Below are 245,811 nucleotides of genomic sequence, written 5' to 3'. Positions count from 1 at the left end.
AATTCTAGAGGCAAAAATTAAGATTAGGATTATACAACAATAAAAAGTTGATTTGGAATCAAGGAAAAATGTGGAAACAAATTTTTTAGTGATGGTCAGTTACCCCTTTAAGAGAGGGGAAGACTGATAAGCACAGTATAGGTTTTTCTAATACAAATCACAAATCTGTTAGATATGTATGCATCCCCCACTGAATAACTGAGTGACCTCATAATCTTGATTGCATTTGTCTTTCCAAAACTTTTGTGAAGTACATAAGTATTGTTAGCTTTTATTTTAGTTGAGAACATGTCAAAATGAGAAATTAATAGATTGGGTGATATAGTGTGGATATTCTTGTAGTATGAGGGAATTCAGAATGGCATCCCATCCATTCAGTTGGCATCCCATCCATTCAACCATCCTTCCTTCCTCTCTTATTCTATTGATTCTATATGTTAAACTATATGAAAATTGCTTTGCAAAGACAGGCTAGCAGAGAATCCATGTGTATGTGTGCTCTGGGATATATTGCAAAAATATTTTTCTTGTGTATTGTTTGTTACAAAGAGGCTATCAAAACACCATATTTGAGTGAGATTCTTTTTTTAGTCTAGATGGTAAATGCACAATGTGTTTCTCAAGCATTATAAGCTACATGCTGCTTGTTAATAACTAAGGCTTTATCTTGGAACACGATCTGAATGATTGCAACTGTTTTCTCTGGAGAATGAATGTTTGTTCATGATTGGAAAGGCGGCTTTATTTTTTTTCTTTCTTTTTGGAATCTAGGTCAGACAGTATGTGAATTCTAAGCGAAACAAACTATATGATGAGTGCTGCTATTTAGACCTGGAAACTTTCCAACATTGCATTTTTAAGGAGAGATGCACTTTTTCATGATTATAAGTTTCTCCTCCTTCAAGAAACACACCATATCTAATGAGTTAGGTACTTCTTAATGTAAAAATGCATGTAATTGATGTAACTGTCTAAATATCTATTCTAGATGTCACTCTCCCCCGCCTTAAGGCCTTTATAGCTCAGCTGTTGTCACGGTTACACATTGAAGCTCTTCTCCATGGCAATATAACAAAACAGGTTAGTGTGATACTTTCTTTAATAAAACAATTTTTATTTAAAAGCAGCATAAAAATGGAAGACTACTTTAATCTTCTCAGATCTTAAAGCAGTTTTGCCAAATGTGATTTCATAATTTGACTTTGTACTTTTTTATCTTTGTAGGAGTATCATAGTGTCATTTTTTCACTTTAGATTTATGAGGCTAAGTGCTGCCCTTGTCTTGCTCTCAGAAACTTAATAAAGAACAACTTACAATCTAAATATTTTAAAGTCTGTGTTGTGTATCATTACTGTGATGTGATCGAGCTGCATAAGGAACTATGTGCTGCAAATTCTGCTTTTCCATTTAAAAGTTTCAGACTAACTACCAAAGATTTAGGAATCAAAGATCCTTCCAAATGAAGTACTTTGGACAAAGCGAAACAGGAATGGTGGGCCATAAAAAATAAGTGTCAGCTCTCAGTTGCATCTTTTAGGGAGTAAAAATCAGAAAACATTTGTTCTATCTTCCATTAAAATAGTAATGGTTTGTATTTGCATAGGAAATCTAACCAAATATTTGAATATATGTACCAATACAAAATGTAGTACCTTTCTTGTACATTCTTGCATTCATTTTTTGTATGGCTGGTATAGCAGTATTTCTATGTTATACCAACTCTGTGATACTTTACTCGCAGGAGATGTTACAAACGCTGCATAACTGCTGAATGTACGGAGAAGAAAGTTAACTAATAAGGAGGGGAAAAATAAAAAGATGAAGGAGCCAATAGCACTGGATGCACAAATTTTTCCCTTTAGAGAATATCTCTAAAATTTTTTTATAGAGTATTTTTCATATGGAGAAATGTGAAAAATAGTCTCACTTTTTTCCATCCTTATTTCTTACCCATTTGTATATGAAAGTCAGTTCCTTCTGACATATAACTGAATGACCAGATTTTTTAGATTTACATGATGATGCAGTCATAGCAGAGAAATGTGTTCTTTAGTTGGCATAATGGGTGGTGGCTGAAGAGTCCTACAGTGAAAGAAGTGGGAAGGATGTACCGTTACGCCCATAGCTGTGTCATGTTTAGAAACGATCTGCAGACCTCCCTGAAGAGAGGCGGGTAGGGAAACTTCTCTGTCTCTCAGTGCCCGTGATGTGGTCATTGCTGACAAAGCTCAGAAATTTTAACCTGGATCTCAGTTTTTTTTTTTTTTTCCCAACTAAAATTAAGTCAAAATTTACATACTCTCGTGACGCCTTTCAATACTGAAAAAATTTTTAGGGAATCTGTACTTTCTGAAAAATTAGATCTATCTATCCGCTTAAAATTCACATTTCTTCTTGAACTAATTTCATTCTGATACTTGTTTTTTGACTATTGCTTTTATTTGTTTGCTGCAAGTGGATGAATAGTAAACTAATCCTGTTCAGAACATCTGTCTGAACACTCCAGTTGTAAATATTTTGTTTTAGTACTGGATTGGAAGAATATATAGTATTTTTCTCTAACCTTTCAAACTGTGTTTTGTAAGACCTCAGTCTTTTTGTCGTTGATAGTGGGGCAGCTGGTGGCATGTGTTTATGATGTTTTCAGACCTTTTGCGTGGTTTTGATAAGATCATCTGTGTTGTGAGTTTGTGGCAGTGCAGACTAAGAGATTTTGACTTTCAGCCTAAACTACTTTTTAGCAAGTGACTGTAATTTCCAGTATGCAGGCTACAACACCACATAACCCTTAACAGCTAAAGCTTTTGAAGTTAGATCCTTGACTGAAACTAATGATTTTTAAACCTTTTTCACTACTTATGATTTTTTTTTTAAAATTATTACTTTAATCCATCAAATAAAAGAAAGTATCTCGGCAGTGAGTCCTAATACTAGCAGCATGTCAATGGAATGCATGTTTGATCATAACCATTAATTTGTTTTCTTAAAATTCCATCTGCTGAGATGTTATTTGCTTTGCAAATGTACATTATAGGTATCTGGTTTTCAAACTTTGAAAGATGTGCACATCAAAGTGGTGAAGGGAAAGGAAAAAAAAAACCCATTGAACTTTAATTTCAGAAGCATTGGAGAGGAGTAGAAGTAGTTAAACATGTAGACAAGATAAATGTAAAAGAAAAAAACCTCACTAAATCCTCGCCTCCCAAGCCCCTGCTCCCTCTCATCTATTTAACTTCTACTGTATTTTTATTTAATTACAATATCCCTATTTTCTATTCTTGATTTTTTTTTCCTTTTTTCTTTTCTCTCATGTCATCATCAATAATTGGAAAGTCTCTTACCCTGCTGTTAGGTACAGACTGACTAATGATCGTTAAAAATCTTCCTATGTTTTCTCTTCCAGGCTGCATTAGGAATTATGCAGATGGTTGAGGACACTCTCATTGAGCATGCTCATACAAAGCCACTCCTTCCTAGTCAGCTAGTGAGATACAGAGAAGTGCAACTTCCTGACAGTAAGTTAAATGATTTATTTACAATTTTTTAATGCACATTAAATTGGATTCCTTTTGCTAATGGCTTTTTAAAATGAATATTACTCTGTTGCTAGGAGTTTGTTTCGAAATCAGACTTACTTCATCTTAAACTTTAAATTTAAAAATATCATTAGGGTGTGGTTTTGTTAATTAAATTATACACTAATATACTCATCTTTCTGGTATACTTGAAAATTATTTCATTTTTAATCTGTGTATGGAAATTGGACTTCTTGGGGGCTGGAACTAGATGATCTTTAAGGTCCCTTTCAACCCAAACCATTCCATGATTCAATGCTAATTCATTTGGTATAATTTATGGAAATTAGAGCCCTGTCCCAGGCTCTGCTGCACACAGTATACACATTTGAATAAGCACCATTCTTTGAGCACTTTTGAGTAAGTATTAAGTGATGATTCGGTGAGGGATTGTCCTAAACGGGTCTTGCTTTTTTTGAGAAAACTAAAAGCTCTTACACAAGTAACTTTGTTTTTTGCTGATATAAATTCTTTTGTTGTGGGGAAAAAAAAAATCTTCTATATAGGAAAGGATGTTCAAGGGGGATTGCTGGGAGTTATGCAGGAGTGATGGCATATGTAGCTATACAGCCAAAGCCAATTACCCATAGCTGATCATCAGCCTGTGGAAATGACCATGTACCAAAGAAGCTATCGGTATTAAATGCTGAATTATTTTTAATGTTCATAAATATTTCTGACAATTTGTCTTCAGAAACTATTTACACAGTAGAGGCAATGCAGAATTCCATTCCAGTTCCAAAAACATTTGCTTCAGGAAAAGCAGCCAGTTTCAATTTACTTGCTGCTATGCTCAAGCTCTGACATTTAGAGGTGTTAAAATAATCTTTTCTTTATTTGTTTCATGAAAAGTATGCTGTTAGTGGAAACTCTGCTTTAACAGTCCTAAACTATTATAATTCCATTCCACAAGTGATAGACCATTATCTTTTTAATTGTAGACAATGAGAATGCACATTTTTATGAACTTAAATGTTTTAACTTTGTCTTTTAGGAGGTTGGTTTGTATATCAACAGAGAAATGAAGTTCATAACAATTGTGGTATTGAAATCTACTACCAGACGGACATGCAGAGCACTTCTGAGAATATGTTTTTGGAGCTCTTTTGTCAAATTATTTCAGAACCATGCTTCAATACTCTGCGCACCAAGGAACAATTAGGTAAGTTTTCCCATAGTGATTTTGTGTCTGTATACAACACATGCACATACACTCATGCACTTATATGAGACATGATGAGGTGTTCTTTCCCTGCTTAGTGAATGCCATTTAAAGGGCACTTGGTAAATGTAAATCATTTTAACTGCTGGTGACTCAAAGGAATGTTACTGTGCACAGACTCTAAATTGAGAAGCAGCAAGCATGATTTTTGAGATAAGTCAGAAATATCTGAAACCAACTCTGGCTTAAAAACAGTTTACTCAACTGCACAGAAAATTTCATATCTGGAATTTTTACCAAAAGGAGATTAGATCAGTTTCCTAAATTTTAGATCTTCTTAAATAATCAATAGTAGTTTGATCTTCCTTGCTTGTGATCCTACTTCCAGCTGCCCTTGATGATTCATAAGCCCTATCTTAGGAATACTGCTGTATGGGTAATGGCAAGCTGCCATGTTGGTGAAGACCTAAATACATTTCAGGCTTTTTAAGAATACAGCTGTTCACCAATAAGTACAAATAATTGTTACGTGAACCAGTAAGACTGAGAACTAATAAGGTTATTCCAAACAGGATAACAGGAAAGAGAGAGACTTTGCATGACAGTTTGCATGACTGAAATACTGATAAGGGGGGGTTACAATTTTTCTAAGGGTGAGAGGCAGGCAAATGTCTCAGTGTGATGATTATGAACTACCAGGGATATCAGGCAAGACTAGACTTTTTGTGAGCAAATAGCAGAATCAGACATACCGTGTTCATCATAGGGATTTTAACTATGTAAATATATACTGAAAATAGGGCAGGACCCAGGTTATTTAGCAGGTTTTTGGAATGTGCTGGTGGCATGTTTTGCATAGAAGTTGGAGGTAACAGCTACAGAGGAGGGGGGGAATCAGTGAGGAAGAACTGTGTGAGTGTGGCCAGCACTGCATAACTGCCAAATGTTAGAGTTCACAAGACTTGGAAGGGAAGACAGTTGAAATACCAACAAAATTGAATAAGCTTTGTAAGATCTCTGAGAAAGCTAAAGGACAAAAAAGTTCAGGAGTTAGCAGTTTGCTAAACAGTAGGAGTAGTAACAAGAACTCATTCAATAAATGCTATAGCAGTACGAGAAAGAGGAAAAGTTGTCAATGGTGGAAAAAAAAATTCAAAATGTTTTAGGATGGCTTTGTTAGTTTTCACTTTAAATGTCAACTGTGACCAGATGATTTCCAAAATAAATACCAGTGATCAAAGTCCAAGGCTTACCTTTGAACAGGAAAAAAACAGACTGAAGGTTGTTCAGGTAAATTAGAAGCTTTTTAAAGAGTTCAGGCATGATGAACTCTATGTTACATTTAAAAAAAAAAAAAAAAAAAAAAAAAAAAAAAAAACCGAAATCCTGGAATTAGAAGTCCATAACTAAGAATTTGTGGATGATAGATGAGGTATTGGAAAAATAAACAAGGGTAAATGCTATATGTTTCCTTAAAAAAAGGAAAGAGAAGAGCATGGAAATTACAGATCAGTCAGATTAATTCTAATTCCTAGAAAATATGGAATAAGTTATCAAAGCAGTTCTAAATTCATAGAAGGTAACTGAGAGACTGTTACTGGACAAACCCAGGTCAAACTAACCTAACTTTTTTTTCTTATACAAACAGAGTTTGGCTGTATGGATGGAAGTGGTGATGTCATATGTCTCTTCTTGATAGTATGAAAGGCGCGTAATGTTCTCAAACAAGCTAGAGAGAGTACATAGGTGGAAGTGCTACACATTTGCATGCAAGACTTCGGAAAGTCATGACTGGAGAATAGATAAGAATAGTTCATTTGAAAAATGGTGTTCTACAGAGCTCTATTTTGATCCAACGCTATTTAATATTTTCATCAAAACTCTGGATGATAGAAGAGTGAATATACTTACTAAATCTTCAGATAAGACTAAGCTGGGAGAGGTTGCAAGTGTGTGGGAAGGTAGAATTAGAATTCAAAATTAGTTTGACATTTTGGAAACATGACTTGAATGAGGATAAGATGCAATTTGTTAGGAACAGTTTGGCAGGAATAGTCAATGGCACAGATAGAAACTAAGAAGCAATTGTCTAGGTAGCAGTTATGTAGGAAACAATCTACAGGTTACAGTGGATCAAAAGTAGAACGTTAATTAGTAGTGTCATGCAGCTGTGTAAAACGCTGGATATATAAATGAGAGCTTCCAAGGTGCACACACAATAATACTCCTGTATTGTTCAGGCAAGGACTTTGAAATACTGTATCCAGTTTTGACATCAGCATCAAGAAACAATTAGAGAGCTATAAAACAACATTTAAAAGACTGAAATGTGAGACAATTGTTATTAGAAGAGGGGAAGAAGACTGAAAAAAGGGTTAGGTGTTCAGATAAGCAAAAGCTGCAACAAAAAGGAAGGGAATAATGTTTTCTTTGTATCTAATGGATAAGATGAGAAATAGTCGTCTTACATTGCAGCAAAGAGAATTCAGATTAGACGTTATGGAAAAATAGTAAGTTCCTAATGTTGAGTCTAATGAAGCACCAGAGTACAGTTTAATTTCTGTTTACCTAACGCTGATGACAGAATTCCTTTTGTTCTGTCTTGGTCTGCCTCATTTCCTCCTCACCCTCCTCTGAACTGATACTTACCTCAGTGAAACAAAGTTGGTTTTGGTTGTTTTTTTTTTTTTAAAAATAGTGTCATATTTTGAAAACCTGCATTATTTCATTTATAATACAGAATTAAACCGCATTACTGTCAAACATGCCATGTTTGGCAGCCTTAATGCTGGAACAAGGGATTTCTTTTAATTTGTGACTATTCTTGTTTTGCCCAGGTTACATTGTGTTCAGCGGTCCACGTCGGGCAAATGGCATACAAGGACTGCGATTTATTATCCAATCTGAAAAACCACCGCACTATTTAGAAAGCAGAGTTGAAGCGTTCTTAAAAACTATGGAGAAATGCATAGAAGACATGACAGAAGAGGCCTTCCAGAAACACATCCAAGCTTTAGCAATTCGTCGTCTAGACAAACCAAAGAAGCTGTCCGCAGAATGTGCTAAATACTGGGGAGAAATCATTTCCCAGCAGTATAACTTTGACAGAGGTAAGACAAATTGTAATTACTTTAAAACTGAATGCTGTAGGTTGGCTGCGCTTGTGACTGTTGAGTGTCGTGTTCATTTGGGAACAACTTAAACTTTTACATAGCCTGTGCAAAATTTCATACGTTTTTTGTGACTTGTGTCAGGTAAGTTGTATTTCTTCCTGCTGCCCTGAGAAAATACCTCCTCATTTGTGGAGCTTGTGCTGTCACTGCTGTGGGAGCTGTTAGTATTAGAATGTGTTCCCTGATGTTCACCATATGATGAGGGGTGGCAAATGCTTCATTGACCATATGTTCTTTCCCTTAAGACTCAGTGAGACACAGAGTAGGTCAAGCATTAGAAGTGGTTTGAATGCAAATTTTGGTGTCGCATAAGCTCAGATTTCTTTCTGTGATGTTCAGATGTCTGTATCACACATATGCCTAATACTTGACTGAGATGCACTGAAATACACTTTGACATTCCTGCGGGTGCACACGTTCATATGAACCTATTCCTCTTACCTCTGTGCAGCTCTTTTGAGGGAGCGATGGCAGAGGCAACAGCAGGTATCTTAACTAACGTCACCTGTCTCAGTTTAGAGTAGGCTTGAAGAAACATTAGTTTTTTTTGATTTTTCATCTATGATACTTTGAAGATTCTAAGCTTGCAGAAGACCAGCTGAGATCCAACTTCTGTTGTTATTACTGACAGTTACTTACATTGTGATCCTGCATAGTATTTAAGTTGTATTTTTCCCTTTTTCTTTGTTGTTTGAAGATTTTTAATCCAAAATACTGAGGTATATTAATAATATAGTTTCTAACATTAAAAAAAAATAAATCCATTTTAGGTACAGATCAACTTTTCCTCGTATTTTCATGTCTCAACTCTTACTCATGACTATAATTTTCCATCTTCCATGCATAATATGCTTCCTACGTAAAACTCACTCTGTATCCTGTGACTTCTCTTCTGTGCTTTACATGCACTGTATTGGCCTTCCACAATAGCAAATACAGTCTTTTCGGTTGACAATGACTCACTGAACTGTTGTAATAATGAAGAATTTTTGAATTGCCATCTAGCTTGGTCTCGAGAGAATGAGAGCTACTGACAAGGTTTCATGCCCGAGTATAAGGAGTGATGTGGAAACTTAGCCCTACAAATACTTTTTCGTGTGTCTGATGAAAAGGTTTATTTTTTTCTCAGCCTTAAGTGTTTCTGTTTTTAACCATACTTGGATCTATATTATCTCTCTGGAATCTCTTACTGCTAGCTGTAGCCATATCTTTCATATCTAAATCCCACTGAACTTACTATTACCTTTGACTTTCATATCTTTAATTCCCCTCTACCCACCAGTAATTTTATTTAATTAATGATTCTAATATGACTAGAATTGTCAAAATCAGAAATTCAGCCTTAGGAAGTGAAAGAGTTTTTACTTCGGGTTTTTACATTTTTATAAGTATTACTTTTACTGTTTTACTTCATTTAAAATTTTTCTCCAAAATGTCATCTAATTTTCCAAACTCTGTTTTGTTGATTTTTTTTTTTTTTAAAATCTTCATATTAATTACTTAGAGCCTCCCTCACAGGCTTGTTAGCTGCATATTGTTGCATGCATTTCTTTCTTGAAAGATCTTCCTGCTAACCCGAAGAAAAGCAAGCATGCCTACAACAAAAAGCTTATGCAGCAATGATATTACATGATTAAATCATTACAATTTGGTTTATATGAAGCGATGTAGCTACTGAGACATACTGTCCCTAGATACCTTAAAGGTGGTTATTCCTTAACAGGTATGATGTAGGCGTTGTTCCTTAAATTTTTAAAAAAAAATTCTACCAAAGTACATCCTACCATCCTGTTCCCTAACTGTGAATAAAAGCCATCTATAATCAGGCTGGGTTAGAAATACATAACATTGATTTTGAGATAATACACAGAAGTAGGCACATCTTTTTTAGCTACTGAATAACATACAGTGCAATCAGTATTCTTCAAACATGCATTTTTTAGTAAGTCCAATCAAATGGACTTACTGAAGTATAATTTTCTGCCAAGCTTCCAGTGACACTTTCAGTGATGTAAGTATTAGCTTGAAAGTTAACAATGAAAAGCGTATCATTTGCAGTCAATTACAGTATCTGAATTTGAAAGAAAAATACTTTGAATAAGTAGTGTGCTAATAACCAGCTATGATTTGCAGACTTGTTCTAATTTTTACTATTGTTGTGCAGATAACATTGAAGTAGCTTATCTAAAGACCCTGACCAAGGATGATATTATACAGTTCTACAAGGTAAGTTAGTCATGTAGTTAAAAACTTACTTGGAAAGAGACGTAGATATAACTGGATGTTATTTTGTGTAAACTATGAAAGCATATACTTATGCCTGGTTTAGGCAGATAATATGATAGATGCAGATACCTTAATAATAATTTTGTTTCGTGAGTCTTACTTAATTTAATGGCAACTAGCATACTGTAAAAATTGTGGAGAAGGACTGGGTTTTGTTGTGTGGTATTTCTTTTTTTCTTACCGTCTCTTATTCTCCTCCCGTCTCATTTCCTTTTTCTGAATAAAAAATGTGCTGCTTTATGACTCTATGACCAAGCTTGACCAAAATCACAAATTTGTCCCCCCCCCCCTTTTTTTTTTATTCTTCAACCAGTAAATGATTCAGCTTACTTTGTGTGCATGAATTGTGAATGAAACGGATATTTTTAAAGCTTTGTTCACTGTAAATCAACAGTTTGGTTTTTTTCTTCCTCTCATAGTTAGGCAGAACAAAGGAATGGCATAACAATGCAATAATTGTACATTGCAACTCAGCATGAAGTTGCTAGATAGATACCTAATATAAGCAATTCAAATACTAGGGGCCGTCATCCCCCCTGCCGTGATGGTGATGTGCTTCCAGAAGGCTGCCAGGGATTGAAAATTCTGCAGAGATTCTAGGTTGCCTTTCTGATGCTATGATAGTTCATGGCTGAATTCCTACTACTTCTAGTTTTTCTGAGTCCCAAACAGTACCTGAATTTCTTAACTGGGTTGTGAAATAATTCAAAGTATTGTATGGATGACTTTTAATAATATTTCAAGGGACATCCCAAAATTCATCCCTTATTTTAAACCATAAATTAAAATTTAAATGCTTTCATTCTTTTACTGTTTCGTAAATACAATGTCTGAGTGATACTTCCCACACCTGAAGGACCTGATGTTTTTTACTGTAGGTGCTGTTGGCAATAGATGCTCCCAGAAGACACAAGGTATCAGTACACGTCCTTGCAAGGGAAATGGATTCCTGTAAGTATTGTACTGAATATTGTATTTCATCAATTCCTGTTTAAGCAAGGCATAGTTAGGCATGTTATATTATACAAATACGCTGTAAGAAAAACGCAGCTCTTTAGACCATATACCTTTCAGAGGAAAAAGTATAGGTTTTCTTCACATGGGTGCTTCAAATTTTCTGAGTGATGTTTGTGGCCAAGTTCTTCAGCCATTCTGAAGTATATTGATTAAAACAATATATCTTAAAATAGCACTACTTTTTTTCAACAGGGTATTCTGAAACAAACATAAAACTCTGTAGTAGTCCTACTACAAAAAACAAAATTAGAATTTGCAGTTATCAATACAATGTGAGTTTGGGTTTTTTTCTGACACACAATGAACATCCACAGTTTTATTCAAACACTCTCAAAGGAAAGGAAAAAACCAACCCCAAAACAAACCCCACAACCCTCTGGGAAAGTCAAACATTACATTTAAACTTGAGAAAGTCAGTTTATTTAGGTTTTATTTTCAAATAATCTGTATCAGCTGTACATTGTAAACTGTTGTTCCATTTTTGAATTCAAGAAGGAAAAGGTTAAATGTGTTTCTGGTTAATATAAATAAACTGAGAGGAAAAACTTCTATGTTGTTCTGTGCAGATTTTTCACCAGTTTATACTGGACTTAAATTCCAACGTGTAACTGGTTGCAAAATCAAGAATACTAAAGGCTTGTCTGTAGAACAGAAAGAAGCAGATAGCTCTGTGCCTGTCATGAAACTCCTTCCAGTCTCAGAATGATTGATTTTTATGGTACTGTGGGAATTGTAACTCTGCAGCTGAGTAAGGAAGACTTGCTTCAAAGCATCTTTCCAGTTTTCATGACTAATCATTGCTAAATAGAAATAGCTCTAAGACTTTTCCTATCTGTAGAAAACTAAAAATATAGTAATTGCATTGCTAGAATGGTTCATCATTTGCTTGGAATGGTATCTTCCCAAGACAAGGGTGAACACGGGAGATGACCTAACAAGTGGTTACTCTTACAGCCATTATAGCAAGGTATTCTCTCCATATACTCCCCAGTTCTAAACCGCTAATTCTGGCATTTAATCATTCTCTCTTATGGCATGAAAGAGAAATTGTGACTTTAATGCATTTCCTGTGAGTCCAAATGAGCATCCTTCCAAGTGCAGGTGCCCATCCTCTAGAGAGTAACACAGAGGAGCAAGGCTGAAAAGCTTCCCAGTGAGAAGTCTTCCTCCCAGAGGCAGGCTCATTATTTTCTCTGAGAGTGGAAAAGAATCAGAAGCAGCAGAGTAGAGATCTGGGATTTTAGGAGGGGGAAGCACTTGAACTCCCAGGGTGAAGGTTAGGGTTGAAATTTGAGTATGGAGCTAGAAGGGAGGTTTAAGGAATTTAAGACTAGAAATTCTTATTGACAAGTGGATTGGATACAAGAAGTTGTTTTGGGGGCACTGGAGTTAGGGTTTGCATGGGGACAGGCAGGGAAGGGAAGACGTGGGGTTGCTATTCAGAATTTTGGTATGTGGAGTAACCCCCCACACTTCCATAGGCATGTCCTTACTAAAAGGTGTGCTGTTGCATTGCTCTTGTTGCATATACCACTGGCATTTACTACTGTTCTCATAATTTGTACTGGAAAACAGTTTTAAGTATTCATTGATCAGTAGATTAGCAATTTTTATTTCTACATTTTATTTCTACATTCTCTTTATGTGTAAGAAAAATGAATAAAACCCATTGCCTCAGCACATGTTCTCAAGTCAAATCAGGGATTAGGTATTTCTAAAGACAGCCATGGAGTATAAAAGCAAAATGTTCAGAAAATCTTGTTTAGAGATACTTTAAAATTAATAACCTGTGCTTTAGATAGATACCTGTCTTATAAGAGAAAACAGTTTATTATGTAAAAGGTATTGATTAAATTATCGTCCTGAATTAATTTTGATGATGTTAAATAGGCCCTGTTGTTGGAGAATTTCCATGCCAAAATGATGTGAACCTGGCACCAGCACCTCCACTACCACAGGTAAAAAGAAACACCACACAAAAAATCCCAGGTTGTTTTCTCACTATGGAAGTTTAGTATCATTAAATACAAGTTTATAGGTAAAAACAAACTTGAAATTCATGCTGTTGTGGGCCTGTTATTTCAGCTCTTTTCCACATGTATTGTTATCCTTGATAACAACAGGGATTTTTCCTGATTTTTTTTTTTCTTTTTAACAGTCTGTCCTGTTACCTTTGTTCCTTCTGTTCCATTGAAATGAAATCTAATAATAGTAGTTAACTCTACTGAGTATCTACACTATGGAGTAAAATACAGATTGTTATTGTCTGAAAACACTGATTGTATATGATCAGATGTATGAAGTGTCAAGAGAAAGATGCATATGCATCGACAAATTTATCACCTTTGTTTTAAAAAAAAAAAAAAGCAACACCAAACCGCCACCAACAAAACCTACTGTCTGGTCATTGTCTTAGAGCCTAAAATATTATTATATTCTTCTTATTATTATATTCTTACTCAGTCCTTATAGGTGACAAAGTCACTGTGGGTGGAAACTTCTGTATGAATTATATGTAGATATATTAGGCATTGTGACTAAATCTGAAAGAGTTACTTTGTTACTGCAATTAAAAATAATATCTCATTGAATTGCTATTGTTTTTATGATCTTACCTCTGATATTCAAAGGATGGGTGGGATGTTCTGAACTAGAATTTGTAAATGAAAAGACAAGCTCTGCATTTAGTGAGGTTCCTGCCATTATTAGTAATGCAATTACTGCATTATAGCTGCTGTTTTCAATTATCTAGAAAAAATATGAAACCATTTATTTCATAAGAAATTACACTATATTTTGGGTGATCCTGTAATCATGAAATGCGAATCACTAATATTATAGAAAAGAGGGAGGAAGATGTGTTTATATGTAGCTGTAGCAAAAGTGAAAAAGTGGGTAAATTGTCACTTCAAAGGTATTGAGCGGACTTTTTCTTGCGTACGCTTCTTTGCAGCCAAGTGTGATTGAAAATATGACAGAATTCAAGCGCAGTCTGCCACTTTTTCCACTGGTGAAACCACATATCAATTTCATGGCTGCAAAACTGTGAAGAACCCCAATGGATGAAGAAATGCAAATGTTCAGTACTGACATGGTTTCAGGGGACTTCATGATGAACAAAATTATTAAAGATCGTTAGGATAAATGGTTCTGTCCGTTATGAAAGTCCCGAATTCCTTCTTGGTTCATTTGACATTAGCTGTGTGTTAGGGATAGAGAGTATATAAAAATCAGTTGTGATCATGTGTCATTTATATTACAGACAACCTGTTGAAAACCAAAATCAACTGAAACAATAATAATAAAAAAACTTGTAGATGCAGTATATTTTTAAATTAGTACATCCCTTCAAATTTTCATTTTGATAAAATAACCCTCCAGAGCAAATAAAATTGCTTGAAATACCGTTGTTACTCCTGAAAAGCACCATTTAATATCCCAATAATTATGTTATTGGGGGCTGGAGGGGATGAGAACAGTAGGTCCTTTTTGGGATGGGGTCAACAATTTTTCTTAAAAATAGAGACTTTCACATTTTTTTGAAGTGACATGTTGAATGATACTTTTTTAATTGATCCTTAATGCAACCAACATATTTTCTATTTAAGTTTTATGAAGACCAGTGGCGGGGGGGGGGGGGAGGAAATTTGACAACACAGTAGTAAGTGAGAGAATTGTCTTAATGAGAATAATTGAAGATGTGGGCATGATTTTAATCTTTCTATACAAATTCGGGGACATTTTGTATTAAAACTAGTAAAATGCTGGAAACACTTTAATAGTGCATCTTATTTTTGTTATGAAAAGTGTTGTCCCAGTCTCTTGATACTGTCAACATCCTCATCCTGTTCCGTTTTTCAGTGTTACTGTGAATTGTTTCCATTTGGTATATAAAATGCTTTATTTGGTGTCATTTTTTGTTTTCAGTTGTGCATGTACTGATGAAGAACTCAGTCTGTTTTGCTTCGTTTGTTGTTAGGTCTCAGTCCAGCAAACTACTAGTGCAAATAACTTTAAGCACATGGCAGTTCTTGACTCAAGATCAGGTGAATGTCAAATATGGGCCCTATAACGAATCAGATCCGTCACTGTTCTGGTACATCAGTGTGGGTCCTTCTTGTCCTTCAGGAAGGCGTTTGGGACAACTCAGTACTGGGTGTGCAGAACTGCGTTAGCGCAGGGTGTGGTTCAGGTTACATCACAAAATGTTTGTTCCTACTTCTTTTAAGAAGGCTGTGCAAAACCAGAAGGATCCAAGATTTATGCTGAAATACTAGTATGTATGTATATTCCATAATTAAGTAACATGGTAAAAGAATAGAGGGTGTCTAATCTTCAGGTTTTACTGACTTCTGCAGAGTGATCTCATGCTTGGGATAGCCCTCAAACAGAAAAAGGTAAGGGAACATCTTACTGAGTTCTCCTACCTGTTTAATGCATAAAATTGATTGTAATTACTCAGACAGGATGGAGTATGCAAAGCACTGAAGATATGAATTCTGCTCATCAGGGATGTTACTGAGAGTTTGCTTCTTATTAAAAGAACGTGAAACCAAGACCCTGATGTGACACATGTTGTCATACGTCAGAATCCTGATATATGCAATAGGGCTGCTCTTGTCATTGAATCAATGTTCTTTCTTACACTGGCTCTGAAGCCAAATTGAATGAATGCTTGACAGGGTAAGGGCCTTAAGTTATGTTTATCTGAGAGTCTCTTCTAATTGAATAAACGCAGTGTATTTAAAAGTTGTTTAAAGGTTAACAGTACATGTTTCAACATCTTTTTAATAAATTTGATGATAGCTTGTGATGTAACCTGTTGCCAAGGAAGGCCACTAGCATTTTTTCGTAGCCTGAGGAAGAAAAAATTAAACATAATATAAGCAAAAACAGTAAAGGTGTCTCTGTTCACCACATTTTTCATGGATCCTTGACATAAAATGGGCTTTTTACGCTCTTGCATTTTGCTTTTGTTTATAGTTTTCCTTCAGTAAAAGTACTTGTATTATATATATTAATAGTTTTGACAACATACTATAAAAATATATATTTTGGGATTTAGTATTTAAACATACCACTCCTACGGTGAATAAAATGAAATGGCTTCTATTGTGTGTAAAAATAAATATATATATATATTCATGGAAGTACTATCAACTCTAATTTTAACAAATTATATAAATAAATTGGAATAGCAGTGTATTTAACACAAGGTCACAAATCATGTTTTCCAGAGGGGAAGAAAAAGTAGAATTTCAAAGTTCTGTGGCTGGATGCAGAAACCCATGTAGTTTTCCAGCAACTCTTAATTGCTTTTAAGTGTTCTCCAGCATTTTACAGTTTCTGAGTTTGATATAGCAGTAAATTTTGATAAACTCAGGCATACTAATTGGGTTCATTTTAATGGATCCAAAGCTGCAGTGTCTACAAGCAATAAAAAACTACCTAGAATACACTGTAATTCAATTTTAGTGCTTGTTAATTAGTTTATGTAAGAAATCATAAATTATTATTACATAACTGTAATTTTTGCAAGTGCTATTTTAAGCAGTTGATGTGGAATTGGGTGCATGTGACACAGCCAGTATGACAGAGTGCTAGAGTTATTCTGTTTACAATAAACAATCTGAATTTAATGTTTGGAGTTCTTAATTTGTTTTATTTTAATTTTTTGCATACTGGTAATGTTACATCTATCAGTCTGTGCATGTTTTTTATTATACATGAGTTGCGATTTTCTGCTCTCCAGTTGCTTGGAGTAGGTAGGCTGAATAGCATTGTTGGAGAAGTGTTCCCAGTCACTTCTAGGCAAGTTTCAGAGAACTTCCCCATGTGGCATCCCACATCTTGTAGGTAGATCCACCTCTGTTGCTCTCTGAGTGTATGAAAACTTGCTAATATAAAGGTAGAAATACTTGCACAAGACAGGATTTTAATTATCCAGTCTGAAATTATAAATTCAGAGCATCGCTGCAGCTGGACTGAATTATGCCAAGTTCAGCTTTACAGTCTTGCTTTTGGGAAATTGCTTTCCCTGGTCGTTTTCTTTGTTTCATGCACGCCAAAAGATTAACATTTTGAACGGTTAGGAGTAAGTGTGATTGTTGGAACAGTAAATAGTGTCAATTCTGATAGCACGAAGATACAAGTCAGCAGGCACTTCTGCTGTTCTAATGGGACTCCTTGAAGTAATACGTGACAGTTAGCAATGTTAAAAGAGACAGGTTTTGCCTTTGGTGTGGGGAAGAGTGGTTGGTACTCTCAGTGGAGACATAAAATGCCTGCAACCCACCTGGGAAGTTATCTGTCCCCAAGGTCAGGGCATTCTTTCTCCACTCCCAATCGTTAGGGATTGGTGTAAATCTCGACTCATTGGCATTACTGTCTTTTGTGAAAAATCAAGCTGTCCAAATTTACTTTGACTATTACTGTTGTCAGAATATTGTTTAAGCTTGGGTGTGAACACATTGATCATGTGTTCCACAGTGTAATCATAAAGTGCGGAGAAGGCATTACGCAGCTTTTTAACTTCGTTTATTATTTTCTAGCTCGTTTTAACACCAGGTCAGCAGAATTTTACTCTGCCTTCTCTCTACCATTTAACTGGTTAGTATGCTTTTGCTATGGGTCCGCTGGAAAGTGAAAGATTGATACTTTCTACACTGTTCTTCATATGTTTTTTCCATATTTCTTCAATAGCTGACCACTGAACTGATAAGGTCGTCTACAATGATGCCTGGGTCCTTCCTTTGAGCTGGTATCTGATTTGATATTCAAATACAAATCTGAAATACTTTGTTTTCAAGTCAGTTTTTAATGTTGTTGCTGCATGCCGCACAATACAAGGCACCTCTGTGCTAAAGGAAGAAGAGATCAGAAACTCGGGCACCTTTCTTACCTTGCATGTAATTTCAGAAGCAAGCCTGCCCTATGTAGATTCTGCTGAAAGGCTTTTATTTGAAACATTTTAAAGTCTACTTAGCATTCAAAGAACGTATGTGTAAGTTATAGTATGTGCTGTTGGCGGAATATAATGCCAATAGTATGTGAAATCTGAATTGCAATTCAAAGGAAGAAAGTGTGTGTAAGGCCAAAGGCCCAGCAGAATGGGAAACGTCACAATTAAACCAACTTATTTGAACTCAAGCATCTAAACAGAATCTAAGGTTGAAAATATTTATGGATTCTTAAATTAATATTTCTAAGCCATCCCAAGGTTGTTGACTAAAAGTGCAGCATTAAAGGATGTAGACACGATGCTGCTGAGCTTTTGCTGCTGTTAACTTCTAGGACTCCCTCTTGCAGTCCTGCAACACAAAATTCTGAATTAAATTTCTTGACTGTGCAATGGACGAAGGGAGATACACAGCTCCCAGTGGACTTCAGGTTACTGTTGCACTGAGTGAGGAAGTGACTAGGCTTAGCCAGTGGGAGACTCAAGTGAGAGGCATCCAAGTTTAAATCCTGCACCTTTCTGAGGATGTGCCACCACCTTACTGTGTGTTAGCTGTGCTTCCTTCTGCTTCAGATTTCCATTTCAGCTTTTCACTGCCTGCTCAGCTTCCCTTTCAAGAAGGGGAGCAAGGAATCATGGTACTTTTCCTAGTGACTGCCAAAGATATGTAAACTGTTCACTGGAGCAGCAGCTGGAACTCGGGTCCCCCTTCTAGCCCTCCCTTCCACCTGTACACAGAAATGGGTGTCCCGTGGTACACGTGGGCTCATACATACATGTACATATTCTGGTGCTGAACGCTTGCTCTCCAAAGTTAGAGCAGCTTCAACAGAAGGGAAGGAGGCGGTCCTCAACCTATGTTACTAATCTCCTGGGAAGTGGAAAAAATAGGCTAGAGAAAATTCTAATAGAAGATGGAAATGAAGGTGATTTTTTTGGTAACTTGCACTACCCACTGAGTTGTGGCATAGAAGAACGTGGTTTATATAAAGTCTGTTGTAAAGGATGAACTCCTGTGATGGGAGAGATAACGATGACCTGCTGTGAAGTCCAGGGAGATGTAGGAGATCAATACTGATGGCATTTTACATGGTTAAGGCTGAGTCATTTCAGAGCAGGTGCAAAAATGGTATTCTGGGATATTGGATGTAGAAAATGTGGCTGTATACAAATCTTAGTGAAAGCTGAGCCTGGGCTTTGAAGATCTAAATTTTGAATGTTGTTTAGTGGATAGCAGTCTTAAACATTTGCTGAATAGTATTCAAGTGATAAGGCAATGTTGGAACTGGTTTAAAACACCAGAAATATGTAAACATTTCACAGCAGTGGTGCTCAAAAATGGTTCACTTGGTATTTTTCAAACTTTCCAGCTTGATTAGGAATGAAGAAAGTTTAGCAGGACAGGTTTCAACCCAAATGATTATTTGCGCATGTGTGTAAAAGCCAGGGAAGGTCACAACAGGTTAGTGCCCATCACTGCTGTGGAGTCAGTAAGCTGTCAAAGAGTTGAACATTTCCCTACTTCATTCTTTTGTCATTACAGTAAGTTTTAGCCTGCTAAGACTTGTGGATTCCAAGCCTTCTGTAGTCCCAGGGGGGGAAAAAAAGTGTTTCTTATGACTACTTACTGTAAGTAACGTTCTGTGTTTCAAATGTGAGATACCAGTATCACTCACTGACATGTATCTGTTGAGGGTGAAGCTTCAGGAATGTGAAAAAAAATCTGTGCAGATAATTCTCCTGTTCATAGATGTGATTAATACTCATTTCCAGATAAAATTGTAGTAAGAGAAAGTAATTGTGACAATTCCGCAGCATTAAGCGTGTTTTAGGAACACAGGAATCTGTATGTATAACTGGATCTGGCATCTCCACAAGCTGATTGTTTAGTTCAAATACTCTTTGTGTCATCTTCAAAGGCAGAGATCTCCGCTGTTCATCTCGCATTGTGTCACGTCTCTGGCCAAGGTGAGATGAGCAGATACTCCCATTGTCACATCAGCCAAGTGTCATTGATGTCCGTTCAGCACTGGCATGCTCCGGGTGTGGGCTGCATGCGGGTTCTAGGATATTTCTTCTGTGATTAGAACTTACGTTCTAATCGTGGCAAGCTTTATCCATAAAATGATGTAAAGATGGCATCTACAGTGTGTCTTAACCTGGCGAGCCACAGTGGGTTGCTGCTGAAGTCAGCAAAGTGGGATATATAAGCAAGTGGAACTACTTCAGAAATAATCTGAAAACAGGTGCTACTCAAGCGCAGCAGGAGACTGATCTGCTGTTGTATGCACAATATGATTTTATTGCTGTGAATAATCTAATAAAAATGTACCTGATGCAGGCTTTTCCTGGCAGTAGGCATATTTAAGAGTGGAATAGCTTGTAGGCTTTGTGTAACTTGAAGAGTACATATACAAAGAATGCTTGTGGTTTCGATTTTTCCCCTTGAATTTAAATGTCAGTAATTGTTAGTTTAAAGTTGTTACGAATGTGAAAATATAAAAGATTGTATTAAGCTTAACGTGTACAAAATGTAAGTGTGCGTTGGGGTGCTCACTCACTCTGAGCCACTTAATAAAAGTAATGTTGAAATGGAAGATAATGCATATAAGTTGAAAGCAACTAGTTGCATGCCATTTTGCACTTCTTGTCTGATAATTATGTCTATCTGTCATGTCATTGTGTGTAAATTATAAATTCCTGTGAAAAGGGGTCGTGTTATGTCTGTAAACTACCAATGCACAACTGTGGCACTGTATAGCTAATAATATGTATGAGGCTTTTTTACATGTTGAATTGAGTAATTGAGAGTGAATACAAGACCTTATTTTCAGGACAACTTGCAGTGTCTGAAGAGCGCAAGTTTCTCTTTGAGCTTTGAAAGCAACAGAATAAAAGGTAGTAGAATCTCTTACTAATTTTATTAACTCCATATTCTCTACTAAACACACCAAAAAAGGCAGTTGAGATAATTTGGAGATTAAGCTCTAACTAAATACTTAAGCTGGTTTCACAACTGGAGTAAATGTGTTGCCATGTAGTAGGCTGGTAGCCCTAGATTATAAGATATGTATATCTGACAATGGTTTTGGCATAAATTTTGACTAGTCATTTAAAATAATATTAAATAATGTTGGAATAGCTTAATACTCCTGGAAGTCTTGTAACATTCATGTTTCCTCCTTTCATTTGAGATCCAGATTTAGGGTCTCAGTCTTGTATAGAATAAAGAGAGTCCTATAGTTTCGTATCTTGTTGGAGTGAGCTTTAATTTAGCGATGGTGTGACAGAGATCTGTGACAAAGATGCCGGAGGAGCTGCCTTGCTAATTCCCCAGGAGTCGCCATATACCATCCAAGCAAAAAGATAACTTAAAGCCCAAGATAATGTATACCTACATTTGTAACATATGCATTTGCAATGGAATTAATCTATCACTTTTTCTCAAGCTTAAGTAAATAATACACCCTCCACAACTGTGGAAAGATCTAATGTATCTGGTTGTCCAGCAGCTCAGGAAGAGGTAATTGTTCAGAAAATGGACTGCAACACAAAATCAAAACTGTGTGCAGATTTGTATGTGTGATTAGAGAAGGCTATACGGGATAGCACAATCGGTAAGCATAAACTATTCTACTGATTCTGTTCATAATTTCTGGTTCATTGAAAATGCTGAGGTGCCCTCATATGTGATACCAGAAATGTACTAGCAACAACGTGCATGGTCCTTGGGTAATGTGAATGGAAAGCACTTACAGTATCCACAGACCAACGGCAGCTCTTCGATATAAAAAGCTGAATTTGTTATGGTTTTTTTCCTGGTTCTGAAAGTATGAATGGCTAAAGGTATCCAGAGAGGAGAGCGATCCTGTCTGTCTCAGCCCCTTGCAGGTTCGGATGCCTTGGGCAAACGGTAAGGCTCTGTTCTCGAGCAGCAGCTACATCACACCAAATCTCCTGACTCAGCTGGTCTTTAGTTCAATTTGATATTAAATGTTACTACCTTTACCTTGTTAGAAAGGAAGTTTAATTACATTTCCTTTTTTGCAGTATTTATAGTGTGCTAATTAGTGCTGTTTCCAACCAGTTACCTGTGCCTCTAGGTAATGGTTATGCATATGTAATTTGAAGTTACATCTAGTCCCTCATTTTTGTGCGTGTTTTATTTATGGTGATGCAAGGGACTGAAAGACCCAAAGTTTGATTATTGTTATTTTTTGTCCTTTGAGTCTTTAGAGCTGGCACTTACGGAGATTTTTTTTTTTTTTTTGGACCTGGAAAGTCAAGTGAAGTGACTTAATTGACAGTAAATATTGAACCCTTTAGTGCCATTTTTACAGTAATAAATTTAAGAGTAGGATTATATGCTTAATGTGCAGAGAGGACTATTCGGGTTCAGTGATGCAGTCATGCACATTCAATAACTCATTCCTACTGTTTGACCAGGTTGGGGTAAGGGAAGACCAGGAAAGGAAGAATTGGGGTTTTTTTTTTTGGGTTGGGTTTTTTTTTGTTGGTTGGTTGGGGTTTTTTTTGGTTTTTTTTGGTTGTTTTGGGTTGTTGTTTTTTTTTTTTTTTTTTTTTTTTTAGGTTTTCTCATGCGTTTCAAAGTTTAAAGAAAATTTGCTATGCAAGAAAATTTGTAGAAAGTGTCAAGTTTTTTTTTAAACAGGTATATTTTTAATTTTTGTAATGAAAATTTTAATTTCCACTGCTTGGAAAACAGCATGTACTTCAGAATAAAAGTGTCAGCTTAAACGAGTCACCACGCAACGTGGTATCTTTCCTTCGCACTCTAATTACAGTTCTTGGTGCTATGCCATACGTGTGCTGTTATTCCCTACCACAATGTGAAGAGCCGTGCACCTCGCCTTTATGCATGAAAACCATTTCTGTCGTTCCCCTGAGGAAAATCCTGTTTGTACGAGTCTATGGATTAAAAAAAAACCCAAACAAAAAAAAAACAAACCACAAACCAAAAAAAACCCGAAAGAGAACTAAGAGAGTAAATCACTTTTAAAGCGCAGAAATGCTCTAGATATCTATTTTTTTCCCTTTCCGAGCCGGCAAGGGCCCGGTGCTTCCTCCTCGCCTCCGCCGCTCGCTGCCGCCCTCACCCGGAGGGGGCCCGGCAGCGGCAGCCCCGTTTCGCCCCCCCGCGCCGTCCCCGAGGGGGGCCCCAGGCCTCAGGCGGCCCCAGGCCTCAGGCCCCCCTCCGGTACGGCGCGGGCGGGAAACGGGGCTGCCGCGGGGAGGAGCTGCCGAGCTGAGACACCGTAAGGCGGTGAGAGGGGCCGGGTATGTGCCGGAGGTGGGCGGGCGAGCGACGGCTGGGGGTTGATGAGGGGGTTCGGTGAGGTGATAGAAAATGGCGGGCGGGGGTCGGGAGGTGTGAGTGGGATACGCTGGGCAAGATGGCGGCCTGTGGCCGGGCCTCTGCCGGGCGAAGGGGGGCCACAGGCTCCGTTTTATCTTACAGCCGGCCCTAGTTTTATAGGGGGTGAGGAGGTGACCGTGAATTAACGTGGGGTTAATTCGCAGCAGCAAGTGGAGCCGCGGCTTTGCCGTGCGCTGAACATGCGACTGATGTGGTGCCGGTTACTCTGAGGGGAAAAAAATTACATATATCAGGTTACGGGCTTCAGAAGTGAGATAATTAAATTTGTCGTCACTGCAGACCCCCGGCGCTGCCCGCTTCCCACACAGCCCTGGGGAAGGTTGTACTTATGGAGTGCTTGGCACTGTAACAGCAGGCACCGCAGGGAAACTCATGAAAACAGCAGCGATTTTGCCTTTGGAGCAAATTTCAAAGACCGTGGCACGCAGGGGGCTGTGGAAAAGAGTGAATGGTCATGTCACGGACAGATCCCTTCACAAAAGAGGGCAGAGATAAGGTTGCATAGGCCACTGTGATTCTGGTATTTCTTAGCATTTGACATAGTGGGGGGCTTGGCAGTGAAGTGCTTGTAGCACAGACTTGGGGTGTCATTGCCAAGTGTTCAAACAAAAAACAAAAGGGAAACTGAAGGGGGAGGGTGGGCAGAGCAGCTTTCATGATGTGTTACCTTCGTGACACAGACAGCTGTTATCTCATGGGGGAGAGCCACGGGATCCGTCACGTGCTGGATGTGCCAGCAGCGAGGATGTGTGTGTCAGTGTGATAAGCCCACGTCAGTGGCAGTTCCAGGTGCCGGAGAGCAGCAAAGGAGCTGAGGCAACGCACTCTGCGCCAGCATCTGATGGTGACAGACCTCCACGTCTTCTTCCCGACCAGCCCCTCCCCCATCTCTGGATCCACATCCTTGTCCCCTGGCCAGTCTCAGTCCTCATCTCACCCATTTGTCACCTGCCTCCTTCAGCCAGTCTGTGATCCACAGCTGCCCACAGCCCAAACCCTTCTGCAGCTCCTGGGCTGTGTGTTACAGATTAAGGCCCACAATCTCTTGCCCGTCTTTCTCAATGACTGCTCAGTCCCCACCCTCCTTGTCCATCATTCACTACACCTGTTGCTGAATCCACGTTTTATCTTTTGCCTTTGAGTAGGATAGGCTAAGCAGGGAAGTCATTGAGAGCTCTGGAGGACAGCCTTTCTGTTTTCAGGTCCAGCTATACAGCACTGCAGGTAGCGGTAAGGTGCTAAGACCCATTTCTTCTCCTAATGTGGCTCTTACACAAAGAACCCTTGGGAAATTCAAGTTCATTTTCAACAAATCCCAACTAAGCAGCTTCAGCCTTCAAATTTTCAAGGTGTTTGAGAGGATTCTTCATACAAGTCACAAACGCCACCACTTGAACCACCAATCATCGGAAGTCCTCCCTACCACCTCATTTTCAATTCCCTCCTTCAAACTTTGAGACTGTGAGAGACCTGCTGCAATTTCCCATTAATGACCAAACTATCACAGAAGGAATCTTCCAGTTACTCACTTTGGGACACACAGAATGGTGTTTAAAATTTATAAGGTTCTTATTGAAAGAACCTTATATTCAACTGAAAACACAGTCTGATTAAAGGAAGTAATCAGGCAACCTGGTGGTGGTAGCAGCCTTCTTGTGTCAGGTGGGAGTGGAGGAGGAGGAAACATTTCCTTGCAGAGCTCTGTAACTTAAGGCTTACTTATCCTTGAACAAAAAGGATTTCGCACATTAGCCTTCCAAAAGTTTGTACTAATAGTCTCCTTTTGTCTCTAGACTTTCTAGTCTGGGGGAACTCAGTGTAGGCATACATATGTGCAGGCACGTGAGTGCTGGGGAAAGAAGAGCAATATGAGCCTTCATTACAGAGCAAAAGAAGAGAGGTTGCTTTGGCAGCAGTAGGCAACTCTCATTAACCACATAGTTTGCACAGGGAATGAAGAATGGAATTACACAGCAATATGGAGATTGTCTGCCCCTTTCTCTGTTCTTTGCCATGCAGTGGGAACTTCCTTTTTCCCAGTCAGGCTTACTGCTGGGTGTGAGCATCCCTGGGTTGCACCTGGCTGTGGTGGCTTGCTAATACATCTACTTGGAAGAGATGCCTGGTTTGCACGTTGAAAGGATAAACTGCTTATCCTGTTTTCTGTAATTCTGTCACACAGAGAGCTTTTTAACTTAAGGGTAAGTACAAGGCAGTGATGTGGTTGAAGGAGATAGAAAGTGGAGGAGGGACTCTGAATCATCTGATTTGTATTTAAAGGCTTTATTCTGCTTGCTCTCTCTTTCTAAAAATATTTTTTTCTGGTTTGGAGAAATAAGATATAAATGATACCCTGGCAAGAAGTGCATAAAATCTGACAGATGAATAAATTGTTCTCTTCAGAGCTGTAAGCTTGGAAAGAACATTGCAGAGATAATGCGTGTTCTTGGCTTGACAGAAGTCCGGTCCATTAGAAATATACCCCTCTGAAGACTGATATGAACTTTTGAGCTTTCAATTGAATAATTGCTCTGTGAGATTTGAAATATTTTGAATTATTTAATTTCCCATTCACCAAAATTGAATAACATTGCAGTTGGTGATTTAAAATGTTGTTGAATTAATTATGACATTTTGTTAAATTCCCTTTTGTCTTTCCTTTGTCAGTTTTTTATTTCAAAGACCTCAGCTAATGCAGAAAGCGTATCACCCCAATAGGGAGAAGAGATGAGTCAGAGATTTGTCAGCTTGAATGGCCTTAGACCTACTTATGCCTACTAACCACTGTGATGCAAGTCTGAAGTGATGTTACTTGCATATTAAAGAGCAAGACGCAGAAAGCTGAAGCTTCCTTGCTAAGCTCTGTTCTACCGACCCTCTCTGCTACAGACTTGCACTCCTCCTGCCTGATGTAAACATGCCCCAGGCAGAATAGGTGCTGCCACCCCCTGCCCCTTCCAGCAGGACCCACCATGTGAGCTCAAGCGCAGCATTTTTGGTCAAAGCTGGTTTAAATACTGATGCCTCAGACCACAGGCAGTATAAACGCCTATGATCTGCCTCATCTCCAAACTGCAATCCAAACACGCTACCCACATTAAGAGAAGAAAGGCCTGCAGCCATGACTTAGAGAATATGATTGGAAAGGAAATTACACCCTTGCTGATGTTAGACCTGTCAAAGCCTTCTAGGATGCAGCACGTTGGTCTATAACATTTCAGATTTCAGCTGAAGGCAACTTTCTCCCTTGTTTATATGCTGTAGCTTATTTTTGTGTCATCCATCCAACTTTATTTTTCTCTGGCATAATTTATAGCAAGCTATTTATGGGACTAGAATAAGTGTCAGTTTGGAGAAGGGATACAGTTCCTTCTGTACACAGTGTGAGTTAGAAGGCTGTTAGAAGGTTTCAGTTCCAAAATGGACAGCACTATACTTGTACATGAAAGGAGAAAAGATTTGTTTCTTATGCCAGTTTCTTGCCATCCCCTATTCTTGTAATGAATAGTCTAAGTTTAATTTCAGGATTCTGTATTCTCTTTCTGTTTTAGGTATGTCATGTTGTATACTAACTAACATCATCAATACACCAAATGTCCTTTTTCGCTTGGACTTCCTATGCCTAATGTCCTAGTTGATGATTATTTTTAGATTATATTGTTTTAAGCTGTTGTATAAATCCCCCTGAGACACTGGTTTTCATTTAAAAGGGCAAATGCATTTGTTTTGTTACTACACTCTTGTCTGCGCTTTACTGCATTGGAGCAAAATTTATTTCAGACAAATGGTTCTTGCATGTTTTTATATATCCTTTTATACGCTGTTCGTTAAGTTGAAACATCTTTTGACGAGAGAGCAAATCAACAGGCTAAACAGCAATTATCATCTCCCACAAATCACCTATCCTTGATAGAATAAGATATATTTACAATTTATTCACCAGTGTTTGGTGGCAACCACTTCATGATAAAATGGAGTACTGGATCGTATGAGGTATGATCCAAAGATAGGATGTTATCTAGACAGGACTTCAAAAGCACGATATGAAAGTTTTAAACAAAAAGAAAAGTGAATTTATATTTTGGGCTTAGAAAAAAAGGCGAAGGCTGGAACTGAGAACAATTGCAAGCCTCTACTGCAAAAACCAGTGCATGCTCATCACCTTGATATTTGCAGGCAGAATCAAAAAAATCTCAGCTCAACAGCAGGTGCCCACAAGAGGGAAAAAAGCAATCTTCCCCTAGGATTCAGTCCTCAGACTAACCACTACCTGCTGGTTTTTGAGAGGATTTATCCCTGGAACACTGCATTTGCATTGTGTCTGATAACGTCAAGGCTTAGCACAGGACAAAAACATCATGAGTTTAGCAGAAGTACCAATTCAGATAAGTACAGGCTCAGCTGTTGCTAAATTGGCAATTATAACTAGATAGTCTCTGCTCCCCCGCCATCATCATTGTTGGCGCTGGAAGTTTTGTCTCAGTTCAGTGAATATTCTGTTTTGTAAGCTCTCATTTGTCTTCTGTTTGACAGCTTACAGTGATTTTGTTTAGCTGTACTGATGAACTGCTGTCAGTGGAAAAAGCTCCAACCACCAGAAGCATATCAGGAGGATTAGCCAAAACCTACAATTCCTACATGGTTGGAAAATGGGGAGATTAACTATAAAAGGCCTGAACCAGAATATGAGATCAGATCATCTTCTCAAATGCTGCATGTGTTCAGGATTGCAAATCCATATCCAACTATCTTTATCCCTGACCTTTAAAAGTAACTTTTCAGCACAACCGTACCTACTGTGGCAGAAGCAGCAGAAGCAGGAAAAAGAAAACAAAGTAGTGGCAAGTCCTAGCATTTTACCTGCTGGGAGTCTTGATCTGCTTTCAGATAATTCAGAATTTTAGAATTACAGCATCTGCTCTAGGCTTACATTGCAACCACAGCTGTGATAAGGAGGGATGATCTTGTTCTAGACATGATATGAAATCTGTATCTCTTTTCTGCCAAGCAGTTGGTATGGTTCCAGAATCCTGCCACAATGCTCTCATTTTATCTTTTGTTATTTTGCAGACTCATAGGCTAACCCAGCCTCTGTAAAGCTGTTGCACTGTGGTCTGTCTCCATTTTGGTCTCAAAGCCATATAATGCACCAGTAAAGACAGAATTTTTAAAAAAAATATTGTACCTGCTGAGGAAAAAATGCACGAAGCTTGTTCAATAGAGCAGATTAGTCTCAATTCCATCCTTACTTGAAGCAAGTAACAGCTAACTCAGCTATCTGCATTTAGGCTGTGCTTTCACCATACAGTGATGATAGAGGGCACCCTGTGCCCTTCATGCCTTTGACTCTACAGCATGACTCATGGGCCTTTCCTGTGTCCTAGGAGAACTGGACTTGGCTTCCCTCCCAGAGGAAGAGGGAGGTACTATTCTGGCAGCCTGGCTTCAGTACAAAGTAGACTTCCAGGTCAGCCCAAAGCTCTGTAGTTGCCCCATGCCCCAAGAACAGACACCTGCTGCAGGTATGCAATAAGCAGGCACCATCTCAGGTCTGCAGGTCCCTTTTTGTGTGTAACATTAAATACGAGTAAGGAAAAGAGGGTCTCAGCCCAGCTCTGAGCTTTCTCCCAGCAGTCCTTATACCTGTCCTGCTGCTTGAGCTGGGAGCAGGTTACCCCTGATGCCTCGATGAGCCATCAGCAACAAGTTGTGGTCAGGCCCCAGGACAGGGGCATCTGCTGTGGCCTGCAGGTGCCTCCTGTGGAGGCAACTAATCCTGAAGGCAGGAGCATCAGGGTCTTAGCCAAAGGAATCCCACTAGCAACCAGCAGTCATGTGGAAAGCAGGAATGGGCAAGGTGCAGTACAATTTGAAGTATCAGGTGGCATATGCATGGCTCGTTCCATCACAAAGCTGCTCTATGTGCATCTGCTCATTCAGCAAAGACCATACCTGAGCTGCGTAACTGCACCTTGAACCAGCTCAAATGTAATCTGCAAGAACATCCAGCAGTGACAAATTTGTCAAATACGCTCGAGAAACCCCCCTCCTCCATTGGGACAGGCAGTTTATGTTGTCAAGTGGTTGCTTTGTTTCAAGAGATGGAAAAGGGAATTTGTTTGTAGGACTTCTGGGACTGAAAAATCAGATTGTGCAGATAAAACTAGCCCTGCAGTCATTGCCTGTAGCATCCCTGACGCTTTAGTCACTAACTAATTTTGTTTCATCAGTGGTTCTTCCCATCCTTCAGCTTTCCAGCGTGCACTGCCATCTCCAACAAGGTGAGACCCCTGCTCAAAATGAAGTGTTTGAAGGGCAGGATCAATACAGTAGGCTGCCACTCTGGTATCTCCTCTTTTGTTTTGATATCAGTATTGAGCAAAAAGGCAGATTTTGTTTTGTGTGTGTGCATGCGGGACTGGTATAAACTGATTAGATGTTTTAATGCTTTTTTAAATGCTAATATATTTTTTAATGCTTTTTTTGGCTAATATATTTTAAAAGACAAAATGAACTGTATGCACTACTCAAGACAGAACACTAAGTTCACCTGTTAATAGTACTAGAATTTAACTTCATTAGGCACTCTCCACATCCTTCTGCTTCCTTACCTATTGGACAGGGAATATTAAGTCTTGTTACCGTATTTTTAGGGTGATACTGTTCGGTTTCTCCACAAGTCAATTAGTAAAAAGAGAGACTTGACTTTCAAAAAAGGGTTGTTACAGAAAAAAGATATTTTGAGGCCATCTAATTACATCTCAAAAATGCAATAATAAGGAAAAAATCTGCTTTGGGAATACAGGAAATGTTAGGATGCAAAAATACACCACTGCTTGCCACGTGCTATATAACTGTGGTGCATATTCGATTTATCCTAATTACATTTTAGTATATTTATTTGCTTTCTGACCGGAGCAGAGCTGCCATATTCTGAATTCAGCTTGCTTATGCCTTTTATGCCTTTCCTGTGGTGTGCAATATCACAAGCCTTGTTTTTTTAAAAACAGAATAGAACCAAACCAAGACTAAAAACCACCATCCAAGCTGCACACCACGGCTGATAAATAAATACTCGGTTTCTCTTGGTCCTGTTCATATGTATGCAAACGTGTTTTAATGTTGGCTCGGTGGCTGCCATTCATAAGAACGTATTTTAGGTGCAAGAAAAGGTTTACATGGCTTCCCAGAGGATGATTATGCAGCTGCCAAAAGGGATGAATTCAAATCTTATGTACTGTTTTTTAAAATGCTTTGTTAATTTGCTCCTGAGGAATATTCAGATGCAACTAATTACCCTGTAATGAGGCTCCTAAAGCTGACCATCTAATAGGCTTCTGAAGGTGTCCAGCTTATTATACAAAATGATTTTACTTTCTCTAAACTCTTCATATGTGGATGCCATAAATGGTTGTATTCCCCAATGATGAGACAGTCTAAGGGAGGTTTATGGGATTAATTAATGTGATAATTAATTAATTAAGGACAAATAGGAGAACTATGGAAGACACATTCTGCTTGTCAACTGCAGGTTTGCAAATAGTTACTTACATAGCATCTGAATGCCAGCTGCAATAAATAAGGACTTTGGACACCATTTTGACAGTAAGAAGCTAGTGAAGTTAGTTAATACATGCATCTCATGGAGTTTTGGAAGGCGTCTGCAGTATTGTTTCCCATTCTAACAGCCTCCTATAATTACACCATCTGCAATTGCAGTTTTCCATGCAGGGATTTTCCCCTATCTTGGTAGTTAAAAAGACAGAGAGCTCAGTGCTACAAGCCACATAGTATTGACCTTTACAGAAGATGTACTTGACATTCACACTTGGTCAAGAAAGGCCCCCTGACGCTCAGATTTTTGAGGAGACAAGATGATTCCTGGTATCTGAGACAGTCTTGATGGTGTGTTGCTGGAATCATCTCTAAAGTGTCTCCACAGATTCCATGAGTAAAGCTATTTTATGTTTGTTTTGGTCCTAATCTGTGGATTAGGACAAAATATTTATGTGGGCTGCTAATGACTCTAAACGTTATATGAAGGGATTCCAACACATAGTGTATGTGATTTAGCTCAGCAAGAACTGAAATGCTTTGAGCAGGAGTTGCTGAGAGGAATGTTATAGACTGTCTGGGATCACCCACTCTGTCCAAAATAGCTTAAGACCTGAAGGCTCAGGAAATACACATACATTTTCTGTCATTTGGCATATAAGTAGCTACATGTAAATGTTACAAACTTATTTAAAAAAATAAAATAAATCTATGTAATGAGTCTTGCCACCTATTAACCAGAAGAGCTTTCACTTTTGAGACCCTTTAGAAAGGGAAATAGAACAGCTCTGTTCATAAAGAATCTAGAGCTGAACAATGTAATGCAAGCACCCATACTTTTGAAATGAGGAGTAAATTTACTCCTTAGGTTAGTTTGCATTTTCATTCATCTTTGAAACAAGACGAGAAAAGAAGCCTAGTTACCAGTAAGGTGGTATGAACTTAAATACACAGCACAGTTCTGTGTCTGTGATAGGAGACAGGGCTTGGTAACGTGGGAAGGTCAGTTGCACTGCATGGTATTTAATTTATGCTAAGTGGAAAGCACTTTCATTTTTATAGTACCTTGAAATTTAACAACACTCTGGGGTAGAGAACCCTGCAGTTAAAAGATACCATTGCTTTTTCATAAGAAAGCACTGACAGAACAAAACCCCACTGCTTTGCATTTAAAAGCTACCAAAGAATTTAAGAAAAAACTGAAACCTTTGTTTAATTAAGTTCAGAGTGAATTGTCCTTATAGGTTAGCAACAATTTTCTAAGCCCTTCTCATCAGTCAAAAGAATTACTATTGTGTTGGTGATGAGAAATTGCGCTAGTCATTCCTAGCTTGGTACTGCGGGAATTTAGTCCAAGTCTCAGTTTCAGTATGTCAAAATGGCATTTTTTTTACCTCTGAAATGATCTTCAAGTAAGTTTTTATTCCTTCACACACACACACCCCCATCTCCAAAAGCTGTTCATCATGTAATGCATGCAATGCTTTTCATCCAGAGGGAGTTATTATAATGTTATGTATACTTAACCAACATCTGTCTTGGATTAAAAAAAAATAAAAATATAAAAATCCCTTAAGTTGAAGTGCAAATATACTGGAGGAGCAGGACTTTCTTCCTGCACTGTGGTTTTACTGCTTGAAACAGAGTAATGCAAGCAGCTCATGCAAGAGTAATGCTGCAAGCTATCACTAGTAACAAACTCAGAGTTACCCATGGGATCTTAACCTAGAACTATATAAAGGAGGTAAGGTGGTAGAAATTTTCTTCTATCTAGTTAGTCAGATGCTTCTGAACCAGTTACCATTTTGCTGCAGAAAAAACCACTCTTGATTTTCACCAAAATAAAAACATTTTTTATTCTGTGCTATCTTACGTTATTTTATCTTCTGTGCCTGAGAAGTGCCTAGAAAATTGGTAGGGGAAAGCTCTTCCAGAGGTAGTGAGTAGGGGTACTAGCATCTTGTAATGATTCATGGCAGAGAAGCGACAATTACTCACAAAATAGACCTAAGACATACAGTAAATATTCAGATCAGTGTGTTCCTTTATCATCTCCCTTTAGCTGAAGCTAAGTGTTACTGAGTTGTAGTAAGAGTGGAGGAGCAACTGAAATACAAAACCACCTGACACATCAAGCTGTGCATCCTGTAGCACAGTGGTCTGAAGCTAGAAATAAGTTGCATGGTTTTGTTTTTTTTTTTTTAAATAAGCATAGTACTTCCTATGGAGGCCCAGTGCTTAGGCAATTGCTTTTCCATGGCTTAGTCATCCAGCATTAAATGAGGTGCCTGCAAGATATGTTTTGACAGGTGCTGCTGAGCTGTTTTAGTTGAGGCAGTTTCAAGTCATGTCTGCTATTTGCTCTTAGTGGTTCTGGAATGGAATTTTTCTACTGAACTACTACCACTACAACCAGAAATAACTGCTTTATGCTCACAATATTCAGAGGTGCAAAAGCAATTAAATATCCAGAGCATGTGAATAACTAACTGGCAAGAATGGATAAAGAGGCCACAGATCTTCAAACCTTCTTCAAGTATAGGGGCCATGTCTAAAGGAGATAGTTCATCCCAGTTTACAGAACAGATTTCTTTTTTCACTCACAGTAACATTCCCTTTGTGCACATGTCTTGTCACTGTTGCCTTTCCAGAAGGTGAATTCTATTACTCAAGCTCTTGAATAAGGCCTTGAAATGAATTAATAAAGCCTACCTCGGACTTCCATAAATTTGTAAAGCAGAAAGAATTTGAATGGTTGAAATGCTGGGCAAACTTTCGCACACATACTTCTAGTTTTACAGCTCATTCCAATAGAGCAACCTGCTAAATAGCCATGAAGAAAGAAATCTTGGCCTCAGTGCCTACAAGAATTGAACCAACTTATTAAGGAACACTGGCTTCTGATTTCCTCCGATTATGTTGGAATTTACTGAAACAGGTGTGAGAATCTTTTCCCCAAATCACAGCAAGTGAGAGAGACTAGTGGGAGAAGATATGCCTTTTCAATCAACAGGGTTAGAAGCTGATAGTTCAGGTACTGAGAGGTTGTGAGGTTAAGGAGGATTATGTACTGCCGGATTCAGTGGTATATTCCGAGTACGTATGAGAAAAGTACCTATTTACCTCTTTAAGTTAAACATCAAAGAGTATGTATGGTTTCTTGAAGCATGCCTCAGTCCTAGCAAGAACCATTTTCCAATATATTGTTATTTACATGTACTTATCTATGACCAAGAAAACTTTTGGTACAATTTTTTTTTATTTGTACACACACACACACACATACATACTGGAATTAATTAAAACTTCTGAAAATTCAGGACAAAGACTAGTTTCCATTAATAGTTCTTCTCCCAGGCTAATGCAGTTGTTAACTGTTAGCCTCCTTGAAGTTTCTTTCAATCTAACAAGTGCCATCCCAATCAAGTAGCCATGTGTCCCCAGCTTTTGAGAAAAAACAGGAGGAAAATTAAGATGATCTAAGGAATAGGTTATTTTTTGGAATATTGTTTGGCAAATGTAATCAGTTCCATTTTAATCACCCTCAAAACCAAAATTTTTCTCAAACCGCACAAGAACTAATAATTACTCAGCTACTTTTTGGGTTTGGATAGTAAATTCTGTTTCACATTATGCAGAACAGCGTAGTGACTTTGCAAGGGTGCCAAGGAATGGGCTTGTTAGCGAGAGGACAACTGCTAAGGCTATTTTTCAGAATTTCCTAGCTTTTACCTATGATCCTGTTTTCATGCTTTCCTCTATCAATCCCCACCCCAGCATACCTAAGAAACCCCCCACAATCAAAACCCCTCCCAAAATAAACAACAAAAAAAAAACAAACACAAAACAAAACCAATAACCAAAAACCACATCAACACAAGTTTCAGCAACAGCCAACTACTAGAAAAGAATTCCAAAGCCAGACTTACTAGTGAAACTGGCATTTGTACTTTAAAATGGGAAGCAGGAATTGTTAGCACAGCCTTTCTTATGAGAACAGATAACATGACTGTACTCAATGATGCATTAAACAGATTTGATCCTAGCTCTTCCAAAAAGAAAATGTGAATAGGAAGTGGCATGGACATAGAACATTAAATATAGGGTTCCAAAAGCAACATTAAATGGATCCATGACCTTTGTAGTTCTACATCTCCCAGTTCTCTCCATCAGTAAAAAACACTATGCAGACAGACATACTTGTCTGTGGTTAAAAACTTTTTTGAAAAGCAGCTACTAAAAAGCTACTCCAAACAACCCTCAAACACCTACTCCATAAACTTGTCCAAGTTCCACAGTATGCATTTAAAAAGGGGGAATCCTCACAGTGGCCACAATAAACATTATGCCACTGAAATTCTAGTAAAATAGATAATTCTGACTGACGTCACAATACCTAAGCATATCTTTTCTTACAAGCACAGAACTACTCGAAATGCAGGAGAGACCTTAAACAGCTACATGGGTTGGATCCTTCTCTGATAACCGAGGGAGACAGTTAACCTGTAAGAAGCAACTCTAGATGAGGGAGGGAATTAATATACTTCAGACCAGGTGACTCAAGAAAATTGTTACACAGAAAAGCTTTTGCAGGGGAAAGAGGATGAAGGAAAGAATCACTATTCAAACAACAACAAAAAAAAATAGTAAAAAGTATAGCAGAGCGCCATCTAAATCTAAGAGTTTAAGATAGGAGGGGAGAAAGGGAGAAGCATCTCCTATGTATTTACATAATCACATCTTAGATAATTTGTGCCTTTATGTTGATGTAATGGAAAGCTAACAGAAACCAAGTTACAGATAAGAAAGTACACTGAGATATGCTAGATAACATTTCATATTCCTTGTTCTGAAAAGTAATGGGACATAAATTAGCCATTAGTGAAAAAAATACTTCCTACAACCAGTATTATCTTTCTCAATTAAGATGGATTGGTGTATTCCTCAAATAAATGCTGCACACGAGCACAACCCAGAGATGTAGTAACTCCCAGCCCCAGTTCTGTATTGCCAGAAGTTGTTTGTGTTGCAGCAATTCTTTTGCTTTAAGTGTTTGAGACATGCATTCCCTACATCATTTATCAATCACTGGGGGGGGAGGGGGGGAGGGGGCAGAAATGTATATGCAAGTTTAAAGTCTTATAGTAATTCTTCCTTCACCCCAAGGTATTTCTTTAGGCTATCAACTTAAAATTGATTATATAAATCCCTAGATATGCATTAAAACAACACACATTTTTCATTCAGAAGTTTTGCTACAGGCTTTTGTTCAACTGACAAAGTACACTAGGGAGTGTAAAAAATATTTATTCAACCTAATTCAATGTAACTATAATTTTCAATACTTAAAAACAAGATTTACAACAGAGTCATGACCTTCTGCCACTCAGGTGAAATAATTTTATAATCCATACAGTATTTCAGTATTTTTGTAATTGTATTTTTACAATAGCTTTAACTTCCAGAGGAGACAATGAGCTTTCCCATGGAACAAGTTTCAAACCCACTAATTCGCGTCATTCAATTCTTCATGAAACTTTAAAAAACAGTAATAAATTGGTTGGAAATATATACAGTGAAGACCACTGAAAAGCTGTTTCTCAAAATGAGGAATTCTGTAAGAAATACATATTATATTGTTTCAAGACTATCTTACAGAAAGCAGCAACTGTCAGAGGTTGCTACTCTATTTAGAGTTTTATATAAAAGTGAGCCCACTAAGACAAATATAATCAGCAGACTTACAGGATTATAGTAATTCTTCAGTTACAGCAAGAACCTCAAAAGTATTTGATATTGATTGAATGTATAATTTTCAATACCTGTATAGCTTTTGAATACTAGTTGGCCATTATATACACTTTTGTACAGTTCTAAAATATTACATCTCAGTAATTAAGATAAACATACTATAGAAAATGTACCATATTTTGAATTTCTCTAACATATGTTATTGCAGTCAAATATGAAGTCCCTTCTGCATTTACTTAATTTCTGGTGAAAAGAAATATTTACTTATGAATACTTTCATGAAAAGATTTTTTTAAGCCTTTCTCCATGCATTTGACATACTAATATGAACAAGGAAAAAAACCCCAACTTTGAGAGAAAACAAATAAATTGTTGTTAAGAAAAAAGTTCACATACTAAATCTAGGTTAGCTCTGGTATAAATAGTAAATGTCCATATTATGTTTGTCAAAGTTTAACTTCACAAAACAGTTAATTTCTGTTGAAATTAAGTTTACAAATGCATCAAATAACTGAAGTGCTAATGTCTCCCTCAGCTGGCTACTTTGAACATGTTGTAACAGTAAAGCTTACTGTATAAATATAAACTTAGTTTATTACACATTTAAGATTCCTTTACAGAATGGAGCCAAGTTGCCTTAAGAGTGTCTAGCCTGCTGGTATGTACCATGCTCAGATGAGGTACCCAAAGTGTAGTGTCTCCCCTGTCCACTAGAATCCTTCCTTCCACTAGAATCCTTCCTTCCACTAGAATCCTTCCTTCCACTAGAATCCTTCCTTCCACTAGAATCCTTCCTTCCACTAGAATCCTTCCTTCCACTAGAATCCTTCCTTCCACTAGAATCCTTCCTTCCACTAGAATCCTTCCTTCCACTAGAATCCTTCCTTCCACTAGAATCCTTCCTTCCACTAGAATCCTTCCTTCCACTAGAATCCTTCCTTCCACTAGAGCTTGTGTGGGCAGAAGAAAGCCTAGACCTGGTACAGAGCCAAGTTATGCACCCAGGTCTGGAAGATTAGAAGGATGCCCTAATCTGTCAGTTTAAATGTAGCTTTAGTGTCCATTGTTGTTTCCTACACTTCTACTGCTCTTTGTACTTGTAGGGATATTTACATAATGGAAAGGAACATGAAAACTAAACAAGTGCTCTAATACTTAACCATAAGCAACTGAAATTTACTTCCCCCCATGTAATTATTTTACACGGAAGGGAAAAAATACTATCCAGCACCAGTTACAAAACAGTAAGAGAGCCATGAGAAAATACCACTAGGCACTGCAGAAGATACAGCAGGACAGTAAAAATTATCAGTAATAAAAGTCACCTGGAAGCCATGCTAATTTCAACACCTAGTATTTAGGTGACTAAAGCTGACACAGGAGTCCTGGAGTCCTGTAGAGAGTGATCTATCTTCTGCTTTCTGTGACTAGTCATTTGTTTACACTTCTTGTTTGATGCCAGCAAAAACTAAGGAAATCTTTATTGCCTGATGTCCCAAAATTACTTCGCCTTGCTAATGACTTGCATTTCCTTTATAAAAAATTCCCTTCATTGTATGAAATGCTGAACTGGATGATAGCATGGGTATGAAAACACACATAGAAAAGGCATTTGGATATAGCCTACATTAAGTACACAATTTAAAGTGTTATGGTTTTGTAGTTGATGCTTTTTTTCCATTCAGCATATTGGCTCAAAGAAAATAATTCAGAAGCCCGTGGCCCAACAGAAATACCCACAAATAATGAAAGCCAAGTCACATTCTTAGGATCAGTGGTTGCTGAAAGGATTTACCCTGCTACAAGACAGTGCTTTATTATATTTAAAGAAAACAAATAGGAGCAGCAACTTATCACAATTCTCCACTACTGTGCAATAATGATGGAACCAATACAACATGGAAACCTGTTAGGTGAGACTGTACGACATTTGGAGATCACAGCCTTATGCTCCTTCTTGCTCAGGATAATTTAAAATTTTGCGGTGAGCTTGGCGCAAATATTGCTGCTGTTTGAAGTAAACCTTAAAAGCTCCTTTTATAGCAACAAAAGCAATTCCACCCTGAAATAAAAAGACAATTTGAAAATCTGTAGAGTTCAGTGTCATATCACTGCAAATGTTCTTTTTAAAAAATTCTGGTCAAAGAAGATTTATTTTCAAATCATACAGCATTTTCTTTTGAAGTTTAACTAATTAGGACAATTCCCAATGAGTAGCTCAAAAGTTTTCTGTCACAATGCACTATTAGAGAGGCTAATGTTACTTAAAGGGGTTACATACTGGATCTGTAAGACCTTTTGAAAGCTTTTATTTGCTTGGAAGTCTGACAAATATTCTTAAAAAATAAATCAAATATATCCTATTTAAAGAACAAAGTAAAATGCATATATCTATCTGCTTTTCTCCCTTCTCTGAATATTATACTATACATGGCACAAGGAATAACACTAATTACCATTCTATAACCAGATTGTGAAAAAGGCCACTTGCCAAAAGCAAGTGTGGAGTGACGTAAAAATCTGGCTTTTGCAAAACGAACTTTTTTTTCCCAGAAAGTTTTACAATATGTTTATATCAAGTCTTCAAAATAAGAGACAGTAAGAAGCCTTTAGTCTGCACAAACAGTTATATCACTGTTTCTTCCATAAAGAAGAAAAGAGTGCATAAACATGTTGGAATTGAAAACAGGGGTTGAAGTGACAGTCAGGTGACCAGGGATACCACCTTATCAAACTCAGCATGCTTCCCCTTGAAATACCCTCAGAGAGCGTATTGTCAAAGGAAGAGATTTTCTCCTCCCCTTGTCCTTCACCCTCACTTCAACTTCTATAAAGAGTTACTTTTCTCTCCTTATTAAAATGAGTAACAAAGGGATTCTCTCAAATAATTAGTAAACAGAGCTAATATGAAAACATTGATAATATAAACCCCAGTCTTCCCTTGCAGAGACTGTTCTTAGAATATGTTGGTTCCTCATCTTCATTATCACCCTTAATTACTGCAAAGATCTGCCTAATACAGTACCAGATATAAGTTTCAGCCTTGTCTAGAATTGAGATTAGTTTCAGTCACAAGGACTAACTCTCTCACACACGTGATGCTTGTCCACTGCCAAGACAGGCAACCTTAAAAAAACCCTTCCCTTAATCAAATGCCAATCTTAAGGTCTAGATCAATTTATGTTCCTTTTTACTTTTCCTCCCTCCTTCCACAACACTTCATATTCCCATATTATAATTGTTTATGAAACAAACAATACTGAATCTTACCAAGATTGTCCTTTGTAAATTTGAGTTAACACTGCTGAACATCAGCTTGCCAACTATTGTGGCAATAGTAGGGAAAACTAGAGCTCCGCACAGAATACGTGTGGCAGAGACATGATCTGCCAAAGGGTTGGCTTCTGCTGGAATACGAGGAACAGGACATCCAATGCCTAAAGGGATGAGAGTGGGGAAAGAAAAAATTACATAGCCACTACCTCAAACAGAACATAGAAAGCACGTTAGTACCCACCCCAACTCCATTACAAATCTATAGCCCAATTACTTTGGGAACTATCCCTCTTCTCAGTGAATATTCTGTTTCCATTAAATGACTGTATTAATTCTTACTTTCAAATAAGACCCACGATTTTTAGTAGCTTGTTTTGTTCCTAAGGCCTTAATTGAAACCATGCTCCTCCTCCTCTTACTCCACCCTTCTCACTAGGTATTATACAAACACAATCTAAATAAACTGAACATAAAACAGAGGGAAGGTGTTACCTTTACTTAAGAATGGCAAAACTACTCACCCATCCCTATGTCCTAAAGGCACAAATTCAACCTTGGCATTTCCTTTCAAATTTGATCACATTACCTGGAAATATGCTGTTCAAAATTTGTAGCTTATTAGAGTATTTGCGCCACAGTCTGAGCACATAGTCCTCCCAACGAATCATCTTGCCCAATATTAGCATGACTGGGATAGTGGGAAGTCCAATCAAAAGAAATAAAGGATCAGCTCTCTCCATGACGTCAAGACCTTCTTTGTGACCCACAACCTGGTAAATATATATATAGTTGACAAACATAACAAAGACCACAAACTGTACAAAGAATGTAACTTATAAAAATTCTAGTTTGCTTGGGGCTGCTCACACATTTTAAGTTTAAAAAAAAAGAGAATAATACTGTTTTACCTAACATACTCAGTTTTCCCTTTGCATCCTTGGTTGCTTATCAGGTGTAATGCAGATGAGCTACCAGCCCTAGTTTGCAAATCATTAGTCTTGCAGACAGCTGTAACACAATTCCTTACCATCTCAAGAAAAATTTTGTGTGCTTCCATCTAAGTAAAAGCCTAAACATCTGAAACATCAAAATAGCATGCTTTCCAACATACATAGAAGGATTTACAATTTTAGAATGATTAATTCTATGCTCAGAAATTGATTAGATGCTACTCTTTAAAGGGTAAATTCGTAGCAAATATCTCAGGATGCTTTAATAAAAAGTTTCTGTTATTTAGAAATACCTTATGGAATAGAGATCATAGTATTAAAAAGTATTGCTTCTCTAGACAATGCAGGAAGAGCTACATTATTTTCAACTGTAGTGGAAATAGCATAACTTCACTTGTAGCTTATTTATAAATGCGGTTAGTGCTACAGTTTTAAGGGACAGTCATTACTGATGTGTCTAAACCTTTCTATGGCACATTAAAAAAAAAAAATCAGACTTTGCCGTTTATAAAATGTACATATTAAAACTGTAACAGAACAGTGCCTTTTGTTTTCCTAAAAAGTATGTACTTTTTTAAGTAAGTCTCTAGTAGGGCTGAGGACAAAAAAAAGAAACTGAAGTGGTAGATATTGTCTACAGTTGTCTCAATTTAAGAATTACTAAATGCCAACAAACTCCTTGAAGTGCTTCTAGAAAGAACAGGCTCTTTCATGACTTCTTCCATAAGAATCCAGGAAGACTAAAAACACTGAAATAATTATCATTACACTTGTCAGGCACTGGATTTCCTGATGTGTTTTCATTAACTTTTTGTTTTCCCCACGTATGCAAAAAGCTATCAAGTCTTCACTGGCACAACACTTAGAATTAGGTGGTAAGAACATGCAACAATAGCAAAATTTAAAAACAAAAACACAAACAAAACCCAGTTCTTCTGGAATAGGTAGAACACATGGAAGAAGTTAGGGTAATGTACCACAGGACTGTCAAACTGTACTTTTTAGCCTTGCTTTAAAACCCATTCCATTTTATTCTTCTAGAACAGGAAGTTATGTTTTATACCACAGCCTCTAAAAATAGGCATAGCAATATTGTTGCTGCCAAAAGATTATTCCCTCAAAAAATACCCAGCATTTGTCTTCCAGCTTCGTCACTATCTTCCACCCAAACTGTGACGTCTGACGCTATCCTGTTTTTCCTTATAGTCCTTGCCCATCAAAAAAAAAGCTTCCAGTATCTTGTCTCTTCTGCTTTAGATTACTATTTCTCCCTGTTTTCGGTAACTCCATGTGATTTGTAACTGACTTAGCTACCACTGGAGTCATAATGTCAATTCTGTATTTATTTTTCTCCATCTGAAGCGTAACCTTTAAAAATAGCTTTTGTGCTTCTCTCTGGCCCTTCAACTGAAGGAAAGGAATCTGAAATGCATCAGGAAACAAGTTGCATTAAACCTAGCAAGTGTGGGGTCACAAAAGGGGTGGAACAGTTTCCCTGCGCTCCTAGTTTAATCTCCTCCATTATAAGCAAAAATAAATTATTCTTCTACCCAGCATGCCATCCATATGATCAAAAAACATTAAATCAGAGGAAGATGCTAATTCTTCTTACCTGGGATTTGACCAGCTGTCTAAACTAATGTTTAGACAGATCCTCATTTCAAAAGCAAAACAACTACAGAAAGAGCATTTAACTTTCCATTTGGTTATGTAGTCCTAGAGAAGCTAAAAAGGTCATATAAGTTCCTACAGAAAAAGCCTTGGTGTAGCAGTGAGCAAGGAGATAAGGACTGGTACATTTCACAGTCCGGTTACAGAATTACAGGTGGTTGCAATGGTCATGTAAGGGCCACAACAAGAACAAAATACCAGATGAGGAAATTTCTAAGTGTACCATTCTGTAATATAGAGACTCATCCCCTGGAATGGAAGAGGTACTGAAAGTCTTTCTACATCACTTACAACCCGGACACACTGGTACCAGGGAGACTGCATCAACTCATTTGAGCTCCACTTCAAGTGGTTGTAATACACATTTGCACTATGAGATTGTGTACGAAGAGAACCAAAATAGCAGCAAGTCTTGAGATGGAGTGACTTGTAGAACTAACTGCAGGGCAGCACCACACAATTCAAGAAGTAGTAGTGCCATATGACTTACGTGGACAAGGACTAGGTTGTGCATTTAAAATTAGAACTGTGTAGAGGAATACTTATTAGCATGCAGATTTGTTTATTCTATTTACAACTGAATTAGCATCAGAAATACGTCTATGCTTTCAGGCAAAACACAGGTTATGGGCTTGATATAGGAATAAACAACTGAAATGGTAACAAAGGTCCTTCTAGCTGTACAGTCTATGAAAACTCTTGTCTAGGAGAGACATGAACAGGTCTTTCCATAGTTAATAACCTACCACCCATCAACATTATATTTAAATAGCAAGTTCACAAGAATGGAAGGAGGAAAAATAAGTATTTTTTCCCTTTTCAACTAACCATACAGTCTGAAGTAATAAAAGAACATGCTACCAATTTGCAGTGGTTTGCATTTGTTGTTTATGAATGAACTGCACCATTCGGAGCATGCATTTTCCTTTATACAATAAAAAGGTGGTAGACTGAAAAATTCATTGCTCTCAACCCTTTGAATTTTACCAGCAAATTTTTTCTACAGGTAAAAGAGATTAGTTTCATGTCTTTTCTGAAGAATTAGACTATCCATTAGTAGTTAGGCGGTAACAGCACCTTTTCTGTAAGAACAGAAGTGGGTTCACCATCCTGGCATACAAAGGGCAGCCAGCTGCAGCAGTAGTGGATTGTTAGTTGCAGACTGAATCACGTTTGAACAGGCATACTTGGCTTTATACAGTATGATCAGTTAAAAGCAAAGAGTTTTCTATCCACCCATCTTGAATTCACTTGTTAACTACACTGGAAGTGCTGAAAGCAGCTAAAGCATGTTCTAAACCAATGAAAAAGTAGTCTTAATTAATGGACTTTTTCTTTAGAAGACCTGCTTTCAAAGCTGTTAAGAAGAGGGAATATACATGTACCTGCATCACTGTCACAGCTCCATACGTAACAGCTGTCCAGTATATAGAGCCCACCATTATTCCAGCTGCAGCAAATGGACATGCCTTTGAGATCAGTCGATCTGCAAGATCCAAAACGTAAACAACTGGACCTATGACAAAGGAAAAGTAAGGTTTCAAGACATATACATATATAAGCATACTGAAGAAAGCTCTCAGTGTCTACGACTGGTAAGAAAAAATGAGTTTGTCAAAATACAAGTCTGACATCCCACACATGCTGTTTAAGTGAGAACATACAATTAAAAAGCTACTAAGCTAAACTTGTAACTTATTTCTACCTACCATTTCATTCACCACAACATCTTTATGAGAGATGAATATACTGGTGGTTAGAGCACCGACTAATTTACCCACTGAAGTCCACTAGCTTCCTTTGTGTTGAATCAGAACTGTTCCATTGTAGAAGCCATTTTAGGCTTAGTGGCTTTTTTGTTAAGATATTTTAGTTTTCAAAAGGAAGAAATACTAGTTAGTTGTACTTCACATGCTTATCTTTGACAGCTTCACCTGAGAATTCTGTCACTGAACTATCCTGCTCTACGGTAAAAAGGAGCACAGTCAATATGAAAGATTCCTTCCACTGGAAGAGGCTGCATTCAATATTTTCAGATGATCACCTCTCAAATGTTGAAGGAAAAAACCCTCCTATTCAGGTTACTTAATGCCTTTGACGACAATGCATTAGTAGAGTTTCATTGCTCTGTCTATGGACACTGCACTATGCAGACTTACGCAGAGCAAGACAATACCCTGACCAGTAAACACGGGCATGCTCGCATCTTTTCTTTGAGAGACTGCAAGAGCACCAGCAAAGCAAAAGCCAGAAGCTAAGTCTGAAGCGTATGTATGGAAGTGAGAAAAGTCATCACCATGATCAGATTCCACATTACTTTTGTATTTGTCAACAAATTCTACATACAGACTGTCCTCCTGCAGCTCATATGCATGAAAAGTTCTTGTTAGCCCCTTTCTACTTTTTCTTACCAAATCGGTGAAAATATTAAAGTTATTCTCAAAACCAGCCTATAGGCATTCGTCAACTAACTAATCTAATGTCTCTCATCACAGTTTACCAACTCTGGCCTATAATTCTTTTACTACTTCCTAATTTATTTTTTTTTTTGGGGGGGGGGGGGGGGCAGATGGGAGGGGGCACATGGCATGGTAGGGTAAGGAAGGAGTGATCTCTTGCGCAATGGTGTTAATGAAGTTCTGATATACTAGATGTACAGGACTTCCACTAGATGAATTGCCAGGCTAGTTAGCATGCTCTGTTTTGTATACTGAACCTGAGTCATATGCCATTTTCCTTTTGACCTCCAATTAACTGAAACTTGTTCTGACCTCACATAGAATTGAGAAGATTAGGTGCCAGGATTTTTTTCTTTTTTGCCTTTCTAAAAGTAAAGGTATTGTATTTGGCATTCTCCAAATATACAGAAATCACTTACAGTTCAATTCTTAGCTTGAATACTCCTAGCACACAACAATTTTATATTCTTAGATTTTTAGGGTGGTGGTAACTTAGCGCCTGTTCCCAAACAGATGGTCTCTGAACTATCATATTTACAGCAAATAATTAAAAGCTGTGCATTTAAACATACAATCAAGATTTGAAATTCACATCAAAAAAAGTTTGCAGAAAATTTATTTCCATCAGCCACACTGACAAAATTTTAACTTCTGTTTCATGACTTGGTTCTTTTCTTTCAAGAAAACCGCTCTAGTGTGAATGCTTTCAAAACAACCAGTTCTACTAATCTCAAGTCAGCCAATGAGAACGAGCAACAGGAACATCTAATTGAACTCATTCATTCATTTTATCAGCACTGGTATTCTTGTAAACCAATCCCAAATAAATTTGGTTTTTTGGTTTGTGGTGGTTTCCCCCCCCGCCCTTTATTTTTTTTTCTTTTCTTTTTTTTTTTTTTTTTTTTAAAAAAGAACAGAGTAGGATTTTACATACTGTTTGTACAGTGGGAGCATACAGAGACCTTGTAGGAGGATTGCAACTTTTTTTTTTCCATACACAGGTATGTGTGCGAAAAACCATACTGAATAGCTGCAATTTAAACACATTTAGCTTATATGCAGTCTTGACAGAAGTCATTGTAAACACTGCCAATTTATTTATCAGACTAGTGGGCAGTCCTAAGTAAAATGGGCAGAATATTGCATAAGGTACTGTCTACTCTAGATCTGCTGGTGTCTCAAGTTCTTAAGCTGCTACTAATGTACTTAATTTGGGTACCTTTGTGTGCATCTTCTAGTACAGCATGCATTCTTTGTTTTAGTAACAGGCTTTAGTTTTAAGGCCAGGAAGCATCATCTTCCTATGTGGCTTGTAAGACAGTAAACACCTCACCAGCACCCTGCTTCAAATACACTAACCGATGCTCATTAGTCCATAAGTAGTTGACAAAGTATAATTATAGAGTTAGTTTATTCTCAAGTTAAGCATCCTGTTATTGATTAGGTACCAAAATTAAAGGGTTTCTGAAGAAGGAACACTCTACTCAAAATACAAAGAACTGGAACAAGCAGTTCAACTGTATTAACAGTTATGTTTAACTTTCCAGGACAGACCTAAAAGTGTTGAAATGTCTATCAATGTGCTGAAAGTAGCAACAAGGTCATAATTGCACGTACTAAAACGCACAGTAATTTACACATCTTGACTGTTTCCCACAGGCACTGAAAAAGTTGTTTAGCTGTACCATTTTGAAAACTTAGATTTGTTTGAGTAAGGTGAAGACAAGAGACTCAAAAACCCCATTTATTTACTGAGTCCTGAAGGGCAACACAAAGCACTGAAGCTTGCCTTATACATCTTGGCAAGGTGAATTGCACCGACTGATAATAATCATTAAAAGAAGCAAGAATTAGGTATAGACTCTTGAGAAAAGCCTAGAAAAACTTTGTTTCAATAATATTTTTTTTTTAATAAGCCCCTTTGGAAGGAAGTAGTGAGAAAGGAGGACAAATGTAACTGTTTCTTTTAAAATGGTATTAAGGAAGAAGCAGGAAAATAAGTGTCACTGACATACAAATTAAAGAAGGAAATACAAAATATAAAAATATTTTTAATTTTGTAAAAACCGTTATGCTTTAACAGAGCTTTTTCTGGCAAACTTTTCTATTTATTAAACTGAAATCTTTATCTAAAAGGAACTTTGGTTACTTTCAAAGTGGCAATAATATTCCAATTTAATATAAGAAGTTCTCAGAAGAGAGGAAAACAGCTACTATGAAAATAGTTACTACCAATCTCCAAAACTGATATGAACTATCAAATTTGAAATGTAATTATAATTTTAAAGAAGATACGTGACTGGGGGGGGGGTCATTTTTAATTGGTAAATACCTAAAGAGACATCCACTGTTACTTACAAAGGTATTCACTGATGTCTCCTCAAGTTGCTATTACTTCAAAATTATAATCAAAAATAAGAGAAGTTGCATTAGGGAGTGCCCTTTCACAGAAATTTGTTTTTAGAAAAAAGTTTCCAGCAGTACATTAGAGAAGTCTTAATGTAAATAAGTTTCTAAACTATGATATCTCAGGGAAACTTTAGTTGTTACTTCTTCCCTGCTCAAGTAATTTTAGTTTCTTGAATGGTGTGACTAGTAATGTCTTTAAAAGATACCTGTGCCAGCAGACATGGACCTACTGGCAAGACTGCATGAAAACGTCTTACTGTCCTAACTCTGCCTGGTGTGACCTTAACTGACTTGTACTTGAGTTATAACAGTTTTGGGTTACTAGAAAAAGCTACAAAGGGCAAGACTGTCTCACTTGTTTAAGGCACTTCAAGCTCATGATTGATGTTTGATGGACCCAAATTAACTTCCCTGCTCTACTGTAGATGTAGATCCAGACACAAGTCTATTTTTATGCCCTTCTCATCTTTAAAAATGGAAAAAGATGGTTTTGTGAGGGGAAAATTCATGAGAAGATTCTTGCATGCCTCCTTCAAGTTTTGTGGCACATTGTAAGTGTCTAGATATGAAACCATTTTTTCCTCTAAAGCCAATGCTAAATGTTACCATTTGATGCCTTCTTTATAATGGAGATGAAGATTCCTCTCTACCTTAGCCTTACAGCAAAGTTGATATATGAATAACTTGGTAATAAGTTTCATGCTGGTTTATATTTTCTTGAGTATCAACAAGACACTAGTCCATATTTTCTTTCGCATTACTCAGTGTTCTATCATGGAAATTTATGTCATCATCCATATAAAATTCCTTTCACACCTTAATTTTGTCAACCCATATACTAAGAGAAAAGAGGTCCTCTCCCAAAGCACTGACAGTGCAAGTTATTTTCAGCTGTTTCAAAAAAATTTTCTTTAAAATCCTCTAAATGCCTGTACTCATGCTATATTAGTATTTCTTTAACAAGCACTTTTAAACAAAATTTAAGTTCCCATGTTAGCATTTCATTTTCTTGCACAACTTAATATACCCCACAGAATAGGGAGAAATGAGGGCTGGAATAACAGCAACCACTGCTAATTTAAACATACGCAACATATTGTGCAGTGTTCTACTCGGCTCCTCAAGTAAGTAGACTCTGGAAGACCATCTCCAACTTTTTTCTTTCACCCAGCAAACAGAGCTAGAGCAAAAGCAGTGCCCAGCAGCCGCAGGTACTCTGTCTCTTGAATATAGGACAATATAGACTCAGGAATACCTCCCAAACAACGTAGAAATGTTTTTCAGGTAATACAACAAGTTGCTCAGTAAGGTTCTCTGAATTTCCTTTGATAACAGTTTCTCTGCAAGCTAAAAAAAAGGGGGGGGTGTGTGTTTATGTGCTAATACATGTCAATTGCTGAAAGAAGTCGCCTTCTGCTCAACAAGAAAAGAAAAAAAAAAAATCACATTAACCATGAATTAATTATAGGTCAATCACTTACACGACTTATCAATATACCTAAGTGGAACACATCCAAAATTTTCAGAAGGTATTTAAACCACCAAGTGGGACATGAACAGAACATAAAGTTACTTCTTTCTGACTGAAAAAGGAAATAGCCAAGTTTTCAACAGAACTGATTCTCCAAACACAAAAAAGGAAGGAAAAAAAAAAGTAGGAACAATATAAAAAACAACCCATTATATTATGTTTAAAATTTAAGTGATGCATATCTTACCTAGCTTTGGGAATACTATTAAATATTCTGCATTGCACTGAGGACAAGCAACTCTAGCAGTACTGTTTCCTCTCTGCTTTTCATCCACCCAGCGCTGTAGACAAGTCTGATGAACCCATTTCGTAGAGCCCCTGCACCTGCAAGGTCTCACCCACTCTGCTGTCCGATCATCCTCATCAGTAGCAAAACAAACCCAGCAGCTTCTGTAATTACAGGAAGGAAAAAAGATGATATTTTTTGCTACTGTTACATGCTTAAAATAAACTTTGACATGTGAAAGCATGCAGTTTTAGAAAATGTGTACCTAGAGGAGATGATACGTGTTGCTTCATCCTTAATCACCGAAAATGTAAGTATTTTGTACCACAGTCTTGTTCTGGTATTAACATAATATTACAGACAGCTAAACAACTGCTTCTAATACATTCTGAATTACTAATTAAACTTTCAGATAATTATGAATTAAAAAGCATCAAGACTGTAGTGCAACATACGGAAAATCCATATATTTTAAAATGTATTATCATCTCCTCCTACAGCAGACATTTTGGTAAGTTTTTAAAATTAAAAAGATAAGATTGATACAGCAGTCTGTTACTTGGGAAACTAACTCAAATCCACTTAAATGACAAATCAACAAAAATGATACAATGCATCACAAAACAAACAATAAGTAATTATATTAAATTCATTCCCTCTTTTCGATAAGAGGAAATACTTCATTCAGATAAATCTGTTTTGCATGATATAAATTAAGTTACAAAGTACTTCAAGAACACTATTATACCACAAGAGGAGGAAACTTCTGCACTGAAGAATTATCTGTATATGTAAGACTCAAACACATGTATTTTATAAGGAGAAAACACAAGACTGACAGGCTACATGACTTGAAGAAAGCACACATCCCAGCCATTCCAAGATATCTGATCTGATGAATAGGCCGGACCCTTGAACACCTTACAACTTGCAAGAGAAAGTAAAATATGGATCTAAACTAGCAATATATCAGATATGTTGACACAGTAATTTAGTTTTTACTGTGAAATAATTTGCTAATTCCCATGCTGAAGATACTGAAGTTTAGACAATTAACCAGAATCTAACAAGATGAGGATCCTACTAGAAATATAACCTGGTTCGAGGTATTTTAAATATTTTACACAAGCCATTGCAATCATAGTTAAAGCTTTATTAAAGTGTATGGTGGCAGCATCGCTATAATTTAACTATCCAGATACAATCTAATTAGACGTTACGTACTAATTGAAGTTTTGCAGCATTATTTTGATGCTGAATTTTGTTCTCTTAACAATTTGAGTAACATAATTAGGTGAAACAGTAAAAGGCTTCTTTATGTGTAACCATTAACAGACAGCAACAGAGATAGTAAGAAGCTGAGAAATGTTCTGACACTACTAAGCAAAATAATGTTAAGATTCAAGAATCATGACTGTAGTTTCTGTGGGGATGTTACAGTGGTTCATGATGCTTTTCCTCTCTCCTCTAGGATTTGTTATCAGTAATAAACCTTCTACCTACCCTTTTAAACTCTTCAAACAAGTGTTTTTTCCTTGCTTCAGCTTCTTAACTGCTCCTCAGCTTTATTCCCTCTCCCCCTCATGTTTCTTGTTTCAGCCTGCCCTTTCTGCATCCCATCTCTAACCTTTGTTAGCATCTGGCAGGAGAAATTACAGTTTAGAAGTCCCCCCCAACTCCAGTCATTTTGCCAGATTGTCATATTCTCTTGTATGGAAATCAATGCTAAATAGTTGTCAGAAAACTTACTTGACAAATTTATACTTTAACATATACATCCTGAAGGCCTTTCCTGTGCACCTCTTCCAAAAAAAACAACCCTTGTAACTAACTAAAACTCATTAGACAAAATTTAGGAGGAAAGTACATGCACAGCAAGGGCCAATCTTACTAGAGACACTTTCGAAACAACAAATATACAGTATTTCCTTTAAAAGGTCACCATTTCCTCCCTAGCATGTCACTTGTAAACAGGTGGGCGTTTTCTTTTTGCTTTTAACTCCTTTATGAGGAAAAAGGGGAGGGAGTCTACAATAGGAAACTTGAAGTAATGAAAAATACTGTTGTCTAATAGCTTCCTTTTGTGATTTATAGTGGTGGAATTACACTGAAATTAAGTTGCAAGTGTGTAAGACCAGAACGTAGCTTGTAGCAACTTATTACTGGCATACTTCTGAAAAGGAACACAATTTGAGGTGCAGGTTCCAGGGAAGACTGCAGGAAAAGCAATTTAATATTGAACAATACATAAAACAAAAATAACTCATGTCCACAAGTCCAGTTGTAAGTACAGAATATATTACAGTAGGTACAGACGTAAACTTTTAACATTGATGCTCTAAAACTAGAACTGCATCCGTTCCAATTCAAGGAGACTGTTCAGTTGGAAGACTGAGATCTTGAATCAGAACTGCAATTTCTTAGATCCGTCTTAATGGGAAGGTAAAAGTAAAGTCTGACTTTGCTTCTTTCTGTCCTTCCCCCACAACATCTGCTTAAATATGAATTGTCGTGTTATGCACTCCTGCAATACCATCCCTCTTTTCACCTTCATGCTCCCGATACGCACACATAGCAGTCCTAAGTGAAAGGACATATTAACCTTCCTAAGCAGGAGGAGGAAAGACAGCCAAACCATAAGTTAGGAAGGACCTAGATGAAAATGCTGAGATGACCACAAAGATTTGAAAGTATTATGAAGCATGGCAGACATTTTGATTCATTGCACTTGATATCAAGGAGTTCTTAAGGAATGCAAGTTCTTGCAATGTTTATTGATTTCCTATTTACACCAAGAACCCCCAAATTTACTGTAAGAACAGTAAAAACAATATGTACAACTCTACCGATAATTGTTGTTCTTTGACTCTTTTTTTATGCATTAAAGGTAAATGTTCGTCATTCATTGCACTTCCTATTTAGGTCTACAACTGCTCTAAATTTATAACTTAGATTTTAAACTAAAGGTTTCACAATAGAGCTAATCTGTGGGTGTCAGTAAGGTCAGATGCCACCACACCTCAGAATTCTATAAAGTTTATTCAAATAATGACTTTAAGCATGAACATAATCTTGCTACACTGCAATTTTAGCTAGGGAATTTGTCCATGAATACTCTGGAGATTAAATTCTCTTCAAGCTTTCTGTTAAGGTTAATAAGTCAAGAAAAATATGCATCTTTTCTTTAATTGCTTCATTCGATTTCTTGCCAGGCAATCGTATCTGAAAACCTGAAAGACCCACGAAAAGAATAACAAAATCCTTTACAGACTTAAACCTTTATCAAGTCATGAATAATGAACAGTAAATTCCTTGTATTCTGTCATCAACTTTATCTCTTTCCATTGACAGCAGCTGTAGCAGAAAGGGCTAAATAAAACCATTTCAAAACAAGTATCTTGGCTCTTGCCAGATTTTCCATTTTCTTGTAGTGAATAAAATATGACCTTGATTCTTACCACTGAATCAGGTTGCTACTCAGATAACCTGAAATAGAAAAGGCTGACAAGGTGGAACAAAGCATTGCTTCTGATAGAAACTCAAACCTTTTTCCTTGATGACTTTCTACAGAGCCAAATCAATAACACTAATGTATTTTTCCACACTTCCGTGGCTTAAAAAAATTATCAGAACAAAATATACACAAAAACATGCCAATATCATTATTTCAGCTTTGAATACAGGGTTACAAATGCCTTTTATTTTCAGCTCCCCAGCATCTAACACTCTCTGGTCTCAAAAATTCTATTCTGACTCTGAGAATAACTCCTTTATTGCATCTGTTTTTTTTCCTCTACCAAAGACAAACTCTTTTCAGGACATTGCATATGTTAAGAGCAAACCGGATGGAGAGGAAGTTATATTAAAGACTAGAGATCCTACACTCCAAATGCTATATGACTAATCTAGAAAGCCAAGGCCTGCCTAAGAACAGGTTTCTCCAAACAAGTTCCTAATTAGTAAGGAAGCCACTCTCTCCTGTACCTGGTTGGAGTTACAGCTCCAACAGACCAGTAAGATCCCCTGGCACCAACAGACATTCCTAGATGCAGACTGCTTTCCTTTTCACTGAGTTACACTCCTTCTAAAGGTTACTTTTTTCCCAAACCAGTCTTAGATAGGAGAGAGGACAAGATCTAATTCACGTTATTTAAATTCAATCTGCCTTGGTCTGTGGTAGCTGAATTAGTGGTGGTTTTGGCAGTGTTAGGTTAGTGGTTGGACTAGATGATCTTAAAAGTCCCTTCCAACCTAGATGATTCTATGATACAGCTTTGTTTTCAAGTAGGCATGAGTGTGTAAGCAATACAAAAAATTAATTTAAAAGCAATACGTTAATTATATATACACTATAAAAAGTTTGCAGAACTCTTTAATGCCCCAAGCCCAGCAGATATCCTTGTGTCCCCAACACATAATGGAAGATAACTTGTAAGACTGGGACAACACAACTACTTTATAGGCTGGTTTCAAATATTCAGTACTGCAAGAGAGAATGCAAAAAGTCTTGGAATTTTTCCCCCAATGTTTAGTGGCACACACGTATGAACGGCAAGCAAAGCCAGAAAACTTCCGAGAAAAGAAAAATTCTTGCAAGACTTTTAGCAGGACCTAATCCTTACCATGGGAAATGCAAATTTGAACATGCATGACATGCTCTAGAGCCATGAGCTAAAAAGCATTTTTTCCTCTCATTACAGATCCTTCATAAAATATAAGAAATCTCTTTAGGAAAACTTTTCTGCATTTCTCCCACATCATAAAGCACACAGCTTTCCCTTAAAGCAACAGGAATTTCCTGGTATCTTGCTATCAGAGTAAAGCATCCTTGTTCTGTTTACAGTAAGTGACTGAGTGGCTTTTCTTGCAATTGAATTTCACACACAAAAAGAAAAAAGTGAAAAGGCTGAAACATAACTGATAGCAATGATAGCATGGAGAGCCAATGCAATGAGGGGTGAAAACATATCTTGGAAGAAGTGACTGGAAGCACTCCGATAACTGGCCATAAAAAGGCACTGTTCCAAAGGATGACCCGCAAATCTGCTGTTTAGAAAAGACAATTTTTCATGAGCTTCTAAAACAAATTTTTTTGGATAGTCTATACTGACAGATAAAATATCTTTGATGAAGAATAGCGATAAGCTTCCACTAAATCTGCCAACTACACTTTAAATACTATACAATCATGTTTAAGTGAAAAGACTAGGATGTTGGAAAAATCAAGGGAGTTACCTAGCAGCATACACCACAGGCTGCTTTGGAGCTGCCTAGAATTTTAGTAGGGGAACACAGCAAACTACGCTCTCAAAAAGCAAGAGAAACAATGCATTGCAAGTGCTACTGCTAAACGTTTCCTCTTCCTGAGTTTGAAAGAACCAGCAGCAATAAGATTCTTGTGCTAGAGGGCCATGACCTGGTCACAACAGAATGCAAGTCTAGCCTACATATCCCTGATAAAGAGAGAGGAACAGCACTTAACCCAAGAAACCCTAGCTTATGTCATGCTTCATGGAGATTAAGTCCTGTAAGAGACCTCATCATGAAGACTTTGACAGCAGAATGCATACAGACCTATCTACCACAATGATGGAAGCTGGTTAGCTGAGGAAAACTGCAACAGGATTATAAATGAAGCACTGCAATATTTTCCTGGCCATCAGACACAGCAGAAAATACTTTTATCTTCAACCCAAGCTCTATCTATCAAACAAAAAAAATCCTTATGCTATCCTAAGGAAAAAACCCCACGCAAACAGACTGAGGAACTCTCACGGTGCAAAAATAGTAGTCTTAGATGCTCCATCATGACTTCTGCAGATCCTTTTTAAGGCAGCATGGCACAGCAACCACATGCCAGCCTGGATCATTCAACTAGGAAACATGCTGTCACCTCAACACAAAGTCTAAAATCTTGAAAGGAAGTTCTTGAAAGTCAGACATAATGCCCAATTCTGCTCTGCCTAGTCGTCAAGGATAGGGTGTAATGCTTAGTAAAGAAGCTGATGATAATCTAGAAACAATAGTAACTAGCCTTTACCACAGAAGTAGTGCTTTCATTGAAAACAGCAGGGAAATGTTAAATAGAAACTATCAAGCTAACGTTGGTGTAAAAATACGGCCACACAAGCGGTATCCCTATATAGGTAGTAACTTCCTCAAATCACAGCATGGCATTGTTAAACTAGATTTTTAAAAGTTTTTAATAAAAGCCCATGGATGTCTAAAATCCAATAAGCAAACACATAAAAACAAAACATAGAATAATTACAAAGCGTAGCAGAAAGATCTAGTGATTAACAGAAGTTCAACTTAAACTTATTTATATATTCTCAATTATAGCTCCAATTAAAGGAGAAATATTTTACACTTGAGTTAACCACACTATATAAAGATAGAGATACGAGTAAAGGACAGGTCACAGAATCCTGCTGGCAACTTTCTAGCTTACGGATAAAATTAAACCTTTGACTGCCAGCCACCACCTATTGTGCTTGAATCGTGCCTTACAAGGCTTTTATGGCATTTGCTTCTACCCAACTTTGAATAAGAAAACCCGAGAGATTTAGCAATCTCATTGGGTTTCAGTTTCTAGTTTGTCAAAGACCATCTAGACTATTGGTAAAAAAAACTACCTTTTATTCTGGATAAATTAAACTTTTGCAACCACTTATTCAGGCATATCCCTTCTGCAAAGGCCAAAATTCAGTCCTCTTAAAGGCTTTGTTTAATATTACCATACTCCCACTTTTTCAAAAGGAAAATTTCATAAGTCACCAAGGCTCAGTGGCCGTGCTGCAAGCCCCTAAAATGCAAAGAACTTTGCTGTTACAAACATCTGGTTTATTTCTTAAGGGAGGGAAAGAGGGAAAACAGGGCCCTCCTAAAAATCTACAAAGGACAAATCAGTTAAAACTATTACTCATACAATAAGCATACAACTCTAACAATTTAAGCTACTGAATGCCTGCTAGGAGGGACTAACACTGATTCTTAGTTTCATGTTTAGGAAGAAAAATAGAAGTGACCAAAACCAAGTGGGGAAAAAAAACCAAAACAAAACTGAAACGAAGAACCCCATACACACACACAAAACAATTTACTTCCAAAGCTGAAATATGCCTTGAACAACATGATTTGAAAAGAAAAGCTGAACCCTTTAGTCAAGCATATACATAGATAGCAAACACTGAAGAGCATTAACTTAAACATTTCGTGGATTTTTTTGTACTGCAGATAGTGTACTATATAGGGAAAACATTTTCTTAACCATTGTTTGACAAAGCTGCCAATAATCACAAACATAGAAAATATCACAGATATGAAGCAACTAGCAAATTATGTTTTAGAGGCTAGAGTAACTTCCTTGAATATTCCTTTAAACATCTTAATTATGTATTAATTGCCTGTAATAGTCACAAAATTGTATAGCAGTATGTCTTAAAGGTAAGGAAAATGAAAACCAGAAGAAATTCTTAAGTCTTAGCTTCTCTCAATGTCTAATTGCAGAGCAGCATAATGTGGAGGCATAACTGAAGTAGTAAGAGACTCGATGCTAGAATTTATATACTAATATTCAACCTGGCTGAAGAGAGAAAAGCTGCTAGCATGTTCAAGACACTAAGAGACCTCTAGATGGCAAGAAGACCACACACAGACTTCTCTACCAGATAACATGACCTACTAGAAAGGTAGGACACCCAACTACTGACAAGCTGAACTATGTGATTTATGTACAAATAACATTATTTAAAGGAGGACAGATTATTATTTGAGGCTAAAAAAAAAAATTGTCTTAGTTCTAGCAATACTTCCATATTTAGCAAAGGAAGACAGCTTCAGACCTCAAAGTAGTCTTAAAAGCCATTCTTGCTGTAATTCATCTGCAATCTACTGTATTAAATTCTTAGAGCAGTCCTCACTCCCTAGGGATATTACACATTTCACCATGTACTAAACTTTGGGTTTTCACTGTCTCTGTGGTTTCCAATACATTGGAATTACTTGCCAGGCAATGAAAGTACAAGAAGTTACTTCATGTGTGTCTAACTTCAATCATTTGAAGCCTCCTGGAAAAAAGTATCTTCAACTGTCCCCTTGATGAGAGTCATCACAACCTGAATTCTACTGTTTTCAAGAAGAAAAAAGAGCACTTCCATCATTATTTTCAGTAGCTCAGTCAATACCCTCTCCAGTTAGTGACACTTAAATTAAACCAATGCACACAAAATGTTGATGGAAAAAAAAAATCCCAAACCAAACATTTAATGGAGAACAGCGCACAAAAAGTGACTCACTTGGCTCTCCAGCTTATTAATACTAAATGACCACAGTTAAATACAGGATAGGGGAAGATCTGTGTGAAAGACATCAATGCAGGCAGCAGAAATTTGATCTGAAGCTCCATAACACAGGAGGTTGTTTCTTAGTAAAAAGAGACTCAGAGTATGCTACGAGGCTCTGAAGTACTGCCATAGCTTAACTACATATACAAAAGACTCCCAGAAAACAACTTCCTAACATCATGGAAGAATTTTAAAATATTAGCATTGAGGCTAACCTTAACATCAAACCAATTCTGCTTACAGTATGCTGCTTGCTTGAAAATCCTGCCTATGGACCAAGGTTAAGAATCACTGCACAACTGCTTCATTGCTTTGTCAGAATTCTGTAATTAGGTGTGCCATTCAATGAGCAAAACTATATCCATTTTTTCCTCTATTAGCCAAGATATAAGTTAAAGCAAGTGTTTGGTCAACTCAAAGGAATTTAACTTTAACCTTTATCCCTTCAAGTTCTGAGACAAGGGATAACAACCATTACTCCTTCATATCTCCTGAAGGATTTACTTTTCCATAACAGAAGGTTAACATTTACTTATTAGCTTCCTTAATCAAGCACTAACCATATCTGTGTTTTCAGAGATTGGTATCAAGATGGTTTTCATCTGCTGTTTTACACTGGAATGTTTAATACAATTCCCAGTCTCAAAAAAAAGATAAAAAAAATACGTAGTTCCTATTCAACTAGCATTACAATGTTACTTTGCGCTGGGGGAAAGGAGAAGAGAGTTGCATGAGAAAAATACCAATATTGGTATTTTGGTATGTGTACATAGTAGATGACAGATGTTACAGATCAGGAGTGACACACATACAGAATACATATAGACGACCTTTGACATGTCTAAAACTGGAACCATCTTGACATTAAGATGTTGCTGCGACAAGCAAAAGATAAAAGACAAGAAATGTAAAGTTGTGTTCCATTCACAGAACCTGCATTATGTGAGCTTAATCTCTTGCAGCAACTTTACAGTATCACACAGGTAATGTAAAAATACAAATTAATCTTTAGGCACAATATCTTTAGTTACAAAAGTAAACGCATCGGCATACACTTAATCTGTTAGTAACCAAATTTATGGCCACTCACTTTCCATTCCATTCTTAGGCAAAGTAACTGTGAAATAAAAGTTCCATTTTTGTACATGTGCCTACAGAGTTTCATGGTTAAACAGACCACACAGGGTAACCAATTTTTCCTGTTATGTCTTCCAGAGAAAAAAGAAAAATAGGAAGTGTAGTCCTAAAGCTGTGAAAATTGGTAAGAAGACTCCAAAGCAAGCAAATTGCTTTGAAGTCAAGAACTTATATCAGACACTATTACTAACGTTATTCTCAGATTTAACTTCTAATTTTTTTAGAGAATTTATAGTAGAGCAAACAAAAAAGCTCTACTGAAATCAGTCATCATATCGTCCTAATTTACGTAATAAAAACTGAACAATTTGAGACTTAAAAATTACAAAAGAGCTTTAAACACCAAGAAGAGATATTCTTGGGACATTAAAGAACAACAAAGACAGCCACTCAAATGTGGCAGACATTGACAATTTGGAAGTGTCTTTACTCTGAATAAATGCAAACAAAACTCCAAGGTGTCTGAAGTACTTCATACCATGAAGTAACTCTCCTTATCCCTCTGTAGAACTGACTGCATGACTCACCAGCAGAACAGTCACAAGCACTCAGCACATGGCCTTCTGTAATTATATCCTTCACAGAAGGCTAAATTATGTTGGCACATTTTAGTCCAATATAAAATATCCACTTCTAAACAAAAGTATTCAGATTTTAAGAGGAGGCATTTATAACAGGAGAACAAATGATCAGAAAGCTATGTAAAGACAACATTACAGCTTTAAAATAGAGGGTCTATTATTTTTTTCTAAAAAGATTCTGAAGAAATTATTACTATATTAAAATTACTTAAAAAAATAAATAACTGAATGCCAGCCCCTCTTGTACATAACGGCTCTATTATTCACTACCTTCACACCTTGTTAACACTTTCTTTTAATATGTACACCTTGAAGAAGGGAAGTACGACCACAGGGAGAAACAAGCACAGATACGTAATCTGAGAACACTAAGTAGCTCTTAATGCTCATCAGCAATCAATAACCTAATAGAAATGTCAACTACACTTTTCCAAAAATTTTGTTGTTTCCAAACATAAGCATATACCAAGATATGCCACGATTCCATGGTTGGCCCTTAAATCAATTGATATTTACTTATTATAGGGAAACTGTTACATAGCAGGCCAGTTTAATTTTCATTTTTATCTGAATCAGTTAAGATAATTAAGATTTTAAAGTTATAAACAAATGAACAGCTAGTCCTAGATTTAATACAACTTCAGTACAAACTTTTTTTTTAAACTAGCATTTTAAATTGGCAATTTTGATAGGAATTTTTCTTATCTTATATTAGTGTTAGGCAGGAGGTGTATAATCCTTTTCCCAGAATCACCAGCACAAAAAATCCTGAGTCTAAGCACTTTCATTGAATGATAGAAAGCTATCAACTAAAAGCACCCATATTAGCATTAAAATAACAAGAGAGGAAAAAAAATGTTAGAGGAAAGGAAAAAACAAATTTCCAGTCCAACTAGATGTCATTTTAGCTTCTAGGTACGGATTTCAGAGCAGATGCTAAAAAAGGCTAAGTGCAGATTTGCCAGAAGGTATCAGTGGACTGTACCTCTTGTGTTGGTACCTCCAGCACAGTATGCTCATGTCATGCAGTGCAAATAGAGCCCTAATACTGTGTGGTCTTCGTATTTAAATTGGGGTTGCATCTAGACCTGGTATCATAGAATATTTGGGTTGGAAGGGACAACAGCAGGTCACTAGTCAGACCTCCTGCCCAAGGCAGAAGCAACACTGTATTCAGACCAGATTGTCAGCACTTTCTCCAGCTGGGTCTTGAAAAGCCCCATGGGCAGAGATCCGCAGCTGCCCTAGACAACCTGTTCCAAAGCTCAACTGCATTGCTGCCCATCCCCACACACTGAAACCTTCTCTGTTAAAATTTACAGTCATTGTTTCTCATCATCCTGCCAAGAACCTCCAAAAAGGGGTAGACTGCTTCTTGAGAACCTCCTCAGTAGGTATTAGAAGGTCATTAGGTCTCCCCAGCCTTTTCTTCTTCAGGCTAAGCAGGCCCAGTCCCCTCTAGCTTTTTCTAGTAAGTCATGTGCTCCAGTCCCTTGACCATCTTGTGTAACCTTAATAACAGTTTCATTTAGAAACATTAACCAGAAGCAGTTTGCTTAAGAGAACTTAACCACTTCAGATCGTGTCTTTTCACTCTTCTGCACTGAAGATGGATTTGCTAGTGGCGGTAAACTACAACTGCCAGTAAAAAATGAGCAAGTCATGCACTCTTTTGATAAAGGCAGGTATTACATCCTATAACAAGCTAGTACCCAGCTCATTCTGTTGCTGAGAGGAGAAAAACAAGATGCATCAAAAAGCTCTTCTCACTTTCACTCAAGGAACTTCAGTATAGTAAGACCATAAGCAGGTTAAGATGACAGAAGCACCACACAAACAAGTAAGTCCTCAACAGCCAGCGTATTCATTACCACTGTAAGTATTACTTTAAAACATGTTCCAAAACTAATACCTGAACCCTTTAAGTGATCTTACTCTGTAAATTATTATACATATTATGATATTTATTAAGTCTTCAGCGAGCACTGTAAGACACAGCCAAAGGAAACAACCACAGTTACACACTATTATATAGGTCTGAGCACTTTTATGTGGAAGATATCAATAAACAGATTTTTGGATAGCTTTTTTAGATGAAGCAGTTACGATGTATGAAAATACTATTTGAATACCTTGATAATACATGGAATACTGAGACATTTAGTATCAAAAATGATAAATAGTCTCCCAGGAGTTTCCCCACGCTTAAATAGGTGGAGTAATTGCCTTCTGTCTGCAGCTAGAAGTTAACAGTTAAGCAGCAACTAAAACATATATGTTTGTTCCTAAGCATATCTAAGCAGACATCAAAGATGGAAATATAATGGACATAAGATGACAGTCAAAAGGTTAACATAGTTTATAAATAACATGCTGACACTGTTATACTACAGATGGGCAAAAGGCATTCTACAGGTCTGCAATAAGTTTTCACTAATCCTCTTCGTGATAAGACACATGAAGAACTCAATCTATGCAGAACCTTCAGTATAAATAGAACTGGAATAGCAAGGGATGTACCCAGGATGAAGCAACAATGAAAAAGCCAAGCTATTATGAAGTTATTACTGTTTCAAACTTTCATTCTTCAAACTGACTCTAAGATAAACATAATTTTGCCTTTTCCTTCCTGTATCAACATCAGCTTCCAATCAGTTGGGGTAAAGATAATGAAGAAGACCTTGTTTCCTTTCTGGTAAGGGATTACCACAGCACAGCCCATTTTTGTTCTTATACTCTCTTCTTTCCAAGCACACACAACCCACTCTAAAGGAACAACAGAAAGCTGGTACTTTAGTTGCTGACAGACTTCAACCAGAAGCCAGGGAAAGTCCTCTTCCAAAAAAATTAGGTTAACTGAATTGCACAGAAAGAAAACAATTCCTTCAGGTAGGGCAATGAAGAGAGGCGTGCTTAATCAGCACAAGTAGACCAAAAGACTGAATAACTGTAAAGATGGTAGTCTGTGAAAAGTAGAAATACTACATAAATCCTGTAAAGTGTTTTATGTTGTTTATTACTCTGCATATCTTATCTGGTTGAACTTCACTCCTATAAAGATTTACTCATGTGTCAACTTCAGTCAGTGAGATTATTCACAGTGCAAAACATCCAGGATAAATTTAAAGAGTTCAGAATAAAGGTCTTGAATCAAGGACCATATTGCACTAACTACATTGCTTAGGTTGTAGTGTTAAGGTCTTAATCCAAACCTATGCATTTGGTTACTAAAGTATCAACAGTTAATTGTTCAAATAAACCTAAATCAATGCCTGCACTTCCAAAGAGGGAAGGAAAAGATTCATACCAACACAAACACCACCACACATGCTAACTGGAATGAAAGAAGCAACCGGAAATTATATACAAAAACATTGCATATGGTTTTTTTCTTAAAAAAAATAAAAGATAATTACCATGGAATCAGATGACAGTTCAGAAAACTGAAATAGAAAATCCATGAATTTGCTATTTTGCAACTTTTGAACCTCAACTGCTAGCATTTTTCTGACAAGTCAGTGCTCTGGCAAAGAGAAAACTTAGTTGCAAGAATATTTCTCTCTTGATAGTATTAGGAATTTCTTAAGCCAACTACAATTCTGCATTTTATCTTTTAATTGCTCTTTGAAGTCTACCTGCAATTTCAACTCTATTGTCTCACTTAAATAGTGAATGGTAAAAGCAGAGGACAAAACAGTCTTATGATGTTGATCTTGTTTCTACCAGGAGGGCTGCATATCAATCACAATTGAACCATCTACTATCCATTCAGAAAATAAAGCATGCTAATTCAAAAGTTAAACCATGCTAAAATTGCCACTATACTGATTTTTCAGCATGTACCTTCACAAGCCTTCAACCCATTATTTGTCACATTTTTACTAATATATTTGAATACTGAAAAAACAGAAGGCAAAAGTGACCATGTTCTAGCCAGCTGGCAAACGTATCAGGAGGAGGGAGCAGGAACTGTCTTTAATTTAGACAGTATAAAGAGTATCACAAATTACTGCCAGAGAACATGCTTTAAAACAAAGCCTACAAAACAAAACCCCAGCATTCTGAACTCTTAGTATAACGAACTGAAATTGCAATTCGCAGATAATGCAATTGAAGTCAAGAGACTAAAGCTTAAAAATATGAGTACATTTTAGCATTACAGCTAACATTAAGATAGATATGGGGAATGACATAGCTAGGAAAAAGCTGGTGTGGCTAATTTTTTTTTTTAGACAGCAGATTGACCAGATAATCTTCAGCAACAAATAAATCAGAGACCATCTGATGATATATTTATCATAAAAGTAGTGATATTTTTTTAAAGTTTCACCACATTGAAGATTTTTTTTTTTTAAATCATGCAAAAATTTACAGTCTAGGTTTTCTATCAACATGGGCTTGCCACTGACTTCATTATGGCAAGTACATGTTTAGTAACTATTTTTCAAATCTTGTCACTTCAGAAAGTGACTGCTCAACCAACACAGTAAAAGGACTGCATAGTAAGATAAACAGTTATTAGTTTTGTTTTCTCATATTTATTCTAACAGCAACTCTGACAAGACCCAGTCAAGTGTTCTGTAGGAAAGTTAAGTAGGACAGGATCAAAGCTAACTGATGGCCTGGCAATAACATGCAAGCTATTACAGAAAGCTATAAAATAGCAAACCAACAAGATGTAGCTATAGACATAAGTTAAAAACAAACGGAATTTACACATTAGTTTTGCTTAAAAACTTAACTATGAAAAAAAAAGGAAAGGTAAAGTCAAACTGTATTTGATAAACAAATTACACAGGAAAAATGCTAAGTATTTAAGAGCACCAAAATCTGCCAGAAAGTTCAACATATCTTTGAAGTTACTCAGAAGAATTAAAGTGTTTGAAAAATGCATTAAGATGACAGAATACCTGTTCTAAGTACCTGTCTAAGATGACAAAATACCCGTAGCTACACAGGGCAGCTACAATAAACAATTAGAAGTGTTCAATTGGAAGAACTATTGTCAAACAGTGCTGAGAGACAGAAAATTTATAGGGCCTGATTGAAGAGAAAACATGATAAAAAGCCCATAAAAGATTGATTGGTTTTTGTGTATTTTCAAAAATATATTTGAAAACACAAGGAGGACTGACTCTGTTCATGATCTTGGCATACTAGGCACAATAATTTCACTGTAAAGGTTCAACATCCTAATACCATTCAGAATATAATATTTCTAAGTATTTCCTTAAAAAATGCTTTTACATTAAAAATATGTATAGCATATCAAATGGCCTCTGCCTGTTAAAATCTGATAAATGCATTAGCATTGACTTTCAAGTAAAGTTTGCCCTGTACACAGGAGAGTAATAGCTATAATTTCTAAGGCATTTTCATCTAATCTAGCAATTTTATTTAAATAAATCTTGAAAAGTGTTTTTACATTGACTAAAAGCATATAAAAAAAACATTGCCACATAATTTCAATTTTTTTAATGGTAATTCCTATCATTCTGTAATTTATGCATTAAACCGACATGAATAAAGGGACTGAAAACAATAAGACCTCACCATTTATACAGACCACTAACCACTGCCTTTGAGTGCACACATTAGTCAGGAATATGGCCCTTTACTATAGATTGCAAAGAATTCTGCATGCAGAGAATGATGGTATTTTAAGACTATTATCTAGGCCTGTTATTTAAACATGAGCTAGAAGGAAAAAAAAATGACAAGAGGGATGGAAATTCCAATTTTGAGGCCAGGAAGGGTCATGATAATCATCTGAATTAGTTTCCTAAATGCTGCAGATGACAGAACTCTAGAACGTAGTGTCACTTCATGGTCATGTCTACTTCTCATGCTTCTTTTATCTATGCTCTAGCCAGTCATTCAGGCAAGTATAAAATCCTTAGCTAGAAATTTCAAGTAATAAACTCCTCACACCTTAACAGCTATTTATCCTCTTTGTTACAAACATGTGGTTTGCTTCCAGACTGAAATTATGCGGGGAAAATAAAGAAGGATGGAGCACAAAATACATAAAAGAAAGATTAATCCCAGGCAACAATATTGAGATGTTCTCAAGATGCTCCTTACACTGGAGAAATCTAAATTGCTTTATTAAGGAAAAAACCCCACAAAACTGTAAGTAATACAGATGTACAGTCTAAGAGTCAAGAGAAGGAGCCGACCATTTGCTCTCACAAATGCATAATTAAAGAACTTGCTATAAGAGCTCTGACCCTTGTATACAAAGCAGCGCATACATTCAGATCTGCAGCAATACCTTACTCCTGATACAACAGCACATCACGACTCTCTGTGTGACCACCTAGGTACTGGACACAAAAGAAAACCCTATTTATTCCCTCCTAATGGCTTAACTATTAGAATCAATTTAACTGAAAAGCTATTTTCTGCAACCTTCACTAAGAGACCCGAATCTGATTTTAAAGTATGTGCTATGTGTTAAGTTGTAATGCATTGACAGTTACTTTTAAGCTTCTGCATATGTACTTTTTCCTTTTACCCAGGAAAACAACTGTCACTAGCAATAAAGATAACAGGATAGTAGAGGCATTTCAACCCCTCAGAATCCCTACAGATGATTCATCTACAGGTTACATCCCCTAATGTGTTATCTTGATCATCGCTACATATAACATGAAAACAGTTATGTATGACCTTCAGAAATAAGAGATGAATGAAAATTGGTTTCTTCCAGGGTAACTCTGCTCCATAAACCAAATATGTAACCAAAAAATTATTTGCACTGACGGCATTTTGATGTCTTGGTTACTCCAAAATCCTTCTATTGGTATTGTATTACACTGTAAATTAAGTTCAAACCCTAAATATTTTGGCTCCTTCTTACCCCTCCATTCACCACTTCTCACACTACCGTTTCTAAAGTTTCCTATACTGAGCCAAATAAATTCTTGTATGAAAGCCACAGCCTTTCTTCATACCTCCTTTATTGCTACCTAGGTATGTAAAATTTTTCTTCACTGTCCTTATTAAGGAAGCCAGGGACACTTCCAATTGTTTTAAATGATATCAACTCTGTTACTTCAAGTTTACTGAAAAAAGTCTTTGAAAGAGGCCAGAAACAGAAATTACAGTTTCACAGAGTTGAAAGGATAAAATATTAAATGTATAACATCACATATCCATTATATCTAACAATTGAAGAACAGTAAACTGAGTTGGCCAATAGTTAACTAAGTTCCCTTTTTTTAATTAACTGTTTAATTTAACAGTTGTTCACAACACAGACTAGAAACACCACCTTACAGCCACTTCCCAAAAGGGTGAACTAGGACTTCATGGTATGATATAACAGCCATAGACAGTAGGGAATCCAATAAGAATATCACGGTTTCCTAGGACTCAAAACCATAAAATATTATACATTATTCCACTACAAATTTCAGGATGAAGATGAGATTTTTTTAGTTTCAGAGGAGTTGATTCTGCAACACACTTCCTGATCTTTTCCTTTTTTTTCCCCCTCCTGCACAATAGTTCTATCATCATCCTCCCAATTCTTTTTGTCTTCCTTAACTGTTACCTTTTATTGCCTACGTTCACAGGAAGTGTATCAAACTGAATGCTTTCCTGATAGTATTTCTAGAAATCTACCTCCTTCCTGTTACTTCTTGGAAACGCACCTATGGTTCCTGACTGCCAGCCTCCTTGACAAGCATTGTTCTAAATCATAACCTAAATCGTCCCATTGTCATCTCTCACTTCTTCAGTTTTTTTAAAACAGAGACAACTTTCTCTCTATTCCTCCCCAACTCACTTTTATCCTCTTTTTACATCATACTCAAGCTTATCCTCGCTGTCCAAGCTGCACAAGTTCTGCCCCTGCCTCACATCATTTATATCTCCATCACTTGCCTGATGACAGCCCGTATTTCGCTAAATCCTCTTTCCTTAGAGGTGACCTGGAAAGGAGAAAAACACCAGGTGTGTTGGTTTTTTGGGGTTTTTTTTGGGGGGGGCGGGTGTTGGGGTTTTTTTTGCTGCCTTACAATGAAAGCTCGACAGGTTCATCAATAGAAGCCTGATTCCTTTTGGGTCCCCACCTTCTGAGACAGCAGGCTATCACAACTCCTGCAATAACAGGCTATCAATATGCTTTTGTTGTTTATAGGCGTGGGTCTTAAGGGCTTCCTGGATGACTCAAAATTACACATAAGGAATCTTAAGCCCTCAGTACAACGGGGTGAAAGTGCTACATATTCAAATAAAAGAATAAAGAGAAAATAAGTGTAATGAAAATAATTTAAGAGTTAGTAAGCGTCTTTCCTTCTGCACATTTAGGTAAAAGTACTTTAAAAGTTGTACTTTTTAACAACACTCCAAAAAGCAATTGTAGACTTTCTTCAAAGACCGTAAAACCAGCAACAAAACGCACAAGAGCGGTTAAGCTTTAGTCGTCTTTTGGTGCCTTATTTTACGTGCACGTCTATGCTTTTCCATTCCAGCTTCTCCCAGACCCCCAGAAGGCGGACAGCCTCCTGCAGACCTCCACCGCTCTCCCCAAACCCCGTGTCCGGCCGGACACACCTCCTCCTGCCCAATGCCGCCGGAGCCATCCTTCTACAACCCGCACACCGCCGCACCGACCGCGCTGCTGCCCGATGAGTTACCGCTGCGCTTCCACGACTTCTCCCGCACCAACAAAGTTTTCCAGAAGCCAAAAACTGAAACCGGACCCGCGACACCGGCCCAGGCCCTGTCCCACCGCGCCTCAGCCCCCCCACCCCCCGCCAGACACGGCTGCGGGGGCTCCGCACGGCAGCGGCACCCCACAGCCCGCTCCGCGGCCCGAAACAGGCCGGAGGCAGCCAGGAGCCACCCCCACGAGCGGCCCGGGAGACGCGGGGGGCTCACACGCCTACCCAGCACTGTGCCCCAGCACCGGGCCGTCCCCATACCTGTCCATGGTCTGCGGCAGGGCCAAGCCCGTCTGCTCGGACATGGCTCCCGGGAAGAGGGGCGGGCCTAGCCGAAGGCCCTCAGCCTGACAAAGGCAGCCCCGGCACCGACAAAGCCGCGCGTCACGCGTGCGGCGGTGGAAGCAGGGAAGCGAGGGGAAAGGCAGCGAAACCGCCCTCCCGCAGGGCGGCCCCTCCTTCGGCGGGCGGGGACGCGGCAGAGGGCCGGTCGCTGAGGCAGGACGGAGCCGTGGGCAGAAGCTGCGCAGCCTGGGCCGCCGGGCTATAGGGGCGAGAGTCGGCCGCGACGCCTTTGTGAGGTCACTGCTGAGCACGGCCGCAGCGTCCGTCACCGCCCCCCCACTCGCGGCAGCGCGCCTGCGCCGGGGCAGGGGCCGTGGCCCTGCGGCTCGCCGGGAAGTGTAGTCCCACCGCCGCCGCCGGGAGTTTAAAGGTCCGGCGGGGCACCCCCCCCCCGCCCTCTCCCCTCCGGGCTCCTTCTCACTGCCGTCGCGTAGCCGCTGCCCAGTACCGTGGGTGGGGCAGGTAGGGGAGCGCGGTGGCCTGCGGGGAGTTGCGGGGGGAAGGTCAGACGCCGGCCCAGCCCCGCGCCCTCCGCAGTGGCTGCCACCCCGCCCGCCGCCGCCCAGGTTCCCCCCTGAGGGCCTGGAGGGGTGGGGGAGCGGGAAGGGCCTTGGTAGCACCGCCCTCCTCCTCGCGCAGCGACCGTTGGCCTCCGCCAACGGTCCTCTGTTGGCTCCGCGGTGAGGGGAGCGGCGCTGCTGCTGCCGCCGCCGGCCGTCCCGCCTCACGGGCGGAGGGAGGGAAGGAGGAGCACCCTCCTGCGCACCCCCACCATTCCCTCGCCTGACGAACAGGTGCAGGCGGTTCCCGCCCCCTGCGCGGCCGACCTCCCCCGGACCTGCCCTTGGGGTGGAGGGGCCTGAGGGAGGAGGGGACCTTGCCAGGTGCCTGCCCCGGCCAGGCCGCCGGTGGCTGGTACGGCGGAAGGGAAATTAATCCGTCTCTGTGGGCCTGTTGGCAATGACAAGGACAAGCACCCGGCGCCCTTGTAAGTGGCCCTTCGCGCTCGACGGAGGCCTGGTGGCCGCTGGCTTCTGTGCGCAAGTGGGGTGAGGCGTTGGACGGCCGGTGGTAACGACAAGGCTCTCATTTCTGTTTGTAGGCGTGCTTCCTGACAGGAAAAAATCCTTCTAAAGTGCTTTTAAAACTTATTGTATGTCCTGAAGTCAATACAGACTATCGCTTTCTGTGAAACTGGTAATTTAGAAGCTGAAGAGCCTTTTTTGAACAAAGAGGTGGATAGCAGCCGGAGAGAAGTTGCCTTCCCATTTATCTATGGGTGTCTGTCTCCCACTCCTATGCCTTAGTCCAAGTCTATTTGCGTGAGTGTAAAGGTTCTGCATAATGTCATGTTCCCCAAGCAAAGGGCAAGATCCTAGTTTCCAGAGGCAGTTGTGACATTCCAGATTCTTGTGAAGGTTGGTTAGTAAAGATCAACTTTGAATTAGCCTTTTCAGGTTATATATGAGTATATATGTAGGTATTTTTTTAATAAATAGCTCTTGTAATAAGTTTTATTACATGTAACTAATCTGTGATACTTTGTGTAAATTACAACTTTGTTATACTGCAGTTGCTGTACAATGTAGTAATTTATGGGCTAACCCCACCACTGTACAGCTGCCTCAACCTACGTCTGGTTTTGGTTGAGCCAAGTAGCATTTGCATGGTGGATATACATGAGTATAGAGATCTGGTAGAATAGGAAGGACACTTTAATTGATATACTGGATTCTTTGACTGTGCTGCCTTAGCTAGGGAAAAATCAGTCTGGTTTTTAGAGTCTTTGTTGAGAGAAAAGTGTTGTATACGTTTGTGTTTAACATATCCAGGCTTGGACTTCTAAGTTGTATTATATGTATAGAGTAGGGAAGGTGTTGTTTATTTTCTAATTGCTACAAATATCATAAACACGAATGCTAAAGTAGTTACAGTGATGTAAATGTTCTTTACAGGAAGTATGTATAGAAGCAAGTAGGAAGAAGGCATCATGCTGACATCCTGTCCCAGAAAATTTATTTTGTGCTTATTCTTGGGACAGTAAAATTCGGTTTTGCTTGCACTGCTGAGAAGTCTTGGATGTGCAGTGGCCTGAGTAAACCATATGGGCATGACTTCCTGGAAGAGAACCTAATGCACACTGTCCCAATTACAGCTGTTCATGAAACATAAGAGCAATATTAGATATCAGAGTTTCTCGTTCCTAATCTTGGTCTGGAGTAAGTGCACTGCCTATTGGACAGAACACTGATTGCTAGATGAGCCAAATGCTTAGGTTTTATATATTTATTCTCAAATGGGAAGCTGGTTTTATTCCTACAATTGTGTAATTTGTGCAACTTCTGTATTTTTGCTTTGGAGTGGGAAGGATATAGTAGCTGCCTGTCATTTAGGATAAAGCTATGAGGTCATGATGAGTAATAATGGCTGTGAACAATACTTACCTGAAGAAATGTAACCAGAACCCAGGATCACTTGGCTACCATTTGAGGCTGAAGAACATTCTGTGACAAAGGTGGCTGCTTTACTCTACCACTGGCACAGGGAGGGATGACAAGACCGGACAAAACTTGAGTGTCAGGTCAAATAGTGAACACTTGGTAGGTTTGAACCTTCCGCTCCCCACCCCCGCCATGAAATATAAAAACATAGGATACATAAAAACATGGTAGGACAGGGGTAATGGTTTTAAGCTGAAAGAGGGTAGATTTAGAATGGACATAAGGAAGAAATATTTTACGATGAGGGTGGTGAAACAGTGGCACGGCTTGCCCAGAGAGGTGGTAGATGCCCCGTCTCTGGAAACATTCAAGATGAGGTTGGACGGGGCTCTGAGCAACCTGATCTAGTTGAAGATGTCCCTCCTCATTGCAGGGGTTTGGGCTAGATGACCTTTAAAGCTCCCTTCCAACCCAAACTGTTCTACGGTTGTATAATGGCAGACCTCTTAACATCCTACAAATAGCTTAAAGATCCTGAAATTTAAAAACTCATATGTGCCTTTTTATTGTTCAGGAATTTGTTGGACAGCTTGGGGTATGTGTTCTCCATTTGTCTGCTCTTTTCAGAATCAAAGTGTGATCCTAAAATACATATGTAACCAACTGTTTCTAAATTTGAGAAAAAAACCTCCTTATTCCCTGACAGAGCAAGAGTTGTCATTCCATCCTCATCTCTTCCCCTGAACAAGACTGGATATGCAGCTGCTCTATTCAAATGCTTGCTTTATTTTCCCCAACAATCTCCTCCTTCAATTCACTATCCCTCATCGCCTTTTTCTCTTAATTTTCTTTCCACTTTTTATTCTTTATGCTTCCTTCTCTGCATTGGCAATTTTCACTGTAAATCTCAGGTTGCCTCTTGCAGTTTTTTCATTTTTTAAACTATTCCTTACCGTATCATCCCCTAATAGATTTGTCTTTGTTCCTTTCTTCTGTCTCCATGATGTTCATTGCACTGTTTCACTCTGTCCCCTCTTATGTTCACCTGGTAGTAGCTGCATTTGAGCCCAGAGAGAACTCTCCTGAGAACAGACTTCCTTTCACCACTGTAAAGTGAGGGAAAATGATTGCTACTAATTGATATTCGACTGAGTTCAGCCTCACTGATACTAACTGGAGATGGCAGCCATTTTGAATTAAGTAAAACTGCACGTTTCCAGGCAAGTACAGAACTTAATGAAAATCACCAAAACCAATGTAAGCTGTTTAGGGCTTAAAATTGAGCCCTAAATTTGGCTCTCAGATTTATGTCAAAAAATCAACTTTTAAAATTCTAAATTGTTTGATAACAAATTTATACAGATTTAAGCTTAATAAAGAAGTTGACAAGCCATTACTGTAAGAATAATATGGAGGTATATTAAATATTTATCTGACTGTTTCAGCAAAGCCTCAAAAAGAGGCCAAATAATGAAGAAGCAGTACCTTAATACAGTTCTTTTGATCTGACAACATTAAGACTGTTGGAATTATTCACTGTTTTCAACAAAGCTCAGTAACCTGGCAAGATGAAAGTATTCTATTTTGGCAAAACTGCATTTTAACTGCTATGGTAGTAATATGTAAAATCAAATTACAAGATCAATTAGGCATTTTTTGTCTACTTGGTTCCATCTTTAAAAAGACAGGTAGTCCTGAATTAAGCTAAAATGAAACAAATCTACACTGAGAAAAATGTTTCTACAATACAACTCATTTTTTCAGTAACATAAATCTTCATTTTAACCTTTAAGCTAGTTGGAATATTCACTTTCTGGAAAAAAGACTAGCATGGTTTATTAGTCATAGTAGGCTTACATTGCTTCATAATGAATTTCATAAAATAAAAATACACTCAATACAATGTTAATTGAGTTAGCAAGGCTTATTTGGGCCCTTCTTACATTTGTTTCTTTGGAACTGGCCCAGGATAAGTAATTTGGATACCAGATTGAATTAAACTCTTGTGTTCTGATACAGCTGTTGTTACTATCCTTTAAGTTCCAGTTACAGAAGAGTTGGCTGGTAGAAACAAAAAATGTTTTTCTTCTAATGGCTAGTTGATCAAAAACTGTCTTTACATCCAGATTTTCTTTGGTTCTGGAGTGCTTCTCCATTTGTAAATATCATAATGACCACTCTCCTTATCTTGATAATTGATCTGCAAAGTGAAGCTGTCTCCTGGGAAGAACTGACAGCAAGGGTGTGGTCCCTACCACATGAATCCTCAAATCATCTGAAAAGCAATAACCCAGAAGTAAACAGGGACATAAAGGAGGGGTATAGAATGCCTAGAGCCAGGCTTGTGCTCACTGGGGTATTTCAACAAATGAGGCATTTTCATCTGCTGTAAGAAAGTAGTTTTCCTGCCCTTAATGATTCAGAGTAGCACAAACAGGTTAGAGCAAGTGTTGAGAAACTCTTAATTACAGCATTGATTTAAGGCAGGCAGATCATGCAGTCCAACAAAAACAGACTGTAGAAAGCAGAGACACAAGTATTTTAGCAACTCACTTTCAACTGCCCTAATTTATCTTTTTCAGCTTTAGTCATCTCTCTTTCACCCATAAAGTTATGCATATTTCATCCTTTGAAAAATCAGCCTGCAATTTTATTAAACACTGACATTTTCGCACTTATGATTTCAGCTATGTAATTTCTATACAAGCATTAGTATTTGGTCCTAAATAATTAGTATTATGAATAATTACCCAGAACAATTCATGGACCAGTATAAGACAGAACACAAGTGCCGCTAAACAAAATTCTGAAAACTTTACCCGACCTACATCAATTGTCAAAATAGTAGTATCTTATGAGAGGAACTCCTGTCAGGCTGTGTATTGATATGGAGATATGTGGACAGTGGGTAGTGGAAGGGAGGTAGTTGAAATATGGAACCACATCACACAGGGTAGATTGAATGTTAAATAGTAAAATTTGCACCTTCCCTTTTTTCTGAGTAGCTTATTTTTTTGGTAAAATTTTCAGTGTAGTAACAATAACTCAGTAATGAAAAGGTAGTAACTTGGAAATTGGAACCTATTCAAATAGTACAACTTTTTGCCTACATGCTGATTTTGATTTGTTTTAAATTTTCATGCTCAACCTATTTGTGTTTGAGTTTCAGAATGTTTTTAGAAATTATGACAGGTGATTATTTAATATTTTCTTCGTCTAAGTAACATGATACAGTCTTCTTTGTATCAGCTTTATATTTTATAGCCTGTATGAGATTATTTTTATACTAGAAGTTTGGAGTTTGGAAGGAAGTTTGGAAATACTAGAACTATTTATTTGTCTAGTGATTGTTCTGAATAGGCAGCTATTTGATCTGGGTTTATAAATTAAACTGTTAAAAGCTCTTACTTAATTATTCACTTTCAGCTCAATCGGACAGATATTTATTTTCTCAGAGCTGGTGATTCAGATTGCAGCAATTTTACCTGGAAAGAGGGACTGTACACGTATTTGGGTTTTTTTTTTTTTTTCCTTTAGAGCCCTGTTCCTTTCAGGGTAGGCAGCAGTGAAATGCCATCTATAGATAAGACTTCAAACCCCATGATTCCTTGGGAGAGCATGCGCGGAAAGCTTCCAGTTGTCAAAGTGCTCTTGCCAGAGTGGTCGACTATTGGTCATATACCAAACCTGAAAGAAGAAAATAAATATACTGTCATTTTGTTGATCTTTAAGTACAGAAAATCCAAAGGTAACTGTTCCTTAAAAATTTCTGTGTTGACTGCGTGGGTTACTGCATGCAAACGGAGCTGGTATTGCTATGGGGTTATAGATTTCCTGTACTGGATTGTAAATTTGTACAAATACTTACACCAGCAAATAATCAAGAGGTACTGCATATTAGTCCAACATTAGACATTGGCTGGCCTGTCTTTCCAAGTCATTTATTATCCAGTGTTTTTCCATTCAGACTGGCTTCATTCACTAAAGGTAGGTCTTGACCTTGACAAGAGGGCTGAATTGTGCAGTGATTTTTACCTTTAAGAAGCAATGTGAAAATGACTGTGATTACAGTCCTTAGGATAAAGTTCAAAAACAACTATCAAAGTCAAGGTACATATTTGAAGCAACTGCTGTGCTAGCCACTATAGATAACCTGGTGACTAAGTGATTTAAATATACTTTATTGACGACAGAATTTTAACATTTCAGCTGCTGTGTTTTTCTCTCTAGATATATTTTTGTACTGATAGCTCAGAACCAGGGGAGGGATAAATATAATTTTTTTTCTTTCTCTAATGTGGAGTCATCAGTAATTTTATGTAGCCTTAGGAGTAATAGTGATTTTGATAGAAATGAAGCTAATAGAAGGCTACACAAAGCTCGGTATATTATGGCTTACTGCAGTATTGCTTTAAACTGCCTTGCAAGGTTTTCTGCACCCCCAGCAGCAGAGCTGCTTTTACAGGTGCAATAGTTTACTCATCCTTCTTAGGAACTTGCCTTAATGTTGTCTCGCTGTACAGTCTGTTCATGAACCCTTGATGTTCAGTTAACTTATTGAACAGGTAACTAATAGGGAGTATGAGCAGTAACTTAATGGATAGCAGAAACCTGTCCTTTTAACTAAAAAGTGTGTGTATGGCTCAGAAGAGATTTAAAAGAAAGAAATAAAAAAAAAGTTAAAGATATGCATGGACCATCTGAAAACGGTTGATGTCAGAAAGGAAAGGGTTGTCAGTTTCACTCTTTGCCACCTTTCTTTAACAGTTAATTGATTTGGCTTAACTTTACTTTGTTACATTAAAATAATAGTCCTAAAAAATGCAATCTTATGAATGTACATGTCATCTGATTAACTCAATAGAAATGCAATCCGTGATGACCATTTTTGACATAGTTACTCAATTAAAGTAAGTGATTTTTGGCTCATTTAAAATACTTATGAGATTTAGAACAATCTTCTCAATTGACTAAAAGTCTGCAAAAAGTCTGTGGAGGTTCTAGTTTCATACAATTGCTGTTCATTGATGTCTGTGTATGCATTGGTACTGTTGTGTTTCAAAATAATAATCAAAGTATATGATCTGTCCTATTTCATATGAAGCACCATTTCTTGCAGATATCAGACTCAACCATTCTGCGCACATTTACTTTTTAAAGTGTAAACTTATGTATTGGTTTAGCAAATAATTTGCATCACTAGTCTTTGTCTTGTGCATGTAAAGATGGCTTTTAAAATGTGGCGTGTCTATATTTTTAGATATTTCAAATTGCCCCATTTTTATTTTTCATTGTGAAAGCATCAGAAACCTCATAGTCTAATAATACCTCCCAGATACGCTCATTTTGACCTTATTTTTTTCCAGTGAACAAATTACTGATGATGTCATATGTAGAGAAATGTAGCGAGTAGAAATACCTTGAAGCAAAGGGCTGCTTTGATGTAAAATAGCGTTTTACACGGAAAGATCATAAGGTCACTGAAGGCAAATCTTAACACCCGTGGGTGGCTTTGTACATGGAGTGTCTCCTCGTTCCCCCCGTTCCGTGTCCCCTTCTGCTCCCCACCGCCGCCGCTTCCCGGTCCCTGCGATCGCGTCTCCTGCCCGCAGCCAGCGGCCAAGCTGCGCGGCAGAAAAAGGCCAGAAAAGGGCTGGTGCAGCGAAGAACCGCTCCTGCTGCCGTGCGAGATGTCGTGTGTGCTTTCTCTCTGATACACTGCAATAATGGAAGGCTTGTTTGTTAATTAAGGAAAATCGGTACCCGGCTCCTTTAAAGGTCCTCTAGTAGAAAAGGGGGTGGAGAAGAGCGAAGACTGGTGTCTTTTTAACCTTGCTGAAGGACGCAGCAGTATTTATTGACGTATGCAAATAACCAGGGGGAGGAGGTGGAGGAGGAGGAGGGTGCTTGGAAAAACAGGAACCAGAATCAGTTTCTCATTGCAGGGTGAGAGCTCTGAGTTCCGGTGTAAGAGAAAAGAGACGTGGCGAAATTGCTGTATATCTCTGCCCTATAAGCACATCTCTCATTTAGACTGAAGGGAAACAAGGCATCAAAAAGGGTGAAGCATCTTAAAATATATTTTAAAGGCAATCTAGCTCGATCAAACGTTACATATTCCTAAATGGGGGAGGGGGAAGATTACGGGTTTGCCTTGCAACTTGCTGTAGCATAGCACTAGCAATAGGACGAGATTTTTGGCCGGCAAATGATTAAAACAGCCTGGTTTGTGGTATGAATGACAATGTTAATAATCTGTCTTTGTGGTTTTTTCCCCTACTGTTTCAGCTGCGCAAACCATGCAGGATGATTTACTGATGGACAAAAGCAAAGCCCAGCCCCAGCAGCAGCAGCGGCAGCAGCAGCAGGATCCAAACTCAGCAGAAGCCCCCTCTACACCCATCTCGTCGGAGACACCCAAACCAGAAGACAACAGTTCAGTGACTAGTATCGGCACATCGGCTCCTTCCCAAAATAGCAAGGAGAAGATGCAGATGGAGTCTCCCATTTTGCCTGGCTTGAGCTTTCACCAGCCTCAACAAGAACCTGCAGCCGGCACCTCCTTGTCTCCCTCCTTCGGCAGCACCTGGTCTACAGGGACCACAAACACGGTGGATGATAGCTTTTTCCAAGGGATTACTCCAGTCAATGGGACAATGCTTTTCCAGAATTTTCCACACCATGTCAACCCTGTATTTGGTGGCACTTTCTCGCCTCAAATTGGCCTAGCTCAGACTCAACACCACCAACATCAACAGCAGCAGCAGCAAGCTCAGCAGCAGCAGCAGCGGAGGTCACCTGTAAGCCCTAATCAGGCACCTTTCGCCCAGAGAAATGCTGCTTACAGCCATCAGCCCATCATGACCAGCAAACCGTCTTCCTCCTCTGCCTCTTCTTCCTCCTCCTCCAGCTGGAATAACCATCAAAATGCGGCTTGGAGTACACCTTCCAACCCTTGGGGTGGGCTGCAGGCTGGTAGGGACCCTCGAAGGGCAGTTGGAGTGGGGGTCGGTGTGGGAGTGGGGGTCGGTGTACCCTCCCCCCTCAATCCCATTTCACCCCTTAAAAAACCGTTCTCCAGCAATGTCATTGCCCCTCCGAAGTTCCCACGGGCTGCACCCTTAACCCCCAAATCCTGGATGGAAGACAACGCGTTCAGGACGGACAATGGCAACAATCTGTTGCCTTTTCAGGTAAATGACTACATGCACCTTCCCCATGGTGACAGCTGTCACAAAGTTGTATTTTTTGAAGGGGTGTGTTTCTTGTTACTGTTCTATCTGAGAGGCATCTCCATAACTCGTATTTGCATTGAATAGTCACCTTATATGAAAGAGTGGGGTTGATCCTAGGGAGTACATACACAAAGATTTCAAATTCTGGCTTAAGGTTTACAGTCTTATTTTTCTTGTAACTTATTCTTAAATGTGACAGGGGTTTTATTTTTTTGTTGTTGTGTTTTTGGGGTTTTTTTAGCATTCAAAAGGTAGTAGCCTTCCTTCATGAAAAACAGGTTTGGCAGACTACAGTCTGTTGGTGCTGTGCGTGTGATAATTTTTTTTCCTATTCTTCTCTACATGAGAAACAGGAGACGTTAAAATTGCTGGCTTCAGTTTTCTAATTGGCATGTTAATTTTAACCAAAGATGCTTCTTGACCTGAAATCCAGTTAATTATTTTATCACCATTGAAATAACTAATTGTCCTTATGTTGTGGTGGGATTTAACGGGGAGTCTGTTCGCATAAGGTACACATTTCAAAAGCTGTATACATCTGATATGTACACCCTGCTGTTATATTCACAGTGGACGTTTTGAATACATCTAGAAGCAGCGTGGGTGTGTATGGAAAGAGTGGCGTATCTGTCCTTTCCAGCAAGGAAATGCCTAATACAATTGACATGATTTAGAAATGGCAGGGAGGTATTGTATAAAATAAACCATTTTATGCTGTTCAAAATATTTGCAGAGAAAAGAGACAATAGGACACGACCTTCAGAGCCATATTGCAATGGAGTCTATTTACTAGCTACATAGCTCTGAAATATTTAAAGCTGCAGTGCCCTTCGCTGTTTTTTTTTAATCTATGACGACAAAGCAGATCAATTGCAGCTGAAACTGGGCCACATAGAAGATTTGCAATTTTAATGCAGAATGAAACCTGTCATGGTGTGAAATCCATTTTAAGTTGAAAAAAAGCAGAGCATACACTTGTGGCTATATCTATATAAGGTGAAGTGAATCTCAGATTTCTTCTAGGTTAGCTTTTTTAGTCTTGGATAGATCTAAATTTTCTGTTTTGAAACACAGTGAAATTATTCATGTATGCTTTCTCTTTAGGTAATTGCTTTCTCAACAAAGTATGAAGTCTCAAACATTTTTTAACTTATCAGTATGGTAAGAATAGAATCTAGATTGACACTTAGTGTTAGAAACAAAGTAAAAAAAAATATAAAAATCAAACAGTCGCCCCCCCATGACTTTAAGAGATTGTTGAAGTAAAATATATGCATTCCTGTGCACTTTCCAGTCCCATTCAAAGAGGGCACCTTATAGTCAGCTCTGAAATTTCATTTTGCTGCTTCATTCTGTTTAAAGGGAGAGTTGCTAATTTTTTATTGGCTACCCTCAATGAAGGCGGAGTGGCTTCTGGTGAACTGCTGGTCAATGTCTCTGTAGCACTGAAGTCTGGAGAAAGATTATACTTTAGACACAGTATGCCTGGTGAAACTACTATGTTGCACAAGCACAGCAACACAAAAGCTAGTGAATATAGCTCCCAGTCATTATTTAGGAGTGGGAAATGTGTTTAAATTTATAATTATTCTTTTATTTAAATTGTCTACATGTAAGAGATTACAAATTCAGGTTAATTTGAATTAATAAGGAAAACAACAGTAAATGGTCTTATTTTTGTGGTTTGGTTTGTGAGATACATTTTTAATGACTACACAACTTTATTACTGTGACTGTAAATTGTCACAATTAAAACTAGCAGGTATTTTAGTTATCACTAGGAAAAAACGTAGATAAATGTTTTAAAACACAGTTCCTTTGATTTTAGAATTAAGGTTTTGATAAGCTAAGGTATTAGCCAATATGTAAATTTGGAAAGTTTATTATTTTCCTGTGAATTTAACCTGGTATTTTCCTGTTCAGCTGAAAGCAAATACTTAGACTACTCTCAGCATCAGCTGGAATAACAGTCTGATTTCAGAGACTCAGAAAACTTGTATTTTTTTTTTCCTATTAGGGGCTTTTTAATAAAAGCTGCTGAATTTTGCATACAAGATTGTAATCTGGGTTAATATTGATTGCTCCTATACTTAAAAAATGGCCAAAGTAGTCTTGAAACCATACTTGAAACCATCAATAGGAGGCAACTGTTTAGTTACATTGATAAAAATGAAATTCAAATTCATATGAGAGTTTAATATTTGCTGCCTGGGTTCTGGTTGCCTTTTTTCTTGCACACACACACCCTCCCTCTTCCCCGAAATTGGGCAATATGTTGACACGGTTGACACAGTAAGTTCTGCTTGTCAGCATTGTCAGCACTATCAAGTAATTCTGGCAGGTTTATCCATGTACATCTGCCACCCTTCATAATTGAGCATTTTTGATCTGCTGCAGAAATGTCTTTCAGTAAACTTGCTAGCATCACATTAATGCACGTTAGTAAGTGCTTTGTGCTAACCCATTCTTTTCTCTTATGTTGAGATTATAAGATTTTTTTTTTTAATTTGTGGTTTATATTTGATCAATTCCTTAATAAGATATGAAGCTCAAGATGTTCTAAGTTAAAAAAAAAATGTTCACTGCTACCCATTTTTTAATTCAGGTCTTTGCAGTGATCAAAAATTTTAAGCAGAAAACTTCTGTAATCAAGGGTTGTGTTCTGAGTCTGTAATATTTGAAGACAGCTGATAGTGAGCTGCTGATATATCTACTTCTAGGAAAAAATGTTGAATTTGAAAATGTTTCTCTTAAGAACATGTATATAAAGCAATATGCTAGACATATTCATCTTTGAATTTGAGTAACACATTAGTGCACCTTGTGTGTCAAAACCAATCGACATCAGTCCCAAGAAGCTGTGCTGCAGAACGTATCAGAACATTTAAAGTATCAATTGGTAGGAATTCTGTTGGTGTCTGCCTTGTGATTGGTGTTGAAAGGCAGCTAAAAATGCTTTGGAGGAGACTTTGCATATACTTACTGAGGAAAATTGATTGCACTCTAAAAAAAAAAAAATGAAAGAAACAAAGGTGATAGTTGGAAAAGAAAAGAAGCAATCAGTCTGGAATGAAATGTATTGTAGCAAATAAGAGTTGGAGATAAGATCACAGGAATAAATGTGCAATAAGGCAAGATATGAAATACAGAAACGTGGCCGGTTTGTTCTTCTGAATATTCTTTGGTTCTGAGTGGTTCAGGCTGAGGTCGTCTGTTGTGATTGTCATGTGACAAGCAGTAGTGTTGTGCCATTGTGCTAGGTGATCCTCATTCCTGGCATTGGAGGCTGGCATTAACTGATTGTCCCTGGGACCTGGGCAATGATTCCGTTCCTTTTTATAGCAGAGTGATCGGGCTTGAAGAGAGCTATTGTCATCTCATGCTTCTAAGCTCCTCCCAGAATTCTCTTTTCCTCCACTTGTCTCAGGTAAATAGTGTATTTCTTTTGGCCATATGAAGATACTGAGACACAGCTTTTGGGGTCAGGAGGATTGATAGTGCCTGAGATAGAGAGGAAGCACAGATAAGAAATTCTCTTTAGAGTGGAGAAGATAGAGAAAGAATTAAATGTTTGGACACCAGTATGCTAATTAAGGAAGTCTGTCCTGTAGATTTTTAATAATAACAACGCTAAAACAATTTCCCAGAAATTGTTCAAGTTTTGCTGCTTTCTGAGTAATGTTCCTTAGAAACAATAAAAAAATGCACAATTGCAAGTTTTAGGTTTAAAAAATGCATAGCAGTTTGGTGCTCTGAAGGTTCTGGCATATATCAAGTCATTCTTGGCAGCTTTAATGATAAATACTTTCCTAGTAGAAATAAATAAGGTGGTATTTATTGTGGATAAAGATAGTTTTAACATGCTATCTTTTGCAGGGAGGCTGAGAAAGGTTTTTTTGGGGGAGGTGTTTTGGTGTTTGGTTTTTTCCTCATCGATTTCCATAGGAATTAGTCTGGACGCAGATAAAATTATAAACTAAATTTAGAAATTATATATAACTTCAATATTTCATACTTTAAAAAATGCAAATCCAAACAAGCAGTGAGCTTGTGTATAAGTATCTATGCATAAATATACGTTTGTATGAATGAACATATATTATACATTTAGATATAGATACACTAATTAGTAATACATTAGCAGGCACAAGTACCTTGTCATGTGTTGTACTAAACGCACTGTAGTTGTTTATTGAGCAAAATGAAGGACAAGGGAATGGCCACTGCATAATATTTATAATTCCAGTGTGACTTTTGGTTGATGATTAATAGACTGCTCCTTAAGAAGCTGCTTTCTTTAAACATTTGAAGTTCTTCAGGCCTGTGAAGATTTCTCCATGCCAATATAGATGGATACTCAATTATGTGCATACACAAACATAAATATACACACATATGCAGTAAACTAATGCAGAGTAATTTTTGTCTTTGAGTCCGAGGGAAAATAATATTAAATACACTATTGACTTCAATTTTATAATGTTTGTGCTAAGTTCTTCATGGGCAATGCACGGGCTGTAGCTTATTTGTCATAGTTTTGTTTCTTAACACAACAATAATCTGAAATGCATATTAGGATATTCATATATATATATGTGTATGTGTATATTAAAAATGATGACTAAATTAAGCCAAGTTCAAGTATTGCAACATACAGGAGCGTAACAAATACTGCTTTGTATTTATGAGTAAATGAGTTTTACTGGCTAATACATTCTGGTGACTGTTGTTTTAAAGTCTGTTAAAATCAAGATTGATTTTTTTTTTTCCCCCAACAAGAAATATTTGTATGCAATAAGTCTATTTGAAGATTAATTTTTAAAGCACTGTATTTCTGTATTCTAAATTTTATATTCTGGGCTCTAGCTTCTTGACAGTTTAGTAGGTAACTGTACTTAGTGTTACTGGTGTATTGAAAACTATTTCTTAACATTTAGGAAAAAGAAAAACGTCTAATCTTAATTTTTCTTACATGATGACATACAAATACTGGCATCCTGCAACTTTATGAACAAAAAAAAAAAGAAAAAGAAAAAAAGAAAAGAAAAGGACCTAGTTGCTGTGGAAGTAACTTAGTCCACTTTTCTTTTTCTCCCCCCCCACCCTCTTTTCCTTTCTTACATGCTTCTGTTGTTACTACTAATTAGCACAATACATAGCCTGATTCTGAATCTTAAAATGTGAGAACACATATCGTGGTATCTCAGGAGTCTTCCAGCGTAACAGATACAAGCAGTACATGTCATTCTAGCCTTAGTAGTTGTGAAGTATTTTACGATTTTTGTTAGATTTTAAATTTGATTGAGTTCTAAATGTCTGTTTTCAGTAACAGTACAGAAGAAAAAGTACAACTGTTTCATATTTGAAGTATAATGATTTGATCACTAATTACTTAGTGATTGATGTCTTGATTTTTAAGTAACCAACTGAATCATAGGTAAGCCCTCAAAGTAAGTGAGGGTAGAGCAAAGGAGTGAGTTCAGTATGCACCTGATATTCTGAGCAACTCCATATATAGGCAGGACTTCCTTAAAATCATTAAATGTATTCGTATAGAAAAATGAATCAATAATTTTGTCTTAAAGATTAGACAAACACATCATCTGACTTTCCTTTGGGAGGTGGTGTAGAAGGGAAGGTGAAGGGCACGGTAATTTATTTTGCTGTTTCCCTTTTTGGATCATCCCCAGTTTTCAATTTTTTTTGCCTAAAGGTAGCTCTTATGAATTGAATGTAAGAGGAAGACAGACCTGGAAAAGTAATGTTTTCCTGTTCCAGGTGCTTTTTTCAAGAAGAAAATAGGAGTTTGCCGAGTGGATGATGAACATTTCCATTTCTTAGCAGTTGGTGAAATAGCTCTCCTTTCATTAAGGTCGCTCATAAGTGATACCTGTCTGAAGCATATCAAAGGGAGGCTAAAAGATGGCACTGCCTAATTTGAGGTTATATGGTGATCTTAAACTGTATACATCTGAAATTTGTGTGGACTGGGTAGACTACTGTGCTTTCAAAAACTTTTAAATTAGGCTGAAGAGAAAAACATCGTACCAAGACTATCCAGTGATGACCTTTGAGAGAGGCTCTAAGGCTCTGTGGCCTTTGTTTTTCTTTTTCCTCCTGATCACTTCAGATAGTGTTACAAGTTTGAAAATACTATTCATAAATAAAAGATGCTTGTCCTAGAAATTTAATCAAAACATTATTCCAAATTGTGGCAAAAACTCCCACAGGAAATAAAAGCCTTTACAAACTTCACTTTTTTCCCAAAATAAGCATGCTGCTTTGATTTTGCTTTTGCTTTTATCATAGTAACATGTAATATGTTATTTAAGGAAAAGGTTAAAGACCTTTTGCATAATGGCAGTCAGCAGACTTTAGATAGAAAAAGTATTTATTTTTCTTTTCCCTATTTCCCCCCCACACTCTGTCCTCTCAACTCCCAGAAATCAATATTGAAAGCTTTTGATGTATAATTGTTTGTTGCAATTAACTGCTGAAAATGGAGCACCATATTCTTTAGGCACAAAAAAGGATTGTTTACTCATATTCCATGTCTTAAAAAAAAAAAAAAAAAAAGACAAACCACCATGGTTTTATTGTCAGAAGATGTCAAAAGCTAGGTAAAGAAATTCTTTATAATCTTCACATGGGAGAAACAATAGAAGTAGGTGGAAGTTACTGCCTTCTCTCACGGGTAATCAGACTTGTGCCCTTCTAGCCTATTGCAAGCCCAGTTAAGTGCTTAGTTTTGCAAGATGCTGCCTGAAGTAGTTCTTACCACTTCTCATTTCAACCTACTTGTTTGGTATGGTGGCGTAGAAATAAAATTTCAGAAAGGGCAGGAAACTAAATCCTAATTAGGAAACTAATTCTAATTCCTGTTTACGCACTATAAGAGCAGCTAAATTTCCCTTTGGACTCTTTCTGGTGCTATGTGGGCTAATAACTTCCCTCCTATAGGGAAACTTCATAAATGTCCACATGTATTTAGAGATACTTTTTTGTCCTTCTAGCCAGCAACAAGAGTAAGTGGAACATGTAGCACAAGAGAAATAAACTATGCATACTTCAAAACTTTAGACAAATTTTCCATTCCCAGTAATATTAGCATTTTGTATATGAATATATGCAAAGTACATCTATATATCTGTGTATGTATAAGTAGTTCATTTTCTCCTGAAAGCAATTGTAATTAATTTTCAGTAACACCTGCTTTAGCACTACATTGACAAAATAGGTTTTGGTGGTGTTGAGGTAATTTGCCTCTTTTTCATACTTAAGCTAAACCTACTGTTTCAGCAATGTTTAGACTTTTCAGTTTTTAGTCTGTTGTGACGTTTTATACATTCTGTAACTAAATTTAGTGTACTATTACCACGTTTTGTTTCATTATTTCTTCTTTATTTAATTTTTCCCTGTTTCATTTAGTAGAAATTTACGAGAAGTGCAGAAACATGGCTTTTAAGCAATTATTAGAATATTTTACATACTGATAATAAGCAGGTGTCTCAAAGTAGTTACATGATGTACTATTTTTGTATATAGAAATATATCTTCATTAGTGTAATCTTTTTATTAATACTCGTAAATTTTAGAATTTTAAAAAGGCAAGTTGTGAAATGCCACAGAAACTTTCCTTGTGCATCTTCAAACTTGGTCAACATTTTCATTTTCATAAGCTTCTATTATATGATTCTGTCTTTTCCTATAAGTTCCCAGTAGCATTTGTAAAACACAGCTATTTGATATCTTCCTTTTCCTCAGTGTTTAATGTGGCTTTGTATCTTCATTGCATGCTTTTCCAACTCATCCCAGAGATAAAATTGTCAATTTTTGTAAGATCTTATAGAAAAGCACTGCGCTGACTGGGACAGATACCGATCTGCTTTGTCATAACAGTGTTAGGAGAAGGAGTGGTGTAATTTCCATTCTACGCGTGTAAGAAAGAGGCACAGAGTCTGGAGAAATCATTTTCTTCTCAATGTTCAATCTGAGAAGACTAAAAAGTTGGGGGTATGTGTCTTAAATATTTAGCCCATATAGCTCTTTGAAAGCAGAACATCCATTCACTGTCTCTAAGTTTGCTGCTTGTGTGAATCTCAAATTAGGCACCAAAAAGTGAAGAAAACAAATTGTAACCTGTGAAAAGTTTTAGTTTAAGTTACATGCCAATTATTCAGGAATTAAGAGCTTTTCATCAATGAAGAGAAAAGCAAAATATTTAATTTCCGTAATTTTGTGACCCACTTTTCCTTCAAATGTCCATGTCATTCTCTATTCTGAAAAAAAACAACATAGAACTTCTATAAACAAACAGCCTCTTAATTATTCATAAACATCACTGATGGACACTGGATGAGATAGGGGTTTAATTGCAAAAATGGTTTTGAAACATAGACAGCTATAGCTTATTTATGTAAAATTTATATTGCACAGGCGGTCCTACTCCTGCACTTCCTAGTTTTTTTTTTCATGTATGGCTTTGGAAAATTTGCAAGAATTGCAGTTTTCTTTTAAATTTCCTAGAGCCTAAGTAAAATACTTAAGCAAAACCGCAGATTCTCTTATGTGTTAGGATGATGACCTTCACATGATTCAGCAGCCAAGATGGAGTCTTTTGATCAACTCTACAGATTGTTCTTGGTTTAACAAAGTTAATGAAAGTAATGTGTACAGAGCACATGCTGTCAACGGGTTTCAGTTTTGTGTGAAGCGTGATTTTGTGGACGTGGCCCCTTTTTTGTTTCATCCAGTCTTGAACTGTTCAACTCTACCCCTTTCAAACTTCCCTTCTTCTAATTCTTTCTGTTCCTGCTTTTTGATCCCCTTTTTTACTGAGGCTTCTCATTTGAGTTGGCCTTCCCTATTTGGCTTGAAGTTACAGGGGAAGGCACAGTAAGGCCCTGTAGTCATAAACTGAATTGTGTTCACTTACTTTGTGGGAATTACTCCAGTGCAAACTTAATAGCATGAGGGCTTTTAAGTAGATTTAAACAAACTCGGAGAACGGAGTTTTCAGAAATATCATAGAATTGCCTAGGTTGGAAGGGACCTTTGAGATCATCTAGTCCAACCATCAACCTAACTCTGACAAAAACTATCACTAAACTGTATCTCTAAGCACTATGTCTACCCATCTTAAATACCTCCAGGGATGGTGCCTCAACCACTTCCCTGGGCAGCCTGTTCCAATGCTTAATAACCCTTTCCATGTAAAAATTTTTATTAGCTAAAAGTTCTAAATTTTAGGAATTTAGACATTTTAACCAACTGATAACTTAGTCTGAATATGCTGAGCTGATTTTCTTTCCCCATCCCCACACCCAGCTTCCAGAATCTGTGAGTTGGGATGGATTTTCACACAGATTGACAGAAAAATGCTTCTGACATAAAATGAGAAAAGCATTATGTCTTTAACATGGATGTTTTTTATATAGCTAATTTTCTTTTGTGTTATAATTGTAAGTGGATGTTCCAGTGAAATTCATTTTTCCTACGTGGAAGAATTATTGTGGGAGGTGCGTATCTTAAAAACCTTTCACCCTAAAAAAGTTATTTTTGGCAACAGTGTAAGCAACTTAAAGCTGACCTTTTAATGAGAAATGTCAGGCAACTTTAGAAAGTGATGCTATCTATAATGTATTATGTTTCTGAATTAATCTCTTGTATATACAAGAATGGCTCTTCAAAACAAAGACAATCACCCACTGAAGTTTTGTTCACAGAGTGGTAAAGGCTTTTTTTGCAAGTAAGATTTATTTCCTAAAGGAAGTCTTTGGTATTATGGCTTCTTATGAAAGTTGCTAAGAATAAAACATAACAAACACTTTATTCTAAAACATTTGAATGGTAAAATATTCTTTTGGATAAATTAAAATTCATAATTCCTCCTTGGAAGTTGCTGCTTCATTCTGCTTGAAGCAATGGAAATGTTTTAGGCTTTTACTACTGTTCCTTGCTAGTTATCAGCAAGGGAAAAAAAATAGTAAAAGGAAGGAGTTGCCATATCGTCTTGAATGATTATGCAATTCCTACCTAATAAGAATTAAAAAGGCCAACCCGGTGATTTTTTACTTGATTTTGAAGGATAAAGTTGAAATAGTCGCTATAACATCAGTGCTACTACATTATCGCTACTGTCTAGTTTCTTTACACTGTATGTGTAAATAAACTAAATATAGGAACAGGAACTAGAACCACCAAAGTAATTATATTTTTCTTCATTTTTTTTGTTATTTTTCAAATTCAGGTTTTTTTTTTCACTTATTTCTGTAATTTTCAAAGTTTTTAGTGGTTATGCTTTGTCTTTTATATGGTCATAATGAAAAAACCCAATTTTTATCTATTTATGTGTATGTTCTAAATCCTTGCTACAATGGGGTCTGTGTGGTGAAGTATGAATTTCAGGGTTTTTACTTTTTACAAAATCTTTCATAACATCCTAAAAGATTTCCTGGATCTTTCTTTAGTCTTAAATTTACTGGGTTTCTCTTCTGCTAACCTCAGATTTCTTCTGCCTCTATCCTTATTTATAAACAAACAAACAAACAAAACACAATAAAACAAACAAAAAACCCACCAAAACCCCATCTGGACAGTTCTTTTTTTTTCCCAGATGTTACTTCCTGCTGTTAAAATCAGTAATCGGCATGATTTACTAAAACTTTCTCACTGGAATCTGACTGTGAAATGCCATTTCATTTTAGTTACATGTCATACAATGTATGTAATAAACAACTCTTACCCTGAAAACATTTAGACTGTTAAACAAAAAAAAGGCATGGAATGGGTGAATAGTTGTGCAGCTATGGCCAGGTACCACTGGACCATCTTCTCAGCTATGCTGCGTGTTATCCTTTCTGTGTACACTTTTACTTTCACCTGGGATGGTGCACTTTTATGGAATTTTAGATTTACTTTTTTATGCCCTGTTTGTACAATTGCTTTTTCTGATAGTATTTTAAATAGTATTTTTTTCTTAAAATTATGTTTAGTTTGGCTTACAAAGATGTTCTATTAAATTAAGAGTATCTAAGAACGATGCATTGCAAGACGCTCTATTAAATGTTAGATCATCTCAATTTTTCAAGTCTGCTTTCCACTGACATGAGCATGATCATCCAGTCATTCCTTTTACCTTTTGTATTTCTCTCTTTCAAATGTTTCTATTTCTTGCCTATTAACCTAAAAAAAGATTTAAAAAAATCTGTCTTTCCAGACCATCCAATTAAGTATTAAAAAGGCAGTGTTAAGTTGAAAAAATTTTACTGGAATATTTAACCCTTATTTATAAGAAAGTACTTGTGCTTTAGTACAAGTAATGCATTTTTCTCATGTTCAGTAATCTTTTTAAATTTTATTTTATTTAAAATCTCATATGCAGGTATGAGAAGCTCTTCTGTAATTGCTCTGAGCAGTTCTTGTTTGTCTATTACTGATAGTGCATTGATTGAGATCTGAGAGAGCTTGTATCTGCTGTCTATATCAGGCAGACACCTAGAATGTAAAAAACAAGTTTAAACTTCTTTATAAAGTTTATTATGTGTTAAGCAGCCAGAAATAAGGTAGAGAATTAGCAGCATGTGACAGACAATCATGAAATGTTATATGACCTTACAGCAGTCAACAGATAATACTTAAATCCTGAGAAACCTTAAATCTAATGTATTAAGCTCCCATGTTCCCTGTGGTCTCACAAGGAAGTGTTTTCCAGACTACGACTCAGAGCCTTTTTAGGCAGATCCTTTAATGCAGTATTTTACTTTGTGAAGGAGATTTGTTAAAAGCATTAGTGAATTAACATGCAGGTAGCTAGTGTTACTACCAATTACTACGTGACCTTTACAGTAACTGTACATTTCTAAAGGGTTAATAAATGATTCATGTATTAACTGATTGTTAGAATTCAGCATATTGATGGCTTGTAACCAAATCTAATACCATCTATTGATCTGCTTAGTAACCACTAAGATATATAATAAGCAAGTCTGTCAATTGTTTGTAACGTACTTCATGATTTTGAAATTTTCTTTCAACTTTTATAAAGTTTATAAAGGTATCTTTATAAAGATACCTGTTACTTTTAAATGATGATTACCGTAACAGTCTGATCTAATACTTCATTTCGTTAAATAATTCTCTTACTCATGTATTTTTTCCAGGATCATATTGTTTTTTCCTGTCTCATTTAAAAACACCAAACCAAACAAACAAATTGAAAACAGTGACAGAAAGGGCTTTTCTTAAAACTTACAAAGCCCTAAGTAGCAGCTAACTGTGCAGTAGGAAGACTAAGGCAGAACAAGAGGGTGGAGGAAACAAAAGTCTGGGATAAGAAAAATAGCATTTTTATAATACAAAATAAAAGTGAAGTTGTAGTTTGTCATCTTGGCTTTTATGAAAATATACCTGTTCACTTTCTGGGGATGAGAATTTCTGCAAATAAAATCTTGTAAACTTTAGGCTGGGTTTGACATTTCTGTGGTAAGGGTCCTCAGCTTGGTGGCTCCTGCTACATTTGGCTGCTAATAAATGAAGCTGTACCTGTGACTTCTGTGTAATAAAATCAACTACAGTTAGCAGAGTTTACAAGTAATGTTTTGGTGCAGTCTTGCCTCCCTTGTCTAAACAGGAACACGCTCTTCTGACATGGTTTTGCAAAGTAGAAATAGTAGATTACTTATACAATAATTTTTTCTTGTTAGGCAAGGGAGAAGTAACTGATGTTGTGTGCACTATTTAAAACTACATGGAAATGGACTGTAGTAAATTTTACAGCTTGTTTGGAAGGCTTCACTTTCCAGAGAAACTGGAAAGTTTTCTTGCTATGTCACTTACATAGTAGCCTTGTTTGAATATAAACTTGAACTGGTCAGTGTTTCAAAATATGGCTCAGTCCTTGGCTCCATTGGACGTATAGAGAAAGAGAATAATTTAAAAGAACAAATACAATGAAATTAGCTTTTGTAATGAATACAGATGTGGATAGATGCAATAGGCAACCCTACTAGAAGTATCATTTTTCATACAGCCTGCAATTTTTTTACCTTTTCACATTTAACATTTATACTCATGGTTTATAATTGTGCAGAAATTAACTAATAAAACTCTTTCGGTTTTCCTCTCTGTGTCCTTCTCTCTGGTCAGTGAGGTCCCAGTTTATAGGGAAAATTGAGTCCTTGAGGTTATGACCTTGTAGTTACTGCTATTAAATATCATCCTGCTTTGCTGCAGTTCTTCAGATTAATTCAGTTCTTCCTATATGATGAGCTGATCTCCTCTGTATTGATGATATCTTGTAAATACTATTAGTGTATTCCTATTTTAATAACCAAAATTATTGATAAAATTGGTCTCAAGATTTGTCTTTAAGAAACTCTATTAGTAACTTTTCTTTAGCACGTTTCTCTGTTTAGTGCCATCACTTCTTTCCCTTTTTGCCATTTTCCTTCTTACCTCATTTGCAGTAATTACCATTTTTCCCACTTCTGTAGTTACTTTGCTTGTAGCACCATATGAAACACTATCTTGAAGTCCTTGTTAGATCAGCCATATCCTATTCCTTCAAGAATCAGAAATCATACTTTTCAGGTTATTGCATCGTTATCGTATGATGCTCCATTATTTCTGATTTTTATTTCTTAAAAAGAAGACATCCTTGAATTTCAGTCATAAAAAACTACAAACAATGTTTGTCACTATAGTTTCATGTCCTGCTTCAGTTATTGCAGTTCTTTCATTTTTATTTTGCTGGTCAGATATACACAGTACTGACATTCTTACTTGCACTAGCTTTAGTCATTCCACTAACTGTGCCTTACTGACCGATCACAGTGGTCACATGCACCTGATGTCTATTATTGAATTGGATAGGTGATATTCCTCTGTCTCTTACTGTTTACCTGTCTTTACTGTTTACCCTTGTTTACCTGATTTTCCCCTCTGTATGTGACAACTGATTATGGAGGCTATGTTATTTTCTCCTGACTTCTTCTGATATGTTTTTGTTTAATTCTTTTATCAGTCTTGCTAGACTTTTTTGGACATCTGTTGTCCAAGGTATTAATGCTGAACTTGTTACGATTTCTATGAATGTACTTAAGTGGCTGAACACTCTAGTTCTTATAGCAACATTTCTTAAGATGCCTGTCAGTCTCTATTACCTCGTACAAAAAAGGAAAATTCTGTTGCAAATCAGGTAGGCTTTTATCTCAAGACATTTTCCCTGTGCTAAATCAGTTTAGCTCTTGTAATGTAAAAGAAAGTGTTTTTCTTTCTCCTATGAGTATACTTTCCAACTTCAGTGAAGAGACAACATAAAGAAGGTTTCCTTTTGGTTAATTGCCTGTTCATACACGTATATCTTGTTTGTGATTTCTGAATTATTTTAATTCATCAAATCCAAATGTGCAGCAGTAATTTCAATGCGTAACCCCTAACAATGCAAAAATGCTTATGGCTTCTTCCAAGAGGAAGAAACATCTATTCTGGTTAGTTTTCAGGGTTTTAATATAAGTATTCAGGCACCTTGTATGTAAGACAGTTGTTCTTTCCCTCATACCTTCTATGCCTTAGTAAGAAAAGATGCAAGTATGCATAGTGTAATTCAGTTACTATTTTAATATATTTGTTATATGAAATAATATAATTAATATGCAAATACTGAATTTGTTATTAAACTGAAATTTTTCATGCGTGGGATAATTCAGTACTTGCAACCGGAAAAATTTCTTCTTTGTTTACAAAATTTGATCTGCAATGGAATTGCTTGCATATAATCGATTTGAAGAGTTGCTTCTAAATAAAACATAATTTGGGGCTGGGATTTTTTCCCTCCCCTTCTGCCCTTCCTTCCTCTAAGTGGAGCTTGATGCTATGAGTGGTCTTTGGGTTGCTACTCCCTGCTGTTTCCCACCTATTCAGTTGTATACGTGTAAACTTCATTAACTTTGAAGCTGAACAAATAGTTAATAGCAAATGTTCTTAAATTAAAATTTCTAACATGATGACACAGGATTGCTTCATATCCCAGTGGCTATACAGGAGTCCTCAACTCATGTTTTAGAAGTAGGTGCACAGCTTGAGAGAGCCTGTAGTCCTCTTTCCCATATGAGAAGGTGGCTGTGACAGCTTGGGACTCTATGATAGATTGTCCTCAATAAAGTCCGAGGATGGAGAACATTTGCTGCCCAACTATTCTCAATCCCCATTAGGAAGAAGGTGGCAGAGTGGATTTTTGTGTGTATGTCTTTAAAGAAGGTTTCAAATTCTTGTTCCAGAATTTGTCATGTGTATTAATTGTGCTGTAATAATATAAAGTTAGGACTTGTACAACTTACACGAGTAATTTAGTAATTAAAAGTATATGGCAGCTAATAGGTTAAATATTTTCTTTAAATCCTGCTGGATGCAAAGGGACATCACACTGAAAAGGTCACCTCCTTGTCTTCTCTGGGAGCTGGCTTTCATTGAGAGTGTTCGTGGCCTTGTTTAGGCCTGTGGGTAAATATTGTTAAATGACCCCACTTACTCACTCCCCATTTGTTACTGAACAACTATTCCCACTATACTTAGCATTTTCTTAGTTTGCTTTTAGAAGTAAAAGACATCAAAATGGTAAAATTACTGTCCTCTGTAAGGGTAGTTCTCCAAACCGGTAGGTGAAGATCTTGTCCTATGTGAACAGATGAAATGTCTTACTGTTGTTTTTTTTTTTTTTTTTTTTTTTTGTTGAAATACCTATCTGGAGTTCCAGCACCTACAAGCTTTTTTACTCAGGAGGCACTATTTCCTTAACAGGAATGGAACAGAAGCCTGACTTGAAATAGGCCGGTTAGATATTAGTTTAGTCGCGTTATTCTTAAAAGCACTGAGTTTGGGTGAGAGACAATATTTTGTTTGTCATAAGGTTTAAACATTTCAGTGGCACTTTGTTTTTTAACCTTACCAATATATCCCACGTCACTGATGATCAGTAACCATACAAAAAAACACTGTTTCTACTTCAGAGAAATCCTCGAGATTCCTTTACTGTGGTGGCCATAGTAAATGCAGCTACTGGGCAATGATGCTGACATCTGTTTAATAGTTATTACTTGTATTCTTGTCTCTCTCCCATTTTGTCTCATTATCCTATAATATCATGAGACAGACGGCTCCTATTGTAAATCTTTCTGAGACAATAGCTTCCTTATACAATATGTCTCTACTGTCTTTTACATTATGTGGTCCAGACTGCGAAGCGTGATCATTTTCAGATCCTTTCATGCTGTAGCATCCCTAATACTGCCTTCTCCCTTTGCAGTCTTTGCATCTTTATAGTGCTTTCATCTTGTGATTTGAGGTTTGCACTTATCTTGTGCTGATTTAGCTGCCAAGGTGTTCTTAGGTCAATGCTAGTTTTTCCTTGCTATGGGACACAGGCATCATTCTACTGAACAGAGTGGTAGAAGCCCAAAGGTAACTTAGCAGTGTTGAACTCTTGCACAGCAGGCCAATGAACCAGTTAAATTATGTCATTTTAATAGCTCAAGGGTATAGTGAATGGCCTTGTAAATTCTACTGCTGACATCTTTTTTTTTCCACTTGCTTGTTTTTGTGAATTGATGATCATCTTGGGTGTAACTACTTTAATCCTATATTTTACAAGTGTTAGAACCATTTGTTACTGGAATCAGTAACTATAATAGAAAGTGGATACATCAGCTTTTTGAGATGCATTCAGCAGCAGAACTGATGAGCAGATTTTTATCTAAAGCATCACGTTGAACAAAATATGACTACACATAAATCCTGTCAGTGAGTGCTCAGTCAATTGTAATGTCTGCAGATCATTCCCTACAGTAGTGTAATGGGTGTAAGAATAATAGCTGTTTTGTAGATTCTTTTGATTTTTTGGTTATTGTGGGGTTTTTGTTTGGTTGGGTTTTTTAAAATACATTGTCTAAATGTTTTGATGGTAAAAGGAAGATGTTTGAAATATTAAGTGTATTATATTTCTGTTTGCTGTTAATAAACAGCGTTCCCCATTGGAGCATTAGGTTAGGTAGTTTAAGCATATTTGACTAGGTGCTTTGCTATCTTTGAATCTGAGGTGGAGAAATAACATAGTGATCAAGTGAGAAGTACGCTTGGCATATTATAAAAGTCTGTATTGGCAGAATAGCTAAGGATGCTTCAAAGAACACAGTAAGTATGCTATTGCTTAGTAAGGCTCTCATGAAAGAACTGAACAATATAATATAGAACAAGAAAAAAATATATAAATTTTTTTATTTTTTTTTATCCAGTAGGGCCATATTGTAGTTTGTCCCCTGCAACTCCAAAACATGAATTGCCTAAAACAGGGGAACAGTTAATGTATTCCTTTGCCCTGTAGCTATGACCTCTACTTAGAAAAAGGCAGGGTAAATTCTGTTACTTTCATCCCTGCAGTTTGCAAGCAAGTATTGAATATTCAGTAACTTGTCAGGATATTTTGTTTATGTGATTATGATGCCAAGTCTTATGGCTATAAAGCCTGAACATTTTTATATATATTTTTTGCATATAGTAAGCATGTACAAAAAGGGAATCTCATCTTAACTGCAAAGTAAAATGACCTTTAAATGGTAATTCTATATAGTGCCTGTTTTATCTCTTCCTATTTCTGCACTTTTTAATTCATTTAGAAATAAAAATTCCAAACATTTCATGGAAAGTGTTTAGTTTTCTTGTAATATTTTAACACTCAGAATTTATAAGGGGGTAAAGTTTGAATATAACATTTACCTTTCTTTGTGGAAAAATGGCTTGAGTAGATCAAGTTTTCAATGCTTTTGGAATCAGTCTGAGCTCTTGCGTGTTAGCTATAAAAGTTTATATAACACAGACAAGATGATTAAATATTGTTAACTAGAGTTCTGAAATGTTATTTTAAAAATTATATGCAAATGTTTCCATAATCTGTATACAGTTAGATATTGTTTTATCTTTGTATTAAACTTCCTTATTTTTCTTAGAAGCTTTTTGAACAAGCCTAAAAAAAATAAATCACCTTTTGCCCAGTGAACTTCTGAACATCTGTGAAAGTAAAATGTGTTACAGTTGGTAGTGAGAAAAGAGAAATGTATGAAAAGTTGATGTGTTTCTTCTGTGGGCATCCCAAGAGCAATAATAAAATTAGAAAACATTCCCCTTTTTGTTCCAGTAAGGGAACATAATAAAACTGGCTTAGTTTAATACTATCCAAAATTAACTGGAAAGATCAAAAAAGAAAGCGGAATTAAAACAAAATTCCATTAAGACTTAGTACTGGTAGCTCTGCTGTAATGTTCTTTATCATAGGCATAGACAAATTTACCCTGTTTTTTCCTTCCTACCTACATTTTATGCCGCCTTATTTGTTTTGTTCTATTTTATTTTTTCATGAAATCCAATATAAGGAAAAAATTACTGAAATTTCTGGTTATTCTAGTTCTGCTGGCATCTGTGTTGTCAGTCATGTTGTTATTGGCAGCATTCCAGCATCAAGCTGCAAAGGAAGTAACGCTTGCTATTTACAGTTTTGTGATTCTTTTGCAAAGTGATCATTTTACTTTACCATGTGACCATGTTCCTCAGATTTCCTATCTTTTGAAAGATTTATTATTTTTTTTTAAACTTTACTGAGACTGCAAGTAGGATTGCATCCCAGCTGAAGCGGCTAGGAGCTAAAGACTGCTCAGTGAGTATTTAGAGCTTGCTGTATGTGATCATTCATGTGCACCATCATGGCAGATTGAGCATGTCCCGAGCCAAACTTCTGTAATACTTTTTTTGCAGTTGCTGTTTTTGCAGCTTTGGATTGGGATACTGGAGCGAGACAAACTTGTTTTCCTTGTGCTCTTAGTAATAACCCCTGCTGCAGGTGCTAGAACAGAGTGAGCGAGCCTAGTTTAAAACAGTGCTGGCATTTTACCCTGTATTTATTCAAAGCTGTGCTTCCATTGACTTTCAGCTTTAGTTGGCAATGCTTAGCCATCCTGTGCAGCCAAAGCCAGGCTTATGCCAGGCACAGAAGAATGAAACTCAGCAGTGACCACAGTGAAGAACTTTGCATTGAGAGGAAAGTTGTTTAAGCCATAAGAATTTTAGCCATTCCCCAGGATCTCATCTCTTCCTTCTGATTGAAATGCTTCATGTAATGTCCCAGAATCTAGTAAGTACAACATGCTGAGACTTCTGTGACCCTATCTGGAGTTTTGGTGTTTTCCTGGAAACAGTTAATAGTTCCATGAGTGCAGGCCATCTTGTTCAGCAAGGTTGGGCTGCATTGTGCCACATACTGGTGCAGGAAGCTTGAGAATCTAGGGCAGCATGAAAATGTAGAACACTGAAATAAATTACTGCAACTAAGATATTGTTCAGAATATAGGAAGCTTGGAAGCTTAATTGGAAATCTGTTTGCAGATGGCCTGAAATATACAGACACGGGGAAATGTATCTTTGGAAGGGTCTAGTTACCTGAAGTTTTACTGGTTGCACACTGGAGAAAAAAAAAAAAAAGGCAGATCAGGTGTATCTCTCAGCTCAATGTGTATTTTGTGTTACAGATGGAGATGACCATGCCAACAAGGATTTAACACATGCATGAATACTTGGTTAAGGATTTTGAGTATGGAAGATAGCTAGGCTTGGGCAACATGTGTTAGATTCCTGACGTGCCTTCTCAGGGTAAAACTTTTCACTTTGTGACAGTAGTTTAATCAATTAATGGTCGAGTGTCTCAGCTGCCATAATCCTCTGCAGACACAGAAGAAAAAGATACAGCTTCAGTTTCTGGAGCGAGGTGCACGTTCTCCATGTCTCTGCCATGGAATGTGTTGGTCATTTCCTTTTTTAGTTCATTAGTTCCAATTACTTTGGGCTATGTATTCAAGCTGAAAGAGGTAGTAAGGAAGCCAGGCTGTATTAAGGTCCATTTAACGCATATTTCGACCCCAGCTATAGATCTGGTCTTGACTTTGTCATCCATAATGTAGTCATATATTCTTTTCTCATTTTTTACCTTTCCCTTTTACCAGTAAAGACGTGGTTTGTGTATCTGTCGGGAGGGAACTGAAGTAGTGGTAGGTATGCCTTGCCCTTTCATGCCCATGCTCTGAGTCTGAAGGGGGCAGGACAAAGCACACCACATTAAAGGGTATGACAAAGGGAAAAAGTTCTTTTGATTTCAAATGATACACACATGTCAATTACATACTTCAGGCACTGCTAAGTAATCTCTTTTTCATAATTAAGATAACCCTCGAATTTAAGAATGTCTTTTCCCCTCCTGGAATTTGTTGACACACTGATTACACCTCAGCCATCTCCTGGAATAAGCAACACAGGCATCTGTCCTAGATATAAACAGACCTCTTCAAAGCACTGTTTTGATTCATTCCTAGAGCTGGTTCATTATGCATATCGGATGGAGACTGGAGACCTCTGAAAAATTACTATGGTTGTGTAATTAAAGACTAGCATAATTCATATGCACAAAAGTGTAAAATGCAGGTAAAATGCAAATTATTGTATTTTTTCATTTTATTTTAGTTTCTTGACTCTGCAGTTATTTTTTGGTAAAGTTACTATTTGTTTGGATTTTTTAACTTAACAGACAAATTATAGACACCGTATTTTGTGACATTTTTAATCAGCCTTACAAGTAAGATACTTAAAGGTAGAAAGTTGACACCCAACTTCAACTGAAGGTCCATTTCACTTTGTGATCCTTCAAAAATCTGATCCTGTGTATGCATTTGTAATTTTTCACTATGCTTAACATAGGCACTTTGAGGAAGTGCCATGGATGTCGTGGATGAACATATAGATAACAGCCAAGGGTTGGCATTTAAAGTTCTGGGACCCATACTTCTCTAAGAGTTATTACTAACTCTTTTTCTTTCTTTCAAGACAAGAGTATTGTAAGAACTGATACATGCTGCCATGTACACTAGAAGCTAATGAGGAAGGACGTTTCTGTCTGTATGCAGCAAAAATACAATCCAAATGGGCAGGCTGGACTTAAGCTTTTGCTGACTTAATGATTGTTGCATAGCCAAAGGCAGTGCCTTGTAGCTGGAGATTTCTCTTTTTTCCATAATGTAGTTTATCTAAATAGGTCTTAGGATCTTTGTCTTCTCTAGAAGATCCCAACGGATTTTCCAGACTTGCTGGATTTTCAAACTGCTTTTCCAAGGATGTTACTCTGCTTTATCATTTTGTAGCTTATATTTCGATTTCCATTCATGGTCCTAGTCCCAGAACTTCCTTGCAAAGGTCTCATGTGCTACTAAGGACCTTTATGAATTGTTTCCATTCTTGGGATTGTTTGGCAATATATTGGTTGCCTGTGGAAACAATGCAAAAGGCAAATCTGGGAGATGGAACAGTATCAGTTTACAAAACCAGGAGAACCTGTTCATGCTGAGAAATAAAATAAGGAATCATCATCCAGTGGATGTGTGTGCAGAAGCACCAGCATTCTTGGAAGAAATTGCTGAATTTAGGAAACAATCTGCAAATCTGCTGAGTACAAATGAGTTGCTACTGAAATGAAAGCTACTAAGAAAAATGGTAGTAGCCCTTTTACTTAGGAGATAGAATGTTAGCCATGGCTTGTTTGTTTAATCACCCACACTACAAAATCTGTAGTCAGCATGCGTTATACCTACGCACATGCCACAACATACTCATGAAAGTCTGTTGTGTCTAAATTTTCTTTTTGATTTAGCTTGCTCAGGTAGTATAGTGGGAAGCGTTATAATCGCCTAGGTAAAGGGGTTTGATTAAATTGATCTTCCTGTGTGCAAGGTAGGTCTAATTACATCTTGAAAATATATTGCAGGTTTCTATGCCCCTTAAAAGGTTAGAAAGATCCTACATTCTGGCAAACCTGCCTTTGATGCTATGATTTTTTTTTTCTCCCTTTTTCACATGCGTCCATGGGCACACCTCTAACACAGGAAGTTTTAGAACAAAGTAGGACCTCCCTACTTAAAATAGAACATATTTATGTTAATAAAGGACAATTAAATTCAATTTGGAGGCTGTGTCCTCTTCTGAACCCACTCCTTCTGGTCTCCAAGACTGTAATCTCAGGAATGTTTAAAGCTGGAATAAACTATCATTGTGGCAAAAGCAGCAGTCCTGCCCTTTTGCTGTCCAGCCAGTTGTTGGTTTTGCCAGCTCAGCTCTGCTACGGCTGTATAATAAGCCAGATCAGGGGCCTGATCTGACAGAAAAATACTTCCCCACCCCTATTTAGGATATAAGCTGTGTGTTTGCTTTCGTATTGTCTCTTCAAAAGGTTGCCCTAGTTCAGTACTGTAACACTTGACCTCCTTATATATTCACAGTACAGATATATATAAAATGCATTTAAAAGAAACACAGAGAAAAAGACGACTAAAATCCTTGCTTTGAGGGAATAATATAGATCCTATTTAATCAAATTACTAGTCTATCACAAGGATGGAATTTTTTTTTACATCCAAGTTACGCTTTTTCTTTTCAATCTAGCCTTGCATTTCTTTAAAGAAAGTGAATATGAAATAAACCAAACTCTTCTCTCCTACTACATATTACCAAGCAGTAGGTTGTTTTAACCAAAAAAATTTTTTTCATTAGGAAAAGAAAAAATTACCTCAGGGTTTTGGGTTTTTAGTGCGTTTGATTGTTTTGGTGTTGGTTTTGTTTTTTTTTTTCTTTGTCAAGGTCTATTTTAGATTTCCCGGGCATAAATTTTATTTTATACTCCATATGTATTGATCCACTTGGATAGGTGAACAAGTACTTTTTTAAATACAGTGTACAAAAGTTGGCATTCTAATTAGCTGTAGCAGACATAAAAATCATCAACAATGATAATTGAAAATCAGTGAGCTCATTTGAACTTTAGTGTTTAGTATAGCTTCTAACAGAAATCAAGTATTGTTCTTTGGATATCACGTTTGCCAAAAAATAATCAATAGTTGAAATAAATGTGTGAAGAAAGTAATGCTAGTCCACTTACAGAAGATATAAAATTAGCATATTGGAGAGGGAAAGTTGGATCTTCAGTGTTGTGTAGGCAGAATGTGGGAACATGAGACTTTTGGCAGTAGGAATATCTGTATTTCAGGACTTTCTGTAACAGCAGACTTTTACTAGTATGTGTATTTATTTGAATTCCAGAACAGGAATATTAAAAGCAAGCTTAATTATACCAGTGAACACATTCTCTCCTTTAGTTTTATTTAAAGACATCCTAAGAAAAAGAACGTTCAAGAGAAATATTACATATTAAGACAAAACTTGTGTTAAATTTTCTATGGATACTGCTGCTTCTTGTCTGAAGATTTTAAATTTTATTCTTTCAAGCAAAAAGATTATCTTGTATTAACCAGCATGTGGAAAATGTTCCAGAAATCTTGGAGGCATATTACAACGACAGTTTCAGTTTGCACAGTAGACGTTAGACCACTCTTTATTAATTGTATCATAATACAGTGTACAAAGAAAAACTGCTATCTTTTACATACTTGTGCTTTACCTTTTTCTTAATGATAGTGATGAGATTAAGAAAACAAATGTTTTTTAGAAACTGTCTGACTACAACAAGGGAACCATTCTGTTATGCTCTCTAGTTACTGCGTTACAGTACTCTAGATACATGGGCATGGGTAGATTGTTCCTTCCATAAGATTGTTCCTCAACTTTGAAACTGGTTATTTTAATAGGCCTGCTATAGGTTGTTTGTAGGTGGTTTTTTCTTTTTTTTCCTCCTTTTTCCTTTTTACTTACTAAATAAACAGAAGCTGAACTACAGTCAATGAAAAATGAGAGATTCAAACAATACCACCCAACCCTTGCCTTGGGTTTTTGAGTGCCCTAGTCCGAAAATGTTGCATATCCTATCTTGCTTTTTGTTTTGTCTTGCATCTAGTGTACTTTCCTTAAACCTGTGAGATTAATGTTAGACATTTGAGGAATTACTTGGTACTTTCTGGAAAAAATGTTCTTGCTGGCATCTTCAGCATTGCTTTTTTCTGCTCTGATGTTAAGGTAGCAGTGTGACACAAGGCAGATGATGAAGCTGTAAAACAAAAATCTCTGGACTCTGAAGCAATTTCACTTCTCCAGTGTGAACACTAATATTGCTTTATTTCTAAGTTATTATTTAAATGATTAATTAACTATTGTTTGTGTATATATATATATTTTTTTTAGAGAATTAAAAAGCCTCTCTGCTTTTTCACAAGCTGTGCTGGTCAAAGCAACAGTAGCAAAATAAAGGGTATAATTTTAACAAATGTAGGCTTATATTTATCAATTATTTTGTAATATAAAAAATTATATCAAGAAGAAATGTAGAATTGGATGCTGGAGTTTTATAAAATAAGAAATGAGCCTGTGTTAGAAAATTATTTTTTCTATAACAGTCTTTCTTTCCTCTTTTTTTTTTTTTTTTTTTTTCTTCTCCTTCTAGGACCGGAATAGGCCCTATGACACTTTTAACTTGCACTCTTTGGAAAATTCCTTAATGGATATGATAAGGACTGATCATGAGCCTCTGAAAGGTAAACACTACCCTCCCAGTGGCCCACCAATGAGTTTCGCTGATATAATGTGGAGGAATCATTTTACAGGTTAGGAATATTCATATGTCCATGCTTGCTCGATGTTTAAACAAAAATCAGCTTTTCAGTATTGCTGTAATCTTTTGCTAATGAATGAGTTGTCAGTTATGTAAAACTTTTTTCCCATCTTAAGATAATCATCTCTACTGTAGGAAGATAAGATGAAGTGTGTATAGATTTATTAAAAGTGCACAATCATAATATTATCTAACTGGCATTTCTGAACCTTGGTTTTGAGTAACAGCAAATTGCACAGTTGGGTCTCCTGCTGCAATCACTCAAATGTGCACTCAAACAACCACTGTATCAAGCTTACTCTTTTCAGTTGCTTCAGGTTTTCTTAAAAAAAAACATTATCTTAATTTGGATTTCAGATTATTAGGAGGAACCAAAAGCTAGATGTTGGTAAGTGCTGGGAAAGTTTTATTTATGCTACTAAACTGCGTGTGTTCTACCAGGTGCCAGGTGTAGCATTGGAGATGAAACTATTTCTAATACTTAGCTGATAGTGAAATAGTGTCACTGAATAGTGAAAGGTTGCGGCAGCATTTCAATGAATAAACATTCCTGATAGACGTGCACACTTGTCCGTCTTAATCTTTCATTGGTTAAGATTAAAAATAGGTACACATTCTTGCTCACATGCGTTCTTGATGACTTTGAAGACTGAAGCTAATAGTAAGCCATATACAAAGGAAGTATTGAGCTAGAAATGATTCCCAAACTCTAAGAATTAGTGAGAACACTGGAACTGATAGAGAAGAAATTTAGTTGTGTATGGCACTTACAATGCTAATGCTTATATACGTACTTTTCCGATGTCATGACTGCCTTGTGTGCTTCCCCCTCATTTATGTATTACATACAGAAAAATATTTTTTCTTCATCTAAGGTCTTGTGCCTTTACCATCTTTCTGGGTAGAGAGGTTTTTACAACCATACCAAATCAGGTTCTGTGCTCTCAGCTCTTTTAACCTGTTCTTTGCACTACTATCTTGAAATTTGCTGTGCTATAGCTTTCATGTGTCTTTAAACATTATTCAGCTGTACAAAAGGGCAAGAAATACTGTCTCATATCTATTCTGATCATAGTCCTCCAAAATACGTGTTAACCTGAAGCTCATAAAAACCAAGCTGAACAAAATCGAGACTTCTGCTGGATATACATTTCATATGGCTGGTATTAAAAAAAAAAAAAAAAAAAAATCCAAATTGCTATTAAGTAGATTTAAGTATTTATTGTATCTTATTAAATGTATTATAATCTAGCTAAAATTCCATGTTTTTAAAATCAGTATATATTTAAATATACAAATTGAGACTTTTTAAAGACTGAATTTCCATATGGACCTGAGCATGGAAAAATGATAAAGTTGGATTAGAAATTGTATTACTCTAGAAAAAGACTTCAACATCATTTAAGTGCAATTTTGCTTATAGCTTCATTATTGTCTCTTTATAACCATTTAAAAATGTTTTTTGATCAGAATATTAGCACATAAAATAATAATGGGTACAAATCTATCTTTTGTGTTGTTGGACATTCTATCAAGGATAATTTCCAATACTCAGCTGAGCTAGTTTATGTAAGTGTTGCAAGTGGCATATTCTGCAGCTGCACCTGAGTGTCATAATGCCGTTTAATGTTGGTGTTTTACATGAGGTAGAAATGAAATTCTTGGTTTCGTTAAGCATCTTTCATGCTTTTCAACAAAAGTAACCCTTCCTAAACAAACTTAGTATTTCTGTCTCTACTAGCTCATCAGTTTATGTAGGAGACTGACTAGTTCAAATGGACATTTGAAAGCAGTAGGAACTGTTTCCTTCTACTCAAAAAGTAAAACCAAAGAGTTGGGTATTAATTGTAAAATTTGAGTTGATCTTTTCCATCCACCAGTGAGACTGTTAGCTTTACTTTTTCTGTAACAAACATTTGTCACTTACTGGATGTGCTCTTTTTCTTGCTCAGTGCTGCTCGCCTGTTTTGGCCTTCCTGCCTTGTTACTTAGCTCTCTTCCAGTCCAGTAACTATTGGAGAAGTCTTGTTTACTATTAGTTACTCTGTCTCTGCCCAGCTGTTTTTTTTTTTCCCCATTAATATAGTTAATTCCCTGTCTTGCTTTCTTTTCCTCCTCCCTCTAACTCCAGGGCTTACTTTGCTAACCTCCAGCCTTGACTTGACCTAGCATGCGCTTTACTCCTGTCTTCACACTATGCAGCATGACTGGCAATATTCGTAGGAGTGGCCATTTCAGGACATGTTCATTCTCCCTTCCAAGAAGTGTTGTCTTCATCTGTGCTAAACAGATCTATGTTACTATTTTAACAGAATCATTTTCATAAAAATCCAACTATTTTTCTGCAAATACTGATCCAGTCCTCAAATCACTTTCCTATTGCATTTCTATTGTTCCCTTTTCCATGAAAATTGGTGTTGACTCTTCCCCTGTACCTCCAACTTTCTGCGTTTCCTCTACCAAAGATGCAGAAGGTTTTCAACTGCTGTCCTCTGCACCTTCCTCAGATTTCACTTAATCTTATCTTCTAAACTCAATTGTTTTTTTTCTTATTTATGCTACTCTCCTCTGGCTGTCCCCCTAAAAGTAGTGTCACATTTTAGTCTGTAATCACCTTGAGAAAGTAAGTGATCAACTCTGCTTGGTTTTGCTTGTTTCTTAAGTCATTGTTACGTTTTCATCTATTTTCACCTTGAAGCTTTTCATATACTTGTTAGGTACTTCAGCTTGATTTTTTGATTACTCATAGACATTCCTGTGTGAATGCCTCTTGAGAAAAATTTCAGCTGCTCTTTCCTGGAATCTTGTTAACTTAACCAAATCTCAGAGCTACTTCCTCTTCATTTTACCTCCTCTGTCTTTCATAGTAAACTGGGTGTGTTTTTGTCCTTTAAATCTTTCCTTCCTCTGGCATCTCTGACTGTCCTCTCAGGTTTTATGCAGCTTTTTCTTGTGTAGACAGAAACTAAAACAACCATAAAAGTCCTGTTTAAAAAAAACCTAAGAATAAAAAAAAAACCCAGACAAAAATAATGAGATGGCTTTCAAATGCCTTTAAAAATTGTTCACCTTTTGATAAACAAACCTTGTTTTCTCAAACAATTTTAGCTAACAGGGCTTACATGTCAGTTGGCCTTACATTTACTATCCAAATTTTGAAATGGAAGGGATGAAAAGATGAGTACTAAAAGCCTCTGACTTTGAAAACACAAAAAGATTTAATTCTAGAAAAGCTATATGTATCTTGGAGCCTCCAGTGCATGTTACAAAGCCGGTGCAGCTATTTCAGTATCATTTCAGCCTGCTGCTGGCCACAAAGCCTTCAGCAAATGTGTATTTTTAGAAGCACTGTCTAGTGCTTCATTAGTAAAATATTGCAGGTGGTTTATTTGAAGTTTGAAACTTTGCTTGCAACATAGCCCCTCTTGACATATGTGCCCCCTCACATCCCAGCAGATATTTGAAACAAAAAAATAATTATCTTGGATATAGAGGAAGGACTCTAGATTAGAATGTGGATGGGAGAGTTAACCATGAAAGATTCTGATGGGAAGACCAAATTGAAATGATTCTGGGATATTTTCTTCTCATCTTGTGGTACAAGTTCCTTATGCTCTCCATTGTTCAGTGGAGGTAGTGGAGAAGCTCAGGGGTGAGACAGGGAAAGTCTATCCTCTTGTTTTCTAGTAGTTGAAGCTTCATATCGTCTCTGAGTCTGAGGTATGATCAGACTTTGTCCGGCAGGCCATAGAAATTGAGTTATTTTGAGGTCGCCAAAGCAGGTCACTCTTTTTAAAGCATGATCCACTTGACCTTGAGAGGGCATGTGATTAAGTGACTTTTGGGGGGGAGTGTTGCTTTCAAGTGTGGAACAAGAGAAAGGCTGAAGGATTGTTAGTGCAGCAGAAACTAACTGATCCTCAGTCTTGCAATATTGAATTACTTATATTGAGTGTGTGCTAACTCAGTCTGATTGGCAGGCTGGCTTGGTGCTCTCTAGCTAGGAGAGCTAGTGTCACTTAGTTCTTTTTGGGTGTTTCTTGCTATAAGAGAGATTTGATACCTAGCTCTGCGGTTTCTGGACTTAGATAAATTACCAGCTTATCCATCTATGTTGCATTTTATCTTGAGTTCAGTCTTGGGAGAAGGTTCAGTGTCAGCTCTTCTGTTTCTGTCTAACACTGGCTTCTTTTTCTCAGCGTTTCCTGTCAGATAGGCGTACCCTGCTGGAGGTTCCACTCTTTCTGTCCTCATAGGCTGGGAACTGTGTAACTTTACAAATTGTTTACCATCTACGTGCTTTGAGATCCAAAGAATGTAAACTAATAAAAAAGGAAGTCTCATTTTCTTTTCTCCCAAGACAGTTGGGCAGACTTCCTTACCTGCTTTCTCTGCCATCAAGACCAGCGTCAACGTTTTTCATCTCTTTCAGTCAATACTCATAAATACTTTCCTCCTTTCAAAAATGAGGAAAAAAAGTACAGTAAAGGAATAGTTAAGCTTCTTATAGTTAAAGACGAATTACTTGTATATGGCCAAGGGTGTCTGATTGTTCCCTCTGTCAGTCATAACCAGGCCTATATGACAGAAATGTACAATATTTTCTAGAATTTTTTTCCTGAACTGTCTTATTTATTCTCTGAGTTACAAATGAAATATATTGTACACTACAAAAATATGGGAGAGAGTTTTGCTTTAACAAGGAAAGGATATGTTTGCAGCATTTTGTAACCTGTTGGTATTTATGTACTGCTTCTACCTAATGTAGTAGGGCAAAACTGAATTACCAGAATAGCTATGGGTAGATGCTACTTATTACTGACTAAAACATTTCTTTCCTGCATCAAAGTGTCTCCTGTCTGTGGTGTAACATGTCACTGTTGCAATGTTTAATCATGTCAAACTATTGCATTACAACACAAACAGAGCCATTCTGATCTATAAAAAATATTTTGATCAGTAGTAACTAGCAGCTGCCTTTGTTCTATTTTTAAATAATTAAATAAAATATTTCAGCTGAGTTAGATCATATGCTATGCACATGTGCTACTGACAGGTCATGAAACTGAATCAAAATATAAATTGAGGAGAGAAATCATGTCCCTTCAAAATACTTACTTTAAATTTACTGTTACTGTAGATAACTGTAATATTTGGGTTTTATTCTAAATAAGAATGGAAACAAACTTTGTAATGTGCCAACCCCTAACTAATTTGATCTTGAGTTAACTTCAGTACATGCCACCAGATTTTGTTCAGCTCTGATTGTTCATAAGCTTTTTGTAAGCAAAGCAGAAAGTTTGCCACATGACCTGAGAAAAGTGAAGGTGAATGGATCATATTTGTGTTTGCAGTCTGCAGCTGAACACAAAGGTCGTGCAAATAGAACAAATGTTGTCATCTCAGTCCTAGAAATGGTGCCACCCAGTTAGAGCCTTTCGCAACACTTTAGTTAGAAAAAAGAGCATGGTAACAGCGTGTCTCAAAATCTGGACGCTCATCAGACACCTTTCTGTAAATGCACATGAAAACCAGCGTGAGCATACAGATGTGTTTGCACATCTATTTGTGTGTCAAATTAGGCCACTCAAGCTAATCCTTTGGCAGGAAACACTGTTTCTTTTCCATTTGAAACCCCGCTTATTTAAGAAAATACTCTAATAATTTTTTTCAGTACAGAATATGACCATTAAATGGTTCATATCTCTTAAATTGAAATAAGTGTGTCCTTCAATGATCATACTTCCCAATCCAGCATGTCCTTGTCTTTGACCTGCTGAATCTGTTTTGGGCAGGACTGTTGGGGTGGTTTTTGTTTGCTTTGTTTAGTTTAAGGAGTGGTGATACAGATATCAATTTTTCCTTCTCTTTACTTTGATTTTTTTCATTGTACTATTGAAGACTGGCCTCACAGACACCTAAAGCTTCTTTTTCTTTTTTTTTTTAACTCCTCTACTATTTTGGGGGGTTTTGTATATTTTAGCATAGATTGCTAATGGAAAAGTCTGCTTTCATATTGGTTTATTTTATTTCCCCCCAACTGATCAATAAGAATACCAGTATTGATCTTTTGAGTACAGTTCAAGAACAACATGTAGAATGGGTATATGTGTATATATACTTGTCTACTCCTTACAAGTAAAGCCAAATTTCTTTTTATGTTTCATCAGGTCTTGCTTTTAAAGTACTAATATTCAAGCTAAAAATATTTGCGCTACTTAAATATATGCAAGGCCTTTGTGTTTTATTGGAGCAATGTAATTTAATTCTTAAGAGTGCATTTTGTTGTAATATGTATATGCTGTTATATTTTATAGGTTGCTTTCTCTACTGATGGCATATATTTCTTTAGTCAGTGATAGGAAGAAGTTAGTATCAGCAAGCTTTATTACTGATACTAGTAGCTGATAATTATACACTTCTGTTCACATTGCCATAGTATGTATTTGCACAGTAAAAGTATATACTTCTAAATACAGTAATAGTTCTTCATATTTCCCTTCCGGTAAACAATAGTATTTTTGTTTTGCTGAGTATGTTAATGTGTAAAACATACGCAACTCACCAGTAAGTGTTTAAATTATGGGTGTTAACAAATGTCAGATAGACTTAAAAAAAAAAAAAGGACATGGTGGAGGGCAAAGAAAAAGGAAAAAAACCCAACAAACTTCTTCAGAGAGTTACATTTTATTTTTATAATTCTTTATGCAGACCCTTGCTTACATAGTTCTTGCTTTTGAAATTGTTTTGGGCATCTATGTTGAGTTAGTGTAGCATAGGTTTCAGGTGTCTCTATTTTTAGGGGAAGAGGAAAAAGAATGGTCTGAGGTCTCTTCAGGTAATGATGATTAAAATCCTTATATATGCTTCATGCTGCTTGGCTGTATGTGAATAAAGGAGCAAAGAGTCATTGTTGAGCTGGAGTATGGGGGGGTGTGTGAGTGTTAGGCTGTGCTGTAAACTAGACCCCTGCATACATATGGGTCAAAATAACATTCTTGTTTCAGACGTTTGAGGGAATACTAGTTTTGCTTTGATTTTTGCACTTTTCTGTGTCTAAACTTTGCTCTACCCAACTTGCTACCTGTCCATCCAAGTAACTATTGCTGTTTTGTAATGCCTTTCGTTGGCACCAACTTTGAAATAATTTGATAGAAGAGGTAAGAATTATAAAGGAGGTATTATTACTAAGGAAGTATAGCAGACCTCGTCCTGTTGCCAGTTTCATTTGACCTTGCCACTGGAGTCTCTAGTCATAACTTGTAATTGATATCAACAATGATCTTAAGAACTATGTGAGAGGAAGTTCTCATTCCCAGTGAGTTCAGGACAGGTCAAAAGCAGGCCAGCTTTGCTATTTTCTAGCAAATCTTATGCCAAATACCAGTTGCTGAATTGGTACAAGTGGTCAATATTGGTGAAAGCCATCAGGTATAACAGAGCAAGAAGTTTTACTTAATATATAACCAATGAACGTTGTTTCTTGGAACGCTGATTGTAAGATGAAAATGATGAGAATAGGTAACTGTAATCTTAAAACTCCTTCACTGAGTGAGTGTTCATGTCCAGGGGCTGATTAGGATGTCACAAGTTCAAAAAACCATAGAGCACTTAAGAAGAGAAAATGAATTCAGAAATCTCTTAAAGCAAAACCGGTAGTTATAGATCTGGAACTGGTTATTCCCTGGTGTTTGTTTCAGACAGGGGAAAATAATGATAATACCAGCACATATATACAAAGATGAAATCAAAGATCAGTTTTACACTTAGTTGGAAACAGATTGTGCTCATAAGCTTGAATATCTGCTAAAAATAGTGGATTTTAAAGTTGAGATTAAAGGGACCACAATAGGTAAGCCTGCTACTAGACACTGTGAAAGAACCGCAATAGTGGTAAAACTGTGCCTGATATCCAGGTTTCTTATTTCTGGAACAATATTCTTTCCCAAAACTGATCATTTAACTGGGAATTATCTAGACAATTAAAAACAAAAGAAAAAACAGATAATCTATTTGTGAAAGGTTTAATAAATAGATGAATGTGTGGGAAGGGTATACTTTCTTGAGTTATTGGAAAGATTTCAGAGCTGTTTCGAAATCATGACTCTTTTCCACAAAGAATGAGGTGAATTAAATTCCATTTAACATCTTATTATTTCCAATGTAATACGGAAGAGAAGATGCACATACTTGAGATGTGCTTTGAGAATGAATTGGGCTCTCTGCCATGACAACCATGATATTGGACATGCAGCAGAGCACTTAGTCAGTACAGCCAGAAAAGTCTCTCCAAATGCTGTTAGGAGAGAGAATTTAAGGAATTTAATGACATAAGATATGCAAAGGATCAGCCAGAGCTATACAAGAATCATTAAACCCTTGTTTATACTCTGAAGTGTTTACAGTAAGAAGTATACAACTGGACGTTTGGGTTTTTTTTAAATTAGGAATTGAAAAGATTTACATAAAAGAGTGATTATTGTTGCAGCCTAAGTGCAGTAATATAGGTGTGTGTCGTAAAAGCACATAATTGAAAATATACTCAGTAGATAGTTATGAAACCAAGACAGGCAAACTGAAAATGGCAGATGTACACTGAATACAAGTACTGGGGATGTTGTTACTGGAAGGATTCCTATTTATGACTTCAGTGAACTGCTGGAGTCTGTAACTTCTGTGCTCTAACTTCTCTGTGTTTCTGCTTATTGTGCTTAAGATTCTTGAAAAGTAGAAATTTCATCCAGAGATTGTGTTTTAAAACTATAATTAGAAATATGTGCTTATATAGACTTTGTAAAGGTCCAGGTAGCATACATGTGCTTTTCTTAAAATTGATTGTTTTCTGATAGTCATTTCTGTGTTTAACCCAAATATGTCCTTGAAAGTACATATTCTTAATTACATTTCACAGTTTCACACTGCACCTTTAAATGAATAAATTTTTAATTTCCTTTCTGTGCTCTCTTCTTGTTCCTTAGGTAATTATGCAGTTTTGTAATCTGCATATGTCTTCTTTTTTCAATTGAATAATTTGCTTCAAACAGCAAGATATTAAAATGTTGTAGCTAATATGAAAAGCTATATAATTATTGGTAACTAATTGTCTGATGATTGGTGCATTACCAGTCTGGTTTGAATGCTTTTAATATGGGTGTGTTTTGAAAGTATTCCATTCATTTGTTTCTATAGAATTGTATTAGGGGACCTCTGAGGATGCACAGAATTATCCCACACTGGTGCTTAGCTCAGTGTGAGAACATGTCCTTCTGCTTGTGTTGCTCTGTATTTTCTGCTCCTCTTAAAAGATAGCTGACAAGAACTGTTTAAAAATAGCAGGCCAAGGGCAGGTGACAAAATGTCACGCAAGCAGCACCTGGTCCAGTGACAGCCTGGAGGGAGGAAAAAAACAAACCCAGATGTCACAGATACGATTCTATTTCAGCTTCAGCAAGGGAAAAAGAGAAGGGCCCATCCAAGCCTTATGCACTCAAATTTTACTCTAGTTTTCACAGCTGTTCCTTTTTTTCTATTGTAAGTATTAGTTTACAAGTATAGATTATTATATACACCTTTTCTCCTTACAAATTATACCTGTAAGATCATGCTCATTAATATGCTGTTAAGGAAAAGGGAGTCCCATGTCAGACTAGCAAGATTCTGAAATATTTTAGCACAAGCTTATACTAACTGAAATAATAGCAGCCTTAATGTTTCTGCAGTGCCAAATTAATGTGAAAATATGCATAGGAGAATTTTGTCTGTAATTAGGAAATCTGAAGTAGTAAATTAAGATGTCTTTAAGAAGCTTTGCTCAAGGAGTTGTAAAGTAAAAATGGAGATTATACTTACCTTCCTTCTGCCCCCACTTCTCTTTGGAGGTGCTGTTTGCTTCGCAGTCCTATTGTGGCCGTCCTTTTTTCCTAAAAGAGTGAGAAAATTATAATGTGAAGAAAATATATATATTTGCTTTTCTTAAACTGCTTATGACTTAGTTTCAGAAGTGTACTGAAACTTCATGCTATGTGTGTTCAGAAAGAATATTAATTGCAGCACAGCAGTCTCTGTGACTGGAAATAGAAGGCTTTAACTTACTGATAGGAACTAAAAATGTTGGAGAAGCGTGGCTTTAGTTCTGCTTTGTCAAAGCTTATTTGTTAAAACTTGGTTTTGCAGACGTACAGGAACTTAATGGTTATATTGGTTCTTCAGTATAGTCAGCGGGTCTTGAGCTCCCATATTTGAGTGCCAATGTAGCGAAGAAATGTGAACTCCCTTCTTCCTTAGCTCCCAAACTTAACCACAAATCTAGAGATACAGAGAGCATCTGAAATGGATTACAAAACTTGTAAGTAACTTAAGTTACTTACATTACTTAATGGAAATAAATTTTTATGTGGCTATAAAGATCCTTTTATATCTTTTTCCAAACAAGGACTAATATCAATTACAGCTTTCAAATTGTTTCAGGGGGGTTTAATTAAGTCCTGTTACAAAGTTTTTTCAGGGTAAGTTTTTAATGCTTCATCTCAGTTAAACAGTACCTAAAACTAATCTGAAGAGTAGTAGAGTAGGTTAATTTCTTGCTTTGATGGTAAAAATAGAGTTCAGTAGACTAAGTCTCCTTTGAAACAAAGTAACCGTGTGTGAATTTTTCCCACTTCCAGTTCTTGAAGTCATCAGAGATGTTCTTAAACTGACCTTTCAATTGTTAAATCTCATCTGAGAAAATTGGTACTATTTTGCATCTCTCTAGCTTCCTGGAAAACTGGCACCAGCAGAGATCACTTGAATTTCATGGTGAAGCTTCTGTATATGATGGTCCCATAATAATATGTGACAAGAATAAATATTTTCCAAAGTACATATGAATGTACTTCATAAGAACAACACTCACTCCAACCCACTATCTATCTCAAATAGTAAGCAATAGCAGATTCTTAGGGAAGAATACAAAAACAGGGTGAGCAGCACTCTGTTTCCAATGATCTGTTAACTTGAGAGCTTCTGGTGTCACAGGTAGTATGGAAAATAGTGATTTATTTTTACCAATTGAGTGGAGTTTTTGTAATGTTGTATTTGTTATTTAAACTGCAGCAAGGCTGAAATTTGAGGCCTTATTTTGAAAGGGTAAACGCAATAATTTCCTAGTACAAAGCAAAGGGATGTATTCAAAAATAATTATTTCATTGTTTATTTTGTGATTTTCAGTATTTTAAGCACATAACACTAAAGGTACTACAGTGTTAAATGTGTATTCTTGGGAAGTTTTCTTCAGTAGATGGAAGATTCAGCTACCCTGACTGTTCATCCCCTTTACCTATTTTTCATATTTATGAATTCAGTTTTGAAATAAAAACATTAAAAATAGCTTTTATTTACATTGCAGGGCGTATGGGAATAAACTTCCATCATCCAGGAACAGACAATATCATGGCTCTTAATAGTAAGTAGTTAATACCTAGTGACTAATGTCATCATGTAGAATATTATTTCTTACATTTACTGTGTACGTAGCTGTACAGTCAGACATAAATATGTGTAATAATATTTGCATAGAAATTTATGTGCACTATCTTAAAATACTTTTCATAAATCAATTATCTCTGATTTATTGGTAGAATTGGTGATTCTTTATATTAGCTTTATAATAGCTTTATTTATTCCACTGGAACAAATAAAGCCTGCTTATAGCTAACATTGCAAAACAATCTCTGTTGTTTCCTCTTTTGTGGGGGTGTGTGTTAAATCCGTAACTTCAATTTCTGATACGTCTCAAGACATATTTCTTCTTGTTGGGATGAGTTGTTACAAGTTTTGCGTACAATTACATTGACTGATGGAGTTTACTTTGTTGGTTTCCATAAAACATTACTATGTAGACGGGACTGGAGAGAATATTTGGACATCTGAAAGATGAGGAAAAAGCATGGGGCTGAACTTCACTGAGAAATTATTGCATTTGGTTGTGTTGGCAAATAAAAATAAATCAATAAAAAAACCCAACCAATCATGAACATATGCATATGCATTAAAAAAACTGCAAAAATGCATCTGTAAGCTCTAGAGATGGCCTTGTATCATGTCGTGGGGGGGTGGGGTGTTAGGCACCACCAGCATAACCTAGAACTGAGTTATTCACATCAAAGCATAGTTTTTGTCTCTAATCCTAAGAAACAGTGACTATTTTGAAGCCTTCGGTTTTGCTTACAATGTTCTATTAGAGGTGTTAGGGTTAGTTTACTAACTTCTCTAAAATTTTTTGCCTTTGCACTGTCTATATAAATTATATTGTGTGTAGTTGAAAACTGCAGTTTTTTGTGTAGTACCAAAGAGAATTAAAAAATAATTTATAAACGTGAAGAGCTGAAAATTTGTAACAGACAAGGTGCAAGGGTTTCAGCATTTGACTTTAAATGCCAGCTTTTAGAACCCATTAAACTTTGCGTGCGCTTCTTTTCTTAGTTTTACACTGCTAATGGTGAGGTGATATTTAGCAAAGTTCCTGTTGTTATAGTTAGCATATATGCCTCATTTTCTTATGGGCACATGAAATTATGAGAAATGAAGTAATTAACTGGGAGAAATGCTCCCTTTAATTAAATATTTTACTAAAAGAGGAAGCTGTTCACGTGGATGTAGGTGTGTGTAAATAAGTTGTGCACAGTACAGTCTGCTGCTATTTGACATGAATTCTGGTCTCAGAATGTGTTTGTTGTTCCAACATGGGCATTTCAATAAGCTGATTGCCATAGTAATCAGATGGGAGATTATGTTTGAATTTTGAGTTACTTTTAAGAATTTGACAGTTTCTATGGAATATATAGCAGTATTTCTTACAGAGTCTTATAGAGATTTTTAAAAGATGGTAATGAAAAACTGATACGAAAAGCTATACTATATACTGTACTATATCAAATCAGGGTTGCTTCATTTTGTGACAACTCACTTCTATCCTAAGTGGGTGAATATTTTCTGTTCCAATTTCTGTCACTGCTAGATAAACTTTAAAAAGTTGCCTTTTTAATGGAAGTAATATTTAAGAAAATATTTTTTCTTCTGTGTCTAATTCTTCTGAAATTCTTACAGCAGCTATATAATGTAATTGTTTATAAAAAATAATTATTAAAATAGTCCTGGTGTATGGCTAAAATATTAGTATAGCTAACTGAGGGACCTAAATGAAATACATTTATGTATTTATAGTATTTTAAATATTATGGGTTTATTGAAATATTAACTGTTTACAGACTTACAAAAATGTGGAATCATAAATATGCAATTTATGTGAAATTGTAGTGATTGTTCTTTTGAGTTAAATTCAGCGCAAATCCAAAGTCTGGATAAGTTTCCATAGATTTTCCTTCTCCTGCATCTCTTCTCCCTCCCATTCTTTGCTAGGTAAGGCCACACCATTTTTGGCCATTACTAAGAGCCCAGAAGCTAGAATCATTGAACTGTGAAACCTGTTGGTTTTTGCTCTTAAATCTTTGAAGAGCTGAGAATAAAAGCAAGTATCCGAGTATATAAACTTAAAAATTCCTGTGATTTACGTCCTCTTTTGTATGCAGCTAAAACTGAGAAATTTAGAACTATATCATTCCCATGTGATCCATTACCTTTGCCATGGGGAAAGAAATGTTCTTTCCTCTGCTGGAATGGTTGTGGTTTGGGTTTAAAAAAAATAAAATACATAAAATAAAAAAAACTCAAATGATACATTTCACTGCAGTAATTTTTGGAACAATTTGGAGAATTTATATAGCTTCTTTAAATCACAATACTTGTAATATCTATGTATAATTTCTATGAAACCAAACACTGTCTGCTGAATCTGCAAATCCAACCTTCACATTCTATTTATAGTTATTGCTACATAAGCATTTTTCTCTTTTCTTGTGAAGACACAGTAATAATCTTTAAGATTTATTACTCAAATCTCAATTTCTCACTAATAGTGTATGCAATCTTTTGAAGCTGGAAGACAACATAGGCTCATGCCAAAAGCAATGCATAACTTTCCTTCATGCATTGTAGGGAGGAGGGAAGTTTTCTGAGGGGTGCTTGTCTCTTTAGCTCCTTCTCATCCTTTATGGCAACGCTTTCTACTGTACTTCAGCTGATATTCTTATTTATTGATTACAGCCTTTTGAAAGTAGGGATTTTCCTGGCTGACTGTCTTGAGCTAGTGTCTGTAAATGTTGAAGAGGGTGGTTTGGTTTGAGGGAAGGCGTTATTTGCTTAGTTTAGCAGAGCTTAGTGTAGAGCATACTACCACCATTTTGTTTATCATTGTGCAAAGCTGTAAATCATCATCATCTCAAAGCACTGAATTCTGAAATAATAAAATTAGTGAGTTAGAAGAGGTTACTTTTAAATGCATAATTATTATGAATCTCTTCTTGTCATTAATGGCATTATGCTTGTGTACATAGGCAAACCATTGCACATGTATATAAGCATGTTTATATTGTAGAGGCACTTGAACTTCTCTGTCAGAATTAGGGTCCTACTGTTCAAATTCAAAGAGATCCAAGCATAATCCTAAAGAGAATTTAAACAAAAGGACGATGCAAATATTTAGATTTGAAGCATTATGCAAAGGGAAAAAGCTATAGCTTTTGTTTTTACTAGGTCTAATTGAAATTTCTCTAATTGAAATAGTGTTTTTAATCAAGTAGTGACATCAGTTTACTTTTTAATAATGTCATTCATACTGAGCTAAACAGTAGAACAATTTTTATAAACTTTCATCTACAGCACCTTATTAAATACAATTGATACTGTAATTTCTAGAGGAAATGTGACGTAAATTTAATTATTGATTATTTATGTCAATTCATGTATGAACTTGAAGAGAAACCATATATTGATCATAATTTTAGTATATGTTTGCAATACTAATTAAAAGTTATGTTTACAGTAGTAAGAAAAACCTGAAAAAAAAATTAATTTGCTTTGCCAAAGTTAACTCAAAGGTGTCCGCTATCCCTTTCACTTGCTAGTATTCACTCCTATTTGCTTCTGTCCGGGAGATGTTGGATTTCCATTCAGTTAATACGTGCTCCTTTTTAGTTAGGTATATAAATAGGACTTAAATGATCAGCATGGATACATAGTCACTTACATGCTAGGTGGTGAGCTCTCTTTAATGCTTCTTGTGAACTCCAGAAAGCTAACTATGAGCTTTAGTGGGAAAGAAGTTTAGAAGGTGAAAAAGGGAGCCAGGGAATAAATGAGGGGGTGTGATCTTTCTAAGGGAGCACTGAACTGTATTGCTGGGATCCCAAACAAACTTCTGTAAAAAGAGTTTACACTAAAGGTAGTTAAACCAACAAATGAGAAATGTGAAATGATAGAATTTTGTATTTCCTAAAGCTCCTCTGTACAGTGACTTTTCACTGTTGTTGGGCTTCAAATGTTCCATCTGCTTCTAATGTTCATTCTTGTCTCATATGAAAATGTGTCATCTGTGAGGTCTGGTACTGTTTGCTCTCCATCTGACTGTCTTTTCTTCTTTTTCATTAGTGTCATTTAGTTCTATTTGTTCTGAATAAAATAATTTGAAAAATACATTAAGGCAAGGGTTTGAGGCACCTTTTTATATGTTTGTGTAGAGATTTTGGTCTTGTTTCATTAATATAGATAATAATTATGTGGGGATGTTGTCATGCCATGACAGAAAATGTAACAGCAGCAAAACAATTTAATTGTTTATTTTCATGCTTCTATTCATTTTTAAATTGCCTTGTCTCCATAAGAGCTATTGTACTTGGCTCTTCGTATATTCTAATGTATTGTTTTCAAACACATAACAGTGTTTAGATATAACCAAGTTGCTGAAATAGCATTTTATATTTAAATCTTTTGCCAATGTTGTTGGTATACCTTGAAATGAACCACTCTGAATAGAACATTTATTGAATTATTTTTTGTCTTGCAAAATCTTGGGCTGGCAGTTTAATAGCTAATAAAAGCTTGGGTTTTGTAGTGATAATATTCTGGGAAAATGTGAAGCTAAATTTTGAGAGGCATCAGTCTCTTCTAATAGTTTGGTACCTGGCTATAGGAATTTGCTGAGCTCTTTAGCCCAATTGCCAACTTGGGTTACTAATGTATTACTAGCTAATTAACATATAAGGAATAATATATAGGAATAAAAGACACTGAGAGAGCTAAAAAGGTTTGCAAAACTAGACCTGCTTTAAATGTGAAGAGATCAGAGTTTATTTAACTGGAGGGAAAAAATGAATGATGTAAAATGTGACATACCAAAGGCAGCAGGGTTCATAAGGGTCCCAGAACGTGCGAACTGTCACTTTATACATTAACCTTTTAAGTTTTGCAGAACAAGCTGTACAAACAGTTAGTATTGATGGTGCCTTGGGGGCTGTGAGGAGGGCTAGCTGATATCTCAAATATACCTATACCTGTTTAATTAGAAAAAAAAAAAGGGGGGGGTGGGGAGGAAGACAGGGGAGCAATAAAACATGCTTTTTCTTCTTTCTTCCCTTCAATTTTTTTTATATTAGCATCTGCACTTTCTGAGATCTGACTTGGCTGTTACTGAAGGCAGTATCTTTTATCAACGACTGCTGAAGTCTCTTTCTAGCAGAGGAAGATTTCTTAAATTTTCTTCCTTTTAATCCAACTTTGTAGCGCTCTACTACCTTCTTGGTGTTTTGTTTTTCCCCCACCACTTTTCCTGCCTCATAACATCACCAATGTGCTTTCCTTTCATCTATGTGATCCTCTTTATTGTGGGTGCGTGCCATCTGTTTTCTGTGGAATTTTAAGAACAAGATTTGCTAAGCTATTCCACAAGCATTATATATGATGGTAGAAGAGATGAGACTGCAGTCCAGAATTAGGCCTGGTAGATTGGAAGCAATAAGAAGGAAGTTCCTATCAGCCTGGGTGTTAGAAATACGAGTTTTATCATTAATCTATTATTTAAGCTAAAACAAGGAAATGAAAATAGATAAGCCTTCCCTCCTGGACAGATGCTTGGCTGCTCAATATGACTAAGGAAGGAAGACCTAAGCTGTTTAAACAATAGTTTTGAGCATCAAATGCAGTTCACATGTTTGATCACGTGTTTGAGGTCCACTGTGTGGGCCTTAACTGCATACAGCTTGCATGGAGATTCTATTTTTCTGATGATGGGATTCAATTATATATGTATGTCGGCATATGTTATCAGGGAGATTGTTGTAACGCTTGCATTACCAGCATTGGAAAAAAGTGAACCAGAAGGGACTGTTGAGGCTAGCACCACCAAATTATCGCAGGGCCCATCTGCACATACAGCCCATCTATCAGTGGAAATTGAGAACCACCTTTTGAACCGCTCTTAGATGAGCAGTAATTCATCTCAATCCCCAAACCCAACTTATTTGTAATATATGTTTTCTTTCAAAGACTTCTTTAAAAAGACTGCAGGATTGAAGTTGTTGGTTTTTTTTCTGAACAGCTTTACTAGCCATGGAAAAAAGGGGAAGAGCGAGCATTATTTTCTTAAACAAGCTGTTCTGTTGCATTGCTTATCATGAAGAATAACCCCTCAAATCTCAACTATTGAAACATGCTGAAGTAAAAATAATTGCAAATGCTATCGCTGAAAAAGTGGGGTGAGAGATCTGCAAATAACAGATTAATATATATATAGAGAAAACTTTCTTTGGAAGCAAATAGATTTCTGTGCACGTAAAGCTCGGTGCAAACATACCTATGGCAAGGAACCCAAAAGCTGATATAGTGAACCAAGTTTAATTCCTTATTCTCTTAAATGTAATTCTTATTTTTTCCCCACACTCTTACACACATGGTTTACTGAGTTTTATCATGTCATGTTTGTTTATCAGCTTGCTTTTTATCTAGATAAAATTGTTATTCAAGAAATAGTATGTGAACAGGAAATTCATGCTGGTTCAAATATTAGCCTTGTCTTTGTATGCAAAGTGTTCTTGTTAACCTTGACTCCTATTTTAATTAGTAAAAATGTTGCATGTATTATAAACTACATTTATGTGCATATAATTTTTTTACATTGATTGCTACAAATTGTTACTCAAACTGCTTCCACTTTAGCTACTGCTTTTCATAGACCTACAACTGTATGAAAATCCCCTTTTTAATTAAAATGTTTCTTCCCTAGCTCTTACTCAGTGATTTTTATATATATTTTTTTTTCCACATTTTGACAGTTCGTTAGATAACCTTGACCATTCAGACAGAGTAGCATGGACTGACAGGTGATCAAAGAGAAAACTTTTAATTTGTCTTGCTGGAATTGCAACTATGATTTTTCCACAAGGGTAATTTGAGACAGGTTGGTGAATGGTTAGATACTTTTAAAATCATAAACATGTAAATAAACTTTTTCTATGTATATGATAGCAAATGAATTGACTGAAATTAACAAAATCAAGAATGTTTCCCAAAGGAACTTTGAATATGTGTCCCAAAGTTTAAAAGAAGTCTAGTACTTTACAAAGATACAGTATTCATATGCCTCATCTCAGAATTTTATTATGACCCAAAGGGAATCTTTGAATCAGTCGATAGAAACTCTGACTGTGTTGCATGCACTTCCTGCATCTGTGGTTCTTACCATACGCGCACAAGTGCTCGATCTCAGTCTGTGTATTTTAATGACATAAAAATAGAGTTCCTAGATTATTCTGTTCATTTGCTTTTTGTTACTTTAGCAAAACGAGTTCTTCAAGGTGTATGCTACAGAGATATTTTATAGCAAGCATACATTACATAATTATACTTGATTCTATCACCTTCTCTCAGTTCCTTAATTAATTTTTACTGGCATTGGAATTCACTTGTGAACTTACAGATCTCTAAGAACTTCAGAGACCCGCTATTCAAAAGGAAAAACTTGACATATTTTCCTTTCTGATCTTAGAGAATTATTGGACAGCTCAGTGTCCTAAAGCAAGTATTGTTCTGAACTGCTGACTGCTTCAAGATTACAAATGAGTTTTCCAAGTTAGAAATAAGATTCTGGTACCTTATAAATCAAGGAGGTTCCCAGTCTTGTCAAATAAACTTTCCTTTAGCCCTTCTAGCTCCAAAATTTCAAATCTGTAAATGCTCACTCTTTCTTTTTTTGGTAGAGATAATGCTATTTTAAGTCAATTTAATAAGCGTCTAAGCATGCCTTGAAATGTGTGTCTTTGATATTGTGGACACATTATTGCATGAACAACATAAGTACCAACAGTGAAGAAAGAATGTTTTTAAAAATCTCAAGATACTTTCTATTACGTCTTCTGTAAAACATGTTAATACAAATAAATGGTGTCGCTTATTTCTGTATTTGAAATTACCTGATGAGATTCACTTTTAGCTATGATACGGAAAGAATGTAGATCTACTTTTTTGGAGCTGATGTTTAATGGATTCACAAATTTATGATTACCTCGAAATGCTAACTGTTTGATCTATATACAATGTGCAGATCCAATCCCATAGTATAATAAAGCAATGGAAAAAAAAAAAATCTTACAGAGATCACATGTCAGTAACTTGTAAGTCGCTGTCTTAGTTGGCAGATAAGATCTCATGGCTTAGACATTTTAGTTCATCTAAAATAAAGAAAAAAATTTAACGGGTGTGCCTAACCAGTAAAAAATATTTTCATGGTCCAACATAGTTTAATAACATTACAATAAATGTGTTTTCAGTTTCTTAATTTTACAGAGTTCTTCCAGTAAGGAGTATCATGCAGTCTTCAGGCTCTATCACAAATGAATCCTGTCCATACCTCTGCTGAAATGTCTGAAGAGGGTCTTTCACACCTTGTCAGCTTTATGTTGCTGTTAGAATCTGGTTTAAAAGACAAGTCAACAAATTAATTTGGCGATAGTATCTCCTATATGAACATACTGGAAGTACCTCAGTTTTACTTATAGACTTAAGTCTATCAGATTTTTAATAAGGTTTATGCATTTGAAAAGGTTCTCCAGAAAGTTCTCTCTCACAAGTTATTAATTAAACCATAATGAAACTGCTGAAAGCTTTTGATCTGCTTAATGTAGGTGAACAATACTCAAGTTTCTACACAGAACATTTTCTTGATGGTAGTGATAGTAACATGTTGAATAAATATCAGCATGTAATTGATTGGCTTAGTTAAAAAAAATATGTTTTAAGAAGGTGATTGTGTTTCAGTCAAGCTTGTTAATTGTTCTACTGACTTTCTCCCTTGTGTAGCTAGCTGTCTTACCAGGGGAACTTTTCCCAACAGTTTCTGATCCATAAAAATCAAACCCTTAACTAGAGATTAAGCTGTTAGAGTGGATACTCATTGTTTCACATGACTAATGTCTGTTGTCTCCAGGAGATGAAGCAAGGTGTTTTTTTTCGCAAGTGTTTCTTAACTTCAAAGGTTTTGTTCACAGGGATATTGAACTATAAGTTATTATTACGCCTTCTTGTACTTACGTATTGTGTCAGCATTTAATTGAATCATGTCAGATGATACACGTTTCTAGGTTGAGCTTTTGTGTACTCATCACTGATACCTATTTTTCCCAAGTGCCACTGATTTTTATTTTCTGTTGTCTTGTAACTGAAGTGTATTGTGAACAGTGTGTACTACAAGCCTTATATGAGTATAGCCAGACCAGTTACAGGTGTGATTTGAGACCAGAACAGTAAACCAGTACAAGCCCTAAAGCATGCATAGTTGTTTTGTGGAAAAGTGTTCTCACAGCCTTCCTATGGAATAATCCTATTCCATAGGAATAAATTAAACCAGTGACAGCACATAACTCTGGGGTTTTAAACTTTTACTCTTTGTAGCCTTGGGTAGAGCTTGTGAGGCTGATAATCAGTTTCACTGTTCTATTTCAATTTTCGCTGTCACTTTTGGAAGCTTAATTTTTTTTTTATTTTTCAGTTAGCTATGCTTTACCTTATTTTGTATTATCAAAATAGCTAACTACTAGAATACAATTTTCTCTGGATCTCATAATTTTTCCTTCTCATAGTCTGTCTCTACTGTGACTGTATTGAGTTCACACGAGATGAAAGAAGTCTAAATGCTTCAATTTGGGGAGGAGAAGGCTGAAGGTGAATGAGATGGAGCCTTAGAAAAATCACAGGGGAACGCAGGATTGCTGTTTACCATGTTCTACAGAGCTAGAACTAACGGGGCAATTGGTGAAACTTCCAGCAGATCGATTTAAAACCCACAAAAGGAAGTGCTTCTGTAGTTTACTTCTGGAACTTGCTGCCACAGGAATTTGTGGAAGCAGATAGTATCAGCAGGTTTGAAAAAGCATTAGACAAATTCTTAACAAAAGGCCTTTATGCAGATATTAGAAGTAGGTGAGAGTGAGCCTCCTAATGTGTTTCATCTAAAGACTATGAATGCTAAGGTAATACAAGAGAGACATACCACTGATAGTGGCCACTCTAACATGCCCTTTCTAGTGCCACTATTGAAGACTGATTACTTATCTACTTATCTAATTCATTGGTCTCACCCAGCAAGGCATTGCATATGAGCTCTCATAGGTGTTCTAGCTAAGCTAGGTGGTTTATGTCTACATTTTAACATATGTTAAGTATAAGTTTATAAGAATATGCTTTAGTCAAAGTCCTTTCTTTTCTGTAGGTCTTCACTTGGTTTCATCTCTTTCAAATAAATTGCAGAACACCTGCCGTACTAATAATAATTCTCAGAAATCGTTTGTGCAATTCTGGTATTTATTTGCATGGTTTGCTTTTATCACACAAGTTACACAATGTCCCTTTTTGTGTTGGAACCTTCCAACACAAACAACAGGGCAAACCCAAACTTATTCCCAGCCGAAGTAGTGAGCAGAAGAATGAAGGTGGTTTACTTGTTGGTCTACAGTAAGCAATGTTTTGTTGCTTGATTGTGTTCTTGGTTCTTAGGATGTATGTTAACTGAGCAAGAGTAACTTTAAACAGCAGAGTAACTTCCCTTATCCACGTAACTTTCCTTTCTCTTGCCAACTTGTCACACTGGATGTTTTTGTCCTCTGCCTTTCCAGGACCATAGGCAAGGGTTGTTAGGTCACTCCTTCCTTCTGAATCCTCAAGGGCTGTCTTGCGTGCTTCTGTGTGGCATGCAGCTATGCTCATCTCATAAACCACGTATCTCAAGAGTTTTGTGGCTCTTCATATAATTTTGCAAGTGCGTTCTTATGCCAGCAGCAGACCCCTGCTCCCTTGACTGCCAGATAGATATCTATAAAATTCAATCCTTTAAAGTTATTTTTCATCAGTTTCATATAGCTTTCTTTGAGATGCAATTAAAATTTAAGCATTTCAGTTGTTTTGATTTATTGCAACAATGGGTAATCTTAGCTGCAGGCTTTTGGGAATTCTAATAGCATTAGCACTAAACTTACTTGATTGCATTGCAAGATTTGGGGTTTGGGGAGTTCGTTTTGCTTGTTTGTTAAAAGCTCAGAGTTCTGTTCTTCGAGATACAGTTTCAAGTTTGTAAAAATGCACTCAGCTTCTGTGATGAGGTGAGTTAATAGTTTCAGGAGAGTTATCAGGAGGTAAAAGCATGTATTGTTCCTTTGTATTTGAGTAACATGCAATTTGGGACGTAGTGGTTATGTAACTGTCAACCTGTCAGAGAAAGCCAGTTGCAAAGGGCTGGAGAAACAGGGACACGGTGGGGATCGTGCTGGCAGTTGCACAACTGGTCAGTGCCTGCTTACAACAATTTCACATTTTACATGGAAAAATGCACTCATCCCTTCTTCGAGCAGCTGTGTTTTCATTAATGGTGTAATGCTCTATGAGGTACCTAGGAAAGAATCGTTTGCGTGTTGAATTTTGAAACCTTTCAGGAGGTGGTTTTCTGTGCAAAATGACGTTCATATTTGGCACCAAAACCAGTATATGGGAGTGGCTTCATCAGTGGGTACAATTTTGGGAACAGATTTTTGGAAACTCCCAGTTTCTTTTCTTTTATCTTCCATTGGAATTGCCCAAGAGAGAAAGTAACTTCAGATATATAACACAGGCAATTTAATTGCTTGTAATAGTACAATAATCTTCTTATTGGCTCCCAAATGTCTTCATTCAAGACTAAATTGTTTATTTTCTAAAATATTTACTCAAACTGGATGTATTATGAAATTTACCTGATGAACCTTCTATTAAGTCTGTTGTGCTCTGAACTTTGACTTATGAACAAGATGCATACTTTTTATTAACTTGTCTCAAATGATAGATTCTTATTTTGCATCCTGTGTAAACAACATAATAAAGTGTGTGTTGACATTCTTAAGTTGGTGTGCCGAATAAATGTCAGCTTGCTGGAAAATGGAACATTTTAATGTAACATTTTAATATAAACACTGGATAAAATTGAGTTTATTTTCAAATTATATGTGTGTGTCCGTATATAAAATCAACAGTAGCGAAACTTCACCTTCTTTGAGTGTTTAAATGTGATGCAATGTTTTTAAATCAGCAAATGCTGAGTAGGCTGACTGTCTTCCTGTGTAAGAGGATTGCACTATTTTCCCCCTAGAATTTACAGGTAATTGTAAATACACCTTCAGTAAAACTTTTTTATGGATATCAAGATTATGTGTGAGCTCATATATAAGATGAAAGTAATATCATGCAGTGCAGTGTAACACAGAAGTGTTATGATATATGAATGGCAATAGGTTATTCTAATATTTACAGAAGTCCTTGGCAGATTTCTCCCATCACGTACTGCTATCTTATTCAGAGCCTAAATGTTTACACTAAGCGTATAAAGTTTTATTTTCTTAAAAAGACACACAGAAGTCTTTTTCATCTCATACTAAAGCAATGCTTCTTTATTTTAGATTGGTAGCATTCTGTTTGAGAAGCCTCTTTCAAATAAATTAACTCTCAAAACATGTTGATAGATATACCTTCATACATGCTTATTTTTTGGTGTATGTGCGTTCAGCAAGACAAGGACTTACTACCTGAGGTCTGACAGTGGTTCTTTGCTATCATAATAAGTAATATGGCTTCAGCAGTAACTCAAAGGAGCAGGATTAATTTTGTTCTTGCTGGAAAGCCAGCTCTTGTATTAATTCTCCCTATCACTTGCTGTGCAAGAAGCAGTGCCTGTTTCGGGGCTTACCAACTACATCACTGTGGCTGAATAGCTGTTCATACAAACAGCTTCTACTGTCTTTATGTTAAACATAAATTGTGAAACGGTTCTTTATCATAGCCCTTGACATTTTTTAATCCCCCAACAACTCACATAGTTGCGCTTCTGTGGCCTCATTGATAGTGGGAGAAAAAGACATTAGGTGTATGGTGTCTGAGACTGTTTCTTCAGGGCTTGAGGTAGAAGAGAGGTTACTAGTGCCTGTGCTGAATGAGGTTCAGCCTTGCTCTGAGTAGCCCCTGCGGCCACTCAGAGGTGACAGCCAGGGGACCAGTCAGCAGATGAGTAGTTAACTAGCAGATGAGTCTTAACTAGCCACAACTGATCTGTCATCTAATTGCTGGCCAAAGAAAAGTAGGTAGGGAAAGCTGAGAATGTGGCTATGAAGATGGAAATAGAAAAATGGGAAGACTGGAACGTTTTATGGTAGATGACACTTGGGATATAGAAGGAGGGAGTGCGAACTAGATTAAGTTGGCTAAGGGGGATTGTAGGGAGAGCTAAAGGAATCACACCTAAAACCTGGGCCTGTAGGGCAGGGCTAGAAGGCATCATGTTGGTTTTGGAAATAAGAGATGGAGTTGGCAAGGAGGAGGAACACAAATAGTATTGCGATGAAGAGAGAAAGACACAAAACAAGGCTCTGTTACCTATTGCCTAAGCTCACTTTCTGTTGAAAAGCTACCTGATCCGTAGCCTTCCACATTTGATTACCTTGGAAGACCACAGATATCTTTTGTGAGAGGCTGAAGTCCCTGTGTGGAAGACACTGTTTTCCAGATTATTTTCTGGTATTCTAAAGTTTCCGATCAAAAAATGCTGCTTTTTGCATTTCCTATTATATCACAAAATATGTTTCTGTGCTTGCACAACATTGTGGATTTTGTCATTGGTGCATGTCTTATTGAAATGCCGTATTAATTCTGGTAGTTATAAAGACATTTTGTCAATCTGTTTTTATTTGTCTGAACATACTGGCTATTATGTTCATATTGTTTTGGTAGGATTTTAGTATTTACAGATGGTTAATTATTTAAATTGAAACATAATCAGAAAATATGTTCTCCACAACTAATTAATAAAATGCAGAATGAATTATTTTAATTAGGATTACTGTTGATGATGTTTATTGCCTCTTAAAACCATAATCCTAAATTATTATTTTATAGTACTGTAAGTCTGATATGCCTGATTTTTTTTTTTAATACCTTTGCTATGTAGAAAACTTGCACAGCAGGTATGTTCCTTGGGTTTTTTTCTTGGGTTTTTTTGTGGTTTTGTTTTTGTTTTTTTTTTTTCTTCTAATTCTCCCCTCTGGCTGGGTCATCTTCAAACTTTTTCTCTTGACTTGGGTTGTTTGAATTTCATCTTGCACTTTTTGAATGTCTTTTCCTTCTTTATGGTGGGAGGGGAAAAAGAGAAGAGATAGAAGCTACCTTTTCTTTGTTTTTGGAGGTAAATCTAATGACAGCTGTACCGACAATTTTCTTCTGTGTTTACATGCAGCCAGGAGCTATGGGCGGAGAAGAGGTAAAAGTATTTATTAAATGTTTTGTTTGCTGAATAGTGGGAGAAATAAATATTTAGTTCTCTTGTGATAAGATGGTGTTACCAATTTTAACATTATTTGGTTGATCAATTGCTTTGTATCAATCTCCTATTCTTCATTTGTAAAACATCTCCCTTTTAATAGCAGATTAAAGCAATGATGATCTTGAGCTGATAACTTCAAGTGTGTTGCTACTATCAGTGAACTGGAGGATGACTGAATGTAAAAACTCTCTCATGATGCGTATTTATGACTTTAAATCTCTAGTGTTCCAAAAAAAAGAGTGTTTTCTGGTTTGTTTTGGTTTGGTTTTTTTTATAGAACTGCAATGTTTAACTAGTGCATTGAACACTTCAAAAATATTTTTTTCTTAGATGAAAAATCTTTCATTGCATATTACATTGGATTGCCTTAGGTAGAACATTGTGAATACCAATATTAATAATTGTCCTCAACAGTGAATATTGATAATAATAATAATAATCTAAAAAGATAAAACATTTGAGCACATTTTAACTTTATTTTATCATAGACAACCCTTAAAAACTAAAAGCAGACTGAAAACATTTTAGAAATGTACAGTGCTGCATATGTTTATTCTGAGAGATTAATGAACATGGCCAATAGCAAGCTTGCTGACTACCGAGAAAAGTACTAATGTACCTTACATTTATGGTCTCTGTTGTAGCTTACACAGACTGGTTTTCTCTTGGGAAAATAACAGTGAAGATTGCAGCTTTTATCAATTAGAGTTGGGCGGTGCCACCTGCTTGGGGCATTTTGGCATTAAACTTCATTTTATCTTCTGTCTCGTGTATGTTCTGTGACAGCTATGCATGTGACATCGCTTCCTTTTCAAAATGTAGAATTTGCATCACATTTGTGAAGAAGCTTGGAGACAAATGTAGGCATCCAAGCAAGCTGATAGCGTATAAGTAACTTGTAGTTTGTACATATGTATGGATTGAGGCAGTAGGCTGTGCAGTCTGTACTAACACAGTTTGTAACACAGAATTTGAGCTTATTTTGTTCAAAGCTGACTGGTTTTAGTGTTTATCTGATAGTTGAAACAAAAATAGAAGATTTAAGTTTTCTCCATAAAGTTACCTTCCTAGTTTGCCCACTTCCAGAAAAAATGCTATTGTTAACAGATGTGGAATGCATCCTTACACTTTCTGAGTGCTCTCATGGTACTGAAACAAATTGGAAAGTATGCGGAGTATATAATATTGTATACTCTCTGTGCATGTAAACACTGTTTAATTTCATTTTATGATTGTGCAAGGGTTTCCAGGTTGAACAAATGGCACCAAAGTAGGGAAGGAAGGGGGGAATCAGTTGGGCGCTATTAACTTCTTGCAACTAATGTTTACTTGTAGAAGTGAAATATAATAATGTGGCAATAATTATGATGAATGTAGTGTAGGCTGTCTTATACAAATTGTAGTTACGACAAAACAGGGCAAACAAGTTCTGAATGTGCTGGACTTTCAGATTTATTTTTTTTTCACTGTAACAAAAAAGCATGTTTCACTCAGTATTTGTTTCCTGTGTGAAATTCAGGCTTTTCTATAGTAACAAGTAGATTTTTGTGTGTGTGTATGCGTGTGTCTTGTCATTAATGTTAGGGATTTTGTGACTTGTCTTACTCATACGATCTTAAAGTTTGTGATATTCATGCTTTTTTATTACCTTGAATTTCATAATGTTGTTTCAAGCTTTCTTAATCTAAAGAAACATGAAATTCTACAATAGACTGTTAAAAAAAATAATGTGTTGTTTATCAAATGTTCTCATATATCCTTCTCTATTATTGTTTTTACCATTGTGGTAATAAGCAGAGTACCTGGAGGCAAATCTGTGCAGGGACTCATTTCATGTTTATTATACTCGGATATTTTAATTAGTCTTTGATTCTGTCACTGTGACTAAGCATCTTCAGTGAGAAGAGGTTTTGTCAGAAATTTCTTGGGGCTTGCCATAACCTATCCGTTCTCTATTTGATCTTCTGTTTTCTTTGAGTAAAGAGGCGAGTGTTTCTTTGTAGGTATGCTTAGAGCTGTTGAGTCATGTTCTTCTAGGTACCTTGTTTTTAACTTTTACAACCAGTTTTTCAGGTACAGATGTAAGCATAGCTATGGGAAATCAACCCAAAATCTATTCTGCTACACTGAAGACTTAGAGATGCCAGGGAAGGGGCGCAGAGTATAAAAATAGGGCATTTAGTGATGCTTTCCCATAATACTCTCCCAGAGATTTGCCTCTGGCAGTTTCTTGAGGTGATGTCTCAATATTTATTGCTTCAGAATGGATTTTTCTCCTATTCTTGCTCATTCCCTTTTCTGAACCTACATAAACTTCTCAGCATCTTAAAAAGCCTGTTGCAAGGGGTTCCACAGTTTGACTTGCTTTCAGCCTTGCCATGTATGGATTGTGTTCAGTGCACTTTAGTTTCCCCTTACTGGAAGACACAGTGAACAGTCATTCCCTATTAGCTTGTCCATATGCTTTCCATTATTTTAAATGTATACTTTATACATTTAACTCTATAGTTGACTTAAGTATAAAGTGTTAGATCATCTTTTGCATTTACTTAAGATGAGTACAATGCTTGCAGACTGTCAAGCATCTGGCATAAGAGGCGATACCTTGCTTTTTAAGCTGCTGTGCATTTTTGTTATTTCCTTCAGAACTCAGCACTTACTCAGCCTCCTCTATATACTTGTATTTTAGTTGAACACCTTGTTCTAGTACCTATTAATTCGATATGTCAGCTTCTACTAATGGCCCGTGTTCTTATTTTTTACAAGAAGGTAGGTTGGGGGTGTGGGAATTAAAAGATTATTTAGCGTCTTAGTAATGTCAATCTTACGGATGTTTTCAAATTTCCTACTTTTCAATGGATTTTCTGATTTGATACTTTTACACAATTTTAGCCTTCCTAATTATTATTTCTCTCATGCATGTATTCTCTTTTATGCTGAAATTCATTATGTTTATATATGTGCATCACCTGTTTGCCATTAACGGAATATTCATCAATAGTCTTTCCTGTTTTATGCTCTAAATCCACTATTTCTGACTAGTTGTACTAGACTCTGAAGAGTAGCATCTCTAAGTCCTTCTCTGATTGTGGCATTTACCCTGTTTTTTATGGTGGTGATTAGAAAGCACAGTAGGATTTTTGCTTCAGTGGATTTCTGTATCTGTGATCTCTGTCAATGTTGTGCATTCAATATATTCTTTCTAATCACGACTTTTCTAGTACCCAGTGTTCATAAAGATGTCAGGCTGGTGTTCTGTGTCAGTCAGACCATCTTTCCTGGTTTTTATTTGTTAGCTTGTTTTGCATATATAGGGTAGCTGCTTCTTTTTGTAATCTGTCCTTTAGTACTGGAGACTCCTTTACTGGTATTTTCAGTGCATGCATTTTTCTCACTAGTGTCCCTCTGCATGTCTTGGTTTTTCTCCTTGTCCCTGTTTTTTTTCCCTGTACTTCCCTGTGCTGCTAATACCGGTATGGTATCAATTCTTCCTTAGGTCTTGCCAGAAGTTGGTTTCATGTGATCCACTACCTTTGAATTTAATTATGTGCCCTGCTATTTGTATTTGTAATTAGCCCCCCTAGAAACTGTTTGTATCACTTAATTATAATTCCATGCCTGGGAGCAATCTCCCATGATATGAGGGGACATTTACCCTTTCAGAGTTGAGATGGGGGTTCCCATTTATACATCTCTCTATGTTGCAGGATTTATTTTTCAACTCAGGTATAGGGAATTATTAAATTCTAAAGATGGTGTGTTCTGCAGCATTGCTTACTTACAGACTTTGATATCGCTTTATCTTCTGGGTTAATAGATCTGTTCTTAAGATAACGTGTATACTTTTGTAGTAATAGCAACGAGTTAATTGCATCAAATGACCACAAATAAATTCTTTTCATTAACAAACTGAGTTGCAGCCATTTATGTTACTTTTTGTTAACTCATTACTGAAGGGGTGTTTAACACTGAGTAACAGCTTGACAGGCTATCCTAGCTAACAACTTTTTTCTTCAAGTGCAGGTTTTTTGTGGTTTATTTAATAAGATTTTAAACTCTTTTTTTTCTTGTTAGCTAAGCTTCTTGCTTCACTTACATATTTAATATCCACAATACAAAGCTTTTCTATGTTTATTTTGCTGTTTGCCCCCCTATTCAGACTGAGCCTCTGTTCACTTGAGGAGGAAGTGATGCAGCCCTTGTGGTTAGGACCCTGTAAAGCACTCTGAAGGAGACTGTCCTGCTCTGCAGTGCAATGGCTTGAGGGATCTGCTCTTTAAGATCGTTCCTTCAAGATCTGTTATGGAAGATTTAAATCTCTAAGAATCGGTCTGAAATGCAAATCTTATAAAGGTTCTTTCTATAGCTATGACACACAATTTTATCAGATAACTTGTTGGTTATCATTGCTAGCCATTTGCAAGGATTTGCTTTAAAGCTAAATTAGGTTTATTTTCTTGTAAGGATAATATAATATAGGCTTGGAAAAATAGAAGCAATACTAATGAATGTCCTTTGGCTAATTGGACTGCTTAGCTGGGCCCTTTAATGCAAAATCTGTTAAAGCAAAACTGTAAAAGGAAAATATAACGTCTTTTACTGAAATATTTAATTCTCCAGGAAATAGCGTTAATTATAGATACTACAAAATCTGTTACAGGTCGGTCTTCACTCTTTCCTTTTGAAGATGGCTTCCTAGACGACAGTCATGGTGATCAGTCTTTATCATCGGGTCTCAGCTCTCCAACACGCTGTCAGAATGGTGAAAGAGTGGAACGCTATTCTAGAAAGGTGTTTGTTGGAGGTCTTCCTCCTGACATTGATGAAGGTACTGTGAATAAGTTACATTGGTGAGATGTGGGAATTGGCTTTCATGTAATTACTTTAAAAAGGGCAGATTTCCATTAAAAACAAATGTATTTTCCCAGGTATGTCGCTTGTAGTGCCTGTGGCATTATTTAAAACAAACACCACCACCCCCTGCTTCACCTCAGAATTTACTTGACGTTCTTTTATACTGTAGATCAGAAGAGATGGAGACAGAAATAGCAGGTTTTCTAATCTGCAATAGCAGCATGTGTTTCCATGTATGTGAAGCTGAAAAAGGGAACTTAGTGGGTACTGTCACTCCTCCACAGTCTTTCCCTGTTCTTTTCAAAAGATGTGGTTGGCTTTAAGGCCTTTGTTAATACAGTCCTTACCAAAATAAATCAGGCTTTAATCAATCAGCTCTTATATCCAGCATATATGCAGAGCTCAGTCGACAAATGTAGGGCGATTAATATGGTTACAAAATAAAAACCAGCTTAATAGGGATGGTCAGGTTTTTTCTCAATCTAAATCAATATTTGCTCTACTTGTGTGTGTGTGCCTCCACGCACCCTGACTCGCAAACCAAAATTGTGACAGCTTTTGTTGTATTTTTCTTATTATAGATGGAATCCACCACTGTCTGCCTTGAATTGGCATACACAGGGAATTTGAGGATGCCTTATAATGAAAAGAGAGGGATCTCCAAATCTGATCTACTAAATTGAAGCCTAAGCCACATGCAATTTTAATAAAGAAATAGTATAAGTTGCCAATCTGTGGTTTACAAACAGCTCAAATGCAGTTCCCATGTCACATGATGAGTTGCAGGACTGCTGATACAGGGACTGCTGGGTAATCTGAATCCCCAGCTGTGAGAAGAAGCAGGCCAACAGGTACAACTGATGTGAATGATGCTGGGTCAAAATCAGAACCAAAATACACGCCCAGCCCATTCTGCGAGGAAGTAACATGGCCACTTGGGAGCTGTCACCCTCTTCCATGAGAGATCAATTCCAGCAACACCTTTTTCCTTCAGCTCCTGAGTTGAGTTATGCAGTATGTGTTTTGTGACTCTAGTTGCTTGAAAAATCTGACGTGCAGCTCATGGGGTCAGATAGGTTGGACAGATCTCGAACAGCAATCAAAAAATTGGAAAACTACTGCTTTTGTCTTCAGCCTTCTCTCCTGATGGATTGTCGCTCTGATTTATCTAGTATCACATTAGACACAATTTTAAACTAATTTTTTCTTTAAAGGACATAAATAAATGCATTGAGAAAAAAGATTTTTAAAAAATAAAATACTTTTTTCTGAAGTGCTTGCATGTAAGCCAGAATTGTGCTATACGATAGTTTGAGATGTGTGTTCCACAGTGTTTCTAAATAGATGCTTAAAAAGCAAAGAAATAACTTGATAATTCAAGGCAGATTTCCAGAGGGGACTGAGGAAGATGAAATCCCCAGAGTCGCATGACCTGATGCAGCCTGCTTTCTAGGGTATGCTGCAAGGAGCGGCCATGCCAACATGTAGCTCCTCCTTCAGTCCCATGTGGCTGCATCTGACCCTGCTTTGTGGCTATAATTAGAAATAGACCGCAGCTGAAGCATATTCACTTCTGATAGATCATGTTTGCATTTAATCCTGCTGCAAGCTTGCATTAGTGGAAAGTAAAATTACTTTTTTAAGCATCCATGTGTAGCACAGAGGTGAAAGAATATTTAGATATCCTCTATGTACGTTATTGCAGTTTTCATTGTTCTTAACAGGTGTAGAAAATAGACTGTTTGTTTTTTGAAGTAAGAATTTTTACCTCGCCACTGTCAGTCTTCAGATTCTCTCTAAGGTGCCTCCTTTGTTTTTTGTAGATGAGATCACTGCCAGCTTTCGTAGGTTTGGACCTCTTGTGGTGGACTGGCCTCACAAAGCTGAAAGCAAGTCATATTTTCCACCTAAAGGTAATTAGTTTAAAATACATTTATGCAGGCTGTTCTGGTAAAAGGAAACTACGTCTGCAATGTGGCAATCCATTACAAAGAAAAGATTTGACTCTTTATGATGAATTTTCTCTCTTTCAATAAGTGTATTTTCAGCAGTTGTCGTGACGGAAAAAACACAGTTCAATGACTGAAATGTAGTCCTGTATGTGCACTGTTTCAGCAAGCCTGGAGTCCTTGGATTAGGCCTGTTTATACTAGGCTTACTTTAGAAGGCAAGTTGCAGAGATTTCATAGTGCTGATTCTGTTGCATTTTGCATATTGTAGAAACTATAGGAATAATAGCTGGAAGTCACAGGTAGATCAGGTACACAGTATTTTGCAGAGAAGTGCGAGTCCGCTTTGTGCGTGTCCTGACCTAAGAAGCTGTGATCCTGCTTGGAACCAGGAGGTCTGCTTCAGGGCGCACCGGGTGCTGAACCACAGCCCCGAGCTCTGCTGAGAGATGGCTGGCTGGCACCCGCACCACGGTCACAGTGTTTCTGGGCTGGAGCTGATGTGGTTCTGGGTGGCTTAGAGTGCGTGCAGGTGGCGCAATTTCGTATCTGTCAGCGAAACACTGTGCAGACCTGTTTTGGTTGAGAAAGAGTAGTTTACGGGAAACCTGTTCGGGAGAGTTACTTGGCTAAATCAAATTGCTCTTATTGTATTCTAGTCTCTCCTGTGATTTTGTATTACACTGTACACATTCTATTCTCAGTCACACATGCCTCTTGCATATAGTTTGGGAGGTTACTCATGATCTGAAACAGCATGATGTTATACACAGAATTTCTGATCTATCTGTTAAGATTTTCTGTCCTCACTGACCCTGAAAGCTCTTAATTGCTCATTAAGGCCACTGATAATTTTGGCAGAACAATGGGCTGTTCAGTCAGTGAACTAGCTAATCTCTCAATATTTTGGTAGGTATATTTTGGCTGCAAAACCCACTTAAATAAAAGCTAACTTAATTTATCTGGAAGCTTAAGTGCTGGAGGCGAGAGAACTCTGTGACAAATGCTTGCCCTGTAAATGGTATTTGGGGCACTTAAAAACAGAAGAAAACCCATACATGCTCCCTCTTTCCCATTCCAGTCTCACAACTTGGTCTTGCTGTCAGTAGTTGTTATGCAACATCTGTTCTTAAATTTAAAAACAAAACAAAAAAACCCAAACCAGCAACAAAACACCCCAAACCTGAAAAAAACCCCACATATTCCTAAGGACAGTTGGTAAAATATATGATTTTCCCTTTTTTATTTTATTATTAAAGGTCTTAAGGGTCTTTTTGGCTAGCGAATTCTGATTGTACCTTCACTTACAAGTTTAAAAAATAATGTAGTAACCCCAGCTTCTCCTTGTCCCTGATATCTCCTAGTACTTGCCATTTTTTTTGTTCTTATTAATTCCATAAGTAACTATTCATGGTAGATCAACATGGGATTTCCAAGTATGATTTTGCTCTGTATCTGACAGTGGACTAGTTATGCCTCGCCAAACTTGTAAAAATGTTTTTGAGTAAGATCTATTTTAGCAGAAGACAAGGGAATGCAGCCACACTTCTATTTTTGTCATGATTCTAATATAGGAAACAGCTTTCAAAATCCCTGCCAGTTGCCCTGAATGTCTGTCTGAAAGTGCTAAACAACAGTCAATCCCAACTGTTCCAGATTTATTTATAACTGACTTCTTAGTTATCAATCAGGGCTGCGGCATCATACGTCCTGCGTTCCTGTCTTTGAGATTCACTTACAGTCATGTTAAGCTTGGTAGGTCAAATGTGCTTGGCTTACTCTGATCCCACATGGACAGCATCTGCATAGAAGACAGAATGTCATTACCAGGACTCAAAGGGTAAAGTTTGAATGTGTGTTATAATTGTTTTTCACAGCTTTTTGGTCTGTTTTATTTATAGAGAGTATTTCTTCTCCAGAGTTATTATGGAATCATTGACAGAAGTACCACAATAAAATGCCTCAAAGGCTGGTTTTCATCAGAAGTTCCTTTAGAATTAAGTAATTTTTTTTTCTGTTTTGATGCATTATCAGGCATTTCTTTAAAAATACAGTGAAATGAAAAGGGATATTTCAAATTATGCTTGATACAAAATTCAGTGACATGACTTATTCAGCTGTCAAATACTCATGAATTCAAATGTTTTCTCCCTTCCTTTTTCTGGATAGCTTCTTTTCCATGTTGCATTGCTAGTCTGTAAATTCTATGATATTTTGAATATGATTCTGTCAAATGGAAAATATGTCCCCCCCAAAAAAGATAAATTATTGAGGAGAGAATGAGATGTTTTTTGTGTGCTACCAATCTCAAAGGAAAACAAGAAAAACGGACGGCTGGAATGCCGTGGGGATGATGTGGAGGCTAGTCTTTGTTCCCACGTTAATAAAAAGCCTGACCTACAAGGCTTCTCCCACCTACTTGAATGTGCCCTGGCAGTAAAATTGAACCCTGCTCTTTCTGAAAATATGCCATCACTTCCAGACAGACTTTAGTGTCCTTTTGATGGAGAGCCTCTTTCATTACTCCTTCATGTCTGTAGGGTCAGACCAGCGGGCAGTGTCTGGACTTATAACAAAGTTCAGTATTTTTTGTTTGTTTGCTTTGGTAAGCATTCGGTTAGAGGTCTGGAGCAGACAACATCAGTAGCTGATGCCATGGGTCAGCACAGTCAGCTGAGTTTCACACTAGGGCAGTTTTACATCATGGTTTTCTGTCTTCCTAGTTACATCCAGGTGATGTCATCCCTCACAGACCTGAGTGTATTAATACAGACTTCCAGTATCTACTTATCTACTGGTATAATTTATTGAATTTGTGGAATGTTTACTATGTTGGTGCAATATATGAATTCCCTATAATTGCACTATATTAGGAGCACTTTTTTGATATTCTTATGGGCAGGAACAAAAGGCTGCAGGAACTATTAGCCATGGATAATATGATCAAGCATAAAATCTGAAAGATTAAAATAAAATGTTGCTTACAGTCTAGTGACCCCCACCACCCCCGAGGGCTTTATCTGGTTCGTTTAGTGGGCAAGTCAGGCCATAGATGTGTAGTCAGTTCTAGCAAGCCTTATTTAGCTGATGTATTAGTTGGTGTGGTTGACTAGCTTAGGTGCAGTGGCATGTAAGCTGTTTTCAGGACTAACTGGGGTCCAGAAAAACTCCTGCAGCATTCAGCTTGAACAAAGGTTTTCCTGGATTGGGCATTCTGAGCAGTATGGTGTCACCAGAGGTCCACTTAGGCACATTACCTCAAGTTTAGTGCTGGACCTGATGGACATAAACTGGTTGTGTGCGAAATGCTGAACTGCAGTCTCTGGCATGGTGAGTTATATAAGGCTTATTTCAGTGCAGTGCCAAGGTGATGGTGTTGGGCCTTGGGGGATCGCAGATCAAGGTGGATGTGTCTGCACCATACTCCTCAAGCACATCTATACTATCCAGTATATTTTACCAGATATTGTAGGTTTTTGTTATCTTTACTGTCTTGCCTGACATTACAGAATACGCTGTGAGCATCTGTTTAGGAAAGCGATCTGGCTTGCTAAATGGTTGAGTTTTTGTTATTATGATGACAAAACCAAAATCATCTGATACATCAAACAGCCCTTACCAGATGTATTTGTTGCCAGCGAGCTCAATATTTACGTTACTGAGAGAAGAGGGACCGGTGGCACCCAGCTGTTTTGTCACTGAAAGTGTATTTTATGTACTTGGGCAAGAGAAGCTGATAACAGCTGACAATGTGTATAAGAGGTTCCTATTTCTAGTTCTGAGCATCTGTATTATTGCCTTAACATTTCTTTTTACCCCTCCTGTGCATTGTAAAGCTTAGCACCATGTTTTTATGTTGGTGTCATCCATTAGGTGATTTTAATGCTTTGCTTCTGAATAAGGCCAATTCATTCCCATTGCCTGAAAAGTCTTTGGATTACATCCTTTGGCATCTGTTTGGATATGTTAGTAACGGAACTGGCAAAATTATAAATGCCATGTGTTGGTCTTGGGTAAGCAGATGCCCAGTTTGTAATGTGTTTACTTGGCTTTCACCACAGAGTACTGGGAATTAAATGTGGTTTGTGGCTAAGTATTTTTTGAGTACCTACGAGATGTTGAGAAATAATGAAATATGTGCTAAAGAATGTTATCAAATGTAGTTACACATTACCACGACACAGTCTATTTCTCTCTGGCAAAATCCAGATAATTTATATTTTATTGAAATACAAATTGATGGGTTTTTTACTTATTTGCTGGTCTGCTGAGTTAAGCAATGCTTCTGCTAACTACAGTAATTTCCCCCCCCTTTTTTTGTTAAACAGATGGTGCCAACTGTTTCAAAAACGTTCTTCTAGGTTTTTTTAACAGATTGCAAGCTTTAAAACAACTTTTTAAAAAGTCTTTACTGATTCTTTTCTTTGTGTTAACTATGATTTTTTTTTTAGCAATCACTAAAAACTGCACAATGTATTTTAAAATTACAAAAATTATGTAACGTCTTCCTCTGTTTCTTTCCATTTAGGAGGACTGATGTTTGGATAAAGATGAGATTTAGAGTGAGAAAATGAAGCATGGCAGAGCTTGGAGATAGGATGGGATAGGATAGATAGGAATGGGAGGAATGCTTTGGCTTTACAATTGATTTAGATGTGTGGTGCAGCAGTCTGAGCCTCTTGTGTTCTCCCTGTTCTTCACTTAGTTATTCTGTTATTTGATAAAAATAAGCACACTTGTCCCTGCTACTCCACAGGGGACACTAAAGGTGAACAAGATCTCATGAAGAAGCAAATAGTGTATGCAAAGTTGCACAAAGTAACATTATGAAGTGATTCTCATGCTTTAATTTAAAACAACTGGTGGGACAGACTGTATGAGCCTTCCTGATGGTAACGTTAGATGTGAACACTGTTGTTTGTAGTCTTCTGGCTGATCTTGATTTTGGGGATGAGAACCATTTGCATGGCTAATCCCATTGTCACTGCAGTGGCAACAGTAGCTTCTGCCAGAGGAGAAAGAATGAACGGCTGCAAGGAGAAAGTATGGAGTCATAATTTTAATTTCATCAGCCATATTCATAAGAAGGTATCTGGTTTGTCCGAATACAGCAATCTGTTGTACTGAAACTAATTGCTTTAGCTTAACTGATCTAATACCATACCACCAAAGTCCAGCTTAAAAGGCCTAGACAAGTTTTGTATTTTAAAAACTGAAGTCAGAGATCATGCTGCTTGCTAGAATGGAAACTGACATTCCTGATCCAGAAATACATGGTATGGCAAATAGTGATGCAAGATCTTTTTTAAACTTTGTCTGTTCCAACACACACATGCACAATATCAGTCTTTTACCCATTGACATCTGAGGCCCTGTATAGAATTCATAGTCCCTGCGTCTTCCCACAGCAGGGCAGCATAATCCCAAATCAATGCAATTCACAAAATTGCGTGGTAGCAAAATGCAGTACATACTGACCTGCTCTTCTGTAGCTGTGTAACTTCAGCTTGGTTTTGTATAGAATTTTCTTTTAGGTTTTTGATTACTTTTGTTTAAGCCTCCCTTTGTAAAGCTCTTCACACTATTTCCTTTCTTGTCCTAATTGTTTGAGGGTTCTTCATGTTTGTCCTGGTGCCTAAACCATGACGATGTTGTACTGATAATGATGATTTTAAAATGTCTGTCTTTGAGACTGCTGTGCCAGTTATCAAAGAGCATTCAAGGAGCTTGCTTCCTATCAGAGAATCTGTGTCCCTAAAACTATGCCATTTGCAATTTCTTTTTCTAGGGGTAAACAAGAATCTCATGAGGCAAAATAAATTTTTGAGCAATCAAGCCTAGGCAGAACAAGTCTGATTCTGAAGTAGTGTTGCAGGACTATTCTCTCCCAGCTTTCAACAAATGATACTTTCTTTCGGAATTGCTAGGTTGCTATTGATTTTATTTATTGTTTTTTTTTATCCCTGAAGAACCACAATTTTTTAGCAACCATTTGTTGACCCTTCTTCAATCAGCAATTAAGGAATGGCCAGGTCTCTTCAGAAGGGGCTCAGCATCCATAGTCTCCACAGGATTTGGTAGTAAAGGTGTTTCTACCTGTCAGTCTTACTAATTGCTTATGACTACAGTAACCAAATAAGTAAATAAAGGCTATTTATCATGAGAAGTATATAATGATTGTAGCCAAATATTCCTAATGTAGTTCAGGTTATTATCGAAAACCTTTTTTGAGAGCCAGGACTGTGCAAGTTTAGAAAGCGTGGGTGGTGTAGGATTCAAGAATGAAATTTGGGCTTCTGGGTTCTAGTACAAAGTCATAAAGCAGAGTAAATCCAACCCCAGCAGCTTCTGTCTTCTTTGTTAGCGTAAACCAAATGTTCCTTTAAGAGAAAAATCTTATTTTTCAAAAAACAATTTATCCCTTTCTGCTTACTTCCCTCTTTTCTTTATTCTCCTTATGTGATGTCAGAAACCTTTTTCCAATCAAGAAATGACAAATTTGATGTAATGCCCACAATTACTGGATTGGCTCCTTTTCAGGGCTGTTTTGAGGTGCGGGGGTGGGGTTGGGAGGGGCAGATGTTGGGCTGCAATTACTGATAGTGGCTCTCAATTATTATTCTGTAAGAACTGATCTTGCAGGACCACATGCTTGATAACACCCCGTAAGACACTCTCCTAAGTGGGATAGTCTCTTATGAGATTCTATGTAATGGGACAAAATCATATTATTTTCTGCCTATAACACAAAAGAAGGCTGTTGTCAAAACTTAGATCTCTGTTTTATGTTATGGTTTGGGGTTTTTTTGTCCTCAAGAATTTGTGGTTGAGTTTTAGTGTACAGGACCCTTGTCTATGCGTAGACTTTTTTTTTCCGACTTTTTTTTTTTTTTTCCTTCCTCCAAAGACTTCACAGTTCTTAAGATCTCTCTGACAGGCTGGAGTAGATCCTCTACAGTGTCCTGGCATTTTTGGTAGTTCTTTTCTTCAGATGAATAACATTTTTAGTATCAGCAGCCAAAACACATTGGACAATATGATGTCTATGTACTGTAATAAGTTTGTATGCGTATAACAGGCAAATAAAGGACTAACTTTTCTGGTTTTTGAAGAAGTCATATGGATTTGGGGCTAATGTGCCATACAGGAAATAAATGCAGTAGCTCTGCATCACCTAGGTTCCTCGTTATTGCTCAGCAGATTATTTAAGCAGGAAAAGTTTTGTTGCCTCAAAAGTGAGAGTTCAAGGGCTGTGATAGTCCTAGAGTAGCTTTTCCAGTGCACGTTGCTAATGTGATAAATTTTAGTGTCAGATTTACTTGTTATGCACAGGAAAATGAAGATTTAGTATTTGGTACCTGAAGACGAATAAAAGTCTACAGTTTCTCATGCTGCACTTCTAATTTGCTAAAGAAACAACTCGTTTTTATACTCTTCCTCGCTAATGTGCTAGTCCCCAGAGTTTCCAGAAAAAAAGTTATAAAGACAATTGTGTGATGTTCTGAGTTTTAGCCTGGACGTGCATCTGTCAACCAGCCTCTTTCATATCTGAATCTATTGGAAAGTGGTTTATATAATCAGGGGGTTGACTGCAATAACCACGTAACTTCATTTTACAGCATTAGTCACAAATTGCTAGAAGAGTGTTGTAGTCATAATTGTTCAAAGGCTCTTCAGAAGTTTTTGATAGATGCAAAATAGCTTTCTTACACCACAGAAGTCAACGTGGAAGGTTGCTTTGCTGAATTCAAAATGGCATTAAATTCTAGATTTCTTCTGTTGGGCTATGAGATTATTGCAAGAACACGGGATGTCTCATAACTCGGCCAGCGGTCTCATCAAAAGGCCTTCAATTTCCCACAGAAAAAATTCAGGTTTCTAAGAGACTTAATTGATTTGTTGGTAGCAATTAAAGGATGTGTACTTTCTGAGCCCTTACCATGGTCTGCAGTCCATGTATCACTTTTCTGTTTCTGTGTTTTGCTTTGACTGATGGGCCAGGTAGTATGTTGCGTGATGAGAGATACTTAGGCCACATGCATTGCTTCCAGCATCTCATCTGCACCTACTGGTAGGTGTTTTTCATAAGCCTCCTGACTCTTTAGGGAAAACTAAAGGTCACACGTTGGAGTTGCATAATATTCTCTTTCCAGAACAGTCTTTCCATAAATCATCTAGACCCTTTCCTGTTGGTCATGTGCCAAAGAGGGAGGCTGTTTTCTCTCACTTGCTGCCTGGAAGGGTTAAAATTGCAATAGGATTTCTTATACTTTACACAAACTATTTTATTAGACTACATTGAGTTAAGTCACAGTTGATATTTAAGGCTTGCCTCAAGGGGATTGCTGCTTCCAAAATCTAAAGAGCAGCTGACTGGAGTCTGGTTCATGCATCTACTAATCACTACTCATCATCACAAGCTTTCAATCAAATGCCCAGTTCAGTAGGTTCTGTTTAAATAGCAATTCCAAGCATCCGCTTTCTGGACTAACTGTTGGACGAAATTTGTTTGGGCAGATGCTGAAATAATTGAGCAGGATTTTTCAGTAAGACTTACCTGTGTATAGTGCCTGTATTTTTTCTTCATTGTTGTGCTGCTGTTACCTGTAGTAAAACTTCTTGAAATCCTGACTTATTTAGACTAAATATACCTCTGACTTAAATGGAAAATAGACAAGTGTTTGGTTAAATGATGCGGTAATCTAAAGAACTGATGGTGGCCAAAAAAAAAAAAACCCAAACCAAATTTCAGACAAGTTTACCAATGTCTCTTTTGGACAGAAACAGGAAATCTTAAAGATAGCCCTTACTAAAGAATGCATTCTTTTATGAGTTTTATGAATATTGTATGAACTCGTAGATTTTTTAGGAGTAGGTACTGAGTATTCAGTATTCTGCAGTATATAGGTAATTGACACCAACTTACATGCAAATTGAATATTTTTTTAATTTATTGGGCACTTAATTTTAAGAAAGCTAGACTTGGTTGTGACCACAGGTTTTAAATCGTAGTGTTCTAAAAAATGATCTCGAAGAGAAAGGAGGAGCCCTAGGAATATCTTCTAGTAATCAAAGATGAATCTTACAAATCGTCAGCTATCCAAATCAGGGACAGGGTTAAGTTGAAAATTTTTACTGTTTTAGCTGCTACTTCAGGAGATACAGATCCTCTTTTAAAGAAAGCTTTATATTTAGTGGAACAGAAGCACATAGAGCTTGATGACTGACTGACTTACATTTCCTAAATCAGAGCACTGAATCATGCATTTTTAGGGGTGTGCATCTCTTTGTCATTTTTGTGGATGATAAATAAATGTATTAGACTGTGACATATGGTATAGTAATTGAGTGTGCATGTATATTATACTGCGTATATCAAACTGAGTCACTGTGAGTACCTTATACATCACACATGGCCTACTCAGGAGGTAAAAATACAGTCTGGCATAAATTCCCACTGGATTTTTAGCTACTATGAAATGTCTGTATGGGGAAGAAAATATTAATTCTGATTGAGAAGTCTCTTATTGATGATATATTTAAATAGCGAATAGATATTTAAGCTAAAATGAAGTATATTAGATAATTCAATGTAGCTACTGTTTATACCGAAATTTTGCATAGGATAATGGCTAAAAAACTCCTAAGCAGACTGAAATATGTTCCTTCTTTGCTACTGTCACTTCATAGTGCACACATAAAAGAAAAATGCTGCTAATTCTGATTTGAATGACTGTCAGTTCACAACATCTAGCTAAATTTTCTTTCAAAACCCACTAATGCCTAAGATACTAAAAGAGCTTTAAGGCAGCAACAACAGAGTGGAGAACTGAAAGCGTTACCTGGAATTTGAACATACCTAAGTACAGAAAAAGCTTTCCATCACTTATCTGTATCTGTAGGAAGTAACCAGAACACTTTTGTCATATAGAAGCAGTTAAATGTTTGTCTGATTCTCATTAATCACTTCTAAAGCCAAGTAGATTTTACTGTGGTTCTCCCCCCCGTACCTCTTCATTTAAATACTATTTTCATTAAATGTTGCCTTTTCTTTTGTTTTGTAAATGGAAATATATGAATTGATCTGTAAATATTATGGGCTCCAGGATAAAAGCAGTCCTTTGAATAGCTTTATAGAGGACTTGATAATATTTAGTGCTATGTCTTGTTTTGCTAATCATTTATGAAGCAGCAAATTATTCTTTCAAATCATTGAAATAAGTTCAAGGGGATGACTGGTGGGGGGTGGGGTGAAAAGAGAGATTCTGTACTAGCACTGCAGCATATTCACTGTTTCTGAGGGTCACCTAAAAAAATAAGTCATTCCCTACTCCTGACCCCTGATCAGTTGTAATCATTTCATGCATTACAAGCTTGTGCTCTCTTTATAAATTCCTGTAAGTGTTATAACATTCTGTTTTCCATTCCTAGAATCACTGCAGTGATGCCCACAATTTTACCCCTACGATAATGATACAGTAATATAAAATTAGTGTAATATCATCTGAATATATAAATCAGCAATTTATCAAAGGTAATATCCCAAATTACACTTCTGTTCTCTCAAATCAGGGGTTAGGACTGGCAATAGGAAGGTATCAGGTGCTGGAATGAAAGATGCTGTGGATACCTGTGCCCAAGGCAGCGTATATGCCTCTCGCTGATTTCAAAAGCTAGAAGCAGCTGAGAACTGGTCTCTCTCAGATGTCTCAGTGATGTGGTTGGTGAAGCGCAGATTATCGGTCTGCTTACAGGAGATTTAGAATCATACAAAATCAGGAAATACATTGCTGGCTTGATCTATCTAAATGACACTGGGCATCTTCTCTTTTTGATTGAAGTTCTTTACTTTGAATGAAGCTCTTGACAACAGTCCCAAGTGTTCTGCTGTATCACAGCTCTAGTAAGTGCTGTTTCCTTTCTTCTTTGAAAGTAAATTAAAAATAAAAAATTAAATGAAAACCTTTTCTAGTGTAAACCCCAATTAAAAATAATTGACTTGGGCTAAAAACTAGCCTGGATTTTTAGACCTTTGCTTTCTTCCCCTGAAAATCTTTGTGTTGAATTTATTTTACCTCCTGCTGATGCTACGCATTACACAGAAGATGAAATCAAGCAGACAATTTATATTTATCTAGAATTCTTCTATGGTAATGTTGCTTGGACTAGAATTGGAAATTGGCTTATTTGCAAAGAAGAGTAACAGGTTTTGTTTAAACTTAGAAACTGATTTCTTCTCAGCCATCTGCTCAGAGTAAAAGCAGCAGCCGCAGCAGACCCGACCCCCTCCAGACGATGACAACGAGCTGCTCTGCCCAGAGCAGTCACCATTTCATGTTGCCCTTGAAAACCGAAATTGAAAAATTCAATTCTGAGTTTAGTTGCTTTTTTGATATTTATGATGTAAATGCATGCTTTCTCATGCTGCTGACCCAGAAAACTTACAAAGATAGCTCTTGCCTCATCAAAAATTTAGTCTTTGTCGTATGATTAATTCATGTCACTACTCTTATAACTACAAGAAACAAGATTGTATGTTATAGTCTTTCTTTTATGTTTTTATACCCTTTAATTCTGATTTATAGCTACTATAGATCATGCTGCAGTCTGAAGTCTCAAGTTTTAAAATGGCTATGACCTTTGAAAGAGGAGACAACCCTATAAATTTGCTGTTGCAATGTTTTACACTAGTGTAGAAGTAAAATGCCAGATAAAAAGAGAGGCTTTCATATGCTTGTAGAATATTTTTTTAGTTAAAAATAAAAAAAGGCATTTCAATGTTTTCTTTTTCAATACAGGCAGGACAGGACAAACTGAGATGGCATATGTATAGTGGGTTTTTTCCCCATAAGCAGCGAAAGTCTTGAAGTAGTGATGACTAGCAAATCCCTTCTATTTCTTGACGTGTTTTGTAATTGAAAAGACTTTATAAATCATTAGCTCTAGATAATCACTACAGCACTATCAAAATATTGTCCTTTCTATTCAACATTGAAGTACAGAGGAAACACTGGGGCACCTCTCCCATGTCCCAAAAATAAAGTATGTCCTCATGGAGCTTGCAGACATTCTGTGGGTGGGTTCTTGTTTGTTTTTTTCTCCATTTAAATTGAAGATGTGGGGGAAAACTCTCCATAATATTTATGACAACATAGCAGGTTTCAAATTTCTCTGTTATTTGTGTGATGGTAAGATCATTAAGAGTAAGGGTTAAATGTTAGTTTCCATTCTTTTGGTAATCTCAGTGATGTGGGCTATTTAATGGTAAAACTGGAATTATGAAGATACGCCGTTTATTTTACAGAAGCTACTGATACAGAGCCTCAGTTTTCATTCAGCTCTTCCATACGATCTGCTTGCTTGCTGACTTTTCTTGATATGCATCTTGTCTTCCGTTTAACGATGTACGTTCCACTTAATTGCTATTTAGATTCAGGATCCAGTTATTTTTCAGTGGAACTGAGGATATGGAGTATATACCTTTAATTAAAACCACACAAAACCTACCCCAAAACCTGTCTTTAATGTGGCATATGGGGAATTTCTTACATATCAGACTACTCAGACTTGTCTGGTACTCATGAAAAACATGTAAAAATGAACAGGAGTCTCGCTGTAAGATGCTAAACTGTTCCCATTTCTTATACACCTTTTCTTTTTTAGAGAAAAGAATCAGCTGACAGGGTCATACACTGCCATTTAAAATTAGACTGACTAAAAGAAATTCATCTTTGCAGCCCTGACTAATACATAATTTCACTCTTCTGCAGTAGCTAAGTGAGATTACAGCCCTTTCTATTTTGAGGTTTCTTAAGTATTTAAAGCCTTTGATGTTTTTTGAAAATCCAGTCATGTCACTGCAATGTTTAAAAGAAAGTCTGCATTTTTTTTTAACGCCTTGGATTTTTATTTTTCAAAAATGAGTTTCATTTTTAATAGTTGTTTCATCTTTGGATTTAGAAATGTGTTTTATTCACGTTCAAAGCATCTTCTAATAAGATTACTAAGGGTGACTTTGAGCAATGACCCTTTGTCACCACATTAACTAATTTAGAAATTTAGTTCACACTGTTTCTAAATGTTCTTTTGTGGTGGGCTTTTAAAACAAATTTATTCTAAAAGTTCCAGTAAATACAACCATAATTCAATTCAAAACTATTTTTAAAAATCCAGAAAAAAAATAAAAGAAGAAAGTGCTATTTATATTTCATGAAAAAATTAAGTCTATTTAAATCTACTCTTTGGAGGTAGCTGTCTCAATCATCTAAAAATAAACCCAAAGACATGAGACTAGAACATTAATTTTCTTTGCTGGTTTAACTCTATCTTATTTTTTACATAATAATATGAGGTAGATATATATATTGAAAAATTTTTATATGAGATCTTAGGGGGATGGTAGATTTTAATGTAATCTTGGAGCCTATAAAATATCAGAAAGGACACTGTCTAAACTTTAAAAACAGAATGAAAGATTATATGCTTCAAAGGTAGTTTAACTTTTTTCAAGTATAAGCAGTCCTCCCATTTGGCATACGAAATGAATACGTGTGACTACCCAAAGACTGTTCTGACTTGCTATGCAGTATGTAAAGAGGAGAGAGATACAGTATATGATAGTATCTTGTGTTTCAAGTGACAACCTTGCTTCAAGCTTGTGGGACACAGCGTATAGGCCAGATTTTCCATTTTGTTCTCAGCAAGGTTAGGTGAAATTAGACCAACTGGACTAAATTATTCTTTCATATGGAAATTGTGTCACTGTTCAGATGTCAGAATGGGACACGTACAAAGGAGCTTAGTTCTTGTACTGCTTTCCATAAAATAATGAATCCTTGAGCTCAAGGTTGAGGAGCCCTGAGGCTGTGCTTCAGAATCTAGGGAAATTAATCTCCTCATCTTCCCTCTGCTGTACCCCTTTAAAGGTTGTAGTGACTTTTCTTACAGCAGAATATGTTGTTGCCTTCTTCCAGTGAATTGAAAAGTACAATGTTTATTGTCAGCACTACAGTGATGTGTTGTACCAACAGCTGAGAAGGAGCTGGATTGTTTCTCATCTGCCAAGAAGCCATATATCTGTGTATATAGAATATTCAGCTGTTGTCAGGTACCTTGCTATTTTCTGGGGCTTCAAATATCTTGCCTGTTTTACTTGTGAAATCTGAGTCAGGAGCTGTTCCCGTTGAGTCCTCAAACCTTTAGACTATTTGGGCAGGTAAGCAAGGGTCACTGCTGAATTTTGTCTGCAACATACTACCACAGCATGCTACTGCCAAGAGCTACCAAAATTCTACTGTAGAGGATTAAAATTTTGAAATTCATCAAATCTCATACTTCTTGAAAAAAAAAACCATATGCTTTAAGTCATATGATACCCTTGATGCACAGAGAGAAGAACATGCTGAAGCATGCAATGCTGACAAATATGAACCAACTTTCACCATCTGCTAAAAAATTCAAGTTATTTGGATTAATACATTTTTGGTTTGGAAACATAGTCTTATTAAGTCTACCTCACCTACTGTCTTTAAACGTAAAGTAAGTTTCTTTTAAACCTAAAACCCCTATAATTGATCAATCTGAATGTTAGAAGTCAACTGGCCGTGCACTAAAGCCTTTTGGGGATGAGGCTCATCTCTCATTGTGTGTAATAGAAATAGGAATAGAAATACACAGTACAACAGGATGTAAGGCCTGAAGTAGAAATTTTTAAGAATTTCTTCAGGAAGGATTACTCTTAAGAGTTTTACAAAGTTATAGCCAAACTTAGCATTTAAAAACAGCTGACAGAAAAAGAAAATTAATTACTGTTAATTTACACATTGGCATGCTGTTTTTTCTTTAAACTGAAATTTTAAAGAGGCTGAAATTATCTTGCACAAAAAAGTTATTTCATTATTAAATCGCAGCTAGTGTGAGATAATTCTTTGGCAACGTCTGTTTTGGCATGTGTATTTTCCAACCTCATTTTTTATACTGGAATCTGAGTTCAGAGTGTATCTCCTGCTATAGAGTTCTAATTAAATGCAGTGCATCTATGGAAGCGCCTATTTGCTTGTATGAACAAGCAAATGCAGCTCTAAATAGTGGTACTGTGAGCAAGAGGGTAAGTCTTCAGCAATAGCAATGCCTAGCACTTCCTACTGCACGTAGGAAGGAGCTGCACCTTTCGGAATTTAGGTTTTTGCTTCCCTATGCGATTCTAGAAAATGAGTACAAATATCTTTAACTTTGGCAGGTATCTTTCTTGTCCATATCAGCTTCTACATGATCCTTATACGATCTGAACTTCTGTTACATTGTCATTTTTCATTTCAGTGTAATCGTCTTTTATTCTTGACTATCAAAAGTGCTTGAATAATTGGAATAGATGTGCAATCAGCAGGTTTTGAAATAATGCTGGACATCATGTCATGCTAGTCCAGCCTGCTTGCTTTTCTGGTTTAACAGAAGACTGCTGCTGTAAACTGCTTACCTGCCTTTTATCAGAGGGCCCGTGGAGACTCCGTAGCAGGCAGGAGAGCGTGTTACTGTCACAGAGGTCTAGAGAAATGAGGAGGTGTTAACTTACTAAACTTCATGGCAGGCACTAGCCCCAGGTTAGAAAACCGAATTGTTACTAACTTGGACTACTCTTATAATCTATCAGCCAGAGAAAATCAACATGTATCTGGTTATTTTTAACTGGTTTGGGAAATTATGCTCATATCATTTACTTCACCCTCATAATGGCTGTCAGCTCCAGCTACCACAGATGTAACCTCTTACTGTGACCCAGAAAAACCTGAAAAAACTTAATAGAACAAAGACGCATTCCAAGCTGTTGCCCAGATTTTTGCTAAGTAATTAAGCCACAATAAATATTTCCCAATTTTCCTTTTGACTTTATGCTAAAGAAACTTCCAGTATTTCGTGGGTTTAAGATTATAAAAATCTGAAATAGAGAAAATTCTATTTTTTTAGAGTTCAAGTCTTATGGTCTGGTCAGAAGATGAATCCTAAATGTTTAAATCTATTTAAATATATAGTAAACCATTATTTTAAAGTATGTATAAATGTACATGTATTCTTATTTTGATTTCATAGTACTGGAATGATCTGCACTGCATCTTCTGTGAATTTGTCTCCCGAGGCATTTGTTTAAGGCACGGATTGGGCTGAACCATAAAGTGTGGCCAGTTGGCTTTGGAGGTGTAGTTGCCACGATAGTCTTGTCCACGTATCTAGTTTTCTGACTGGGGCATTTTATAAGGCTGAAAGAACTGCTAAACTAAAGATACTTTAATTTGTATAAAGTTTTTGCACTGATTATTGAGTATAATCTGAACGGATGGTACAGAATGAGGAAGTGGGTGGAAAATAAAAAGAAGCTAAAAGTGATAGTGATTACAAGCTAATTACTTCCATACTCAGTTAATGCAATTAGTTTTGTAAAGTCTAAAACTAAAATGTTGAAGTGAAGTGTGTTTATATCTTTAAGGGATTGCTTTAAGAGAATTACATCTGCTAGAGAGGAAACTGATGTTTTTACTCAAGAAGCATTTCATTTTTGGTATCTTTAATCTGCTTCAACTCTAGCTATGTAAGTTCCTTGTTCGCTAGCAAGAATGATCTAACTTTTGTTTTCTGGGGCAACTCAGTCTTCCTAGATGCGTTCTGGGCTATAACTGTGCTGTTAATAAAAACTTTTTTTTGCCTCTGAAAACAAACAGATGCATAGAATTTAATATTCTTTGAGAAGTCATGCAGAACTAGAGATAATAGGGTACGAGGTAATTTGGTAGATAAGAACTCTACAGAGGAAAACAGTTTTTCAGTGTCTATCTTATTTTTTTAATTTTTTTTTTATAAATCAGTCATGTAGTATTTATCTAAAAAGGACACGCCAAATAGTATTCAGTTAATAATCAGTGCAAAATTATGGTAAGTCACTACTATATTAATAGCAAATAGACTGTATAAAGCTGTATCAAAGGTTGTCATCATTTAAATATGGTGTATCATCACGTAGGCACTTAGAATCTTAGGCAGAGAAAGTCTAGCAGTCCCTGCTTAAACTCCAGCTGCCTCTAATTGCTGCAGATTTTCTGAAAAGAGGTAGCCTGTAAGACACACAAGTGCTAAATTGTAAAGGTCAAAGCCAACATGTTCACATTCAGTGAGAAAACTGAGTTGTTCTGATTATGGAGCAGAAGAGCAATGGATGCTCGATAGAAAGTCCTCTTAACTGAGCAGCTGTATTCAAGTCTAGCAGCCAGGCTTCAGCTGGCTCTGCTTATTGTAGAGTGTGCTGTATTAGTTCACTTCTGAGGTAGCAAAAGTATGCACTGCTTGGGTCAAATCTTCATTCAAATTTAACAACATTAAGTGAAACTGAAGAAAGCTTTCTTGCCAGCTGCATTCGGAAGAGCACTGAATGCCACACACACTTAGTTTTACGGGCTAATTTAAAGTCCTAAAATTCTGAATCACTTGGAGCAATTTTTATGGGACTTTCTTTCATTTGAACTGCTTTATTTAAATATAAATAACAACAGCATGTCTTTGACTCATAATAAAACACAATGCATGCCATTCTTTTTCGCTCATGCTTACTGTTTTTAGGTGGGCATTTGTTTTCAGAGTTAAGCATGCGAGCATAGGAGTCTGTTTATCTGTTTACGTGTCCACTTTTTTGACCCTTTCTTCTAGTATTTATTCATTGTACATAGCAACCAGAAACTTGGTGCCTCCATTGTAAGATGACAGTCACATCATCAGATACCACAGATACAGTTATTGGATAATATGAACCCCTTATTCAGCAGTGTATATTCTCACTGCTCAAAATCATTAATTAATCAAATAAACATACTCATATGCAGTGAAACACTCTTTTCTCCATTTCAGAATCAATACTGTATGAGGGTATGATTTATTCAGTGAATTTAATTTATCAAAACAGAAAAAATTATGAAATTTATGTTAGTTTAACAGCCTTATCAGTTATTTGTAATTTGTATGTTTTATTCACTTCTTGGATTTGTTTTCTTTATTAAAAAAATGCTTTATAAATTAATTTGTTCTTTTTGTTTCTTGTGCCTTTATCTTTTCCAAGGTTATGCCTTTCTGCTGTTCCAGGAAGAAAGCTCTGTACAAGCTCTGATAGATGCCTGTCTGGAAGAAGATGGAAAACTCTACCTGTGTGTGTCGAGTCCCACAATCAAGGATAAACCAGTAAGTAGCTTATGCCGTGACACTTGTCCTGGTTGCTAAGCCATTTGCTCTTACTCTTTTCAGTTAATAAATAAATAAAGAAATACTTACAGTATTGTCTTGGACTTACTTGTCCATTTCCTGTTGCTGTCCTTGCTGTTACATAGAATTGACTTTCTGTATCAGCGTAACATGGTTTTAACGTTTGCTTCTTTCTGATAAATGCCATGTTCAATTAACTTTTATACTTGGTACTTCTGGTATCGCACAGGAGTATGCATCCTTTTACAATCTTAGCTGTGAAACAATCAGGTTATAATTTTTTCATCTATATTATTTGAAAGAAAAGAAAGCCTTATGCAATGAAACGAAAAAACTTAACACCTCCCTCAATTAAAATCCAGATAGCTTCAAATGTCCCCTGTAGTTTATTAGGCTCCTTAATTATTATTTTTTCTGCATGCAATAGCTAATCAATTTATAATTTAGGACTCATTTACCATATATAAATTACAGGGTAAAAACAAGTAATGCAAACAGCTGTCGCAAAATAGAAGACATACCGTAACCTGTTTCTATTGTTCACATCTCTAACGTTCTTTAATGCTAGTCACTTTTGTGGCTATGTTTACATACAGACTAGATGAAAACTACAGACAAATATGAATAGATAAAAAACGTGCTGCCTTTTAAAAATACTGTTAAAAAGCTTTCACAGATAAATAAGCAACGCAATATTACAGTATAGTGAGTCTGCTTATGTGACTTCTAGGATCAACAAATGGATGGATGAACAGCTTTATCCAAATAACTTCTGAGCAGGTTTTTTTCCGTTTAATCTAAAGATTTCTTATCAACTGCGTTGCTTGCTGCTTAACAGAAGTGAGCATTCACACATTATAAAAACTCCTCTTGTATCCAAGCACAGAAATTAATTTTATCTCCAATCCTCTCAGTGCTTTAAAATTTGTGGATCACAGTATGTGTTTTCAGGAAAGCCAGAAGCCCAAACTGCAACTGTAATTGCATATACATGGTAAAATGTTCCGAAAGTCCTTTCACAGATTTCTTATTATAATGGCGACTAGAGACAGGGAATTAATGAGGTAGGAGTTTGCTATGATGAAATTTAACTCAAGCCTGGCCTCTAGAGGTGATCAATGAACTGTCCACCTTCTTTCAAACCCAGATAAACTATGTGCTAATTGTTTTGGTGCTTATACCAACTATTTACTGCTTTTGCTAAGATAAAATTATATTTTTAATTATAGAAAGATATGGCACTTTTTTCTTAATTTTAATTGGATTGTCAAGTTCCTCTACTGAAAACAATCCTTAATACAGGTGCAAATTCGACCTTGGAACCTAAGTGACAGTGACTTTGTGATGGATGGGTCTCAGCCTTTGGATCCAAGAAAAACTATCTTTGTTGGAGGAGTTCCACGGCCCCTCCGAGCAGGTGAGTGGGAAGGAAACACAGGGCATGTAGTCGGGGGTTCCAGATTAAGCATAAAAGATAAAAAAAGATATATAGTAAGTGTAAAAGAGCAGAAAATATGTCCTCTCTTTTCCAAAGATCGTAGCTCCCTTTCTAAGTCAGTGTCTTCCTGTCTACAAAATACAAACTGTGAACATTTTTTATCTTGTGAATAGGTTACTAATTAGGATTTTTAGTAGAAACAGTTTTCCCCAAGTTTGCATGACACCCTAGAACTTGGCTGATTTTTCGTAATGTACACCGTCTTAATCCTAACCCTGATTTGCTTGCTGAGATGCAGACAAGCTCCCCTTCCCTTTGACTAGACAAACTTCTCCCAGCCCCTTCCCAAACCAATCCCAACTGCAGCTCTGATTTCTCTCTCCCTTTTTCTCAACCCTAACCCTCATTTTCCCACGGAGCTATAGACAGCCATTGTCCAGAAGAAAAATGTCTCCCGGCCCAGGGTCTCTTGATGGCCCCACTCTGTACTGAGGATCACTTTGCAGACCTGCTCCTAATGTAGCTCTTTTTCTCAATCTTTTTTCTTCACCCTTAACTCTTTTTCTTCACTTTTATTTGCAGAGCCATAGACAAGATTCCTTAGCCTTTGTCCAGAGGAAAGATTTATCCCAGCCCAGATCTCCTGGCAGTGCCCCCACTTTGTTTTGAAGGCCCCTTTTCAGCACTGCTCCTAACTGTAGCTCAACACTTTTTTCTTTCTTCCTAACTCTTGTATTTGGTGAGCCAATGACAAGGTCACGAAGCAAGCTGAAACATTTCTCCTAGCTGGGTCTTTGGGCAGCCCTCACTTCATTTAGTAGTCCCTTTCCATCCTCACTCCGAGTCAGCTGCCTGGTTTTTCTTTTTCATCCTCTCAACTCTAATCCTAATTTTCCAGGGCTGTGGTAGGCAAGGCCCCTCAGTCATTGTCTTGAAGAAAGAATTCTAGAGGAGGCTTCCTGGTAGGCCTCGCTTTCCTTTGGCAGACGTTTTCCAGGCCACTAGAACTTCAGCTCCTTGCTTTATCTTTCTCCTAATCCTAATTCTTTTGGGAAGCTGTACACAAGGTCCCCCAGCCATGGCTGACAGTAAGATTTCTCCCAGCCCAGGTTTCTTGGCAGCTTTCACTTTCCTCACCATCTTAAAATAAGATATAAGACGATAATTATGTAAATAGTAACAATTAAACATTACCTCATTTCGTATTCTAGCCTTTATAAAACTGTCATTTAGTTTGTCATAGATTACATTTGAAATCTGATGCCTTTAAATAGTTAACTTCTCCAAAGCAGACAAATAGTTTCTGGTTTTTCTTGTTTGCAACTTTAAGGATCTGATACAGAAGTTCTTCCTAAGATGTCTGAACACTGCATGGCTTCCTTGCCCTGGAATCCTATATATTCTTTGTCTATTGGTAAAAGTAACTTATTGGAACTACTATTGTAAATGTTTTTAAGCGTTCCTGATGTTTATTCTGTACTGTTACTTTCTGAGATCACTACCCAAATGATTCCAAATCGTTAGAAAGCAGAAGAATTTACTAGTCACTACATTATGCTGAGAGTTCTCCCTTACTGTTTGGAACAAGAGTATTATCTGGTTTGGTAGAATGAGTCAGATGTTTGCTTGCTCGTTGCAAATGGACAAATTGGCATACAGTCTTCCCTTAATGTGAAACACACACTTACACAAACACACATACACACTCAATTTAAAAATTGCCTCTATTCTATATATAATTAACTAGTGAGAATTTTGTTAGAACTACAAGGATTTAAATATTTAGTATATGTTTTTCATTTTACCTTGCGTAGCTAAATTTTAACTTGCTAGTGAAAGTGTTTTCACGCATTAGCATAAAAAAATTATTGACTTGGCAGGGCCCATACAGGTCCCACTCTCTTGCTTTGTGAGGGTCTATCCCTCATCCAGCTGACAAATTTGTTTGCCTGTCAACTTCTACGGAGACCTTGGCTCTGTAACCAAGACCATACATCTCTGGGCAGGTTACCTGCCTCTTCGCCACTTCCTTCAGCCTCTTCTGCACTTCCTTCAGTTCTTTCCCTTAACCTCCCTCCTGTATGTTTCCTCAGCCATGCACTCAGCCTGTCTTATTTTATGAATGATATTTAGAACTTCTTTAGATCTTCTTAGTGTCAGAAAAAGCAACAAACCATTTTAAAAGATCCACAATCAAGTTAATGTTCAACAAAAATACTAAGTTAAGTTGTACCCCAAATGTAGGCTTGCTTTAAGTGTAATAACTCCTGATGTTTCACAAAATTTTGTTTCAAATGTAAACCACTTGCTTAATGTCTTTTCAAACTTAGTACTTAGGGCAAAATGTCAGATTCTAAATAACAGGAATATCTTTGAGTGATCTCATATGCAACCTAGCATTAACAAGCCTGGCTGGAGCTTGGGGTGATCCTGAATACCTAATTCCAAATACCACAGTTTTAATTTACAATATGATAAATTTTAAAACAGTTGACCTGATACCTACTTTAACAACGTGACTCTGCATTTTTTTCACACTTTAGTCACACCAAGTTTCTTTTTACAGATTCTGGGTTTTGCCTTTCTATTTTACTGTAATTCATGTAGAATTGATTCAACCTGTTAAAACCAATGTTTGGGTTTGCTATTTTAGACTTTGGAAGACAAGTACGCTAAGGCAAAAAGCCCTCTTCTTCGAATGCAACAAGTGAAACACAACACTGTTATTTATGTTAAATCTATAATATTTAACAATTGACTTCTTGCAGTTGAATTGGCAATGATTATGGACCGTTTATATGGAGGTGTCTGCTATGCTGGCATTGATACAGACCCAGAGTTGAAGTATCCAAAAGGTGCTGGCAGGGTGGCTTTCTCCAATCAGCAGAGCTATATTGCTGCTATCAGTGCTCGCTTTGTCCAGCTCCAACATAATGACATTGATAAACGGGTAAGTAAAAGAGCATGATGAAGAACATCCTTCTGTTAATATCGTGTTGGAGAACACTGTAACCTCAACCTTCAGATGACATTTTTTAATTATTTAAAAGCATATTTGAGCAGCTAAAGCAGAGTGAAAAAATGTATCTTAAGCATCTTAAATAACTGTTTAGCACTAAAACCAGAAAATAGTTGTTGGTGAGCTCATTTGTTCTTGGTTTTGTTTTGAATTCGGAAGGTCAAATACCATAGAATTTCCCAGCTGCTTTCTCTTCCATTAGATGTTTGCTCATTGTGCATCAACAGCTTTTAGCTAGTGGCTACTTACATAGCTTCTGGCATTTCTGCTATTATTAGGCAACATTTTCTCTTGGCAATGTATGTCTAGACTTAAGGTTCCTAAAACACAGGTTTATCCTAAGTATAATAGGTAATGCTGACCTCAAAAGCCTTGAGAATTATTTAACCAAAACCAAATGCTACTAGATGCTTGATAGGCAAAAGGGGGAAAATGATATGGCTTTCTTCAGTCCATATGTAATCCTGGTTTCTAAAGGGCTTTTCAAGGACCAAGTGAAGTTAAGGTATTTACTGAAATCTGAGTTGAGGACATTAAAAGAAAACATTACTTAATTTCCAAGATATTTTTTTCCTTTAGACCTTCTGTCTTTGCCTCTTGATTACACGTAGAAGTAACACCTGTGTTTTTGAGGACTCAGCATTTAGAATTCAAAAGAACATACGGCATGCACTGCTGCTATGTATTTTTACAATAGGGATGGCTTGTTTTCTACTTAATCTAATATAAATGGTTAAAAGTCAGCTTGACAGGTGCTGGGTGTGTCCATTATGTGCAGTATACATATAAAACCACTCAGCTGCAAAGTCCAAGCTATTTTTACTTTCTCTTTAAAAATCTGAACTGAACATTTTGTCAGATTAGATGAGGTCATGGAGTTATAAATCCTCAAACTATTTTTCTGTGGTGCTACTATACCTCATGATTTTAACTAAGACATGGCTATTCAATATTTCTTGTCAATTGAATTCTGAAAAATTTTACAGAGAGACTAAGAAGATTAATTTTGGAGTCTTAACCACAGTGTTGAACCCTTTGAGATTTATGTATCAGCCATGCTTAAAAACTTGGGGTTTTTTTCTAAGCTTTAGGATAGAGCCACAAATGATGCTCACTGGTAGTTTTTTCCATCAATCAGTACTTTTCACAGTTGGCTGCTTGATAATTTAAGTTTACTTCATTATATTTTATCTGTTTTTAAAATAAGTTTATCTGTGAGTTTGAAGAAGTAATGAAATTTCTTAATCAGTCCTTAAATCTTAGCTTTTTAAATCTAATAGATTGAAATCCATGAATTGTACAGCATACATTCTTAAAATTATTTCACTAGTAAACAAAACAAGAAAAGGAGCCAGAGTCTATTTCAGACCTTCACAATTCATGCTTTGGAAATGTGAGGAGGTGTTGATCTAGAGATGTGCTGGACATTGGACCTGCTTTCTTCCCATTTCATTTGAGACAGTACTGTTTTATTTTACATGATGCTTCTAATTTTAGTGATAGGGCATATGGTATGCAAAATAACAGTTATTCAGAGTTGTTCCATGCAATACTAGTAGTACAGTGTAATTTTAAAAAAATTAAATAAATTGGTAGTTCTAGCTGTTCTATAGGCAAGAAATACAATTCTCTATATAAGCTTTACTTCAAATAAGTAACATTTGTTGAACTGTGATCAGAATAAGCTGAAGTAAATTCAGCAAAAAGCTCTTTGGTATAATATATTTCTTGGTTTTCAACTTAATATCTCATTCTGTGTTTCTTTAATACTGTATGTATCTAAGCGTAGTTTTCCTTGCAATGCACAAATTTTGCCAGACTAGCACTTGTGCAGTTACAGCAAAGTATTTATAATAGAAGTATGTACATTTCAATTTTTTCCTGTCTCTTTTAATGTAGTTGACTGTACTTAAACCACTTTATAAAAAGCATCATAGAGCCATATAGAATTACATATGCATAAACTGATGATTTCCCCAGGATGAATAAACACTGACTTTAAATGTGTAGCTTGATTCTTAGGAACACACACACAGAGGAAAGAACTTGCATGTTGTCAACTTCTTTAATAGCATTATTGCAAGTGCCTAGTCATGCATCACAATACTGCTGTGTTTGGCACAAAGTGCTTTAAAAACAAAAAGAATTCCAGTCCTAAGACGTTTACAACCGAGTGTAAGACAAAAGTCAGGAGCTCTCCAGCCTATCTGTAATTGATGGCAAGACCATAGATGGAACGACTATGAAACCTTACTACGTTTCTAGAGCTACAAATATTTAGATAGTGATTTTTGCCAGCATAATGCAGAGTATTTAATACAAGTGCATTTAATCTTGTTTAATTTGAATCTTCATTTATTAGTCTGGTAATGTATTTTGCAGTTTACAAAACAAACAAATAAAACTCTCTGGGGAAAAAACCCTCTGTAACTCACCAGACCTTTGAAGTTTAGAAATCTAAGTTTGTTCTTTATCATTTTTCTTCCTAAATGCTGCTCTATTGTGCCCTGCCCCTGTAACAACTGTTTTCACAGTTGGAGGTTTCTTTGACAGCAGCAAAATCCTTGGAGATGCTGTCTTTACTGTACTTCCTCTTAGTGCTTTCACATACCTAACTCTTCCAAATCACAGCCTTCTTTCTTGAGATTTTCTGACAAGTAAAGTGGTTGGTATGAAAATTTAACTACCAACCACTTTGGGTTAGTCCAGCATCGGTTGAAAACCTTCAGCAGGAGTCAAAAGAATTAAAATATTTTCCTTCTGTTCATACTTAGGAAAACTATGTAATCTTCATACAGTTATTTCTCTTCTTCCTGGTGCAGGTGGAAGTGAAGCCATACGTGCTGGATGATCAGATGTGTGATGAATGCCAGGGCACTCGCTGTGGTGGAAAATTTGCTCCATTCTTCTGTGCCAATGTTACCTGTTTGCAGTATTACTGTGAATACTGCTGGGCAAGCATACACTCTCGTGCTGGGCGAGAGTTCCACAAACCACTGGTAAAGGAGGGAGGTGACCGGCCCCGCCACGTCCCATTCCGCTGGAGCTGAACCCCAGGCCTCACCCAGCGACAAGTACTGGAGTAGATAAAATCGAGTGAAAAAGAGAGCGCTGCCTCAGGGCTTAGTGTTCTGGAAATCTGTGCATTCGTCCTCGACTTTAATGAAGATATGGGTCTTTTTATTACTATTATTATTATTTACAGTCACATTACTGAACTCAGTGTCCAGTATAATACAAACCGGCAGAGTGTAACTGTACTGATTTTGCACTTTGATTCACACAAACATCTGCTTGGTACCTTAATTTCCTACACAAGACTTGTCACTAGTGACATTATGTAGACTGCCATTCTCATCAGCCTTCACTGGGTTGATGTGTATGTGATGAAGATTTTTTTTTTTTATTATAATTATTTTTATTTTTAAACTGGAGCATGCACTTATTTTCAGAAATTTAGACTTGCCCCTAGCAGATGACTTACCAAAGGTAATATTCACAAGTAGGTGGCAGATGTAGCAAAAACTTAAACAGATATTCAGCAATCATTACTTTGGGTCATTTAGAGTAGTAATAACCCTTAAAGAAAATAAGCCTTTAGTTGCTCTCCATTTTGACTTGTAAGGATGATACCTCATAAGCTGGATCAGACTTTTTCCTTTTGTTTTGCTGAGGTTTTTTGTTTGTTTGTTTTTGGGTTTTTTTGTTCTTTGGTTTTTTTTGTTAGGTCTTTTAGTGTTATGTAAATGTATGCTGCAATAGCTTTTGCTGCTATTAAAATGGTATTACTAATACCATAATACTCTATTCAGGCTAGGGTATCAATTAAAAAAATGAATATGTGATTAAAATAGTGATGGCTGCTGAAAGGAGATCAGTATAGCATACAGAAAAGCTTCCAAGGAAGGTCAATATTTTTTGACTGCATGTTTACTTAATCAGGTTGCTGCATGCAATAAATTTTATATATGTCTAATATAAAACCTGCCCACAATGCACAAATTATGAATCTATGTAGGCTACAAAATACTCAGTAACAAAAAAAATTGATTACTGACTGGAGGAAGGCATGCCTCAGTAAATGTAATGCTTCTGAAATTAGGATCAGCCCATTACAGAATGACCTATATTACAACAAATATAAAAACTAGCTGTAGGATATTCTTAAAACAAATTTGTGGATGGTAGATGAAGTACTTTGCGGTGCTCTGTTATATATCGTGCAATTTATTTTATATAGTAAAGTGATTATGTCTAGTACTGTGATCAAACTTAACTGTTAAAGCCTCTGTATCCAACATTAACACATTTTTGACAGTTCATAACAGGTACATAAACAGAAATGAGCTCTTAGTTACAATCTCTCTCCTAATGCTTGCATCATTTACGTAGCTGCAGACCTTGTCCGGAAAACCAAAGAGCTCATGCTAGCATACATACACTACCGATTAGATAGTCTGTCAAACTAATGAACTAGGCACATTTAAGAAAGTTAGGAAAAAAAGCGGTGCTAAAGAAATGTCTGCATATAAAAGTAACATGAGACGTCTGCTCTGTGGATGTGGCGTTATCTCTCTAATCCCTGGATGTATCCTGTGAAGCTTGAATACAATTAAGACCTGCTAACACAGTGGACATTTTTTTAGCATGAACTATGGGGCTGCAGATAGCATATAACTATAAACACACTTGGTATACTAATGATTGTGAGAATGTGTACACTATTTTTTTCTTTTTTTCCTCCTTTGTTTTTGCAGTTCTGGGGACAATCTGACTGGATATGACACCGCATAGTAGATTTAAATGTTCTGGGTTTTGTTTGTTGTGATGTCCTTGTTTGTGTCTAATTTAGTAAATTGTTTTTCCCAATGTTTAGTTGCGAGTATTGGCTCTGAAAGGATTTTTTTCTGTTTTTGGAAAAAAAAAAAAGAAAAAATAGTTTTTTACTGGTTTAAAATGCTTATTATAATTATCCCTTTTGAAGTTAATTCTGGGCGTTTTTGTGATATTGCTTTTCCTGGCCCAGGTGTCTTTTCTGTTTTTTTTCATCTGTACAAGACATTTTGTTATGCACTACTTTTTGTATCTAGACAGTTTTCAACAGTCGGCTGATGATTTTTTTTAAAGAAAAAGGCATGCTTTCTGACTGACATGATCTTTTGCAATACCTCAATTTTGAAATATAGGAAAGAAAATGATATTTTCTAAGTAAGTTTATTCAGAAAAATATATATTAATTTAATTCTGCAAGAAAAATGATTTAACAGATGGGTAACTTTATTTTTTTCATGCTTATTTGAGTTTTTTTGAAAATGAAGAAGTTAGAGCTTTATAACTGTAATATTAAAGATCATAGCTAACCTACAGAAATCTACCTAATTATGTGAAAGAAGTAAACCTTTTTGAAGAAATACCCCTCTTTCATGTAGAAAAATACCCCCAGAGAGAAAGAGAGAGAGAGAGAGAGAAGCTGGAAAACGTACAATATAGCATAATGTTGGATTAAATCTAAAACTAAATCATCATGAAGAACAGGTGTAAACACAAACTCCATTTGGTGCTGAAAGTTGTGAATAGAAGGAGAAAAAAATATTTTCCCTTAATTTGTATATTTATAATCAAGTGTGATTATGCACGACTGACCAGAATTGTGAGAGTTCTTCTGTTTGTATTTTTTTAAAGAGAACTTTTTTTAGTTTATTAAATTATGACATGCTCCCTTTTGTTTTGTAAATGAATGTGCCCCTGAGTTGTTAATATGTTATATTAAAAGAGGGTCCTTCAAAAAAAGTTATTTTTTAAAATATGGAGTTCTGAACTGCAACTTGACTAAGAAGCCCCTGGGTACAACAGGTCCTATTGTGGCCTTTTCTGATGTGAGACTTGAACTAGTCGATTTTTTTGAAGGCTAACCTAACCTCGACTATTTGTTGTTATGTGCAATACTGTTTGTACTGTTTGTATAAAAAAAAAGAAAAATGAAAAGAAAAAAGGCATAAATCTTTATTGCAGATTTATTTTCATTGCAGACTTTAGACATTGTGATTCACTAAAATCATTTTTCTACTGTCAAATATGTACCTTTTCTTCATGCTGGTATTTTTTCAATAGTAATGTAGCCTTTGTACTGAGACAAATTTTCATTGTTATTTTTAGAAAGATTTTTTGCTAAGAAAAAAATTAAACATATTTACATATTTTTCATTTTTATTTCGTATTTTCTTTAAGGAGTGCTTTCTCAACCATTAATATAGTTGTTTCTGGGAGAGACTTTCATATCTGGTCAATGTCATTAATATTATTTTGTATTTTTACTTGGAATAAATTAATTTTATGATGCTAATTCTTTAAAAGTTTATTTTTTTCATTTTCAGTTATTTTTGAAGCTAAAATCTTTGTAATATTGTTACTAAAGTGTCTAGTTTTTTGAAATGCAAAGCTTTATGTATTAACTTGCTGATGTGGTTTACAATAGTGTGGCAATGATGAAAATGGTTGGTTATGTAAAGTGATTGGAAAATTGTAACAAAGAATTGGGCAATAAAATGACAGAATGAAGCAGAAAAAATGTGATATTTTGAAAAGCCTTTTCCTTTATCAAAATGATTTAGGGAGATAATAGGGATGTCACAGTACCAGTTCGCTGTCTAGATTTATACACCACCAGTGTTGACGAAATACTATTGCCGTTATAAGGAACTAAATCTATTGAAACGATGGGTTTTTGACCCTGCCCATTCAGCATAATGCTCCATTACTTTTCTCATCATGAACTCGAGAAACTCTTTTCAGTACTCTTAGATTGAACTCCTAAAATATATATTCTTCATTGTATTTTGCCACCGTGTTATTTATTTAATTAAAGTGACCCTTTCCTGCACAACTTCCTTCCCGCATATGTTTATCAGTGGCAGCATGGAGCAGACTGTAGGTACCCACATCATTTTCTAACGAAGTTACCACACAGTGTTGGTAGCTGCCTAGTTAATGCAAAATAATGTATGTCCATTTCCTGGTAGCAATGCGGTAACCCATATTGCCACCATGTCTGAACATCTGTTCAGCTTCTTTGTCTTTCTCGGTTCTTCTCTGCCTCTCTTGTGTCTTTGTCCTTTTTTTTCTTTTGTATTGGCAATGCCAAGTGCCAGTATCAAAACACCTTTCACGTCACCTCCACCTACATCACCTTTGTTTCCCTATGCAGCCAGAAGAAACCCCTTCCTGAAGCCAGTGACTCTCTGTTCTGGCACCTGAAACAATCCAGACTAAAACTGGTGTTGCGTAAACAGGGCATACAATGACCTCCTCTAGACAAAACAATTACTTCAACAAGTTATTGATGACCTTTTAGACTAACTTATGCCAGAGTGGTAGAGTAGCTCATCTGTAACTTGGGGAAAGAAATGTGTCCGGAGTTGGTTTATTGTGTATCCTCTGTGTGTTCAGTTCTGTAAGTAATGTATAGACTAGATCAAATAGTGAAGTAAAATTTAGACTCCAATTAGGTACTACTGGTTGGAATGTACGCAAATTGCAAACAAAGGAGATTAAGGAATGACGAGGGAATAAAAAAATTCCTGCTAAGTGGTACAAAGTTTATGCTTATATTTCTGCCTACATGCTTGTATTTTATAGCCTGCTAGCAAGGCATGGGCTAAAACAAATTGTATTGCAAATATGCAGTTAGCAAATAACTTTGCTGATTTCACTATCTGTTAGAGTAGAAAAAAAGAAAAAAAAGAAAAAAAAAAAAAAGGCGCTTAACTGGGAAAAGCTCCCATGTTACTATTTCAGTATTGTGACATCTCTACTTGCAAGGTATGAGTGAAAGATTAGTCACAGATTTGTAGAAATGTCTCTTTTGTTTAATCTGGCTTGTATGTAGTTGCTTTTATGCTAGTTTGTATGATGTCAGCTAAACCCTTTTTCTTTTCCTTCCTTCCTTTCTTTTTTTTAAACCAGACAAACGTCTTAATCTCTGCTGCTATAGTGTTCTATCATACCACGGAGTATTTTATATTCATGTTAGTGACTACTCTATACCCCAAATGGGTAGCTGGTCAGAAATCACATTGGTCACATAATTCTGACACACTCAAATTTACATGAGATAAAGTTTAGCAGTAAGTAGAAAACCAGGGTGCTAATAAGAGATCATTTTGGCTCTTTTTTTTTTCCTGGATGTAGTTCTGTTGGGGTATAAAGTATTAGATATTTGTAATTTTACTGTCAAAATAATGGACATAACTTTTAGAGCATTCACAGCTAAGATCTCTGTACTTGTTTTTCAACTAATTTTAAATGTACTGTATCTTTTATTACATGTTCTCTTAGATTGTTTTTGCTAGTAATTCTAACAAGGCTTCTTCCTTTTTGGCTTGGACTAATGCTTGTATGGAACTGCAGTACTGTGACTAAACATGGAGCTCAATGCTGCTATTGCTTACAACTGCTTAAACTTTGTAGTTTGGACTTTATTTTTTTCTGTAATAACTTATTAAATATAGTTGTATGAAGTACTGATATTTGTCATCCTTTGCACATGCTAAGGAAATCCTGCGATATGCATTATGGGAACATAAACTAGCTACAAACCCTCCAAATCTTATGTTGGAAAACTGTTTGCACTAGATCAGGTTAAGCAAATACACACCTTACTCGCATGCACACGAACTATCTTTTCTAGTTATTCTATAATACAAGTATATTGTCCGCTTATGTTTTCTCTCTAAAATGGAAAAGCCACCCTTGATAAGGCATTTATTATGCTAAGCCAAAGGTAAATACAAAAGTATATACTATGGAAATATTTATGAGAATGTAGTTTTCCCCACCAAATGCAGTATCAAATGTCTTGGAAAAAAAGGAACTGTTGAATTACTTTCTCTGAACTTAACAAAAATTGCTGGCTAACTTATATTGCACTTCTTTTATTAGCAGCTTAACAATGGTTGCAGGTGAGAGATTAGACCGATCGGTTAAAAAAGAAAAAAGCACTAGAATACTAGTTTCTAATGGTTTCTATTTTAAGAATAGGAGACAATTAAAGCTCAGCGATATAGCTTTTTGGAACTCTACAGAATACTTCCTTGAAAAAATTAATTCTGCTATGTCAGGGCAAGTGAAGACCACAAGAATAGGCAGTTCCTGTTTAAGGAGAACACATACATTGAAGTCAGCCCATAATTTCTAGCAAGGCTGTTGAGCTGCATTTATTTAGACACTGAAAGAAAGCAGTGACATAGAACATGCACTAAGACTACACTAGAAATGCCTTTGGAAACTATACAAAAAGCTGATGAGGTTATGCGTGACAACTAAGTATTGTGCATGCTCCTTTAGTGTGCACAGCCCTGTGGCTTGTGTTATGCTATTTTACCCTAACATTACCATGTGCAATAGCTCATACAGATGAAAGAAGGAAGCCTGGATCCCAGAAAACAAACAGAATGCTCAGGCATCGGCTTGTTTTCAAACTGGTGGTGAATAACCGTAACTCTCAGGAGAATGGTCTACTGACTGTTTTGCCAGGAGAAGTGGTTTTACAAGACAGTGATTTGTAATAGGAATTCTAGTAGTAAATAAATGTATGAGAACTTGTAGGCTTCTAGTTACTTCAGAATTAAATTCGAGAAGGGGGTTCTTACAAACACCTTGCAATTAATGAGTGTTAAACTGCTTAATGTAGCCTCTCTCAGTACCATGTTCCGAGTCCATCTGGACAAAATCAGTCCGGGTTTACCCCCATCCACTACTGCAGAGAACAGTTGTGGGAGAAAGCACAGCCACTTGGGAACTTCGAATCCCGAATCCTTCCATTACTTCATTACTGATAAAGTAAGCCATGCCACTTTTAATGTTCTGGTACTGACAATTTTCCTTCTCCACATGATAGCAGCATTTAACTCAGCCATTGCTTGCATTAAAAAAGGGTTGCACTAATTTAATTTAAACCAATGCTCTTAAAGAAGTACAAAAGGCTGCATGGCCTCTTTTGCTTCTGGTTTGTACATGTTATTTTTGCTAGGCTTAAACTGAACTAAAATAGCTACCTCTATGTCTAATGAAGCTTCTGTATTAAACCTATTCAGGCACACATCTAAGCTAAACATTTTTGTACTCAAGGCACCAAAGCAACACGTCACCCCACAGAGACCTGCAGCAAAGCCAAAGCTTAGCTCTTAAAAGCCATAATCTGCTTTCCGCATGTTTATCAAAAACTAAACAGCATGAGCACACAGGGAGAACTGCTGCACTCTCTCTCCTAGGGATCAACCAGAGAATGGGTTTTAAAACAAGCAACATATTTAACCTATTTTCATAAAAATATTACTACCACACAATTCTATTATGCAAACAGGACAAAGCTGCACACACAAGATGCACACACAAACTATGCCTGTTCAAATGAATTCTCCCTCTCGCCAGTGGCAAGCAAGGTTTTCCAAAGCTTATCTTTGGATGACAAACTACCCAGAGCAATTTGAGAAGGAACTACGACAGAAGTCCAGAAATCTCCCCCTTTTCCTGTTTTGGAAGGAGAAATAAAGTATCAGCAAGTATAAAGTCATGTGGCAGGCCCTTGGCAATAGTTAGGACAGAACTCGTGCTGCCTCACTCATAGCACAGTACCTTCCCAGCGTGGCCTTGCCAACCATTACTTGACCAGCATGGTAGAAACTTTGCGCTAAATCAGAAAAAAATAGGTATCAATCTGCTACTTTTAGGTGCCTGAGTGATATTTATTTGCTACCAACTTCCTAAAATCCCCTTTGAGCTGCTGCCTAGCATTGCTTGGGCCTATGTTTTTGTGAACAGAAATACGTAAAACTGCTTGTGTCTTAAAACTTCTGAATTGTTCAGTAACCCAAGATCTACTTAGATTCTCAGAGTATTTCCCTGTGGTTTTTTTCACCTGCAGGCCTAAACACAGAAAGCACTTGCAAACAGATTTATCAGACCAAGTTTCACATAAAGGAGAACAGAGGTATGTTTCTCTATCCAATAGCTTAAGCAGGTGAAACACTTGGGATTTTGTTTTATTTTTATTTTTATTATTTTCTTTTTCCAAATTTCATGCACTGTGGAGCAAGGACTAAGCCTTTTGGCTCATGGTTGTAGCAACTACTCTATTTTGTGACATGTACTTTGGTCTCTACCAAGTGAAGAAAAATGTTCTCTGGAACAGCATAAGCATCACCACTAAGGTAAATAATGAAAATGGTTGTTCATAGAATTACATGTAACAAGACAGTGCCCTCTGATACACCTTCTTGACTTCCTTGCCAGCTCCAACATGTACTACAGACCCACTGAAATAAAAGTTTGAAAGAAAATAGAGACAGTACAATTCATATGCAAAATAATTCTGCAAAATACTGCCAGAAATCATGGCAAAGATACAACTCATGATCTCATCTCATCTTTCCTCCAAGATCTTTGCCTTTCAAAGTTACAAAAAGGCATCTAATCTCATTGTCAGACTACAGAGCACGGTCTCAGTCAAATAAAGAACACAAGAAATTCTAAGAGACGGGCAAAATCTTGTTCATAATGTTACTAATTCCTCCGACTGTGCCTTGTGCATTTTGTTGTAGTCAGAGCGCACATCACAGAAACACAGGATACACACGGGTGCCAGAAATGGCCTGCTATGCATTCTGCCTCTACTCATCTTACTTGTGGCTAGACTTGCATACTATCACTTGGGTTTTCCTTCAATTTCATAAATTGTCACCAGTTTATGAATGGGTAAAAAGTAATGGTAACATTTCTTTCCTCCACTTCCACAAGGTTTAACCTGACACAGAGCACCAAAGTAATATTGGAATGTTAGTAAGATGATGTTGCACAATGTGGAGGATTCTACCTACAGCGATCATTTGTAAGGGGTAAAATTCAGAGTATTTATAGCTTACTGTAGAAGGCAACTAGATTCTCACTTAAAAGACAGTGCTAACACAACACATATTCTAGGCTGTGGGTTGTTGTTTGTTGGGGTTTTTTTCCCTGATTACTACCTGTTGTATAACTTGTTACAGCTCAGAACTGGACAGTTTTACTACTGAACATGTGCATTTTCATCCCTTCCTCTGCTGCTTGCAATGACAAAAGGAAAATGTCAACCCTGAATGAACATAAACAAAAGCATTTCCCCTCTTAAGAACTTGCTACATATGTTACAAAATGTAAATACCTTTAGACAACACACAACCAACATGTTACCTCTATATAACAAGCTGCTTCTATTTACGTGAAATCACTTGCTAATCAATACAGTATGCAATATCAAAGGCCAAAAGAATGCATAAAAGGGATAGAATATTGTTCCCACTAATCTGAAGACAGGATTCTGTCTTACCGACTTCAGTGGGATAACACTTCACCGGAAAATATTTAAACTTTCACCCAGTTCTCCTAGCTCCAGCTTTAGAAAAAACATTAATGTTACTCTGGTTACTTTCTTATGTTACACTCTATCTAAACATGTTCTAGCTTACAAAATGCCTAATCATTGTTTTCTACCCACTGATGAACTTACTTAATTGAACCTAATGACCTGCAAGGGAACACTAGTGAAGGTGAGGTGAGGAGGAATGGGGAAAGGTTATGCAGTCCGTTTTATCTCCATTGGAATTAATGTTTTATCTGGAAAAAATTCAGTCACTCTGGCAGAAATAAGTAGGAGTATTTGATGCCCATTATAATATAAACTCAGAAACAGGGCAGAAACTAGAACCAAGAGCTCCTCCCTCCCAAGTGGATGCCCAAGCCTTTCAATTACTAAGTCACTCCTTTGCTCTCATCCTCTTAGCCCAGAGAGCCTTGATTTGTTTCATGTAAAGTGGAACAACAGAAAGCAAAAGCCTTCCTCCAGCTTCAGGCAGCATAATGCAAGCTAACTCTGCTGTCATGAGCATGAAATGCTCTGTGTGCTAATCCACCCTGAAAAGTAACTAAATTAGCCAATGCTAAAGCACCTTGGGCATCTCTTCACCACATTCAAGGACATGGATAATACTCTGGCCACCACGAATTAAACAATTAGACATAGTGATGCTCAAATTCACACCACCTACATAACTTTGTGGACCCGGCTTTGTGACCTTTTTTCCTCTTCTCAGGTGAGATTTTTTAATCTGCTGAAACGTTTACATTAGGTGTTTATGTTGCTCTATTCAAAGCTGCTCAATATTGATGCTTGACCACAGCAGAAATAATATACTACAACAAGCACTGAAAAAAAGACCTGCGCAATGGGGAAAATGACAGTAAAGCCTCAAAGTGCTGAAGAACCTACATCCTATGAGGTAAAATATGAAATGCATGATCATGAAAACCACACAAACACACAATCCTAAAATGGACAACAAAGCAAATCCAGAGCTAGAATGTTCTAGCACTTGTCTGTCAAGAGAGTTTAGAGGCAGAGAACTACCATTACTTTACGGCCATGTAATGAAAGCACTACCCCCACAGCACACAGGATATAAACATGACAAACTGTAACAGTCTCTCCCTCTGATTAAAACAAAGTAAAAGTCTACAGTTGTGATTCTGGGACGCATTTTCTCAATGACCAGCCAGCAATTTGGTAATGTTCTGTTCTGGAGAAATCCCTAAGGTATCAGGAAATTTCAGTGCTAAAATTCTTTCAGTAATGCTACTTCAATCACTGCCCTGAAAAAAGTTTAATATAGACTATATAGCCAGAAGGCCAAAAAAAACCACCCTAGTCATGAGGAAATACGACTTACTGAGTCTGCAAATCTTTATACCATAATGTAACTCAGTAACTCTTGTACCTAACTCACTGCTGTGTAATGGCTGTTGATAGCTAATCCTCAGTGAAACCAGGTGTCATATGAGACAATGAAAAAGGAAAACAAATGCTAAGATATGTGGAATCCTCTGCATTTGTCAGACTATTCACACAGAATACATAAAAACCCCAAACAAATTCACATCCATCCTACAAGTCTGAGCTCCGCTGTACAGAATGTACAGAGCATACAGTAAGTATAAAAAGTAAGAAGAAAACCAGCAAAATGTCAGGGAGTTTGAATCTCTCCTGCAGTTTAGCCTTTTGTTGACACTATCAATCTGAGACATAAAAAAGGACTGTTCATAGAAAACATGGTTCAGTATGCCTTTGACAGAGCAACTGCAGCCCTGAACCAGAGAAGCCTGCTACTGCTCTCAAGTAGGACAACGATTTCTGTTTGGAAAAGGATTTTAAGGAATCCCACGTCTGTCTTGTTCTTGATTTCTTGTTTCTAAATGACATATGAGGCCAGATGAGTGACAATGGCCTTTCCACTGAGGAGTGATGCCAGAAATAGGACAACACGACATGAGATTCTCCTTTTGCTCTTTTAAATACTATTCAAACTCATGCTCTCCTAACCTAATTTGAGTAGAATTTAGAACTATATTTATAGCAGCTTTTCCATTCTGGAAACTGCCTTCACTTGCAGAATGATGTTCTCCTGTAATTAAGTCGTATATTATAAGCTGCAGTATTGCCTCTGAGCAAAACAGTTTGGGCTAAGCCTGCCTGCTTTTGATCCCAATTTCCTAATTCTTATGGATCAACCTCTTCACTTGTGTTCCTGTCAAGTGTGAAGAGTTCATGGGATTGGTTGTGTCAGTTCTTTTCACAGGGGAATTAAGCGGCATTCAAAATGCTGTAGGAGCTAATGCAGAGTCAGCAAGCAGCAGTGCCTTTCTATCAGAGTCCTCTTAAATCATGCTCTGAAGGAGGGATGTAACAGAAATAGCATTAGCCAGAAATGAATACTTCATATCAAATAGTCAAACTGCATCTTTGCCCAATTCCCGAGCCAATTCCAAACATACAGTTAGATGAGAAATTGGGGGAGGGGATGGGGGGATGTTGTCCTCTGTTTTGTGATCCTTGCAGAAACAGGGCTGTGAGAACAATCTGTTGGCCCCAGGAAAGGGAGTCACCATGCTGTAGAGTCACTCAGCTGCAACATGCAAGTTCTGAAAACTTTGCCCTCTCAGCCTCCTAAAGCTCAGGCTGTACAGCTGAGCCAGGGCCCATGTGACTGTGAGTCTGCCCAGCTCCTGCTAAAATGAGTTCTCCCTGGCTACCTCCAGCACACATACTGTTCCCACAGACCAAGCCTGTCATCACCAGCTGTACCACCTGCTTGGACTCCTGGGGCCCTTCTGCAACTCCTCCTATTACCAAGCCACTTACTTGTTATAGCCTCATCCTGGCAGTGGGACAAGGCAATCAGTGAAGATGCTACTTCTCTCTGGATCTGAAGAACATGATATCCCTTCTGAGGCATCAGAAGGTGATTGACATCATCTCTTTGTCAGTTGCACCTCTCCCCATGAACACAGTCCCAGCCATGCTCCAGACCCTTACACACAGCTCTCCCTCGGATCGTCCTCACTCTTAAGTGTGAACAGAAGCCTTACTGCAGGACTGCACTGCTGAGGAAAGGAGAGAGTAATATCAGGCTGTACTGTCTGATGCAACCCACAGGGCTACATGCTCCCTATATATATTATTCCATAGATGCCATGAAAACCTGTCATAAACCACACCCCACTTCTTGCTGCTTTGTTGGCATTATGTGGGCTGCACCTCGGAACAGCTGTGGATTTTCTGACAGAGAAGACACTAGCTACAGCTGACAGAACTTCCCAGCTACTTGTGGCTTTTCACACTGACTGGAGGAAGAGCTGAAGATGTGAAAGTCAGATAGGATGCAGTGGGCAGGGCGGTGCCCAAGGCTACAAGGTGCTCATCTAGCCAGACCATCTCTGACATGAAGTTGCCTTCTGTAGTTACAGACAACTGAAAGGCCCAGGCAGTACTGCAGCAGCTTATAAGCTGCCTGTACCGATCAGCCAATGACTCTTGTAATCCACATCCCATCTCAGAGAATTGCCAGTCTCAAACACTTAAGCAGAAGGCAAAAGAAATCTTATTTTGGCAACTGTGGAACAACTTGCCCCATAGGATAATTATGCTGGAATATGTCAGAAGTCCCAGGAGATGAGAAAGGGTTTGATGCATGTGTACAGCAGTGGCACGTATGGTCCATGGTTTGGAAAACGTAGCACTGAACAAGACTTGTAATAAAGGGCTCATGTCGCAAAACCTCAATGGTATAGGCAATGCCAGTATTGAAAACAGGAAAGAGTTAAACAGAAATAGCAAGTAAGTTTACCTGTTACGCTTAGCTGGTAAACAGCAAAAGTGCAGTCTCCACCAGGAAAAGCAAGTCTATTGTTGCTTTTGCCACTGTATTTTGACCTGGGCCAGGCTGGACAGCCTGCTCTTCAAGGGAAGGATGTGGTTAAAAAGGAAGGGAAAGGCGTGCACTGTAAGGCAGTACTCTCTCCCTATTAAAGGTCGATTCTTCCATAGCCAAGGTTGAAGTGGCAGATGGCCTGGAGACATTTCCTAGTACAAGTGAGTAAAAAAAAAAAGATCTGACGAATCACTACCTAGAAGAAAGGAAAAATTCCCTCATGCGTCTATGTTACAGTGCAATAACATTAATTAAAGGATCCATTTTTTTTAAAAAATCAGGACAAGGAAGAGCACCATAGATTTAAATACATTTCCCTTACCTACAAATGTCCCAAACAGTCCTTCCTCTCCGCAAAGAGTTAAGCTGATATATCTTCTCCTTTACAGCCCTAAACAATATTTTTCTCATTTATAGCATGGAGCTGATGTAGCTTCATGTTCTAGTTCAACTAGTTCAAAGGAGCACACACATTTCTTTACCAATCACTGTGCAAAAGCAATTCCATTTCTAAAATGTCTCTTGGTTCATATTCTGTACTGCCCTATTTAGGCTCTGTAAACTTCTGAACTTTATGGAATAAGCACCCAACTTTAGAAAAGCTTGTGTAAATTTTTTGCCAATTAGCTAGGTTGCTGAATATCAGCTTTAGCAGTACATAGTGCTTAGCCTCTCAAAGTTAACCATAGGGCTTTTATTCCCACCTAGTTATCTGTCCAATGCATACATGATAGATCCTCACAGGATGGTAGCTAAAGCAGATTTGCTGTCTGTGCTGACAGAGCAAAGCAGGCTACCACTTTTCAACTCCAAGAGAGTAAAGCAGAAATGCTGTTAAATTTGGAGGAAGACTCCTGGGAGCCAAGATCTGAACAACTATAGGAGCCAGAAATACCCCAGTCAGCAATGCACTTAAACACAAGCCTGACCGACTGGAATTACTTATGTGCTTAAAATTACATATACACTGAAGTAATTGCCAAATTGGGGCCAGTGGCTATATCTGACATGCCGAGCCAAAATATTCCCTACCCCAGAATGTACCAATGTTTGTGCTGTTGAACCTGCACAAAGACCTGTACCATTAATACGTAACTGAAGCCCTTGACTGAAAGGCTATTGTTGTGGTTTAACCCCAGCCAGCAGCTGGGACTATGCAGCTGCTCAGGCAGTTCTCCCCCTTCCCCCAAGAAGGGCAGGGAGAACCGGGAGAAAAGGAGGGGAAAGTGAAAGGAAAAAAAAACCTTATGGGTTGAGATAAAGATAGTAGAACAGAACAATAACAGAAAAGGAAAAATAACAATAATAATAATAATGACACAAGTCACTCCCACCATCCGGTGAATTGGTACCTTCCCGAGCAGCGATCGTGGGCTCCCCCCGCTGGCCAACCCCCATTCGTATACTGAGCATGAATTCTATGGTACGGAATATTCCATTGGCCATTCCATTGTTCTATCTATTCTCAGCTTCTATGGGAAGCTGAAAAGAGTCCTTGAAAAGTAAAAACATTGCTTAGCAACAACTAAACCAATACACATTATTGACACTCCTTTAACAGCAATCACTGGAAAGGAAATTAACTCTTTCCCAGCTGAAACCAGGACAGCTATGAAAGACCTAGCGCTAAGTATTAAACTAGACATTTGTTGACCTGAACACAGAATCATATAATTGCCTAGGTTGGAAGGGACCTTTCAGATCATCTAGTCCAACCATCAACCTGACAAAAACAAGCACTATGTCTACCCGCCTTTTAAATACCTCCAGGGATGGTGCCTCAACCACCTCGCTGGGCAGCCTGTTCCAATGCTTAATAACCCTTTCCGTTTAAAATTTTTTCCCTAATATCCAGTCTAAACCTCCCCTGATGCAACTTGAGGCCATTTCCTCTTGTCCTATCGCTTGTACTTGGGAGAAGAGACTGACGCCCACCTCTCTACAACCTCCTTTCCGGTAGTTGTAGAGAGCATTAAGCTCTCCTCTCAGCCTCATTTTCTCTAGGCTAAACAATCCCAGCTCGCTCAGCCGCTCCTCATAAGACTTATTCTACAGACCCCTCACCAGCTTCATTGCCCTTCTCTGGACCTGCTCCAGCACCTCAATGTCTTTTTTGTGGTGAGGGGCCCAAACTGGACACAGTATTCAAGGTGGGGCCTCTCCAGTGCCGAGTACAGGGGGACGATCACTTCCCTAGTCCTACTCACCACACTGAACATAGATCATACAGGTGTACTTGCAGCACATCAAAGCCAAATGTAACCTGTAAAAAACCAGGAGCTGGCCAGCAATCCTCTCAGATTTTCTGGACAACTGTGTCCATACTTTCAAAACATACTCTGATGACACCCAGGACAAGCAGATTCCAAATCTAACTCCTGAAAGAGGACATCAACCCCAGACTGAAGGGAATTCCTCTGGTTTGTTATCTGTTGAGCCTTTCATCTGCATTTTCTCCTAGCTGATGTAGTGACACCCCATCAGAAAGGTTTCTAAGAATATCATATGCATAACTTAGAGTGCCTGCCACACAATTCAGGGCTGAGCAACATGGCACAGGGAATTAGCCCTTCATGCTCATTTGTGGCCCTTAGAAAAGAGAGACATTAATTCAGCAGTTAATTTCAGAGAAAAATCTAATATCTATCCCTTTTAAAATCAGGTGGGCAGGTGAAAATTCAGGGTTGGCAGATCAAGGAGACAGTGCAGGCAGAGAGACTGCGCATAGAGTCAGGATGTTCTCTGGCATGATCCTTTGTATGAACAGGGAACATGAATTCCTCCTTCTGTCAGTAGAGGAGAAGTAAGTGAAACACAGAGATAGCGTCTGAGGTCACAGCTGCAAATGCTTTTGAAGGTGAAATTGTTGGTGTGGAAAACCTTTAGTACTGCCTTAATCATATTTCACTGTAGGGCCAAACTGAAAAAATAAAAGATGTTGTAATTAAAAATTAAAGTCCAAAACTGTTCCTGAAAACTCCTACTCAGCTGCTGCATAACCTTGAAGCAGTCTGAACTCTCTGGCTGACTACAGTTGCCTAAAGCTGCCTCTGCACAGACTCAGAATTGCCCATCCTGGCAAAGCACAGTAGGTCAGTATATAATACCTGCCTGAATGGTAGCAAAATCCAAAGAGCAAATGCTCTTGTAGGCCTCCATTGTACACTTGCGTTTTGCACCACCAAGCCAGAAGCTGTACCCTCCACCTTTTCTCACAATTCATCAGAAGAGTTTCAGTTATACTGAGATGTTTAGGAAGAAAGAAAAAAAAATTAGATGACTGAAAGGACACACAGGTGTGAATTCCAAGTGACATTCCCATATGTTAAAGAAGGGCAAGATCTCAGATGTGCTGCCGTCCACACCACTTTCTGTTGGCTATCTCTAGTGAAGTTGAACTGCCAAGTATGAAAGCATCTAACTGCCCTTGACACTGTGCAGGTTCAGGATTCTCCAACTGTCTAACGCATATCTAACAGTCCATACAGATTCCTGAGATATTACCTCCACCTATATACACTGTAGGCAACTGAACAATGAGCCTGCCTTGAGAATGGGGAGCTCTAATGACCTGGTACTATTTCTCAAATAATTTGAATGACTAGGAATGCATGTTAGCAAACTAGAAGGTGAAGTAGAACAGTAGAACAGTCCACCATGATGACACCAATAGACTATCTAAACCTGAGCCACTCCCATGACAGAAATATTTTCTCTGATTGCAGAGGCAGCCACAAATCTCCTGACTGAAAACACACACCCCACAACTTCTGTGTTGCATCTGTGGAATAACTGGTGACACTACCTACGTTAAAAGCTCCTTGTACACCAGAATTGGGGTGAAGCAAACCATATATACTCTATCTGTACTTCAACGTGCCCTTCTATGATTACATTAGTCACTCTGTTAATTAAAATAATTTTGGTGGGACTTCCTTTAGCTTTTAAAACAAAGAAATTAAAGGCCAGAGTAATTTCAACAGTGAATATCTTTGCAGGTGCTCCTCATCACAGCCTGGCACCAAATCAGTGAGAATTAATTTCTGACTGCACTTATTTTCCACATTCGTGAGATCAGGGCTGACTTACATCAGTGCATGTTCACTTATTGTGTTTTCTGCTGCTGATCATGTTTAAGAGGTTTCCACTCCCTGGATACTTAACCCTACATCTCTGCCAGAGTTCCACCCATCTCGGCTCTTCATCTAATTACTACAGAATGCTGTCTGACTCCATAAAAAAGGTCTAGTTAAAAGAAAAAAAAGATTAAAAGATTAAAAAACTAGATCAACTGGCAGAACTGAGATGACAGGAACTTCCGGAGAGAAAAAAAGTTATAAAATGCACTCAGACCAGGCACCTCTTAAACAACTTAATTTGCTCCAACCACTACTCGAGATCAACTACTCTTCAGAGGAACAACAGCCTTTTTGTGGCAGGGTTTGTACACTGCCTTGCTCTTTACACTAACTGGGACTCTCATGTGCTATTGTGATAAAAATAATAAAAAACAAAATAAAGGAAGGAATGGAAAAATTATACCAGTCTCCAAAGTAAAGCCTGTTTTTATTTGTTTGTTTGTTTTACAGCCTAAATACTACCACATTGTCAAGTTCCTCTTCCTCAAGGCACTTGATGGTTAAACTGTGTATGTAATCATGAGCATCTGTTTAGGGCAGGGAGTTCTTTAATTTTTACTAAACCTGTCCTGCGCTTTGGGTGCTATTGAGGCATACAAGTATCAATAAAGCTAATTTGATTTTCAGCCATATGCAATCTAACCACTTGCAAACCACCTCCTTCAGAGTCTGCCACAACTGTGCAAGTATTTTGAACATTTATAATATTTGCAAAAACTCTCAGTCTCCTCCTTTCCAAGACAATATTCATCAGCAGATAAGTAAAAGCAGTAGTAAAAGTTCCTCCTTCTAAGGCCAGGCTATGACTTCCCATTCAAAGCCAGTGTTGCTAACTGTCTTTGAAGGTATTTATGTTTCATCAGTATCTAAAGGCCTCAAAGTAAAGCAGAGCTTTGTGGGGCCTGGCATTCATAAAGCAGAGAGACAGAGTCTGTCCTGAAGTGCTTTTAGTCTAAGCAGGCAAAACAAACAGCACATAAAAGGAACAGAAGGACCAAAAATAAGTGACTTGTCTGAGATCATACAGCAAGTCGGGAATGCATTGGTCTCACTTGTAATTATCAATAAACTCAGCCCTTTTTTCAAAAGAAAAAAGCAATCAGTGTGACGGTCTGTTTCTGCCTCTGTCTCCACTGTAGAAAATATTTATTGGTGACTATTAATTTTTACACTCAACAACTACAAGGATTTAAGAAGCTTTAATTGCTGGTTCTTTCCCACTGTGTAAAGAACCGAAGTCAAAAGTCTGATCTCTGTTTGGAGGGACGGGGTTGGGTAGAGAAGTTATGCTTGCTTCACATTTAACAGGCTCCCTACACCCCATGCTAGATTTTATTAGGTCAATGCTTCAAAGACATGGCTATGATGTCCAGTAAAGACTATGTCAACATTCAAACAAACCTTGTACTCAGAAGAGCACAATACAAGAGGCTTCTTCTCAGAAATATCCCATTACATACACAGTCATTTTCAACTGAGACTGAATTAGTCAAAACCTATTCAACGTTCTTATGTTAACACTACAAACCCCTTTGGATTGCAAATCAGATTGGCAGAAGCAGCAAGAAAAGGCTCACTCAGCCATTAGGAACAATTCAGGCATCCAAGCTCACAACAGTTATGACTCAATCTGGCTTGATTTCTGGTAGGCAGATTAAAATGCATTGTGTGTACCAAATAAAGCATGAATAATAGTATCGCCTTTGTCTGCCTTTTGCACTGCACTGCTGCTAGAGCTGTAGGAGACAATCCCCCCTACTGGTGATACTGACAAAGAGACTTTACCTTCAGTTTCCTGCTCATAAGAGACTTTATGGAGAGGCAAGGCTGGTTTCAGCGATGCAGAAGACTGCTCAAGCAGCTCCAGGCTTCTCTTTATCTTGCCAAGTCCTAGGGTTAATATGGTGAGGTCACTGCTGGATTGTTGCTATTCTTCAAGTTGCTCTGATCCAACCACTCTATTTAAGAAATGATAACAAAGCGTTCTTATTAGCGCATTTGATGAATTACATTCTAAAGGATGCAACTCTGACCCCTGCATTAACTTTTTTGGTTTTCTTTATTCTTAGAAGAAGAGCTAACAAGGCTGATTTTTTCACTGCAGGCCAAATGGCTGTAAGAGTGCCCACTGGGCAGGATGCTGTCATCTTTTTGAAACAACAGGGATATTTTTAATTTAGACTGAAAAGAAGCTTAATAGAAATTCAAGTGATGTAATTCGGGGGAAACAAATTCCCTTCTGCTTATGTTGTTTCTGTATCCACTAGACAGGTAAGAGAACATTTTTGAAGTAACTGTAGGTAAGTAGCAGTCACATTACGAGGACTTTTTTAGCATTTTAGCCAAAGGAAATTTTGCTCAATGTGCATAAACTGAACAGTTTGTGATGCAGAGACACTACTATAGTCTCTCCCATAGAGAAGCACGTAAAATGCCAGACTACAGAAAGCAGACAGATATCCTCACACACTCACTCTCACACTCTCTGCTCCTTCTGATCCTTCAATTTGTTCTGTGTTCTGGCACAGTTTCAGGGTAGAAAGCAGCCCCACACAGATCTACTCATAGCCTAGTGGGTTGCATGTCTTTATGCTAACATTGCTGAACAAGCACTGTAGTCAGTAAAAAGAAAGACAGAAGGGCCAGCACTGCCATTTCCCCCTGGTGCTCCAGCTGTGCTCTAAAAGACAAGGACAGCAGCTGTTATCAGGTATTCATGCCCTGTTACGCAACCAGGAAAAGGAGCACTTATTTCTGAATGCAGCTTTGGTTTAGGTGAGATAAAAATACTGCTCATAAAGGAAAAGTTACAGGTGTATGAGAAAGCAGAAATTAAATGTCTAGAAACACCAAAGTCAGAATAATGAGGGACTTCTGCCAGCACTTCCTAGCTGAGGTTGGCTCACAGGTTTGGACCTCTGTCCTGATCTCTAGTCAAAGGCCAAGATAGAGGCTTGTGTGGGTCGCTCTTCCTGACTATCTGTCCTTACTATCACACTTCATCTACCTGTATCTGGAATTAGAACTAAATAATTTGGTTACCCAATTTAATTCACAATGAACTCCGCGAAGTCTCACTGCCAAGTTTTCTACTATTATTCTTTTCATTTTAATGAGCTGTGGACTATATATACCAAGGTGCTACTACACTGTGGGATGTGTAAAACTGCTTGTGTATTTGTTCCTGGGGCCAAACTAGCTAACTGAACTGTTGCTGTCTTCATCTTTTCCCAAGCCTTGGATCCCTCTGCCCTCCATTCTCCCCCTCAATACAGGAAGCTGACAACTGTACCATCAACGCATACAACTCCATTGCCTCACCACACCTCCTCCTAGGGCATAAAGTCTTAGACTTCCTAACTTACAAAAGTTTTATTTTAACAGGATCCACCTACTTACTTTTTTTTTTCCCTACTTATGTTTCAGAAACTCAGGCAGCAAGAACACATCATTTAGACAATGCAGAATGTCTCCAGCAGTAACGCAGCACAAATGGACTACTTTGGAAAACATAATTACTGGGTTGGAATTTTCAATACATCTCTGAAAACATAATCTCTTATAATTTGAGTCCTGACTATGTTACCACCTACGAACACATAGAAAGAGTCACTGAAGTGGAACTGCTCTTTAGTCTCACCATGATTAACATCTGCCACAGGAGATGTAAATTCCCTAGCAGCTGTGAGCTAACATTAGAGCAAGGTCAAGGGTTTTTTGTGTTTTTTTTTCTTCCAGTGATGAAGAAAAATAAAAAGCCACAGGAGAAATGGAACACAACATTTTTTTTCTGCTTTTCTTTTCCTCTTTTCCTATTTCTCAAACACGAGAGATTGTTTCTTTTTTCTTTCAGAATTTGCTTTTGAAATTTTAAATGCTGATGGGGAAATTTGTTGCAACAATTTTTGGAGCAACCGCCCTTCCTGTACTTCATGTGCTAAATCAAATTTATACTACCTTAACTACAAACTCTACACCCTGCATCACTACGTACTTCCTAAAATACAATTCACAGTTCATGAAGCATTTGCTGTAAGTCTGCAGAGAACTGGCTGATCACATGATCCCGACACCTTTCTGCAACTCAGTAACTAACCTGAATAAATATAGGAAAATATCTTCTTTCTTGATACCATGTTTCTGAGCAGGCAATGGCAATTCCACAAGAATTTTTATCAGTCATCCCTGGGAAGCAATGAGGTAGGACTCAGCACTGCCAACTCCCAAATATTTATGGGAATGTTTCTTGCTCCCCTCCCCCCAGTACAGCTCTCTGCTCAACAAGTTTACACAAGATCCTTGAATTTCCAGATATAATTCTAGTCCTCACATGGCCAGACAGACATTTGAAAACATGATGCCTAATACTTTTATTATTTTGTGAACTGCTTTAGTTTAAAACTAACATCTGATTCTGGTGAAGGTATGGGTTGGGGTATGTAGATGTAGCAAAACTTTTTGCCCATGCTGTAAGAAAACTTGTGTCTATGCCACAAAACATTATTCTGGTGGATATCTTAAGGTATTGAGTTGTTTTCAGCTGCTTTGAATTTCTGTAAGTGCTGATATACAAAAAGTCATGATATATATAAAGCAAGTATGCATCTGAAATCTTTCAGTATGCAAGAGATCTGCTTCTGTTATTGTGCCCTCAGCTTCAAATACTCCTAATTAGCAGCTGTCTCCAATCTTTTAATGAGTCTGTAACATCATTTAGTTCTGAAGCCACACGCTGCTCAGATTGCCCTTCTGATTTTAATGTGAGTTAAATCGGGGTTTAACTTTTACTCATCTCCCAAGTTTCTCAGCTGTGAATAATCCTCACAGCTCAGTGATTTGGCTGGTATTTGTTACCTGTGCCATGCTGCTAAATTGCTACTACCTGTCCTAACAAGCTCTCTGACTGGGCCAGCTGACAACTGTCTAAAAACAAAACGAAAGGGAAAACAGCAACAAACTTTCCTAAGCTTAATTGGGTGGTGTGAAAAACAGGTTACCTCATCAGACTTTGTAATTTTCAGGGATTAATTAAAGGATAATGTTTGCTGCAGAGGAGTTTATGAGGCAATAAATAGCTTTTGTGGCTGATTAAATGCCAAAGCAAAGCTGATAAAGGCATCTAATAATTGCAGAAGCCATTTAGTGCCTCGAATACATCTCTGCCATGGATGCAAGTCTTACTATATGACAGACCAGCAGCAGACTAAGGAAACAGAGAAGTCGTCTCCTTGCCTCTAGAGACCTTAAATAGATAAATTCATAAGGCACGCAACTCAGTCCCAAATCCAGGTTGACCCTCACTTCTCAGGAAACAAACACAATACAGATGAATACGGTGATTTTACTGCTCTACAATCACTTCCAAACAGCACGCGTGCCACCTCCTTGGGCTAAGCACCATAGTTTGGCCTGCAGGGCTGCGAAAACCCTAAAAAACCCACGGGAGCTTCTCTAGCAGAAGCCGAGCGGTACTGAAGCGCAGCCCAACCCGCCTCGCCTTTGCTTGTGAGGTGGTTTATTTTTCGTGGGGGGGTGCTCAACGGCAAACCCGGGGGTGGGGTGCACCGGGCGGAGGCGACAGTTGGCGCCTCTGAGGGAGGCGGGGGCTGCCGGGGGGAGCCCGCCCTGTCCCTCCGCTGTCCCTACGAAGCGTTAAGTTACCTGGGCAGGCGGCCGGGGACGGGGCCGGGGCGGCGGCTTCTGGAAGGTTCGACGGGTCGGGTGGGGCGGGGCGGGGCGGGGCGGGCCGCGCCGCGCGTGCTGCCCAACGGAAAGTAACGTCCGCGCGGCTCCTGGTGCGCGTGCCCGGGCGCGGAACTGTCGGGGTGAGTGAGGGGCTTGTGATTTTGAGGCCTTTTCTTCTGTTGTTTTTTTGTTTTGGTTTGGGTTTTTTTTTTATTTTTTTAATTTTTTTTTTTATTTTAAGAGTGAGGGATGGTATGAAGGTAGCCCTGGCTGCTGCATCCTTGCAGCCAGCGTTGGGCCTCGGAGCCCGTGTGTAAGGGTTGCATTTTCTCTGGGTTTGTGTGGAGATGCAAGAAGCTGTGGGCTCTTCGCAGCCATCTGCCGCTTACGCTTATTTGGACTTTCAGGCTGCCTGGTTTGTTTTCTCTGCTGGTCATGGCACAGCAGGGTGGGAAGGGCATGAAGCAGCACACGGAGACCCCAGGGGTAAGGGATTCCAATCTCTTCCACCACCGCCGTGGTGGCTTCAGGAGCTGTGACCACATCTATATTGGAGGCAAAAATACTGCACAGTAGGAACTTGGGAGAGGTAGACCAAACTGAGCCAGGGAAAATGGGCTGGTGGCAAGCGCATCTCATGTCTCCTCTTCTTCCTTCACTTTCCCTGACCCCACACAGCCCATGTAAACTGTCATGGTATTATTTTTCTTTTCTACTCTTCTTGCTTTGTTTGTTGCCTTGCTCTTCAGCTGATAAATAATAGGCACAGCCAAAGAGTGATGTAACTTGTAACTGCAAGAACACACAGTTCTGCATTTTATAAACAATAATTAACTACTGCTGACTGAGCCAGCCGTGAGGAGCCTGAAATGCTGATCACATCTTGCAGCTCTTACCAGGGCAGCAAAGAAAGCAGAAGTATCAACTTTGAATTCTGCCATGTTGTCCTTTCCATCTTGAAAATGAACTGATATGATACCTAATGCAATAAATTAATTATAAAGACAAACACTGGTGGGCTGGCATTGACTGTTGGTTTGGTTAGTGTGCATGATACTTTTCTCTGTACTCTCTTGAAAAATACGTGCTCTTGAATATGAGTGTGGGCAGTATTTTGACTTCAGGCACAGATGTGAACTTTGCCTATGTTTATATAGGTATCCAAAGCTTCCAAAAGAACAGGAAATAACACCTCAGTACTTGTTAGTTTGTTTGACAAGATTGTTGTGTGTTGCAAGTGATGATACTTGCAAGACAGAGACACCAAGGGTGAACAGCTGCAAGTGTCACAGAAGTGTTTTATAATTTGGACTGAGAGGAGATGTGGGCAGCATGGAGAAATAGATCAAAATACAGTGCAGCATTCTTCTAAAGCCACACTTGTTTTGGTAGCACAGAGTCAAAAGTCAGTTTTGCTCCGAAGTGAAGTAGCTCTGATTCAGAAGAAAGGCAGGAGTCAAAGTGTGTTGCTTTCTGGGAGTTGATACCTCTTTAATGTCTTCCTTCTCTGGCTATGGCAGAGATCATATACAATTCAATTGACATTTTTCAAGCTCTGTTTACTAACTTGCAAAAGCAGTTAGATTTGAACATCTGCATTAGCTCTTCCCTTGGCTTATTGTTACAGATATCTATTTGAAGTCTTTACTTCTAGGATGCTAGGCTGTGATTGATAATTAAATTGCCATAAGTGCAGCATGAGTCATCCGAAACAGGGTCAGAATACATAAATGTGTATCTGGAGAGAACAATATTTATTCAAAGAGAAATAACACAGAAACAGTAGGAAAAAGCATACCACAGCTAACCACTCAATTCACTTGCTGCCGGTATACTGATAAGTGATCCTGTTTTTTTGATGGAGTATCTAAGCAGCCAGCCTGCATAAACTATGAAATGTAATTACTCTGACATATGGGAAATCTCTGGCAGGCACAGACTTGGCATGGACAGAGCAGCCTCACCCTGCAAAGGCCCCTGGAACCAGAGTGTATTGGCGACGTGGCCAGCGTGTTCCGATAGCTCAGCTATTTCTGAGCCTCTGGGTGAACTGCAGATTAGTTCAATTTGCTGCATTCCTGGAAGAGCCCTTTGGCAGGGTGCAGCATATTACTCTTCCTTCTCCCCATTTCTGCGCTTTACCCTTCCCTACTTTTCCTGCAGCTTTAGTACCTGAGTCTAAATTTATGGGTTTGAAGTTTCTGCTCTCTGGATCGACTTCCTTCCCTAATCTAAAAAGGGAAATTGAGCAGTAAATGTTTTCCTTTAGTATGTGGAATTTTCCTCATACAACTTTGCAAATCCTGGTCTGAATTTTACTTCAAAGAAAATACTGCAGGTCATCATCTTTAAGAGCATATGTTTCTCGATTACTTGCTAAATTAACAGCAAACACCCAACACTGAGTTAGCTATCCATGTGATAGAGCTAAGAAAATAGCATGTTTTGAGCATGTGACTTTTTTAAGGTTTAGGGGAGGGAAAGATAACAAAGTTCCTAAATCCACGTCTGAGTTTCCTAATGTTATCTGGTGTTAAGTACTTTGTTTCTTCAGCCATTCCTTTCTTCCATTTAAAATATTCAAGATTTGGCATAGATTAGAATTAGAGTTTGTAGAGTCTTTCACATATGTGTATCCTAAAATGGTTTTAAGTGGCAACTTTTTAGTAAATGTAAGTTCATCCTTGTCCCTGTTTTGTGTAAGCAGCAGATCTGCTAATTTTTTCATATTGGACTGTTCATATCAGACTATCAGACTGTTCATCAGCTTGAAGCTTTGGATTCTGAAAACCAGCCTCTCATCCTATTCAGCTGTATGTTCCTCCAATTTTAATGAGAGATCAGTGGTGCACCAGTCTGTTGAATTATAGTAGTGTGTGAGGAATGACACATTCAGAGAGATGATGGTGGAGGGTGGCACCTCACCCAGCTGGCATGGCAATATTAGCACTTGGAGAGGCAGTCAAGTCACTGAACTGGATGGGCTCTAGTTGATAAGAGAAAAATCTATCAGAATTGATAGAAATTACAGTCATTGCCATATTGCAGCTTAAATCTTTATCTTGAAAACTCCAACAGCAGTATTTGAAATACATTTCTTTTTTGACAGTTATCTTCCTTTTTCTAGGAAGTAAGTGTAATTTTCAAACATGAAGTTGGTGGCTGGTATGCTTGTTGGTTAATCATTCCTGACTTTATGAAGGACCGAGCAAGTAGTCTTACTGTGCGACGGTGGGATTTCTTACATGGGCATAGTGAAAGCACCCTACCCTTATCTGTCGTGTTGTGGCATCTATGCCTGGAAAGCTCTAGGTAAAAGTTGAACCTAATGTGGCTCCTTTGTACGAGTACCTTACAACCACATGCAGTCCCTCCTTAATCTTGTTTGTTTAATATGATCAGTATTTCATTTTCTTATTTTGCACAGTATGATCCTAAGCCTTTACCACACCTTTTGCTGCTCAGAATTCAAACCTTCCTCTGAAGATGTCTTTTTTTTTTTCCCCGCACTGACTGCTTCTGGTGCTAATCATTATAGTATGTGTCTATCTCGCTGTCTCAGTTTTGTAAATCCCTTGTGTGATGAAGAGGTGGTATTTCTCCTTTAGCCTTGGCGTTCCTCTACAAAAGCAGTAAAAAGACAAATCTATTAGACTTGGTTTCCTGATATAAGGTACTCGAGACCTATTTTTATACTGCCTACTCTGAGAGTTAACAAATCATTGTTCCAAAAGACTTCAGCTTTAAGTGAAGGGGCCTCCTGGTCTTAACTCCTTCCAACCAGTGCCAATAGAAACCTTAATTTTACTGAAATTGCGTTTCATGAGATGTACTGCATTTTCTTGAAATTTAAATAGAAAAAGAAAGTACTGAATCTGTTTAAAATATTTTTGGACAGCTCTACTGATAGGTGAAGCAAAAGATTTTTAAGTGTTTGAAATGTTAGCTGTTGATCAAGAAAAGAAGATACGTAGGAGCTTGGCACAGACCTTCTCCTCTCTATGTTAAATTAAAGATACCTTAAGAAATAGAAGAAAATCAAATCAGAAGAGCAGATCATCTTGAGTGCCATCATGTGGCACATAGAGGACAACCAGGTGATCAGGCCCCACTCAGCATGGGTTTATGAAAGGCAGGTCCTGCTTGACTAACCTGACCTTCTGTGACAAGGTGATCTGCTTAGTGGATGAGGGAAGGGCTGTGGCTGTTGTCTACCTAGACTATAGTAAAGCTTTTGACTCTGTTTCTCACAGCATGCTCCTGAAGAAACTGGCTGCTCATGACTTGGATGGGCATACACTTCGCTGGGTTAAAAACTGGCTGGAAGGCTGGGCCCAAGGCGTTGTGGGGAATGGAGTTAAATCCAGTTGGTGGCTGTTCACAAGTGGTGTTCCCCAGGGCTCAGTACTGGGGCCTGTTCTGTTTAATATCTTGATCAACAGTCTGGATGAGCGGATTGAGTACACCCTCAATAAGTTGGCAGATGATACCAAGTTAGGTGAGAATGTTGATCTGCTTGAGGGTAGGAAGGTTCTGCAGGGGGATCTGGACAGCCTGGATCAATGGGCTGAGGCCAATGGTATGAGGTTCAACATGGCCAAGTGCTGGGTCCTGTACAACAACCCCATGCAGGCTTGGAGAAGAGTGGCTGGAAAGCTGCCCCGTGGAAAAGGACCTGGGGGTATTGGTTGACAGCTATCTGAGTATGAGCCAGCAGTGTGCTCAGGTGACCAAGAAGGCCAATAGCATTCTGGGTTGTATTTGAAATGGTGTGGCCAGCAGGACTATAGGGAAGTGATGGTACCTTTGTACTTGGCCAGTACTGTATTCAGTTTTGGGCCCCTCACCACAAAAGACATTGAGGTGCTGGAGCAGGTCCAGAGAAGGGCAGCATAGCTGGTGAGTGGTCTAGAGCACAACTCTTATGAGGAGCTGCTGAGGGAACTGGGGTTGCTTAGCCTGGAAAAGAGGAGGCTGAGGGGAGACCTTATCCCTCCCTACAACTACCTGAAAGGAGGTTGTAGTGAGGTGGGGGCCAGTCTCTTCTCCCAAGTACAAGTGACAGGACAAGAAGAAACAGCCTTGAGTTGTGCCAGGGGAGGTTTAGATTGGATATTAGGAAAAATTAGGAACAGGCTGCCCAGGGAAGGGGTCGAGTTGCTATTGCTGGAGGTATTTAAAAGACGTGTAGATGTAGTGCTGAGGGACATGGTTTAGTGGTAGCTTGGCAGTATTAGGTTAACAGTTGGACTTGATGATCTTTAAGGTCTCTTCCAATTAAAAGTATTCTATGATTCTATGAAAATTAAGGTTTTTTTGTTGTTTATTAAGGCTTATAAATGGAGAGGACTGAAAGCCTGCTCGAAGTCTGTGGATTGCCATTTTGTTTTTTTGCGATCTGCTCACTTGTTTAGTACCTTCCCTCCACCAAAGCCACCATCATGCCAGCAGAAAGCTCTGCTTGTGCATGCACGCACCAGAATGAAGAAATGCATCTTCCCCTTAGGTCACATCCAAGATCACTGTGAGTTATGTCACTGTGAGGTCAGAGCTCTGTTACCCGGCTGCTGTATGGTCCTCACAGGAGCACCTCCCAGGAGTGGCATCCCTGTACTGGAGTTCTGTCAATCTCACACCAGTGGACACTTTCCTTTGTTGGGCAGAATCCCCTATTTCAGCCAGGGTTTCACTCCAGTTTTGTCTGCTGAAGTAGCAACTAAAGCTTGATTCCTGAACAGTGTGTTAGCCTTAAAAATTAACAGCGTAACTGAACAGATACCTCCAAGCCTGCTGTAGATCGGAATACTGAAGAACTAGTGAAGCCACTAGAAGATAAGGAGCCAACTAATACAGTTTCTGAAACAAATTCAAAGGTCATGTCTTTTATTAAGACACTGAAAGAATTCAGATGAATAATCATCTCTCTAAGAATGCTTATACTCAGAGAGATGCCCTTGAAGTAACTCGCTTAAATGTGATTTAAAAGGTGAATTAATTTTTACCGTAACACATCTCCTGCTTAGCTTAAAGAAAAAAACTGCAGTTTCCAAGCTTTTGATTACAAAGCAACTTATCACCAGCCACAAGTCAGTTATTGCTGTGGTCCTTAAAAGACTTAAATCTTGCCCTATGCCAAAGCTCTATTTAATGCTGCATGCCTAGCTATATTTAATGCCATATTATTTGCCATTTGTAAGCAAGTTAATAAAATCGTACATACGCAAGTATGTTTTCATCTTGGAAGTTTTCCATAGTTCCTAACACGGCTTAAGTTGTCCTACTTCTGCTTGAATTAAGACTTAATTAGAAAGATACGTTTACTTGCCTTAGTAACGTGTAGAACCATGGGATGGTAGTAAAGTTGGGGATATCACTAATGGTGAGTGTAAGTATTTTTCTTTAAGTCTGGTAGCTTGAAGGTAAAATACAAGCTTTCTAGAGACAATGGGCATCTACTACAAAAGACTAAAGAAAAAGACTAAACATGAACTAATGCGAGCTGAACTAAATCATGAGTATGGAGACCTTGGATCTTTAGTGTAATTTTGATTTCAGCAAGCTTGGAAAAAAAACCCCCACCCATTTCCTAATGCTTAGAAAAGCATTAGGGAACATGACTAAAAAAAAAAAAAATCCCCTGCAATAGTCATAACTACATTTGCAGAAAGCACACAGCTTCCTGCTTAAATGGATTCTGAAGATGACACATGAAGACAGACTTGTCAGATTGAATTCTTAGTTTAACAGACATTTCAGAAGGAATATTTATACAGACTTGGTGCATGTCTGCAGAAGATAGTTTTCCATTTAGTTTCAAGAAGAATTTCAAGCAGTCTTGAAGTTTGGTTGAAAAGCACCATTATGTATACGTTGTTTCAAAGCAGTTCTTCCAGCCCAGAATGGGGTCACCTAAGAGGTACTTAGTTTTCGCAAATGAGCGAGCATTGAATCTGGGACCTCAATAATTTGGAGGTCTGGCTTTGGCAACTATTGGTGGTGTTCTGATGCCATTAAATAATGGATATAGACTAGTTAATTCAGTGCAAATTACACACAATGCATCAAGCCTTGGGCATGCGTGGTTCTACTCACAGGTCATGTTTTTTGGGGCCTGCAATGACTGAACTTGCAGTCAATTCAAGATTTAGGCTGTGTCTTTATTAGCAAGGAATACACTGCAGTAGGGGCAGAGAAAAATGGTTGGTGCTGAGAACCTGACATCCCTGTGCTATCTTTGAAGTTTTTATTTCAGCCTAGAGATAAAAAAAACTTTTCTATTTCAGCCCAATCCCTGGTCTGGTCCAGCTGAGTACCCATTAAACAGCTCAAATGCAGTTAGAGGCAAGCCAAAAATGTATTTCTTGCTTGAGTTTTGCTGTAAGCAAATCCAGTTTGTGCAGTGAGAACACTGCACTAACAAGACAGATCACGGTAAATGGTCTGCCAGCTTGGGGAGCATAGAAAAGCTCCAAGTTAAATATTAAGGTAACTAAAAATGTATTTTATATATTTAGTGCAGTGTTCCAGCTGGCTTCTATTTTGAAAGTGTTAATTCACAGAACACTTAAGATCAGTCAGTACATATAGTAATCTTGAAACAATTATTCTAGGTTCTGCTTCCCCCCCATTTTCCAGGCGCAGGACTCTTTTTGATGTCATATCCAAGGGAGCCATCACTAACAGTATTATGGTTGCATAGCAACCTCAATGTGATAAATAACTGGTTTAAAGCAGTCCTTTGCTGTACATTTATTTTCCAACAGGAGCCAAACAGTTTCCTACCACTGCAGCTAATAAAACTCTTGAAGAAAAAACATATACAGTGTTTTATGACTAAATAAGAGGCTTTTTTATTCAAATATCTTGTTATTTCTGGGCAGTACCGCCAGATTACCCCACCAAGTATCTTAAAGTACCCAGTATTCCAGCATTATAATTTCTTTGTAAACAGAACACCAAGCCCCATCTCATCTCTCCCGCTTGCTTGGATTATCAGTTGGAAGCACAACAGAAATATTCTATGTATGAAGGTAGAAGTGAACTAATACTAGTAATCCAGCTGTAATTTCCAAAAGCATTAGTTTTGTTACTTACTTAGCTACAGTGAAAAAGTCTTCTCTACAGAAAAAAACCTAAACATGGACATACACAACATGCAAGTTATATATTCCCAGTTTTGTTTATTTTCATGGAATGCTAATTTAGTTACAATATGGCAGTTCATAACTACTGAAATGTGACATTAATTCATCTCCAATGCTGCAGAACAGTCTTGATTTATATATATGTTTTAAAACAATCTTATTTTACATAGTTGAGGTCTCTGGTGGTTTTAAGCTCTGATGCTTAAGCACACAGCAAGCTACAAACCTTAGGTTTTATATTTATACATATATTCTATGTATTCAGACAACTGCTGTAAGTTATCTATAATTTAATATTTATAAAAAGTGCATATACTGGTACATATGCACATCTAGAAACACACTTTTACTACTGCCTCCCTTTTATAAAAAGCTGCGTAACATACAGCCATATTATTCGCACTTACTGCTAATGAAGTCCTTTACTATCTTTGTTACACAGTTTCAACTATTCAATTCCCTCAAACTGAATGTAGGTATTTCTATGTGTATTTTCTCCTAAAGAAAAAAAAAGTCCTCCCTCTTCCTTTAAGAAGCTTTAAATCATGCATCATTTTAGTAAACAGTCACTTGAGCATGGATTTTGGAATCCTAGACAGTGTAAAATCTACTTCTGGAAAATGTCTGTCCGTATATTTAATTTCTTTTAGTTACAAAAAATATATAGGATTGAAACATACTAATACATGCATCTCTCAAAGTGGCTATATTCTAGCCTTATAGATAAATTAAAAAAAGTACACCCCTGCTAATAGGATGCAAACATGGCCTCAAACAGGCCATTACCTGTATTTAATATAGCTCATTACATTAAAAAGTTCAAGTCAGCTGTTCTCTCAAGATGGTGTCAAAAAGACTGAAGAGCATAATATATTTATACTCAATATACAAAGGTGGGTGCACATATCTAGTGCCCTTTAATTATTCAATACTTTCAAGGCTTCTAGGCTTTGCCTCTGGTAACACAAGTCCTGAAATGATCTGAATGAAAGTTGAAAATTGTTTTTTAATACACCGTAAAAGCAAGTTGTGTTTAAAAGAAAAATGTACACTGAACAACCTGAAGTACTCACTGAAACAACTGTACAAAACTATTATAGATACAGAAAGAAATAATGGTGGACTTAACTTCAAACAGAAGTAACGCTTGTTAACATAAGTAAAAACTTCCTTTGTTTTATTCTTCTACCAAGTAAGAATTTGAAGCCGTTCAGAACAAGTAAAATTCAAACCACCTCACAATGTTTACATTTAAATTTCTTTTATACAGTGCAAATGTTTAAGACAGAATAACTCCCCAGTGAAACAGGTGACACTACTTAGTGCCAGTCTTTTGAAGATTCTTCTTTTAGTAAGTCTATTTACACATTAAGCTAAAGGTTCACTATATATGCTTTGAAGTTTGCTGAATATCAGCAGAAAAATACGTGAACTAGCAGCAGTTGCATTACGAATATATGATGGTTACTTTAATGAATGCATAAAGTTTTCAAGACTGTATTCAGTGTCATACTGTTCTTGATCCCATAGTTCTCCAAGGTTTTCGAGTACTGATTTCATTGACGCTTTCCCAGAAGAGGTAGAGGTATCTGCTTTTTCAGTTTTCCCATCCTTCACAAAAGAAAAAAATCAATTAATATACAGAATAATGTTTTCAGGAATATACTAAATTCTTTGAGTCTGATGATTCCTTTGGGGGGCATGTCACTTCATCCTGGTTTTCAGAGAGCTGTCTACTATTCATCATTCCAACATTCCAAGTATTCATCCGATTAAATTTTACAGTTCAAAGCAAAGCTTTTCACTAAGCTTTCTCTATTTTTGGTAGGTATTTGTAAAAATAGTTTTTTACCTTGTCAAGAGTGAACAGATCAAGAAGCTGTTCTGTTCCCATGCTCTGTAGGCTTGCATTTTCTTGGCTGATCACTGTATTTGCAATATTCATTTTGAACTTTTGAAGACCCATGATCTTCTCCTCTAGAGTTCCCCTGGTTATCAGGCGATATACATTAACAACACGTTTCTGAAAGAAAAAAGCACACTTCGCTAAAAAATATCATCTTAGGTATTCAAGAAAGCATAACCTTTTAAAGTATGCATCGTGGACAGTCTGGTAGCAGTTTGGCTTGGAGTTACTCTTCAGTAGTTACTGAATAAGCTTGACTGATGTTAGATGAAAAGAATGAGACTATGCTAGGATACAGTAGAGGCACCTGCAACTCCATCTGTGTGCAGTAAGTTAAGAATTCACTGCTTTTTACAGCTGTAGAGGGAGACTAACAGCAGTCGCTCTTTCCCTGTCATCAGAGGACAACCCTCAGGGCTTCCCCAGCTCCTTGTCTCAGTTGCATCTCTTCCTCCACTGAAGGGTGATTCATCCCTGGCCCCTCCTCAGCAGCTCAGGAAGTACAGAAGAGAAGGCACACCAAGTTGGGGATAGGATAAGAAAGTACACACTTCAACATCTGGCATATTTGCAAGAATGCAATATGAATGGAAGCTTGGTGGAAAGTCCCAGATGTCACTTTTATTATATGCTACAACTTTATCCAAATTCAAAGAAAGAGGAGTTCAGCAAGAGAAAAAAACTGAAGAGAAATTAAAAGAGTTTTTCACCTGCCCAATGCGATGTGCCCGATCCATGGCTTGCAGGTCTCTCATTGGGTTCCAGTCATGTTCCACAAATACTACTGTATCAGCCCCTGTTAAGTTAAGTCCCAATCCACCAACATGAGTGGTGAGCAAAAGAACATCTATAGATGGGTCATTATTAAACCTGCATATAAGAAAAGTTAAGCATGGTAAATTTAATTTAAATAATGAATTTATGAACCCCAACTACTTTTGAGGCAGACAAAGGAACCATTTTGTACTATATAAATCATATAGTTCATTACAGTTGGCCTCATATTGGTTATGAAGGGATATGCTTACCGTGAAACAATGGAATGCCTCTGACCAGCAGGTATGCTGCCATCTAGTCGTAAGTAAGTAACTGAAGGTAACTGAGGTCTGAGAAGGTCATGCTCCACTATATCCAGCATACTTTTAAGTTGACAGAAGATAAGTACTCTGTGCTGGGCCACAACAGCTTCTGTACCGCTTTCTGAAGATCCACCATTCCCCAAACCACAGTCTAGCAGCAGCTTAAAGTAAAACAGCATTGAAGTGTGTGATCAAAATGACAGTAGATCTCATGTAAATATTGACAGTGATGGACTATCAAAAGTAGAAATAAGAAACTAAAAACTACAGAAGGAAGTCTTTAAATGACAGTCACTTAAATGACATAATGCAAAGTTTGGCTTCACTGCCAAACTGAAAAATTTAAGAGTCAACAGAATAGTCATTTTCTTCATTTTTCTTTACTCACAGTAGAATTTAAGTATGTAACACAATGTAACATTATCAAGCTAATAGTCTCCTGTATAATAAACAGGAGAAAAGTTTTTCTGTAACAAGAGGAACAGCAGTAAGAAACAAAGTAAAATATTTTTGACAGGGCAGCAAAAATTATGTAAACATCATCACCTTGAAGCAACCTTGTGCCTCCCTCTCCCCCTTGAATTAACAGGAAAAATAATACATATGCCTAACACCCCCTTGTATTCTATTTGCTACTTAACTAGTGTTTTAAGATCAGTTTTCATATTGATGAAGTCTTAAACAAAACCTTCTAAATTGTAATATCAGTAGACACACATTTAGGAAACGTAAAGCACAACATGCAAGCCTACTTACTTGTTTTAAAGCAGACAGCTTAGGTGCGTGTTGGATATCTCGAAGTGATGAATTATGAGCTGCAAGTTGCTCTGTAATTCTTTTATATTCTGGATGTTGTGTTGTTAACACTAACGCTGGATGGTTGCATAGCTTCCGTAAGTATTGCAATGCCTTTATTTAAGAAATGAAGTTCAAAGGAATGGTTAGCAACAATGTAGTTACACAAAAAGGATGAACAAAATTGATTCTAAGTACAGGGGCCACTCAGCCCCATTCCACAATTTGGACTTTATTTTAGTGAAAATATACCCTAAAGTTGCACATTTATATTAAGAAAGGCTGTATTTCAAGTGTGTTAGGATCATAATGATCTTGGTTCCTGTTTCAGGAACAGCGCAAAGACTACCATTTCCCACACCCTCATATTTGTGTGCGATACAGTAGATGGGTTTGAGAGCTGTGCAGAGCCTTTGAGAATTATTGTTTCCAAGTAGCCAAGACTTGGCTGGCAATTCTGTAAGACCATGAACCTTCATGCATTCAGATCTAACCTTAAAGAAACTTTTTTTCATGTTTTAAAATCTTAATTTTGTAGCGTAACAACTGATGAGATCAAAATTAGTTCCCTCTTGTTTTGAGGTTTTGCACTTTTGGTAATTATTTTTTAATTCAGAGTAATATCCAAGATCCACTAAATTTTTCTGGTGTTCAGCTATTTAAGACTGTCTTATAAGACTTAAGACACAAAAATATAATTTAAGCATAATAGCTATACATCACATGCCGGGCAGTCTGATCCAAAAATCTAAATATTTTACTTACGTCGTATCGCCACAAATGTGTAAGTTAACTATTTTGATTTTCATTTTTTATTGAACCCAGAAATACAGTTACCAGAAATCAATGAACTAGGTAGTAAAAATTACTGAAGAAATCTGTACCTGAAATACATGACCTGTAGCTTTAAGCTTTGGTTTTTCAGTTTCCTCATTCAGTGAAATGGAAGAAACTGTTTCATCAATATCACATTTGGCACGAGACTTGGCAAAATCTTCATAAAGCTGAACCTGTAGGCCAGGCCCCAAAGAAGAGAAAAAGTATGTTTTACCCGACAGAAGACAGACAGACAGTTATTTTTAGACCTGAGTTTCGACTTAAAGTTCTGAATTATTGTAAATCAATAAATCTATTTCATATGTAGCAGTGGAATCTCTTGCAATTTATTTTCTTTCAGCTTGGAAAGTATTCTTTAAAAAAATCTGCAGATGCTTAGATGTTGTTCTTGTAGAACGATACCAGAAATTAAGCTAAAGAAACACTCTACTACAACTGGATTGAAATTAGTTCTTCTACGTGTACTAGAAAAACTTTTTAGTCCTGTGGTCCCAGAGAATGCAGGAGCTGACATCAGATTGACCCAGGAACACAGATGTGGTTCCTTTGTGGTCTTAACTGTGCGGAAAAAATTAAGCTTCCAGTCAACTTTTTAAGCGTACCTGTAGAGGACTGAGAATACAGTAATAATCTTGAATAATTTTGGGTGGAAGATCCTGCAGTACATCCTCTTTCATTCTCCTCAGCAGGAATGGCAAAACTTGACGGTGCAGTGCTTCCATGGCAAGAACCCCTAGTGAAGGCAGTGAAAGCAGTATTTTAGGGAAAAAAATTTCAAAACATTCAGCCCCTCCCCAATCTCTTATGTTTGCACTGACCATATTTTCTCTTCTCATTAGCAGTTCTCACAAAGGAAGAAAACAAGAAAAACAAAGACTTAATGTTTGATCCTTACCAGCTTCTTGTTCTCGACTGGAGCTTCGGGCATCTCTACTTGCCAGTATTGGTTTGCCATAACGAGCTGCAAATTGGCGTTCAGTACCCAAAAATCCTGGCATAAGGAAGTCAAACAGCGACCACAACTCTAAGACGTTGTTCTGTACATAAAAAAAAATTGTTAAATTGTTTTCAAGAGTAATGAACTGTTAAAAGCTATCAGAAACATTTCCATACATATTTAACACTGCCTATGAAATACTACAAACATAACAATTCAACATACTTTTGAGCTCCTGAAACTTGGTGGCTCTTTCTTGAACTTAAGTTACAGGAAGACCTGAACATGCAGTTTAACATATAAATGGACTTTGTACTGCGTCTGATGTCTTAAGCAACACCTTGAGTTCTTCTGGACAACAAAACCCAGGAGAGATGGGTGGTCTTAGTCCTGGATAAGACAGATACTCCACAGACAAGTCATTTTGGACAAAGCCCAAATCTGGAGTTCTGAGTCAAGTTTCTTGCTAATTTAACTAGAGGTATAAGGAAATGCACTCTTCCCTTCCCTGCCTGCTACTTAATGAACAAGTGGTTGAGAAAGCCTTGTTGCAAACGTTTGAGCCCCATTAGTACCAAGATCCTGTACCCATTCCCCTATACGTGGGTATACTGGGAAAGGAAGAAGATGTAGTTTCAAGCATTTAGCAATGAAAGGCTTTTTTACAATGTGTACTTTGAACAAGACAACTCTGATAAAAAGCACAAGAAAATGGGACTGCAAAGTAGACCCCTCTTGCTTGTTTTCTAGTACTTACCCAACTCCTTAGGAAAAAAGAAAAGCAGTTACCTGGATTGGTGTCCCAGAAAGAATTATCCTGTAATTGGCAGTCAGCTGTTTTACTGCTTTTGACAGCTTTGTTTTTCCATTTTTTATTACATGGCCTTCATCAAGAATGCAGTAATTAAATTTAATATTTCTAGAAAAGAAGAACATAGACTTAAGTAGCATTTAAAATTCTAAGCTATAAAAACCTCAGAAAATGAATCAATTTTTACCTGAAGAAATCAATGTCATTTCTCACAACATCATATGAAGCCACTATGAGATTGTGTCTTTTCACCTGGTGTTGTAATCTTAAGAAAAAAAAGAGAGATCATAACTCAAGTGTTCCTTACATATGTTATTATTTCAGCCTTTAAAAGTACTACTATAAGTTTTACCATGCCTACAAACTGTGCTTCAGTAGTAAAGTGAATTGCAAAATTCTGTGTGTGGTATTTCATTCTTATCTGTCATAAATGCAAAGCGCGTTACCTTGCTCTCTCAGTAGGAGGTCCTGTATAGTGCAAAGGATTAAGATATTCTTTTGAGCAAAATTTGCCCACTTCATCCACCCAGTGTCCTGTGAGTGTAGGAGGGCACACCACCAAGGAGGGAAGAGGAACACTGTCCACCAGTTTTGTTCTTGCATATTCCTGAGCCCTTCAAGAATATCAAAAGAAGTTCAAAACAATTATTTTTCACAGAACCATTGAAGTTAGAAGGGCCGTCTGGAGGTCACCTGGTCCAACCCCCCTGCTCAAGCAAAGCCACCTACAGCCAGTTGCCCAGGTCTACATCCAGAGTCATTACCATGGATAAAGCCTATCATTAAAGTCTTTAAGATAGAATGTTATTTGTTTAAGCTTACCTGAGGCAATGATCACCTGCAAGAATGCAAATGGATTGCAAAGTTTTTCCTAAACCCATGTCATCACAAAGAATTCCATGAAGTTTGTATTTATTGAGAAATGCCAGCCAGTTCACTCCATCCTGAAATCAGAAAATAGAAAGAGTGCCTCAGAAGTAAAAAAAGTGGCTTTTGGCTAGTTAAGCTTCAGTTCAAACATCTGTATGTTCTGTCACACACCACTGCCAAACTATGAGCTTGTTTCCCGCCATAAACACATCCACTACAGCCCATTCAATCAAAGCAGAGGGGAAAAAAAAGGCAGAAACGCAAGCAGCCAAACAGTACAACGAGGCCTGGCTTTGCAGCGGTGAGCTCCCACAGTCAGCCTAAGCAAGGCACAGCCCGTTTGCTGCCATTCCTTGAGAAAAATGACAGAATCCAGAAAGGGGAAGAAAAATGTTGTTAAAACAGTATAAATGGCATGTATTACTTCATTTATTCTTCTTTACCCAAGAGTCCAGGATACACACTGCACAGCTAAAATGAAAACTAAACCCCCCAAAAAACGCAAGCAAAAAACCCAAGCACCCGAACAACTCCTACCCTTCCATAAAATCCTACCAGACTGGAACTTAGTGCTCTTTTAAAATATAAGCTGTTACCTGCTGATATTTTCTGAGTTCTGCTTTGATTGGTACTGGAATTTTATAGTTTTCCAGTTTTTTTCCATCCAATAATTGTTCCAGAAAGTGACGTTCTTTAGCTTTCATTCGGATTAATTCTTCAGACATGTTTGGTGGATCTGGTATACCAGCCTAGGATAATATTTTTAAAGCAGTAATGTAAGGGCTACAAGTACTTAATTTTCACACAGAGAGTAAGAAATAAAACCTCATACTAGCTTAGACATTTTGAACAGATGGCAAAGATCTGCAGTCTTCTCAGTTCTATAAATCCAAACTCAGTGCTATACTTGTTTGACTCCTTGCAGATCAACTCATCCAGAGCTGTAGGCTGCAAAAGACAAGTTCTGCCCGAAAAGGACACACTGAAAAGCTTGATACAATTGCATAGAAGAGGGGAAATCCTAGTCATCCTTGTAAGATTTTACAGACTGAGCTATTCTTCCTCTAATCGGAGAGTTTATCTGGCTGGCTAGAGAGAAACCTTTGACACCCAAAGGACATTCTACCATCCAAAGTTAGATGGATTTTTTTCTCCTACAGATATTAGGAGAACTAAATCTAAAGTGATACTGAAATCCATAGGATGAATTCAAGAAGTTGGAAGCTATTGAGAAAAAGAAAAACCTAAACACCTTCAGGTTTGTGGCTGCAGACCTTGGCTTCCTAGGTACTTCCTGTACCAGGCCAGAAGCCCAAAGAAGCTATCTGGGGACAAATACGCTCAGACATTCTTGCTTACTAATAATATACAGTAGCAAAAGAGGCACTGATATTTTCCATCATCACATCTGTCATCCCGGTTTTCTGGGCCACCTCCATCTTTAGTTATCTTTACTTCAAAACCCAAGTTACTAATAGCTTTACGAGGGCTCCTGGCTGAGAAGAAAAACTATCAAATAATTCCACTGTGCACGTGGTTAATAAGGAAGGGGGAAAATGGGGAAAACTAACCCCGATTTCAGATGTTAAAAGTGTTCCAGTAAGGTATTTAAGTATGTACATAAACACAGACAACAGCCTACTTGTTCAACTGCTCTTCCTATCCTCTCTTTTAAAAGAACATGTCTGAAAAGTGAATACCATACAAATTGGTTTAAGTATATGGTCAACTTGCAGCATGATCGCTTATCAATAAAACAGGACAGATTAAAGTTGAACCATTTATCTTACAATCCTTCTCTCAGTCATATTTTCATTTTTATGGTTGAATGAATAATGAAATTGAGAATAAAGATACAGGAAACTGAGCATAGCTAAGTTCTCCCAACTTATGTATTGCTATTGTATCCAATTCCTTACAATTAGAAACCAATACAGAAATACGGATTAGAAACTCCAAGCTTATTCAAACCTCTATCACTTTTACTTATCCAGCAGCTGAATTCATGCATTTTAGGTAGCACATAAAACAACAGCAATAAACAAAAAACACTAGATAAGGTCTTTGCGTAGTTACAGAACTAAGTCATGCTTCAGGGACATGAAATTCAAAGAGTGGAAAGTTTTTTTGTTGTTTTAATGATACCACTATAACTACTGAAAAAATGTAAGTTTGTTTTATGAAATACCTGCAAGAATACCCTAAGAAGTCTTCCCATTTAAAAAAGTAAAACTGTATCCATAAACCACCACTCCATAAGGGTTTTTTGTCCACACAAAGCATGTGTGAAACTTTGTCTATGAAAACTTAATCATAAAGTTATTTCAATCTCAATCTCACCATCCCTGGAAACATTCAGGGTCAGGTTGAACGGGGCTCTGAGCAACCTGATCTAGTTGAAGATGTCCCTGGTCATCGCAGGGGGGTTGGACTAGATGACCTTTAAAGGTCCCTTCCAGCCTAAACTATTCTATGATTCTAAGGTTCTATGCTAAATTAAAAGTTGAGATAATGAAAGATACTAAACCCATTAAACTGACATTTTTACTTTTTTTCATTAGAAACATGCAAACAAGTTCTGAACTATCTTCTATTACAATCTGGTGGTGAAAATAAGTTACTTAGAAGCCTTGTAGTCTTTGAAGTGCAATATCAGGAAGTGTCTGAGGTATGCAAGTTGTAGTTGGCATGAAGAACTGAAGCAAATCTGTATGGATTAATACTACTGCACCATAATACGCATAATATTTTGCCCAAAGCTGTAGGGCAGGGCTTTTTGATTTTCAGAACTAGGAATAAGTTAACTGTACTTATCTCAGCACTATTTCTATTAATACTTTTTTTTAATACAGTTCACCACATATACAACACCACACATACCTAGGGAGGTAACACATTAACCCCCAGGACTTTGGAGCCCAAACTAGCAAAAGCAGAATTACATGCAAAATTAATGAATATACACTTTATTAAAACGAAAAATTTTACTATAACATTCGTTTAGAAAGTTACAGAGGGTCCAGTTTTCCTCAGCTGCATTATAAAAGACATATCTGCAATTATCTGATCTGGTCTCAACATCTATTCAGCATTCAGTAAGTCAAAAGCTTGGACTTTGTGGCTGGTGAAAAAGTGGATACAGGACAGTTCACATACTCAGTATACTTACAACTTCAGCTTACCTCAAGAGGCATTAGTCTAATTAGTGTTGCAAAGCACTGAGTAGCCATGAAACGTACGCTGTCTGTCTGATCACTCATTCTACCCAGAACCGGAACCACTAGAAGAACAATGTATGGAACAATACCAACATCCAGCTGCTCCATTACACCTGGATCAGTTATTAAGGAAACAGTTTTTACCAGTTCAGGATTGTCTGACATCAATATATACCTGGCAGATTTCACACTCAAAAGGTAAAAAATCATGAATGTATTACATGCAGATGAAAAAGACTTATACTAACAAAGCAACAGAAATAATAATAAAAAAAATCTGACCTACCCAGCTACATTTAGCCCAGTGAATTCCATGGTTTGAGAACCTGAATTACATTTCTTCTATTTCTTACCTACAGGAGAAAAATAGCTTAACATTTTATTTCATTCCTCCTCTGTTTTTTTCAGGCATCGTTTTTTGTTCCCCAAAATTATGCAACTGCAAAGAGGTTTCTGCATTTTTGAATACTCAAGCAAGGATACATGCAAGTGCTTCAATTGCACCTTCTTGTTTGGTGTTGTCATCTATTGCTCCCAACCATGGTAGAACTTTCTCTAGAAAGATATTCATTGTTTCCATGGTAGCTATTTTGCTCATAACACCTACACAACGAGCAGCCATGTGTCTCACTGCAGTGCTGGGATGTTGAAGGCACATATAAAGATGAGACAAATGCTGTATTAACTGAATAGAAAAAGAGAGTAGGTGAAAAAAAAAGGTTAATATGAACTATAAACAAATTACTAAATTATTTTGAAGTATACAGTATTTTAAAGACACTGTTGCCTCCCAAAGAATGCTAGAAATAGCTCCTTCACAAGATCTAATTGTTCCAAACCAAGAAATTGTTTTGAACCAAAAAAACTGTTTCAGAAGAAAAAGACAATTGAACTTTGAACAGATATTGCTCCCCAATACAGTTAAAATTCAGAGAGTAATAAAACGTTTAGGGTTTTAGTCAAAATGCAAATTAAAGAATAATTAAGGAAGTGTTTCACACTGGAAAAAATACATGACTAAGTACTCAGAACTTTTCATATTAAAAAACCCCAGTATTGCTTAAATACAGATACATCGATTAAAGAATTTCTTCCAGCTAGCAAATTCATCCTAGACTCATACATTTCTGTTTAGGCAGATGAATTATCCATGTTGGGAGTCTTATTAACTCTGTGTGACAAGACAGACACCCAGAAGGAAATTCACATCTTCCCAAAGGGGTACGTGTGTACATACATGCCTTTTCTTCCATCAGCACAAATAACTTTTTATGTCAGATACTAGATGGTCATGTTTTTACTCGTGTAAAATTCTCAAAATATTAGCTTTGATGAATGAGAAGTTCCGCTTTCCTTGATTTTCTAGGATTTTTGTATTCTTTTTGAAACCTGTGTACAGTATTGGTACCCCCCAAACCAATCTACACATTAACTACACATTATATGTATATCTGTATATATAAAATACATATATATAAACATCTTTCCATGTCATGCTAAATTAACTCAAAATCGCTTCAGTATTTTATTAAAATAGATAAGAAACAATTCCATATGTGCCACATGAATCTTCTCCATCTGCTCAGAATTCTACAGCCACTCCTTATGCCAATCCTTTCCCATCATATCCTCTCCAGACAGAGTTCTGGCCTACTTCTTCCTTGCATACTTTTCTCATCCTGTTGCCCTTCTCTATGCCTCTTCCAGTGCTACTATATTTATTCTGAACTATAGTACTGGATATAAGCTAGTACTGAAAATTGCATTCAGATGCAGGCATAATGGTGACTTTCTTGTTCTGTTTCTTTCTTAACTTTCTATTTTTTTCAACCAGTATTTTACATTCAACTGATACTTTAACAGAACTATCCTAACTCCAACTCCAGGATCTCTCTGCTTAGTAGAAATAGTCAGTTCAGAACCTACTACTGCGTATAAGATGTTAAGTTTTTTATATTGAGTGGTGAGTAAAAAGAAATAATTAAAAAATTAATCTAATCCAGTCTACTTGGGGGTAACTGAAATATCCCATAATTTTTGCATTCCCTGCACAGGGAGCCTGCTTGTTCTCCAGGTTTAGGATATCTGTAATTAGAATAAAACAGAGTTGAAATGCTGATTTCAATATAACACAATAGCATAAATACTGTCATAACTGAAACGCAGGGAAGAAATAGCTTTGAAACCTAACAACTTAACTGCTGAAGATAGAAGGCCATGTCTTCAGTTTATCAAGACTAGAATACAAGGACTTGGAGAACAGGCAGGCTAGTAAGGGCAATAAAAACACCATTTGAGCAAAATTAGGAAGACATCTAAAGAGAAGCCTTAGAAAACAAAGATTTAAAACAGTGGCAATGAACAGACTTAAGTGCTTCATACAAAAGCTGCTTTGGAATATGATTACCAGAGGATGTAGCTGAGTATCCATTGAAGCTGCTGTTGTTTCAAAAACCTGTAAAGAATTTACTAGCTCCTGGGCAGGAGCATCTCCTTTTTCCAGTAAGGACTTTCGGTCTGTTAAAAACAGAAAAGGTGTTCAGTTTAAGACTGACCTACTGCACTCAGCCTACCAGCCCCACCCCCCTCTTCAGCTTAAATCAGAAGTGTAATTACCAAAATTATTTGTGTGAATGTTGTTCCTTAATGAACCAACCATAGCATCCCAGAGATGTGGCAATCCCGTTGCCATTTCAGCACCAAAATGTTTAGCTATAGTAGATAAGGCAAATTCAGCTCCTCTTCTCTGTACAACATAAGGTTTCTGAGCCTAGAATTAAACAATTTAATAAAGTAATGAGGACAGATACATTTAAGAGTAACAATTATTTTCAAGGAGGCTCCCATTGTTATATAGGCATTCAATTCTGATTGTGTTTATAGCCACCTACGACACATTTGCGGGTTCATTTTTTTCTTTGTAAGTTATCTTTTATACAGGTAAAAAAGTTAAAATCTGTTACAGCAAGTTATTTAAATCCTATGAAGTTTCGGGATATGACTTTTGCTGACACAGGTCCACTTCAACAAGGGGTTTTCCAACTGATTCCAGCTCCAGAACTTCAGATATTGCCAATATAGGGGACACCAAGAACAGTAGCATGCTAGAAAAGCTTCCCAAAAGCAACACTTGATTTGTTATTAAGCCTCTTCTCTTCCTCCCACCCTCTTCAGAAAGCAGCATTGATAAAAATCACTTTAACAATTAAGAACAAAATCCACAACACTGATTAGGACTCACAGTCCTGACTAGGGTCTTACTAAAACACACTGAAGTTTTATATGAATAAAACAGTAACAAAAATATTTAGCATATCAAGTGTGGAAGTCACTTGTATATCCTAAAGCCAGTCATATTTCAAATACTGTTTGTAATGCTTCAGAGATTCTATTGTGCATCAAGATAACCAACATTAAAACAGGTAGTGGGACACAATCACAGCACAGTTTGTGGAAATTCATTTGCATGGATTTATATTGAGATACTCATATCCCATACTAAATGTGAGATATTTCAGGAATATTAATTTTCTTATTGACACACTGAAGATTTAAAACTTCATATACTCATCAACTAACCTATGCTGCCTGCATCACAAAGTTTTATGTCAACCCAGTTCTCTCACGAAAAGATCCTGGACATCCCTATTATAATGCTATCAACTCCAGTGAATTCAAACTAATGGAAGGGACGAATACATGTGCAAGTTGCAAATGCGAGTTTTTGAAGTTTACCTCATCAAGTTCCGTAGGAATGCTTCCACTACTACCAGTAGGAAGATCTGCAATTGGGGCTTTTGGAGCTTTTGGAGTAGGACCTCGCCGACTTGTGATGGCAAAAGCAGCTTTCTGATGTCTGTACAGTGTAATTATTCCCCTGTGCTTTGTAACTGTATGATGCATCCCATCTTTATCAGAGTTGGGCCCTAAAGGAAAAGAGAGAATAGCTGACAATGATTGAAGCCGCAGTTTAAAACGTAGGTGGAAGTGATAGCTTCCTACAAGTCACCTGCAGATCTCAACGTGCTTTAAGAAACCCCATGTCATCGTCCTCAAGGATGGAAAAATTTAAGTACAGAGTAGAGTTACTCTGTTAAGAGCACATTACAGACTTGTAAAGAAAATCTAAGCGTGCAAATTGCCACAAAAATTCTTATTTATCAAGAAATACAGGTACCAAAACTTCAGTCACATAGAAAAAAGTTTGCACAGTTGTTTTTTATGTAAAACAACACATTAAGTTCTAAAGTTTAAACAAACACATTCTGTGTCCTTTATAAACAGTTTAAGACTTCTACCACAATACAACAGTAGATGCCACCAGTATCTTTGGATTTGTTGATGTTTCTATTTATGCCAATCAGCCTAATTTTCAATCAGGTATGAATGTTATTCTACTCTGAGAGGAAGGAGGACGCATTCATTAAGTAAAATGCATAACGGTCAAACCTTAAAGCAGGTTAGAATCTTTGAGAGTATTAAGGTCTTAATTTGTGTTGTTCATTCAATCCATACATTTTTAGCAATAGTCATTTAAAGATAATCCACAGAGTCAGAGAATGGTTTAGGTTGGAAGGGACCCTGAAGACCCTCTTGTTCCAACCCCCCTGCCACCTCCTACTAGACCAGGTTGCTCAGAGCTCCATCCAGCCTGGCCTCGAGTTGTTCCTTTCCAACACTATCCTCATCTTCTGTTATCTTACTGTTAGCCTATGGAACATAACACAAGTCAGACTTTTTTTAACCAGCTACTCTAATTTCTATACTGATTCAATTTCAATGAAAAGCTTCGTAACACATGTAAATGAAACATGATCATAAGTGGATAATAATTGAACAACAGTAAATAATCGAAAATTGGAACAAAAGTCTTTTATACATAAAGTTTCTGAAAACTATACACATCACTAGTTGCACACAGTGTGTAATTTAAGACACCTAAATGAAATAATTATTAAGAAATGAAGACTCAGTTGCTGGCATTTTAAAAACAACAAAACCAAGACTCACTCAGATACTCATTTTAACAGTTCAGAGACAAGCAGACATATTTTAAGAATCCTGGCAGTCTTAGATATCATACCTTTTGAGTTTTCATGGCTACTCTGAGGCTGTGCAGGACATGCTGCTAGTGGAGTAAGATGTGGATCCACACAGAGGGAGTTGCAGAGATTTTTTATAATCTTTGAGTTGGGACAAGGAGACCTTGTTGTACACTGCTGAAGTAACTTAGCTATGCATGAAGCCACATAGTTTTGTACCAGTGTATTCTCCTCTTTTTTGATAGCTTCCATTAAGGGTTTTATAACAGGATTTAGTTTTTCTGGAAGTTGATGCAAGTTCACAACTGCACATGCAGCAAATGTATGGACTCGCAGATGCAACACTTGCCATTCTTGATTTGTTTCTGTAACAGTCATTTGGACTTGTTGTCGTTTACTGTCCAACTGCTGCAGAATTTTAGGATTCAAAGTAAAGGATGATGTCACCTCATTGAAAACAGAAGTAACCTAGTAAAAAGGAAGAGAGTTACAAATGTGTTTCATTTACTGTAAAAAAAATTATTCTCTGAAAACCATGGTTTTCATGACAGAATACGATTCACTTCACCAGGTATTATCATCTCAATTTTCCCAGCAAATAGCAGGAAATGCTCCAAAATGTAGTTTCTGGCATCTTAAAGTGCAGCTCAAGGGGAAAATCAGGCATATTACAAATATTTCAAGTCTAGATTCCCAAAGCTAAAAGAGGAGTTTACGTACTCCTCCAAATTTAGACTGTCCTATATCCGCCAGATATATCCAGATATTCTGGTGCATGACAGATAAGCGAAGGAGAATATGCTACGAATACTAGAGGCCAGAAAGGATGTGCAGGGAGGATGTGCAAGGTCCCATACATGAAATATTTGTTTCTAAGCTGATTTTCTTTTGAGGAGAGAGACTAAGGAAAAAGTCAGCACAACACAGCAGTCGCAGGACTTGCCATATCCTCCCTTACTCACAATTGACTGACTACTGTTGCTTAAATCTTTCACAGGAAACCAATCAAAAGCAACATGGAATCATGGAATGCTGAACTTAGTCTACTGGTGGGATAGTTAGGCTCCTAAGTAAAGAAAAGATGACAGCTGTTGACAAGGTTGGTCTGGGGCCGGGGGGTGGGTGTTGTTGGTTTTTGTCTTTTAATTTTAACTGTTCAGGTCAAGTCTTTCAACTATCAGACTTGTACTGCTTCACTCTATAGATACCTCAAGTTCTACTCCACATAACCTTGATGACTGCAATGACCAAAAGATGCAAAAAATATAAACAGCAAGGAGGAGTGCAGGGTTTTTACATCTGATGCATGAAGATCCATACTACAATGCAGAGTAGGTTTGGTGTCTGTATTTCAAGAACTCTGGAGGAGTTGAAAAGGGTGCAGAAGACAGCCACAGAAAATAGCAAGTAGTTATGGAACGGGTCTTCTAAACCAGAATGGGTATCTTTTGAAAAAACATGCATTGATCAAGCAGCCCTATTACTAGACTCAAGAATAAACAGTTGAGGTATATGAAAACTCCTGTACTTCACGGACTATGAGCTCACACGATTCTGTCTAGCTTTACCTTGGAAATTTATTCATTTTAGGTGGTAGCCACAATCAGACTAGCTGCCAAAATCCCCTCCGCCCATATACACAGTTATAGATAACTTTAAAGATATGTTGAGATCTCCAAGTTAAGCTACTGCATATTACTACACAAATACTACCATCTGAGAATTTCAAGCTCCATCGTGCTACAGTCATCATGGCCATAATCGTACAAATTTAAACCTTCTCTTATTCTTATCCTCAGCAGCCCAGCTGGATACACAAATACATCCAGGATGCTAATCTCCCTCCTCTCCTGCCCCAAGGTGCACCACATCCATCACCATTCCTTCAATCCCCCCAGATCTACGCACTCCTCCCACCCCAGTCCCATTTTGTTTTGCAGGCTTTCAAATCCACAAGCTCTTAATTTACATCCCACCTTATCTGTCCATACCCATATCTTTCTCTCTGATTAAGAAGCCAGTTTGGGGTTGGAAGAAAAACCTTTTTATTTCTTGTCCCAACATTATCAGCTCTATTTTTACTTACAGAGCTTTTCACGTCACGAGTTACCTTTTATTAGCACATCTAACACTGACGTTTTCAGATTTAGAGACAAACAAATTGAAGAGCCAGGAAAAAAAAACATGTTAAAACACATGCTTGGGGAGGGGAGGTCCTAGAATTTATGCAGTTTATTTACTAGTCTTTTGACAGTGGCTTTGAAGGAGTTCCAGCCTGCTTTGGTTTCTTCTGTGTAGATTTCAGGAGGGAATCTACACCTGGAATCAGAACACTGTCAAATTTTTTCCTCCTGTTAAGTATCTAGCTTGCATTCTACTCAATTTTTGGCATAGTCTGTAAACACCACAGGGAAATTGGTAAGTACCTATTACATATTTCATATAAAAGGATGTGTAAGATCACCACATTATTGCTTAAATTTACTATCTGTGTAATAATTATGCTGAAGATGTATTTCAAGACAAGAACAGATTTGAAAGAAGGGCAGGTATGCCCCTACTTACCAGCTCATTAGCTTGATCTATTGTAAATACACTGCAGTTTACTCTGTTTCCAATGTCAATGTGTGCATCAGCTAACAGTGAGATGAGTTGTTTACATTCATTCTGCATTCGTGTAAAAGGAACAGCAATTTCATCGTAATAAAGATGTTCAGAAAGGACCCCAAGCAAACGAGGTTGCACACAAATGGCCACAGTTCTACACTCCTGTAACAGGAAGAGACGCAATTGGTTATTTCTGAGTACTCCCAATTTATTTTGTTTGGTTTTGGCCACTAAAACACTGCAATCTAGACACAAAAATCCAGTTTCCAGAGGGACCATTAACATTTGCAATCCACAATATTAAAGATTATGAATGAAACCTTCAGTCCGCCACTAGAACCAAAGTGATAGTGAATACAGGAAAGACAGTCATGTTAAAAGGAAGCATTGACCTTAGATAACATGCATCTTGAGAACAGACTTATTTGTAGAAGAAATGTGAACATATTTACTGATTCATAGTTCTGACAGTTGGCTTTTAGCTACCAAGTAATGTATTCCTCCATTGTCTACCAATCAAGCTTTTAGTATTTAGATGTACAAATACCATTTTAGCTTACCAACTGAAATTTTATTTCAAACTAAGTAGCAGGTGACAAGCTGTGGATTAAAATAGTATGTAAAATTTATTTTTGCTGCAGAAACATCCTACCTTTTGCAAGGCTGCCCACTCACAGATTACTAATGCAACACTAATCCTCTGCAAGGCAGATTTAGAATTCAAGTGGAAGAGCAGTAGCTGAGCTAATGATTCAGCTGGCTTTATTTCTTGAGTAACAGTATTTACACCTGGGTCACAAATGCAACAACAAAGTGCTCCCAGCAACCTGACAAAAGGAGAAAGAACAGTCACTTCAATGTTATAATTACTCTACATTTAATGATTCAAAATGAAGATGCCAAAAAAAGTCTACATAATTAAGTTTTTGCAAAAACACTATGTAACAAAAAAGATAAATGGCTTTTAAATATTTTCTCAGATTTTCAGTAAACTGACTTTGCTGCCATCATCCGAGCTCGCATGACAACATAATCTCTGGTTGCTGGATCTTCTGCAATGCTGTCTGCCCCAGCAATATATTCCTGAATCACTTCCTTATTCTGGGTTTGACCTTGACGCAGTTTAGCACCAGCCTTTTCCTACGGAATTAAGTTGGGAGAGGTTGAAAGTAAATGTGTTTGTAATAGAAAAGATTAATTCATATTGCATAACATTTCCAATAACCATTATACCCTGCAAAAATTTGACTAAGCCAGAACATTTCTTGGATAACAGATTTCTTAAGGTAGTTAATCATTACAAATCATCTCTCTGCTAATAGTATTCTATGGTCCTCTTTCAGCATGTTTTCAGAAATTACACAATGCTTTTAGACTTAACTCAGTCCTGCAAACAGATGGTTTTGGAACCATGTAAATAAAGACTTTATAAAGTATTCACAGGGAGCATGCTACACAACAGAACTCTGAATTCTCATGGATAACCTGACAAGAGCTATTTTGCTGTACAGACTTGAGGTTTGGAAGTTAGGTTACATTTAAGTTGGAAGTTAGGTTGCATGTAGGTAAGTTTGTAAGTTAGGTTACCTGTAGAAAAGCACCATCACTCCCCTCTAACACCTTTAGAACATGTCTTTATACACAGCTAATCAATTTCCTACTTCCCCCGAGCAGTTAGAGAGGTCACATTTCACTTACTTTTGATCTGGTTTTTACTTCTAGCAACATGTTTAAGTCAATGGGCAAATGAGATGGCTGCATCATTAAGCAGAGCCAGGCTCCCATCCACGGACAAGCAGCTGCAACCACATACTGTACAGACGCCTTGTTTAACAGTTCCAGCCATACCTGGGGAAAGAAACATAGTGGAAATCATGACGAATTTGTATGCAGTCTACGTAAGATCGTATGTGTGCTGATAAACTGTAGGAACCATCCTATTCTTCACTCTACAGTAAAGCATCAATAGGCTAACTACAAAATAATTAACATGAACAAACTATTCTTTATCTGCACAAGAGTGCAGAAGATATGAAAGAGCAGGATACGACCTAAATATATAGTGTTTAAGTCATGCAAATACCTTATGAATAAGATCCAGAATTTCTTGGTTGCTTTCTAAGATACAAAATTGAAATATGTGCCTCAACATGTCTTGCAGAATTGGAGTCAGCCATGTTGAAGAGCTCTGAAACAAGGATATCATGATCAAACAGATTCCAATATGCATCATAATAAAACACTAATAACTCTAATTCTTACCTGGTCTTGGGTAGACAGCAGTGTGAATAATGTTTCCAGTGCTGCTTTTCGGACAGAAGATATAGTGTGATGCAAGAACGGCCACACACGTGGGACCAAAACTGTGAGTGACTGCTGAATACTAGTACATGAAGAGAAGACAGAGACAGTGACAGGGGAAAAAAAAACACCACACAGAACTAAGTTAATTTTGCTTATCCTCAGTTAATATTTTATCAAAAAGAAAGCTTTTTTAAAGAGAGAAGTGTTATTGCATACGCTTGGTGATTTTAAGCAAATGATCAGCTTAAACATTTAAAATAGTATGAGTCAGTATCTTTTTTCAGGAAAATACTGTTTTTTCTTACTGGTATAAAGAACTAGTTGATTCAAGCATATGTTTTTACCATGTTGTTTCCCAGATTATACTTTGGGCTTTGTTCAACTATTTAGAAAAGAGGTGCTTTGGCTTTGTTTTGAATTTATTATTAGGCATTTATGAGTTTAGAAATAATTTAAAGCAAACTTCTATCTTTTGTGCATGAACTTGCACATCAGCTGACACAAGTAGTACACGCTGAATTAAAGATGGCATTAGTGACAAAACTTCATTCCTAATTTTGGATCTGGGCAAAAAACAGCTTGAGCAGTAACAATCACATAGGATGAGAAAGATAAGATGTGTAAAACATCTACCTGAAGTGCAGATGCTGCGAGTTTATGAAAAATGTTAACATACTAACATGCAATTCCTTTAATTTGACAGTCCCAAACAGTGAGAAACTAGGCATCGTCTTCAACCAGCCACATAGAATTACTGGTTGTACTACTGATGTGAGTTTTCAATTTCATAGCTTTCTTTAGAACTGTTCCAAGAGTAAAGTTCAACAGGTAAATGCATGTGTTTTGATGTACACAGTTTGCTTGCTTGTTCGGAGTTTGTCAACAAGGAGCAGAGAAACAAGCAGTCTGTGGGCAGGACCACCATATGAGTGGAACCGATATCCTTTACTAAAATATCCAAGATGAATGGAGAGAGAGAAGGAAAAAAAATAAGTCACATGCAAACAATGTCTAGTACCATCTAATTATTTTGTTGCCTTTTACTAATGTAACAAAAATAGAAGCACTGTACTAACCTTCACTTTAAGGGAAAGCAAGAGTAAAACCTGCAAATACTGAAGCAATACTAATTAAAGTTACCTGCATTTGCGGACCTGAGGGTAAGTCAGAAGGGAAGAAAGAAGGATCATGATACTGTTTGTGGAAGCTGTCAAGTCATCCAACTCCAGAAGTGCATCCCACAAGGTATTAAGAATAAAAGGCACCTACACAAATAAGAAGTTATTGTACAAAAAAAGGAAAAATCAAAGAGCTGACTATAAGCATTCTTTTCTTCACTCAGACCAAAAGTTAACTTTTCAATCAGAATTGATGGAAAACAATTCAGTCACCTTCTGAGACTGAAGTTGGACGAGGCTTTCCACTACTGGTACTAAAGATGCTGCAGCAACAGCTCGGACATCATCATCCAGATCTTGGAGACCTTCAATTATTGCAGGCAACACTTTAGGCAATAAAGTGTTGATCATGTCCTGCCAGAAAGATCACAAGCATTTTTAAACTTAAAAAGGATATAATGCCCCAAACAATTAAGATGTCATCTGAGTGTGTGAATAAACCTGTTATATAAAACAGAAGCCAGAGGTCCAAGACTATAATCTAAATATTGTAAGTTACCATTCATGAAACAAAACCTAGGTTATAAACTTGAATGAACTGTAACTCAGCTCAGGTCGGGGTTTTTTTTGGTGTAAACAAAGCTCAGCATTTGCAGAATAATGCCACCAATAGACTAAACTCTTGTAGCACTCAGCTGTTATCCTGGCACATGAAAGTACTACCAAAACCAGACAAGCATAGTCTCGATTTATCATGTTTTGTGCAAGTAACTTACCAAGTTACAAGAGTACAACTTTGCTATATACTCGCAGACTTCTGCAGCCTGGATATAAAGATGCAAGCATGCATTTATAACCCACATAAGGCTGCAGTGCAAGCAAGCTTGCTTTATCATACCTATTTAATGTTCAGCCACATCCTCAACTTTGAGCAGAGCTTTTTGTTCCAAAACTCTCTGCAATTTGTCATGAGGGTTATTACCTGACGTACTGCCAAAGCGTACTTTATTCCTAGGAGACCACCATGTCTCACTTCCCACTGTTCCTGTGTAAGCAGCTTCAGGAGAACATCCACAGTTTTATGAACTCCAGTCTCATTCATATGTTTCAAGACTACTCCCAAAGTCTGAGCACAAGTCTCACGTACTGGTGCTACCACCTAGGATAAAGTAAATGACAACACAGATATTTCTGCACAAAATTTGACTTCGAAAGAAACCAATATATCAGATGACCAAAATTGCAAAAGAGGTAGAAGTTATGTATCAGCTACTTTGCAATAAGCATCTGTGAGCAATAAGAACAGGCACATGCAGTAGCACTGTACAAAGCATAGCTGATGTGCTGCAGTATCTCCTACAGAAGCCTGCTGATCTTCCTCTTCACTCAAAGACAACTTACTTCATCTGAAACAAAGTCTCCAAATCTGTCTAATGCAAACACACAAAGGAGTCTAATAACCAGGTCTTCTAGCCACTCCTGATGCTGCTGAATCATCTGTAAAAAGAGAAAAAGTGAGCACCTTAACTGTATTTATTCATAAAGGATTTCTGATATGCTTGATTTAGCTAAAATTTATACAAAAGATATGACAACATACGTTTAAACTGGCTGAATATAGTCATCTTGCACAGACAGTCAAGGTAAAATAGTCAGTGCTAATTCAGCTCACCTGGATTATTACAAACATGATAATGTATTTTTTAAAAAACACATAATACCTTCATCAAAAGGCTAGAGAGCACCTTGTAAGGTGGGCAGATAATTTTATCCCTACACAGCACATAAAGGTAAGGTCATTCAGATAACTTAGACTGACTAATAGCAACAAGTCCTAGGCAAATCAATTAATAAGTGTTTGAAGAATATTTACAAATAAACATAAACTATTAAGCAGTACTTCTCCACTGTGGGAGACCCAGTGAAAGAACTTGCTTTTCAGCCAAGTTTCCTCCAGATTCAAAACAGCAATTTAGACCAAGCTTGTCTTGAAGATCTGGCCTCTGTTAGAGGCCCAATAGCTCTGCAATTCTGAATCTCAGAGCAGAAGCCCCATAAAAGCAACTATTCTGGCATCATCTTTCTCATATCCACTGTTATCCTGCTAGATCACCACTTCCCTTGAAAACTATGATTTTTATGATCAACACTTTCATCACGTTATGGATTTCATATTCCAATACATGTCAGAGAATTATAGCCCGCCTATAGCATGAACAGCAGCCTTTGAAGCTAGCCTGGAGTATACACACTCTTTCCATAAATAGTGAAGGACTGTTTAAAGCATCTTATCATTGCAGTGTGTGTTATTACTACCCTGCAATCTCCATGGAACAAATACTACTCCACATGGAAGCAAGGAGGAGAGCAGCTTTTGCTTTCCCTATATAAAGTATGCTGAAGTAGCTTGATTTACATTTGATAAATATATCTCCTCATTCTTCAACACTCTCTAAACCACAAGCTCTCACAGTTGCTTTTACAGCAGAGAAGTTAGTATGAATCTGGATGTGATTCACTATTAGTAATCAAGTTATTACTGTCATGATATTTTTAAAAAGTGTTTTCCTTTTAAATAGACTATTTAAATACTTTTTCTCACAATAACAAAGGAAGCAGATCAATAGAGTCACCTTACTATTTAAGCGAATAGAATTAGATGGTCTGAGACACTTTACTGAAGTTACATAAGGAACTTGTAAATTTTGTTTCAGCATACCTTTACCATGACCTGAAAACAGTACTTCCTGGTATGGAAGCTAGTGTTTAATAACTTTACACACAGTCTACATATTAATGGCTGCTTATACAGTAGCATTGTTTTTTGCACAGGCCTTTTAAAAAGAACGTAAACATTTCAGGGATGCATAAAGTGATTTCATCCAGATTATTCTGAGCAGACAAATCTCATGGTTTATATTCCTCAAGTCACCCACCTCTTGCAAAGCTAAAGTATTTTAAGAAGCCAGTTTTCTAAACTTCATTTAAGAAATATGTTAAGTCTACATGACTGGAAACTTACTTCTTCTAAAGAGCTGTCTCCCATTTTACCACCGCTTTTACCATGAGCTTTAAGTATCTCCCTCAGTCCGGTACCTGCACCATGTCGAACCTAGAAAAGTGAAATAAAATAAGTTTTTAAATATCTAGGAACAGAGATAAAAACCACACTGGGTAACTGAAACAGTACTTCTTTGTCCTTAATACAGACATTTCAAGTGCTGCAGAGTTAGTGGTACTTAGACTTGTTGGAAAGGGTAGCATTTTATTAGATTAAATTGTATACTTCATCTGACCAAAACAAACCTTTTATTTCCTAAGTATTTGTCAGCTTGTGGAGAGAAGCAATTAGGAATTGCTTCTATTTTCTAACATGGAAGATACTGTTATCGTATTATATCACCGTGTTATAAACCACTAGTTTTCAGAGAAAGAGCAACTAGAAGATAACTGTTTTTAGTAAGTTTATACGCTAAAGAAAAGCAATATTCTTATTTTTCTAAAACTCTATAGTATATATTTCTCAAACTCTGTATTTCTTAAACAGAGTTTGGATGCCCACTGAATATTTTGGTGTCTGTGAAACGAATTTATGAGAATTCATTCATTCACTATTCAGCATAGCTTACAAACCTGCCTTGCTTGGCTAAATATTAAAATAAGTGAACAAGTGATATGGGAAAGCAAATTACAGCCACTTGTATGTTCCCACCAAAGAAACACTTGAAAACACTAGGAAGAATTTTGGAAGTTACAGAAGACCAGTAGAAAGATGTGCTACAGACACACTTGTTCCTGGTATTTTTGATACCTAACTGGACTAGTTATTGGCTAATCAAGAAAAGTCCACTCAATAGATAAACAGAAAGTTGCAGAAGTAAAGTTTTGAACTGGGTTTTCATTGAGAGGCCTTTACATAGGTTAGAGCAAAACTTAACTGTTTGGGCTTTTTTTTTTGTTTGTTTGTTTGAAGGGCACTTGATATACATGCTTGTTGCAAGCAGAAAATTATTGTATTTCATTTCATGACAGTAATAACTAGAACTAAGTAGTTGGTAGGTCCTCCCTCAATCAGAATATCTTAGATGAAATGCAAGCATACACGTCCCCACATGTACAGCTCAGTGGCTGTGGTAAAAGCTATAAGCAAGCTAATAAAAACCAGCCAGAGAGCCTAGTCTTAAAATCCTAATTGTTCATAATACACCAATTATTTGTTTATTTGGTCCAAGATTGCTTATGACCTAGTTGTTACAAGCCAAAAGAGGAAGACTTTGCTAGTTAACTGCTCAGCTTCTGCAAACATACATTTGTCGGTCTTGCTGCCATGTTCTAAAGGAAATACCAGTAGTAGGATTCATCTCACCTGACCTCAGCTGCCTATAAGCTAGGCAAGCCGCCTGAACTGGTCATCCAGACTGCCTCAAGACATTGCAAGAAGATGCCACAGGGCCATTTTATAAACATGTATTTTGAGGTAGTTTAACCTGTTTTTCATCCAGAACATACTGTAATAATGATTCTGTATTGATCTACTTCCTTAATTAAAGATGCATGCACCCTGTATCAAACATACCAAGAAAGCTCTGAGAATGTCTGCTTTGGATTCAACTGCAAACAGCCTGCTTTCAATAAGGTGAGGCTTATTAGCTCAGATGCAGTGATGTGCCACACAAATATAATTATCCTTTTTCTGGGCCCAAAATAATTGTGCTGGCTGCATATGATCTATCTCTGTGTTTCCAAGTTTGAGGTCAGTATGGGCAGAGCCAATTTGCTGTCACTGAAACTGTGCTACAGATATGATTAAGCATGTTACAGTTGGTGTTAACATTTAATCTTTCAAAAGATCAACTTTTTTGATAAAAAAATGAAGTTACTTGACAACAGTTATTTTCATTGTCTGCTCAAGGAAGAGAGACCATCGTCAGCTACTTCATATTTTGGCTTAGAACTGATATCAAAGTTTGTGGAAAATAGTATAAGGACTGAATAAACGAGTGAGTAGATCAGGTTTTGAATCTTGAAAATAAGTTGTCTAGGCAACCAAACGTGTAGGTTTTGTAGTTAGTATTTACTATACTTCTAAAAAAAGTTAAAATTTCCTTTTTATAAATTCAGAGAACAACTAATAATTTGTAGCCTACTCTCTGTTACCAAAGGAGTGATCCCCCCACCCTTTTCTACTAGCTTAACATTAGACAACTATGCCACTGTTGTCAGCAACACTCACACAATATTCTTCAAACTCTTGATGAATCCACTGCTTCATCTTTTTGACCATAGATTCATGTGCTTTTATTTTGATTCTATTTCAATAGTTCAAGAATTCTCACATGTAATTACTGCTTTCCATATCTTTCACACTCTCCACTTGAGTATACATTACATATCTCTTTTCATTTGCCCTTTAAATGAGTCTTAAAAACCACTTAAGTTCTCTAAAAGCAGATTTGTCTTGGCTAATCTGTATTTACGATTGATGTGATTTTTGACATCTAGCAAAATTCTCAAGTCCTACACATGCAATTTTTGCACTGCTGTCGAAGCCTTTTTTTAATTTATAGTTACACCTTAGATACTGCACATCTTACCTCCCAAGAAGGGTTAAAGAGATCATTGCACACCTCTTCACAGAAGCTTTCCAGAGGCCATTCATTTGCCTAAATTCATAATATTAAGTACAAGATTAAAAGAAAGATCAGACAAACACTTGTTATATTGTACACTACTTAGATACATGAAGATAACTAAGACCTCCAAAAGCTGAAGTTTTTTTTTTTTTTGTTACTGGACAGAATTTAAAAAAAAAACAACCTTCTTCCTCACTTCGGAAACTTTGCTGATTGGCACTGGATCTTCTTTTAAAAGGCTTGTGAAGTTTGTCTGTTAGTATTGTAACCTCTTCTCTATGGTAATTAATTTTGATGTTCTGGAATTCAGCCTCCCTCTAGGAACCATGCCAAGGCAGAAAATAAGCAAAGTTTCTTATTCTCCCCAGTTATTCTTTAAATTTATGAACTTCGCCTTTAAGGAACATAATAGGCAAGTTTTGCTTTGAAATTACACTACATAATCAAATTGGGTCAATCAATCTAGTACTAAATGCCACCCTTTTCAAAACACATCCTACATTTTTGAAAACCAGGAGCATATCCACTGTCCCAAAATTTCCTACCAGGAAACTGACATGGCTGTGGAAAGGAGATTATGATACTAACATCAGTACATTCACGCCATCACAAAGCATTTGCAAGGCTAGCAACCGGCAGCTATTCAGCTTCCAGTTATCATTAATCTCAAATTAATTTTCCAATCATTATTTTGCAAATATTTAATTCCTAAACTATGCCTGTAAAAATTTTATTTTTGTAGAATACAGACTAATCAATATAAAGTCTCTTCAAATAAACTTCTATGTGCCATTTGTATTCTGGTATAGCATTTCTTACAATTTTTCAGCTTTTCAGTCTATTGAAACAAATGGAAGTTTTTCTAAGACTAAGGCAATTGTTTAAATCTTCAACTACTAAATATAGAACTTAATTCTAAAATGAGCCTAATTAAAGTAAGGCGGAGATTAAATAAAGTGTACGCGAACATTTAGATCAAATTATTTATGGCTCAGTGTAATCCTATCATCTAAGTGTTTAGCACAGTTTTACAGTTTAATACCCAGGTCTGACACCTGTAATCCACCTACTCAGGTTCATTTGGGTCACAAACTGCTACCAATGGATTAAATTTGCTTTCTTCCTCAATGCTATACACAGTTTGAAATTCATTTTCTTATTACATACAGAAGTAAACTGGCAATGGCATTCTTTACTCCATTTCTCTTAACGCTAAAATGACTAAAGCATCTGGGAGCCATAAAAGCGTTTTGTTTTACATTATTCTGCTAAAAACTGAATGACCATTCCTGCTAAGAGCAGAACAATACATCATACCTCTTCTGGAGCATTTTCTACCAAAGTTTTTGAGTCTGTGGCAGGCTGGTTGATGACAACATTTGCAACTTTTCTTCTCTTTTCTTCTGGTTCCCCATCAGTGCTATCATTGCTGAGAAGGAAGTACAAGTTCATGAACTGAAAGTATGCTTTAGGGGAATTAATTACTTCTACAACTGAAGTCTTCAGATACAATGAAGCGTGGCAAAAATACAAAACAAAGCGGTTTAACACTGTGAAATATGCAAAATAGATGTTTACATGTTAAAAAAAATTAAGCGAGCGGACAGTAGAATACTGTCCCAAACTGGCAATCCTTCTCAGCCTTTTCCAAGAAATACAGAAATTCTTAAATAAAATCAAGGAAAGATAGATTTTTTTACTGCTTTTTATAAACACAGTAGGTACAATAATATGTCACTATAAACTACAGTGAGGAACACAACATACATCAGAAAGTTGTATCTTAAATTTTTAGTTATTTTTTACCTTCTTAAATCCCCCATTTTCATGCAGTATTCTCAAGCCATATTTAATAACAGTGACAAACCACAAATTTTAACTGTAGCATCCCATTATTTCAAGATCACTCTGAAGCTACGTCCTTAACAAAGCTCTACTGGGAATAAGTATGGCACACAAGCTTTTTACCATCAACACAATTAGCACATAAAAGATTAAGATGCAAAGACTGGAGGAAGTTTTTCCAACAGATAAATCACAATCCCAGCTTAACTGAAATGAAAACAAACCAGTTCACCGTTATACCTCTTCTCATTAGCCTCCACTGCATCTCTGGATCTTTGCTTTGCAAACAGCTTAGCCATTCTTTTGGCTTTATTCTTTTGTCTACTGCTCATGCCAGCTCGAAATTCTGAGTCAATTAACTCAGCAGCCTGAAGAGTCTGAAAGAGAAGTCATTCACTGTCAATTCTTCTTACAATGAGGGTCCTGAAAAATTCTCAAACCCACATTGCTCTCAACTTCCCCAACCTCCCATTTCAAACTCAGAGCAGCAGTATGACATCAAATACTAACATGCAACTAATGGGGCATAAGAACTCAGGAAGTCAAAAGCATACCATATCAGATGTTGATCATCACACTGAAAATATAGATATTATAATTGCAGAAGCACACATAAAGCAAACCCACTGTACTAATTCTTGCAGTCAAACAGCCCGAGGTTTTACCTACAGGTTGTTTATTTACTAGTGAAACTGAAGAAGGAGAATAGTCCAGATCTTCATCATTGAACAGATCTTCAGTATTCATCCCAATTGCAGCACCCATATCTAAGCCGAGTTTCTTTTGTAACAGTTTCCTCTGTCGTGCTATCCTCTCTTTAGGATCAATTTCACCTTAAAAAAAAAAAGAAGTTTTTAAAAAAGGGAAGATATGTCAGATTTCCAATCAGATATATTATTGAAGATTTGCTCAATGAAGTAACATAAGAAACCCAAAAGTTACAGAATTAAGTTGTTCTTGGCTAATACATCAATAGAATCTTATAAACCAAATCACGCTGATTCCTAGGAAGACCTTTTCTGCTGCTAAAGCTATACTAGCATTTAAACTGTGATCAATTTTTAAGCAGAAATAATTCCCCTGAAATTCATTAAATTACACTTGGTCTACAGAAGTAAAAAAACTAATTTTTCCCTGAATTTTTAGGCAAGTGCACTTTGAAAGGAGCGAATTAACATACTAAATCTAGCAACTGATTCAAGAATTAGTGCTTTTTTGTTGAGCACATGCATCCTTGTGGGATCTGTTAATTTTGGCAGTTTGGGTTGTTTTGTTTTTGTTTGTTGTAAAGGTTTCCTTTCCTCCTAAACTTTACCTTCTGTTGGGAAACACAGACCTAAGAAATAATGACCACCAACAAAACCCCTCAAATGATATTCAAGCCAATATCCTATATTAAGCTAGGCTGAACCAGAACCTGTTTTCTACAGAAACATTCTTCCTTGTGAAGTGCACTGGACCCAGGCGTTTACTCTCCTTCTGCCCAAACTAACTCCTGACAGCAACAGACTGAAGCATAAGCGTGATCTTCCCTGGGTGCTTGGAGTCTGGTAACAATCCTATCCTCAATCTTCATGCATCAAGCAAGGCTTGTTTAGGAATTTAACGGAAGCTACCTCAATAATGTTGTGAAGCTTCAACACTAATTACTGAAGACCTAGACATCAGGACCACCCACATTTACATGAAAGAAAACTAGAAGATTGTAGTGCCTGAGTAAAATAACCCTCCAAGTAAACCAAAACTTGTAGCTCGTATGGATGTCAGACTTCACTCTCTTTTTACACGTGCAGTATGGAAGCCAGTGAGGAGACTGGTGGTTTTTTGTCAAATATCTGCACATAAACTTGTAAGTAGGTGACCAATATTGGCAGAATTTGGGAGTATACACCAGGTTGAGTAGTAATTAGTAGTTAATTATACCTATACCAAAAAGTTCGTGGGTTTTTTTTAATTGCATTTAACTGACAAGCAGAGAAATACAAACAACTTCCATTCTCTAGAAAATACTTTTCCTTTCATGAGATCATCTTAGGAAAAAGTGCCAGACTGCCAATTCTAAAGATTATTTAGCTTGCTTTACATCCATTCACATTAGCTACTTACTTGAAAAGGAAAGCTGCTACAAAATGCAAAACAGAGTAGCCTTTGTGCATTTTCCCACCAGATAAAAAAGCAGCGAAACAAAAACTATTTTTAATTTTCTTATTTTTTGGTATTGCATTTTTTAATTTATTTTAATTCATAAAGTTATTTACAGGCAATCATATGACACTGGGAAAAATATCAGACTTCTATGAACTGAAGTGTCCTATTCCATCTATTTGATTTTTGAACAGGCAGGGCTCCATTAGAAGAGATCAAACTTGTACAACACCTCATTAACCTCGCATAAAAGACAGCAAGCAATAAAATAGCAGCCAGGCTTAACAGACAGGATGCCGCTTAAGTGTCAGCAACCATAGGTTCTGTTCCTTGCTAAGTTAGTGATCTTCTGCGTACACTGCACAGAACACATCACACACAGGAAACAAGTGAATCAGGGCTATAGCATCAGAACAGATTCTTATTTATAACATTACTTCATTTGGTGCAGAAACTGGAAGATGGACTGGGATTAGAGCAGGAAAGTACAGTAATAGCAACACCCCAAACTTAAGTAACTCCATGTCATTACACTGATATAAACCAACTCTCAGCTAAAAAGTTGCAGAAAGATATCAGACAAGTCACTTAAATGAGACATCACATGGGCACAGACACTTGACCTTTCCACTTTGACAGTTTTATCACAGTATTTTTCACACAGTCTTTCTGTACTTGAAACCTTCAAGCTTTTAAATAAGCCACATCCCACTACTATATTTGGGAACACCATTTCAATGAAGAACAAGTGGTGATAGTTCCTGCACCTCTTAAGAAGTCTACAGAAATTCTACAGGAGTCTTTAATACTGCTTTTTCTGCTTCCTCTTTTAGGTTTCCATCTCCTCTTCCACCCTGTACAAGTACTAATTCTGATAACAAAGAAAGAAAAACCAAGCAATATACAACCCCTAAAAAAATTGTTTAACTTGAGAAAGACAATAGAAACCAGTTTTGTTGGGGAATATTTTCTTCAGTTACTTCCTAGCATTCTGAGAAACCATGGACGACTAGGCTCATAATACTGCCACAACAAACTTTTTCAAATCAATAAGTTTTCTTGTCTGCAAGTAAAATATAAAGATATACCTGATTTATCATCTTGGACTTCAAATTCCGCACCAGCAGAACCAAGAAGAGATGCACCATGTTTTAACAATCGACATATATCAAATCTGTCAAAACGCAACCGATCTGTTGAAGGTGAATCTTCCATAGGACTTTCTGAACCTGGTTCTAGAGAGGACATTGAAAGTGATATTAATGACAATGTGATGAAGATGATTTTGTTCAAAGTTCTGGCAGATGATTAAGCAAGAGAAAGAAATAATTTCTCTCCTCCAAAGGAATCATCAGACATACAGCACTTTTATTCACAAAGTGTAAAGGACCTGTTTCACAAAGATTGGCTGAAAAAGCTCACTTAACACGCTTAATTGAAGATTTTTTTTTTAATGTTTTTCCCCTTGATAAATTTAGCTTTTTAAAATCTTTGGTGCTGACATACCACTAGGTGTACTGACGTACCACTTTGTACACATATGGCCAACTCACCATTTGAGCTGCATGTGGCTCAGAAAATAGTTCAAACAATTACCATGCCAACACTGTATCGTATCACCAACAGCCAAACATCCTTGATATGGAAGCTGGAGAGCAGTCTTCACAGGTACGGGAGGGCCTTCAGCAGCCAAAGGCTGCTGAAGACTAGTTATCAGCTCTTCTCAAATCCAGCTGCAGACACAGCATGGTTCAATACTGATACAGAAGAGATTTGTTCCTCACAAGGTGTTTTATAATTTCCTGGTTATGAATTCCAAAGTGTTCCCTCCCCTCAATGCTCAAAAGATTAGGGTGTTTTGTGGCTCTTAGTCACGTGCTGCTTAGTATCAAAAAAATTGGCTATTCCTACATAATCCAACACACTCACATCCTGAATTACAACCAGCAGTATAAATACAATTGTTGCCTACAGGAAATACAGCATTTAGTTTAGTCTGTTTCATCCCACACTCACTTATTTATGAAAGCTTGTTCATTTACAGTAGAATGAGTCTAAGTGCTCCAAACACCATACAACATAAACACCACCTACATGTCTTCAGACCTGATATTAACATTTCATTAAACATATGCAAAAAGAAAACTTATTTATAGGAAGTTTAAGAACCTAAATGCAAACAGACCACTGTAAAACATATATTTGACTATTAGATCAAACAATTTAACTGAAATTGAAGAAACAAATGTCTGCATAGCCAGTTAGCCCTGTTAAATGGTACCTTCTCAAACACACATAATTACCTTTTCATATCTGATAGGCAGATATGCAAGAACTAGACAATGCATATGAAAGAGCTGCTGTACTCAAAGAATGACAGGTTGCCCAATTTCCATGTACAAAAGGAGCGCTCTAAGTAATTCTTGGAATTAGACTAGTGAAATTAACTTTTATCCAGACAGTAAAGTCTATAAAGTTATTAAGTATATAGATAAATATGAATTACTGGGAAAGTCAGAATGGCTCCTGAAAGAAAACCCTCATTAACTTGATTATCAATGTCCTTGAAGAGCTTTAACGAGTGGATAGAGGGGATCCAGTAGATACAATATATTCGAAAGCTTTTGGCAAGGTTTCATAAACCATACCAAAACGATGAAGGAACTAAGTCACCACAGAATTGGTGAAAACATCCTTTTACAGCTTGAAAGGTGGTTAAAGACAGATAAAAGTTAGCTTTGAAGTCCTTAAGGGATCGATGCTGGAACCAATTCCATCGGTCTTTAGCAATGGGAAGGAGATTTCACTACACACTCTCCTCCCAGCATGTAGATGACACAAAGCTCTTTTGGGTAAACAAAAGTCACAATGGCACTAAGGAATCCAAGGAGGAGTCTCAGAACAGAGTAAATGGGCAAAGAGGCAGATAAGGTGCCAAGTCAGTAATGTAAACCATGCCTACACAACACTGAATTCAGAACTGGCAGTTAATATTCAATAAAGATCTTGGAGGCGCTTCTGACAGTTTTCTGTTTTCACCAGCTTATTGGGCAGTGACAGCCAAATAACTACTGGGCATCATCAGGAAGGACACTGAAACCATGACAAAGTGCATCATTTTGTCACTATGTATAAATATCAGTTCTCTAGAGATGTAGGTACACTGTGTGCAGTTCTGTGCATCTCAAGGAGGCCACAAGTAAGAAAAAGCACAGAGAAGGACAAGTAAAGTTATCTGAAAGACAATGCAGCTAAGTTACCGAAAAAGTCATCTAAAAGACAAAGGAGGAAAGACTGAAGAGACTGCAACTCTCCAATATGGAGAAAAGTTCTTGGAGGAGACTAAATATGATGGCTTATAAAAATCATAAAGGCAGTGGATAAGGCAAATGCAGAACTTGCTTGTCAAATTCTATAGCAAGAGAACCTGGAGGTGCTGAATTAAACAAATATGAGGTCACCTCAAAACAGACATGAATTTTGTTTTTTGGGTGGGGTTTTTTTGGGTGTGTTTTTTTTTGTTTTATGTTTGTTGGTTTTGTTTTCTTTTACAGTTAGTGAACTTCTGGAACCTGTGCAACGTAAGTTTGTGAACACAGACAGTGCCAACAGGTTTAGACAAAGTCACTGACAAGAGGTCCATAAGTTAACAATAAAAACAACTCTAACATCCCTAACAGGACAATTTCAGATGCAAAGTGAGTACAAACAGAAAAGACCTCAGCAAGCTGCTGTTTCACCTCCCTCAGAAAGGTGCTTTGAGCAAGGGAACAGAGAAGAAAATGTCTGCAAATATCATGACAAAGTTGATTGGTTAAAATTTTTGCCATTTTACTAGTTATTATTCCTTTTATTTATAAAAGCTTTATTAGGGTACAGAGCACAAGCACGTGAATCTTAGAAGAAACAAAGGTCAGGCACATCGTTGTAACTGAATATGAATATCTAAAGCCAAAGATGTTTACTACAGTCCATGCATATAAAAAAGTCTATGCTCACAAAAAACCCAGAATGACACAGTTGCCTTGAAAAGTCTCATATCACAGTCAGTTTGCATCAGATAAACAATGAATTACACATAATTCATTTAAGCACCTTGTTTTGCTCTTGGAGTTGGATTCCACTCAGGTACATTTTTCACTATTGCTTCAACAGCCTGGCCAGCTGCAATACGAGTATCCCAATTTGTACTTCTTAAATACACCAACACCTTCAAGGAGAGATGAATAAATAAATATTTGCTTAAAAATCTACTTTCAGAAAATCCATCTGCAGTTATGCTCTATTAAAACACATTAAAATACTTTTACTGCTATGGATTAAGACAACACTGAAAACAACAAAAACAAATGGCAAGAAAATAAACCAAAGAAATGCAAGCAGTCTTCCCTATATTGGTCACTGCTGAGCAGAACTCTTGCCACAGCCAGACATTCAGAATTTATAAAATATATTTAGTCCCATGAGTCAAACTCAACCTTGATTTCCGCCAGGTACTGAACAAGGCTTGAGACTTTTTTTTTTCCCTTTCTAAAAGGAAGTGTTCAACAGAGATTAATAGTCCTTAAAACTCTGAAGTCATTTAACTCAAGAAGAGGGACAACATGGATCACTTGAAGCAACAAATGCTCTTCTAAACTAATTTACCACTATGTCTTAAATCTGGAAAAACTATTTCTTTCTCTGAAAGTGGTTTGATATTCATGATTCCTTGTCCACTGTTGATACCACCAATTGTGGTGAGGGCACCTGCTCAATAAGAGCAGAATTGAGGTCACTCAGCCATCTCCAGCTGTCAGATACAGACTATTTTTGGTGGTTTTACTAGACTTGGCTAGATTGAAGTCCCAAACTAATGGAAATCTCTTTCCATTCCTTTTAAAGACATGCTGCCTCCTGTATTTTTAATGCTGTATCGCACAAGGAACAAACTTTAAAGGCAGGAGCGGAAATTTTTAGAAGTCAGTAAAGCTTCTCTTTATAGAAGAAAATATGAACTTACAGCAAACATTGAATTTCAATACTGAATGCAAAGTGAAACCTCACCTACGTAAGCATTTCAGAGGCTGAGAAAACAGCAGGGTTAACAGAAGTAGTCTCCTAATTTTCTTCAGCCTCCTTTTTCCAGAGAACACACGACTACTATGCTTTCTCTTCTTCTTCCCACAGAACCCACACCCCTTTAAACTAGTTTTATTCTCACCATTAAAGTACTCAAAAAAAAAAAAAAGATGCTTACTTTAGATAAGAGATTATTCAGTTCATGAGGGTGCAGTTTCACTACCTCCCCAAGTTGCTGTGCAGCTGCTTTTCTTGTTACTGGTGTTGTACCGGTGTCCAGTAAAATAAAGAGACGATCAAGCCTAAATATGATTGACAAAAACCGAAATTGTTATGCTATTCATAGTTCAGCTTCCCATCTCTATTAATATTCCCCCACATTTTTCAGTTTATCTAATGCAAACAAAAAACACTTGCCTGAAGACTATCAATTGACTGGGTGACAAATGTACTTTTTCTCCTAATAGCTCTTTAAAAGCACATTTAATTTTGTAAGCAAAAAAAGACAAAACAGAAGTTGTTAGAAACATTATTTTTAAAATAAAAATTTGCAGTTGCAAGAAAAAAACTAAGTTGTTCCCTTCTTTGTTCTGTGGTAGAACATTTTCAATCCTGAAAAATACATACTGTTAAGTTGTAAATGATCTTCAGCAAATTCTGTCCGATAGAGAAAGTAAAGGGCTCAACTGCTTGTATTGTGCATTATCATTTCTTTTGAAGACACAGCCTGTGATCTATAATATCAAACTCTGCTTTTCCAGAATACCACGATTTTTTATTTGTCATGTATTTTTCCCCCAACTACCTGGAATATATTAGACCAAACCTGTTGTTCTGTTTGTGGTTTTGGAACCTCTGGTCTTCCCATGAAATATGGGAATTTAACCAGCAGATCTGTTTTCACAGTAACTCTGTATTTAGTGAAAGAGACCTTGATCATCTATTCTCAGATTAGTTAGCTTATTTCTTTTTTAGAGTTACTGAATGAGAAAGTCATCATATTAAAAAAGCGACTACCTAATCAAATCAGTGATGGAATTAACAAGCGTTCATTATTCCCTCCACTATATGTGGGACAGTTAGAACTCTCTTTGCAAGGTGTCTAGTTTATCCATTAGTTATTGGGCAGTATGAGGTTGTTACTGACTGAATGTGAATCTAGAATCTGTCCACATAGTGCAATCAGAATTGCCCCTTCTAGCCCCTTTTTCTAGTAAAAACACTCCTCCAAATATTGCAACAATACGAAGCTGGAATTTACACAGCAGTGAGGCTCGCCTAGATCAGCCTAACAAAATAAGGCTACAGGTACCCTGAATAACTCCCCTTCCTCAAAAAAACATACCCTAGTTAGAGCAAATACACGACAAGTGTTTTGCCTGTTAGTCTGTTGCTACTAATTACATTTCACCAAAATTGCCTTTTAGTTCCAATCGTTTAAAAAACAAAAAGTCTTCTTTCCAAATCACTGGATTTTGCATTTTCTTTGACACACTTAAACCACACTTACTCCTGAGAATACTTTATAATGTGTCTCAGCGCATTAGAAACAGAAGAGCTACAGAGCCAAGGCAGTAATGCCTCAAAAATAAAGTTCCAAACCCCAAATGCTCTCACAACTGGAGGTCCTAGATTAAATATCTATCAGATAAAAAAAATCCTAACTGAAAGTATTTCAAATCATTCCAGTATTTTAGACACACTTCTGGTATTTGCCAGCTTTGAAATAATTCTCTTCTAACTACTACAATAGGCGAGATAATTTCAATTTCTGTAGATAAAACTGGAGTTTCAATTTCTATTATTTACTTGGTAGTAAATTGTTTTAGAGTTACATAAAAATAAAACCCAAACATATCTAAACCAGTAGTTTTATGTGATTAGACAGTCAAGGAGGAAAGCAAAAGCTTTATAGATTCAACTCTTCCACATCACTGATAACAGACTAGTGAGGAAGAACATACCAAATACTTTATTTACCAGTATTTTTTCCTTAGTACGTTTGACACTAATTATCCAACCTGATTTGCAGCACTCAGTACTATTCAGTACAAAATATGCTAGCTTGCAGAGCAACAACAGCTTGCTCTAACTTGCTTGTTCCCTCACTCTTAAACTCGCCCCTTTCATTCTTCACCTCCCCATGAAACGTCAGCGTTCCATACTCAGTACCTTTGCCATTTAGCACCACCCACTCCTTTAACTATCAAAGTATCTTTTTTCATCTCCAAAGTCAAGCAGAATGTGCAACTTAGACCACTTCCTCAGTGAGAACTCTTCATGTGTCAAAACGGGAGAAAACCACTACGACAGCTTACCCTCAAAAACCCTCAACTTTTATTCCAATCAGTTACAACACTAACTAGATATTCACTCTAAAACCCGCAACTTTTTGAAGCTGTATTACCTACAAAACACAGTTGTTTGTTATTGTTTGGGGGTTTTTTTTGGTTGGTTTTTTTTTTTAACCTGCAGTATGCTGGGTTTGTAATTTGTGATTTTAAATTGTAACATGCTTTGCTTACAACACAAACACAAAACAAAGAAGAAGAATTTAAAATCTTTATAGTGTCTCACACCACTGTAGGAAGGTTTCAGTCCTCAATCCCAGCAAAATAAATGGAACCGGATTAGCAAATACAGCAAGTGATATCTGACTAATAGTACTCCTGGTCACACCATCCATTCTTCCCTCCCTCCCCCCAACTTCCCTGATGTACAATTCCCAAACAATTAATATTTTGGAAGTATTAAGATTCTTAAATTAAGTTCTGGTGTTGCTGCAGCAGAGTTTGGCAGAGCCTGGATTCTTCTAGTCAGAAGGGTAGCACTGAGAAAGCTGCTACTGATGAACGGTGCTTTTTTTTTTTTAACATTAGTTTTCATTCTTAGTTTCATTAAGGAGGAAAAAATAGCAAAAATTCAAAGCAAATTAATTTTGAGGACCTGCAGCCTGGAAAGAAATTCCCTAAATTTTGGCAAGGTTTTCATTCTCTGAACGAACTAACAATTTTTAATCTAGTTCTTAAAGCCAAAGAGAACTAAGAGTTTTCTAATGGCATGTGGTTCTGCCTCTCATGCTAGACAGTGCTGTGAGCAAAGTGCCGCATGGCTCACTTCGTTCACAAATGTAACACAGAAGTCCCAATCAGGGTGGCAGAGTGAAACGCCCTGCAATGCAGATAAAATTTTTCATCATTTTATGAAAGGCTTCAACACAGGCTGTCAGAAAAATTGTTCTAAGCATATGGAAGGCACAAAACCCAGAGAAATACGGGGAGTACTTAGGGGAAGAAAAAAAAATTAAAAATGCTAAAAATGAAATATATCTCCAAAACTACTAGTTCTGCATGTTAACTGCTGTAATCAGAGCTTAAAAATACAAAGTCCTTCACTCTGAAGTCATAAGCAATGGTTTAGATAAAACTTCTGACTGTCATCTTCCAATCCTGAGTCAACTACATCTCATCAATAGGACAGCAGCCATACACCACTTCTATGTGAACTCATGCCATATGAGCTCATTACAAAGCACTAAATTGTTCAAAGAGATAGATATCTTTTTCCTCACTTGAGAAATTTGAGATTTTCTAATCACTGCTGAAGTGCATCAGCACAGCAGAACTTGGAGATACAATTAAAAGTTTTATGAAGAGCATTATATTCAAATTAAGTATTTTTTTCTTCTAAGAAATACCACATGAGCTTTTACACTGACACCAAAGTTCATTAAAAACATTTCTGACAAAGACATCAATTCAGGTGCTTAAGAACAGACATCTAGTAGCATCCGAGACACTTCAGAATGAGTCATGCACATGGGGTCAGCAGACATGACATAGGATGCGGGAGATCCTTGTCATTCTGAAGTGGCAAGGACACTCTGTACCATCTGAAGTGGCACCAGACCTAGATTAGGCAAGTGAATCCTCCCCACATAAATATTCCAAGTCAAATCCAGACCACTTCATTAAAGCACAATAGTTTTGAAGAGACTAAACCTTGAATTCTTACTTTCAGAACAGAACCACCTGAGAGATACTCAAGAATAATCGGCAGGTCTGTGATGAGGATATCAACTGGAGCCGCCATCCCAAATTGGACCAGACTTCCACCACTACTACTACTTCCACCACAGACTACTACCACTCAAACAATGTTATCTAACAATCCTAAAAAAAAAAATAAATAATTAGTTCTTAGAGAAAGATTGCAGGCAAGAAGAATTCTAACAGTAAACAATTTAATTTGCATTGCTATTAATCAGAACAGCAAGGCTGGCTGTCATGAGGAGGAACATCATCTCTCTAATCAACACTGTTATGCAGAATGATTATGCATACAGGCTGAGTTCAGTTAACTAAAGTGGGTTTTGTGAATAAAAATACATAGAAACTATTACTGACTCCCAGCCACTAAACATAACAAGCCTTTTGCTCTTCCAAGTGCAGTATCACAGCAAGGACTACAAATAAAAAAAAAAAAAGACAAAGGACAAACACAAGAGCAAGTACTTTCAAAAGAGTCACCACAACTCACTGGCACTCCCCAGGTAGCTAGGTGATTTCATGTTCTACTCTGCTTTCCAATCAGTTTTGCATATTCAGCATTAAACTAAGTTAGACATGACTGCACCCAGGCACAGTAGGCAAATATTGCAACAAATGACCTGTTCTGTTTTTCATGCTAATCTTCAGCTCTTTGCTGCCTAAAGGTATGTCTCCAAACAGAGAGCCTATCTCCATTTCAAGGGACAGTTATAATATTTAAAGTGAGCTTTATGACGCTCCTGTGGAAACTGGAGGATGTAGATTTGAAAGCCCTTCAGCTATAGGGGCATTAGAAAGCTAGTAGCAGGATAGTTAATGACCAGGTCATTAACAGGTCAAACTACTACCTATGTATCTACATCCAACCATAACAGAGGTTATTAACAGTATCTCCAAAATGTTTACAAAAGACAATACATGCAGCTGAATTGTATAAAGATCCTTATCATTCCAGTGTAAGCATTCTGACTGGATTGGGTCCCCACAGGGCTTCAGATGGGGAAACTTCCGATTTGTTGATTTCAATGAGTTGAGGCTTGAAAGGGACAGTGAACTGACCACTGCTGCCAATGAAGTGATCTGTTTGGACTCTATATCTCTGTGCACACCAGTGTGTTTAACTGGCCAGGGAGCAGTCTCTGACAGTAAAAGTCAACTGGTACAGAACAGCTAGTAACTATCCTAACATATCCTCCAACCCATTAAAATTGTGTGACTGTACAAAAAAACCTTAGTGGCACAGTCCCTGGAACACGCTAATGTCAAACTCTGCCTAGAGCTCTTTGGAAAACTGCTAGCTAGCACCCATCAGAAGGCAAGGGAATACTTTTAGCAGTTAAAATTATAAATCATATGTCAACACCCAGGAGCTTCCCCCCAGGCACTATTTCTTAGTAAATAAATAGCTGAGAAACCTAGAAAATATCACTAAATTAAAATTTAGACATGACACGGGCTGACACTCACTGTGAAACTCAATCTAAGTTCTAACAGAGATGCCTTTGCTCTTCTTGTTGCTTTGATGGTGTTTCATAATTTGGTCAAATCCCAGCTTGGTCAGCTTCACAGCTCAAAAAACCCAAGCCCCTACTAAACCACACAGGAACATAATGAACTAGACTTTCCAATATACAAACAGCAAGCAAGAGAAAAAAATAATCACTGAACAGAATTCAGAACAAAAAAAAGTGTGATAACACACAAAGAATAGATCGTGATTTTATTTCTCATAGGTTGGAGACTGTGGAGTAAATAGTTATGAAGGTGGGTCTGTGGACAACAGAAAAGTGTTGTTTCCCATAGAGCACTGGATGGGACACCCAAAATGAAACAAAAGCTCCATGACCACGCTGGTCACAATATTATATACTGCATATGGAAGCCAACTGAATGCCACAATTAGTACAATTAACTCCATATGGAATGTATATTTCATAGATGATCCGTAGCATTAGGCTGTACAAGGTTTATTTGTAAACTACAACATATGTATCTACACCCAACAATGCAGCCCAAAAGTGTACGGCAAATTGCATCACAAAAACTGTGAGAAAGAATAGGAAATTAGAAGAGCCATAAAGACATACTAATACAAGAAGCATATCAACAAGTTATATAGGGAATGCCTCTATGAGAATTGAAGTTGTAGCTGCTGGAGCAGGTTAGAATTCTTGTCAGAGCACAATCCTGACTTTCAACTTTCATTTTAGTCTGTTAGGTGTCTGAGAAATTTCACAGCTCTACCTCATTTGGGCAGTAGTGCACATGGTACTTCTGCTTCCCCCTCCCTGTGACCATGTTGGCACTCCTTCCCACAAACAGCAGCAGGGAAGGCAGCCCACTGCTCTGGTCTTTGAGTTAATCTGCATCAATGAGAGAAGAGTCACACTATTTCCGCCCCCCTGCCTTTTGAGTCAGAACTCCTGTAATCACATTGGTTATAGAGTGTCTACCTAATCTGATAGTACAGGCAAACACTTTTAAGCAGCAGTGAAACATACTTCTCATTCACTTTAACTCCTGCTTTTCATGCAAGAGCAGCCATAAAGTAACAGCTTCCAAACAAGCTAGAAGCCAAATTCCTTCTTTAGAAAGTTTGTGATAACCCCAGAAGAACATTTCTAAAAGGTACACAAGGACCATAAAAGAGATTGTGGATAATTTTGATATCTTCTTGTAAGAATTTCAACCTCCCAATGATGCAGTATTAAACTTGAAATGTTATGTAAGTAATGATGCCCGCCAGTGCAGTCATTTGTTTTCAGGAAGTCATAGTCCTACACTTCAAAAGCTAAGAGCAACGCATGAGGCCTGCTTATTTTCCAGGAGCTTTACTATCACAGCCTTCTGACATTATTTATTTTAAAATAAAAACTAGGTTCCTAACCTACATATTACCAGTTATACACAAATCCAAGTAAATGAAAATACCAAAAACTCTAGAAATTAGTACTAAACTTACAGGGACCAATCAAGACTGGCTTGCAATAGCAGCAAGTTGTTATGCTCTCCCATACTTGTTTAAGGGAGTGTCTTGAAAATACCCTGAAAAGGTTGTCTTTAAGGTATTTCAGGGTGAATTTAAAGATACACCTATTAAAATAGAATTGTTTATTCTTAATGCATCTTACCAGCTTCATGTATTTCATCACATTTTAAACGCATATTTGTTCTCCTCTGTACTGTGAAGGCCCTCAAAAATAGGAGAAAGCCATTAACAGCCTTGGTGTTGGAATAATGATACATGAGGTGCCTTTGAATATATTAAAGAAACTGGAAAAAAGTTTTATTAGATATTGAAAGGTACTATCAACACTATTATCTACTGAAACTCAACTACCCTGAGTAACATATAAGCACTTTCATTTTCCATAAACTGGCAGTATTGCTTTTTCAACTAAAGTAACACAAAAGATCACTAGTGAGCCATTGCATTTACTGACTTGGATCATATACTTTGTTGGAATGAAACTGAAGCAAAACTTTTCGCTTCCTGTTTTCCTTCTCAGTTCCACTATCAAGAATTATTTTTATTTTTCTATTAGTTATGCAAACATTATATTACTTCATATATACTTTTATACAGGAGATAAAGCCTACCAAATTGGCTTGCTCATTCACAGAAAGAACATTAACCTTCCCATCCAGCTATACATAATTCTGCAGGATGGCATTCATTAGCTAGTCTTTTCAGCATAAAACTACTAAAGAGATTAGCATATACGAAACAACTATTCCGCAAAATCTTTTGGTATGAGGTATCTACTGTTCTGCCTTTAGGTCTGTTCTCTAGCTTATCATCACAGAAGTGTTATATAGAAGCAGCTCTTCTGTCTATTTAACAGCAGAATCTGCTAAACCAAACATGTATACATATAATGCAGAATAAAATATCAGAATCACTTTTGCCAATAGATTACAAATAAGTGACAATTATTTTTAAAATGACCTTTATTAATAGCAAAGCTGCAAATTCTCAATCTAGTTCTGGGATATTTCAAAGCATCCCCTGTATTTGTTTAGGTTTTCCTGAACTGACTAAGGTTTTGAGAAAGGTTCTCAATTGTCCAAACAGCAGAAACTATACTTTACTGGGAAAACAACCGCTTGATAATTTATTGTTTTGAAAATGTAAAAATACCCCCTCCTCCCACCTCCAAAAATAGTGATTTTTTTAAAAATATGGTTCCAATCCAGACAAAACCGTAACAAAGTTTTCTGTTAATATCAATGTTTGGTATGCACTCAAAGACTATGGTCCTTGGAGGAAGATTAATTTGAGTCAACATCTCCCTCAGTCTCTACAATTGTATAGGGAGAATCATTCAACAATGAAGTATGCTGGTCCTTCAAAAATATAAAATGTAACTGTAACTACCCAGAGGAAAAGCACAGATCTCTACTATTAAATGGAACTGGTACAGAAGCTTGAACTACTACACCCTTTACAGAAACATAGCTACGTGGTATAAAAGTGTACAAAGATATTTGTAGCACGTCTGAAAGGAAAGGACCTTAGAAATTAAGTGTTCTGAAGTAAAAGGTGAAGACAAGATTTACAAAGGCAACACTGACATTATATCATCAGTGTTCCTATGGTCCAGCAGCCGAAAGGTTCGTGTGTCAAGAGTTGCTGTGTAACTTCAAAGGGATATGGACAGGTTTTGCTGTACCTATTAAAAAACATGCACGAGGCCAAATTTACACAGTATCACTTCTTACCATTATAGGAACATTGGAGTTTGCCAGGAATAACCAAGATGTTACAGCACTTAAAAATGTGTAATTCTTTTACCCAATTTCCATATGGAATAGAAACAGTTCTATACCCACTCAAAAGCATTACAGCACCTTTATTAAAGTTCTATGCCTTATGTTCAACTTGTGTAACATTTTGATCTTAAAACTGCACACTGAAGCAATGTATCATGTGTGACATTATTAACACACCAACTTTTTTAGTGCTCCACACTGAAGCTTAGAATGAGCCTTATCCAAAACAGATATTTTTTCATGTCAGTTACTAGACCAAACAAGTGTTAACTAAATCTTTGCACAGACAACTACTGCTTTTCACTAAAGCCACACCGTTTTACAGAAATACCGAAACACTGAATTTGAAACCGATCTTTATAGCAGACACACCCTCAGTATACACCTGAAAAGCTGTATCTTGATATTCCAGTTAGCCCTCATATCACTTGTACATTAGCACAGTTATTTAAGCAGACTGCCCCAGACATAATGTAATTAGAATACTACTCTATTTTACATGATGGCTTACAGTAGTATTTTTATGCACATAGTAATCTTGTTACAGCAATTCTTACTACTTCCAGATTCTTACGGACAGCTTTAGAAAAAAATCAAAACTAATATATAACAAGCCTGATAAAAAAATAAGAGTAGAATAAGATAAAGGGATACTTTGTAGAAACTAGAAAGCTCAAACTAAAACACCTGCTACTAGAAGTCTTATAAGGTGTATTGCAGCTACAAATTTCAACTAATAATGGATTGCTATTATAAACGCGCACACCTTTACTTCGCTACATAGAATTGTAAACTTATTCATATACAGCTTCAGAAACAGAATTTACTTTTGTTACAGCACTTCGGAAGTACAGAGGTACTACCAACACGTGACTTGAGGCTAATCTATCACAAGGTTAATTTGGATTTATGGTTTCCTTTCAACTATCCTGTTAGGAAGCTTAACATGCACATTTCACACACACAAAAAAAGATGGCAGGAACTTGTGCTCAGCATTTTTTATAGAACAGCTCTATTAAGACATACCTCTGTATCTGTGAATACTTTAAACGCTGGCACGCCCCAGCGCACATGTGTGTAAGCAGATACTACCCAACATCTTGAGGCAGCGCCAGATCACACTAATCACTTTTCTCCATGGAAGCCTGTTTTATTTCGGTTACTTTACAACTAAGGGCTCCAAAAGACAAAACGGTTTGTTGCCAGTTTTTTTTTTTTTGATACTCGACATCAATATGCCCTCTTCCCTAGCACTTTAACCCGAGGAAAGACTGGCCAACAAAACCAAGGCGTCGAATTCAGGAGGACGCCCGAGACGCCCCCGGCAGAGCCCCCACGGCCTGAGGGCGGGAGGGGGCTTCTCCGCGCCCATGGACGGGAGTCACCCGGGGCCAGGAAGCAAACCCAGGCGCCAGGGCACGCAGCCACCCACAAACCCCACCAAGGCGGCCCACGCCGCCGAGCAGCGCGGAGGCCCCGGCGAGGGCTCCGCAGTCTCCCGAGACCGGAGTGTGTGTAAACCGGCTGCCCCTCTCCACCCCCGGACTCCCCCGAAGCCAGGTCACACGGAGGGCCGGGGACTCCGGGCCGCCGCTTTCAGCCCTCCTTCCCCCACCCTTCCCGGCTCCTACCGACCTGGAGACGGCCATGACCGCCCGGAGCTGGGCCTCGCTAGAGGCGAGCGGCGGGACGGCAGGCGGGAGGGGGGGAACCGGCGCTGCTCTCCCAGGGAGGAGGGCGCAGGGCCTAGCTCGGGCCTCTCGGGCGCCGCACCCGGCCTCGGCCCCGCCGGGGATCCGCGGGGAGCAGCTGAGCGCAGCTGTGGCCGGCAACGGTGAGAGTCTCGCTCCCCCCAGGGGGGCGGCAGCGGCGCGGGCGGGAGCGGTGCACAACCCTCGGAGCGCGAGTTAAAGCTTCTATTCCCCCATCGCCGGGGCGAAGCCCAATGCCTGGTTTTATATGAGCAGCCATCTTGTATTTATTCCCTTCCTCCATGATAGCCGCTTCCTGATTGGCAAGAGCGTCCGGCCGCAGCCAATGGAGGCAGCGCTTCTAAGAGGAAGGAGGGCGGGCGCACGCAGCGCCTGGACTGAGCAGGACCGGCCATGGAGCCTGCCGAGCCGGCTGGGGGGGGGCGCCGGCCTCCGGCGGGGTGTACCATCTGCACGGGTGGAAGGGGGAGGCTCAAAGGAGGGCGCCCCACTGCCTCACCCCAAGGGGAGAAGAGGGGCACCGGAACGCCACTGCGCGTGTTGCTGTCCAGCCCACCGGGTAGTGGCCCTTTTCCCCCCTCCAGCGTGGCGGGAGAGGGCGGCCGGGAACTCGTCGAGCTCCCCCCAACCTCCCTGCTCCGCTGAGGTGCGCTGCTCCTCGGCTGACGCCCGGTGCTGCGGGGCGGCCGCTTCGCCCGCGGAGACTACGGCTCCCGGCGTGCAGCGCGCCCAGCGCCTCGGACCCTGCGCGGGGACGCGGCCCCGCCGCCACCAGGGGCCGGGCCTGGCCGGGCCGAGCGGGCGGCCGTCTCCGCCCCGCCCGGTGGCAGGTGGGCACTCGGGGGCGGTGGTGGCCTCGCAGCGCTTCCCTTTGGTACTCTCGAGGGTTTATTAACGGCACCAGCCCCCCCAGGCACCGGGGAGCATCTGGGCTGCGGTGTGGTCCTGTGACGGCGGGTGCCGTCTCCTTCTGCTCTGAGGCAGCCAGTGCGGGCCGGCTGGGCTCCGGGCGGCCTGCAAAGCAGAACGGGGCTTAAAGATCTCCAGGATCCCAGCCGGCAGCCTCCTCGGCCGGGCGGGCGCCCTGGGCAGCTGGTCGTATTGTCCCCTAACTCTGGGGAAGGGAGACTGAGCTTTCCAAGTGCGCGCTGTCGGCTTCGGTCTGATCCAAAGAAATACAAATTGAGAAATTAGCTTTCGACTACTTGTTTAAATTAATGATCCCAGACAGGGGTGTAAATTTAGCTGACGTATATAACCTTTCATGTGCTAAGTTGAAAACGCAATAATAGATTTTTCTTTCCTGTAAGTGATGCATAAACTTGCATAAATACATTAATTTGCATAATATTGTACGATAAAGTTTTACTCTGAAGCCCACTGTGGTGTGTATTTCATACCAAACCTTTGTAAAGGGATTTCTGCTCACCCCCAGTGTTTCTACAGGATGGTTCCCTTTCCCCTGTTGTAGTTAACTCTTTGGGTTCGCTCATTCATTCCCCACTAAGACAAGTGTATTCCAAATAGGCATACTAATGTCATCTGCATGTTCACTGTCTTTTTATAGTTCTAGAAACAAGACAGTGGTACATCATAACTCAATCTATTCTTATCCATATGGCTCCGGCCTACACTTGAGTTCTCTATGAGGTTTGCCCCGGGTGCCTCTTTCCTGTCTGTTTCCTCTCCTGTCCTTTGGTGGGAGCTCTGTGGTGACTAGTTTGCACTGAAGCAGCAGCTTCAGGAACACGGAACACCCGCAATATGAGTCAGCCCAAGGCCTCTGCACACAGCCAGAACAAACCACAGACTTCATTTTTGGTGGTAGAGATGGTTTTTGTCACAGTGCTACACTCAGTGACCCAGATAATGCATTTTCTCTTCCTTGTCATGGCTCTGATGTAGGAACTACCCTTAGGCAGCTCAATATGCCTCCTGTAGCAGAATACACAAAAAACGCAGTGGGTTTAGTAGGAGGCCAAAAGCTTCTTACTGAAGTACTCCAAAACTACGCGCACCTTCCTTTCTGCCATCATATGCCATCATGTATTGCAAATGCATCTGCCTGGGTCCCTGACCCATGATCCAAGGCACGTGTTGGCTCCTGTCCCATGTCTGTAGATGTTTTCACATGATGGGCTGCCAGCTGCTCAGCCACACAATGGGCAGGAACAGTAGGGAGTTGGGGTGAGGAGCAGCAAGGAGCAGCTGAGGGTGGATATATTTTTCTTGCATGGTCAACGCTGTTAACACGGATCTATAGCAAACATCCCTGATAATATTTCTGCATTTGTTTAGGCAGGAATCAGCAGCCACACTGTCCTGCTCTGGGCTTTATTGAAATGACCCTCAGGTGCTGTTTCCAACTCTAACACCTTATTTCCTCTTAGGTCCCTTGAAAACATTTTGTGCATTGTTTTAATAGCAGTCAAGGCAGAGGGGATATCAAACATGCAATAAAATTTGTTTTGAACAGCTCCACAGGGCTTATCCTACCTGACACAAATAAGGGCAGGGAAAATATTGGTGGTGGGTCATATGCACTGAGTACTGGCTGGTATGATGATAAACTGCAGTCCAAGCAAAACACTCTGCAAAAGACAGAAAGAATGATCTGTTATTTACCTAATAGCAGGCATTCTGGACTAAAACACAATTCATTCAAGTTTCATACCATGTATTTTTGTATTTTGATATGACGTTTATGTAAAGCACATCGTTACTTAACTATTCACCTGTATCTTCTGCTCAGTCCTTTTCCTACACCCTATGAAAACCAGTTCTTCTTTGTCCATGCATCTGTTCACCTACTCCATAGGTCATACCAATCCTTTTTGCACATTTGTTTTCTTTTGACCCATTTTTCAAGGAGTATCCACAGATTTTCTCCTGTTTCTTTTCGCATATGTTACAAGAATCTCCCTTGCAAATCTGCTGTGTGCCAGTATACTCTCTCAAACCTGTTCCTAAATTAGACAAAACTCAATCATTTCCAGACAGTATGTTATGATGATTACTTTCTGCACTGATGTCAATTTTTATTTTGTTTTCCTCCTCCTGCCAGCTGTGTCCACCTGTGAACTCTTATTGCTTAGTCTGCAGATTCATAGCAACTGCAGCTTTCTTACTTGCTATGTGTGCCTACAGAGCCTAGGGGAAAAATGGTGCAGTCTCCAAGTGCTACAGCTGTGCAAATAGTGGATGACAGAGGCACAGTTTTCCTGGTGGAATCCCTCCTGATTAGACCTGACATACCATAATCTTCTACGTGTTCTAGTCTTCTTGTTTTATTTTTCCAGTTAGTTTTTCGTGTCCTGAAGGTTTGTAGATTTGTATTGCTTAGGATCACACCAGCCTCTCTGTAAGTGTAGGTATAACATTTGATAGCTCCTAGTCTGGTACAAAAGATTATTTTCATAATAGTTTGCATATATTTTAATGTCTGTCTTATTTGGTTTCTGAATTCTCTTGGAAATCTTGTCTGAAGAGAAGCTTGTCCTAGAAGCTTGTCCCTGCCCAGCAGTTTGTTCAGACATCTTCTCTGCTGGTGTCTTAATCACTATCATTATTTTGATTATCTGGGGAAATATTTCTCTGAGATGAAGTTATGATTATGATCTTACACAGGTAAATTATGCAGGTTCTTTGCAACATGTATTTCTTTATGATGCTTTCTGTTCTGAGGTCTGCAAACTAACCAGTTATCTTGTAGGCTATTTCTAACATACTTTAAAATTCTTATTTATTTTTATATATTTAACTGTTTCTTCTTCAAGTATTATTTAATCTTCCTAGTTTTTATTTTACATTATATCTTTGTAGGTTAAGCCCATTTTTACTGGTGTCACCAAAATCAGATTTCTGATTGCTGAAGGATTTTTTTTTCTTTAATAATCTTTTGTTTCTTGCTAATTAATACTTTTTATTGCTATTCTGCTTGTTTTTTATTTAAAGGTGTATTTATTTTTTATCGTCCAAGCTTCATTAGTTTCCATGCCAACTCTTATGCTTTTAATTGTCTCATTTCGACTCTAAGAAAATTTTTGCCTAGCTGCATAACCTTCTTGAAAGCCTCCTTAAAAAGTGGCAACTTGTACATGGTCTTCCTTTTAAATTCTTCACCATAAGTGATGGTGGCTGGAGGCTGGATGCTAACTGATAACTCCCGTGGTCCAGAAAGCCCCTCAGAGATACCAACGAAATGCTGTATTCTGGGAAAAATCAGGGTGAAGTCACTGCCACCCACAACACAGCAACATTTGAGAAAAAGTTTTGATGGGGTCCAATTTCTCAACATCAAACAGGATTGTGAAAACAATCAGTTAGTGAAAATCACCAACACCTAAAAGGTTCAAAATGTCACCAGTGCTGTATAATTATCTCATTACATTTCATTACCTCTGATCATATTTAACATTGTACATTCAGGACAATTTTCCTGAATGAGAGGTTCCTGATATAACAAACAGAGAGAAAATTTGGGGTTCTCTTTTGTGATCTTCTGTTCCCAGGGATTTTATCTCATGAGATTGCACAGACTTGTTCAGAAGCGGTGCTTCTTGCCCATCCCCATTATCTCCATTATAAACAGATACTCTGTACAACTGATCAACCTTGTTGCACAAGGTTGTACAACAACCTCGTTTTTGTTAACTGTGGTCTGTAATTTCTCCAGCATTCAGTTCCATGATCTCAAATTTCTAATTTTCTAACTCAGCTCCACTTTCTGTACGATTTTATAACAGATGAAGACTTAAATTACTGATATTCTTGGGACACACTTCACGTATAAACACTGGAAGTTCCTTAGTTTTGTCTAGCTGTTATCATGCTCCTGGTTTAAATGAATATTTTATCATTTGGGTAGTCTGTTGTTCCTGTGGCATGTTTCGTAGGAAACGGTATAATCTATCAACTTGATACAGTTGTTCTTTTTTCCAAACAAAGTTTTATGTTTACATTTAAATCCTCCCTCTTTTCACCCTCTCTGGAAGGTGTTATTAGTATCTAAACCACTCCTATGTTAAGAATGTAACTAAAGTATACGTACATTCAAAATCTAGTTTATGAACTCTGAAGTATTAGGAGATTAACAATAGTAACTCACACGGACAATTGTATCTTCATACCTGATCTTTCACTGACATTTAGGAGAGCAGAGATCTCTGTTTATAGACAGAAATTTATATATGTGTTTATAATGCACATATACATACATTTATACATAGATGCACATACATATATTAAAATGAATTTAATACTTCATATCCAGAAAGAAGACTAGATAGGGGAGAAAAGCTCCTGTCAAGTATCTCAGTGGGCTTTTTTTTGGATCAAGGTAATAGGCAAAAATGAGCCACAGAGACAAAGAGAAATGGAAATAATGAGGTCAGACTCTTCCTATAGATCTGCAGGTCTTTCTACATAGGCCTGGCAAAAAACACAACATGAAAATAATATGAGAGAAACAAGTAGAAACCTTTTATTAAGTTCTTCTGTTATTTAAGCCTTTGTGGCTGCAAGGTTGTTTTTTTTTTTCTTTATTTAATTTCAGTAGTCAGATTGTTCTTTTTTCATGAGCTAAGGCAAGAGGGACATTAGCCTGTGCATTTAAAAAAAAAAAGCATATAATTCCACTGCACAAACTGAATAGAAAGAGCATAAATAGAAAAGCACCTCTGTCATCAGGGACATAAGGATTCAGAAATGCACTATAATGCTGAATAAACAGGGCCAGAGGTTTCACATCTAGTCCAGCTCTTTCCAAAAGCTGTTGCTTTTCAAAGATAGAAAAGAAGGCTAATCTGTGGCCATCGTCACAAGTTCTGCTACAGTTAATGAGTTTAAATTAGATTTAAAAACAAGTCAGGTGAACATATCCTTTGCCCTCTCTCTATATTTTATTATAACTAGTATATTAAATGAGAGAAAACAGTTAAAGTTTTTCTTTTAATTTGTAAACACTAAATATATTTTGGGAGTATTAAAGATTTCTGGTTTGTAATTTTTGAAAAGCAGAATTTACCATTCACTATGTACCAGAATTGCTATTAAATAGCTCCAACATGATGTAGATACCAGGATACGGTGGCCCCATTTTTCATCTGGGATGCGCAGGCAAGGATGAATCAGCTGTAGGATTCGCTTTGCAATGCCAGTTAATACTGTTTTCTTCTATTTACTACATGCATCCAAAAGATGGATTGAGATGTGATTAACAGATATCAACAATACCTTGCACTCCCTTATCTTCTCAATTTTGCTGGATAGACTTTTGTTTGGTATTATAACTTGCAACATAAAAAGTTCTCTCTGTTTATGTTAGAAGAGGTCCTTTGAAGAACTGCATAAGGATAATCCTCGTCTCTGTCAACTTTTAAGTTTATCTATCTTGGCGGCTCTTTCATCTTCCGTTGTGGAACATGCAGTCTTGAACATTCCTTGTGAAGGAAGAAAATGCCTCCTGCTTTCAGGACAACTCCACATTGACTTGCTTGTTGTACTTATAGAGGCAGTTACTTCAGATTTGTTTGTTACACTTTAATTCATAACTGTACGTTTTGTGTGATGGGTACAGTAATAGCAACATTCTAGTGTGTTTTGATACTGTCCTGAAAGTCTGAAATAAGACAGGTATGTACTTGTAATAAACAAATTGGCTTTGATTCTCAGATTCTTCAAATGATAGGATTCCTGATACCCAGTAAAAACCTAGCTTGTTTTCAATGTGTGAAACAGATTTGTAGAGTAGTTTCT

At 37.4% G+C, this 245,811-nt stretch overlaps 4 protein-coding genes across 16 annotated transcripts in view; 2 read left to right on the top strand and 2 right to left on the bottom strand.

Annotated features, from left to right (window-relative positions):
- The window catches only part of IDE (insulin degrading enzyme), a 56,592-nt gene extending 39,739 nt beyond the window's left edge, over positions 1-16,853 (top strand). The window contains exons 15-22 of the mRNA XM_063338419.1: positions 984-1,080; positions 3,405-3,516; positions 4,571-4,738; positions 7,576-7,848; positions 10,076-10,137; positions 11,076-11,148; positions 13,105-13,172; positions 14,168-16,853. Coding sequence (XP_063194489.1) covers positions 984-1,080; positions 3,405-3,516; positions 4,571-4,738; positions 7,576-7,848; positions 10,076-10,137; positions 11,076-11,148; positions 13,105-13,172; positions 14,168-14,263 — 949 coding nt within the window. The 3' untranslated portion in view covers positions 14,264-16,853. The remainder of the gene's footprint in view (positions 1-983; positions 1,081-3,404; positions 3,517-4,570; positions 4,739-7,575; positions 7,849-10,075; positions 10,138-11,075; positions 11,149-13,104; positions 13,173-14,167) is intronic.
- Positions 16,854-36,415: 19,562 nt separating this feature from the next.
- On the bottom strand, positions 36,416-68,803 carry MARCHF5 (membrane associated ring-CH-type finger 5). 2 transcript variants are annotated; one of them, XM_063339724.1, is made up of 6 exons: positions 68,394-68,803; positions 49,359-49,561; positions 44,158-44,258; positions 40,738-40,921; positions 40,146-40,312; positions 36,416-38,937 (listed from the first exon to the last, which is right to left on the bottom strand). In XM_063339724.1, exons 1-6 carry the CDS (start codon positions 68,435-68,437, stop codon positions 38,821-38,823), a joined length of 816 nt encoding a protein of 271 aa, XP_063195794.1. In that variant the 5' UTR covers positions 68,438-68,803; the 3' UTR covers positions 36,416-38,820. The 2 variants fall into 2 exon arrangements, with proteins under 2 accessions (XP_063195794.1, XP_063195793.1); XM_063339723.1 differs by having other exon boundaries at positions 44,158-44,288; positions 68,394-68,781.
- On the top strand, positions 68,786-164,392 carry CPEB3 (cytoplasmic polyadenylation element binding protein 3). Of its 10 annotated transcripts, none has more exons than XM_063339714.1 (12): positions 68,932-69,465; positions 74,456-74,666; positions 77,207-78,111; positions 102,626-102,716; positions 114,180-114,236; positions 128,466-128,489; positions 133,213-133,380; positions 135,230-135,319; positions 153,453-153,571; positions 154,895-155,009; positions 157,799-157,980; positions 160,872-164,392. In XM_063339714.1, exons 2-12 carry the CDS (start codon positions 74,489-74,491, stop codon positions 161,097-161,099), a joined length of 2,157 nt encoding a protein of 718 aa, XP_063195784.1. In that variant the 5' UTR covers positions 68,932-69,465; positions 74,456-74,488; the 3' UTR covers positions 161,100-164,392. The 10 variants fall into 10 exon arrangements, with proteins under 10 accessions (XP_063195789.1, XP_063195784.1, XP_063195782.1 ...); XM_063339712.1 differs by having other exon boundaries at positions 102,626-102,785; XM_063339719.1 differs by lacking the exons at positions 68,932-69,465; positions 74,456-74,666 and adding an exon at positions 68,786-68,847 and having other exon boundaries at positions 102,626-102,785.
- A 27,623-nt stretch (positions 164,393-192,015) lies between these two features.
- On the bottom strand, positions 192,016-239,470 carry BTAF1 (B-TFIID TATA-box binding protein associated factor 1). Of its 3 annotated transcripts, none has more exons than XM_063340152.1 (38): positions 238,979-239,470; positions 228,699-228,822; positions 227,555-227,669; positions 224,548-224,694; positions 221,999-222,147; positions 221,555-221,691; positions 220,787-220,898; positions 219,431-219,499; positions 216,859-216,948; positions 215,238-215,333; positions 214,819-214,995; positions 214,110-214,250; positions 213,859-213,983; positions 212,677-212,797; positions 212,498-212,602; positions 212,113-212,262; positions 211,412-211,554; positions 211,067-211,241; positions 210,373-210,576; positions 207,849-208,275; positions 206,501-206,691; positions 205,382-205,535; positions 205,173-205,282; positions 203,249-203,450; positions 202,730-202,878; positions 200,144-200,296; positions 199,500-199,621; positions 199,124-199,291; positions 198,865-198,942; positions 198,656-198,785; positions 197,825-197,966; positions 197,532-197,662; positions 196,977-197,102; positions 196,054-196,206; positions 195,247-195,458; positions 194,929-195,088; positions 194,165-194,335; positions 192,016-193,923 (listed from the first exon to the last, which is right to left on the bottom strand). In XM_063340152.1, exons 1-38 carry the CDS (start codon positions 238,990-238,992, stop codon positions 193,777-193,779), a joined length of 5,520 nt encoding a protein of 1,839 aa, XP_063196222.1. In that variant the 5' UTR covers positions 238,993-239,470; the 3' UTR covers positions 192,016-193,776. The 3 variants fall into 3 exon arrangements, with proteins under 3 accessions (XP_063196222.1, XP_063196221.1, XP_063196223.1); XM_063340151.1 differs by having other exon boundaries at positions 221,984-222,147; positions 238,979-239,469; XM_063340153.1 differs by lacking the exons at positions 227,555-227,669; positions 228,699-228,822; positions 238,979-239,470 and adding an exon at positions 225,013-225,145 and having other exon boundaries at positions 221,984-222,147.
- Between the last annotated feature and the right edge of the window lie 6,341 nt (positions 239,471-245,811).

Source organism: Chroicocephalus ridibundus, chromosome 6 (genome assembly GCF_963924245.1).
Source record: "Chroicocephalus ridibundus chromosome 6, bChrRid1.1, whole genome shotgun sequence".
In the NCBI taxonomy this organism is placed as follows: domain Eukaryota; kingdom Metazoa; phylum Chordata; class Aves; order Charadriiformes; family Laridae; genus Chroicocephalus; species Chroicocephalus ridibundus.
Note: the sequence above shows the minus strand (reverse complement) of the source record. Positions and strands in the feature narration are given on the sequence as shown.

Bases quoted from the DNA above. Each gene is read 5' to 3' on its own strand.
- MARCHF5 (XM_063339723.1), bottom strand. From the start codon at position 68,437: ATGTCCGAGCAGACGGGCTTGGCCCTGCCGCAGACCATGGACAG. The intron at 40,922-44,157 runs GTACATGTATAT...TATATTTACCAG, and splicing joins GAGCTGTGACAGTGATGCAG to GTTGTGGGTCACAAAGAAGG. The intron at 38,938-40,145 runs GTAAGATTCAGT...TTTTTATTTCAG, and splicing joins ATTTACAAAGGACAATCTTG to GGTGGAATTGCTTTTGTTGC.
- CPEB3 (XM_063339712.1), top strand. From the start codon at position 74,489: ATGCCATCTATAGATAAGACTTCAAACCCCATGATTCCTTGGGAGAGC. The intron at 102,786-114,179 runs GTTAGGAATATT...TTTACATTGCAG, and splicing joins GTGGAGGAATCATTTTACAG to GGCGTATGGGAATAAACTTC. The intron at 153,572-154,894 runs GTAAGTAGCTTA...TCCTTAATACAG, and splicing joins CCACAATCAAGGATAAACCA to GTGCAAATTCGACCTTGGAA.
- BTAF1 (XM_063340151.1), bottom strand. The intron at 210,577-211,066 runs GTAGGATGTTTC...TTCCTGTTACAG, and splicing joins AGTGGGCAGCCTTGCAAAAG to GAGTGTAGAACTGTGGCCAT. The intron at 203,451-205,172 runs GTAATCATATTC...TTTTCTATTCAG, and splicing joins ATACTCAGCTACATCCTCTG to TTAATACAGCATTTGTCTCA.